This window comes from Tenrec ecaudatus, chromosome 7, assembly GCF_050624435.1.
Source record: "Tenrec ecaudatus isolate mTenEca1 chromosome 7, mTenEca1.hap1, whole genome shotgun sequence".
Lineage (NCBI taxonomy): Eukaryota > Metazoa > Chordata > Mammalia > Afrosoricida > Tenrecidae > Tenrec > Tenrec ecaudatus.
In genome coordinates this window covers 67177020-67465377 of record NC_134536.1, presented here as the reverse complement: position 1 = coordinate 67465377, position 288358 = coordinate 67177020, and the positions used below count along the sequence as shown (strand labels likewise).

Sequence of the window (288358 nt, the reverse complement as noted above, 5' to 3'; positions counted from 1 at the left end):
TCCTCAGTGCCCTCCAACCTGAAAGGCTCACCTTCCAGCACGCGACGGTGTTGCTCTGCTAGTCCCAAGGGTTTCAGAGACAGAGTCCCTCAGATGCAGACAGTCTAGGCCCTCTTCCTACTCAGTTCTTGGTCTAGAAGTGTCACTGAAAGTTCTGAGACTGAAGATGGCAGCGACATCGCTCAGGCATCACAGCAACAGGTAAGCCACCACCTACCTGTCCGAAAACCCATCAGGTGAACTGACGACAGGGACGAGCTGGGGGCGGGGGCGGCTCAGTGGTAGACTGCTCACCTTTCTGCAGCACCTGGTGGAGAAAAACGAGGCTATCTACTCCCAGAAAAGTTTGCAGTCTTGAAAATGTCATGACAGGGGACTCGCGGCTCCGAGTCAGAAGAGACTCAAACAAAGGCTGTGGGTTTGGGTAGGAAGGCTTTAGAGCCAAGAGGATTTCAGGCATTGGACAATGACGATCCAGGACCCAAACTTTCAGTATGGATTTCAACCCCGTGTAAAGGAAACACAAATCTTCACAACTAGAGCAGCAGCATCATGATAAATGGAGGAAAGTCTAGTCTATTCTCTGAGTGCTCCCAGATAAATCCTATTAAAATATAGGCTTGATCACATCACCCTTCTGCTTAAGGACCCCCTCAATGACTCCTGGTCACCCTCGATATAAAAGTCAAAGTCATTACCACAACATTCAAGGACTCACCCAGCCTGCTATCAATTACCTTTCTCTTCCTGGCGCTCATTCTGCTGCAGCCATTCTAGCTTCCCCGCTGCTTCCTGCGTAGGCTAGTCAAGCTCTCGCCTCATTCCTTGATGGCATGATTCAAATCAGAACACCGCTTCACTCCCACCTTTCCTCACTCATCTCTTCCTATGACATCTTTCTAACCATGGATGTACTGGTCGATTGTCTTTCTCTTTCCTCTCCACTCCACCCCCAGAAGCTCCGCCTGCATTGTTGCCCAGTGTATCTCCAGTACCCAGTGACCCCCTGGAAGCCCAGCAGGCAGTCAGAAAAGTGTTAGTTAAATGTGTGACAATGCCAGGGAACTTCAAAAAGTTGGTACAACTCCATGATCCTTTCATTCCAGTTTTTCCCGTACAAACGTTTTGAAGCTCCCTTATCCTGCCTTACTACCAAATATGTTGTGTAGCACACAATCTTCAAAGGGCCAGCTTCCTAGAGAGGGCGTGCCTGTTTACCTATGACCAAGAGCCTGGCTCTTTCTAAGTTCATCTTCGCTGTAAGCAGGAGGGATTTGCTCTAGGACACTTTGCTGTGTTTGGGGGGTGAAGTGAGAATTTGCAAGGAGCCCTTTAGTGGCCATCCAGGCTGCCTGCTAAACCACTGACTCTTGCCCGTCCAGGCAGGCACGTGCAACTGAAATACTGTGCAGCATGTTTCCTATTTGTTCACGAGGTCTTTTTGTTTTTTAATGTCCTTACGGGGCACAAGTGGTGGAGTACTCAGCTGCTAACGATATTGACAGTTAGGAAATATGCTGTCACGGACCAGGGCAGATGAAAGGAGGCTGGTGATTGGCGGCCCAAGGACCACTGCCGTTGGAAACCCAACGGAGTGCAGCTCTACCTGAAGCGCATGGAGTCTTCCTGGGCTGGAACGGACCTCGTGGCCACGTGCTGTGATTTCTTTTTTTTCCCCTCATGATTATACAGCTTTGTTTTCTAGGAACTGTTCTTTTAAGCAGGTCACTGATTCGAAATTAAGTTGATTAATTGTTTATAGCAAGAAGCAGTCTTGTAGGTTGTCATAACATCATCGCTGGGATTGATTCTAGTTTTCAGTGATATTAAATTACTTCACAGAAGTTAGTGTACACTGGTACATATGAGGGCTAGAGGCACAGGGAATCCAGGGTAGATGATACCTTCAGGACCAAGGGTATGAGGGGCAATGCTGGGAGAGTGTAGGGTGAGTGGGTTGGAAAGGGGGAACTGATTACAAGGATCCACATATGACCTCCTCCCTGGGAGATGGACAGCAGAGAAAGGGGGGAAGGGAGACTCCAGATAGGGCAAGATATGACAAAATAACTATGTATAAATTACCAAGGGCACATGAGGGAGGGGGGAGCGGGGAGGGAGGGGAAAAAAAAGAGTACCTGATGCAAAGGGCTTAAGTGGAGAGCAAATGCTTTGAGGATGATTGGGGCAGGGAATGTATGGATGTGCTTTATACAATTGATGTATGTATATGTATGGATTGTGATAAGAGTTGTATGAGTCCCTAATAAAATGTAAAAAAAGAAAAGGAAAAAAAAAGAAAAGAAAATGATTAGGGCAAAGAATGTACAGATGTGCTTTATACAGTTGATGTATGTATATGTATGGATTGTGATAAGAGTTGTATGAGCCCCTAATAAAACGTTAAAAAAAAAAGAAGTTAGTGTACAGTGGTATTAAGTAACTTAACAGAAATAATTGCTGTCCATCATGACAATATTTCCTGCTTTAGTTAGAGGTTTCAGCCAAATGTGAATTCCAGAAATGTCAGTGTGGACAGGAGCTCCCCACGCTCCTGCTGGGACCCCTGTGGCTGCTTCCTGAGGAACAATGCCCACTTCAATGGATTGTAAGACAATGGATTCGAATAAACCGGAGAAAACACTTGAGGATAGGAAATGTCATTCACCTAGGTCTGATGCAGAGCAGGACAAACTACCCATAATTCTGTAACCCCTCCCTCCACCAGTTATAACAATAAGAAATACAAGACAGTGACCACGAGCTGGCGAAGGGATCAGGTATCAAGCATCAAAGAACAAAAAATCATATAATTGAAAATGTGGGTGAGTGCAGAGTGGAGACTCAAAGCCCATTGGTAGCCAGCCGGACACCCCTTACTGAAGGGTTGTGGGGAGATGAACCAGGCAGGGTGCAGGGTAGCAACGATGAAACTCACATCCTTCCTCTAGCTCTTAAATGCTTCCTCCCCCTCTCCCCAACTATCATGATCCCAATTCTACCTTACAAATCTGGCTAGACCAGAGGATGTACATTGGTACAGATAGCAACTGGAAACATAGGGAATCCAGGACAGATGACTCCTTCAAGACCAGTGGTGAGAGTGGTGAAGCCTGGAGGGTGGAGGGAATGTGGGGTAGAAAGGGGGAACTGATTACAAGAATCTACGTATAGCCTCCTCCCTGGGGGATGGACAGCAGAGAAGAGGGCGGGCGGGGGGAGACATTGGACAGTGTTACATATGACAAAATAATAATTTATGAATGATGAAGGGTTCATGAGGTGGGGGAAGTGGGGAGGGAGGAGGAAATGAGCAGCCGATATTAAGGGCTTAAGTAGAAGGCAAATGTTTTGAGAATAATGATGGCAACAATATACATATGTGCTTGGCACAATGTATGCATGTATGTATGGATTGTGATAAGAATTGTATGAGCCCCCAATAAAATGATTTTTTAAAAGAAATACAAGACATTTTTGTAAAATTTATTCACAATGAGGCAGTTGAGATGAAAAAAACAGCTGGCAATGGTGTCTTGCCTTTGAGTTTGATCTACAAAAATATTCATGAGCACAATTTTCTATATTTTGCTGTTTCATTTGGGGAATGATAAGGAGTCTCTTGTGCAATTATGAAACTTCAGGTTTCTGCATCATTTATCATAATACTGTCTGGAATTCCGAAGATGTTCAGTCAGGGGTGATCTTGGTATTTCCGGACTTGCCAGTTGATAGAAGTTGGGGAGCCGGATGTCGTAGTGATAACTTTTTCCTATGTATACTCTGTCATTCAAAGCGTAGAGTTTATCTGCAATGTCACTACCAATTAACACTGAAAACAGGCGGGAGATGTAACGATGCTGGGCAAAGAGCAAATATAATTTTTTTCTCCTCCAGGACACGTAGCGGCAATCCGTTTCCGCCGTTAGGGTCACCTGAAAAGTGTAAGACCGCACAGAGACAGCAATTAGGCAGCAAGAAAAATCCTGCCGCTTTCCTCCCCCTCCCTCAACCTTTTAAATGAATCTCATGTTCTTGTTCTTTTTCCTTTAGGTTAAAAACCCCTCCCAGATCCATAGTCTTTAGTAATGATATCTTGAGAGATATAGCACTAGAGACACATTCTGTAATATGAATAATCACAGGGCCGTCTCCATCCTCCATTTTCCTGCTCTCCAAAGTTAGGCATCTGCTCTGCACAGGAGAGCTACTTGATATGGAAACATAAAGTAAAATTGGCTAATGTCAGAGAAGAATTTCTGGGTCATACCTGGAGACTGTGTAAATTTAACCATAACCCAATTTCTATAATGCAAATTAGAAAAGTAGAATGTACACACATCCTTTGTGTATGTATTTGCATACATACATATGTTATACATATTCATAGGAACATAGGAACAGTATACAAGGGTAGCTGGAACCTACTGACATGATATCTTTCAAAATGACCGTGTGTGGCAGCTCTGAAATGAGAACAAGCTTGGTATTTTCTTGCTAGCAAACCAGCTAACCCCATCAGCATTTAAAATTTTGAAAACCCCACTAACTTTACAATAAATGCCAATATTTTGTTCTAGTTGTATTTCTAAACTGTCGCATTGGCTGTGTTTTGCTTACATACAGTTAACTCTCGAATATATTTTAATTTTCAAACATGTCTCACAGAAGAAGCCTCTAGAATATCACTGCCTGTTTCCTGTCATCTGTAACACTGTCCTTCCCCTTCATTGCCAGACTTTGTGTGACATTAGCCAACAGGAGTCAAACAGAATTGGGGAGCCAGGCTGCAAAGTACACCCCCCAATTCAGTATAACTTATTTCACATCACCTGCTGTTTGATTTGTTTGTAGACAATTGCTATTTATTTGTGTGGGAGCCTTCACTGTGTGCCCAGGGACTTCCTCACCTGAAAAATACCTTCCTCGGTGGGCCGCAGAGAATCCCACTCCGGAGAATCCAAGAACTGAAAGGGGAAAATGTAATGCAGAAATTCGCCATCAACTGTCACTCTGATCCTAGAAAAACACAAAGAACACCCTTCGTGAGAGAAGGAAAATGACAGCACGTAATTGGGGTGTGGTGGCATTTCAGATCTCTGATGACCTTTTTGCCTTTTCAGATTTTTTCTTGCCTGTTAGACTTTCGAAGGGAAACAAATGAACTCATACATTACAATGGGTGACATACCATTCTGCAAAGTTCATGTATCCACGTTCCTCACACAGGATTCTGGAGGTGCTGAGTGAAATATCAAGCTGTGGTCTATGATATGTGTAGAAGTATTTTTGTGTGTATGAGTATGTATACTTACATGTACTTCAACAAAAAAGTTTCAAAGCACTTCATCAGATTGTAAATGATAAAAGAGAGTGTATACGAATATTATACATGCCTGTACATCCCTCTGTAAACCAAATGTTTAATCTTTCATTTAGGCATGAGAGATCTGCATTATTTTTTCCTTCCTCCAAAGTTCTGTTTTCAGAGTTTATATATTATATATATTCTTAAAGTCCTCTCCCCCTCCTAGCAATGAATGATTGTTAGACTAAACAGAAAAAAAATTATCAAATTAAAATTTTCTCTATTACTTAAAAGAATGCTATATTAAAAATGCCAACTGGAAGGTGGCATCATCTTCTTCTTGGCCTTCAGTGATTAGTCTGGAACTAAACAGAGTAAACAAATTCATACTTTAATTTTAAGATCCACATCATTTGATTTCTAGGAAGAGACAGGCTCTAGATTGTTTCCTGCTTCAAGTAAACAATCCGTGTACTCGAAATGACTCATATATCAAAGTCTTTCTCAAGCCTCGAGGTGCTAAATGCCACCCATGGCTATGCTACTCTGAGATGGGGAAACCAGAAAAAATAAATGTAGAGAAGTCAAACTTAAGTACCAAGAGTACAAACCTTCCTGAAACAAGCAGAGAGAGCTTGTCAATGGGTGTTTTCCCCTGCATGGCGTAACAGTGCTCTTTTTCCAATGTTACCACCTCAGAGCTCAGAGCAATGGTTCTGAAGACAGGCAAAGTGATCCCCAGAGGCTGGAAGAGGGAGCTGTACAGCACCTGGAATTCTCGGGCGAAAGTTATGCTGCGGAATTGATAGGCAATATGCACAAATTGCATGAAGCAGATGACAAACAGTACAAAGTTCCAGGAGAATATGTCGGCTGCACAAACTTCTACCCAAGCCCACACAGCAGAGCAGAGAAAACCCAACCCCAGCAAACTGAAGATATAAAGGAGCCCGAAGAATCCACTTCCGCCCATGAAACCTACTACAAAGAAAATACTGGCGAGGTGATAAATGGCCACTTCGGCATCTTGCTTCCAGGTGGTACAGACTGGGTGTTCATCGACGAGGTTCTTCCACAAACTTGAGTTTTTTTCCATGGCTGGCTCACTTTTCAGCTTACTTTAGGAGATATTTATGCAAGTAATTGCGGTTGTCTGCTTCTTCATCATCAGAGTTTTACTCTGTCTTCACAAAGCACAGCAAGCCTGGGCACTGGCGTTGCGATGAAGTCTTTGGTGTGCACAGGCAGAGAACAACTAAGAACCCTGTGCCAATTTCTTTACATTCATTTGGATTCCGGACTTAGATCTAGTCAGTAAATATTTTGCTGCTTCCTATAAAAGAGAGAAAAACAAAGCAACTAATTACATAAAGAGAATAGAGGCACATTGAATGAATCAATGTGATTTAAGCAAATTGACACACTATTTCCTATAAAGGTGGAGTGTTAATTAAATTTCTTTGATATAAAAGCACATTTTAGAGCTAAGCTTAATGATAATAATGAGTTATTTACAGTAGTGTTGATAATTAGATGACTTAGTTGTCTACATATTTTCCAAGGACGCTTTGGCGATTCTCAGATAGTCCCCATAACAGTAGTTTAGGGTCCCCCAGCATCATTTGAGATGAAAAAACAGACTCTACTGCAATTCGATTATGACTCAGAGTGCTCCATATAATTCAGAAGAGAACCGCTCCTTGGGGTCTCCAAGGCTAAACCTTTGCACTGTTCATTGAAATTCTTGGTTCAGCTCTTTCACTCCAGTGTTTCTTCCATTTGTTTTGGGCACTCTTTTCTCAAGAGGACATTTCAGAGTCTCTTCTGACACCCACGTTAGCCCTCTCTGTCCTGTCTTTCAAATGGCCTGTGGTTTCTTCTTCTGTGATGCTCTTCAGATTACCCCACAGCTCAGCAAGCCCTCTGCCATCAGTGCGCAATGCAGCAAATCTGTTCTTGATACTCTGGTGGGAAATACTCAAGGTCATATTTTGGCTCTTGTGGATGTCTTTTCATTTTGTCCAGCTTCAACTTGAACTTACATGTTTGCTATTGATTGCTCAACAGTAAGCCACTGGCTTTATTTTGGCTAAGGATATTGAGCTTCCCTATCGTCTCTTTCTACAGATGTAGTCAATTCGTGTGTGTTGTATCTTGCAAGGACCACATGTAAAGTCACCATTTCTGTTGTGGGAAAAAGGGTATTTGCAGTAAAGAAGTCATTGATCTTGCAACATTCTACCATGTCATTTCATTCCCATCACCAGACCAGATTTCCCAACTACCAACTGTCCCTCTTTGTTCACTATTCCATTCCAATTGTCAATAATTATCAATACATCTTGATTGCATGCTTGATCGATTTCAGACTGAAAAAGGTGGAGAATCTTCAGTTTCTTCGTCATCAGCTGCAGTGGTTGGTGGGTAAATGTGAACAATATTTGCATAACTGGTCTTCCTTGTTAGTGTATAGGTATTATCCTATTGCAAACAATACTGTACTTCAATATAGATCTTGAAATGTTTTTCTTCACAACGAATATGATGCCATTTGCTCTTGAACTTGTCCTTCCTGGCAAAGTGAACCACATGATGATCTGACTCAAAATGGCCAGTCCCAGTCCATTTCAGGGAACAGATGCCTCAGAGATCGGTCTTTGTGCATTCCATTTAATTTTTGATGACCTCCAACTTTTCTACTTTCATACCTTGTATAGTCCATGATAAAAATAGTATGCTTGCACCGCGTCTCCTAATTTTGAGTTGCGCAAACAAAAATCCCCACAACGGGACTAATAGCATCATGATAAATGGAAGAACATTGAAGTTGCTGAAGATTTCATTTTTCTTGAATCCACAATTGCCCGTCATGGATGCAGCAGTCAGGGAATCAAAGGATGTATTATTGCGTTGGGAAAACCTTTTTGCATAAGATATCCTTCAAATGTTAAAGAACAGTGAGGCCACTTTGAGGACTCCGGTGCCTCTGGATCGAGCTGTGATGTTTTCAGTCCCCTCATATGCAGGTGAAAGCTGGACATGAATGGGAAAGCCACAGAAGCAACGATGCATTTGAATCCTCGTGTGGATGAAGAGTATTGAAAGCAACCATGGACTGCCAGGAGGACACGTAGATTTGTCTCAGCGGAAGTAGAATCAGAGTACTCCTTAAAAACTGAGGATGGTAACGCTTTGTTTCATGCATTTCAGGTATCCTTTCAGGAGAGACCAGTCCCTGGATACAAGGGCATGTTGCTTGATTAAAGTGGAGGGGCAAGGAAAAAGAGGAGATTCGCAGGAGATGGAGTGACAGAGTGGTTGCAACAATGAATTCAAACATAACAACAATTGGGAGGACGGTGCAGGGCAGGGTGTTGTTTTATTGTACATGGGGTTGATATGAGTCAGAACTGCCTTACTGGCACCTAACAACAACCACCACCCATCTTTGCTGGTGCAGATGGCCTCATCTCTCTTCCTTTGAGTGGTTGGTGTGTTTTATTTCAGAGTACAAAAGAGATCCCAAGCTCAAATATACATTAAGTCTCAAACAACCCAAAGACAGACACATCAGTGGGATGATGACGCCATTAGCACGAGGTCACAATGGCATAGGAGGATCCAGTCAGGACACCAGTTAAAGAAGCCATGGAGCAAAGGAAACTGCCACAAACTCATGATGGGTGGCAGATCCATACATCACAGTTAAAGGTGGGAATACAGACGTGAGCACAGGACCATGATTGGGACACGTACATTGTTAGATAGATAGAAGGGCTTATAACATTGGTCCAGGGCTCTCAGTGAAGGCATGACTGATAGGGAAAGACTCAAGACTATTTGGACCCTAGTACTGTCCATCAAGGGCATCCCAGGTAAGCCTCTAAGAGACTGGCCTTCCTTGGATCGGTTGGACATAATCTACATTCCAATGCACTCTGCCTGAGAGTAAGATTATGTTCTTGTTGTTCTCGTTAGGTGCTATGGAGTCGGTTCGTCTCATATGACCTTAGGCACAACATAAGGGACAGTGCAGGGCCCTGCGCCCTCCTCCCAGTCACTCCTATGCGTGAGCCCCCATTGTTGCAGCCACCATGTCAATCCATCTCCACGAGGGCCGTTCTCTTGTTCAGTGCTCCTCCGCTTGGCCAAGGCTGATGGTCTTCTCCAGGGGCTCGTCTCCCCTGACAACACGTTCACAGTCTGTGGGATGAAGTCTTGCCATCCTTGTGAAGGAACACTCTGGCCTTACTTCTTCAATCCAATCGGGTTGTCCTCTTAGCAGTCCACGGTACTTTCAAGAGTTTCCCTCAGCACCACCGATCAAATGCATCGATTCTTCTTCAATCTTCCTTATTTAAGGTCTAGATTTCACATGTTATAATGCAGTTAAATATTATCGACATCCTTGCTTAATGATTAGAAGGAATTCATTGGAAGCTCAATCTGCACGGAGGCTGCCAATGGATTCTGCGATTTCATTGTCATATCTCTAGCCTCCTGCAAACAGGGGGCGCAGAATTTAAACTCCAATACAGTGAACCACTGAACTTGCATTGAACAGCCTACTGGTACCACCAAGGCTCCGTATCAGTGGAGATAGTGACTAAAAATAAAGCAGCTTCCTAGAGGCTGTTGTCAAATGGACAGAGCCTGAACTCTGAGGGTGGGGCCCAAGTGAATGCCTTGGAACAAGCTTCCATGTGCCTGTATCAATCCATGCCCCACTCTTTGACAGATATTGTCTAACAATATTTATTCATTCTTAATAGATGGATTTGGGGTTCAGAGAGGCTACGCAATTTATTTCAGGGCACACAGTCCTCGGTGGCAGACCAGAATTTCAGCACTGGTGCCTGTGTGCTGCATCCAGTCACGTGGCTGCTCACAGAGATTGTTAAATGGTGCGCTCTTGCTGCTGCTCACTGTGGAGGGTGGGCTCTGACGGCCCAGACCTGACCGGTCCTCGTGACTGCCGCTGTGTCTGCGTCTGTTCTTGTGGCGAATGCTCGTCCATCTCATCGAGAGGTCCCCGTTTTCACTGACCCTCTACTGGACCAAACATGATGCCTTTTTAGGCACTTTAACGAGCCCGAATAAATCAATAAACATAGAAGCCATCTCTAGAGGAAGCGTATTTTAAGAATACACACTACGTGGAGAAAAGGTCTAATGAATTAGATTGAAGGGGTTTGGGTTTTGTTATTTTTACGTAAAATCAGTACCACTTTGGTGTATTAAAGGTTATTCTAGGCTAAAGTTTTGCATCTTTAAAATGAAATAAATAATATTAATATCCCTGCTACTTACACCTTAACTTACCAGATGGTCAGAAATGTTACTGACTCTGCACATATATTCCCTACCCTTTCAACCATATGGTAAACACACTGAGGTGTGAGTCTGAGTCAGGAGGGAATGAACCAGGATAACAGAGAAGTAGTATCTATCATTTACCACTGAGCTTCTTAAAAATAGTTTCAAGGTGATGTGCTCTTGAGGGTGATATTTTTTAACTATAATATCATTCATAAGCTTTAAATTTATGCATTATCTTAGTGATTTTATTTTTGAAATCTATCACACCTGCTCATAAAAGATTGGATTCCACAGATCTTGTCCCATGAGGTGGGGTGGGGTGAGGGTAGGATACACATAAAGAAGTGTAAAATGGTGACAGTATTTTCCCCAGCAGAACTAGAATTGGAAATAAAGGAGGCTCTGCTGTTGTTGAAGATCTGGTTTTTCATCTCAGAGAGTGATATCCTTTCCACCAAATAAGAATGATCATAGCATTGCTAGTGAGCTCATTAAAAATGACCAAAAAGCATAGACAGACCCACACGTGCGCGCACACACAACCTTTGACTTCCACTTTACATTCACATTGTTATTTTTACTTGTTTTCAAATACATTTCAAACATTCTGCAGATTATTAATTACTCTTTCCCCAGATCATTCTCTGAGATGGAGAGATTTAATCAAGCACATTCAATTTCAATTTCCCCCATGTAAACAAAGTCTTTTTTTAAAAAAAAGAAGCAACTGTGTAATTACAACCCAGAATGTGGGTGAAGGGAGACAATGAACAGTGTAAGACAAGAAATAATAATAACAATACATAATCAATCAAGGTTTCACAAGGGTGGGAGGGTGGGGGAAGGAGGGGGAAAAAGAGGAGCTTATACCAAGGGCTCAATTAGAAAGTGTTTTGGAAACAATGATGGCAACATATGCACAAATATGATTGATGCAATCAATGTATGGAATGTTATAAGAGCTATAAGAGCCCCCAATAAATGATTAAAAATAATAAAAAATTACAACACAGAAAATTAAAAAGATATCCAATGAGAAGGGAGAGCTGGGACCTTTCAGAATGTCGCTGTCCGACTCCCTGCTGTCTCACTTCCCAACCTGGGGTGTTTTAAAGCAATCAGCTCTCAGGTTACCAAGCCGGACCTCTGAAGCCAATATTTAGAAGCCTTTTTACAACAGCTCTGAACTTTGGTGTGACCTTCCTTAAAAATTTATAATCCTCAAGAAAATGTTAAAGTGCTATTGTAGGAAAAGGCCATGGGAAACATTTGCAGCCATTCAGAAGGCATCTTACAGGATCGTAACCCCTTACAATCTTGGAGTAATTCTTTGGGGTTCTGCAGCCTGGAAGGCCCAGTCTGATGATAATTTAACTCCCATGCGTCTGGCCCACGTCCCAGCCTGCTTCTTTTCAATTAGCTGCCACCATACCAGCTTCCTACCTCTGATACCGTTATGATGCACCGCAGAACACCAACTGGCTCAGATTAAATTACTGCACCCCAAGCCTCTCTCCAGTTGGAGTGTTTTTATTCAGTCACCAAAACAGATGTAGGTGATTAGAAGAGGAGGGACTGACAGGGGCAGGTGACAGATGAGCGGGAGGGTTCCGCTGAGTGAGGCCAGCCACACTGTGTGAACGGGGAGCATGAGTCATCAAGGGACTGCCTGCCTTCAGTGCCTGTGGGCCCCAAGTCCTGTTTGAGGGGAAATCAATGCCACGGGCCACAATGGCTCCTTCCGTAACCAGTAGAGGTGAGCTTCCCCGCAGAAGCAGTAGCGCTGAGAGAGACAAATGATGGGATCAAAAGCAGCTGCAGAGAAATAGGACGGTAGGGACACTCCCCTCCTTTTCCCCCTTCAGTGGCAAGATTCTGAGTACAGCGGAATGAGGAAAAGTGAAAGAAGATACAAGGGCGTTCAATGGAATGTGATCCTAACTTAGTAGCTAACTGAATAAGTCACTCAAAAAGGGCATCTACAGAACACTTCCTTGTATGATCTCATTGCTTCTCACTCGTTACCACCAGAGCGGCAGAATCTACATCCTTATTCCCAGCTTATAAAGGTGGAAAGCAGGGCACCGAATGGCAAAGTCATTTTGCTTCAGGTCAAGGAAGCAGTAGGGCACACTGTGAGAATCCAGGTCCTCCCATGCCCAAGATTCAGTGTGTTCCCTCCCCCCCAATACCCCACTGCCCCGCAGCGATCAATGATGGCTTTCGAGGCTGTGGTGTGTTAGCTCTGAATGTGGTGGGAGACTGAAGCAGGATATTCTGCCGGGACAAAATTGCCAAGAAAGTAAAACACCAAACTATGGGTGTTAAGACCCGATATGCCCATGCACTTGAACTGCTCAGTTCATCATGCCTGGGATGGTGTGTGGGACATCGAAAGTCATTCATGAGATAATGTGCCTTATTATTATTCAACGATGACTGGCTTCCTTTCTAAGACCCTGAAAACTTTAAGGACAGCAAGAGCCAAGATGAGTGTCTTTCTATTTCTGGGCCCGAGCACTCAATGAACGCTGACTGAAGACTCTGGTATGGAAGTGCAGGCCTGCTGCCTTTGATACTGCCAACTTCCACCCAATTGAGCGGATATTTCAACCATCTCCTGTAACCTAATGACATGGAAATGGGACTGAGTCAATGTCCAAAAAAGGTCCATGAAAAGACACTGAGGAATGAGGCCATCTTTTCTTAAACGTGTCTGGCACAATTGCAGATTTATATTGTTGGGTACCATTGAATTGGTTCTGACTTGTAGTAAACCGATGTTTACCACAAAACAAAACATAAGACACCCCACCCCTGCCCCGCCCCATCCTGCGCTATCTTCACAATCTCTTCGAGCCCATTTTTAGAGTCGCTGTATTAATCCATCTCATTGAGGAGCGTCCTCTTTTTCACTGACCTCCTACATTACCAGGTGTGATGTCCTTCTCCAGGGACTGGTCCCTCCTGATGGCCTGTCCACAGTACCTGGGGCCCAAGTCCTCCATCTTCTCTTCCAAAGAGCTTTCTGGCTGAACTGCTTCTAACACAGAGTTGATATTCTTTCTCAACCCCAGAATTTAAAGGTGTCAATTCTTCTTTGGTCTTCCTTCCTCATGACCCAGATTTTTGCATGCAGATGAGGCTATTCAAAATGCCATGGACAGGGTGAAGTTGATCTTAGGCCTCCAAGTGCCATATTGTTTGGTTTGTCTGTTTGTTTGTTTTTTAGCACTTTAAAGAAGTATTTTGCAGCAGATTTTCCAAATGTGGTTTGATTTCCTGACTACTGCTTCTATAGGCATTGATTTTTGGATCCAAGTAAAATGAAATCCTGGATAGCTTCAATCTTTTCTCCGTTTATCATGAAATTGTTTAGTGGCCCATTTGTGAGGGTTTTTGTTTTGTTTGGATTGAGGAGTTATCCATATAGTGAAGCTACAGTCTTTGATCTTCATCAGTAAGTGCTTCAAGTCCTCTTCAAACACCTCGCTGGAGGTGGGACACACAGTCTCTCTGTGAGACATTCCTGTTGACAAGACACATGGAGTCACGCTGATGGAGCCAGAGCCCTGGAGCTGGAGGAGCCACGTGGGGCCATATGCAGACCCACATTGAGATGAGTTGCTTCCACTGCCACTGGAGCCACAAGATTTTCCACCCACTGGCATGTGATCTTCCTGCATTCAGCATCATTGCATGTGTTACCTGAGCCTGAAGAGGATTCATAGGTTGGTATTGGACATATGGGCTACAACCGGAAGTATGGCCTCGATCTGGACCGGGCTGGGATGTTTTCTCAATATGCAATTGCTCTTCGACGTAAAGCTCTCTCTTACGTGGATGTGAGTGTCCTGGATTTGTTTCTCTTCACAACCCAGGCTAACGCAGGATTCTCGTCTCTATTCAAGCAACTGCCTCTTGGTCTATTGGCAGGTTTTGCATTCAGTTTTCTAGAATTCTCGTTCTTCACAATGTTATCCATAATTGCTATAATCCACAGTTAAGTACCTTTGCTTAGTCAATGAAAAAAGGGGTAAGCATCTTTCTGTTATTCTCTGCTTTCAGCCAAGATCTATTTACTCGTAACAGTGGTATCTTTCATTCCAGGCCCTCTTCTGAATCCAACCTGAATGTTTGGCAGTTCCTTGTTGATGTACTGCTGCAACCAGTTTTGAATTATCTTCAGAAAACATCTAGTTGTGTGTGACATTAATAATATTGCTTGGCAATTTCTGCATTCTGTTCTCACTTACTGCCCTCAAGTCAAAGCTGACTCATAGCGACCCCTGTGGGGTTCTGAGCCTGAAACTGTTGCAGGGGTAGAAAGCCCGTCTTCCTCCCATGGAGCTGTCTGGGCAGACATTGATCTCTTTTAGTCCGCTCACCAGGTAGCTGTCTTTGAAATTTCTTGGCATAAATGCCTAGTACCTCCAGCATCTGTTTGTTGAAACTTCAATTGGAATTCCATTAATTTCCTAGAGCCTTGATATTTTGGCCAATACTTTCCATGCAGTATAGACTTCTTCCTTCAAAGCATATTTCTTGGTCATGTGCTACTTTCTGAAATTGGTCAAAAAATTTTGGGGGTACAGTGACTTTGTATACTTAATCCGTCTTCTTTTGATACTTCTTGTGCCATTAAATAGTTCCCCTATAGAATCCTTCAATTTTATAACTCAAGGATTAACATTTTTCTGTTCTTTCAGGTTGAGACATACCAAACATTTCTCTCCCCTTTGGCTTTGTAGAACCAGGCTTTTGCACATTTCATTGTTATATATATATATATATATATATATATATATATATATATATATATATATATATATATATATATATATATATATATATTCCCTTGAGCTGCACTTTGCAATCATCTGCTGAGCTCTTTCATCACCTTTTCTTTTTTGCTTTAGTAATTCTGTGATTAAGAGCAAGTTTAAGTGTCTCTTCTGGCATCAATTTTGATATTTTCTATCATGTCTTTTTAATATTTCTTCATGTACAAGGGGTTTCAAAAGTTTTCAGAAAATTATTTTATCTTTGAACTATTTTCCCATGAACTTCTGAGCCTCCCTAATATGATGTATACATGTCATCCCAAAACTCATCTTTGCTCCTGAGTGTTCAGTGTGTTAAACCAATGTTTGAGATGGTCTTGAACTTCAGGTCGGGTACACTCACATCTGTTCTTTGGTTCTCGTGGACTTGTTTTAATTTGTGGCAACTTCAATGTGGGCTTACTTGTGAGTAATTTAGGGTTTTGTTCTGTATTGGCCAATGATCTGATGCGTGATATTGAGCACCCCCACTGTCTCTTTCCACAGATAAAATTGATTTAATTCCTCTGTATTCCATCTGGCTAGGTCCACATGTATAGGTACCATTTATTTTATTATAAAGGTATTTGCAATGAGGAAGTCACTGGACTTGAAAATTCTATCATGTGATCGCCAGTGTCTTATCTACCACCAAAGCCATCTTTTCTATCTGTGGATTTTTCTTCTCTGTTTCTGAAACCAAATTAATAACAACATTCTTTTGTTGCCTTACATTTATTTCTTTAATAGTAGTTTAATTACTTATTTGATATGACAATAATAGCAACAATTCTGGTAGATTGTGGTATTGAGTTAATTTGGGTAGTTAGGCACCCCATAAGGTACAATCTAATTATCACACATTAATTGAAAACAGTTCCCAACTTTAGTATGTGTTCCGAATGCTAAATTCTCATTTCCCTAGGCCGACTTCCTTGACGTATTTTCAATGCTTACTCAGCAGCTGCTATGTGTTAGGGAGTCACTGTGCATCTCAATCGACTGGATGACAACTAGTGTGGTGCTTTGGTAGCCGGCCTGGGAAGAACTGGAAGCCAGAGGGACATGCTGCTGCTGGCTTAGAAGAGAGCAATGATCTTTGGGAAGTTGGGAAGAAACTATATTGGGAAGGGGACCACAAGTCAAGAAAAGGAAGTGCAGGAGGCCTCTGGGAGCTGAAAGAAGTCTCTAGTGAACAGTTAGCAAGGTAGTGGAGACCTCAGTCCTGCAACTGCAGGGCGCTGATTCTATCAACTACCTGAAGGAGCTTATACGAGGACTTTTAAGTCAAACGTGAAGTGTACCCTGGCTGCACAAAGGAGTCTGTGTCTGTGGGACTCCTGCTTCTTAGAAGCCACGGGGTGATTAAATTTAAGCCATGGGTTTATGGTAATTAGTTACTCAATAACAGAAAAGTACTGAGCCCTGCTGGCATGGCGGGTCACACGTTGGGCTCTAGCCGCCAGCAGCTCTCAACCTCCAGCAGCACCTCTGGAGAAAGATGAGGCTCTCTACTTCCGCAAGGAGTTCCAATCTCGGCAACGCACAGGGGCAGTGCTACCCTGTCCTATGGTGTTGCTAGGAGTTGGAACCAATTTGGTAGCAATGAGTGAGATACATACGCATATGCAATCATGCCTACTCAAAATACACAAGGCTTTTCATTAATATCTATTTTACAACGAGCGTGGAATATAGGTCTATGGAGCAGAAGACATCTAATACTTGTTAGATTTAAGTCAGGAAAATTAGGTAAGAACAGTTCTCCAATAGTACCCAGAAATAAGATAGTGTGGGGATTACATTTAAATTCAGGGATGGTGGGTTTTAGCATCACTTTCATTGAGTCAGGTGACCCCTGACCCTCAAGTGCCTAGACACGTCCAGACAGCTACCTTCATTTAAAACCCAAAGCTTATTGCTATTAAACCGGTTCTGAATAACCAATGCACTACAGAGGAGAACTGCCCTATAGGGTTCCCAAGACTGTCTTTAGAGAAGCTTACTGCCACATCGTTCTCCTGAGAGCAGCTGGTGGATTTGAACTACCCACCTTTCAGTTAGTCACTGAGTGCTTTTACCACTGTACCAATAAGGAGCCTCCAACTTCATACACTAATACCCCATGCTCTTGAAATACCATGTTTTCTTGATGACTTCTAGTTCAGTCAATTCTTCGCAAAATTGAGCTATGCAGCTAGGTCAAATATTTGACATAGCAGACCCATCTGGAGATTGTCACAAAAACTACAGCCCACAGTAAACAAAAGGAAATAGGTGTGCAGTTCTGTAAATTGTGTGGCGCCACCAAGCGAGACAAGTTGAACCATGGGAAATGAACGTAAGTTCTAGTGCATCATCTCAGTCTTCACATGCTCTACCTTCTGAATTCACTGAGCACTTACTCTGTGCCAGATACTTGCCTAAGGATGTGAAGTATGTCATTTAATTCCTGAAGGTTGTTTTTTTTAAACTGGGTTGGAATTCACATTAATTTTGACTCATAGCAACCCTATAGCACACGGTACGACTGTTCTCGTGGGTTTCCAAGACTGTAACTCTTTATGGCAACAGAAACCGCATCTTAATCACCAGGAGCAGTTGGAGGTTTTGAACCCCTGACCTTCTAGTTAGCAGCCCAAGGCATAACGAAGTATACCACTGGGGCTCCTGAAATTCACATAGCGTACATTTCATCACTGTAAAGCAGAGAGACTGGAGGATCCCTTAAGACTATGGTTCTTAGTCCTCCTTCAGGTCTGAAAATGAGCTCAATTTTCATCTAAACAACAAATACAGAGGACCTCTAAGGGGAATGATAACACAAGTGAGGTGCTCACATCTTGGAAACAATCAAACATGTGGAGGTAAAAGGGGCAGCGTTTACCTAAGGACAACGTTCAGAAGGGTTAGGAAAGGGGGAAGAACGGAACCAGGAACCAAGAAAGGGAATAGGTAATGTTACATTTTGAGACTGTAACCAATGAGATGAAAATGTGCTGAGTGACAAACGGATCTGTTCTGTAAACCTTCACTATAAAAAGTTTAAGAAAACGTATACAGGTTCGTGGTATTTGGTGCATTTACGAAGCTATGCAATCACTCGCCCTCATGAGTCCACCTACATGTTGTGAAGCAGGTAGTCTTGACAGATGAAAACAACCCCTCTGAGAAAGCGGGAGATCAAGGGAGTTGCCAAAGGAGACGGCACTTTCCCTCTGCAGTCTTTCTGTACCGATGGTGCCTTCTCTTTACTCATGAAACGCTGCTCTTGACTTTTCCCGAATGTTTCCACTTGCTCTGTCGTTCTTTGACCTTGCAGCTCTTGAAGCTATTCCAACCAGCGAAATTCATTTTCACAACCTTGCTACTCATGATCTGCAAGATGGACTCCGCCTCTTCCCCACTTAACGATTATCTTGTTATCCAACATTTCTCGGTGACAATAGCAAAAAATCGATGTCTGGCAGTAGCAAATACTGAGGTGCCAGGTGAGAGTAACATCGGCTGTGATGATTAAGGTTGTGTGTCAGCTTAGCTGAGCCATGATTCTCAGTGGTTTGGATCATGTAATGATGTAATCATCTTCTATTTTGTGATCTGGTGTGGTCATCCTTCACATTTCTGCATAATGACGATTTTCACTTAATGACCTTGCCCTTGGAACCCAACCATGTTGGTAAGTGAGGTGTGAGTATATTCCTTTATTCCTGTTGACCAGAAGGTACCACATATCCTCCTGTTTCTTTTAAAACCTTTATTTATTTCAAGCTTCTCTTCAATTTCAAGGCTTTCCATTTTGGATGTATTAGCTGGAATTTTTGAACCAAGAAGCATAGATACATTTGGGATGTTGAATGAGTGTGTTTTCATATTTTAAAAGTTCACAAGTACAACAAACTAGCGAAACACAAACTTGCCAGACACCATACAGTGCCCTGAGGCAGTGGACAGAAGGGTGAGTCGGGTGTGTCTGGGTTTCGTGTATTCCTATGGCTCAGTTCAGCTGGCTTCATGCACTAGTGTTTCACTGTTTAGTATTGAGAAAATTATGCTACGCAGCATGGAATTCATGTTATGCTAATATTATTTCCTAAGATAGCGATCATTTTGGAACAATACTGATTTTGCCAATAGAATGTGATTAACATATTCAATAATTCAATAAACCCTGACCCTCATGGAGCGTACATTTTAGTGAAATTCAAATGCTAACACTTTTTCATACAGTTTCTAAATCAAATAGATTTTTTCCCCCTTTGTTTGGTTAGGAAAGTGATTTACTCTAGGACAGTCCTATAGGAAAGCTGTTTGAAATAGCTAAGGAGACATTATTACACAATGAAGTGCAACGAACTTGAAACTCATTTAAAGTCAGTTGTCACATGTTAACTTTTTAAAAAATGCCACATTTTATCAGAATTTTAAGTTTCAAATATCAGTATGCAACCACTCTTGTTTTTTAGCACCTTCATCAAAGACACCTCACTCCCCAAAACCATTGTATGTGTTACTGGAGTAATAGCATGTGAACTGGTTTCTGAGCAACCAAGAATAGGTGTATCCAGGGATAAGCTACTCTATACTTAGCACGCCATTTTTTTCCTTTTCAACTTTTTAGCAGCAAAACTAGTCATACACTAAAGCATATACTGAAGTTGTGGGACTTGGATCAACCACATTCTTAGGGACTTAAATACAAAGATATGAGTTACACAAGATGTAATGAAATTTACTGTTTTATTAAGCCAAGTAGTTTCATAACAATCAGTAACGAGTCTACGTTCGTGGAAATTATCTTCTAAAAAGATTTTATTAATACACGAACCTTTGTATTTCTTGTCTTGTTGACATTGTTGCACACATGAATGGTTAATATTTGGTTTATCTGCAAACTCTCTGTAGCTTAAGATAACTGCTTTAGCTCCAGGAGGACTTCATGAATCTTAGTGCTTGATAGTCCAGGGTTAATGTTCTCATTGAATTTCTTTAGTTACACTGGCTTCTTGGTATTTCCAGAGAGTATTACTCATTCATATGAAACACACAAGAATATTTGTTGTGTGCTCGGTGCCAGCATCTACCTATTCTGGACCTCAATTTACTCCCCTGAAAGTAAGGCGGTTAAACCACATCACTGGGGAACCAGAGTTCACAAAGACAAGGTTCTAACTCCTTCTGGAGTGAGTAGCAACTGGGTTCTTAACGATTTGTGAACAGCCATCAAAACTGTAGCCATTGGTCTCTTCCCATTAGCAGGAAAAAAGAGTGAAGTAAGCTGAAAGACACATGGACACGATTCTTTCAATGGACAACTGGAACCTGAAAACATCGTTCTCCAGCCCCAGAGACCAGAACTAAATGATGCCAAACGACCGGCAACAACAGCTGGGAGAAGACTCACAGGAGAAGGTCCTGGAGAGAGGGGGAGAAATAAACGAGACCAGGTGAGCTTATCAAGAGCTTACAGCCCTCAGCTGCCCTTCAGGTCTGGAAGCAAATCCACCCTGTGGTAAAACAATCCACCATTTATGATCAAAGGGGTAGCATTTTGCCAGTGTCAAAGTCCAGAGGGCTAGGAAGGGGGTGGGAAGAGGAGCAGAAAGCACAGGGGAAAGTGGGGTAACTCAATGGATGAGTCAAAACACAGTGCAACCGAATTGCCGAATGCAAACCTGATCTCTGACGATTTTCACCCAATTCACAATCGAAAGTTTTGAAAAATAAAATGCTCGCAGCTTCATAATATTTTTCCAAACACTGTAAAATGAATGCTTGCGAGTCCTTGTGAGTGACACCTGTAAAGTCTATGTCAATGAATGTTACGAAGCAGCAGACATTTTGAAATCAGGAGAATTCCCTTTAAGGCACAGTTTGCAAGCGCTGTGTATGAAAAGAAAGTCCTTTGGTGGCAGAAACAGTTTGTGCTTGTCTACTAACCCAAAGGTTGGAGGTTTGACCCCAGGCACCGGGCGCAGCAGAAAAGCCCACCAGTCTGCTTCTGTAAAGATTGAACACCCAAACAAAACTCACTGTCACCCAGCTGATGCCAACTCAGAGTGACCCTACAGGACAGTGTAGACTGGCCCCTATGTTTCCCAGACTGTGACTCTCTATGGGAGTAGAGATCCCCGTCTTTTCCCCACAGAGCCGCTGGTGGTTTCAGGCTACTGTGAGAAGCCCAACGTGCAGTCGCTATGTTACCAGGGCTTCCCTTTTGTAAAGATTACAGCCGAGAAAACCCTAAGGAGCGGTTCTACTCTGCAACACCTGGGTCTGGCAACCGGCAATAGGTTTGATTTGGGGTTTGGTGCGTGGGAAGAGCCAAACCTCAGCTGGTCAAATTTCAGAGGCTGCAACTTTGGGTACCCAGAGCTGCTAAACTCCCTACCACAATCAATTAATCCAGATTTAGATGGTTACATATACATCTTTTTGTCTGGTTAGCATTCCCTTTAGGAAGTATAATATTTTTTTATTAGAAGTTATGTTTCCTCATGAAATCGCTGGGTGGTGCAAATGATTTGTGTGCTCGGCTGCTCACAGAAAGACTGGAGGCTTGAGTGCACAGGGAGCCTCAGAGAAAAGACCTGGCCATCCGCTTCCAATGAAAACAAACTTCGAAACCTGTTGAGCCCATGGCACACAGGGGACCTGAGAGGAGCAACGCCAACTCAACAGCAACCGACTGGTTGGTGGGTGGGTTTTCCGTGGGGTGCAATTAGACACTTCATCTGAAACTTCCTTTCCTAGCTGGCCGAGTTCCGGTCTAGGAGGACCCTCTATTGCTGTTGGGTTTCCTAAGTTTCCAAGGCTTTATTTAAATGTGAACATTTGATATGAAGAAAAGCAACCAAAGCTCAGATCCTGCAACAAACAGAAGTTGCACGTAGCATATTCGAAAGTGTTTTTAAGTAGGTCCTTTCCCCCTGGAGTTTAACCCCCCCCCCACCCCCCCCATATAGCAGAGAAAACAAGGCATTATCTGCATGCATGGTGGCTTCCAAAACAGCTGTGATGTAACATGTATTTGGAACATGAATTTTAACACCACCATCCTGCCATTTTGAATGGGAAAAAGTATACTCATAACCACCACATTTGTGGGGCAGCTGCTCCTGTCAAACCTGCTTGAAGTACCTTTCATTTTATAGCTATGAAAGTAAAGGGGTGGGGGTGGGCGAGAGGTACTTATTTGCCTGTTACATGGGAGAAAACTTCTCCAAGAAATACTTGGCCAAGTTAGAATCTAGCGCCCTTCATTACCAAAGTTTTGTTGTTTAAAGCCGATCTCACTGTCGTGGTGTCATTCTGACTCCTTGAGGCCACTGGCAGCGTCTCCAAGACTGTGTGTCATCCTTTAGGGCACTCCTTGGGGTGGTTGGGTTGTGAGGTTTGAACCACCAACCTTGCAGTTAGCAGCCTGATACCTAGCCTACAATGTCACCCTGGATCCTTATACCACGCTATATCTTAACTTTCAAATGAGTCGCATTCTTTCGTCATTGAAATCATCCTCCTGAATGCAGAAGCATACAGAGAGAGATGAAGAGAAGTTGTGCATGGACAATGGATGCGGGAACAAAGACATATCAAAAAAAGAAATATCTGTGTTCTTGCAATAGAGAATCACAAAATGGAAAATTATTAATAAGAGGAAAATATCCAGAAATGAATAGCGATTGTTTATGGCAATAGAGAAAAATGAAAATCACTCAAGTTCCATGAAGACAGCAGTAAGGAGCTTAGCCACGAAATAGCCTAGTTGAATTACTCAACTTCAAGAACAGAAAGAAACCGTTAGGACTCCAGGCAGAAAACGCAAGTCAATTGCCTGGAGGAATAATTTTCAGTTGGCATTTGACTTCAGAGCCAAATTAAATGCCAGAAGCTAACAGAGTAAGGGCAAAATAATTCTGAGGAAAGGAAATTATACCCAAAATGTTTCATCCAGTTACACAGTAATTCAAGTATTGGAGTAAGAGATGGGAATGCTCAAAGAAAAAATAATGCAGGAAATGAACCTTTCTTGAAAAAAGAAACTACATTGGTGATAAACTATCGAGCCAAAGGATGAAGCAAAATTTAAAAGTCAATATATGAGACCTCATGGTAAAAAGACCAGTGATCAGCAGTGATTCTATTTAATTATAAAACTAAGATGACATATGATCCAAAAGGAGATTTATCAAGTACAGTGCAAATGTTATAATGCTTCTGCCTTTTATCAGCCGTTCTGTCTATTGCATAAATTTGTAGAAGACATATGGAGTGATCTTAGTGTTAAGTATGGTTATTTTTGGGTGGTAGAATCCTAACTATTTTTGCTTTCTTTGTTCTTTGTATATACCTTGTTTCAATTCTTTATGATGATTAGAATAAATTTTAGTACAGATATTTCAAAAAACATGGTAAACATCCATGAACTCAACAACCAGAATGAACAGATGGCAACATTGTTATATTTTCTTATAACAAAAACCAAAATACTCTATATGCAAAAAACTGAAGCTCACTATGGATTGTACTTTAGTTCAATGTTCAGGCACCCACCTCTCTCTATAACTGATGCACATCCTCCTAGCTCATATTTAAATCTCGACTAAAGAGCTTTTAAAAACGTGATTTAAAATGAAATGATGGTCTGCAAATATCTTATATGCTTGCTTTTTTCAGATTCACACTTAATTTTTCCCCAATGAATATCTTTAAATATACATAAAATAGAGGAAATACCATATAATAACCCCTTGTATACTCATTGCCCACAGGCAATAACAATCACGTTCTAACCTATCTTGTTTTTAACATGAAGAGTGAAAATGGTAACCACACTTGTTCAACCTACAGTCTCCTTCAGTCAGTAAACAAACACTCTCCATGGAAAGCCAGGAGAGCTAAAATTAGCTGTGCTCTTCCTGTGGGCCAGCAACTAGGTCTTACAAACACTGGCCTACTTAGGAGCCACAACTGGGCAAACCTAAGTATGATGGTCAACATTACTCGCAGTAGTAACGGACTTAGAACCATCCTGGTGGTACCTAACACCAAGGAACAAGGCTCAGCGGATCAGATCTTTCTTCAGGGTCAATCAGCTGTATGTAGGAACCCACCTTCCTCTTACCCTCGATGACAAACCCCATCATCAGAGTTCAGGATGTTTGAGACACAATCGCGGTCTACGAGGAGAATGCAGGGAGGCCTCCCATTAAGTCGGCATGAGCCTCCCAGGACGCCTTGGGTTGGAGGAGGGCCAGCAGGACCACACAGATATGTCGAGGCACCACCAATTTATTTGTTTACATTTAGAAAACACGTGTTGCAAATTTTACTTTAAGCCAAGTTGAAGAGAACGCCCACCATTCCCATCTAAAAATATGATTCATTAGAAGCAAATTCTTAGCTCTAGTTCATAACCCCAGCTGATTAACAACAATCCAACTCCAAACTCACTTCCATTGAGTGGAGGCTGACTCGTTGGCATCCAGCAAGACACAGTGGAGCTGCCCAGAGGGCTTCTGGCACAGTGAGTCTTCATGGGAGTAGAAGCTTTCATCTTTCTCTGGGGGAGCTGCTGCTGGCTTCCCTTGCTGACTTTACAGGAACCCCTGCACCCCCGGGCTCTGAAATGCAATTTCTTAGCCTTGTATTCTACCAGATGTTTTCCGGAGACGGTCTGAAAGTTTAGTCTTCTGAAGCGTTACCTGCTGCTAGGTACCACCAGGAGGACGCTACCTCCTAGTGACCCTGCGTACAACCTGTGTCATCCTCACAACTGTTGCTATCCTTGAGCCCATTGTTACGGCCGCTATGTCAGTGCTTCTCCTTGGGGTCTTCCTCGTCTTCACTTTTAGCAAGCACAATGCCCTTCGCTGGGCACTAGGCCTCCTGATAACGTGTCAAAGGATATGAAATGAAGTCTCACCACGCTCACTTCCAAGTACAGCATTCTGGCTGTCCTTCTTCCAACACAGACTTATGTACTCTTCTGGCCATCTCTGGTGTATTTAATCTTCTTTGCCAGGACCATGATTCAAATCCATGAATTCTTCTTCAGTCTTATTTAGTGTCCAGCTTTTGCATGTAAATGAAGCAATTAAAAATACCATTGCTTGGGTTACACTCCCCTAAATCCTCTCAGTGACATTTTGCTTTTTATGCTTTAAAGACATCTTTTGCAGCAAATTTGCCCAATGCAACTCATTGAGCTCAAGAGTTCAAACTCACCGACCACTTCTCTTTGGGAGAGAGATGGTCTTTCTGCTCTAGTAAAGGCCTGCAGCCAAAGGGGGAGTTCTGTTCCATCCTGGCTCGCTCTGTATGACTTGGAATTGACTCTATGGCAGTAAGTGGGGCTTCATTGAGCAGTGATAGTGGATCCAATTAAGAAGACATCTCCAACATCATCAATATTTTCTCCATTTGTTATTATGTTGTTTATTGGTCCAGTTGTGAGGACTTTTGATTTCTTTACCGTGAATTGTGATCCATACCAAGGGCTCTAGTCTGATCTTTCCCAGTGGGCGCTTCCAGTAAGAAAGGCTGTGTCAACAGCATATCACATGGTTGTTAATGAGTCTTCCTCCAATCCTGATACCATGTTCTTTATATCGTACAGCGCCTCATATTTGTTCAGCAGACAAATTAAATAAATATGGTGAAAAGATACAATCTGATACACATCTTTCCTGATTTTACACCATGCAGTGCTTTGTTTGTTGGAACAACTGCCTCTTGGTCTATGTACAATTTCTGCATGAGCACAATGCAATGTTCTGGGGTTATCATTTTTTGAAATGTTATCCAACTTTTGCTATGATCGACATAGTGGACTGCTTTTGTACAGTTAATGCGAGAGACAACCCCTTTCAGCTAGCCTTTGCTTCCAGTCCAGGTCCATCTGGTGGCAGCAGTGGCATTTTTTGTCCCATGCTGTCTTCCCTACAGAAGTATTGTTATAACCACACGCAGCACCCAATGCCTCCTAGCTGCTCTTGAGCTTTCCTGGCGGCTGTTGCACGAGAAGCGTTCAGTGTCCCAAGTGTCACTCCTATAGTCAGTCAGTCCATGGTAACACGATTTTTGTTTCCCGTGGCACATTTACTTAAAGCAAACAATGTCACCATATTGAAGAAACATGAGACGCACAACCGCCCAGCTATTTGGAGACGGATCTGATGAAAGAAATGCAAGGTAGCTCAGTTTAAAAATTTTGAACACGTCATGTCCTAGTCTAGGTTTCCATCGATATTTGTGTGTTCATATCACCAAGACACAAATCCAAACTCACAGGGCAGGAAAGAGCCCGAGCTCAGCCAGACCTCTTCATTTTGCAAGGGTGAAAACTGAGGTCCAATTTGCCTTGTACTCCTTGTTCAGGACAGTGCATACAGGGTCTCCTATTGCCCAGATGAACAAGACCAGGTGACGGTACTCTCACCCTGCGGACTTCAAGCAACCGCCCCTGGAATTCAAAACAAGTGGGCAACTAAACAAAAACCCACGCAGCCTTCGCATGCACAGGCAGCAAGCTCAATTGCAATTCGCGGGGTGGCAAATGAAAAACGCCTAACTATAAAATAGTGAAAAGTTAGGACATTTAGTAAATCAAATTAAGCTCAAAAGTGGATTTGTAATTCCACTTTCTTTCCAATCTTTACAGGTAGCATTTCACACTTTATGTAGACATCTCCTAGCCAAAAAAACAAAAACATTTTTGCCATAGCCCTCTTATCCTATTTCTTTTTCAAAACCATTTTATTGGGAGCTAATACAGATGTCGTTTCGTGTAGTTCAGTCATATCACGCGGTATTGTACAATTGCTACCACAATCAGTTTCAAAACATTTTTTTCCCTTCTTGAACTCCTTGCTATTCGAGGGACGCGTTCAGCCTTTTCCTAAGCTCTCTCTCCCTGCCAGTGAGTCGGTGCTGACTCAGAGAGAACCCCTGTGAGTTTCCAAGACTGTAACTGGTTCTGTAGAAAGCCCAGATTTGCTTCCGCGGAGCTGCTGGTGGTTTCGAACTACCGCCCCTGCGGATCCAACGAGTAACCAAGATACGGTGCATCAAACTATAAACTGCAGCTAGCCTTGGTAAAGAGGCAATTCAGTGATTTCCCAAATCCATTCCTTCTTGTTCGTGCTGTGTTCGCTTCCCAGGGAAACAGGTCAGCAGGACCGAGGTTGGTTTAGGTGGGGACCGTGGACAGCCTCCCTTGGTCCCAACCCCTGTGCCAACCAGCCGGTCTCTTTGCTTACAGACCTGCGACTTCCCAGGGGGAAGTCAGGGCCTTGAATCAGCGTTTCTCTTCCAGAGTCTCTGGCCTTTTCCTCTGAGCGACAAGGCGCCCGGGCCAAGAGTGACAAGGGGCTCGGTCGTGACCACACTAGGTTCTCGGAGCCATGGGGGAAGCTCGGGGAAGAAGATGCGCCCCGAGACCTCGGGGGCAGCGCACGGGGTCTCCGGAGGCCAGCGCGGCGAGAGCCCGACCGCCAGCCCCGCGGAGCTGCGACCGCGTCGCGCGGACCCCGGCGATGTCGCCGAGAGCTGAGCGGCGGCGGGGACCGACAGCCGGACCGTGAAACCCGGGGCGTCCCCGGGGGTCTGCCTCTTGGCCGCCCCGGCCCCGGGGGTGGGGGGTGGAGGGCCCGGGCGGAAGCCACGCCAGGAAAGTTGCCGAAGCAGCTGCCCGGGGCGCAGGTGGCGACCGCGGCGGGCAGGCGGCGGCCGGGCGGCCCGGGGCTCCCTCCTTACCTTCGCTGGTCGCTCCGCCGCCGGGCGCACAGGGCGGCCGGGGCCGCGCCGAAGTTGCGCCGCCGAGCGCTCGGGGCCGGCGGACCCCGCGCCCTAGCTCTCCGCGCCCGCCGAGCGCTCGTCGCCTCCGGCCCTGGCCCGGGAGCAGGGGGACCGCGGGCGGCTGGCAGCGGCGCGGGCGGGGGCCGGGCCCGGGCGCGCGCCCCAGGGCGCCCCGGGGCGGGCGGCGGCGCGGGGCTCGGCGGGGCTCGGCGGGGCTCGCCTCCGGCGCCCCAGGTCCCCCGGCGCGCACAGCCCGGCCGCCGGTGGGGCAGGGCTGCTCCAGAGCGGGAAGCCCAAGTTTGCCAAGCCAGCTTTCCCAGGGGTGCCGGCTGGCTCGCGGAATCTCGTAGTACGTGTACTTTCCGGAGAGTTCATGTGTGGCCCCTACTCGGAACACGCTGCAAAGCACGCAGAGTGGGAGAGAAAAATCTGTAAGGGGAGGAGCGAGCCCTTGAGACCACAGGACCGAGGAGTGAATTCGCCCAGCTCAAGTCCAGGCAAACGGGTAGAGGCCATTGTCAAGAAAAGGACTCGCCTTCTGAAAATTTTTCCCCATGATCAAAAGCCTGCGACTTAAAGCAATATCCAGAAATTGGCAACGTGTTGTCTTCTTTTGGTTTGTTATCCACACCACGCGTCGGTTGGGGAGCAGTCAGGGAACCCCACACCCTATTCAGGTCTGGATTTCCCTCTCCTGCCCTGTCTGTGCCCTCAGTTACCAAGAGGGCGAGAGGTTACAGGAACCAACATGTACAGAGTAAGCAATGCCTGTTTGCCAACCAACACATACGGATGTAAAACTGTTGTTGTCAGGTGCTGGGGAGTCCATAGTTGGCTCATACTGGCACCGTGTGAAGGAGTCAAGGGCGCCCTCGCCAAGCTTCGGAAATAGCAGCCAAGTGCTTAACTTTTTTCCCACCACAGCTTCTTATGGGGGAAATGAACTGCATTTATTGGATGCTGGTTGCCAGTGTGGACGAATATGAGTCTTACGTGCACCCTATACAGGACAGGCATGAGAAAGATGAAGTTTTTACTCTGGTAAAGGTTTCTGGTGTTAGAAATTCACAGGGGACAGCTCTACTCTATCCTATGGTGTGCCTATGAGTCAATAGGACCCAATGGCAGTGGGTGGCATAAATGCCAGCGCCAGGTATTCGCTTTCACTCTTCTGACGAAAGGTTTACTAGAAGTTACCTGGAGTTCAATGCGGTGGCAATCCAGTGTGAAGCGAACGTGGCCCCTGATGCGCGTGTGTGCGTGCGCGCACGTGCGCCCTTAAGATGCAGCTAGGGAGCTGAGAGGTCATGCGCTCAGATGAACTCTTGGTTTAGAGTTTACTACTTCTTTTGTTCCACAGTAAAATGTTTCAAGGGTTGCATTCGGGTTATTTTAAATGAAAAAGCTCAGAGGCAAGAAATATGTGCTTGTAGGGCCTGTGACCTGCTTCTAACGAATAGAATGAGGCAAATGTCATCGGATCCCACTCCTGTGATTATGCCATGCGATATGACTATAAGATTGTCTTTCTAGCAGATTTATTTTAGAAATTCTCTCTGCGGGCTTCATGAGGTAAGTGGTCATCTTGGGGAAGTGCATGGCAAGGAACTCTGGGTAGTCTCTAGGAGATAACATATCATTTTCCTGCCCTCTCTTTCTCTGTAACCTTCACACTTTTTATTATTATCAATTTTAAGAATTCAAGTAATACACGTGCATAATCTTGAATCGTAAGTGAATGGTATATGGCTGCTTTTATTCTACTCTAAAAATCAACTATATATCATTCTGCTAATTTCTTCCTATCTTTTCTAGGCAACAAAATAGTTGGAAGTTTTAAAAAATTCTTTCAAACTACTGCATAAAATTATAGTATTATTAATTTTTATAGTCTATCCCTTCATTGTAGAGAACTTGGATTGTTTTCATAATTCTGATATCACAAACAAATGCTGTATGCATCATTTATTGGGCATATATATGTGATACATTGCCTAGATCATCCACTCAGAGCTAGAGTTCCAAGTATAGCTATTTAAAATTTAAAACTTCATTAGTAATTACCAATTTTCCTAGATTCATACTTCATGGTTTAAAATCAGGAGACATAGGCACCAGGGCTTCATTTTTGCATACTCTCCACTGATCCTCTTTATTATCAGACTTTTACATTTTCTGCTAAATTGGTACTTTCTTCTATTCCGTTTTCCCCTCAAACTTTCCCTTTCACGCCTCTTCGCTACCCTCGCCTTTGCCGTCCTCTTTTCTTTCTCCTCGTTTTCTCCTTTCCACCCCTTCCTTTTTTTGTTTCCTTATCCTCTTTTAAAATTTGGAACCTCGTTTGTAAAACAGGAAATGTCAGAAAATGCACATCTAAATACTATTCGTCGGCACTGCTCACTGTCGACTCAATTGTTACTCACAGCGACTCTATAGCACAGAGTAGAACTGCTCCCGTGGGTTTCCAGGCCCGTCCAGCATTAAGGGAGTAGAAAGCCCATATGGCTCCCATGAAGTAGCTGGCCGTTTTGAAGTGCTGACTTTGCACTTAGCGGCCCAACCTGTAACATAGCACACCACTAGGGCTCCTCAGTATTTTCAGTAGCTCAGTGCATTCCATGTCACTGTCTCACTGTCAGGTTGAATTGTCCAGTGACACGCTTTGTATCTATTCTAAGAAATCGTTTTATATTGAGAAGTAAGTATGTGTGACGAAGGTATACAGGCCAGTGCACTCCAAGTCCATAAGTCCAAAGCTAGTCCCTAAGTCCTTCTTCAGGCTCACTAGTCACAGGCCAGGGATGCAGAATGGTGCACGGGAAGCCAGAAGACCACAGGATGCCGGTGCAGAGTCACATGGACCCTAAGGTGGTGGAAACATGGCAGGAGGCTGCTAGGCCAAAGTCACTGGCAGAGTTCCAGTAAGCAGCAAGGCCAAGGGGAAGAGGGGGAAAGAAGGAGGTTCCTATTTCACCACACCCCTGTTTCAGAAGGCCACACCCCCAAGGAGGCATCATCAGGCTGTGACTGATTGACAGGTTGGATTCCACCCGGACACTTGCACACATCTTCAGGTAGACATAGAAACGTGTACCTACCACACTCACTCACCTTTCTCTCTTCTCTTTTCGTTTATTGGTAAACTGAGGTAAGATTCACACACAACGAAAGGACCCATTTTAAAGTGCATGATTCAGTGACGTTTAATGGCTTCATCACCTCCACCTGACTCCAAAACACCTGCCGCAGAAGGGAACGCGTGATCCACTGCGCAATCACACCACAGGCCTCCTCTCCCCCAGGCCCTAACTGCCCCGGATGTGATTGGTTTCTATGGATTGACCTATTCTAAATAAATATTAGAATACCTATTCTAAATATCCGGCATAGTGGATATAAGTTAGGCTGCTAACCATAAGGTCAGCAGTTCAAAATCACCAGCTGCTCTGCGAGAGTAACATGAGACTTTCTACTCCCATAAAGATTGACAGTCTCACGGGGGCAACTCTGCTTGGTCCTCCAGGGTTAATATGAATTGAAATCCACTTGGTGGCAGTGAGTTTGCTTGTTTTCCTACAAACATATGTTTGTGGGTATTTGTTTGAATCTCCATTTTTGATTTATTGGGTATATAAGCAGGTGTTTGGGTCACGTGGTAATTCTATGTTTAACCTTTTGAGGAATTTAGAAACAGTGGCTGCACTGTTTTACCTTCCCACTAGTATGTGAGTTCTGATTTTTCTACATCCTTGCCAATACTTGCTATTTTTGGCTTTAATTAATTAACTAACTTATTAATTATAGCTCTCCTGCAAGTGGAAATTTTTTAGATGGGTAAAAGTCCAGAATGCCTTAGGATAACAAGACTTGGTCTAGAGTTGCTTCAACAGAACTAGAATCCATTTGAGATGCAGTCCATCAGAGCAAGCTCTCTTGGGTGACTCTTCATCAGCACCCAGGAAGAACCTCAGTCATTTCCAGCGCTGTCTGAAGCAAGTGCAGGTAGACATCTAGGCACTTCTTTATTTGCTTCTTTTGGATCCCCCCCCCCCACACTTTATACTGCCAACACTTTGTGAGTCCTCTGCATTTGAATATACTCATAAAGTCAGTTCGTTAAGACACTTACGAGTTCCTGGTGTACAGATGACAGTTGCATCTAATGAAAGATGCCTGCACCTCCATTCACCCAGAGTTTCTTGGTCTGGATACTTAATGGAAGAGCTATCTCTTCGGAGTAGACTGGGGGAGCTGTGAAGTGTGTGAGTTATATTTAAGTTGGGTTAGAATTCTGATGATTTTGAATATTCGTCTTCCTGAGATGTTTTCTCACAGGTGAACCATCAACTTCTGAAGGTTTAAATAAGTCCCAGGAAATGTTAAAAGTTTGATTCTTCCCTGAAATAAAAGGGGATTGGACTGACGGATTATAACAGGGCCTGCTCTCCATTTAACATAGAGATGTTAAAAAACTACTGGTCAGGACAACAGTTAGACTTGGGACTATTTGTATTCTCTCTCTCTCTCTCTCTCTCTCTCTCTCTCTCTCTCTCTCTCTCTCTCTCTCTCTCTCTCAAATTCTCTACTTTTAATGTATATACAAGATAGGCAGGATAAGCAATCCCAAGGAGACAGCAACCAATGGAGGGGGCTGGGAGAAAAGGAGGCAGGGAAGGGAGTGGTGAGCCAATAATGACAGGGACAGGGAACTAGCAGGGATCTAAGATTGATGGTGAGCAAGGTGTAGCATTCCTGGTCATGTTTGATCCATTGAAATGTATTTGAGAGGAATAACTGACAGGTGAATGATGGGCAAACATGACAGTGGGGCAGGAGGAAAGAAAAAGAAGAAAGAACAAGAAAGTAAAAATTATATATAGTATAAATATAGATATGTATCTATGCAAATATATAAAGATAGGTATATTTGTATATGTAAATATACAAGGGAGTAGCCCGCCTGGCAGAGCTATGGTAGCACATATTTTTCCCACTAAGAAAGAATCCAGCAACTCGCTCTGAGTTAGTGCACTCAGTACCATAGCCTGGAAGGTTCTCTCTGGTCACAGTGAATATTTTTTCATTAATGCAGTTTCACTCAAACCTTGGGGTTTTTGTTTTTGGATATTTTTTTGTGATGGTTGATTAAAGAGAACAGTGTGTGGCTGTGAAATTTTGTTTCCTACTCAGGAAAAATGCTGAAGAAACTGTTGTGATGTTGAACACAGCTTATAAGGAAAGCACTATGGGAAAAACTCAAGTGTAAGAGTGATTTTCTCATTTCAAAAAATGTGAAAAAACAACTGATGACAAATCTCATTCTGGACATCAGTCAACTTCCCAAATGGATGAAATGCCCACTCGTAGTGCATTTGAACCTTTTCTACCAGGTCAGACTGCCAATCAAGCTTTCTAGTTAGAGGCTCTGAAAATATTGTGTAACAGTGTCACACGCAAACACACACACATAGAGCCTGATTTGTAGCAGACGGGATCTGGCTTTGCCACCATAACAATGCACCTGCTCAGACAGTCAACTCAGTGTGCCACCTTTTGGCAAAAAAAATAAATAAATAAAAAGCATGCCTCTCTTGCCCCACGCATCTTGCTCACCAAACCTCCATGCAACTTCTTTTTGTTTCTGTGAATGAAAAAGGATATGAAAGGACAGCAATTTGATGATGTAGAAGAGATGAAGGGAAAAATGAGGGAGGTGCTGTCAGCCATCCACACAGTTGAGTTTGAAAATGTTTCCAAGAATAGAATCGTGGACTTGACAAATGTATTAAGTGTACTGGAGAGCACTTTAAAGGTGATAAGGTTGTTTTGTAAAAAAAAAAATTAAATACATAGCTTTGGCGGGGAAATCCTGTTTTTTGGGTACCCCTTCTCTCTATATAAATGTAACAAGGAAACTCATGGACTTTGGCCTCTACTTAAATCTTACCTCAATACAAGAATGAGCTTTTCTAATAATGTAGCAATGTATGATGCTCACCTTCCCAACATGATTGCTGAAGAAAAAAATGGGTGCATAAGCAAATGTGGTGAAGAAAGCTGATGGTGCCTGGCTATTAATAGATAGAACATCTGGGGACTTAAAGTTAAACAAGTAGCCATGCAGCAGGGAAGCAACAAAGCCAACATGAAAGAAGCACACCAGCATCTGTGATCATGAGCTGTCGATGGGTATAGGCATCAGAAGTTCAAAAACAAGCAATCAAATTGACATGAAGGAGTGTAGACAAAACCACCTTTAAGAGAATTTGGCAGCCCCTCACAGAAGGGCCACATGGAAGGGATGTGCTGCAGTAAAGCACTGATTTTCATCAAGTCTGGTAGAGCAACCAATTTAAATGTGAAGAGTAAAGATTCACAATACGTCAGTTTCCCATCATGCATCGTCCTCTTGGTGGTGACGTGACCACTGTGCAGGGAGCCCGTGGCTAGGTTCCCAGCATGCAGCAGCAGCGGCCATCCATGAATACTGTGTGGTGAGGGTGGACCAGTATCTTTCGATTCATAGCTCTGCATGGTGTGCTTCTGCCTTCAGCAATTCACTTGGTGTCATGAATATGCCTTCCCTGGTTTTCCAGTAGTTGTTCTGGCTGGGCTGGGCCATGCCATGCACCTCTTTTTGCCCACTGATGGGCGACCATATTGTTCTCCTGTAACAGACAGCAGTACCTCGCCGGAAGAGTGTCTGAGCCGCACTTCACCATCTCTGATCCAGTAGGCTCCATTACAGAGCACTGTCCAGTCATCCAGATAAACGCCTTCACCTTCTCCGCCAGAGCACTTACTTCCTGGTTCCCAGAAGGCGGGGAGGTGAAGTGGTGACTGCTAAGATTTCTGCCAGTGTTGACATGTGTCAGTCGAATAGGCTCTTTCACACACTGTGGCGGTCTTCCCCCGGATCCTCCCGTACCTGTTGCTGTCATCCACAGAGGTTACACCTGTCGCGGACTGCTGCCCACTACCTGATCCATAGCGCAAGTCATGGGAGAGCAGCCGGACGTTGTGGCGCGTATTGAGCAGCTTCACCACAGACTGCATGAAACCACTGCCAGATCGGACGCCCCCACAGCGCCCCACAAGCCCCCGAACAGCAGTAGCTGTACAAGAGCCATCCCGGGTGAATCCCAGAGCCCTAGCTAAGAAGAGCCCTTTCCCCCCTCTGCCAAAATTGGATATTAACATCAAAAAAGAGTTTTGTTCCTTTTCCTGAGATATGCTCTTCTTCAAAAAATGTTTGCTTTGAATATAATGAATTTTTTGAAATAATAATACTACCTATTGTTTTTACATAAATTTTGTTCTCAACAAAATATAACCAAACCAATTGATATAAAAATGAAAGAGCTGAAAAGTACTATTATGAAGATAATTAAACAGAAGTAAACATTGATCTCTATGGACAGCATCTGAGTGTGAAATATTCCATTTCCATGTTACCAAATTGAAAAATTAATTGAAAAGTAACAATGGATAAATTATAATCGTTAGTGTATGAATAATTTACAAATGAAGGATAAGCAATAATGACATTTTTCTTTAAGTATCCCCTTCTCGTGGCCATTGAGCCAATGGTGCCCCACAGCAACCCTCTAAGAGAGGGTCGAACTGCCCCTGTGAGTTTCCAAGACGAACTCTTCGTGTGAGAGAAAGCCCAGTCTTTCTCCAAAGGACTTACTAGTGGTTTTGAACTACTGACCTAGTGGCTTGCAACCCAATGTGTAACCACTATACCACCAGGGCTCTGAATATTCACTTAGATGGTGTAATTAAAATATATGAGTGTAAATTTTATATAAAAATTTATATAAAAACATAGCTACTCAAATAGACTATCTTTGTTTCTACATACTCAAATTACTTCCATAGAATCAATTCTGACTCATTGTGACCCTGTAGGTCCTATAGTTAGGACAACGCTATGAAAACTTCTTAGCCATCACCAAACACCTTGAAGGAATGAGTCACTGAGCCAGGGGGCTCAGGATTCTGGTCTCAAGGAATGCCAAGGTCAATTGGCACAGCATCGTCTCCAAAGATCATGTTCCACATCCCACATCCCACTTTGGGGAGTAGTCACTGTGGTCCTAAGAGCTCGAGAGCAGCCATCTAAGGTGCAGCTGTTGGGCTCTCACAGCCAGGGCCAAATAAGAGGGAAGGCAATCAAATATACGAGGAAACAATTGGTCCGGATGGATGACATGAGCTCCAGGCTCCACAGCCTTGGGACCACAAGAACTGTCCTGTTACAATTGCTGACAGCTCTGAAAGGAATCACAATCGAGAGTCCTTGATAGAATGAGAGAATAATGTGGATTAAAATGGAAAATAATAATAATAAAGACAGGCTTATTGGTCTTAGAGAGGCAAAGGAATCGTGAAACTATGTCCCCTAGACACTTCTCAAGTCTGAAACTGAATTCACCCCAGTGGCTCAACTTTTAGACAAATGATAGTTCTATAAGATGGACAACAACTTGAAGGAGATACACACTTCTTAGAACAACCAGACATATGAGATCAAAAGAGAAGCATTTACCCAGGGATAAAGCACAGAGAGCAACAAGGGATGGAGAAGAAAGAAGGAAGGAAGGAAGAGACCAATGGAAAGGGAAGGAGTTCTGCAGCTTTGCAGAGTTTGGGTTACTGTCAGGGGGCAGAACATGTGAGTTGTTGAATGGAAAATCGGTTTGCTCTATAAACTTTCACCCAAATCACCAGGAAGAGAGAGAAACAAAGCATAAAGAGAATCGCCCCATGTCTCCTGAAAAAAACGTATCACCATGTTAGACAGAATTTGAACTCAAGTCTTAATATCTGCACCATAAGCAAATTATATCACTCAGAAAATTGGATAGAGAGCAACCAACAGCCTAACGGTTAATTTTCCACTTTTTAGAGGATTTTAGAAAACGATGAAGGCCAAAGTTGGAGGCCCCGTCAACATTTAGTCCTCTCTTTCAGGGCCCAAACTAACAACTCCACTGCAGTCAAAGTTTGAGCAGCTCTGAGGGTTAAGTCCAGAACCAAATGATCGTGGTGACCTTGGCACTCATGGAACCTGGGAAGAGCCTTGATTTTCTCCTTTTCATTCACATAAAAGGGTAAAAACTAGAGGCACCCATTTCTCTTTGTGTTCCTCAAATCACTGGATCTGATGTAAAGGCATTCATTCCACAAATATTTAATAAGCACCATTATATGCCAGACACTATTCTGGGGACAAATGTTGTCTCCCAAACCCCACATATTGCTGTATGGTCCATCATGGTAGCATGCAATGGCTTGAGATTGGCAGCTCATTCTAAAAAATACTAAAAATTCTATAAAAAATACTCAGGAAAGAATGAAGAATGGAGATGAGTCTTCAACTGAATTCTGCCCTGTGTCTCATGCTATTAAATCTAAGTGCTATTAAATCTAAATTTCTAAGTGACTTGGTGAGGTAGTTCGTTTTTTGTGCCAACCTGGCTGATAAACACATGTGGGGTTAATTGAAGAGCGGAGGGATAAATGGCTCAGTGAGCCTCGCCTTTCAAGTTCTCGGGTCTCTTGTTCTCTGATGGTCGGACCAGGGTGCAGTTACCTTAGCCAGTTGCCTGCTTCAGCTGGCAAAGCTCACTTCCTGCAAGACATCCCCAAGGAGAAGCCATATGGACCTACCCCAATGCAGCCCTGGGTCCTGGAGCAGCCATGTGGAAACCCCTGCCAACGCTGAGATGCTCACATGGTCACTGATTCAGCTTTCCTCCTGCAGTCAGCATCACAGTATGTGTTTTGTGAGATGGAGGAGGACTTTGTGGATTGGTGTCGGACATATGGGTTAATGTTGGACTTGTGGGCTTGGGCAGCACTGGGTTGGGATGTTTTCTTGATGCGCACTTACCCTTTATATAAAACGCTCTCTTATACATATGAGTTTCTATGGACTAACACATTTGGTAGTTGCTTTAATGAATGGGCATCTTGTCTAATCTTTATGGGTAACAATGGATACACTCTGAAGTGAGAAAAAATATTATGGCAAAGGGCCTCGCAGTTGTAAATTTTCTTGTTACTGTTTTGTGGTAAGATTTAATTTAGAAAGCACATGATAAAATTCAGGCACCTAAAAAGGAATTTAACTCATTTTTGTTCAGTCAATTCTGAGTCATAGTGACCCTTAGGGCAGGGTGGATCTGCTCCATGGGGTTTTGAATCTTTACCAAAGCAGACCACCGCAGCTTTCCACCTTGGAGTACCTGCTGGTCAACACTGCCAATTTCCCTGTTGGCAGCTGAGCACTTCAATGACCACATTACCAAGACGCCTTAGATTGCGAAGTTTACCATTGGCCTGGTGGCTAAGTGTGGTGGGCCTTTGTTGAACTTTATCAATAGCAATGCCCAGAAGGGCCTTACTGCACTGGAGACTTGGCAATCATTTGCTGCTTCTCTTTATCCACCCACCTCCGTCCAGTGGATTCTGACTTACAGTGACTTAGAGGACCGAGTAGAGCTGCTCCCCGGGGAGGAGACAGTCTCATAGTTCTCCTGCAAAGCAGGTTTGAGATGCTGACTTTGTGGTTAGCAGCTTAGTCCTTAACACGCTGATGTCCCTTAGGTTTGAATGCAGTGAAAAAGAGGAGGACCTTGGACAAGCTGGATCGGTGTCGAGGCTGCATTCACGGGTGCAGCCAGCCATAGAACAACTGTGCAGATGGCACAGGACCGGGCAGCGTTTCGTTCTGTTGTGCTATGAATCGCAACTGACTCAGCACCTAAAAAGAATCATGTACCTTTGAGGATGCAATAAAGACGCTTTAGATGATATGGATATTAGATCCCATTCAATTTTCCCCCAAAAGAAAGAGAAAAGGAGGTATTTGATTCCTTGCAAATGCCATACTGTATTGAACCTGGCAGAGGCATCAAGGAGCCCCGCTTCAGGATGAGACGATGCAAAGGAAGCCCTTAGTCCAGCGTCTGGCACCTGAGATAGTCCATCCTTGATGCTCTTATTATTACCGCCGTGTGATAGAATACTACATACATCATTTTGCAAGGAAAAATCACGTATAATAATAAATAGATGAACTTTCTTGATATTAAGAGTGATCTTTTTGATTTCTCACTTTGCAGTTATTTTGCTAATGCTGCAGTGGGTTATGTTTTAGGCTGCTAACTGCAAGGTCAGCAGTTCAAAATCACCAGCTGTCCCTCAGGAGCAATAAGAGGCTTTCTACTCCTTCAGAAATGACAGTTTTGGAAACCCACAGGGACCGCTCTGCTCTGCCCTATATGGTCACTCTAAGTCTGACTTGACGGATGGCAGTGAGTTTGTTTGTTTTTTGCTCTTGTATTCTGTTATATGTATTCAATTTTGCAAAAGCGACTACAGGAAAGTAACTCTTTAGAAAGAACAAGGGTGGAGAGAAACCATGGACCAGGTTGTGTGAGTAATTGGTCTCCTTCGCAGGAGCCATTTCCAAACAGAGGGCAGGTAGGCAGGTAGACAGGTAACTCGAAGAATAGTGAAAGTACTAGGGATGGCCAGAGAACAGCAAGCACATTCATCGTGGAAGAGGTATAGGCACAGCTGCCTTAGAAACAAGCGTGTTGGGACTTGCTCGCAAGTACTTTGGGTATATTATCCAGGGACATGAGGCCCCTGGAAAAGGACTCGTGCTTGGTAAAGCAGAGGGTCTGCGAAAAAGAGAAAGCCCCTCAGCGAGATGGATTGCAACAGTGGTCACAACAGTGGGGTCCAACATCAAAACGATTGAGGATCGTTCAGGACCAGACAGTGCTCCATCATTCTGTAGTACATAGGGGTGACTCAACTGCATCCAACAACACTGATGACATGTCAACTGTGCCAGGCACCGACTTTGCACCACTTCATCCTGAAGAGGAGATGCTCACTACGTCTCCCAGGTCCAATAGAATATGGTGCTTGCAAGGAATCAAATGTTTTCTTTTCTCAGGAGCACTGGACACCCTTAACCCTACTCAAGATAAAGATTCAAGATCAAGAGTGATTAGGTGTCCTCCACAGGCGTCCTCTAGGCCAGAACAGACGCGCTGGTTTGGCATGTGAGTCATGGCAGCTCTGCTCTCTGTAATTGTGATGCTTCTATTCATGTCTTTGGAACCTTGCACAGGGAAAGCAATATGGAAAGCCGGTGCATTCTGCACCCCATTGACCAAAGTTTGGGCTCAGCAGCCACTTTTCTTGTGAACTGTCTCACTGGGCTTCATTTCCTCACCATTAAATGGGAGGAAGACAGTTATGTCTGGCCATCCTTTGGACCATTATCCCAGCAAAACCTCTCTCCCTTTCCCTTGTACAGTAGTGTGGTCAGCCCGGATTCCTGGAATTATACGATGAAAGGGAGTCTCAGGAGGCCGTCCATCTCGTCCCATCAGTAAGAAGGGCAGCAAGCAAGCCCTGGACATTGCCAGGCAAAACTCCGACTAACTCTTTTTTTTTTAAATATCATTTTATTAGGGCTCATACAACTCTTACCACAATCCATACATACATCAATTGTGGAAATCACATTTGTACATTCATTGCCCTCATCATTCTCAAAACATTTGCTCTCCACTTAAGCCTCTGGCATCAGCTCCTCATTTTTCCCCTCCCTTCCCGCTCCCCCTCCCTCGTGAAGCCTTAATAATTTATAAATTATTATTTTGTCATATCTTGCTCTGTCCGACGTCTCCCTTCACCCACTTTTCTGTTGTCCATTCCCCAGGAAGGAGGTTATATGTAGATCCTTGTAATCGGGTCGTCCTTTGCACCCCACCCTCCCTCCACCCTCCCAGTATCACCACTCTCACCCCTGGTCCTGAAGGGATCATCCACCCTGGATTCCCGGTCCAGCAGCACTGTTTCTTTTTCTCTCAGGATCTTAAACAGAATCTCTCTTGTGATGACTTCCAAAACAGTTCCTAGCATTCTCTGGCTTTATTCCAATTGCTTTGTATTCAGTTGAAGTCAAGGAGTTCTAAACACAGTCTTCCTCAGCCTTTGAACACAGCATAGGGCCCGTGTATACTTGAGTGGCATGCGACAGTAACTCTGGGCAGAGGCAACGTGGTGGCAAGAGAATACGGGCTTGCTGGGGAGAAGTAAATGAGATCACATAGAGTATTTTTTCATGCAAGACGTTCTTAAATCCAGCCATCTAGTCCATCTGGTGATGGAAGAGATGCGTGCAGTTCCAAAGCTGGGGGTCAAGAAGATGGAGAGGGTTATTAAACACCAAACCCTCTTGTATTCTAAAGTGCCTTTAAAAGAACTGCAGGGGTAACTTTGATTTTCCTCAACTGCATGCCTTAACCGTTGACGTTTAGAACGTAGCTCGCAATGAGATGCAGCTTGCTTGAATGAAGTTGACCTGACAGTCTTACACCTCTCCGCACTGTGCCGTAGTTTCTAGACCCCATCCTTTTCAGCTTCGTGCTTTTATAGAATCATTTTCCCAACGATATTTCTTCCAGTCTTCAAGGAAGGATAGATCAATTTAGAAGTATATCCTCCAATTCCCAGAAATCCCTATGGATTGGGTCAGGGATTTATATGAATATTGTTATTATTACATATAAGTGGGATTTGACGTAGTTAAACATCTCCAGATTTTTTTGAGAAAGCAAAAAAGGTGTTGTAAATGTGCTCAATTCCCTCAGTTCTAATAGCAAGCAAATGAAAACACAAATAAAGCCTTGAGGTGTTTCATGATATATGTCCAGCAAGATAGATAACAGGTAACAACTATTTATGATAGGTCAGGCACTAAGCAGCATACACTTCATCGTCCTACAAGTTGACAGTTCTGTATTGTTTTCATCCTGTCACACTATGGTGACTTACATGTGGTACCATGCTGGACACTTTGCCACCAGTATTTCAAATACCAATAGAGTCGCTCAATGTGGATCTATTTCAGTCCCCTTCAGTCTAAGAACAAGATCTGGCAATCTGCTTCCAGAAATGAGTCAATGAAGTCCCTATGGATCACAACAGAATAGTGTCCAATATAGAGCTGAGAGCTGAGTCTCTTAGGTTGAAAGACACTACAGAATGGCTCCAAGAACAGACTTAAACATGCCAATGCCCACCCAGATGGAGCAGGGCCAGACACTGCATTGTTCTTCCTTTGCCTACTCTGTCTCCTCTCCCTGCTTACTTCCTGCCCCTTCTCTCTCCGTGCTCACCCACCTTCCAACCTCCAACATTGGTCTTGTGGCAGTCTATACAGCCTGACTCTTTAATGTGAAACCCACTTTGTCTTTTTCTTTATTATAATGGTGTCATAGAATGGTTATCTTTATGAGACTGACTCACTTTGCTGAGCATTACGTTCTCTAATTTTGCTCATGTCTTAAGATGTTTGATAGACTCATCATTGTTTTTAAAGGTGCATAATATTCCATGTATGACTATGCCTGAGGTCGTTAATCCATTTCTCTGTAGCCAGGGTTTTGGATTACCTCCATCTTTTTGCTATTATAGAAGTCGCTGCAATAAACACGGGTTTGCATGGATCTGTTTGTGTTTTGTTTATGCTTATTCATGTAGGGTGGATGCCAATAGAGATTTCGGATCATAAAGTGTTTGTATTTGCGCTTGTTTAAGGAAGTGCAATACTAATTTCCATAGTGGTTGTACAGTTCTACAATCCCACCAGCAGATTGTTACAAGAGCGTTACAATCTCTCCTCATCTCTCCAGCATTTATTATTTTCTGTCTTTAAAACAACTTTTTTGCTAAGTGTGGTGATGTGAAGTGGTATCTTGTTTTAATTTGTATTTCTCGTGTGTCTAATGAGCTCTAACATTTCTTCATATGACTATTGGCTGCTTAGATTATCTATTTATGAGTTGTGCCTATTTTTTGATTGGGTTATTTGTATTTTTATGAACATGTAGGATTTTCCTATAAAATTCTGAAATCAGGTCTTAATCTGATGCATCATTGCTAACTATATTTCCCACTCTGTGGGTTCTTTTTTTTAACCCTTTTGATGAAATCTTTTGATGTGCATAAATATCATATTTTAGTCGGTTCCAGTTCTTTATTTTGTCTTCTATTGTATGGATAAATTTCATTATGTTCGGTAGTATCATTATGCCTTCTATTAGTGCCCTTGTGTTCGTCCCTCTTTTTCATTCTAGGGTTTATATTTAGGCCTTGAATCCATCGCCAGTTCTTTTTTGTACATGGTGTGAGGCATGGGTCTTATTTCATTCTTTTGCTGGTGGAGATGAAATTTTTCTAGCACCATTTATTGAAAAGGCTATCTGCCTCCTACTTACTGGGGGCAGTACAATAAGGTGTCTGTAGGCGCTTGCTTGTATTTCTATGTTCTCAATTCTAATATATTGAACTTCATGTCTATTGTACCAGTGCCAAGCTATTTTGATTACTGTGGCTATATAATAGACTCAAAAATCTGGGAATTAAAGGCCTCCTATTTTTTGTAAATAATTTTATTGTGTGCTCATTCAACTCTTATTACAACCCGTCCATCCATCCATTGTGGTCATTTGACTTCTTCTTTTTTTTTTAATCATTTTATTGGAGGCTCATACAATTCTTATCACAATCCATTCATACATACATTGTGTCAAGCACATTTGTAAATTTGTTACCATCATCATTCTCAAAACCGTTGTCTTCTACTTGAGCCCTTAATTTGGCTGCTCATTTCCCCCCTCCCTCATAAACCCTTCATAATTCATAAATTATTATTATTTTGTCATATGTTACACTGTCCGATATCTCCCCCTGCCCTCTTCTCTGCTGTCTATCCTCCACAGAGGAGGCTATGAGTAGATTCTTGTAATCGGTTCCCCGTTTCTACCCCACATTTCCTCCACTCTCCAGGCATCATCACTCTCACCACTGGTCCTGAAGGGTCATCTGTCCTGGATTCCCTGTGTTTCCAATTGCTATCTGTACCAATGTATATCCTCTGGTCTAGCCAGATTTGTAAGGTAGAATTGGGATCATGATAGTGGGGGTAGCATTTAAGAGCTAGAGGAAAGTTGCATGTTTCATCATTGCTACCCCTGCACCCTGACTGACTCATCTCCTCCCCACAACCCTTTAGTAAGGGGGTGTCTAGTTGTCTACCAATGGGCTTTGAGTCTTGGCCTCCTATTTTGTTTAATTGGGCTTTTAAAAATATTGTTTTGTTTATCCTGACTTATTTTCCTTTCCATATAAATTTGATGATTAGTTTTCCCATCTCTTCAAAGAACTGTGCTGGCATTTGGATATGAATTGCATTGAATTTATGTTTTTGGTAATATTGTCATTTTCACTTCATTTAGTCTTCCTCTCCAGGAGCATGCCACATTCTTCCATTTGTGTAAGTCTCTTTGAATGCAAGGCTATTATGAATCAGATCTTACTGGATAGCCACAAACAACAACAATTATTTTCAGCCGCTTTTTGTAATAAGGAATTTCAGCTATAAAAAGGTTAAATACTTTCCCCAAGCTTTCACAGCATGCTTGGCAGAGCAGGATTGAAAATCAGCCAGTCATATTCCAAAAGGTCATTTTTGCCTACACTCTTTCTTCTCTGTAGTGTAGCTGGTTGGAAACTCCTAGCACAGTCTTGTCTTCGTCATTAATTGAAGAGGCTTTATAGCTCAGTAATCAAATGCCTGTACTTTGCCACCTAAATATTCAGATTTAAATCTTGTCTCTACCATTTCTTGGAGGAAGAGAGTACAATTTAATTGCCCTCTCAAGTTTCTCCACTTAAAATTCTAGCTGGTAAAGAAACTGAGGTCTAAAGGGACTAAGATATTTAAAATAGAAATTATGTTCTGTACCCAAACACTGAGTTGTGTTGTCATCGTCTGAGTCAGCTTGCCATAACCAAACCATAATGAATTCAGAAAGCTTCCTGTTATGTCAGCTGCCTCAGATGTACTAAGTACATTCTTTCTGAAAAATCTATTAAGTATACATGAGTAAGACAGTGTGAATTATGCAGAAAATTAGTTTATTGACACTGTGAGCTAATAGTTTAAATTCTTAGTCTTTAATCTTTGCTACCACCTAAATATAATTGGTATACCCATTTGACACTTAAGCAGCTGGTAGGAATAACTCCTATCTATCGAGTACTTATTTTGTTCTAGGGGCTTTCCTTAAAATTGTCCGTTCACTTTCTCGATAAGATTGGTAGATATCTTTCTTTACCTGTCTTTGTGGATGAGGAAATTCACACATAGAGCAATCTCCAGCTCCAAGCTCAGTACCCAGGAAAGCCCAAAGGGATGGACCAAGTGTTAAAGTTTTGAATCATCCCTATGACTACACGTGCATATTAAACCACAAGGGGCTTCACACCATACATTTAAAGCTTTAACTTGTCACACCGTAATTTTAAAAGCCAGTATCTATGTGATAACCACATTTAATACAACATTTGCTTAATCATGAAGGACACTGGATCATCTGCATTCACAAATTAATTTCTAGTCTCGCAAATTCCATACCCTGGTCTTCACTCAAAAAATAAAACATCTTAAAAAAGAAAGACCAGGAAGAATATTTACAGCTTGCTCACAAATTATTGTCCAGAAAGTAAGGGAAAACAACCGAGACAGTTCTTCAGATGCGGACCACAGATTAGCCCCAGTGAACTCAGCCTCTAGTGGTGAGTTAGTTCACAGGAGCAAGGGCAAAACATTCTTGGTTGTGTTAATCACATTTGGATGAATGATGAAGCTTTATAGAAATCATCCCCAGATTGTTGTTTTGTTTCGGGCACGTTAATACAACCGATTCATCAGCAGAATGAGCAAGCCCTCCTTGCAACAGAGCCAGCTTCCTTCGATGAAACAGAACCGCCGCAAGCTGTTCTACAGATTCCCGGAAAGGATGATATTAGCCTGTGCTGCTTTTGCTTTTCAATGCAGTTGGCCACCACCGAGGAAGTGATTGTAATAGATATTTAACACAACAGGACTTGATGACAGGCCATCGGTTCCTGGTTCTTGATGGTTTATATTTCAAGCGTGCTCTACAAAGGACAGAAACAATACATGAGTACATACACACACACACACACACACACACACACACACACATGCTCACACTCATATTCCCACATAATCTCAGATCATATGAGTCTCATAATTTGTGACCTTCTGTTCACTAACCAAACTAAGTTGAAAGAAAATACAAATGAACCTACCTTCGATGGAAATGGGAAGCAAAGCAACTGATGTTAGTTTGAGTGGCTCCCACTTCCTCTCCATCTCGGAGGTGTGTTGGGTCGTCATGTGTGTAGACAGGCAGAAGAAGGTCCCTGCTAGCCTGGTCTGACAGAGAATATGAAGAGAGAGAAGACACCTTTGAAAAGGGGGAGGTAAGATAGTTTGTACTCTAGCCTGCTATTTCAAGAGACACCAATTCCCTATTGGTTAAAGAAAGACAAAGCTTGTTAACCATAGGCCTATGATACCTTCCCTATAGAATATCTCCATCAGCTAGGTAAATTTCATAGAGCATATAAGTACTTGATTCTCTTGGTGATTTCGGATTACTGACTTTCAAAGTAAATGGGTTTGGGGGGTCAAATGGTGGGCCTTTTCTGGAATCTATAGTATTTGGGGACTAGAAGGACACATTAGAGGTGATTAAATTAGTGCTCTCGCTTTGTGTTGGGGGTGGGAAATAACTTGACCAGAATCATATTGGACAGTATGACATGGAGGTCTATGTATATTCATATGTGAAATTGTCCTTCTGCTGGCCCTGGGTGCTGAATTCTTGAATTTATTGTACATCGTGTAGAAAACAGTTATCTACCAGACAAGGATATATTGTCATCGATCATGTAGGAAAAATATCTGTTATCGACCACACGAGTCAGTACAGTTCCTCAGAACAACTTACAAACAGGACATGCAGACTGCCTTGCAATCGGGACTTCTTCAAAGAGGTACATCAGGGTTGTTTATTGAACTCCACTGGGATCCATTCCAAAACTCCCTTTTTGTTTGCTTCTTGACCCGCACAAAGAAACCCACTTACAATGACAAACTGGCATGTTAAATACCAATCTCAAATGTAACTGAAATGATTCCATGCCCCTGCAAAGCATAATAATCCATTATTGTGGGTTTCCCCCCCTGGTTGCAGAAAGGCAAAAGAAAGAGAACAATCTCTCAAATTCCTTTTAACTTGTCAAGAGCAAAGGGATAAGGGAGATTGATATTTGACATATTTCCATTTAGTGTTTGGCCTGCTTCAGAAGAAACCATAAATTGGGGAAGCCTCCTGAGAGTCATGGCAGCCCCCTCGCATGCCTTCAGTCTGGATGTACCTCCCTCCCAGGAGCTCACATGCCAGACCCCTCTTGAAACCATGGAAGTGACACAGTGCATGCCAAAGCACCCTCTGAGCAACACACCCCGATAGAAACAGCCACGCTATAACTAGCCGGCAGCAAGCCAGGGCTTTTCATGTGCCTCTCTGACTCCAGCCTCTTCACGCCGACCTCATAGGCCCAGTAGCCAAGTAAAGAGACAACAACGGAGCACTCCATTTGTCTGGAGAGGTGGATTGACTGAGAGGGATCAGCTTTCGAAACATGAGCCCAGTCTGTTTTCTACCTGCAGCAAAGAATCAAGGAAAACTAGACATCCACTTTAAAGAATTTTATTTTCATCTCCTTTAAGCTTCACCATAAGCCCGCAAAGGCATCAGGAGCAGGAATAATGCATTGTTTCACTCTTCTATGCATTGAGATGATAGCATCTGCTCGGTAGTTTGCAAGGACCATGAATATAAAGTCAAATACCACGAGGTTCCTATTCTGTAGAAAGTGACAAGCAATTTAGTGAGAGTACATGGTAGGGTGCTTGAGACAAGAAATTGCTGTTGGTGCTGGTATATCCTTTAGCAAGGAGTTAAACTTGCACAAATGGATTTAAAGGTTCAGTTGTATATGGCCAGAAGATGGGGATTCTGGAATTTTTATATCATTAAATTTTTCTTTTTTGCTTCATGTTGCATTAGCAAATAGCATAGACCTTTCTCCCCCCCCCACCTTTATATCACCTTCATTTTAGAAACTATTTGAAGTATCTTCCAAACAAAACCTATTTCCATTAGAATGTAGCCATTAGAAGTATCTAAATTATGTAAGATGTTTTATCAACTTTATATGGGCAGTGTTGAACTCAAATTTTCATTTTTATATTAACGATTAAATAAATCAATATAATGTTTATAAAAGAACTGTTTGTGCTGGTACCCATCCCTAGACAACTTAATTAAAAATAAAGCAAACATACTGAGTTTGGTGCAGAGGCTATGTCTGACCCCCGCTTCACAAGGGAAACGGAGAACCCAACCCCGCAGAAACCAAAGGCAGACTAACAGCAGACAGACGTCAGGTATGCCCTGGCCTTCTCTTCTTGCATCCTGTCCTGATGTCAACTGTTCTTCCCGGGATATTCTACTTTTCTGCTGGGCTCGATAATCATTTCAGTGGGCACACAGAATTCGCAGGAAAAGCTCACAATTATAGAATCTGTCAGGAAAGCTAACGGGTTATCACAAATCAGGATCAGTAAACAGTGAGGATACAGCCCTTGGTCCACAAAGCTCCTCTCCTCAGCCAGCAGCCAAGTCTCTCCCTGGTCCTCAGCTTTGCCTCTGGTCTCCAGAGGCCGGGAAGTTCGCCCACTGCTCTGCCTCAGAGTCTTAATAGTCTGAGCCCTGTGCTCTGCTGCTCTGTCTTGGAGTTTCCTTGCCTCAACCACTGGTCTTGGTTTGGCATGGTCTCTACAAGCAGAGAAGGATCTCGAATGGGTTCTACCAGTAGTTCTTCTTCTCTGACTGTCTTGAGAATTCTCTCTCTTCCTGCTTCTGAAATTCTCTTTTATATGGAAGTGTGTTTTTTTCCCTTTCTTTCTATGGACCAGACCCACTAGGAAATAAAGAGAGGGGGCCAAGGTTTACACCCTCTAGTAAAGAGGAGACTCAGAATATATCCCACCTTAATCCCATCATTAGCCTAATAGAGAAGTCCCTAAAATGGGATTATAACACCAGGCAGAGACTGGAGTTCACAAAAGGGATTATGGCTAGAAGGGCCATATAAAATGACAGCATCTCATACACACAAAAATGGAGAGAATGATATCCTAGAAAGCTTGATTTTTAAAGAAAAAAATGTGTCAGAAATAGAGAGCATGTTATAATGAATTCTTATATCTATCACCAACTGGCACAGATGGGACTGCTGGTTAAGTATTGGATTTGTAACCACAAGGCTAGAGGTTCAACCCACCCACCCCCAATGACTCCATAGTAGATGCTATTTATTCTCATAAAGATTCCCAGTCTTGGAAATTATCTAGAGTTACTATGAGTCAAAATTGACTTGCTGGCAGACTGTAAATCTTTATAAGGAGCCCTGGTGTCATTGTGGCTATGGTTTGAGTTACTAATCACAAAGTCAGCAATTCAAAACAATCAGCCACTCGGAGGAGAAGGGTGAGGCTTTCTACACCCAGACACTCCCTGGGACACATAGCAGCTGACAAGACACATGGACCCACCCTGATGCAGAGACCCCTGTCACCGCTGAGATGTTTCCAAGGCCACTGGGTCCAAAGACTTTCTACCCACTGGCCTGTGATCTACATTCGGCGTCATTGCATGGGTTTTGTGAGTCTGAAGAGGACTCTATAGATTGGTATTGGACATATGGGCTAATATAGTACTTATGGACTTGATCTGGACTGGGCTGGGATGTTTTCTCCATGTTCAATTGCTCTTGTATATAAATCTCTGTCTTACACACACACACACACACACACACACACACACACACACACACACCCCAGTTCTACCCTGTGTTGTATAGAGTCCCTGTGAGTTGGAATTGACTTGACAATGATGAGTGGGATTTGGGGCATAGTTCCAGCAATCATCAAAACATGGACAGCCTTGTTTCCTGTCCGATACCAGAATCATATCTAAAATTAATAATTCCTTAGCATCGTTTAATATCAATTTGTGTTCAAATGTCCAGTTCAACACCTTTAAGACAAAAACAAATATTGTTCTGGTTATTTTTTGCTATGTAGCAAATTACCCCTAAAGCACAGAGGCACCAAGTAATACGTCCTTACTCTTGCTCATCGCGTTAGGTTTGGCTGAGCCTTGCTAAGCAGTTCTTGCTTGGGGTGCTGCATGTGGTGTGGTCAGAGATTGACAGGGAGTGACCTGGGCTAGGCATCATTGGACTCGCTCTCAGAGCTGATGGAGTTAGTGTTCGCTCATGTCGCAGCTCCTACACGGGACCTCTCCATATGGCATGTGCTTCTCACAGCATGAAGGCTGTGCTTCCAGAGGGAGCATTCCAAGACGGAATGCTCGGAACGGCAGGAAGCAGAAGCTGCCAGAAAAGTTACAGGCAGTACCCAGAACTGGCACAGCCTCGCTTCTGCATATTCATGGCTGAGATTCAAGAGGGTAGAGAAATAGATTTCACCTCTGAATGGGGGAAGAGTGGAGTCACATTGTAGAAGAGCACATACAATGGAAGATGCTTATTTTACTCATTTGTGTTGAAAATACGATACATTACAGAAGTCCAGACTCTAGACTAGAGCAATTAAATCTGTATTCCTGGGGGTAGGATCTAGGCATCTTTTTCTTTAAAGGTACCTATTGATCCTAATGTTTGTTCATGGTTGAGAACTGGTAGTCAATACATAGAGTCAGAAACCAAACCTGCTGCTGTAGACGCAGCGCTGATCCACGGAGAATGCATGTGTTTCAGAGCAGAAGGGTGCTTTGGAGGACTTCCAAGGTCATGACCTTTCAGAAGTAGAACACCAGGCTTTTCTCTCAAGATACCTCTCAGTGGATTTGAGCTGTCAACATTTTGGTTGGAATTCAGTAAATTGATATAACAGTTTAAGAAAAAAAATAATGCCATTATTTTTTCATTCTCTAGAGTAAACCTTTATCATCTCATTCCTTCAGAAGTAGATTCGTATTTCTGATATCACATTGATAATTCCTTGCTTTTCTTTCTATTTTTTAAAATACTTTTATTGGGGGCTCTTACTTTTCTTATCACAATCCATACATTCTTCCAATGTGTCAAGCACATTTGCACATATGCCGCATAATCTTTTTCAAAGCATTCTCTTCCCACTTGAACCCCTGATAGCAGCTCCCCATTTCTTCCCCTCCCTTCCCCCGCCTGCCCTCCCTCACGAACCCTTGATAAGTTATAGATTTTCCCATATCTTACATCGTCCTCCGTTGCCACTCATCCACTTTTCCATTATTCATCATTCTAAGTTGATCCTGTGCATGGTGCACTTTTTAATCCAGCATATAAATCTAGCAGTAGAATTGCTAGCCTATATTCTGACCAGCAACATAAGAAGGATTTTAACCATTGATTCAATTTCTTTAGTATGTTCAAATGTTTATTTCCTTTGGTGTCAGTTTTAGTATGTTATGATTTGTCTCTTTACCTAAGTCTTCTTATCTATTATCATAAATCTATTCATAATAGCCTTACTCTGTGTATTGTTTCCAGTATCTGAACTTATGTTTCCTTTTTCATGGTTTTTTATTTTTGTTTAAAAAAATCATTTTATTGGGGGCTCGTACAACTCTTATCACAGTCCATACATCCATCCATTGTGTCAAGCACATTTGTACATTTATTGCCTTCATCATTCTCAAAACATTTGCTTTGTACTTGAGCCCTTGGTATCAGCTCCTCATTTTCCCTCCTCCTTCCCCCCTACCCCATACCCCATGAACACTTGATAATTTATAAATTATTATTATTTTGTCATGTTGTACACTGTCCGACATCTCCCTTAACCCACTTCTCTGTTGTCCGTCCCCCAGGGAGGAGGTTATATGTAGATCCTTGTAATCGGTTCCCCCTTTCTCCCTCACCTTCCCTCCACCCTCCCAGTATCGCCACTCTCACCACTGGTCCTGAAGGGATCATGTGTGTTTATTTGTACCTCTTCTCTCTGTCGTTTTTAGCAATCTTAGTAGAGTTTATCAATGTTGCTAACCATCTCAAAGGACAATTTTGGGGGTTTACTATTTTAAGTTTGCTTTCTGACTTTTAGTGTATGCTTTTATCTTTATTCTTCTTCTGTACCCCCCTTGATTAATATCACTTTCTTGTTTTTCTAATTAAAAATTAATTTCTTATTAAAAACTGAATTATAGCATTTGCTCTTTCAGTAGATGCACCAAGATCATGCTTTTCCCTTTAATAACTGCTTTAGCTGTGTGCTAGACATTTTGATATGTAGACTTTTCAGCATTAGTCAGTTCTAAATGTTTTCTAACTTCCATTATTTTAAAAACTTCTTTTAGGAATTAGTAAGTGCTTGACTTTATTTTTAGACATATGGGATATTTGTAATTATTTATTTATTGTTGGTTTTGAATTTATTTACATTATAATAGACAATGTGATCTATGATATCATTCCTTTGAAATTTGTTGAAATAAGCTTTAAGGGAGAGAATGTGGTTACTTTTAGAATTTAATGTTCTATATGTAATTAAAAAATCAAAGTAAATAAACAATTAACTCCTGGTATCTGCAATTATCAATCACAGCATATTTTAAATATATCCACTAAATAAAAGTCAATTGTATTGTTAAATTTCCTATAATTTTACTTGTATGTTACCTGTCTGGTCCATTAACTACACAGAAATGGGTTCTAGATTGCCCAACATATTGTGGATTTGACTGTGTAATTCCATCACAATGTAGTCTCTTTGTTCTACATTACAGATACTGTTTATCAGCAATATCTTCTGGCAGACTAATTTTTTTCCTACTGAGTTTTGTATTGCAGTTATTGTACTTACAATTTCTAGAACTTCTACTTGCTCTTTTAGAAAGTTTGCTTGAATGTGTTTTTATTCTTGATTTGTATTGTTTAATCTCCTCTTTCATTATTAATCTCCTTTTTGAATGTTATTTATTTCATTACATTCTCCTTGTCAACTGATTTTAATATCTTGAAATTTTAAAACATTTTATTCACTCACACTCTTGGGGGCATATTTCTTAAAAGGTTTTGAGATTTTAAAACAAGATTGTATGTTTCTTGAAAGTTGACCTCTGAGAGATAGTTAAAACCTTAGATGAAAATGCATTCTCTCTGAAGGGTTCTATGTTTGTTTCTCCCAAATGCCGAAAAACAATAGTCCAGGGCCACCTTTAAACCAAAGGCACTTTTGAGGGTCAAGTTATTTTGAATTCAACCTGACAACCCCAGGAAGGCTAGAATGTGGTAACAGATTCTCGTGTGTGTGTGTGTGTGTGTGTGTGTGTGTGTGTGTGTGTGACCATTTCCACTCCCTGGCAATTGCCTTTGCAAAGCCCTAGAAAATATGGCTTGTTTCCAGTTTGTTCTCCCATTGAAGGCATCTGCTTTGGGACCTACTTTTATCACTGAGGGACTTTGATTTTAATCTCTGTTCAGACCTTTGGTTTTATTTTTCCTCCTCCTTCCCCAGAAGGTTACACATGTCAGAGCTCTAATTCATTGAATTCAGCAAATACCCCAGAATGAAAGCAACATACATGTGCTCTTCTTCCTGGATTCTCCCTTGTAGTTTTTATCTGTGTGTTCCTTCTAGTGCTTGACTGCGAATCAGAGAATGGCTGGTTCAGACCGACTGTGATCTGCTCTGCAAAGATTTGTAGGCTCGGGAACCCGATGAGACAGGTCTACCCTACGCCACAAGCTCAGTGTAACTGGGCATCCACTGAAGGCCACGTGTTGCTTTCTTCTTCTTCTTCTTCTTCTTCTTCTTCTTCTTCTTCTTCTTCTTCTTCTTCTTCTTCTTCTTCTTCTTCTTCTTCTTCTTCTTCCTCTTCTTCCTCTTCTTCCTCTTCTTCCCCCTCCTCCGCCTCCCCCTCCTCCTCCTTGCATGTTCTTCTAACTATCGTATTTAAGAATACTTCAAAAGGTGAAATAACATACAGCATTTTTCACTAGCTGGGAACCTAGGCAGCCATCCTTCCGTTAAGAGGTGTCTAGCCACAACTTATTTGATTACAGTTGAGGGTCTAAAGCATGCAGCAGGTAACAGCTCCAAAGAGTGGAAGGCCTTGCTGTCCCTTAAGGCAAGCTCCAGAAACACAGGGAACAAATGAGTATACATCATGTAGAATGAGTGCTCCCAATTATTAACCAAACAATAGAGGAATCCACACTCAAAAGAAGAAGATGACATACCTTAAAATTCCATTCAAAGCCCTCTGATATGCTGCCAAAAAATCTGAAAGCATCCAAATTGCCCCTGTTCACGCAATAAAAAGATAATAGATGTATTCATCGCAGCAGCTTTCCTATTTGTAAAAACAAACAAACAAACCCCACCAAAAATAAGTAAGTACACCGAAAAACAAATATACTCATTTCTTCACTTGGCTGCTAGTTACACAGGTGTGTTCCTTCATTGAAACTGTGGAACATTAATTGAATTGTGCACTTTCATGTCCCTGTAAAATTTTGTTACAAAAAAAATCAAACACAAATACAAAAAGCCACAAAATCTATTTAAGTAAAGAAATGAGATACACACTTGATGGTGCTCTTGGTTTTTAGAAATAACACAACAACAAAAATTTAGATTTGTGCTAACCAGAGGTTTTAATGTAATCAAACTCTGTTTAATGACTTTCACAAAGTTCAGGGCCTTTATCCAGAGAAGGGAGGTTAAGAAAAATAGAAGCATTTCTTCTACTACTGGGGGAAACTGAGTTATTTAGTGCTATATAGTATAATTTGAGTTACCAAGCACACTGATAACCTTCTTAATAGGACTTTGGAAGTCTGGGCCATGTGTTAATCTTATTTTTTAATGTCTTAATTATGCTCTAAACAAGTTTTGTCGTCTGTAGAAAGACAATTTGCCACCGGGTGATTGATCTTTTATTTTGATTATTAATAATGTGGCCAGAATGTGGACCAATAGCAAGTTAAGTTCTAGTTTGTTGTCATTTAACTTCTGCTCGTGACTCCTCCCGAGTGCAATCCTCCTGCGGAGAATCCTGAATTATTCTTCTCTGTCCATCTCCAGAAGCCATGGAGGTGCTGTCAGGTAAGCGTTGAACTGCTAATCACAAGGTTGGTAGTTCAAACCCAGCAGCCACTCTCTGGGAGAAAGAGGAGGCTCTCTACTCCCATAAAGATCATACACTTGGAAACTTCATTTAGAGTCTTAGGAGTCAGAATCAACTCAATGTCCGTTGGTTTGGGGTTTCTATTTGTGTGTTTTTTGTCCTATCTGCTAGAAAAATCTAGGTAACTTTGAACCTTCACCTTTACTCTCTCTGTAAATGGTCTTTGTTATCAGCAAAGCACCAGCAGCGCAGTCAGCGGTGCCTTGCTTCTTTGCATGTAGAGCTAGGATTCCTCTTTTGCTAGAGGAAAATTCCAAGTTCTTTAAAGTATTCCAACTCTCCTTGCTTGCCAGGACTTAGTGGTACTTTCTTGGATTCTTTATGAGGAGAATTTTGGTGCTTTGTTTTAATTTATGCCCTCACTTTGAACATAGATTATCCATTTTTCTGTTGTTTGGCAGGACTCCTGCGTTTTCCATTTTAACCTCATTTTCTGCACTGTGGGTTTCCAGTCTGCGATGGAGATAAATCATGCTGTCCCAACCTATTTGTAGTGTATTAATCATCCAGCTCTTTTCAATGGGCTTTTCATATGGTTGCCGTGTTACATCTGTTCACTTCCTCTCTCGTGAAGATGCTCAGCCTGCTCCTGTATTCTATTTCTTTTAAAGTCTGATATAAAAGGGTGCCTTTCCCCTTTATGACCTTTCTGTTAGCTGAAGACTTATCAAAACTCTTTGGATTAGGGAGGATCTATTATTTCTATTTACACAATTTCTTTGGGCTCCATGGTATTATATCTCCTCACCCCCACCTCCTGGCAGCACCCCCTAAGGACAGCAGCATCTGCAGTGACCTCCTGAACAGATTCTCCAAAGCCTTCCTGCTCTGAGAAAGGCAGATCTCAAATTTCTTCAGGGCCGAGATTATCTAGTTCCATTTATCAGCTAATCCATTGGTAAACGTAGTAATTCTTTTGCTCTGGCAGAACCTCTACAGAGGGATTTATTGGGAAAGTAAATAAAAACACTGACTATGACTTTTATATTCTGAAGACAGGGTATTGGGGAACATTTATTCTGTATATCTTTATAGGAGGCTCAGTCATTCCTGATGGCAACCTAAATTATAATGTTTACCTTAAAATTAGAGTTAGAATAGAAATCCTTATTGAAGCTGGTACTGGCCATTCTGCCTCTGCCAGTTACATTACTTTAATCATATCACAGTAACAGAGACATCATTTGGACAATCTAATATTCCTTTGCATTTGGGAATATGCTACTGACAGGGACCTTGATCAGAATTTCTGAGAAGATGGACAAGTGACGGCTGAGCTTTTTCCCGAGACAAGCATTTAAAGACTATCATTGGTATATTGCAAAACTATGGTCTCTGCTGTCATTGAAGTAGACATTGAAATTATGTCACTTGCAAGTACTCCCAAACGGTGTCTCAGCGACTCAGAGGGCAGTGGTACCTCTGGCAGCTTAATTTCCCCTTGTTCCATCTCCGGTTCTCCAGCTTTCTTCTTAAATGCAAGTACTGTGCAGGGTCCCATATTGGATGATTGCATCCGTGCCACATCTGTCACCTCCACCCCCATCTCCACCTCCCACCATCCTCATCCTTGGCTTCTTCTTCTTTTCTCCTTTCAAATTCACCTGCTGGTTAGCCTTGGAAGACTTTACACTTAGATCTCCATACCTGGGAACAGGTGTTTTTCTGAACACGCTGGCATGCTTTAACTTAGATCTTCATGAATCATGTGCTTGGTTGTGTTTCTCTGTGCTTAGCCGCTTGGAAGCTCGGGATAGAGCTGGTGGCCCATCTGTGGCTGTCATTCAGAGTCTGCCTTTTGTGTATTAGCCTCATCTTTGTCTTAATTCCCTCTGCCTCAACTTTTCTCCTGTTTACTTCTTATCATGTTATAATTTGTGAATCTATCTCAGCTTTGTTTGGGAACTGGTCAGACCATGAACACCTCATAATGTAAAATAATGTAAATGTATTCACTTCCTAGGATTGCTATAACAAAGTATCACAAACTGGAGGCTTATGAAAAGAGAAAAGGCTTGTCTCACAGTTCGGAAGACCAGGAGCCTGTAATCAGATTGTCAGCCATGTTGATTCCTTCTGAGCGCTCCAAGTGCTCAGCGTCTACCCGACTGTTCTCTCCTGGCCTCCGGGATGGCTGGCCGTTTGGGTCACTCTTTGGTTTGCAGAACCATCAGTCCACAGCCCTGCTTCCATCCTCACATGGCCCAATATCCCCTGCATCTTCGTATTTCTTCTCCTTTATTAATGCAACACTGAGATTGGGATAGGGTCACCATTTTCCAGATAACCTCAGGTTAGATTAACTGCTAATATCTTCAAAGAACTTATTTTCAAACAAGGTCACAATCACAGGTACAGGGTGCTGGATTAATAATTAATAATGGTATTAATAATATTAATAATTAAATATTAATAATTCCAACATATCTTTTAGGAGATACAATTCAGTCTATAATAATGTGTGTATCCCATCTCTACCTTATGAAGAATATATCTACCTAAATGGCCCATGCGGGCCCATGCCTTAAATTAAACATGGTGGAAATTTATCTTCCTCCATGAACTAATCTATCCAGGCTTCCACACTAGGATTAAGCTTTCTCTCAAACGAATAGAAATCTTAACTTAATATATGACTCCTCTGTCGCCATCCCTACAGACTCAGATCTAATTAATCATGAAATCCCCCAAACTTATTATGAAATCTCCTCCGTCTCATTGCAGTGACTCTCTCGATTCCGGCTCTTGTCACCTCTTCTCTGGACTAACGCAATCATCACTCACTACTCTGTTTTATTGTTACCTGCTTCCAGAAAGACCTTCTAAAACTACAAGTCTGATATTGTTTCTGCCCTACTAAACACCCTTTGGGTGGCTCCCCATTGTCCTTAGGACAAATCCTGAACTCCTTTGAATGATGAGCCACGCTCTTTGTGATGTGAGGAGGGAAGGCCTCTTCTCTCCATCAGGCGAGCTTTTCCTCCTTGCTGCTGGTCTACTCTCTTGGGTCATCATTTGTGCGGTTGGACTCCCGTTGGAAATAGATTCTGAGTGGGAGATTGGAGAGCATGACTTTTATTTGGAGAGTTCAAGCTTTGGAAGACCATAGAAGGAAGCAGAAAGACCCTGAGGTGGCCTGTGCTTGTGTAAAAGACACCAGATCCTTTCAGTCAGGGGTTTCCCTTCTCTTCCAGAAGGCCACTTCCTAGCAGATCATCCCTGATTGAGAGGTAAGCTCAATCAAGGCCTCATTTGGACCTGCTGTCCTTTGTTTCCCTACTTTCCAAGCTTGCAGTTGTTCTGTCTGCCCAGTCAGGCCTGCATCCTTAACTGCAAATGATGCTGAAAGAGTGAGTGTCTGGCAATTTCAGTTTGGATGGTGTGCTTTACATCTGACCCAAACTCCTGAGCTGGGCTTCCCCAAACAAAGATACTAACGTGGACTCAGAGATCAAAATCATGGAAAAGTTCAGAGGGGGAAACTCTGCTTTTTTAGGTAGTTGTACAGTAATCATTACTAATGACAGAAGTTAGATGCGTACAGCACTTTCTATTTTTCCCAGGGCGTTATCTTGGATTCATTCAAAGGTTTCTGCTCCATCATGATGGTTGCTTGTTTTATTGTGTACGCACACATGCTCCACGCACTCCCTCAGACCTTGGCACCACTGAAAATAGGTTGGTTGCTATATTTAATTCCTCAGTATAAAAATAAGTGAATATCCCCCAAAGGTGCTCCTTTTATTATTTCAATCCGCTTTGGTGTGGGATAGCAGGGCCAAAATAAACGTGGCTGGAAATAGTTTCGCAATGAAATCAAGCTAGACGGCACGACTTCTCCTCTGTGCCTTTGATTAATTGTGTGCTTGTGTCTTCTTTTATAGAAGATAAACCCAGAAGCAACACTGTATCAAGATGGAAAAACAATAGGCCCTTTTTAATGGTTTTTCGTCCTGGTGTGACATTTCATCCTCCTTTTCGGGTGTAACTTGATGGATCATCCCATTGTCTTTTCCTGACACCCACGACTAAATGTTCTGAGCCTCCTAGAGGAGCCGAGGATAGCGTGACAGGGCTCGGTGAGAGCCTCGTAATCAAAATTGTCTCAAGGATTCAAAAGTTGCCAGTACAATAAGGCTGGGCCTTATTTTGTTTGCTTTTAGTGAAATTAATGAATCTTTGGAAGGAAAGAAGGAGGTAGGCTGGCTTTGAACTTCACATGAATCCCAGGATAGCCAATTTGCCCACACATTCTCAGAAACCTTAAATAAAGTCCCCCTGAGTTAGAATCGACGGCAGTGGCTTTGCTTGTGGTTTCGGTTGGCACAGTGGGAAGTGTTGGGTTAGGGCTGGTGACTTGAACCGCCAGGGGTTCCTCGGGAGAAAGTGAAGGCAGCCGCTGTAGTAGAAATCTACAGGCTCGGACGCCGTAAGGAGCAGTTCTATTCTGTTCAATACGGTCATGCTGAGTCGGAGTCCACTAGAGGGCGGTGGGTTTTGTTGGGAATTGGGGCATGCAGGTGAATGCACTCGCACACAGGATTACTTGTGGCCTCAAGATGCCTTCCCCACTGCCATTGATTACCGTGAAGTTTTTATAGATGGGGAAAGGGTTATGGGAAAACAGACTACAGACTCAGACTTATGCACCAGAAGCAAAACCAATAACCAAACAAAACCCCAATACCTTCCCTTTATAAAGGCCACTGGGGGGATTTGCCATAGTATGGTAGCTTCTGTGTTGCTATGTCCCTGGTATTTCAAGCAGTAGCAGGCTCATGTAAAGCAGACAGGCTTCAGCAGAGCTTCTGGGCAGACTCTAAGGGACTCAGCTGTCCACCTTGGAGAGATTAGCCACTGAAAACCCAGTGGACAGTGTTGAGATATTGTCAGAGACTAAAGGTGCCACGAGTAGAAGCAGCGTATTGTCAGAGATCGTGCCAGAAGACGAGCTCCTCAGGTCAGATGACAATCAGATGGCGGAGGACAGCTGGCTGCCTCTTTGAAGCAGCGTGACTACAGTGAGCCAGATGAAGTAAAGCTTTCAGGACCTGCATGTGCTGATGGGCCCCACTCAACATGAGAAGAAACAACTGCAAACACCAATTAATAATTGGAAGTGGGAATGTACCAAGCATGACTCTAGGAACTCTAGAAGTTTTCAAAAATGAATTGGAATGCCTAAAGATCAATCTCCTATGCTTTAATGAGCTGAAATGGACTGACATTCGCCATTTTGAGCCAGGAAATCAAATGGTTTACTCTGCTGGGGATGGCACATTCAAGAGGAATGGCATTTCATTCACTGTCAAAAAGGACATTTCATATCGCAAATGCAGTTACAATTTAGCACCCTATCATTTGATCTCCCTTATGATTCATTTAAATTTGTTTTAGTTTGTAATATTTTCTGCTTTCTTTTCCCTTGAGATTTTATATGTTCTTTTGTTATTGCTGTTAGTTTTTTTAAGAAATGTTTTTCTATTTATGAAATCTAGGATAGATAAATCTATAGACACAGTAACTGGATGAATGGTTCCTTGGGGATATGGCAGGGAGGTTGGGGGAAATGAGGAGCTAATAACAATGAGTACAAGAATGAAGAAAATCATTGTACAACTCTTCTTGATGTGATTGAACTATTGAACTGTTTGATATGTGAATTATGTCAATAAAACTATTGAAAGACATTTCATAGGGAATTTAATTAACGTCACTAAATTGTACGTATAAAATTAACAAAATGGAAATATTTTGCTGTGTTTATTTCAACATACACAGACCGGAGACCATTTAAAATAGAGACTGATCCCCAAACTTGAAAGTTGACATTGTTCGTCAATGAAAGTTGTGTGTGACCTCTAGGTGTATAGTCCTTATCCTGGGGCATACAATATTAAGCAATTCATTGATAGGATTTTTAGAGTACATAAGTTCTCCTGGTCATGGGTGAGTTGATTCTCTTGTTAACTGAAATCCAGAGCAATATAGTCACTTATCTTGTCACGCTCTAGTACTGAAGCAAGAACTAGACTCAGTGACTCTCAAGTAAAATTAAATTTGACATATGGATTCTGAGATCAACAAAAGGAGGCCCACATTCAGACTGTGCAATACTCACATACACACCATGCAATTCTTAGAAATTTCTATTTTTGGAAAAAAATAATTTAACTCGACCTGTTCACAAGTAGCAGACTGAGTTCTACTCAAAGAACAAGTTTAAAGACAAAAGGACTATGTAGTCAATAACAAAGGTATACACACTTGTATACTTGCTTCCTTCTATGCAATAAGAACTGCCCTATTAACAACATTGATTCCGTGTGCATTGTCTATTATATTATTCATGTAAGATCCTTTCTTATCCCCCTATTCCTTTATACCTTAGACCAGAAGTTGGCAGGCCTTCCTGGAAAGGGTCAGATAGTAAATATTTTAAGTTTTGCGGGCCATTAGCCTCCATCACAATTCCTCAATTCTAAAGAATATGTGTGGTTGTATTCCAATAAAGTCATAGGTTAGATTTGGCTCTAACCTCTGCTAGATAAAATGGGCATAGGACAGAATTTGTTTTCAAGGTAGGTTGGAAAATAATGGATACCGATTGTAATTTGACTTAGTAATTTTAATTGATTTTGGGTTTTTCTTCTCAAATTCTCTCCATCTTTGTCTCTATCTCACCATCAAGTGCTCTTTCTCTCTTCTGCTGGGCATAGTATCTGAACAAAATACTTACAGAAATAATTTGAAGCTACAATGGTGTGTCCTTCTAGAACAGTGGGTCGAACGACCTGTTCACAGGGGTCACCTAAAATCAGTGTAAAGCATATTTCTGGTGGTCTTAGGAACCAAGACACTGCTCATCTATCAGGCTCCAGGTGGGTCCGGCCACATGCAGTTATGCCCACATATGAGTACCCAGTGTGAAGACTGTCACCCATGCCATACACCACGCTTCAATACAAAATTTCATTTATTTGTCATTACAAATAAATATTTCACAATATAATTACATATTGCCTTTGTGATTAATCACTATTCTTTAATTATGTTCAATTTGTAACGATGAAAATATATCCTGCACATCAGATATTTACATGGCAATTCATAACAGTAGGAAAATGACAGTTATGAAGTAACAACGAGAATAGTTTTGTGGTTGGGGTCACCACACCATGAGGAACTATATTAAAGGGTCGCGGCATGAGGGAGGTGGAGAACCACTGCCCAAGAAAGCACTGACTTCTGCCATTGCTTGAGAATGATGACATTCCTAAGGCGGGGCTGAGGGTTCTTGAGCCACCTAGAAAGCCTACTGGACTGCAGTCTGTGTCCCGGCTTCTTTGATGTGGCCCTTGGGCTCCCAGTCCAGGATCTGGGTTGATAGGGAGCTTCAGCAGGTTCTAACACTTAACAGGTGTTAGAATCTAAATTTGAACACCACCCCTGAACACCACCCCTCTTCTGAACAGCACCCCTGTGGTAGTTACATAATCTGGTGTCAATTTGGGACTTGAGAGGATTAAGAGTGAAGGGTGAAGGGCTGGAGTCTAGTCTGTCAATCAGATCATAGCCAATGAGGCCTCTGTGTGGACATGGCCTTCTCCTGAGAGTTCTGGGAATTCCTGGATTTCCTCCTTGGAGGTGGGAGAGACTCTCTCTTACTATTCATTTCCTGTGAGACATCCCTGAGGAGAAGCCACATGGACCTACCCTGATGCAGCCCTGGGAACTGGAGGAGCCACATGGAGATCCCTGCCAGCACTGAGATGCTTCTACCGCCACTGACTTTGCGCTGGCCTGTGATCATCCTGCATTCAGTGTCATTGCATGTGTTTTGTTAGTCTGAAGAGGACTTTGTAGATTGGTATAAGACACATGGGCTAATATCAGACTTATGGACTTGATCTGAGCCAAGTTTTTTTTCTCAATATTCAAATGTTAGTGTATATCAACCTCTTTCTTATACACATATGTGTCTTGGGATTTGTTTCTCTAGTCTACCAGACTAACACAACCCCTCACCCATACTGTTGTCATAAAGGAATCTTTTTTTTTCTTTTTTTGTTTTATTAGGGGCTCATACAACTCTAATCACAATCCGTGCATACATCAATTGTATAAAGCACATTTGTACATTCATTGCCCTCATCATTCTCAAAACATTTGCTCCCCACCTAAACCCCTGGCATCAGCTCCTCATTTTTCCCCTCCCTCCCCACTCCCCCCTCCCTCATGGACTCTTGATCATTTATAAATTATTATTTTGTCATATCTTGCCCTTTCCGACATCTCCCTTCACCCACTTTTCTGTTGTCCGTCCCCCAGGGAGGAGGTCACATGTAGATCCTTATAATCATTTCCCCTTTTCCAACCCACCCTCCCTCCACCCTCCCAGTACCGCCACTCTCACCACTGGTCCTGAGGGGTTCATCTGGCCTAGATTCTCTGTGTTTACAGTTCCTATCTGTACTAGTGTACATCCTCTGCTCTAGCCCTATTTGTAAGGTAGAATTGGGATGATGATATTGGGGAGTGGGGGGAAGGAAGCATTTAGGAACTAGAGGAAAGTTGTATGCTTCATTGTTGCTACATCTCACCCTAACTGGCTCGTCTCCTCCTAGAGACCCTTCTGTAAGGGGATGTCCAATTGCCTACAAATGGGCTTTGGGTCTCTACTCCGCACTCCTCCCCTCATTAATAATGATATGATTTTTGTTGTTCTGATGATCCCTGATACCTGATCCCTTCGACACCTCGTGATTGCACAGGCTGGTGTGCTTCTTCCATGTGGGCTTTGTTGCTTCTGAGCTAGAGGGCCGCTTGTTTACCTTCAAGCCCTCAAGACCCCAGACACTATATTTTTTGATAGCCAGGCTCCATCAGCTTTCTATACCACATTTGCTTATGCACCCGCTCTGTCATGAGTGATTGTGTCAGGAAGGTGAGCGTCATCGAATACCAATTTAATAGAAGAAAGTATTCTTGCATTGAGGAAGTACTTGAGGGGAGGCCTAATGTCCTTTTGCTACCTTAATACTAAACCTATAAATATATGCACATAAATCTATTTCCTCATCCTCCTATATAAATATATTTACATACGTACATGCCTTTATTTACACCTCTATAAATACCCTTTGCCTCCTACTCTTTCCTCTATTTCCTTTGGGTTTCCTCTTGTCCCACTATCATGCTCAGTCTTCATTCGGGTTTCAGTAATTCCTCTCGGTTACATTACTCTTGATCACACTCTACCAGGCCTCCTACACCCTCCTCACCACCGATTTGAATCACTTGTTTTTCCCTTGTCCCTGGATTTGTTAGCACCACTACCTTTCCTCCCACTTCCCCCTCTCAGAACTGTCGGTCCCGTTGTTTTCTCCTCCAGATTGTTCATCCAGTCTATCTTATTTAGACACACTTGCGGAGATAATAACATGTGCAAAAACAAGACAGAGCAAAACCAAGCAACAACAACAAACCAATGACAAAAAAAACACACACACACAACAAAACACAACATGAAAGAAAAGCTTGTAGTTAGTTCAAGGTCTGTTTGTTGGCCTTTTGGAGTGTTTTCCAGTCCAGTCTGTTGGGGCATCACGCCCTGGCCCCAAAGTCCACCTTTGGCATTTCCTGGGGACCTTGCTGCTCCATTCCCTTGCTGTTCTGCTGCACCCCCTTAGTGTTTTGCCTCGGTGTGGCAGGATCATATAGCGCGCAATTCCCACACTGTGTCTCCAGTGTTGTACCCTGTAGGGCTATGGGTCAGTGAGGGACAGAGTGTCTCATAGTGGGGCTGGCCATGTGGTTCTCTCTGTAGACTGGCTGCTCTAATCAGGAACATCATCCTCAAGGGTGTGCTCCACTCTCTCCTCCTTCCCCTTCATCTGCTCCCATGTGATCCGATCAGTTATGTCCCTCTCCCGGGGCTGCAGATTCAATGCCGTCCTTTGAAATAAATTGTTCTGAGGGGAGGGGCAGGTGTCCATGTAGTAGTTGGGATTGGTGTTGGCCCCTCAGAACTCCCCAACGATTCCCTACTCTACGCCAGCATGTTGCATTCCCATCTCAGAGCACTGGGTTGAAGTCTGGTCCCTCTTTCCCTGTGGAGATATAAACAATACCCTCCCCTCGGATGGGTTAGTGCCCTGTTCCCCCACTCCTCATTTCTTTTTTTATTATTTTTTTCCTTTCCCCACCTCCTTTTTAGTTGGATACCATATGTATCCCTGGATTTGGGGAACCTGGATTTGATCTGGCCCCTGCTATACTACCTGGTCTTCACCCCAGGAATGTTTGTATACAGTAGCTTTTTCCCTATACCCCTTTTGTATTTTTTTGTGAACACATACCTAAGCGGACTCATGTTGTACTTGTCCTTTTGTGCTTGGCTTACTTTGCTTAGCATGATTTCCTCTAGTTCTTCTGATGCCGCTATGTGCTTCATACATTCATCACTCCTTTTTAGTGATGCGTAGTACTCCATTGTATGTATGTACCACAGTTTTTAATCCAATTGTCAGTTGATGGAAATTTGGGTTGTTTCCAGCTCCTTGCAATTGTGAACTGTGCCTCACTGGAACATAGATGTCTGGCCTTGGTTTGTTTATTGCCTCTTCTGGGTATGTGCCCAGTAGGGGGATTGCTGGTTCATATGGTAGCTCAATTTCCATCTGTTTTAGATATCGCAAGATCGATTTCCATAGTGGCTGTACATACCTACAAGTCCAACAGCAGTGAATGAGAGTTCCTGTCTCCCCACAGCCCCTCAAACACTTGCTGCTTTCTGATTTTTTGAATTGGGCTTCCTTTGAGGGTGTTAGGTGGTACCTCATTGTTGTTTTAATTTTCATTTCTCTATGGCTAAAGATTGGGAACATTTTCTCATATGTCTGCTGGCCATTCGGATTTCTGCCCCTGTGAAACTTCTGTTCAGGTCCTTTGCCCAGCTCCTCAGTGGGCAATCAGTGTTTTTTCTTTTGGGAAGCTAGCAGAGTAGTGTGGATTTGAGTGATAAGGCCTGTCATAAAGGGATCTTTTGGCAGCTTCTTCCAGACTGGTGAACACACCTGGGGCAGAAGCGCACTCTATCCCATGGAGGTAGCATGCTCCACTGACCTCCTCCACATTTTGTCCTTGTCTTATAATGGTTTTAAAAATATTTTAAGATTGTATCCCAGTTCTTCAGTTGTCATCAGTGTTGGAGAGTTGCCTCACCTGCCATTTCCAGCTGGAAGTGACCTTTTCTGATTTCCATGCTACCTCTTTGCTGGCTCGATCCACCCCATCAAGTGGTCCTTCATATATATATATATATATATATATATATATATATATATATATATATATATATATATACACATATAGATGTATATCTAATTTTACTGGGGGCTCTTACAGCTCTTATGACAATCCATCCATCCACTGTGTCAATCACATTTGTCCATATGTTGCCATCATCATTTTTAAAACATGTTCTTTCTACTTGAGCCCTTGGTATCAGCTCATTTTCCCCCTCCCACACACCCTTCTCATGAACCCTTGATAATTTATTCATTTTCCCCATGTCTTACACTGACCAATGTCTCCCTTCACCCACTTTTTTGTTGTCCTTCCCCTGAGAGGGGGCTATATGTAGATCATTGTGATCAGTTCCCCCTTTCTCATCCCACCTTCCCCCTACCCTCCTGGTATCACTACTCTCATTATTGGTCCTGAGGGGTTTATCTGTACTGGATTCTCTCTGTTTCCAGCTCTTATCTGTACCAGTATACATAGTCTAACTGGATTTGTAAGGTAGAATTGGGGTTACGATAGTGGGGGCAGGAAGCTTTAAAGAACTAGAGGAAAATTATGTTTTCTCGGTGCTATACTGAACTCTGACTGGCTCATCTCTTCCTTGTGACTTTTCTGGAAGGGGATGTTCAATTGTCTACAGATGGGCTTTGGGTCTACACTCTGCACTCTCTCTCATTCACAGCGATATGATTTTTGTTGTGGGTCTTTGATGCCTGCTACCTGATTCCATCGACACCTCATGATCACACAGGCTGGTGTGTTCTTTCATGTGGGCTTTGTTGCTTCTCAGCTAGATAGCCGCTTGTTTATCTACAAGACTTTAAGACTCCAGATGCAGTATCTTTTGATAGCCGGGCACCATCAGTTTTTTTCATCACAGCAAATGATCCTTTTCAAAAGGGCTCAGAGGAAGTCAAAGCCTTATCTTGGCACTGAAACTCAGAGCTAATGACCTGTCTCGTCAACTGCCAGCTGTCCTGCCACATTCGTTTTTCTCTACATTTTCCCTGAGCTTGCTAGGTGATTCTCAAGAATACGTGGACCTCACCGCAGGCTGGCTTGCTGACAGAGATGTGTGAGTGTTTGTTTTCTGGTAACAGGCTATCTTTATATACCTAGGGCATCCACATCCAGACTTAATGGAACCATCATTGCTAAGATCATCATGGTGATTTTATAGAGCAGGGTAGAGCTGCCTCGGTGGGTTTCTGAGACTGTGACTCTTCACGGGAGTAGACTGCCTCATTTTTCTCTCTCTGAGTGGCTGGTGGTTTTGAACTGCAGACCCTGCTGTTAGCAGCCCAACTTGCAAGCACTACGCCATCACTGGGACATAAACTACCTTTGACTTTTGCTCTTCCCTCTGCCTGGCCTGCCCTTCCTCTGACTTCATGCATCTTTGCTTCATTTCCTCAGGGGTCCTTAGAGAAGGCTTTCTTCACCACCTATCTCAGGCGGCTCCTAGTGGCATGAAGCACATCGCCGCATGGGAAGAACTGGATGAAATTATGCTACGTGAAGTAAGCCAAGCACAAAAGGACAAGTACTACATGAGTCCGCTGAGGTAAGCTTTAAAAAAAATATCCAAAAGAGGCATAGGGAAGAAGATGCTGTATACATATGTTCCTGGGGTGAGGTCCAGGTAATATCGCAGGGGCCAGAATAAACTCAGGGATACATATGGGATACATATGGTAGCCCATTAAAAGGGAGGATGGAAAAAAGGTCTGGGTAGCCGGGGGAACAGGGCTCTAACCCACACAGGGGGAGGGTGTTGGTTGTGTCTCCACAGGGAGAGACAAGACTTCAACCCGGAGCTCCAAGACAAGAATGCAACACACTGACATGAAGCCAGGAACCGATAGAGAGGCCTGAGGAGCCGGCCCCATTACCAACTAAGTGGACAGCACCTCCCTGCCCCCAAGAAGAATTCACTTCAGAGGACAGCACCAACACTACAGCTCAAGAAGAGGGGAAAGGGACTGGTCTGATCAGAGCACACAGAAGGCTATGAGTGGGCATGGGGGGAAAAAAAGAAAAGAGTGATGCACATCCTGGATCCCCAAGCCCTGAGGACAATGTTCCTGCTCAGAACAGCAATGCACAGAGATGACCACAGGGCAGGCCCCACCATGGGACACAGCATTCTTCATTGACCCATAGCACCATTGGGGACAACATTATAGACACACAGTGGGAATTGTGTCCGCCATTAGCTCACCACGCGAAGCCAACCTCTAGGGGCATGCAGCAGAGCAGCGGTGGAAGCAGAGCAATGAAGTCCCCAGGGATAGAGGCGGTGCCAGGGCAGGACACTCCATCAGACTTGACTGGAAAGCACCTGTGAAGGAAAACAAACAGACCCTGAACTATTCATACCTTTGTGTGTGTCTGTGTTGTTGTTGTTGTAGCTATTGTTTTACTTTCTGTTGTTGCTTCATGGCACTCAATCTTGTGATAGTACATAGCATGTCTACCTGGAAGGGATAGGCAGAATAAACAAGCCAGAAGAGAGAACAACGGGATGACAGTTCCAGGGGGATATGGGGGTAGAGGTGGTGGGGGAAAGGAAGAGGGTGTTAACAAGCCCAGGGGCAAGGGAATGACAAGTGGTCCAAAATCAGTGTCAAGGAGGGTGTGGGAGGGCTGGCAGGGCTGGATCAAGAGCAGTGTAACCGAGAGGAATTCCTAAAACCCAAATGAAGGCAGAACATGATAGTGGGACAAGAGGAAAGTAAAAGGAAACAAAGGAAAGAACTAGGAGGCAAAGGGTAGTCATAGAGATTTAAATACAGACATATAAAGATGTAAATATATTTATATACGATGAGGGGGGGGATAGATTTAGGTACATATATTTATAGGGTTAGTATTAAGGAAACAGATGGACAGTGGGCCCCTGCTGAAGTACTCCCTCAACACAAGAACACTTTGTTCTAACAATTCGTCAGTCTGAGATGCTCACCTGCCTGATACGATCACTGATGACAATGGGTGCACAGGCAAATGTGGTGAAGAAAGCTGATGGTGCCCGGCTACCAAAAGATATAGCACCTGAAGTCTTAAAGATGAAGATAAACAAGCAGCCAGCTAGCTGTGAGACAACAAAACCCACATGGAAGAAGCACACTGGCCTGTCCCAACTAGATCGCTGAGGACAAAGTGGGTGCATAAGCAAAAGTTGTGAACAAAGCTGATGGTGCCTGGCTATCAAATGATATAGCATCAGGAGGTCTTAAAGGCTTGAAGACAATCAGGCAGCCATCTAGCTAAGAAACAACAAATCTCACATGGAAAATGCACACCAGCCTGGGAGATGACAAGGCATCGAAGGGATCAGGTATCAGGCATCAGAGACAAAAAAAAAAAAATCATAGCATTGTGAATGAGGGAGAGTACAGAGTGGGGACCCAGGGCCCATCTGGGGGAAATTGGACATCCCCTTGCAGAAGGGCTGTGGGAAGGTGATGAACCAGTCAGAGTGCAGTGTAGCAACGATGAAACATACAATTTTCCCTAGTTCTTGAATGCTTCCTCCTCCCCACTATCATGATCCCAATTCTACCTTACATAACCAGCTGGACTGGAAGATGTACACTGGCACAGATAGAAACTGGAAATACAGGGAATCCAGGACAGATGAACCCCTCAGGAACAGTGGTGAGAGTGGCGATATCAGGAGGGTGGAGGGAGGGTGAAGGAGAAAGGGGAAACAGATGACAAGGTCTACGTGTAACCTCCTCCCTGGAGGATGGACAGCGGAGAACTGGGTGAGGAAGACATCGGATGGTGTAAGATAAGATATGATAAAATAATATTTATAAATTATCAAGGGTTCAGGGGGTGGGGAGAGTAGAGAGGGAGGGGAAAAATGAGGAGCTGATACCAAGGGCTCAAGTAGAAAGCAGGTGTTTTGAGAATGATGATGACAACATGGCTACATATGTACGAATATGCTGGACACAAATGATGTATGTACAGTTTGTAAAAAGAGTTGTATGAGTCCCTAATAAAATTATTATTTTTAAAATCTGATATCACATGTCTAGCTTGTGGACTTCACGACTGCCCGGCCACGGTCATACAGTGAGGTTGGTCTGCAGGCTTGTCTTACATGACACGCACCGCTTTCAAAGGACTTGCTCACTGACACCTCCCTTCTCCCACAAGACTCACTCTAGGAAGGGCAATCATTCATTCAACCTTCAGTGAGAGAGCCTGTGTTGCAGAGGCCTATGCAGGTTTTGTCAGGAGCCCTACTGGCGCTGTTCTTGGACTGCTGCCGCCAGGTTGGTGGTTCAAAACCAGCTGCTCCAACGAGAAAGATGAGGTTATCTGCTCCTATAAAGATGTACAGTCTCACAAACCCTGTATCAGGTTACCTAGGTCATGGTGGGTTTGGGGTTTGAGTGGGTATTGGCTTCATCTAGAATTACAGCCTTTATTTTCATTCAAAATTAATACAGGAGTGATAACAATGGGGGAAAAGTGCTGATTTTGTTTCGCTTTAAGTTGCAACCTCAACTTGCTACTTGATACTTACTCGCATATTTGTAACCCAGGTAGGTAGCTCCTTGCCTCTCAGATCAGGTAACTTCCCAGCCAGAGCCCTTAGGTAATGTCCCTTGTATCCCATCATTTCCGCTGATTCCCAGAGCCTTCCAGAGTCTGTCCTCGCGCTAGTTCATTCTCTCACTCTCCCTGCCTCTCTTTGCTCCTGAGGACTCGCCATTCTTCATCTCTGACATAATCCTCGAGTCCACCAGTGCTGCTTTAGTCCTGTATACATTGTTTTTATTAAATTAAACAAAACCCAGTTCCCACCTAAGACATTTAACGGGACCCCTGGTTGGTGTAGTGATTACACACTGGGCTGCCACCCGAAAGGTCAGCAGTTCGAAAGCACTAGCCGCGCCGCAGGAGAAAGATGGTGGTCTCTACTCCCATAAACAGTTACCGCCTGGAGACCCGCAGAGGCAGGTCTACTCTGTCCTGTAGGGTCGCCGAGAGGCGGCATCCACTCGGTGGCAGTGAGAATGCATTCAATAAGAAGCCTAGGGTTATAGCGGGTTATGTGTTTGGTTATTAAACCACAAGTTCAGAGGGTCAAGTGCACCAGCCACTCCTGGGAGAAAGACAAAGGCCACCTGCTTCCTAAAAATTTCCAGCCTCGGAGGCACTAAAGCAAAACCAATCCAAACTCACTGACCTCGAGTCCATGCCGACTCATAGTGAGCCTGGGGTGCAGGGTAGACGCCCCATGAGTTTCAGAGAAGGTAACTCTTCACGGGAGTCAAAAGCCTCCTCTTTACCACGGATCAGCTGGTGGGTTCAAACCGCTGACCTTTGGGTTAGCAGCTCCACGTGTAACCACTATGCCACCAGGGCCAGGGGAAGTTCCAGTCGGTCCTGGACAGTTGCTATACGTTGGAATTGACTTGATGGCAGTGAGTTTTCAAGTAGTTGATCCATTTGGTGATATTACTAAGATCTGGAAGAGCTCACATAAAGTGATGCTGTCTTTGACAGGTTTTCTTGTTGCCCTTCCAGTCCTCCTGCCACCATCATCCACCTCGACTCCAACAAGTATCCCCAGAGCCCCGTCCAAACACTGGGGCAGGCCTCAGCCAAGCAGGCCTGTCAAGGGATTTCTTGACAACCATCCCAAAGGGAATTCTAAATATACTTTCTGCATTTCATTAAAGTCACAGAGATGAATGGGGATCATTAAATTGCTTGGTGCTGTTTTCGGTAAAATATAGCTCTAGTGATTCAGTAACACAAACTGCTTTTCACTTCTGTGTTCAGGAGATAAGAAGACTTCATTCTAGCGCATGCATGTTGGTAGTAGTTTCTCCGCTGAAAAATTGTTTCTGAGTCTCATTTAAGCACCATGTGCACTACACAAACTCGTTGGTAATATAAAATACCAAGTGGAAAATAATCTGCCGAGGTGCGCCGCTCTAACTAGCTATCATGGTTTCCTGCCGTGATTCATTTCTTGTCTACAGTCTTCACTTTCATTTTTGTGTCTATTACAGAGAACTTAATGAACGACTTGACAATTATAAACCCGCACAGACCCATTTCAAAATCCAAATCCAAACTCACCACCGCTGAATCAATTCTGACTCCTAGCTACCCTGCAAGGGCAGAGTAGGACTGTCCCTTTGGGGTTCTGAGACTTTAAATCTTTTCAAAAGCAAACAGCCTCATTTTCCCTCCCACAGAGTGCTTGGTAAGTTCGATCCGCTTTGGAGTGATTTTTTACTTCTTCTGGTTTTCTATGACTGATTTCTACTTTGGTTTTATGCAATTACATTTAAAGATCATTTTAAAATAGAATTATTCAATGTTTTAACATTTTCAATAATTATAACAAACTCCAGTGTTCCGAGGAGCACCACAGAATCATATCAACTTGCAAAGAGCAGGAAGTAAGAGGCAGAAGGTGATAGTAAGACGGTTTGTCTTATTTCAACCAGACATGATGCAGGCTGGTGTCTGCAGGGCAGGCTGTCCGATAAGGGAAATACAAAATGACTTTTCCAAAAAGAAAAAACTTTTAAACCGTGTACCTGCCATAGTGACAGTGATATAATGAATACTGGCCCTTATCACCAAGCTATGGCCATTCTGGACCCACTACTTTAAGCTCTCACATGGAATTTCCTTAGATCAGTAAGCTGAACAAATGAAAGTAGCTGAACACATGTGCACACATATTGTAGGATTGATTCCTACACAATGATGGAAAGCTCATGTAGAAAATTAAGCTAAAATGACAGAAATCATCTCAGTGGTTGCCTGGGGGCCAGGGGAGGGAGAAGAACTTGATGGATGTCTTTGTGGGTGATGCACGTGTGCTGTATGTTGATTGTGGTGGCGATTTTGAGTGTGTATCTGTTGGTCAAACCGGATCAAATGGTGCGGTTAAAACTGACCCATGATATGATAGCTAGGTGCTCCCAAACTTTTTTTTTAACCTACTCTTCTTTTCAAAACAACTCCAAGACTCATCGAAACCAATGATCATCTCACTACCTGTTAAAAATGTGTTCTTATTTAATGTGCCCACACTCCCCATTAACAACAATAATACCAGCCACCTTTTCCTTAATTGCTGCCCAAGTAATTTACTAAAGATCTTCGAAGGTGTCTCTCAAACCTGCTCATCTACACCTCAAGATATTGACCTGAATGCCTTGGGACTCATCTTTCTTTTTTGTTGTTGTTGTTTTGAATCATTTTATTGGAGACTCATACAGCTCTTATCACAATCCATTCATCCATGCATCATGTCAAGCACATTTGTTCATATGATGCCCCATCATCTTCAAAACATTCTCCTTCTACTTGAGTCCTTGGTATCAGCTCATCAACCACCCCACCCCGCCTCCCTCCCTCATAAACCCTTGATAATTTATAATTATTTTTCATGCCTTACACCGACTGCTGTCTCCCTTCACCCACTTTTCTGTTATCTGTTCCCCTGGGAGGGGGTTATATGTTGATCATTGTGATTGGTTCCCCCTTTCTCCCCCTACATTTCTCTTACCCTCCTGGTATCGCTACTTTCATTAATTAATGGTCCTGAGGGGTTATCTGTCCTGGATTCCCTGTAGTGACTGCTCTTATCTGTACCTGTGCAAATGCTCTGATCCAGCCGGATTCATAGGGTAGCAGTGGGGTCATGATAGTGGTGGGGGTGGAATAGGAAGCATTAAATAACTAGAAGAAAGTTGTATGTTTCATCGGTGCTATACTGCACCCTGGCTGGCTTGTCTCTTCCTTGTGGCCCTTCTGTGAGGGGATGTCTAGTTGCCTATAGATGGGTTTGGGATCTCCACTCTGCACTCTCCCTCATTCATGGCGATATGAATTTTTTGTTCTGGGTCTTTAATACCTGATAACTGATCCCACTGACACCTCATGATCACACAGGTGATGTGCTTCCATGTGGGCTTTGTTGCTTCTCAGCTAGATGGTCACTTGTTTATCTTCAAGCCTTTAAGACCCCAGACGCTATATGTTTAGATAGCTAGGCACCCTCTACTTTCTTCACCTCATTTGCTTATGCACCCATTTTGTCTTCAGTGATCATGATAGGGAAGGTGAGCACCACAGAATGCTGGGTTAATAGAACAAAGTGTTCTTGTGTTGATGGAGTACTTGGGTGGAGGCCCAATGTCCAACTGCTGCCTTAATACTTAACAGATAAATATATGTGAATAGATCTATTTCTCTATTATTACATATAAATATATTTACATATGTACATGCCTGTATTTAGACCTCTGTATTTAGGGACTCGCCTTTCTTATTGCGTTGATTCATATCTGAAATTATAGCACGATATAACAGGTTTCTTAATTTTAATGTGAACATCTATTTAAATGTACACTGAAGGAGTAGGGCAGATTGGTGAAAGCTGATTTTTATTTTCATCTTTTTGGTTAATTACTTTTGCAAATACTTTTGTTGAACAAAAGTTATTTTTCTTATTACAGCTAGAAATTGGGTTTACATGAATAATTGGTCTAACATTGGGAAATTGATCAAGCCAAAATGAAATTATTTGTATGGTGAACTTTGTAGTAAAAATAAAGAATAAAATGGACTTGACATTTCTGAGAAGTCTTGGGCATCCCCATCCGGGCCGGCTGTTCTGTGCAGCTTGCTAACAAGCCAGTTACTTTTACAGCAAGTCTGGGGGAGTCATTGTTTGTTTTAACTCGCTGATCTGGTGCTTCTAGGCTAGCCATTCTGCAACTCTGCTAGCTGATTGATTTGTAGACTTTGGGTATTTACTGATAACCTTTACTGACCTAGTAAGATTCTCAGCTCCTCATTATGGCCAAAGTCCAAACAAAATGTTTCTGCACAAATTTATGATTCTGTGAACACTGAATTGATGCGAGGTGGTTCGGTAATGACAGACCATATCCTCCGAAGCACGGATTTTTCTTGTAAAGCTCAGAGTGAACGATGCATCTGGGTGTGCTGTCTACTCTCCATCAGGACACATCTGTCAGCCTGCTTCAGCTTATGCATCGTTGTACTCCAAGGGAATGAAGGCATCCCTTGAGTTCTGAGCATGCCTGCATCAATACAAAAGGCCACTGAACCCTGCCCAGATCTGCGTGGGTGCAGATTGGGAGCGTTTCCAGCTCTCGTACAAAACTTGATTTGTTTTTTTCACAAGAGAGAATTGTTTCGCCCAACAAGATATGATTTATTCAATCTTTTATCATTGGACTCTTACCACCAAGTTTAAAGAGTTATGTCTTAGGAATGTGAAGGTGCCAGTGGAAAAAATAATGTTATGAAGTCCAGAGAAGCAGCTTTTTTATTGGCATCTATAAAAGCCAAACCCATATTTCCTGTAAGAGAAAGCAAACGATGGAATTCCCTACAGAAACTCCATTGGTTATTTCATAAACTGCACTGAGGATTCATCCACTCTGTACAAAGGCTAAATAGGTGTGGGTTATCAGTGGTTTTGTTTAGGACAAGTGGGAAGTAAACGGATTAGAAAATGTTTTTAATCTAAAGCAAACCAGTTCTACTTCTGCTGCCAAGACGCTCTACTTCCTCCTCTTTAAGGGAAGACCTCAGTTTGACCCTATTTTAGAATTTGAGTAGGCATAGGTGACTCCTCTTACCATATGGATAAGGAAATAACCTGCTACATTACTTTCCCCAAAGATTCACTTTAACCTTCAATCCCACCCCACCCTGTCTCAAACACATCTATTTTAGGGCAAACCACAGCCTGAGAAGACTGATTTAGGGAGAAGAATCCGTGATCTCTTTCGGTGGACTCATTTGTTTATCAGCAGTGGTCTGAAAACCAAGTGACTTTCCAAAGGGGACCGACTGACTCATGATGCAGAAGCTACCCCAGCCCACGCTTGGCTTTAGGGTTGTCTTCCCTCGGGAGACTGGTAGTATTTCCTTGCCACCTAGCCTTCATAAGAAATCTCTCGTGCTACTTACACATATTTCCATAATCTGGAACCATGAAAAGTGACAACCAAGGTCTTAGCCATTTTCTTCCCAGAATACTTCTCCTTTCCCTATGAAAATAGCCACCTCTTTCTAGATACTTCAAGCGCCAGAGAATAAAATCAGGGCAGGTGGCTGCTACATGAAGGGGCCTGCAGGCTCACAAAGCCTTTCCTAAGCGGACGGCCTGTTAAACTTGCCCCTTAGTGTTTGCACTCTCTATCAGACAGTGTGTGGAGCAGGGAACTTAAGGTCTAAATTAAAACTACGTGCTGCATATTTTGTTTGAAAAACGATGTGCTTTAGTACATCATTAGTCCCATTTAACATGAAAACTCTTAAATTGCCTTAGTCTCTCGAATAGCAAACAAACTGACATCCTAGTAAGGGTACCCTTGTTTATTTTGTGGGAGACTTCTGATTGGAAGATAATTAAGGAAAACTTGGTGAATGGACGTTTATTTTCAATTACCACTTCGCTGGGTTGGCCTAGACCTGAGCTGGCCATTTGCATATATGTCTTTGAAAAATACAAGGCTTCTTTTCGGTCTTCACACATTGGAAAAATGACGGTTTGCATGGGCTTTCCAAAGAAGGCCGAAGGACATATACAGTGATAGATGAATGTTGGGAACGTGCAGGCTGCTTTCAGAATGAACTGCTAGGTTTGACGGAACTGTGTCAGGTCTATGGTGTCAGGCTAGAGGAGGGGATGCATGTCCCTCAGGGGTCAAGGCCCCCACTGAGAGGCATCCTTTATCACAGGAGTTTTCCTGAGGCTTTCCTTCCCACCACAGAATTCAAAACATTCAGATAGTCTCATCTCTAATTACCACGGAAACCAACCACCGTGAAGGAGGAACCTCTCTTAGGGATTCTGAGGTTGCAATCTTTATCGGAAGCAGAGTCTCATCATGATCAGCAGAAAGGAGTGCGTTTGCCCAGTAGTTCATCTTGCTTAGAGCCACAATCGGTTAGCATGGACGCACAGCCAAGAGACTCTGCAGCAGGTAAATGCGCTGCACAAGACCTCTGTAAAGTGCTGAAAAGCAAGGACGCTGCTTTGAGGACTGAGGTGCACCTGACCCAAGCCATGGTATTTTCAAGCATCTCAACATTGTTACAAGAGCTGTAAGAGCCCCCAATAAAATGATTTATTTAAAAAATGAAGAAAGTTGAACACTGAATGAGGAAGACCACAGAGGAATCAGTGCATTTGATTTGTGGTGCTGGAGAAGAATGTTGAAGGGATCGTGGACTGCTCAAAGGACAAGTTGATCTGTGTTAGAAGCAGGAAAGCCAGAGTTTTCCTTAGAGTCGAGGATGGCGAAACTTCTTCTCCTGTATTTGGGCATGTTATCAGGAGAGATGAGGCCCTGGAGAACAACGCCCGTGGCCAGATGGACGGACACTGTGGCTGCAATAGCGGCCTCCAGCATAAGAACGACTGGGAGGACGGTGCACGCCCAGGTGGGGTCTCATTTTGCTGTAAAAAGTATTGTCTGCATTTTCAAAGCAGAGCCACTGCCATGTTTTGGTTCTCACCTTCAGGAAAGGCAGGTGGAGTCAGCAAACTTAATGTCTTAAATCTCAGACTGGAAGGCGGCACGTATAATTTGGCTCTAATTCCTTGGGTGAACATTTAATTGCATGACCTCTAGTCCTGCTGGGCAGCCACGCATATAGCTGCCATCCTATTGCTTTTGAAAGCGGGGGGTGGATGCTGGCCGACAGCGGGCAACACCCCCTGACATTGCTTCCCCCAACTTCCCTCATACAACTAGCTCCCAGAGGCCAGTGAGCGTGCCACCAGGCAGGTGGGGCGTTCAGGAGGCTTTCCAGACCTGGATTCCACGACATGCTTTCCCTCAGCACCCACTTCACAAATTCCACTCCTGGAATGCCTGCAGTACAGTGTTGGCCTCTTAGTGCGAGGACACTAGAGGACAATTTCTCCTTCCACCTTCATGACTTTGGAAGTGAACGTGCTGACCAGGTGACACCGCTCTAAGATCTACTTGCTTGAGGCTTCTTGTTTTGGTGTGAATGAGAGAACACTTTAGACCACTGGTTCCCAACCTTTCTAATGCCGCGACCCTTCGATACAGTGCCTCATGTGCTGGTGACCCCCATCCATCTGAAATATGTGTTTTCCGATGGTCTTAGGCAACTCGACCTCATGAAAGGGTCGTTTGACCCTCAAAGGGGTCGTGACCCGCAGGATGAGAATACTGCTTTAGACACTAGCACACTAATCCAGCAAGAGCAATGCTGCTAAGCCAGATGAACCTTGCTCCGGGTGTTCCTGTCGATGGGTGAGAAAGCATGATAAGTGCGTCCAGACGGTTGGAAAGATGCACGGGCAGTTTGGGACTGGATCATTATTACAGTCCAGTTGAAGTCCCAGTTGATATGCAGACAAACAGCAGCATTTGATGGTCACATAGCTTAAGGATATTCAATGGAGAATTTATTGTTCATGAGTGATGATATTTGCCCTTCTATGTTATTTACCTAATTGGAAAGGAAAGTGTCTAGTTTATTCACTAAGGGAAAGTCTCATTTCCTGATGCTCTCTTCTTCAATACTCGGGCACATGAAATAGAATTAACTAAAAATGAAAGGAAGTAATCTGCTTTAGCTGAAAGGCTGGAAGGGCAGGGAAAAATCAAGCTAGCATCTGTGGCTGCTTCAATAAGGGAGATGGAGGAAAGAGTCTAAGCTGTTTTCGGGGGTGGTGGAATTAAATATGAATATTATCTCTTCAAAATATAGGCTTTAAGAACAACGAGCCCTTAAGTTGAATTTCATCTCCAGGATGACTTTTGCACTGTTTTTCGTGGAAATGAACATCTTAATGTCTGTGGGAAGGAAGTGGTGAGCAAACAATGCCATAGACAGGGAACAACTAGGGAATCAAAATCAACAACCAGGAGGACATAGAGATCCCGGGGGTGTTGCAGCGACAGCAATCTAGCTGAGATGAATGACTACGAGACAAAAGAAGTGTAAGTGTGATATGTGGCTAAAAGAACGTAAAAAGAAACAGGACAGATCTAGGAAGCAAAGTTATGGATAGAGGTATAAACATAGGTGTGTGCACAGGTAAATACATTAATTTTTAAAAAGAGGTATTCATCTATGTGCATATGTTTATATGGCAATACTCTGAGGCAGTGGCTGGACTTTGCTCAAGCCCTGCCTCAATGCAAGAACACTTTGTTCTAACAACCAGGCATTCTGTGATGCGCATCCTCCCAGCATGATAGCTGAAGACAAAAGAAGCAAGTGTGGTGAAGAAAGCAGACAGTGCCTGGCTATCAAAAGATATAGTATCTGGGGGTCTTAAGGGCTTGAAGTTAAACAAATGGCCATTTAGCAGAGAAGCAACAAGCCCACATGGAAGAAGCACACCAGCCTGTGCAATCAAGAGGTGTTGAGAGGATCAGGTAACAGGTATCAAAAGACCTCCCCCCCAAAAAAAACAAAAAACATATTGTTGTGAATGAGGAGACCCAAAACCCATCTGTAGACAATGGGACATCCCCACAGAAAGGTCACAAGGAAGGGATGAGTCAGCCAGGGCACAGTGTAGCACTGATGAAACACAATATTCCTTTGGTTCCTTGAGGCTTCCTCACCCCCTAACTATCATGACCCCACCCCTGTCTTTCCCTGTGGGCTAGACCAGAGCATGTACACTGGTACAGATAAGATGTGGAGCTCATGAAACACAGAATCCAGGAATAGGAATGGGAGTGGGGATACCCGGAGAGTAGGGGTAAGGTGGGGAGAGAGAGGGAAGCAGAGGGAATTGATCACATTGATTGACACATAACCACCCAGGGGGGATGAACAACAGAAACTGTGGGGGAAGGGAGACAACGATTGGTATAAGATCACAAGGAGGGCGTAGGTAGGGAAAAAAGAAGAGCTGATACCAAGGGCTCAATAGAAAGTAAATGTTTAGAAAAGAATGGTGGTAACATATGTACAAATATGCCTGATACAATTGATGTGTGGATTGTTATAAGAGCTGTAAGAGTCCCCAATAAAATGATCCTTTAATTTAAAAAAAGAAAAGAAAGGGAAAAAATTTAATGTTGAAAAAAATCTTAAAACCCAACCCTGAAATATAATTTTTGAAATCAAAGAGGTTTAACATGACCTTCGATTAGCCGACTAGTTGGTTGCAATTATCATGGCTCAGTTATCTCATTTGTGAGTTTTAGAGAAACAATATTTGTATTTAAAAGGAAAGCTTAGAACTACATCATTTTTTTTTATTTTAACAATTCATTGGGACTGACACAATTCTCCTCACAGTTCACACATATACACACATCAACTGTACAAAGCACATCTGCACAGTCTCTGCCCCAATCATTCTCTTCTCCTTTCTTCTTTTACATTTCACTAGGGACCCATACAACTCCTACCACCATCCACACACATACATACATCAACTGTATAAAGCACATCCATACACTCCCTGCCCCAATCATTCTCAAGGCACCCGCTCTCCACTCAAGCCCCTTGCATCAGGTCCTCTTTCCCCCCCCCTCCCTCGCCATTCCCCCCTCCCTCATATGCCCTTGGTAATTTATACATCGTTATTTTGTCATATCTTGCCCCATCCGGAGTCTCCCCTCCCCCCCTCTCCGCCGTCCCTCTCCCAGGGAAGAGGCCACATGTGGATCCCTGCAATCAGTTCCCCCCTTCCCACCCACCCACCCTCCACTCTCCCAGCATCGTCCCCCACACCCCTGGTCCTGAAGGCATCATCCACCCTGGATTCCCTGTACCTCCAACCCTCATATGCACCAGTGTACAGCCTCTGTCCTATCCAGCCCTGCAAGGTAGAATTTGGATCATGGTAGTTGGGGGGAGGAAGCATCAAGGATCTGGGGGAAAGCTGTGTTCCTCATCGATACCACCTCACACCCTAACCAACCCATCTCCTCCCCCAAACCCCTCCATGAGGGGATCTCCATTGGCCGACACTTGGGCCCTGGGTCTCCACTCTAGAACTGCATCATTTTATATAGATGCTCCAGACTGTAAAAGCAGCCTACGGCAAGAGAAAATAAAAATTCTCCTTGGACTTTGAATCAAAAGACAGATATTTGAATCCCAGACACTTTGTTTCCTGATCTTCATGGTAATGATGAAAATAAAGATGATGAAGATGATGACAACGTGCTTACGTCTCATATGCGCTGTTCAGATGCTTTCCCTCTGGTGGAAGGAAACTCATTCGTTCCTCATAAGACCTCTTCGAGGCTGGTCATGTTCATATCTCCATTTATAGTTCAGGAGAAAAGGAGACACAAGATGCTAAGTACCGTTTGCATCTAGTGGCCAGGCAACTAGTGGAGCAGACACCAATCCCTCAACACTTGCTTCTTTCTGAGCACATTACCGTCAGACACTTTCCAGCCTCCCTTGCAGCAAGGAGTGGCTATTGGATAAAACACCAGCTAGCAGAATGGGAGAAATGTATGCCATTTTTTAAAGGCCAAGGCTTAAAAAAAAAACTCAGATGTAGAACAGGGAAACAAAAAAGCATGACCATCTCTAGCAGGGAAGCAACAAAGGCCACAGGGATGAAGCACACCACACAAGGTGTGGACAGGATCAGGTATCAGGCATCAGAAGACCCAGAACAAACACCCATATTGATGCAAACAAGGGGTGTTGGACTGGAGACCCAAAGCCCATCTGTAGACAATTGGACATCCCCTCACAGAAGGGTCCCTAGGAAGGGACGAGCCAGACAGGGTGCAGTATTGCACCGACGAAACACACAACGTTCCTCTAGTTTATTAATGCTTCCTCCCCTCACCCACCCCCCACTATCATGACCCAGTTATACTTTACAAATCTGGCTAAACCAGAGCATGTGCACTGATCAAGATAAGAGCTCTCGGCACACAGCATCCAGGACCGATAAGGCCCTCAGGAGCACTAATGGGAGCAGTGATACCATGAGGGTAAGGGGGAGGCGTGGAGTGTGGGGAGAAGAGAGAAAAAGGGGAAACTGATTGCAATGATCAATGTATAAAACCCACCCTGTCCCCCTTCAGGAGGACCAACGACAGAAACGTGGGTGGAGGAAGACAGAAGATGGTATAAGATATGAAAATCACAATAATTTATAATTTATCAAGGGTTCACGAGAGTGGGATGTTGGAAGAGGCAGGGGGAAAAGAGGACCTGATACCAAGGGCTCAAGTAGAAAGAAAATGTTTTGAAAATGATGATGGCAACACATGTATCAATATTCTTCATACAATTGATCTATGGATTGTTATAAGAGCTGTAAAAGCCCCAATAAAATGATTCATTAAAAAAAAAAAACATGGCTAAACAGCTGGAAACTCTAACACCTTCTTCAAACAAACAAAATGGGGAAGACACAAAAATCTGTGTTCTAAACCTCCCCAAGTGAACAGAAACCTGAACCAGGTGCAGCCTGGTAATTCAGAGGAAAAGTCAGCCCAAGAATCCCTCCCACTAAGCCATGGCATCTTGGCTGTCCTCATAGAACAGCTGCAGAAACACCTTCCCCACACAGATGGAGCTAGACCTCCTGAGAGAAGAAGGGAAAGGAAAGCAGATTCATCGCTCCTCAGACACACCCTAGCCCTGCTCCCCGAGGGCCGCTGCTCTTCTCTCCCCACAGAATGGAAGGCTGGGCAGGCCCACACTCGGGAGTGAACTCAGGTGGAAACATTCATTCGCTCCCCACAGTCCTCCAACTGCAAAAAATGTAGTCCTCACACGGATTCCTGTGTGCGGATAGGAATGAATTAAAGCAGCTGGAGGCTCACGCTCAGTGCCTGTCTGGGCCGGAACCGGTCCTCTCTCCAGCATCTGTGGAGGACTGACGAGCTCACCGTGGGGTGGGACAGGACTGGGTGAACCTGCATCAATGAAAATGAACATGGGAGAGTCTGAGCCTCAATTCTCTGTGGCCTGGGGATTATTTTAAGCGAACCTGGGCCTGACTCTAACATTCAGAGTTAGCAATCACAGCTCCAGTGGGCAGGAAAAGCATTTGGGATGTTGTCTTCTGTCCCCCACCATGACATCTGTTTGAGTGGTCGGCTTACACTTCCTGGAAAACACAAAGGCTGACCCCAAGACTAATACCTTTACAAGAGAGAATTGAACTGTTTCCGGCCACCAATTCCTACTGGGAATAGGCAATTCCTACATGACCTAGACAGCCTTGATGCTTCAAGAGCTACAGCAAGTGCACAGGGAGCGAGAGTCATTCCAGAGACAAATAAAAAACAATAGCATGCCTCAGAAATAACAGCTAATCTCTGTGCACATGAGAAAAGAAGAAAATAGAGCCCAGCTGAATGGAATACACACAGAATCAGATCCACAGGATATCTTAGATAAAGATAAATCTTTGGACCTTCCTTTGAGGGTGTTTAAAAGAATGATCTACAGATTCCTTGAATAAACAGAAAAAACATGAGAGAGAGAAGGAGACACAAGAACAATATGACAAAATAAAAGAAAGGAAAAATTCAACAACTCCAACTGGACATTCAGAAGGCAAACAATAATATTAGTTCTGGATAACACTTTGAACATATAAAATATTATAAGTGAAACAATGGAAATATGAATCAGTTACCTCAAGGACAAATCTCCTGAGGCCAAAATACAAGAAGATCCATTTATTTAAAAAAAAACCAAAGCTGAAGAAAACCTAATAATTCTATGGGACAGTATCACTAGGAGAAGCTTATGTTTGATAAATATTCTAGAAGAGAAAGGAGAAAAAATAACCATGGATAAAATAGTCCAACGAAATTCACTGAGAATGACACCCACGTGGCCCAAAATCATATGAATATATACCCATGAGCATTAGTTCTAAAAGAAATACAATTAAAACAATGAGTTATTACCACACATCAACACTGAAGGCAAAGTTTTTTTTAAAAAAAATACAGCAATTAGCAAACACTAGAGACTATGTGGAAAGATTGGGATGCGCATGTATTGCTGGTAGGTTTGCTGAATTGTACAGCCATTATGAAAAGCAGTACGGCACTTCCTTAACAAATGTGACCAGAAGTGCCATGCGACACTGCACTCTCTCAACTTGATCTATGTCCCAAAGAAACAAAGTGCAGATAGAAACAGGCATGTGCACAGCCATGTTCATCGTCGCTCTTTCTATAATAGAAAAAAAAAGATGGAAACAACCAAACAGCCCCTTTGTGGAGGAGTGGGTAAGTAGATAAATAAACTCTGGTACATGCACACAATGGAATGTTATACATCTCTAAAAATGATCATTAAACACCTCAGGACATGAATGAACTTTGAAGACACCAAGCTCAGCAAACTTAGTCAATCTCATGAAGATAAATACTTCATGACACAATTATATTAAAAAAACAAAAATAAAACCCCTAGGAAAATTAGTTTTCACATCAGAAAAAAGCAAACTTTGAAGTCCATGGTGAGGCTAGGGGGCAGAGGGGGAGAACAGGGAGGAGTGGGAGGAGGAAAAGGAGCAAAGAAGAAAGGTCCTCATCCAGGAGAGGTTTCCTGGGGTGTCGTTAGTGCCTTGGGTGTTGGCCCATGCAACTGTTTTATAGGGTTTCCTTTGGGTCTGTTATACTCCACAAATAAAAAGGGAGTGGGGGGTGGGGAGAAAGAAGGGGGAAAGAGAGAATGATCAAGGTCGTCAAATCCCTGCAGTTTCTCTCCCCCCCCACCCCCGTCAGATCTAAACCCTGTTCTGAATGGTTACAAAAAGAGGGGAAAAAATCAAATGGAAACTGACATCTATGCTTTTTTAGGACAAGGGCAAGTTCCAAACAAAACCAAAAAATGCAGATGCGCCCATGCATATACCCCTCTGCCAGTTTCAGATGGTGGAGCTACAAGATGGAAGAAAGCCTTTAGATCCCTGACTCCCTACCACACGCCACATTCTCCTTGCACTATCACCTAGACGGAACACAAACTTCTCATTTGTTGGAACGAACCTCTCTATCTTTGATGGTCTACTTAGAGCAACGGTGTAAAACCAAATCAAAGCACAACAAAGCCTTGTTGCCATCAAATTGATTCCGACTCCTGGTGACTCCATTGTTACAGAGTAGAATAGGCTTTTCTTGGCCGCAAACTTTACAGAACAGATTGCCAAACGTTGGAGGCTGTATGCATACATACTGGACAAGGGTGCTGCATGCATACACACATGCGGCACTATGCTCGGTGGGCTCACACACCACCAGGTTTTCATTAGTAGCTGGGCACAAACTACTTGGAGTTCTGACCACAGGACAAAGGCCCTGTGGAGAAGTTGGCTGTGTATATCCCACAGAAGGGAGGGAAAACCTGGGCTAGAATTTGCATCATCTGAAGGTGGATAATTGTAGAATGTACATCACCATGGAGACTGTAGAATCCCACTTGATATAACTGAAACCTCCAGAGAGAGAATGGGAATCTTGGTCCTACTTAAGGCAAAAAGATCTGATCCCAAGTAGAATACTAGCCAAACCACGGTGGAACCTATCCTCTGACTCTGCCCCAGGGTGTCTCAGGAACTGCACAGAATTCTCTGTTCATCTGAACTTCAGATTCTAAAGGGAAGTTGTAGTAATCACTTTTTATAATGAAGAAATGGATTAAGTGATTGAACTAAGGTAGACAATGCAGCCACATCGCCTAGATTCAAACTCAGATGTGACATTCCCTATGGTATTAATTAGACTAGGTCTGCCCCATAACAGAGTCCGGTCTAACTCTAAGACCCTCTAATTCTAGTTGCCCGGCCCCCTTTCTTATGTGTCTACTGCTGAGATCCTAGAGTGGGGTAAGCAAACGATTGTACCTTCCCTGCCAACTTCAAACCCTATTTCAAGGTAGGTATAAAAATATTGGTTGCAAATACATCGATTAAAATTAGATATTATTATTATTAAAATGTCTAAATCTTCTCATATGAAAGAGGGGATTTTATTTTGTTCAAATAGATGTTGAACAAATGCCTAGATTTTAAATAATATTTTTAAATGTTTATTTTGAAGGTAAAGATTAATCTCTGCATATTGTAAGAGAGCTTTAGGGGGGAAAGAAACAGAATGGTATGGGAGCACAGCAGTAATTACCAAAGATCACCATTGAGAAGTGTTGATAGCTGCAAATAACACATTCATGAGCCATCCTTAATGGTCCGAGGCTGCTGGCTCCTTTGTGGTTTCTTTTATGCTGAGTTATAGCTCAGAAGCAAGCTGTTAATGACCAAAGGCAAATGGGAAGCCTTCTCCACGGGACCTGTAACTGCGCTTGCTCATCTTTGAGGATCCCAGAGCACCACAAGCCACCCACGAGCTTGAAAGTGTTTCTAGAGTAGCGTTTTAGTTCACAATGAGACGATTCTTTGCCAGATCCACTCCTCCTGCTTGCTTTTAAGGCATCGAGTTTCAGCTTCCAGGAAAGCAAAGTAAGAATAAATGAAATAGTAGCACTGAGCGAGGACAGTTTTACTTGGTTCTGCCAGTGCCCTATGCATTCTCTCTCTCTCTCTCTCTCTCTCTCTCTCTCTCTCTCTCTCTCTCTCTCTCTCACTAGTTGTCTGTTTATCGTCTATCTGTGCAAACAGGTATTGCTACTAGGGTCTCAGTTTATATAGAGATCTCTTTGTATTCCAAATAACATATGTTTAAACGTGTTTCTGAGATTAGTGGACGGCTGCAGCGAAGCTCTCTCGGTGATAAGCCTTTCTTAGTCCCATTAGAATGTCTTCCACCACCGCCACACCACCACCACCTTCCCCCAGAAAACGTCTGAAGAGAAGAGTGGCTTCTGAGGAGATATTCTGGACCAGTTAAGTTCAAGGAGAAGGATAAGCTCAGAAATTTGTGGCAATTTTCTGTTTGCTGGAATTCCCAGGAGTAATCTCAAAGGACACACGATAATCATGGAGCTTATTATGAGGAAGTTTTAAGAACATTTAAAACTGGCTTGGTGAGAAAAAGGCCAGGAAAGTTGAGCCAAGATTTTTTTCCCATTGTGATCGGCTCATTCTTTGAGGGTAGCAAGGGGCTGTTCTATGAGAATGTTGTTGACAAAATCTTCCCCCAGCCACCCTACAACCCTGATCTTGTCCATTGAGATTCCTTTTTGCTCCCCAGACTCAAAGGATACTTAAAAGAAGCGCACTCTGAGTCCCCAGAGGAGGCCTGAACCGCTGCTCTGGTGTGGAGCGAATAAAAGAGAGCAGATTGCTCTGGTGAGGGGCTGGCAGGCACGGAAACATTACCTTCAGAAGTGTATAGACCTGGAGAGACAACCTGTTGAGTGAGAAACAGTAGCTTCACATTTTCATACTTTTGTTTCATAAAGGTTTTTATGATTTTTCAGTGGTATTTTTTACTTACCCTTATGTATCACATACAATAATACTTTCTATTTATCATAAATCTAAATATGTGATTTTCAAAATTCCAATACTTTTATATTAATAGAAAATTACAAATATGCTACAGAGAGTTCCTGTGTATCCTTTACTGGCTTCCTCTAATGTAGCATCTTACATAACCATGGCATGTTTGTCAAAACCAAAAATTAAAACCAGAATGCTATTAATACAAGAGCCCTGGTGCAAGTGTGGGTTATGTGTTGAGTTATTAATTGGAAAGTCAGCAGCTTGGACTGACCTGTCGCTCTGAAGGAGGGAAAGGAGGTTCTTGCTCCTGTAGCTATTTAACATCTTGGAAATCTAGAGAGGTAGTTATGCTCTGTCATATAGGGTCAATGCGTTAGACAGGGTCGACTAGAGGAATAAACCTAGAGACACTCATATACGTATAAGAAAGAGCTTTATATCAAAGAGTATTTGTATATTAAGAAAACACCCCAGCCCACTCCAAATCAAGTCCATAAGTCTGATACGAGTCCATACACTCTCTTCAGGCTCATGCAGCACATGCAATGACACAAAATGCAGGAAGATCACAGGCCAGTTGGTGCAACATCTTGAGGATCCAGCAGTGGTGGAAACATCTCCAGGGCTCTCTCAGGTGTCAATATGGCTTCATGTGGCTTGTCAACAAGAGGTGAAGAGGAGAGATTGTGTGTTCTGCCTCCAGGGAGAAAGAGAAGTTTCCAGAATCCTCATGAGAAGGCCATGCCCACAAGGGGGATCATCAGGCTATAATCTGATTGACAGGCTAGACTCCCCCCCCCCCCCCACATGCTTATTTATCAAGTTGACATGAAATTGTGTGACTACCACAGACACTATGTGTTAGTCTGGGTAGTACAAAAACAAATTCATAGACATACTCATATGTGTATAAGAAAGAGCTTTATATACAAGAGCAAGTGCACATTAAGAAAACATCCCAGGCCAGTCCAGATCAAGTCCATAAGTCCGATATTAACCCATATGTCCAATACCAATCTATAAAGTCCTCTTCAGACTCATGAAACATGTGCAATGACACCAAATACAGGAAGATAATAGGCCAGTGGGTGGATAGTCTTGTGGATCCAGAGATGGTGGAAGCATGTGAGCACTGGCGTGGGTTTCCATGTGGCTCCTCCAGGTCCAGGGCTCTTGCTTCCATCTGGATAGATCCATATGCTTTGTCAGTAGAGTCTCTCACGGTGTGAGCAGGGAGAGAGAGTGTCTCCCACCTCTAAGGAGAAAATACAGGAGATCCCTGAATTTTCAGGAAAAGGCCATTGACAGACAAGACTATGACTACACTCTTAATCTTCAAATTGACACCAGATTATGTAACTATCATACACTATGAGTTGGAATCAACATGATGGCAGTGGGAATACTTTTTCTTTCCAGGATTCCATTCAGGATATCACAGTGCATGAAATTTTCATGTCCCTTTAATCTCTTTTGATCTGTGACATTTTTAAGTCTTTCCTTATCTTTCATATGATTAACAGCTTTGAAGAATTCTGATCAGGTATTTTGTGAACAATCTCTCAATTTGGGGTTTGTCTTAAGCTTTCTCCTGACTGGGCTGTGGTTAGGGGCTCGGGTTTTGTCCATTAGCACCTCATTTGGGTCCATTCCTGCGTCCCTTTGACATGATCCAATCGATCTTTTTTGTTTGTTTGTTTGTTTTTGAACACTTCCTTACTTTCTGACACTGCAAGAAGCTTTAGGCTTACCTTGTATTTTCCTTGCCCTAATGCTACTATCTGCCATTTGTTAAAGAATTTCTGGCTCCTTTTATTGGGAAAGAATATCTTGTATTTAATATTTCTCTGGAAACTCTAGCAGTGCTCTCTAGCCACCCCCCCCAAAAAAAACACAGTATAAAGGGGACCCACTGTCTGTTAGTCGCAGAGAAATAACATCAAAGAAAAGTTGCTAACTGGTCTTATGAAATGGGTGACTTTGGTCAAATTGTTCCTAAAATATGTTGTTTACTATCTTTACGATACTCTTGTTATATCTTATTTTTCATACAGATCCAAAGAATAATGAGTCAATGTCTACCCACCTGCTCACTCTGCATTCTTAGCACACACACTTTACTTATGGTGGCAACAAAAACCATGGGATAATATGCCCTGGGACAAGCCTGAGAAGGCAGGAGTAGCGATAGAAGAAGAGAGAGTGAAAACAGTGAAGGCACAAAGGAAGTGGGAAGAATGCTGTTACAATGTGGGTTATCAAGTGAAATGTGTATGAATTGTCGAATGGAAAACCATTTTCTTCTGTAAGTCTCAACGCGAATCACAATTAAAAAGTTGAATAAATAAACACAAAATCATGGGGCACCAGCCTGAGAAAATGACAATGAAAGACTATTTTTATGAAAAGAGTGCTAGATTAGCCTTCCTAATAATTGAGCTCTAATTCCCTTCTGCCTTAAACTGCTTGATCTTGGGCAAGTCACTTTCCATCTCTGGACTTTTGGTTTTCTAAATTTTTCTTTATTTTCATCCACAAATAAGAGTATTACTCACAGCATGTGTGGCTTGAGTCCATTTCAATTCATAGTGGCCCCAGGTAACAGGGTGGACCTGCACCATAGGTTTTTCGTGGATGTAATCTTTAGAGTACTAGATCACCACGTCTTCCAGGTGAGGCCAGGGGTGGGTTTGAACTGCCAATCTTTGGGTGAGAAAATGAATGCTTAAACACTGTGCTACCGGAGCACCACTCTGTTCTCCTTCTTAGCAGCTGTCCTAAAATTTTTAAATTCACATTTTTTCCTAAAAATTAATCAGTATTTCTCACTTTAGAGTCAATGTTCTTCATAGACAACCCAAAGGTCACTTCTCATATCTTGCTTGCTACAGAGTCAGCCTCCTGTTCAAACTCACTGCCATTGAGCTGATTCTGATTCATAGTGACCCTGTAGGACAGAGTACAACTGTCCCCTTTGGGTTTCCAAGATTGTAAATCTTTGCAGAAGTAGAGTCTCATCATCTTCTGCCAAACTGTTGGGTTCTGCCAAACTGTTGAAGTTAGAAGACCAACACATAACAAACTATACCACCTACTTGGTTGAAAATGCCAGGTAGTCCTTTTGACAACCTACATTTCATCAAAGCATAAGCATGTCACAGAACCCTCCACCACCACCCAACCCCGGCTTATCTTACTTGTTTTAGTATTATTTCAAAGACAACCAAACACCAAGCCCAATGCCATAATTTGAATCTGACTGTTCTCACTCACAATGACACTCAGGGTTTCTGAGACTGAAAACCTTTATAATACTAAATAGCTTTGTCTTTCCCCTGAGGAGAAACTGGTAGATTTGAACCACCTACCTTCTTGCTAGCAGCCAATGCCTAACCCACAATGCCATGAGGGGTTTCAAATATCTTCAGCTCAACACAAAATGCAACTTGATATATCAAACTGTGTCCACCACTCATCTATCAGTTTGTCGTACTGTGGCAGCTATATTCGTATGTTGCTAAGATGCTGGGAACTATGACACCAGACTTTCAAGTAGCAAGAGAGTCACCCATGGTGGATAGATGTCCACATCACTTCCATAGACAATGCAGAGTAGGGAGAAAGAAGAAGTCGTCCACTTCTGAGGGATTGACCACTGAAAACCTTATATAGAGCTGCAGGATATTGTCAGCTTTAGTGCTTGAAGATGAGCCATTCAGGTTCAAAGACACTCAAAATATGAGAGGGGAAGAGCTGTCTCTTCAAAATAGAGTCTACTTTAATGGCATGGAAGAATCAAACTTTGGGTAATCTTCATTTGCTGCTGAGGCATGCCTCGCAATGAGAGCAAATAGCTGCAACATCCATTAAAAATTAAAAATTGGAATCTGGGATCATGAAGTATAAATCTAGGAAAATTGGAAGCCATCAAAAGTGGAATGAAATGAAGTGAAATTAAATGCAAAGAAAGAACAATATTCTAGGTATTAGGGAGCTGAAAGTTTGAATCAGACAATTATATGGTTTACTATTCTAGGGATGACAAAATCATGAGGAATAGTGTCACAGTCATCATCCAGAAGAATGATGGTAATTTCAAGATTTATCTTGAAGTACCATGTTGTCTGTGATAGGATAATGTCTATACTTCTATAAGGAAACCTGTCAATAGGACTATTATTCAAATTTATATATGAAACACTAATTGTGATAAAGGAATGAAGTGATGAACTTTTACCTACTTCTTCAGTCTGATATTGATCAAACATGCAATCAAGATGGATTGATCACTGCTGGTGCCCAAAATACAAAAGTTAGAAACAAGAGGGAGGACTGGTGGTCAGAAAATATGGCTTTGGTGATAGAAACAATGCAAGAGGTTGCATGATAGAATTTTGCAAGAGCAATGACTTCCTCACTACAAATACTTTTTTTTCCAACAACATAGACTATACACATGAACCTTATCAAGTGGAATACACAAGCATCAAATTGATTACATCTGTGGAAAGAGATAACAGAGAAGCTCAATAGCAGCATCCAAAACAAGATCAGGGACTGCCTGTGAAACAAACCATCAATAGTTCATAGGTAAGTTCAGGTCGAAATTGAAGCAAATTTAAAAAAAATCCATGAGTGCCAAAATATGAACTCAAGTATATGCCACCTGAATTTAGAGCCCATTTTAAGAAAATATTTGATGCACTGAACACTAAGGAACACGGATCAGAGAAGTTGTAAGATGACATCAAAAAACATCATACATGAAGAAAAACAAAAGTTCATTTTAAAATAGGAAAGAACAAAGCAGATGTCACAAGTCTCTGAAACCTGCCTTTGAACGTAATGAAGCTAACTCAAATGAAAGAAATGAAGTTTTAACGCTGAATTGAAAATTCCAAGGAGGAGCTTGAGGAGACAAATAAAGTGTAATAATGAAATATGGAAAGACCTGAAGTTAGAAAACTAAAAGAAAGACTGTGGGCAGCATTTCTGAAGCTGAAAGAACGGAAGAAGGAAAAAACAAGCCTCCAACAGTGATATTGAAGGATTCAGGAGACATTAACAAAAATGGAAGGAATACACAGTCGCTATTATCAAAAAGAATTGGTTGATGTTTAAGCATTTTAAGAAGTAGTGTATGATCAATAACGAATGATACTGAAGAAAGAAGTCTAAATTGTACTGGAAACATTGATGGACAATGAGAATTCAGAAATCAACTGGGTGCCAGTTGAATTTTTTTGGGGGGGGGATTGTTTGTTTTTTTAAAGCCCATCACTGCAAGCACTCACTAGTTTATGGCAAGAAATTTTTAATCCAATTTTGGAATGCATCAGGCTCAGACACTGTTGTTATTAGATGTCATCTACCTGTCCAGTCATAGCAACCCTAGTGCCCCTACGTACAGCAGAACAAAACCTGTCTGGTCCTGCACCATCCTCACCATTGTTCGGATTGAGTTCCTCGTTGCAGCAGAGTATTAATCCATCTTTTTTAGGGTCTCCCTCTTTCTTTCTGCTGACAGTCTACCAGGCATGAAGCCCTTTCCCAGCACTGGTCTCTCCTGATAATATTTAACAGGTTTGGATAAGCATCTTAAATTCAACATTGTATAAAGCTGTAATCTTTATTTTCCTCTTAAAATGACTCCCCTTCTGGTAGTTACATCATCTGGTGTCAATTTGAGACTGCTAAGAGTGAAGGGGGACTTCCAGCAAAATGGCAACTGAGTAACACATGCCAGAGGGATTCTGCAGAAATCAGTGCAGGAGAGTCACTAGGAGGGAAATTCAACATAACTGGATTGCAGGAGTAGCATGGTAATGATAAATAGGCACCGATCTACTAAGTTTTGAGGAGCTGAGTGCTTTTGGCTTACCACTGTGGAGACTGGCTAGGATTTAACCTTAGCCCTACCACTGTCTCAGCGAGAGTCAGGATCTTTCGGAGCCAACCCAAGGTCTTTATCTCAGCACAGCCACAGCTTGCTGCCGCATTGGGACAGGGTTTAAACCCCTCCAGTCCCTTGGTCAGGGATTGGGACTCAACTATATTGTTACCTTCTCTTCTCTCCCTGCTCACCCTCTCAGCGGGCTCAGTTTTTGGTTTGTTTTATTTTCTTCTTTCTCTCTTCCTTTTTCTTTCACATGCCGCTGCCAACCTTCAGGCCACTCACATTAGCCTAAGGCATTTACACCTTCCCTCCACCCAGCTGGAGGAACTCCACCCTCTGCAGCATAACAAAAGACTGGGGATAGACCACACACTTTCCTCCAAAGGATATCCTGCCCACCTACCTTAGGGGGAAATTCCAACTGTCTACCCACTCCTCACCACCTGCAGTGCTTAACACAAAGCTGGGGAAATCTTGCCCACCTTCTTCCAGGGGAAGTCCTGCCTGAGTAGCTGGGGTAGTTCCTACCCATCCCTCTCTGGTCCCACGTGACTGAGGGAACTTTCCCCTGTCTCTGCAGTGCCTCACACAGCTGAAGGCAATTAAGCAAATGCTCTCCAGCACTCCATGCTGCTGCAGGAAAATCTGCCCAACCTCCGTAGTGATCTGGCTTACCAGAGCATTTCCACCCACCATCCATGGTGATCTAGCTGACCAGAGCATTTCCACCCACCATCCGTGGAGCTCTACACCAAAGAGGGCACACCCATTTGCCTTCTATGGCACTCCTGTTGCAGCAGGCACCCCTGCACACCCTCTGCAGTGCCCCAAGCTGCTGTGGGTCACACCATCATGGCTTCTTGTGAGATCACCCAGTGCTGCATCATCATCGTGGATCCACAACCACCCAACCTAAGAGGACCACCCAACTTGCCCTCCAAATAACAGAATACTGGTTGAATGGGGGAAAAGTGAAGCCACAGGAGGATAAAGTGGCAGGCAAATAGCATAATGCAATTAGCTGCAGGTAGTTCAAAGAAGCATTCCTACGAGTCTCCCAGAGAGAGCCCTGTGCTCTTCTGACTCTCTGGAAAATGGTGCCAGGTTCCTCTAAAGCAACACAACGCAAACAGCAATCAGCCCCAACAACCTCAACGAAAAAACAGGAGAAACAAAAGGCAATGTTGGAAGATGTCCTGAACCTAACGATGTGCATAGAAGAAGCAGACATTGATCTGCCACAGAACTAAATCTTCAGAATGCTGCTTGGAATAAAATAGGGTATGAGGGAACAATACAGAAAAAGGATGAAATTATAGAGGAGATACAGATCACACACCAAAGGGAAATATAAGAACTTAGGGACGAGATAACAAAAACCAGTAGCAGACTTATGGACTTCACCAACTGACTGGCAGCGGCAGAGGACCACACCAGTGACAACCAAGCAGACTTTAACAAACGTGAAGAAAAGTCTAAAAATATTATCAGTGAAGCTGAAGAAAACTTAAGAGCTATGTTTGATTCTATGAAGAAGAACAAGATCAGAATAATTGGATCACCAGAAGAAGACACAACAAAGAAGTCAACTACAAAAATAGTGAGAGAATTCTTGGAGGAAAAGTTCCCCAGCTTAATGAATGAAAACCAGGCAACCATTTAGTAGGCTGAAAGAACACCAGCTAGACTGAATCTCAAGAAGAAGTCCCCAAGGCATATAATAGTCGAACTATCCAACTTTGAGGAAAAGGAGGAAATCATGAGAGTAGCTAAGGAAAAACAAGCAGTCACATATAAAGGTTCCTAAATAATAATATGCTCAGACCTATCAGTTGATACTATGGAGAAGGGGAGATATTGGAGTAACATACTCCAAAAAAATTGAAGAACACTCTATCCAGCCAAAATCTCTATGAAGCTAGATGGCAATATAAGAGTCTTCCCAGACAAAGAAAAACTCAAAGAATACATTAAAAGAAACCCAACCCTACAAAAGACCCTTGCAGACCCAATATGGGCAGAAGAATAGCACTCAACGAGCACAAATAACAGACTGCCATATAGAACAACGCCACCTAGAGGCCGACAAAGAGAAAACAGCCCCCGAGATAGCGTTGGCTTAAGGGTAGAAAGAAGTCAAGTATGAACCACACATTCACACACACACATGCACAGCACACTGATAAGAAAGGGAAGTAGGAAAACACACAACACAAAAGGTATAAGATGACATCACAGAGTCCACAGATAGATGTAAAATCTTTGAATATCAATGGACTGAACTCAGGCATTAAAATTAAAGGCTGAGACTGAGTTATGGCTTAGAAAACACAACCCATCAATCTTTTGCCTACAGGAAACACATCTCAAGATTACAGACAAAAATAGGCTGATGATATAGTTAAAGTTTATTGTGCCAACCTGGCCAATAAAGATAAACATATGTGGGGTTAATTGAAGGGCAGAGGGATAAATGGTTCAGTGAGCCTCGCTTTTCTAGTTCTTGGGCCTCTTGTTTTCTGATGGTCGGACCAGGGTGCAGCTGCCTTAGCCAGTTCCCTGCTTCAGCTGGTAAGGCTCACTTCCTGCAAGACATCCCCGAGGAGAAGCTGCATGGACCTACCCTGATACAGATCTGGGTGCTGGAGCAGCCATGTGGAGACCCCTGCCAGTGCTGAGATGCTTACACATTCACTGATTTGGCTTTCTTCCTGTAGTCAGCATCACTGCGTGTGTTTTGTGAGATGGAGGAGGACTTTGTGAATTGGTGTCAGACATATGGGCTAATGTTGGACTTGTGAGCTTAGGCAGCCCTGGGTTGGAATGTTTTCTTGATGTGTACTTACCCTTTTTTATAAAACTCTCTCTTATACATACTGGTTTCTGTGAATTTGTTTCTCTAATGTACCCAGACTAACACAGCTGAGAATCAAAGGCTGGAGAAAAACATACCAAGCAAAGAGCAATTAAAAAAAACAACCAGTGGTGGCAATCCTAATCTCAGATAAAATTGACCTCAAAGTGCAAGCCATAAAGAGAGATGAGGAGGGTACTATATAATGCTCAAGGGAACTGTAGACAAAGAACCAGTAAGCATTTTAAACATATATTCCCCAAACAAGAGACTCGCTGAATACATCAAACACTCCAAAGGTGAAAAAAGAAATCACAGGCTCAACAATGAACATAGGTGACTTCAATACACCACTCTGAGAAAGATAGATAACAGGGAAGAAACTCAACAAGGAGGTTACAAATCTAAACACTACAATTACACAATTTGACCTGATAGATATTTACTGAGTTCTCCATCCAAATACAAATAATTTCACATTCTTTTCATGCCCACATGGCACATTTTTGAAGATAGATCACATGCTGAATCAAAAGTTGAATCTGCATAGATTAAGTACATTGATATCATACAGACCTCTCTCTCTTACCTCTGTGCTATAAGGCTGGAATTCAACAAAAGGAAAATGAAGAAAACAAGGGCAAACAATTGGAGAATGAATAATTCTCTACTGTAAAAGGAGTGTGTATTGGTCAAGATCAGATATGAAATTTCTAGAAACCAATGAGAATGAGAACACGATGCATCAAAACTTATGGGACACAGCAAAGGCAGTTATTAGAGGAAGTTTCATAGCAATAAATGCGTGAGATACTTTATTGTGACAGCCTGGCCGATAAACACAAGTGGGATTAATTGAAGGGCGAAGAGATAAGTGGCTCGGTGAGCCTCGCCTTTCTTGTCTCTCACTCTTTATTCATCGGACCAGTGTGCAGCTGCCTTGCTTGTTCTGTGCCTCAATTTAAAGGGCACCCTACCTGTGGGACGCCTAGTTTGTGGACTGTATTGCTGTAAGTTGAGGTCCCTTTAAGACCACAGCTCTCCGGAGCTGAGGACTGACAGTTGGTGACCTGACTGATGGTTGGTGACCTGCCTTGCTGTTTGCTGCCTGTGCTGGGATAGCTTAGCGCTCTCTCTCTCTCTCTCTCTCTCTCCCTCCCTCCAGAGGACTACCTGATGGCCCTCAAGACTTGAAGGACTGCTAGTGTCTCACAACTCTCTCATGGGAGTGAGTCGCACTGAGCCATTTGTACTGCTTTATAATTTAACTGTTCATTTATATATATTTATCAGCAACCTGGTTTTGTCTCTGTAGAGACCCCTGTCTAATACAATGCACACATGAAAAAGGAACAGAAAGTTATGATTGATAGGCCGGCATAAAATTTACAGCAACTAGAGCTGAGTCAATAGGACAATCCTACTAATAGCAAAGGAAAAGAAATAATAAAAATCAGGGCTGAGACTCAGCATAGGGAAAATAAGAAAACTATGGAAAAATTAATGTTGCTAAAAGCTGGTTCTTTGAAAGGATAAATGGAATCGACAGACTGCTGGCAAACCTAACCAAAGAAAAGAAGGAACACATTTCAATAGCAAAAATGAGGGATGAAACGGGACATTACAATAGACTCCAATGAAATCAAAAGGATAATTACACAGCACTATGAAGGACTGAACTCCAATGAATTCAATAACTTGGAAGCCTGGACAAATTCTTGGGAAAAAAATCTCTCCCTAGACTGTCCCCGATGGACATAAAGAATTTCAACAGACTTACAGCAATAGAAGAAATAGACAAGGTTATCAAGGGATTACCAACAAAACCCCTGGTCAAGATGGAGATTTCTACCAAGCATTCAGGAAGTACTGACACCAATCTTACACATACTCTTCCAGGACATAGAAAATGATGGCAAAATCCCAAAATCTTTCTATGAAGCTACTATAACTCTATTACTGAAACTGGACAAGGATCCCACAAGAATTGAGAATTACAGACCAATATCCCTAATGGACATCGGTGAAATATATTTAACAAAATACTGGCCAATAGAATAAAAGAGTATATAAAACAAATAATTCACCATGACCAAGTGGGATTCATACCAGGAATGCAGGGATGGTTCAACATACGAAAGGCCATTAGTATTATTAGCCACATTGACATGAAAAACTATAAGATCCACATGATAATATCGATAGATGCAGAGAAAGTATCCAACAACATCCAACAGCAATTCCTGTTTAAGACACTCAAGGACATAGGAATGGAAGGAAAGTTCCTCAATATAATACAAGCTATATATGAAAAAACAGCAGCTAACATGGTAATCAGTGGAGTAAAGACGAAAACAATCCCACTGAAAAAGGGGACCAGACAAGGATGCACTTTGTCCCCACTCTTATTTAACATCATACCGGAGGTCTTAGCTAACAGCATAAGGCAAAGAAAAGACATCAAAGATATTCGCCTGGAGAAGGAAGAGGTGAAACTGTCATTATTTGCAGATATGATTTTGTATATAGAAAATCCCAAAAGCTCCACAAGGGGAGTATTGGAAGCAACAGAGAAATATGGCAGAGTGGCAGGGTACAAGATAACAAACAGAAGTCTATTGGACTGCTGTACACATCCGACAAATACACAGGCGAGGAGGATCCAAAAGGTGGTACCCTTCGCAATAGCCAAGCACAAATGGAAATATCTAGGGATATACCTGACTGAAAAAACAAATAAAAGATTTATATGAGGAAAACTACAGAACACTATTACAAGAAACCAAGAGCAACCTCAACAAATGGAAGAATATCCCATGCTCGTGCATTGGAAGACTCAATATAGTTAAGATGTCAGTTACAGCCAAGGCACTATATAAGTTTAATGCCATCCCGATACAATTACCATCATCTTTCTTCAAAGAATTGGAAAAAATCATTACCAACTTCATATGGAGAGGGAAGAAGCCCAGAATTAGCAGAGAACTCCTGAAGTAGGAAAGCGTGGGAGGGCTTATTTTACCTGACTTTAGCACACATTATACATTCACAGTGGTCAAAACTGCATGGTATTGGTACAATGACAGATACTCAGACCAAGGGAAAAGAACAGAAAACCCAGAAGTAAAGGCATCAGCATACAGACAACTGATCTTTGTGATAAGGGCCCCAAAAATATCAAATGGGAAGCAGATACCCTCTTGTACAAGTGGTGCTGGAAAAAATGAATATCTACCTGCAGAAAAATAAAGCAAGAACCATATCTCACTCCATGCACAAGAATAAACTCAAGGTGGATCACAGACTATTAGGGCCCCAAACTATTAGGGCCATCAATGAGGGAATTGGGATCAACTTGAGAACTTTGGCACAGGCAATACACAGGCTATCAGAAACAGGGAAGGAGACAAACACAGAGGAGGCACAAATTGACAAATGGGATATACTGAAGATAAAACACTTGTGTACATTGAAAGAATTCACCAAGAGAGTAATAAGAGAGTCCACAGACTGGGAAAACATCTTTAACAATGACACATCAGACAAAGACCTTATCACTAAAATCTACCATACTCTGCTAGCTTCCAAAAAGGAAAAATAAAAAACAGTTGTCCACTGAGGAGGTGGGCAAAGGACGTCAACAGAAGTTTCACAAGGACAGAAATCTGAATGGCCACTAAACATGAGAAAATGTTCGCGATCTTTAGCCATAAGAGAAATGCAAATTAAAACAACAATGAGGTACCACCTGACACCCTCAAAGGTAGGCCAATTCAAAAAAAATCAGAAAGCAACAAGTGTTGGAGGGCTGTGGTGAGATAGGAGCTCTCATCCACTGCGGGTGGACCTGTAGGTATGTATAGCCACTATGGAAATCAACTTGGCGATATATAAAACATGGAAATTGAGCTACCATATGACCCAGTAATCCCCCTACTGAACATATACCTAGAAGAGGCAAGAAACAAACCATCTGTGCTCCAATGTTCATTGTGGCACAGTTCACAATTGCAAGGAGTTGGAAACAACCTAAATTTCCACCAACAGATGAATGGATTAAAAAACTGTGGTACACACATACAATGGAGTCCTACGCATCCCTAAAAAGCAGTGATGAACAAATGAAGCACATCGCCTCATGGGAAGAAGTGGAGGAAATTATACTAAGCAAAGTAAGCCTAATACAAAAGGACACTACAACATAAGTCGGCTGAGATAAGCTTAAACATGCAAAATGGGCATAGGGAAAAGCTACTGTACTGTACACACATCCCTGGGGTGAATTCCAGGCATTATGGCAGGGGCCAGATCAAATCCAGGGCTACATATGGTAGCCAACTAAAAAGGGGGGTGGAAAATGTTTGGAAAATTATGATGGCAACAAATGTACAAATGTGCTTAACACAATGGATGGATTGTGATAACAGTTGTATGAACCCCCAATAAAATTATTATTTTTTAAATAGAGTGAAAGGGTGGAGTTTAGCTTGTCAATTAGGTGGCAGCTTGATGACCTCATTTGGCGGCACTACAGAGATAAATAGCTCACTGGAGGCCAGACCCACACTCTACTGCTGACAAAACACATGGAGCTACGCTGATGGAGCTAGACCCCTGGAGCTGGAGGAGTCATGTGGAGACCCCTGCCAGGGCTGAGATGCTTCCACTGCCACCAGACCCATAAGACTTTCTACCCAGTGGCCTGTGATCTTCCTGCATTCAGCATCATTGCATGTGTTGTGTGAGTTGAAGAGGAATTTATAGACTAGTATGGGACATATGGACTAATATCATACTTATGAACTTGATCTCGACAGGGATGGGTATTTTCTCAATATACAATTGCTCTTTTATAAAAGCCTCTTTTTACATATACATTTGAGTGTTTATGGATTTGTTTCTCTAGTCAACCGGACTAACATACCCCTCATTCCTTTTCCCATCTCAGCAAACATTATTTTCATGTCCTTGCTAACAATGTAGGAGGCATCCTAGATTCATTTTCTTTCATTTGTATTCTATCGCCAATCAATCAGCAAATGCTCATGGCTCTAGCTCTACTGCTATCTACTGCCCAAATCATTATTGCCTCTCATCTGTATTGCTGCAGAAATTCTAAATCAATTAGAGATTGATGCTGGCTAAGAGGACCTTGATGGAGCACAGTAATTCCGTGATGGATTGCGAACCAAGAACGACAGGTAGTTCCGACTCACCCATGGCTCTGTGGGAGGAATTTGTGTCGGTCTGACTTCTCAAAGATTACTGCCTTGGAGACTCTATGGAGCAGTTCTGCTCTGTTCTGTCCGGTTGCTATGAATCACATAGGTGGCAATTGGCTTTCTAAAGTCCTTACTCACAAAGGTACTTGTTCTTTATCAAGGATCATCCCATGTAATATCACAAGTAAATCATTGAATCAACTGGATTCTCTCCCCCAATAAATTCACAACAAGGATTTTGATAGCTTCCTCTTCCTGCCCCCCATTATTCTTCCCCACCTTTTTGAGCAGTGGCAAGAAATGCTAGTGTGAACTCTTCTTCCTGCAAGGCTAGTACAAATCCTTCACATCGCTTCCTAGCAAAGACGAGTGACTTCTAGCTTTTCTTTCTGCTTCTACGTCCAGTGCTACAGAGTGCTACTGCCAACTGTCCGAGTTCAGCCTTGAGCTCTCCCACCTTGAAGAAAACCGAGGAGCTCTGAAATTGTAGGGAGCAGCAGGCAGCCATCACCTGACCCCGAGATGGCCCCTCACAGAGCTGAATATTGTGGTGCTTATTAAATATTCAGCATTCTACCCCCAGTTTCAAACAACGCAGTTGATCTTTTGAGACCATAGTGGGTCTGCATTACAAGCGAAGAATTCCTTTCCTGCTTCATTAAACATTTAGGGGACTCCTTGGCTTGGGGCAGCTGCCTGTCGCGGTGACTTCAAATAGAGCGCAACACTGGAGAGAAAGACTGGCATCGTATTCTTATTGATGGCCTTTGGCAAAGGTGACAGGAGTGAGATGGAGGCATCAGGAAGATAACTAACGACGGTAAGTGCCAGATAATTGGCATATCCTTCTCAAGGAACAAGAGCTAGAGCTCTCACAAGTGGAAGATGCTTGACGCACCCTTATTGCCATTTCTTTCCGTTTGGAAGTGCTGTAGTCGTGAAGGCACAGGAGCGTCACTAAACCACCTATAAACATGCACTAACATTCAAAGCAAAGACAGCTTCAAGGGCTAGCATGTAAGCTCTTCGTTTGTCTTCAACTGGGAGTTATTTGCCCTTCCTCAACTTTGACTATTATTATTTAAGCATTATTAGTATTATTTGTCACAGTGCTTGTTTGAAGGACCCACCTGTGCCTGGTTGTTAATTGCTCCTTTTGTCGCATTTATTCAAACTTCCTTAAGGGCTGGGTGCAAGGAAAATTAAGAGCTCTTGCTTCCTTTGAACTAGATAAATGATCACATCTAGCAATAATACTGGGAGGGTGGAGAGAGGGTGGGGTAGAAAAGGGGAACCGATTGCAAGGATCTACATATAACCTCCTCCCTGGGGTTGGACAACAGGGGAGTGGGTGAGGAGAGACGTCGGACAAGTAAGATATGACAAAATAATAATTTATAAATTATCAAGGGTTCATGAGGGAGAGGGGAGCAGGGAGGGAGGAGGAAAAATGAGGAGCTGATGCCAGGGGCTTACCTGGAGAGTAAATGTTTTGAGAATGATGAGGGCAACGAATGTACAAATGTGCTTTACACAGTTGATGTATGTATGGATTGTGTTAAGAGTTGTATGAGCCTCCAATAAAATGACAAAAAAACAAATCCAAAAATTCACTGCTATGGAGTTGATCGCAATGCATAGTCATCATTCTATACAGGCTTTCTGAGGCGCTACGACTTTATGGGAGCCAATCATTTTATCTTTCTGCCATGAAGCTGCTGGTGGCTTTGAACCATTGATCTTGTGGTAAGTAATCCAAAACTTAACCAACAGCCCCCACATCTTTGAAATGCTTTAAAGTGTTCTCACAACTTAAAAAAAAAAGAAAAAATTTGCATTTATTCTTCTATCACTAAAACTAATGCAATTTGGAAAGATATTGAATATGAATTTTTAAAAATATAGGCCCCAAATTATATTTTCCCCTTCATTTTAGTTTCTTTCCATCCAGTAAGACTTTATACAACTTTTGTTTCACTTTGTAGACTCCTCCTCCTGAGCCCATCGAATCACCTCCAAAGAGTCTTTTGCTTGTTCAATAACGGCACTGGCTGTTTGCTCCAAATGCTCTATGGCTTTGAAGGTGGCCTCTCTAACAAAATCGTCCCGTGCGATAGTTTCACCTGGACTTACTGCTTCTGCTTTCCTATGACCCTGATCTGTTATTAGGAAATGAAATGTTTAAGGTGCATCTGATATCAGAATTGCCTGAACTAAGCTCCTCTCTTGGTAGGTACAGAAACCGAGTTTGAGAGAGGTGACCTGCATGGCAGGAAGATTATTTCAAGGATTACTTCAAGTCCTTCTCAACGTTCTCCCTCCGTCTTCTAGCCACGAGGTCATCTTTTCTCTTGCGCCCAGGCCCTTGATCTGTAGAACTCTGCCCTTGGCTCCGGTGACCCTGCCAAGCTTTGCCTTCCCGGGCCGTCACCGCAGCTATCTGCCTCATCACTCCTTCACTCTGGCAGGACGGCCTGGACCCTGGATGCCAGGTCTTGACATTTTCTTCCTTTAAAGAGTTGTATTCAATGGAGAAGCAATCACGTATAAGTAATGTTCTGCCTTCTCGGATGGCAGAGCCAAGAAAGCTTTTCTGAATTTTGTCCTCATCCCAGCGTGTTCCATGGACCCATGTTCCTGGCAGTCATGTGTAGCGATGGCACGAGACAGCTGAGGCCAGGGCACTGAGTCCTTCACGTTTTACCTGCTTCTTTCTGTCCATCTTCAGATTGGGCAACAATATGCTATCATTTCTACTTTATTTTGCATCTCAGATTTCCTCTTTCATATTCTCTCCATTTGATCCGAAAGGACTTTAAAAAGTTAATAGGAAAAATAACACTATCTTTAATTCCATCTTTCCATGAGCTTTGTGAAGCCCCCCTCATAGGTGGCAAGAATTTCCCTTGGCCATATTCCAGACACACATTGTCAATTAAATCCCAGTTCCTCACTTTCTTTTATGGTTTTTGGATTTTGATTGTTGCCTCTTGCTTCAGATTCTCTGGGCTCTTGGCTGTGAATGGTGAGCCACACTAATCTGTCCAGGTGCACGCAGGCATAGCGGAGTCCGACTGCTGCCACGTGTCAGCACTAGGCTGCTAACCGACAGGCCAGTGGCTGGAATCCACCAGGCACTTCATGGGAGAAAGAGGCGGCAGTCTGATTCCATAAAGATGACAGGCTTGGGGCCCTCGGGGGAAGTCCTACTGTCTTCTAGGGTCACTGTGGGAGTAGCTTTGACAAGAGTGGACTTAGAGGAACACAAAATATCCAAATCAGAGTCTCTTCTCCAGAACAGGACTAGCTAGACTTCACACACTGGCCCTGGAATGTACCTTTTCCAGGTCTTGGGCTTAGCAACAGTTTTCTAAGCAGACTACTCGTGTCTGCCAAATTATAGTACAATGGAGTAAAGTGCAGAATTCTATGGTCACATTCCAGGTCTAGAGTTGTGTCCAGATGGGGCTTTGCCAGCTCCTGGCACATGATGTGAAATCAGAGGTCTTCTTGGAGTGGATCTAATTTCACGTCCAAGCTCCTAGTCATATTTTTATACTCAAAACCTGGGTTGCTTTATGTTGTATCTTGCTTTAGTTATTGACTCTGCTTTAGTTATTGACTCGCTTAGCTCCTGTTCTCAAGAATTCATCTAAAGCTTATCAAATACCCAATTGTTTCTGACTCCAACAACGTTTAAGAATGTCTGTGGTTTCCAGTTGTTAATTTTCTCCCTATTTTGATTTAACAACGAGCCTTTACCAGCTCTCCTTGGTTCGTGGCGCTGTTCTTCATCCAGGCCCAGCGACACCCTCTCTCCAGCCTCTCTCTGCCTTCCATCTGGACGGACATACTGGATGTGGTTTCACGTTTCGTGACAGGAGAGTAAACTTACCCACCACCCCTGCTTACTAAGTTCCCACAGCACATGTCTGTTCTCAGTCAGCAACTCAAAATACCACATCAAACCGGGCCAAGTTTCAATGGTTGTTAATGTATTTCTATTGCGCCCAGCGTCTAACCAGCTCTTGTCATGGAGAAGTACACGTAGTGTTCGTTCTTAGTAGGCACGCCGACCTCTTGATTAGACGGCAGTGCACTTGGATGGCGACAGTCAGGTTTGAGGTGGTTTAGTAGTAGCTGATGCTGTTAGGTGTCACTGAGTCCTTTCTGACCCATAATGATCTCTGTACAACAGAACTGCGGGGTCTATCCCGAGCACATATTGCCGTCACGGTGTTAGTACTTGGCCTTGAGGGCCCTCCTCTTTGCCATTGGCCCTCTACTTGACCAAGCACGCTAGCCTTCTCCAGGGACTGGTCTCTCCTGACAGCAGGTCCAAAGTATGTGAGACCATGTCTTGCCAACCTCGCCTCTAAGGAGCATTCTGGCTGTACGTCTTCTAAGCCAGGTTTGTTTGTTCTTTGGGCAGTCCACGGTACTTCCAATCTTCTTCACCAGCACTGTAATTCAAATGCCTCAGTTCTTCTTCTATCTTCCTGATTCAACATCTGACTTTCACACATACATGAAACCATTGAAAATGCCATGCCTCCATCAGGCAAAACTTGGTCCTCAAAGTTACCTCCCTGCTTTTCAGCACTTCAGCATGTGTAGGGTCGGCAGAGAGCTCAGTTCCACGGGGGCCACTTTAGCTGCCACCTCCCTTCCCAACACATGGCCTCAGGGTCACTACCTTAGATTTCTTAGCACTTAGCAATACCAGAGGGAGTGCTTTTCAAAAGCAGAAATGTATTTCCTCTCTCTATAGGAGGCCAGCTGTCTCAATTCAGGTGCTGCCTCTATGGGAGGGCTCTCTGTCCACCTTGTTAAGGAAGGGAAATCCAGGCCCGAGCTTCTCTGGTTTCTTGGGGTTCCTTGGACAGCTCCACATGACAGCTAGCTCCCCTCCCCCTTCCCACCCAAGCTCGTCTCTGCTTCTCTGCTCTTTTTATACTTCAACTGTAAACAGGTTTAAGACACACCTGACACTGATGTGGTCTCGTTAACATAACAAAGAACCCCTATTTTCACATGGGTTTAGATTTCCAGATATCCGGATAAGGATTCCAACAAAGGTTGTTTTGGGGAGAACACAGTGTCATCCATAACAGTGACCTATCAGATATCACACATGAAACAGGGCCCTTGGAAACCACTGTGAGGGCTTTTGTCCTATTTTGTACCCCAGTCACGGTTTGTAGCTAATTATGTAGTGGCTCATCTCCTGTCTCTTGATTCCTTACGAGTTTGAAAGGAGGCTTGGGTTGCCCTCGCTTCTCATCTCAACATTGCCTACAGCATTGCGCTTCCAAAGGAGCCGGATCAACTGGTTGTTGGCGTAAGGAAGTTTGCAACATATCTTCTAGAATTATGAACTGTTGGTGTAACTGTTGGAAGTTTGCACCAGATCTTCTAGAATTGGGAACAAGAATGCGCAGAATCTTTTAAAGGTGGGGGAAGAACTGATGGTAGCAAATGAGCGTGTGTTTTAATGAGAGATTTGAAAATCTGTCCTGAAGTTCTTACAATGAGGAATGCATTGTCTTTGGTAACTGTGTTAAAAGGGAAGGAGACTCAAGGATTTGATGCAGTGGTCTTAGAACCTACTTCTCTGTTAGAACATCATACTTCTATGTTATAACCTACTTCTATGTTAGAACCTACTTCGATGTTATAACCTACTTCTCTGTTGGAACACCATACTTCCATGTTAGAATCTACAGCTGTGTTAGAATCTACCTCTATGTTAGAACTTACTTCTATGTTAGAACCTACTTTTATGTTAGAACACCATACTTCTATGTTAGAACATCATACTTCTATGTTAGAACATCATACTTCTATGTTAGAACATCATACTTCTATGTTAGAACATCATACTTCTATGTTAGAACATCATACTTCTATGTTAGAACATCATACTTCTATGTTAGAACATCATACTTCTATGTTAGAACATCATACTTCTATGTTAGAACATCATACTTCTATGTTAGAACCTGCTTCTGTGTTTGAACCTGCTTCTATGATGCAGCAAGGTAAAAAGCACCACAGCAGCTGGTCTCACCCCTCACCTATCCTGTGCCTAGCACCACTTTCACCAAGTCCCTGGTTGACGCAATTCCTTTGAGGGGAACTGGTCAACCTGATTTAATCCGCAAAGAGGAACAGTTGAGATGGAGAGAGACGCTGTTTCCGGGCAAATGTCGCATTCTGGAGAGGTGTGTGGCCTTTGAAGTACACGAGAGTCTAGATTCACATTCTCTAACAAGACTGTCTGCTTGAGTGGGGATTAGGATTGCCATTGGAGGAGGGAAAGAGGAAGATTCAGTCTTTAATGTCAGAGTCCAACTTCTGGATCTGCAGAAAAGCATTTGTTTTGGAAGCCAAGGTTTGCAGAGAGAGAATTTCTTTTCACCTAACACAGTGGTTCTCAACCTTCCTAATGCCAAGATTCTTTAATACAGTTCCTCATGTTGTGGTGATTCCCCCTCCCCCCCCACCACCATAAAATTATTTTCGTTGCTTCTTCATAACTGTCATTTTGCTACCGTTATGAATCAAGTGACCCCTGTGAAAGGGTCGTTCAACCCTCAAAGGGGTCTTGACTCACAGGTTGAGAACCGCTGACCTAACAAGAGCCCATCCTGGTGAGCTGGATCATAATGAAGGACAAGGATAGTGAGAGGTCAGTGTAGAACATAGCGTAGATGGAGCAGGTACAGGAGGTGGGGGAATAGAGCGAGGGCAGGCAGTAAGACACACATAGTCTGACCCCATCCCCTTTGGACTGATGTCCAGAGAGAGGAGCCATGGGAAACAGGTGAGGACAAAGCCAAAGTGAAGGGAATCTCACAGAGGATGTCAATGTCCATTGGTTGGCACACCTGCCATGTGGCAACCCGGAAAGAGAAGCTTGCTTGACAGATGGTAATGAGGCACCTCCAGACCACCCCCCCTCCCATCTGCATGAGGAAGGCAGTCCCCCAAACCAGTACCCCCAAGGAAGTGCATGTGAGTCTGGCTCACGGTGATCCGGTATGTGTCAGAGTAGAACTGGACTCCGCAGCACTTTCAATGGCTAATTTAGGGACGTCGTCACCAGGTCTTTCTCCTCAGGCTCCTCTAGGTAGACCCAAACCTCCAACCTCTCGGTTAGCAGTTCAACCTGATAACCTGCCTACCGGCCAGGTATTCCCTCCCACAGGAGCCCCAGAGGTCCGTAAATGCTCCACTGAAGAGATTCTGAGATGCTGGGAGAAAGAGGGCTATCAGGGACCTGAGATCAGGATGAACAAACTGTGGAGCAAGGGGAAATGGCCAATTTGATGGAGCCCGGCGATGGCTGACAAGTGTTACCCTCAAAGGGCAGATGGACTGGCCTCGTAACGCACAGACCAGACTGTAGTCTAAAACAGAGCTCTAAAAGGAAGGAGTGGGGGTTGGGGGCAAGGGGGGAGGGGCAGCAAAATGAGAAGAGCTATCTTTAGTTCTTAGGGAACTATCTTAGGGAAATCATTAGTTCATTAAATCCATCTTATAAGAGCACGTTGAGGTCTGTAGTATTATTTTTGCTTTGCAGCTGAAGAAGCCGAGGCTCCTGCAGTGTAGATTACTTATCCAGGTTCACTCAGGGGCGAGTGGGCTCAGGACCATATTTAGCTCTCCGTTAGCAGTTTATCTAGGTGTTTGTTAACACTATCTCGACACCTTTGAAGCATTTTAATTTTTAGTCTCTATTTTTAGATGTCTTGTTTAATTCCACGAGATGCCCCGAATTCTTCCAAAATACAGTCCAAACAAATAAGAATGCAATGCGGTTGGGCGCTTTGTAATTATCCAGCATGTTAGGAAACCGCTCTGGTTGCCCAAACGAAATGCTCCGCACAGTAGGAGTTAGGCAACCCAGGTAGCCCTGGGCTGCTTCTCCCACAATCTTACAGCTCCTTCATGTGGAGCTTACCAAACTTGTAGAATCCAGGTAACAATAATTAAATATATTTAATAGCAAAATATTAACATTTTAAATTAATTGTATGTTGGTTTACTTAAAATGTTTTCTTTGATTTTGTACAGTCTGGATCTGAGATAAACAACTGATTCCAACATCTATATTTTCCTCGATATCTAAAAGAGAAGGGTATTCACCTATAAGAGATTGCATTCTTTAATCATGGTTTTGTCTGTGTTAGAATGAACTCAACAGCCGTGAGTTTAATATTTTCTTGATATTTTAAAAATAAAAAGTTTGACACTAGAAATTATGAAGGAAGAGGAGGTGAAGGAATTACCTGTAGGCCTGAGAAAGGGTCAGATGCTGAGGTGATTCTCATTCAAGGCCGAGGAATCGAGGGGAAACCAATACACCTTGATTCCTCCGTCCACCATCTACAACCTTTCTGCCAGAATTTCCCGCATATGTTTAATTGCAAAATCCAAAAGACCTATAGAAGTGGAAGGACAGACATGCTTACTCTAAAAGGATTCTGATTAAATGCCATCCTCCTTTATTTTTTGAAGAAAAAAATTGTAGTTCCCATTTTACATTTAACTTGAACATTAAATTTCATATATTTGTTATCTTTTAAAAATAAGCGTGTTAGTCCAGGTTAACTAGAGAAACAAATCCAGAGACACTCATATGTGTATAAGAAAGAGTTTTATATAAAGAGTAGTTGTATATTAAGAAAACATCCCAGCCCAGTCCAGATCAAGTCCATAAGTCTGTGTCAGACTAATCCATAAATTGCTCTTTAGTCTCATGCAACTTATACAATGATGCTGAATGCAGGAAGATCACCGGCAAGTGAGTAGAAGATCTCATAGAGCCAGTGGCAGTGGACGCATCTCATTGCTGGGTCTCCACGTGGCCTCTGCAGCTCCAAGGCTCTGTCTCCATCAATGTAGCTTCATGTGTCTTGTCAACAGGAAGACGAAGCAGAGTGTGTATCCCACTTCCAAGATAGGAGTTCCCAGAATCCCCAGGAGAAGGCCATGCCCACACAGAGGCCTCATCAGCTATGACCTGATTGACAGGCGAGACACCACCTTTTGCAAGTTGACAGGAGATTATGTAACTGCCACAATAAGGCTAATGGTTACTATGTCTGGACTTATACTGAGACTTAACTAGCTGCCTCAATTTGCAAGCTGCACTACCTGTGGGACACCTAACCCGTGGACTGTGTTACTGTAATGTGAGGTTCCTTCAAGACCTGCTTCGCCACGCTACTGAGTATACATCTCTTGAGCTGGGGACTGTCTGACCTTGTCATCTGGCTGACTGTTGGTGGCCAGCCTTGCTGTTTGCTGCCTGTGGCCGGATAGCCTGAAGTGGCCCTCAAGGCTTGAAGGACTGCCAGTGTATTAACTGTCTCACAGAAATGAGTTGCACTGAGCCATTTTACAGCATTATAGTAACCTATTTATTTTTATGTTATCTATTGATATAAATATATATAAAATTATTAGTGTCCTGGTCTGTTTCTCTAGAGAACCCTGTCTAACATACACCCCATTTGTTAATGACTGCAGGGGCTATCCTGAAAGAACTTAACCCCATCTACCAGAGAGACCTGACCCTTCCCCTTCACACTTCCTTTTTGCTCCCCAAAGTTAAAGAACATTTGAAGGGGATATAAGTCCCTTCCAGATGCCCAATTTCAGGCTTGGCACGATGGAAATCTAAGAGCACAGACTTCGCTGGGGAAGGATCGTCGAGATGGGAGCATCTCCTGCAGACGTGGACAGACCAAGATAGAGGAGTGGCCGAGGGACAACTGCTGCACATTTGGATATTTTTGTGTAACAATCAACATTTCTAAGGTTTTGTAGCAATACTTTTTGTCTACTTTCCTGTCCAGGTAGGTGTAGCTTTGTGCCCACAATGCGTCCTGTGAAATAGGATGTTCAGTGATTTGGATCTTGTATGAACACTACTCTTGTTAGTCTCTTTGATGTTTGCTTGTTTTCTGTATGTGAAATCTGGGAAGCGTACATCTATAGAGGCAGGAAGCAGATTGATGGTTTCTTGGGGCTACAACAGGGGAGGTTGGGGAAATGGGGAGCTAATAATGATGAGCCCAGGGTTGAAGAAATTATTCTAAAATTGATTCTTTTAAAAAATTCTTCTTGATGTGATTGAACTCTTGAATTATATGATATGTGAATTGTATGCAAATAAAGTGTTATGAAACAAACATTATGGGCGTGTCCTTGTGTTGCTGCTACCGCTTAGGCTGGGGCAGCTTGAACGGATGAAGGAACAGCTGGCAGTGGATGTGGCTGAGAGGGGCTGAAGGGGGTGGAGGGAGAAGCAGCCAGCTAGGAGGTAACAGAATGTGCCCCCACCTGCCCGCTGCCTCTCCCAGATAAAGCCTGAGAGGCCATGCCCAGGGCCAGGCCATCTCCCTTGTCTGCCTATATCCTGGCTTGCAGCCCAGTGCTCCCGAGTCTGAATTTGGGGTTTTTAAGACCCCCTAGGGGTACCAAGTGAACCAAAGGAGAGCTCTTCCCTTTACAACAACAAACAGCACAAAAGCCTTATGGGATCTTGTGTGTATATGTGGCCAGGTTATAGAATGAAATATCAAGCTGACACATACCTGTATTTCTCACACGGTTTTTTCCTAAAAGAGAACCTAAGACCAAGTGCTTTGGCGTTCATCTTAGTTTGAATCCTTGTTCAAAAAGCCCGCAAGCGCTTTCTTTCCATATTGACTAAAGCCTTCAATATTTTGGAGCCAGAAGACAATAAACTATTTTTAGAAAAACTGCCAATACATGTAAATCCTTCACTAATCATTCATTAATATCCAGGTGTTTAGTTTAATTTCTACATTAATTTGGCATGAATATCTCCCAGAAGTGGCCGCCAGCGCAAGTTACACATGCGATTTTTTTCTCACGCCCAGCAGAGCAAACAACGACTTTCTCCATCATTGGCCCTGTGGGACGGGAGCCCCCCCGCACATTGACCCCTCCTGACCTCCGGGTGCTACAGACCCACTGTGTCTGCAGAGGCCTCGGGGCTTCTGAGCAGAGTGAAGCGGTGCAAGTGCGCCCAAGGCTCTATTTTGAGTCCGTGGTATCAGCAGGCCTGGCATCTGAACTACAGGAGTAAATAAACACACAAGAGGGGCACAGGGAACAGTTTGGCCCCATGATGTGAGCTCTCCACTTAAGGACCGCTGCTCAAAATAGTCCTTGTCCTCTTTACCCAAGCCTGATACATGCGCGTCTATCTCTGGGGCTCCCTGTCACCTGCCTGCCTGCCTGACACTGCAATTCTCCAGGCGTCTATTCCGGGTGGTTCCCATGCAGATGCATCTGCTCCGTTTTCTCTGCATTTCATTGCCATGGCTTTGCTATTTCCACGAGGCAGAGTTCACATACCATGGCATTCACTCTTCTCTAATGATTAATTCAATATAGTGGGGGGGGGGCTAGTAGGGGAGGTTATTAGGGGCCATTGGGTTAGTTCTGAACCACAGCTTCCGATGCATGACAAAACCACCCTGTCTGGTCCTGTGCCATCCTCACAATTGTTTCCTTGTGTGAGCCCTTTGTTGCAGCTGCTGAGTGGCTCCAACCCCTGAGGGCCTTCCTGTTTCAGCCCGTCCTTCCACTTTACCTAACATGGTGTCCGTCTCCAGGGACTGGGCTCTCCTGGCAACATGTCCAAAGTACATAAGGTGGAGTCTTGCCCTCCTTCCTTCTAAGGAGCACTCTGGGACCACAATTCCAATGCACTGATTCTTCTTGGACCTTCTTTATGCAGTATCCAACCTTCACCTGCCTATGAGGCCATTGAAAACACATGGCTTGTGACAGGCACGCCTTAGTCCTTAAAGTACTATCTGTGCATTTCAGTGCTCTAAAGAGGTCTGGTGCAGCAGATTGATGTAGTGCAACTAGCCTTTCGATCTCGACTGCTGCTTTCATGAGCACCGATTGTGGATCCAAGCAAGACAAATCCTAGACAACTTCAGCCTGTTCTCCGTTTATCAGGAGGTTGACTAGCGGTCCCGCTGCAAGAACTTTGGTCTTTTTTACATTGAGTCATAGTCCATACTGAAGGCTGCAGTCCTTCATCTTCCTCAGCAAGTGTTCAAGTCCTCCGCACTTTCAACAAGCAAGGTTATGTCATCTGCATATTGCATGTTGTAATAAACGTCTCCAATCCCGAAGCCACGTTCTTATTAATATGTTAGCTTTTCTGACAATTTTCTCAGCATACAGGTTGAACAAGAATGGTGAGAGGATACAACTTGGCCACACACAAATTCGTTGATTTTAAACCATGCAGTCTGCCCTTGTTCTGTTCGCACAATTCATTTGCAAGTGCTCACGAGCACAGTGAAGTGTTTTGGAATTCCCATTCTTCTCAAGGCTGTCCATAGTCTGTTATGTCCACACAGTTGAATGCCTTGGCATAGTCAATAAAACACCACTAAACATCTCCCTGGTATTCTCTGCTTTCAGCACAATCCACCTGACATCAGAAATGATATTCTTTGTGTCAGGTCCTCTTCTGGACCCAGCTTGGATTTCTGGCAGGGGTGTGTCAATGGACTGCTGCGACTTTGTTTGCCTCATTGTCCCTTCTTCTGATGTGCCCTGGGGAATTGCCTAGACTGGCAAACCCAATAGATGGAAACAGACATTCATGAGAAAGAGGCAGTCTTCCTTAGATAAAATCACCTTTGCAAACTAGCAGCAGCAGTTAGGGGTAAACCTTGTGGTTTGACTGGTATTGACATGTCATCTCAGCAAACTCAAGGTCATCAACAACTTCAGAATGTGGCTTGATTTGGAAATTGACTCTTGGCAGATAGACTAAACTAAGACTCTCGAGATGAGATCACCTTGGCTTTAGGGGATGCTCTGCACCTGGATTCAGTGGCTGGTGTCCCTCCAGAGGAGAGGGACAGAGGACGCCGGGGGTGTGGTGATGAAGATGTAGGCAGAGCTTGCAGTGGTGCAGCGACAAGCCAGGGAATGCTGAGGATTGCTTACAACCCCCAAAGTGAGGAGGGACATTTAAAGGAAGGCTGCTCCCTTAGGACCTTCGGAAAGAACTTGCCTCTGCTGACACCCTGGTTTCAGATGGCTGGTTTCCAGAACCGCAGAGAGAGAGCCCTTCACCTCTGTTGTTTACAGACACCTGCCTTGTAGGAGGACTTTGTTACATCAGCCCTAGGAAACATCCCACTTAACCTTCAGTGGGAGTAATGTCTAAATGTGACAAATGACCCAGTTTTACATATTCCAGGTGTGTGCATATTAAGCATGATAAATGTGACTCACCACCACTCATGAAAGCAAGAAACAGATGATTGATGGCACGTTCAATAAAGCCCTGTGTAAAGCCAGTCAGGCTGCCTGTACTGTCTGCAGTTTTTTCCAAATCACCAACAAGGCTTTTCTTTGGGGAGGAGGGGAAAGGGGACAAGGAAGAGAGGAAGGTTACATCTAAAAGAAAAAACTCCCTGAGATAGGGAAGGGGGCCAACCTCAATTTTCACATCCAATGTTTAGGGCTTAAAAATTGACCTTAGGTTCGTGGGATCACATGTCCCCCTACAACTGAATTATGAACATAGGTTTGGGAATCGGAACTCAAAATTGGAGGTCGGTTGTATGCTAGGCATATTACCTTACTTATTTCTCATCCTTGCCGGCTAAAACTGGCAGAATTGAGAGTTGGGCCCAAGCCTGAGTGGCCTCTCTACCTGAAAGTCAGAGCCTACACGCCGGACTTACAACTTCTGCTCTTCTGTGGACCTCAGTGGGACGCGAGGCGAGGCTGTGCGGGTACGACTCAGCCTTCTGTCCAGCAAAGGCAGTTCGTTGGCTTTTTCTCCCTCCATGCTGATCAGCAGTGACACGGCCAGGCAGATGGCGATGTCAGTCTCAGAATGCACTGCTAGCCAGGGCCAGGCTGTCTCTTGAGAGGGGTTACAGTGAATCACATGTCCAGTAACAGCACAGTAAGTACAATGCTTATTTTAAACTAACTGTTGTAGAAAGCATGATTCCAGGAGGTAAAAATCAAATATTTGAATTAAGCATGGCTTGACGTGCTAGGCTGGGTAGAAAGAGGTGTGTCTAATTTCAGGTCACAAACTTGTGAAGTCAAGGAAGAACATATATATATATATATATATATATATATATATATATTAGAACCTACCTGGAAAAGCCCGCGTTATTGGGTCCGTGGAATGTTCTATTAAATCTAGAAAACAATTTTCTACAGGTGAAGGCACTTTGTAGGAAGTCCACTGCCATCCAGGCAATTCTGACTCACTTTAAGGTTTGGGAAATCGTAAAGCTTTGTGGGAACAGCCAGGCACATCTTTTCCCCCCAGGGAGTGGCTAATGGTCTTAAATTGCCAATGTTGTGGTGAACAGCCTAATGCCTAGTCTACAGTGCCACCAGGGCTCCGCGCTCACTGCCATTGAGTTGATGCTGACTCACAGTGACCCTATAGCACAGGGTGGGACTGCCCCTGTGAGTGTCCGAGAGTGACTCCTTGTGGGGACAGAAAGCCCATCTCTCTCTTGTGGAGCTGCTGGTGACCTTGCAGACCACAGCCCCATGCGTGACCAGTACACCACCAGGGGCTCCTCTGTGGTTGTTCAGTGACATTGAATCGGCTCGGACCCGCAGTGACCCTACACACAACAGAAACAGGGCACACTCCTGTGCCGCCCTCACAGTTGCTCCTATGCCGGAGCTCACTGATGCAGCCATGGTGTCCCTCCGTCTTGTCAAGGATCTGTCTCTATTTTGCCGCCCTTACGCTTTACCAAACATGATGTGTGTTTCCAGGGGCTGGTCTCGCTGGACGTATCCAAAGTGTGTAAGAGGAAGGCTTTCCATCCCTACCTCTAAGGAGCACTCTGTCCTTACTTCTTACAAGGCAGTTGTATTTATCCTGTTAGCAGTCCAGCACCGCAATTCAAATGTATTGACCCAATGCCCTCAAACACAGCCAAGACTGGAAGGATGAACTGGGCGATTTTTGGTTCTGTCGTACTGTGGTTGTGATGAGTCAGAACCAAATTGACAACACCCTACTTACAACAACATATCCTTCTTAAAGGTTCACGAAGGACCCCTGGTGGTGCACACAGTTAAGTGCTTGTCTGCTAACTGACTGAACGGTGGTTCGAATCCACCCAGTCTCCACAGAAGACAGACCTGCATCTGCTTCCATAAAGATGACAACCCCGGGAACTGACTGAACGGTGGTTCGAATCCACCAGTCTCCACAGAAGACAGACCTGCATCTGCTTCCATAAAGATGACAACCCCGGGAACACGCTAGAACAGTTCTACTCTTCCCTGGGATCGCTGTGAGTTGTAATCAATTGAAAGAGTACCCAACAACAAAGATTCCTGACCACATTGACATTACTAAAGCTCTGAAAGGTCCTGTAACTTAAAATTGAGAGGACGGGGGCATATTTCTTTCCTTCCCCCCATTCCCCAGCCCTTTGGAGAAATCTGCTGCAAAAATCTCTTTCGAGTGTTGAAAATCAAGGATGCTACTTTCACGACTAAGGCACTCTTCCCAAAGCCATGGTACTTTTGTCTCACGTCCACGTGAAAGTTGGACAGTGAATAAGGGCGACTGAAGAATTGATGCATTTGAATTGTGGTGCAGGACAAGAATTGAAAGGACCATGGGCAGCTGAAAGGATAGAAAGGTCTCTATTGGAAGAAGCACAGCTGGACTGCTCTTTGTTGGCAAGGATGAAGAGACTTCATCTTGCTGACGTGTTCTCAGGAGAGACGTCATGCTTGGTAAAGGAGAGGGCAGTGAAAATGAAGAAGGCCTTAGACAAGATGGATTGACACACTGGCTGCAACCACTGTCTCAGGAATAGGAACAATTGGGAAGATGGCCCAGGACCGATCAGTGGTTTGTTCTGTTGTGCACGGGTTGTCCCTTTGCTGGAGCCATGGTTGTATACTGTTAGCAGTCCAATGTGCAATCAAGTAAAGGTCAGCTGTTTAAAGCCACCAGCAGCTTCTTGGAAGAAAGATGAGGCTTTCTACTCCTGTAAAGAATCACAGCATTGGAACCCCATGCTGTAATTTCTACTAGGGCAGTTCTACTAGGTCTGACAGGGTCACGGAATCATCTAGTTGATGGCAGTCTGTTTGGAATTCTTAACCCTTTGCTGAATCCATTGACTTCCAAACTCATTAATGCACAAAACTTTTAAAGGAACCCCGGTACTAGTAGTTATGCTTTGGACTGCTCGCCACAAGGTTTCAACCCACCAGCCACTCTGTGGGCAGAAGGGAGGTTTTCTGCTCCCGTGGTTAGTCTCAGAAACCCACAGGGGTAGTTCGACCCTCTCCTGCAGGGTTGCTATGAGTTGGAATCGACTTCATGGCAGTGAGTTTCGGTTTTATTTCTATTTCAGAAAGCAGTTTGTGAAGGAAAAACAGGTTGGGAAATGCAGACGTGTTTGATTGATTGTCAGATAAGCTTGGATAGATATAGTTCACTGATGTGGTCTCTTAGTTTCTTAGTCAAGGGATTCTAGTTTTCAGGAAGATGAGTGAATAACCTGACACTTCTAGGCCAGCTCCACTGCTTTTGGAAAGCAGGCATCCAAATGGGCCTTTAGCAGACTCAGCTGGCCAAGCTGCTCCCTTCTAGCCAGCTAGCCTGCTTGAGAAGCTATGAGTTGTATTCAATTAATATGGCCCTTCCAGCCACAATCCCTTATGTGATATCATTCGGATGTCATATACCTGTGGCTTTAGTTCCATTTTGGAGTGAATTGTCTGTTCCCAATCAGGAACAGGATGAGATTAAGATCTGACTTGAGCAGAGGCTGTGAATCGGGTCACACCTTTTGTTCCGTGGTTATCTTGGTGGTTACTTGTCATGGATGTAAGGAGTGACATGCTACAGCTGAGAGAAGAACGCTGATTCTGAAGGGGCCTATCAAGATTAGGAGGAGGGCAATGTCTACAGGAACTCCTGCCAGAGGCCCCACGTCACACGTGCAGAAACAGTCCAGAGGTGGAGAAGAGATTGTTGTATCTGTTCTATATGTTAACTGATTACACCACTGCATCAACCTAACTCCTACCAAACGATCTTTCCCTGCCTGGGTCTGGTGAGGAGGAGGAAGAGGCCAATAGGATTCAACTGTGAGTCATTGTAAACAAGGTCTGCCTGCAATGCCATTCTATGACATACAAAATGAGCCCTCTGGGAAGCAGGGGTGGTGGCAGCAAGAGGCAGGAACTGAGCGTGTCTTGTGGACCCAGTTTACCTTTGACTGACCTTTGGCTTTTGAACTGAACAGCACCTATAGCACCACACGAGACATTTCCTCAACTTTCATGCATTCTTGTGGGGCAGAAATGTGGGGGAATCTGTTCAAGGGAGGAGTGGGAGAGCAATGGAGCAGAGAAGCATGTTGGAGAGTTGGACATTCGGGGCTTCTTCAATCTCCAACTCCTTGGGACGAGTTGGGTATGAATTCTCACAAAGGAAATGAGGGCCACATTCATCATCTGTCAACAGAGGGGTGGAGTGGAGGAGCCCGTCTCCTCCCCAGGGCCAACATTCTGTGACTGGCACGGCCTGGGCGGTACCTCGTGGCCATGTGACAGGATGCTTCATTTCTGGGAGGAGAACGCTTCTTGAGTTGGCCCTCAACACAAAGGAACCCAAAGCACAGCCTTTCGTTCTTAAATAGCATTTATTATTGTTGCCAAGGAGTCTTTCTGTATGAGAACGGGCCTCACATTAACTTAAAGATATGTAGGTTATGATATAGAAAGAAGCAAGCTCCACTGACAGGTTAAATATGAAGGTATCCAACTATGGCTCTGACTTCAGCCAGCTAGGACCCACAATATGTTGGCTGCCACTCTGCTATTGAATCAAACATGCCTTCAACAAACCCATCCCCCCCCTTTTCTTTTTTAAAAACCTGTGCCTGGACAGGGGTGGAAAAGGAACTCCAAGGGCTTGCTAAAAAGGAGAAACCTAAAAAAAGATAAAATCCCCACACAAGTTCTGTCGCACTGCAGCCTGTGCGGGCAGAAGTGTCCGTGTGGGTGGCCAGCGCGGTCAGGGTGTCTCGGTTGTGACGGTGGCAGAGCCCTTGAGCTGTCCGTGGCAGGCAGGTGAGCTGAGCACGCCCTTTATTGGATCCACTCGATGCCCAGGCACCGCGCTACGAACGCAAACATATCTGAGACCTCTTCTATCACTTTGGCTGTGGGCTTCCCGGCCCCATGGCCCGCCTTGGTGTCCACGTGGATGAGCAGGGGGTTGATCTGCTTCCGGCTGTGGCCCACTATGTACTGCAGAGTGGCAATGAACTTCAGGGAGTGAAGCGGGACCACGCGGTCATCGTGGTCAGCCGTGAGGAGGAGCATGGATGGGTACTGGACATCGTCTGCCTCTGGCAACTTGACGTTGTGCAAAGGAGAATACCTGAAAGGCAAAGGAACCTTCATGAGGCTGGACGTCAAAGGTCAGTGTGTCCACTGGGGCAAAGCCTAGCAGCCTAACTTCACCGGAACGAGCACTGCAGGAACGTGCATGTAAGCAGCTACGGCTGTGACTGACGTTCAGGCCAGGCGGGCAAGGGAGCACACAGTCTCAGAAGGGCATGACACAACTATATGCATACTTACTGCCTTCAGTTGAGCATTTCAATCATCTCTAGACGAAATTTCTCACCTGCTACCAGCGGACTAGAGGCCCTGGTGGCGTAGCGGTTAACCATGGGTCGGCAGTTTGAAATCACCAGCCACTCCATTACGCCACCAGGATTTCTAGTGACTAGACGCCGTAGGAGTGGTACCAGTCTCAGAAACTCGCACGGGCAGTTCTACCCTGTCCTACAGGGTCATTGTGAGTCGAATCAACTAGATGGCACCGAGTTTGGGTTTTGGTTTATCCAGCAGACTAGTGATTGACTTTTAAAAACACTGATTGTATATCCCTTGATGTATGTTAAGTGCAACCCTTTTTGCTGTTGAAGACTTGAGATCTGTAAGGCAAATCAGTGTTTTGTCTCTGAACAGCAATACAATCTTTCTTCCAGGCTCAATTCTACCACGTGAGGGAGACCTCGTGTCCTCTCTGGGCCTCAGGTCCTGGCCCGGAACCCAGGAAGACCTGGCCCTGGCCTTCACCGCTTGACAGTGACGAGAACAAGTTAACTGAGGAGGCGTCTTCTGAGGCGGAAGGTCAGCATGTTCCCAGAGTCAGTCAGTAAGTTTTTGGAATAAAAGTAGGTCTGAAGTAAACAATGCTGACAGAAATCGAGAGAGATAGCTGGGCGTCTGTCTCTACACTTAACTCAAGGGGAGTAAGTTAATTTGCAATGTGAACCTCAAATGTTCAGTTTTTACCAATATGTCAGTCAGGCTACCCTGCATTTAAAAGTAACAATACACATTTTCCCTAGAGAAGAGAAATGAGCCGTTAAAAAGTATCCAGCTCAAAAAATTCAATCGTCTTAACTGAGCTTGTATGTGGAGAACTGGCCATAAAGGGCAAATTCAACTGGAAAATAAAACTCCTTGATTTGAGAGATTAACGGGTTTTTTTAAAATAAAAATTTTATACTTTACTGAGAGAGGGGCAAAGATGCAGGCTTCTTGTACAGTAAACATCGCTGATTAAATCAAAACAACAGTAATAAAATACTTTCATGTGGGAGGTAAAGCCGGTGAAGAGCCAACAAGAGTTTAGCTCAAGTCCTGAAAATCTCAGGAGCCCTGGCGGCAGGGGGGTGGCGAACTGCGCTGCTAATTGCAAGGTCCCAGGACTCTAACCGCTGGCCGTTTTCCCACTGACCCTTCCCCTGGTTGAAGCACTTGAAGAGGCAAGATCTTTCAGTGATGGGACTTGTAGTTCCAAATATATATGGTTATCCCGAGAAGGTAAATTGTACTTGGCTTACGTTTCTCTTTTTATTTTCTGATTTGTTGATTTAGGAATGGAAACACCAGTTAGAACTCTCCCCGTGTTCCCACGAGAACTACAGGATCTCTTCAAGATGTAGTAAGACCAGGCTGCTGTAACTTTAAGAATGGGACTTTGATTTTTCAAATTGTGTAACAGCGAGGTAACATTTCTCTTCCCCTGTCTCTAGAGAGATAAAGGGATTAGCATAGGCACTGTTCCGGGGGCGGGGGGTCTGAGCAACGGCATGGCTGCTCTATTAGAGACGCTGCCGTGAAGACGATTCAGACTCTGCGCCCCTGGAGTTTCGATTCTTCGCAGCACATTTGGTATCAGTTCCCGCCTGCCACCTCAACAGATCACCACGGATTTACCACCCAGCGGCCTGTGAATCAATGGTCCGGGTTGGCTTGGCTACTTCTCTGCTCCGGATCTGACCGGACAGAAATCAAGGTGCCGATTAGGGAGACTTCAAAGAATCTGCTTCCAGGCTCATTTAGGTTGTTGGTGGAATTCAGTCCATGCTGTCAGCTGAGGTTTTCCTCAGCTTTTAGAAGCCCCGTCCTTTTCCTCTTCCAAGTCGGCAATGGGGGCGTGGCGGGGGTGGGGGGTGTCGGTCAAGTCCTCTGCCTCCAAGAGCTCATGTGAGTGAGTAGACAGAGCCACCTGGGCAATCCCGGATAATCTCCTTGTCCTCAGGGCACACCATTAGTCACCTGAATTCCATCTGCAAAGCCCTCTCAGAACAATGCTTAGATTAGTGTTGGTTTCAAAAGTAGGGGAAAGGGAATCTTGGCAGGACATCGTTAGAATTAGCTCAGCACACTTATAGCTCAGAGTACAACATGGCAGACAGAGAGGTTTCCTCCTCACCTCTGCCTGTCCCGTGTGATCATGTCAAAGGACTTAGAACACCTAGGTGCCAATAGGAATTAAACCTTACTTGATCAGCCACTCAAAGTGCTGCTTGATGTCTGAGCACCCGTAATCGGTGGTCCAGGCGTGGCCAATGGTGTACTTGTGGAACTTTAGCATGTCCATCACGCCCACTTGGGCAATCACACAACCAAAGAGGTCAGGACGCTGATTTGCACACGCAGCTGAAAAACGAAGGCAGCAAAGGGAGATGAGTCAGCCCGTCATCAAACATCAACATCAAACATGGACAGCAAACTAAACAGAGCTAAACGTCTTCCGAACCGAGGTTGTCCTTTTCCTTAGGACTTGGGAAGAAACCGTCAAAAATCACCCCCCAAAGTCCCCCAAGCTTTTGTCCCTTTCCACCATCTCTGAGGGTCGGGACGTTCTCAGCAGTAACAGTTAGTACTCTCTCTGAGGTAACAATAATAGAGAGTTAGTACTCTCTCTGAGGTAACAATATTAGAGAGTTAGTACTCTCTCTGAGGTAACAATAATAGAGAGTTAGTACTCTCTCTGAGGTAACAATAATAGAGAGTTAGTACTCTCTCTGAGGTAACAATAATAGAGAGTTAGCACTCTCTCTGAGGTAACAATAATAGAGAGTTAGTACTCTCTCTAAGGTAAAACGTGCTGACTTTGGGGACTGAAGTGCTCCTTCCGGCCCCGAGTCCTGCCATTTTCAATCGCCTCATTGGCATGGGAAGTTGGAAGGACGGCCAAGAGAACACACTAATCTGTGTCGCCAGATGCATCTTAGAGGTGAGAACGGCGAGACTTGGTCTCTAGTACTTTGGACGTGTAGTCGGGAGAGCCCAGTCCCGTAAACGACATCATGCATGGTGAATCAGAAAGCTGGTAAGACGAAGACCCGGTGGACTGACACAGCGGCTGCCCTAACGGACAGCGCTTTGCTCTGTGGACACACAGGAACTGACTCAGTGGCACGTGGCAACAACACTAACCACAGAGTGGGTCTTCGTGGCAGAGTGCTATCTGAAAAGCAGTAAGGGCTTTCTGGCAAAACAACAACAACAACAACAACAACAACATGTGTGTCCTGCACGCCCATCTCAACCTCTGTCCATTGGTGATGAAGGAGGTTAAGGGACTTGTTCAAGATCTTAGAATTTCAAGACAGAAGAGGGTTTAGGGCCTAGAATCTAGTAGAGAGTTCTTATTAATATAGGTAGACCACCATGTCTTATTCTAAAAGCCTTTCCTTGACACAGGAAGAGGCTTCAGGAAGTCATGAGGCCGCGCTAGATGAGCCCTCTTCTTTGGCTCATTCATCAAGCACTGGAGTATCAGCCTGGATTAAGACCTGGGGGCATATTAGGGAGTAAACAGAATCTAGTGGAAGAGCTGTGAGTACGTGGTTACAATGGGTGTGACCATGCCCCCTGCTGACAATGTGCGGGGAGTGAACAAAGAAGGACAGGTGTGCCCGGCCCAAAGGCAGCTGCCGGGGAGGCGCTGAGAGAAAGAAACACCGCAGCTGCCATCTAGGAGTTGGTCAAAGGACTGAACTCTTCCTGCCTCTCGCCCAAAACAGTTTCCAGCCCCAGTTCTGCCTCAGTGGTTATTCACAATACTGAACCCCGAGCCCTACCCTTGGGGTCCTGGAACTCAGTAAGACTTGTTGAATGAATGAGCCAAATTATTATTTACCATTTATGATTTTTTTAACAATACCTTTTACAAATTTAAGCAAATTATATTGAACTTTTGCATTTGATCTCCTTTAGAAAGTGTATTTCCATAGCTCCAATTAGCAGGGCTAGCTAACAAATGTACAGCAGAGCCTGCACACGTGTGCAAAAGACCTCAGTGACACTGAACGTCAGAGCAGCAAGCAATGGCAATGCTTCCATGTCCCCATAATTGCTCACTGTAAGACTGCGACCGCCAGAATACAATACAATAATTTTATAAAAGTGAAATTTTATTAACTAGCAAAAAATTATGAAAAGCTACTTAGAGGCAGTGCCATGCAGCGGTGTAAAGATCAGTCAACTCAAAGTACTAGGCTTACAAGCCAGCACTACCAATCCCCACTGTGTGACACGAGGCAGGTCATGTAACCTCTCTGTCCCGTTTCCTCCATTGTAAAAGGAGATAACAACAGAGCCCACCTCAGAACAGTGTAGAAATGAAATCAGTCCCTGCCAGGGCTCAGCCCTCAATGTGTGAAAAATTCCAGAACATGTGAATGGGGGGTGGGGATGGGGGGGGTTGGAGTGGAGACCCAAAGCCCATCTGTAGACAACGGGACATCCCCTCACAGAAGGGTCACAGGGAAGGGACGAGTCAGCCAGAGTGCAGTATTGCACCGACGAAACACACAACATTCCTCTAGTTCATTAATGCTTCCCCCTGACCCCCACTATCATGACCCCAGTTCTATATTACAAATCCAGCTAGACAAGAGCATGTACACAGGTACAGATAGGCGCTCTAGACACACAGAATCCAGGACAGAGAAATCCCTCAGGAACAATAATAGGAGTAGCGATACCATGAGGAAAGGGGTGAGGTGCGGGGAGAAAGGGGGAACCGACTGCAGAGATTGACCTATAACCCCCTTCCCCCAACACCCCCCCTCTCCAAACACCCCCCCCCCCACCCAGGGTGACAGACAATGGAAACATGGGTGAAGGGAGACAGCGGATGGCGTAAGACACGAAAATAAAATTTATAAATTATCAAGGGTTCATGAGAGTGGGATGGTGGGGGAGAGGGAAAAAAACGAGCTGATACCAAGGGCTCAAGTAGAAAGAAAATGTTTTGAACCTGATGTTGGCAACATATGTACACATGTGCTTGACACATAGATGGATGGATTGTGATAAGAGCTGTATGAGCCCCCAATGATATGATTAAAAATAAATCAGCGTAGCTGTGTGACCACCATTAAGTCATGATGACACCCAATGCCTTGGGAGGGTGGGTCAGCCCTCTCAGAGCAGACTCCTGAGAACTGGGTGGGTCTTGTGTGTGGGCAGAGGGGGCCTGCCCGCTGGGAGGAGACTCAGAGTCGAGTCCCCAGCCCGAGGGGAAAACCACACAGAGCAGGAGGAAGGGCCAACATGCGGCACAGCTGTTCAGGGAATCATGGATTCAACGATTCATTTACATGTCATTTATCAGAGCTAGACATAAATGGGCTTTGTTTTCTTTGCACCATGGCTCCCACCTATGACTCAAAAGTAAATTGAGGGTGACATCATGTAGGCTTAACTAATAAGTACAATGAAAAACATCCAGTCCTCACCCACTAACAGGCCTCCATTGGAACCTCCATTAATTGTCAGCCTCTTGGGAGACGTGTAACTTTCCTTTATAAGATACTCAGCAGCACACTGGAAGTCGTCAAAGCAGTTTTGTTTGTTGGCCAAGATTCCACCTACAAGGTACCAAAACACAAGACAGTCAATTAAAGGGTAAGTCAAAACATACCTGGAGAACCTAAAGGGAGTTCGGGTGATGCTCGGACTGCCGCTCAACTGCTAACTAACCGAAACAACTTAAAAACGAACGTCGCATTTTAAAGACACCTCCTCCACTGAAATGCTGTTATTCATAAAACAAACAGACAAACTCACTTCCATTGAGTCAATTCTGACTCAGCTGCCCCTAAAGAACAGGGTAGCACTGCCCTGTGGGTTTCTACGACTGTAACTCCTTATGGGAGGAGGAAGCCTCGTCTTTCTCCCACAGACCAGCTGGTGGTTTTGAACTGCTAAACTTGTAGTTAGCAGTCTAACATGTAACCACCACACCACCAGGGCTTCAAATATAACAAACGTTATTATGTCTGGTGGCAATCCACCATTAATATTACAACTTCTACTACATACACTAGATTTGTATTTTTTTACCACTCCCTAGAACTCAAAAGGCAAAATGCCCCAAAGGGAACAGAATGTAATCACAAACCACCTCTACTGTGGAGAAGCCGAACTTAGCACTCCCTTTGTTTTGTAGAAGTTTGAAATGAGAAAGTGATGAAAACAAAGTTCTCCAATAATACCTTTGTTTACAACTCTAAAGGATGAGCAGAAATAGGGGTGCGGCTGTGCTTCACAAGGCAGGGCAGGCTCCACGTCTCCAGGGAAAGGTGTCAGGCCTTTCCCCAGAGGACAGGGCTCCCCCATCTGTTAAAAGTCACTTTGACGCACCAAAAACTTAGGGGCTGTCACAGTTACATGGTCTTGGAATACCACAGTCAAAGGCAAGCCCTCCCAAGCATGCATGTCTGAAATAGCTGCCAGCAGAATGAACACAAATCAGATTGGTCTAATTTGATATTAACCACTTCTGCAGAAACTCAATAAAATGATGAAGCAGGGCAACTGAAAGAATTTTTTTCATAGCAAAACAAATGTTAGTGAGATTTTAATAAGAAATCAGGGTTGTATTAGAATAGTTCAGATTACTTATTTTCCAGGAATAATATAATTTTGGGGCTATGACTAGAATTTTTATAGAGCATTAAATTTTAAACTCAATTAACAGTATGGAATTTAGATTTATCAATGTTCAATATTCCCTGCTATAAATAGAAAGGTCCCTTTCTAGCCCATTCACTGCTAATTTTTTAGAACATTTCCGAATAAGTCTAAACAGAAAGCTTATTTTTAGTCTGACTCAAGCTTCAGCCCCCTAACCTCCTAAGACTTTTGAGTAGTAAGTTGGTTCTAATTAACACAGAAATTAGAAAAATAACCACCTAAGATGATGGAGGGCACCCTCCCCTGTCAGAGCATAGTGGCTTCTGGAATGAGGATCAGAGGGTTTATGGAGAAAAATCCAGGTTCTTTCGGGAAAGGGTCGGGATCAGGGATCTGTGCACATGGGCTTATGTTTGTGTACATGCTACACAGTTTCCATTGGAAAGCAGGGCCCAGACTCAGAGTATGAATTTGGAAAATAAATTAAACGTATGATTTAGAGGAACTTTCTCCTTTTTTTATGTCAGTTGTCTTTTAATGCCACAGTTTCACATTACAATTTCACTGTAATTAGACTCAACTGTTGGCCCAAATTCAGGCAATTCTGTGCCATTTCAACTACAATGACTGCCGCCGTCTTTGGGGCCAGACACTTGGCAGCAGTTGACCCAACAATGGCAGGCAGACCAGGTACCGCTGAGGCCTGTTAATCAGGAACACGCATTCTTAGACGCTCAAGTAGTTTGCTGTCTGATGCCAGCCCTGGGAATCAGACTGGGTCAAGTCTGGGCTTTTCCTATATCTTGACCATAACAGATTGAGGAAAGACCCTTCAGAGCCCTCCCTTCCTCGTGGCTGACACGGAAAGCCAGGGTGCTGGGGTTCAGTTTGGGAAGAGAACAATGGACGCAGAGGTCTGCAGGTGGTCTCTAATGGTCTTACTAGAGAAGGGACTCAAGCGCTGCCGTCCACCGTCCCAGTGGGGCATTCCCTAAAGGGTGGCTGATGGCGAGAAAGAGGAGAAGCATGCAGGAAGGGCAGTGCCACCCCCTCCCCCCTCCCATGTTCCCCTCCAGACACAAGACCAACACAAGGGCAGGTGGTGCGCTTCAGACCACGGGTCACTCTGGAGAATCACCAGGTAGACAAAGACCAAGTTAGAAGTAGAGACGATTATTTTAAATAAACCTGTGATAATCTAGGGCATGAAGGTTAGTGCTGAAGCATGCTTCTCAATCACCAGAACTCACAGTGCCAGAGGCCAGAGAAAGGAGATGGACTAACCAAAGTCAGAAACGAAAAATGACTTCTAAAACTGCCCTTGAGAGTCAGGCGGCATTGCTCGGAGGATGCCATCTCTCAGGCATGCCGGGCAGATCGGAGGAAAGCAGCAAAGGGTGCCTGTCCGGGGACAGAAGAGCCCTCTTCAGGATTGACTGCTTTCTCCTGAGAAAAATGGCCTGTTACGCTGCGCTGTAAAAGCAGTACAACCTGAGACCAAACCGAACCATGCCGTGCCGCCTCCAAGACTCACTTCCGATGGTGACAGATCAAAAGTGATCCCATGCATTGTTCAACACAGATAAAATAATTCTGATTGTGTGTAGTAAATACTTCTGAAAATGTGTACTTTATGATACTACACATACAATAATAGAAAATAAAATGTGTAAAGACAGATTTGTTAAAGGGGGTGTGGTGCCAGCAACATGCTTACAAATAACCTGAGCTGTCCTTATTTCTGTCTACCCCAAATAGCTCTTTTTTCTCAACCTCCTCCGCTCATTCAAGCAAGAAGACTCAGCATAACTTTGGACCGGATGTGTGTCTGGGGAGAAAATAATCTCACCTTTATGCCACGTTTCTCCGTATTCGCCACCTCCTCTGATGTTGGCCACTGCGAGAATGCCACCCATGTGCCTCACAAAAATAAGCCTGGATACACTGAGAAATGGTAAGACAGTTAGCCTTTCCTGTGTCGTCTCATAAAGATCATGTACTCTCAGTTCACGTCCCAAAAAGACTCCCCCAAACACTTCACCTGCAGTATCATCTTTCACCCACGAGTATATACATACAGATCATCCTGCTGGTAGGAAACTTGCCTTTATTGAGAATGTTCAGAGAAAATTCCATTTTGTTCTAGGATCAGATATTAAAATCAAGTTTGCAAGCAACCAACTGCTATTTCTAGTGGCAGCTGTGGCTGTGTGCCCTTGAATCGACTTGCCCCGGAGGAGCCCGCTGGGGCAGGGACACTGGCTGCAGCAGGGTTTCCGAGGCTGGGATTTGATGGGCGCAGCCAGCCAGGTCTCCTCCCTATCAGGTAACAGACCAGTGTTAGGGCTGCTTCTGAGTCCTTGTATAAACCAGAGCACGTGTCCCCGTAGGTGCCTGTTCACCCAGAACATAAATTATCTGGGGGACAGCCACAGAAAGAGTGACCGTAGAACATGTTTAGATGGATGAAGGAATAAGAGTATTACTTCTAGCCCGCCACCATCAAGTCAATTCTGACTCTCAGCGAGCCTACAGGGCAGAGTAGCAGGGCTCCTTCGAGCTTCCGACACAACCAACCTGTCCCGGAGCAGACAGCTCATCCTTCTGCTGAGGAGGGCCGGCGAGATCCAACGGTTGACCTGAGCCAGCACTTAACCCCATTCTGCCATGAGCGCACCGAATCTATATTGATGGCTGAATATGAAACACCCTGTTTTGTGAATGTGTGCTGGTAAACCAAAATCATTCCTCGAAAGCCATTCCCTTTGGAGAAAAGACTGAGGACAGAGGGATGGTGGCAAATGAGAGGCATCGACAACAGCGCTGTCTAACCTAAAGACCTCAAGTGCGTGCAGCCTTCTGTACTCAGGCAGCTGTAGCTTCAGCCTTTAGCTTGCAACCAGCGGTTCCACTGATGACATTTTGAGATTCGCTTATGATCCTGCAATTTCTCACCCAAAATGCAGGCAGTGGAAAGATAAGTCTATCCCTCCACGAACACAGTAAGTAAGCAATCAGGACACGAGGAAAACCTGTCCACAGTGGAAAAAGCCCTGGTTCCTGTCCACTGTGTAGATGGGAAGTTCCGCAGGGGAGTAGGGTAGGGGTGAGGGAAGGCGCGCCATGCTTACCTGTAGTTGGGTGTAATGGAGATGTTGAAGCCGCCATAGCCATATAAGAAAGCAGGGTGGGAACCATCCAATTTTATGCCTTTTTTGTGCACAATGTACATTGGAATCTTGGTACCGTCCTTGCTAGGGTAAAAAACCTAGAACGGGAGAAAGAAGAAGTGACGTCAGGAAGGGTGTTGTAGGCTTATGACGGGGAAGGCCGAGGGGCAGAGCGAGTAACAGTGACCACAACAATGAAGAAAACGTTCTACAACTGACTGGGGTGACGACGGCACGATTCTTTTCAATGTATTCAAAACACCGAATTGTACGGTGAGTGACTTATCTGTCAAGAAAACTGTTGAAAGAGAGGCCTATTTAGATTTAACAGTACTGATCAAACTCTGACATGCTTTTAAGCAGAAAAAAAAAAATCAGACAGGTAGGAAATTCTGCCTTCAAGGTGCAGGGCAGCATATCCCAGGCTTGTCGGGCAGCTTTGGGACAGCAAGGCGTCGTTTGGTTTCTATGCAGGAAGTGTCGAGCGGTGTAAAAAGCAGTGGTCTGAGACGAGAGGCAGGCCTTAAGAGTCTCATTCCAGGGCCCGCTTGTTGGATGACTTTGGCTAAATCAGTTGTTCCCCTTTAGCCTTGTTCCTTCATCCCAAATGGGGACACTGTGATCACCTCTCTGGCCGGTCACAAGGAGGAAGTAACAGAGGAGAGCAGGCATTTAATTCTCTGCTCCCACCCAGGCTTCCCAACACCAGGAAAAGGCAAATTTGGTTATCAGGCATTTATTTCCCCCACCTCAAGAAAACAGATTTCATATTCTATTTCCTCTCTATGTCCTGCGATGTTCAATACATCTTTGCTTTTCTATGTTTAACTATTAAACAGATGTTAATAACAAAACATGTTTGCATTAGATTGGAAAACAGATCAGGAACATTAAATCATTATTTCCGTGATGTTAAATAAGAGACATTTGCTCCAGGACTGATGTATGGTTAGGCTCATCAAACCTTCTAGAACTGGAGCCGCCCCAGCCAAGTGCAGCCACCATTTCCATCTTCCTGACGTCTTTGGTGAGAGAGGGCTGGAGGAGGACAAGGACGACAATGGGAACGGCATTTAAGAGATAAGCCCCAGCATACGTGCTGAGTCACCAGAAGCCGGTAGCAGCTTCTGTAGACTGAAAGGCTGTAAATAACCTTCCTTCTGGGCAAAGATGTGTCTACATCCCAGCAGACAACTGAATGGGCCCGGCTCAGAGAGAGCTAGCTGACCTCACATGTCGGGGGCGGGGGGGGGGCCTTTAACCCTCAATGTGAAGTGGCGCTGTGCTACACACAAAGCTTTTCACGGTGGCAAACCCCCTCAGGACCAACCATGAGAGGCGATGCCAGGAGGGTAAGGGGAAGGTGGGGGGAAAGGGGAAACTGATCACAGTGATCTACATAGAACCCCCTCCCTGGGGGATGTACAACAGAAAAGTGGGTGAAACCCAATATTGGTCAGTGTGAGACATGAAACAAGAATAATAATTTATAAATTATCAAGGGTGAGGAATGGAGGGTAGGGGTGGAGGGGAAAATGAGATGATACCCAGGGCTAAGTAGAAAGAAAATGTTTTAACAATGATGGTGACAACAAATGTGCTTGACACAATATATGTATGTACGCATTCAGAGCTGTATGAGCCACAAGAAAAGGATAAAAAATAGTCCTTGGAAATAAGGTGTGTGTGTGTGTGTGTGTGTGTGTGTGTGTTGCAGGAAGCGAAGATGGGGCGCACGTAGACAAAGAGAAGGATATTATTTCAGGACCACGGCAAATGCCTTTTACAAGGGCTCGGCCAGCTCTTGGCACCAGGCACGAAACTAGTATTTAACAGACTGTTTCTGACACCGGAGAAAAGACTGAGGTAGGTACATGCTGCAGTTTAGAAATTGGGAAGAATGTACTGCCGATTCAAAATCATCAGAGGGGACGCCGTTTTATTTAAAGCTATCTAGTGCCAGTCAGCAGCCACTAAGAGGGCGTAACTGTGTGGGTGGACACAGCAGGTGTAGAGTAAGAAGCAGCAGTTTCCAGTGACTGCTTGGGGCTGTGAGCTCAAGTGCAGACCTTCTTCCACTTGAAGCACTGTACCTGTTGAGGCCGCAGTGCCTAAGGAACCAGCAAACTCTCCCTTACGACTCTTCCTTAACGGAATCATCTGTGCACAATACAGTGTCCTCCCCAACTGTCCCCGACCTTCCCACGGATTTGCAAATCCTTCCCTGGCCCCAATCCTCCCAAGCCTTGCTCAAACCTTCTGGGTGGACACCTTCCTGGGGTCCCCTGCTCTTCACCCAGACTGCTAGCCAGGGGCCCGTCAGTCCTCATTAAGTGGCTGTCAGACCCTCCATCTGTTCCCAAAGTGTCCCGTCATCTGCCGCTTCTGGAAATCTGGCTTGCTCTCTCTCTGATGCCATTTTTCCTGCTCCCACCCTTCTCGCCCGGCGCCAAGACAGAGGCATGACTGCCTTTAGGAATGCAACAAGAACACACAGTCTCCTCTGTCTACTGTTACAAAATCAGAGCGACGTTTTAAGCTGGTATGGTCCTGCTAATAAATTAACCATATTTTGAACACTGTCCAAAGAGTGAAATGTACCATGAAAAGGACTTTGTAGTGGGCAAGAAAACACCTCACGAGAAGGCAAAGGTATACACCACATGTATGTGCGTGTGTAGATGTATACACTCAGTCGCTCATCCAACCACTGCCATCAAGTGGATTTGACTCAGAGCCCCTGGACGACAGAGCAGAAGTACCCCAGTGGGTTTCCCAGAGCGCACAGCACCTCCTTCTCCCATGGAGTGGCTAGTAGTTTGGAACTGCTGACCGTGTGGCTAGCAGCCCGACACCTCTAGGCAACCAGAACTCCTACACACAGAAACACACACGTAACCTCTGCGTGTACATGACACTGACACCCACCGCATGCACACCCACGGGGGTATATGTGGCAGTGTCCGCTGCTATTTCCATTTCCTGAACGGTCAGTGACACTAAACCTAAACCTGACTGTTAAGCTACGGGCAAACGGAATCCTCAGTTCTTTGATGACTCGGGCAGGGGTCCATGTAGGCATTTTAGAAAGAGCTTATTATGAATCAAACTCGAACCAAACCCTTTGTCGCCGAGTCCATGCCAACTCGCAGCCCGTCGGCCTGAGCAGAACCTGTCCACAGGTTTGCACAGGCTCTGTTGACAGACGCCGACAGCCACAGCTTTCTCCCACTGGGTTCCGAAAACGCACTCTGGCTTGGCAGCTAAGTGCTTCACCACGGAACCACCAGGGCTCCTACTTAATCCAAGCGGGCCGGGGTGTCGCCACGCACCGCTTACTTCTCTGACTTGGTGAATCCAGCTTCCGTGTGCAGTTGCTTCTGTTGAACCGCCACTCTCCCCAGTGCCCGAGATTTGCCAACAAGGAGCAAGTGCGCCTTTGCTTTCTGAATCCGGTCACAAAATGTCCACCTGAGAGTCTGCACCAATGGTCCTGAACTTCACTGATGGGTCCTTGAAGCATCTTGTGACAAACACACTAAACAAACCGAACAAGGTTTCCCAGGCTTCATCCTTAGAGACTCTGATTCCACTGGCCTGAGGTGAAGTCCCCGGTCTGCAGACCAGACTCAGCACGTCTTCTAAATCAATGGGGGCAGTCGGATCCGGGTTCAAAGCACGCGTCTTGCTATGTGCTTTGATCACCCGCCCTCCCCATCACATCACATCAACTAGAGCCAGACGCTCACCATCGTCTTTGGAAGCTCCAAGGAACTCTGCCCTACTCCTTACCCCAGTCATCCTGAGAGACGTGACAAAACGCCGATCTACCGCCTTGATAACAATGGCTGTTTGATATGTCTTTGTATGGTTTTGCACAGAGTTATTTAACCATGTCCTGCATGGTAAGTATTCGGACTATTTTAAGCCACCAATAATGATGGCATAAATCCCTCATGAGGTAAAGCTCACGGTACAATTGCTGTGTGTGCACTTAGACGTGAGGGGTCCAGATCAGAGTGTGCGTGCACTGAGTGATTCCGCGCTGTTGCTGGGAGGTGCCTCTGCGCTGGCTGGGACTCCTAGCAACCCGGTGGACGAGAAGGAACCACTGCCCGGACGGCCGCTTCTCCACAAGCACCGCTCCTGTGGTGTCCCCCGGGGCAGCCCCTGTGCTGCTCCGTCTTGCTGAGAGGTCCCCTCCTTGTGCAGACCTCTGCTTTCCCGAGCGTGCTGTTGACGCAGGAACTGCGCTCTGCTGAATGCACGTCCAACGCATGCGAGCCCAACGCCCGCCACCCTTGCTTCTAAGAACATTGTGGCTCGATACACTTCCAAGACAGATTTTCAGTTTATTCAAGGCTCATGTCCATACCATAAATTAAATCCATTGATTCACCTCCAGCCTCCTTTGCTTACTGCTCAGCTTTCACAAACACGGGGCACCTGGAAGCACCAGCGCGGCTGGGCCGGTAGTACCTTAGTCCTCATGGTGACAGCTTTGCTCTTTAACTCTCCAACGAGCTCTTCTGCAGCAGATTGGCCCAAGGCTATAGGTCCTTTGAATTCTTGATGTGGCATTTTTATTCTACACTTTATATGGTCAGCATTTCACTACAATGCTCAAGTTCGAGGTGGAAAGCAAACAGATTTACTCTGTCCACCCCCATACTTGTGACCAAATGAGATCAAGAGCTGACGATTTACCTACCACCTTCCTTTCTGAGTGTCTACATAGGAACAGCCCTGCATTGGAATGGAGAAAGCTTTTACGGGAGATTTCATGGACAAGAAGACAAAGCACCCACACAGGATCTAACACGCTCCCACTTGAGAGTAGAAAATAAAACCCGTTTGTCGCCCAGGACTAAAGGCTTAGCACAGGATGCTGAAGGGCTGTGGGACAGAGATCCAGCTCAACAAGGAGCCTGCGACACAGAGGTCAGCAACAGTATCTGCCATACAGCCCGCTTTTTCATGTTAACGGCGCACAACAACTTCAAACAAACAACAATTCAAAAACACCCACAACAACAAAACCAGGCCAGACGGACACTCTTAGGGAGCTCATAATAATCCATGAGAGCTCACAAAAGGGACTGTGTTAGCTTTCTTGTTAGATGGCGTGGAGTCAGCGTCAGTTCTGACTCATAGCGACCCTACAGACAATAGAGCAAACCGTGCCCAATCCTGCAGTCCTGCCTCATCCTCAAAACTGTTGCTATATCTGAGTCCAGCGTGGCTCACCGGGGCCTTCTTCTTGTCCACCGACTATCCTGCGCTTGAACAAGCATGGCTGCTTTCCCCAGAAACCTGTCTCTCTTGATAGCAGGTCCAAAGTGAAGTCTCTTGATCTGCGATTCCATGGAACATTCCCGCTGGATTCAAGACACATTTGCTTGTTTTGGCGACCGTCCGGGTTCTTCACCGGCCACAATGCAGATGCGTCATGTCTTCTGCTGTCTTCCTCAATCATCACTGTCAGCTTTCACAAGGCTGTGAGGTGAGTGGACACATGCCATGGCTGGGGTCAGGCCCATCTCAGTCCCTACAGTGACAGTGTTGCTCTTTGATACTGTAAAGAGGTCTTGTATCCCACAGCGGCTCAGTACAATCTCTCATTTGATTTCTTAACTGCTGCTTCCGTGAGCGTTGGTTGTGGATTCATGGAAAAGGATATCCTTGTGTATTAAACAAGACTGATTTTGGTGTGTATCACTATGAACCGTTTGTTATGGGCACAAGAAATAGAACAAACACCAGGCTGCTCATCACACCATTTAAATGCACTCTTCATTTCAAAGTTGCTCTCCATTTCCAGGGTCTCCAGAGCAGCATCACAATATTACCCAATTCTCCCAGAGGCGACTCTGGTGGTAATCCCGTGAAGTTACTTCATCACCTGAAGCCCAAACCATTAAGTTCAAAAACCCGTAAGGATCCCAGCATCTATGAAGCCCACGATGCTTCCAAACAGATGCCGGCGAATGGATGTTGAAGAGAATCCAGCAGTTGTAAAACCCCTGACGAAAAGAGGCAGAAGATTCACAGTCATATCAGGGACCTAAACCAGAATTTCAGAAATGACCCTGAATCAACTAGAAGGAGCCCTAGTGGAACAGCGGGTTAAGCACTGGCCTGCGAACTGCAAGGTCAGGGGACCATCCTCTCCCAGCCACTCCATCGAGTCACCGTGAGTCAGGACTGACTGAGGGCAGGGGGGCTGACACCAGCTGTGACATCACTAACTCGACTGCTATCCTTGAGTCGGCCCCTGGCGCATGGAGAACCCCTGCAGAGTGAGACACGCGCTTCTCTCAGAAAATACTCATCACTGGGCCTGCCCCATGCCTGTGGTCAGCTGGAGGTGGGCCACTGTGGTCCAGAAGGTTCGCTCTAACGGCCTAACTTCTTAGAAGTCAATCACGAGGTTCCTCTTTCTAGTCTGTCTTACTCTGGAAGCTCAGCTGAAGCCTGCTGACCACAGTGACAAGGAACCAGCTTCACGAAGAGACATGTGGTGAGTGGGCTCAAGGCACATTGGCTGGGAATTAAACCCAGGTCTCCTGCATAGAAGGCAAGAATTCTACTGACTCACCATGACCCCCCTTACCAAGGATAAGGAGATTTAACTCTGGAAGCAGGTTTTGGCATAAGCTAGGGGTCGGTGGAAGATAGGTCTAGCTATCTTAACCTGTGAATCTAGTTTCAAATAAATGAAATAAAAACCTATTTTCCACTAAACAGAAAAATAACAAAACAAAAGAAAACCAACACCATCACCCTCACCCCTCCACCCTCCACCAAAAAGCAACCAACAGAAACAAGAACAAAACACTGGACTACAGTTCAATCAATTCTGACTCACAGCGTGGCCCTGCCCGTAAGGTTTCTCAGGCTCCAAGTCCTCGCAGAAGCCCACGGCTGTCCCATGTTTTCCCCAGGCCACCTGCCTTTTGCTTGGTCGCTGAGCACCTTAACCTGGCCCCCTGGACCTGCTCCTAAAGGCACGAGCAAGGGGACAGTAGCACCTGTCAAACAAATACCACTGGCTATGAAAAGATCAGCTCTCCCTCGAAAGGGCCTTTTTGTCTTGAGATGAATACAGTGTGGCGTGAAATCAATCCCGTGAAGATATGCGCGATAATTTAAGCTCCTAAACACATGCACACCCCACCCCCACCCTCACCCCGGTGCTTCGGTGCTAGCTGGGGCAAATGCAGGACGCTCCTGATCCCCAGTGCTGGAGGGACGATGAAGGGAACTGCAGAGGGCAGGCCCTACAGGGACAAGAATGTCTGGCGATGGCACCGCTGCCTAATTTTAGAGCCTGACAGGTTGAGAGGAGAATGCTCAGAGGAGGTGCTGCACGTCCCTTTCATCAGAGCTGACAGAGGCCACTCGGTGGCCTGTGTTAAGTGTGACCAATACATCTGACAAGGAGCAGAGCACTCGGAGATTCGTCAGCATGAGGAGGGGCCTAGACATTGCATCACCCCACGATCAGGGCCAAAGACGCCCTTCAGGCTCCATGACCTTGTGAAAGGAGCATCGGGGGAACATTCTGGGACCTCGAGGGAGAGAGGGCACATTTGTGTGTAGTGATGGAGTTAAAAATACTAGCCCAGCATTAGAAGGTTATAATCCTGTCTGTTTTCTGGGCACTTAACTTTGAAGGAGGGGGAGGAGTCTAAGAGTCACCTTTGGGCGGAAAATATAAAAGGAACTTTCTATTCCAGACTGTTTAGTTCGCTTTTCAAAGGATGGCTGGACGTTTTAAAACATCAGATCCACAAACTCCTGTGGGGCTCCTCAAGAGCAGCAAAGGCAATCTATTAAAAACCTCTTCTTTATTGGGGTGGAGGTGGGGTGGGGTGGGGGTGGGGGTGGGGAGGAGGTGGGGTGGGGTAGGGAGGGGGTGGGGAGGGGCATTTCTTGAGCCACGACACTGTGCTAACTGCTATGAAAGTCTGGACAAGCAAACTCCGGGGCTCGCCAAGGCCCGGCCACCCTTCCCGTGGAGTAATAGCCTCTTCCTGGCTTCAAACTGAGAAGCAAGCCGGGACACACAAACGCATTATCAGCTAATGCTTCCACATATTTAAAAACAAATAATAAATTAACTGCCAGTTTATTCCTTTATTTAAAGAGAAAGCAGAAAATATTGTTCTCAAAATTGTTCAATTGTTTTCAAAATTGAAACAACTTTAAAATGGGTCAAAAGGGATATCAAATAATAGGGCATTATTACATTTTAACCTAACTACATTTGCCAGGAGAAGCCCTGGTGGTGTACTGGTTACTCACGGGGCTGCAATGCACAAGGTCAGCAGTTCACAACTACCAGCTCCTCAGAGGGAGAGGGATGGGGCTTTCTGCTCCTGTAAAGACTTACAGTCTCCGAAACTCACAGGGCAGCTCCACTCTGCTCTAGAGCGCCCCTATAGGTCGGCATCACATCCACAGTATTGCTATTGGACACTCACAGGCCCCTTCCCCGACTGCTAGTCTGGCCCCGGTCACCTCTGCACCCAGCACAGTACCTGGGAGAAAGTGGGCACTTAGAAATGGTATCTTGGATATGCAAAAATGAATTCTCAAATTGGGGCTTGGGTTTTCATCAAATAAATTCAGGGAAAAACCTCACTTAAAATGGCATTTCATTAAAAAAAAATCACACCCGGAGCAAACAACTGTGTTTAGCATCAAAATATTTGCAAGCTGAAAAGTAATAAAATGAAATGAATGCTAGTTGAGGTACTTAACAGCCTCTGAAGGAGTTTTAGGGTCACATATTTCCAACCTATTTATTACTACTGCCAAATATTTAATAGCTGGCATTTTCCTTATGTGTAGGCATCATGTATTAATTCAGCAGTACATGGCATATGAGCATGGTATGGCTCTTCAACTGTTTAGTTATGGTAATTTACTGCATGAGATTACACCTGTGTAATAAGACCCCCTGGCTAGGATATGTAAAGTGCACTGCAAATGCTCATTAACACAATCCTGCAGCAGACCCTTGTTTATGTTATTGTACTAGAAAAGTAGGGTTAGCGGACAGTGTGCTACAAAGACAAATAGTGGCTAGAACGTTCATTAACAGATGAGCACTGTGCAGCTTTAACGTTTGATTGTGGCTTAAAAGGACGAACTGAGATAGGGAGACAGGGAGAGAGACAGAGAGCTATCGGTGGGGACAAAGGCAGAGCGTTAGTGCCATGAAGTAGTCCAGCATGGCGAGGGGTTGCGAAACAGACCCGCACAAGGCTGTACCAGCCAAAGCCCTAGAACCGGAATGTGACCACAGGAATACCTGGGCTGTTTTTCACTTGTTCCTCACCTTCAAGGAGAAAGTGAGAGTCACAATTTTTACTGTGGATAAATCCATGGAAGATGAATTTGGAAGCAACGTTTTCTGGTACAAGGGCATTTCGGGAGTGCTGGTTGGGCATGTGTTATTCTGTGACTGCACCCTGACTCGCTGCAATTGGGGATTGCTCGGACAACACAAATGCACACCACCAAAAGGAATCCTGCAGGTGAGGAAGCGGCAAGAAGGAAACCCAAGTAGCTTAGGGAACAATCGTTAAGAAGCCCAGACATACCACAGTTCATTTCCCCACCCCCTACGGGAAAACGTGGGGCCAGGAGTGGACTCACGCTGGCTAGAGCCTGCTGCAAAGAGCTGGTCAATTAGAAGGTACCCAGCTAGAGGCTTGCAGGGCACATCACAAATAGCTAGTAGGAAATGACTCACCAGGGGATGGAGGGAAAGGGGGGGGGGTGGAGAAGGCAAATCACCAAGTGCAGAAATCCTGCCATGAGGTAGGAGGAAAAATCCTTTGGGATTTCTATTCTCTGTGAAGCGTTGCTTGATATTGGTGCAGTGGAGTAGCACTGACAAAACCTTATCAGTGCAACCCTACGTACATACATGGTTTTGTTTTCTGATGACTATGAAATGCTTTCTACAACCTTGTTTTTATTTTGGTTATGGTGACAACAGAAAGATCTTGTCTCTGTTAAAAATGTTTTTAATATACTTCTAGTCATAAATATATAAATATATATATATATGAAAATGTGGGTGGACGGGCTATACACACACACATCCTGGCCACCCACATTTTCATGACCAGGAGGTATTAAGATGACAAAAAAGAAGAGGCAAAGGAAACAAAAGCTGAAGATGAATCGTGGAGTCCTGTCCCTGGGGCATCTAGAAATGAACCCCAGACTGTGGTGACGCTAGATGGCATTCAGAAGGGTGGAAGAGGAGTAACGGATACTTATGAAGCATTGGGAGTACACACAAGATGATCTAGCAATTAACACACAGGTCTTGGGTTGTGAGGAGACCCTCCCAGTGAATGGGGGCTAGCTTGCCCACCTCCACTGTGAAAGAGCACCGTGCAACTTTGGCGCTTGGCATAAGTTACATGGCTTCCTCAGCTCTCAGTGTGACTTCCTTTTGTCCTAGGCCTTTGCTTCTGCTTTTAGACCCATGCTCACACTCCCGACCAAGACAACTTGTTCTCGGACTCAGAGCAAATGGATCAAGGTAAGTACACATGTGAACTGTTAGATGGTCTTAAGAAGATGTTTTGTTGGCACCCTGAGCCAGACAAGTGCTCCGCGGAGGCCCACACCTCAGTGTCCAACAGCCCTGGAGCTCGTGGATGCCCACAACCAGTGTCTACCGTCACAGCAAGCTTGCAGGCACTGCCTGTCAATCCACAGTAAGGATTGACCCATCAACCTGGTCAGAAGACCTTTTCCTTACATCAATCTTGCATTGTCCAGGAGTGGCCCATTTGCTCTTCCTTGAGTAGGATCCCTCGAGAAAAATATTCTTTTTGCACAGTGAGCAACACTTCTAACCAAAAATCCAAATTAGGAAAAATTCATTCCTCCCAATGCCAACATCTCTTTGGGTACCAAATTCACCCCTTCAGAATATATCCCGAGACTTCCTTTGGGATATCTCAGTATGGGACTGGTCCAGCTGATGTAAAACAAACTTCATGTTAACCACATTTCTCCAACTCTCTAAGGCACAGTGAAGCACGTCAGTAACCCCAGCCTACGGCCCAAAGAGAAATACCTGCCTCAGCAAGGCCGCCGCACATCGCGGGTCCTGTACTTCAACCGGCATTGTCACCATCCTAGCTCTTGGCCTAGTCTTACCAAAGCGGTTCACCTGTTTTGTGTCTTCCAAAATGGAAGTAATCAAATTATAAACTCTATTAAGCCAAGATTATTATCCTCAAGGACCCGTATCTGGACCCTACCTCAACCTCACCCTCCCTTTATGGGCCCCTGGGTGGACAACCTCTTCAAAAGCAGGGAGGAGCCAGACCCCAATTCGCTTGTCACTCATGTTTCAGCAGCAAATCGCTAACACAGCCAACAGTCATTCCCCAAGGATTTCAGTCCATACTTCTTGAGTAGGGAATGCCAAGCAGGAAGCTTATGGAAGAAAAAAAAAAAGAGTAGTCTCCCAAAGGCCCACCAAAGAGCAAGGAATAGCTAGTGATTCTCATAAATAGCAGGGTTTTTCCGAAGAGATCAGGCACACACTGGAAGGCTATGGGAAGAGACGTGTGCAGTGAGGACCAGCTACATCGCAGGCACGCTTATGCACACCCACCGAAGGCGAGGGCATTGGCAGAAAGGACCAGCTGCGTTGTTCCACACACACACCTGAGCATCCAATAGGACTCTGCCGATACACACAACTCCGCCCTCCGAGCGGATATGGGCGGAGGCCAGCCTGGGAGGGCGGCTAAGCAAGAGAGGGCGTGGCCTCAGCTTCTGCCACCTTTCACTCCGTGGAAATTAAGTGGATCTTCCAGAAGCCGCTAAATGTCTACACACCAATGCACCACTCTGCCCTTCCCAGCGCTGTGCCAGGCCCTGCAAAACTGAGGACGGAGGACGTGGATGTCAGCTCCCTTTAGAAACCGGATTTGGCCCTTTCATTTTGGTACAGTTGACACCATTCCTCTTGGGAGCGGAGCACGGGCCCGCGAGGCTCCTGCTGGGACTGATGGGCAGCACCTGCCCACGTCGGTAGGTCATAAAAAGGGAGGTAACCGACCCGCAAATCTTTGAATGAGTTTAAACTCTTATTTTTTGAAACTCCTTAAAAAAAAAAAAACACCCACCCATGTAGGCTGGCTGTTCAATCTATGGCCACCTGACTTTTCTGAAGTCTGTTTTCCTGTTAGTAAATCTGCACTCACTTTGAAAAGCTTGAACCAACCTCTACTCCCCTCAAATGCTTCATCACTCTGCTGCAGGGCTTAGATTTTAAAAAGGCTTCCAGGCATTTCTAACACTCGAGTGCGGTGATCGCCCCTGTTCTGATGGAAGAAAAGTCCTGACACAAGGGACTGACCTTGTGTGTAACCTGGGGCTGTCTGGACCTTGGATTTTTAATATGATGGGCTTTCTAGGGGTTGGTCCCTACCCATGGGTTGTATGCAAGTCAGATGCTGTAACCTGGGGACGGTGGGTATTTCGGAAAGGAAATTTTCCATGTTTTTGGGTTTCTGGCACTGACGAATAGAGGAGTGCAGAGCCCGTCAGCTCCCAGGGCTGCTCCCACACATTCATCAAGTATTTAAATGCATGGCTCTGTGTCCTGTCTCTGGGATACAGCTGTGGACAAAACTGCATCCAAGAGGAGATGGATGGAGACATAAACAAGTGAAAACATAGCATGGGGGGGGGTGGTAAGTACAAGAAAGAAAATTATGCAGCTGGGCGAGGGCTGCTATGCTGGACAGGGAAGGAGTGGCTCACTGGATGTGGTAGAGTAAGTGAAGGTGTAGGTTAAGAGTGGGGGTGAGCATTCCAGGGGGGAGGGCAGGGGGGAGTCAGCAGGAACCCAATGAAGTGATAAGGGAAAGACTGGCTCAAGATGGAAGTCCTGGGAGAGGCCAGGGGCTAGATTGTGGGGGTCTTATGGGCATGACTCAAGACGGATCACACTAGCAGACAAGCAGCATCTTAAGGGATATGCTATTTATTAAGAAGCCTCATGATCCTATCAAACAACAGCAGCCATCGCCTTTTTATTGTTGATTTCTGAACTGCCTGCCCTGCCGGCTATGCTGACCCCAGCCCAGGACAACTTAAGCCATTCGCCGAACTGACACCACTGGAAATGCTTAATATTGTGCACTAGAGTGTTTACCATAATTCATTGATGTCATCCCCAAGAAAAGATATTAGCCACATTATACTTATGCTTTTCTCTGGACACAAGAGCACCATGCTACGGTCATTCCAGCAAACAGCAGTCAGTTTCGTCAAACACAGTACAAATCAGACCCCGACACTAGCCCTGTTCTAGCTCCGGGCAAACCCAGTGGCTCCAGAGGTGTGGCGATTCCTTGAGCTCTCTAGGGAAAGCTCTCCTTAGAGGACTGTAGACTAAGGAAGGGCTTGGAGCAAATGGATGGAAAAAAATGAAAGAGAAAGGAGACAGAGCCAGCGGCTGGCCACCGTGACAGATTAACCCCCCACTGTCTCTAGTGGCCACTGACTTCTCCTCCATGCCTCCAGCCCCTGCTTCAACCCTGCCGCCCGCCCCAGACATCAGGCATTTGAAGAACGAGGAAAACTAATGTGAGTTTCCTGGCTCCAAAAGGGTCCAGGAGAGGAGTGACGGAGGCAGGAAACTTGTGGGCAGAATGGAAGCAGACACGTGCGAAGACGCCCTACAGCCCAGTCTGCCAGCTCCAGCCACGTGGACTCAGCAGAACCTCATTGGTTGTTCATTTTTTATTAATAAAGTAGGAAAACAAACACTACTTAATTAAAAATATATATGCTCAAAATACCAACTCTCCCAAAATTTTGAGTGTGCAAGAAAAATACAATGAGGTCCTTGGAGAAAAGGAAACTGACTATTCAGTAGGGTTTGCTAGAATTGTTTGTACTTTTAAAGAAAATGCTTGGAGGAAGAAAAGATGACAAGCACTAAGCCCCCTCTCACCAATCACCTTTCAGCCAACCAGAGACAGACAGTGAACATTCAGACCTGTGAGGAATGTGCCCCTCAGAACAATCGCCCTAAGAGACCCAAGGAACAGGACTAACCTGAAAAGGAGGCTCAGAAGGCAGGCGGGTGGGAGAGAAGGGGGTGGGGGACAGAGGAGGAAGTAGCAAGAGTGCCGCTGCACTGCGTGAAGGGTGACAAATCCTGAAGTAAAACCCATACATCAATTAGGGACTGAAAACTAACCTGCTCTGGAAATTGCCACTGAGGCCACAACCTTAATACAATGGATGACTTTGTTTTTCTTTATCATTTTATTGGGGGCTCATACAATTCCTATCATAATCCACACATACATCCATATACATTTGTACATTCGTTGCCATTATCATTCTCAAAACATTTGCCTTCTGTTTGAGCCCTTGGTATCAACTCATTTTTCCCCTTCCTCTCCGCATCCCCCTTCCTCGTGAACCCTTGATGATTCATAATTATTATTTTGTCATGTCTTATACTGTCTGATGTCTCCCATCACCCACTTTGCTGTTGTCTGCCCCCCAGGGAGGGGGTTATATAGAGATCCTTGTAATCGGTTCCTCCTTTCTACCCCACATTCCCTCCACCCTACCGGTATCGCCACTCTCACCACTGGTCCTGAAGGGATCATCTGTCCTGGATTTACTGTGTTTCCAGTTCCTATCTGTACCAGTGCACATCCTCTGTTCTAGCCAGATTTGTAAGATAGAACTGGGATCATGATAGTGTGGTGGGGGTGGGGGGTAGGAAGCATTTAAGAAGTAGAGGAAAGTTGTATATTTCATTGTTGCTACACTGCACCCTGACTGGTTTGTAGCCTCCCCAAGACCCTTCTATAAGGGGATGTCCAGTTATCTACAGATGGGTTTTGGGTTCCCAATCTACATTGCCCCTCATTCTCAATGATGTGATTTTTTTTTTTTTGTTCTTTGATGCCTGACACCTGATTCCTTCGACATCTCGTGATCACAGACTGCTGTACTTCTTCCATGTGGGCTTTGTTACTTCTGAGCTAGATGGCCGCTTGTTTACCTTTAAGACCCCAGCCGCTATCTCTTTTGATAGCCAGTCACCATCAGCTTTCTTCACCGCATTTGCTTATGCATCCGCTTTGTCTTCAGCGATCATGTTGGGAAGGTGAGCATCATGGAATGCCAGATTAATAGAACACAGTGTTCTTGCACTGAGGAAGTACTTGAGTGGAGGCCCAATGTCCATCTGCGAACTTACTACTAAACCTATAAATATATGCACATAGATCTACTTCCCCATCATCATATACAAATATATTTACATATGGACATGCCTGTAATTAGACCTCTATCAATGCCCTTTGCCTCTGAGTTGTTTCCTCTATTTGGGATGAATTTCGTCCCACCATTGATGATGCAGCCCTTTCTCGGGAAAGTGTGTTTGTCCGCAGATTTAGTTCTGGCCACCCTACTCCCTCCCCTTCTAGGTGTACACAGGACTGGCTGGTTGCACCCCCACCCACAGCACAGCTTGTCAGGACAGTATGGCACCAGGTGGAGGACCAACAAAGAACCAGAGGCCTGGGTTTCAGTAACCTTGGCACTTAATCATTGTGTGGCTTGGTCAAGGTATAACTTCCCTACACCTCAGGTTCCTCAACTAGAAAACAGAAGTCCTAAGAGTGTGGACCTCACAGGGCGATTTTTCTAAGAAATGAGGCAGCCCACATAGAATACTGGCATGGACTAACATACTCCAATCACACACTCAGCTATCTTTTAGAAGACCCGTTGACTATCCTCTTTTGCATTTCACCTAAGATACCCATAGCAGGGACAAGAAAGGATGCTTCCACAGAAGTGTGAGGACCTGGTTAAATCATGAAAACTGTGTAGGACTTTGAGAGAGAGAGTAAGGGAAAATCAGTAGTCCTAGGGTGGAGACGGAGGAAGGCAAGCAGAAGTGAGTCTGAGCATGGTGGTCCTGGGCTTGCTTGGGAAGTGAACCTGGACAGAGGTAGGGTGGAGAGTCTGCCCGAGACACTCGGTCAGGAAATGCGTTTCCCACATGGGAAGGGCATGAATTCAGGGGAGCTGAAGGGTAGAATGTTATGGATTGAATTGTGTCCCAATAGCTGCTAACCACTTAGTTAGCAGTTCAAACCCACCAGCTGCTCGCTCCACAGGAAGGAGATGAGGCTGTCTGCTCCAGTAAAGATTTAAAGTCTTAGAAACCCAAAGGGACCATTCTGGCCTGCCCTATCGGGTCACCATGAGTAGGAAGTGACTGAATGGCAGGAAGAAAATACGTTGGTATCCTAACCCTTGGGAGAAAGCTGGGGGCTTTCTACTCTGTTCTATAGGGTAGCTATGCATCGGAAGACACCCACTGGAAGGCAGTGAGCCAGGTCCCCCACTCCCCCCCAAAAAACTCCTAGCGTCCTGGTGGTTTAGTGGATAGGAGTTGGGCTGTGGTCTGAGTGGCCCACAGTTCGAACCCACCAGCAGCTCTGCCGGCCACAACGGCTTTCTGAACAGTTAGCACCTCAGAAAGCCAGGTCAGCTTCGTCTCAATGGCACTGGGTTTGTTTTGAGTTTGCACTCTTATCTGTGGATGGAATCCCATTTGGAAACGCTTTTTTCTTTGTTATGCTAATGAGATGGCAGCATGCAGAGTGTTCTGAAACTTTGCAGCCTTGAACAGATTCGGTTTATCAACAAGGAAACCAGAAAGGGAAAATTCAGGAGGGGGCTTCAGAAAGTGGGTGAGAAAATAGAACTAAAAGATACTGGAATTTTCCCACAGACTTTGCACAGCTCGCTCATAGATGGCATTTGTTAGGAGACTGAGGCACTCTGTCAACCTCCGGGTAGTGTTGGGTCGAGGGAGGCACAAGGAGTGGGGTGGAGGAGCTCAGACTTGGCACCAGGACCCGAAAGGTCTATGTCCCTCTGGAGCCCCCTCCCCAGGCTCGCCCTGACCTGATCGTAACACTGCAAGATTTCCACCCACCTCTCAACCCGGGGAATGAGCCTACTTCTCCGAAACCCAGGGTAGGGGACCCTGCATCCAAAGCAAAAGATTATACTTGGAGACATGGAAACTTCTTCCTCTGGCCTTCACAAGCCGATGACACTCATAGCAATAATGTTTTTTCCTCCTGGGAGCTAATGGCATATTTCCAGTGCTAGGTCTATCTTTGTTCACCCAGCATCTACTGACCGTCCAGGTCACGCCAGGCAAAGCAGGGAGGAGGGGAGGGGAGGGCAGGAAAGGAAACCACAGCAGGTGGAGAGCCCACATGTCTCTTCGGTCCCGTTGCCTGAAGAGACAGAGTAGAGAAAGTAGCTAAAGAACAATTGCTTCGTTGGCGATCTACAAAACATGTTCCTCTGGGGCTTAGGAGGAACAGTACCCTCCTCAAGGCAGAGGGAATCTAAGTAACTATCAGCTTCCCGTTTCTAGATGCCCTCCTACTCCTATTTGTGTTTGTCTCACTTTACTTATAAGGAAGGCGGAAGTGCAGAGAGTCTGGAATGGACGGACCTTTCCGAGAAAAAGCAGGAGGTAAGGTCGCCTGCGTTGGGTCTAAGAGTTCTGTTCAGGTTCACTGAACAAGCAGGGGTCCCGAGCTAGCGGTTCCAAAGCAAATCTGTGACTATTCTCTTGATTTCTCGTTGGAGTCTGCCTGGTACTATTATCAGACGAAATGACAACCCCTGAATATGATGTTGGTAGATGGTTTCTGGCTTCCTTTAGAAACTTAGCACAGACAAGATGGCAAGAATATAAACACATTACATTTTATTTCATATTTTAAAATGATATTTTAAGTTACCCAATAGTAGGTAACATTTAACATTTAAATAAAGTTCCTCAGATTAAAACACACACACACACACACACACACACACACACACGAGACAAAGAACTCTCTTTTTACATGCAACAAGGAGACAACACTCTACTAGATTACTAAAAAATATTTATCTGTGGATGAATTTATAGGTCTTTTGTTTTCTCCCCCTTTACACAGGGATGGTTTTTTGTTTAATACACAAGGGTTTACGTGTGATAGAAGCACATTTCTAATTGTAAGAAAGCTTGGGACCATTCAGTCTAATCTGCTTATTCAAGAGATGAAGAAACGGAGCTAGAAAGTTACGAACTTCTGGTAACAGGTCCCTCGGTGGCAGAAATGCTAGGGGTCCAAACTCACACAGAGATGCCATCGCCTGAACAGCCTGCTGAGCTGTGTGAGAGGACAGCCCAAACCACACTGGGAGCAGGTCCACTCTACACACACACACACACACACACACACACACACACACACGGGGTCACCAAGAATCGCAGCTGACCTGCTGCCAGCCAGCACCAGCAGCAGCACAGATCTGGAGTTCTGGGCTTGGTCTCTGCCAACGATGGGCAGCAGGAACTGGCTTAAGTTACATATTTCTCCTTTAAGTCTTCTCTGGTGTAAAGTGGCAGGTCTCAGCTAGATGAACCCTGGTGCGTATGTAACGGGATGGCATCATACAACTTGGCCCTGCGCCTAAAACCAAGCTCACCCCCCCCCCCCAAACAAACCCCAAACAAAAACACATTGGCTGGAGAAAACACCGAGGTGACAGCTGCAAAGTCAGAGATTTGTCGGTCAGGGTGCCTTACGCCCGCCCTTCCATCGCAGACGGTTTGCTTCTGGCAGATCAACTGTGTCCACACGCGGCGCAGGGTGGTTGGGATTGGTCATCCTACGTCAAAGGGAGACGCCAACCCAGAATCAAGCGCCTAGAGACCCTTTGGAGACTGTCTTAGTGCACACAGACCACCTCATATGCATGCATCATAGTTTTGTTATGTTCAAAACTAGGAACTATGTCGAATAAAAAAATATTACATTTCTGAGATGAGCTCCTTTAAAAATTATCCTCTAATTTTTTTTAATAGAATGCAAGATAGCATTCTTTCCACCAAGATGGTATTGTAGCAAGAAACTGGCCGCCGGTTCTTTGTGATGGATAACCTAAAATCTACCACCTCAATATCCTGGCAAAAGTCAACAGCCTACAACTTTCAAGAAACTAAAATATCATGGATCTTAATTTTTTTAATTGAATCTGTTTAGTGATTTGTTACATAGAACATCAGCCAGAGTACTGCCGTGATGACAGTGAGTTTTAATATGTATAGATATCTGAAATACTGATATTTCTGTGCATACTACAAGTGGACAAATCTTTGATGAGTAGCAGATGTCACATGGGTACAGGGCTTGTGTGTAGTATGTTCTGTCAGTTATGAATGCTGACACAACATAATTAATGAGCAAAACACCTAGACAGCTTTCTAGAGATGAACTTAAGCTCTAACAGTTAAATCAACATGTCTTTCTCATTAACATCTCAGCAAAGCAAGCTGCAAACATTCCAGGGGGGCTCAGCTCCTAGGGCATCTGGTGGTTTTTACTGAACGGCTAACGACATATTCTCAGGTTGCTACCAAATGATATTCTTAAATCAAAACACAGATGAGAATACATTTACACCTCAAGGAGGCTGGAGGAAATAGAGACTTGGGCCATATAACGCGTATGTCTCACCAAGCAGCGTAGAGACAGTGTTCAGAGATGTCTAGGCTGTGAAGATACAACAGCCTTCACGCGTTGGTATTTCCGTTTAAGAGAGGTTTCTATGAACTGGTAGCAACACTTTCTACTTACCCTCACGTGCCTAGGGGGCTCCAGGGTTTTGTGGGAGACCCCATTATCTTTTCATTCCATTCTTCCACTGCCTTTGTGAAGCCCACCAAATGTAATGTGCTGCAACCGGAATCAATCATAATTGCATGTGAGTCTACTAACCCCTCAAAAAGTTCTTTTTGGGAACATCTCATCATTCACTCTTTATTAAAATGTTTTAAGATTTCTGTCAGAACCAAGAAGCTAGCTAAGTCAATACTACTGTATTCGGCACCGAAGTTAATGAGCCTTACACACTAATTAATGTTCTCAGAACATGTTCTCTAAATGGCAAAGCCAATACGCTAGCAAACAAGATTAGTTATCACTGAAGTAAAAAAAAAAAAAACCCACTACTTCCATCCCAGGGGATCTCGACAGATCCAAAGAATTATGTAACGTGTCTATTAAGCTATACCACAAATCTCCTTAGGGATGTTCTTCATATTGCAGATGCCTTACTATAGGTAGTCCTTAGAAGAATAAATTCACCCCAAGTTTAAGAGGAGAGGAATAAAGATAATAAACTTATGCTACGTATTCCTAACCCCACCGACTCCCTAACTGGGGATTTAACTTTACTTTCCCTCCCCCGTTACCTATAGGTACTTGGGGTCCCTGTCCAATTTACCGTTATAAAATGCAGAAACAGTTAATGGAACCGATGCTTTGTACATTGAGTTCACGGTTCTTTTTCACAGGTATATAAATTGTTTCCTTATTTTTAAGAAGTGAAAAACCAATCTCCCAGCTGGCTGGAAAAAAAAAAAGAGGTTCCAAGAACCCAAAAGGCCATGTTTTTGCTACACGATGAGAATCTCTTGTTATGTCTCAAACAGCATCAGTGCAAATACCCTTTCCTCCACAAAGCCAAAGGCGTAGGACACTTAGATTATGGTGCCGATCTTCTTGTAATTTACTGTGAAATTATGAAACTACATTGAAACAAAAGGGCAGAGACAATCTCTGAACAAAGGATGGTGGGAAATTCCTGCCACTCCAGGGTAGACTTCCACACCAGCCCGACCATTCTGGATACCATAATATAACTAGCCTACGTCTTGTCCTTTCCCTTAGCCAGTGTGACACAGTTCCTTGGATGTCTATGATTTCCCAGGTCTGTACATCTCAACTTCCCAGGATGACTGCAGTTTCCCGGGAACAGTGACTGTTTCTGAGATTTCTGTGTATCCTAAAAGTCCCTCACATTGCACACAGTGTCTGTCTCATACATATGGACTAAATCGACCCTTTGTCCCATTAGTTTTCTCTTTGTTTTAAATGAAGCGCATTGCTGATTACAAATGTGCACAGATTTTCTTGATAAATCGCTTACCAATAAATCTGTTTCATAAATGTAACTTTGAATCTTTAGTAGTTGGGCTTCTTTTTCAAATACACAGTGACAGAGATTCCAAAGAGTTATTATTGGGCTGTGCCTTTTCCCAAAAAATGCAAGGAAATGTAAAGATTACTCTATTTCAGATGTAATCAATGTAGTTACATTTTCACTTTTACATACATTTTAGATTGGGACAAAAATTAACAACTCTTTCAGACATTGATTTTTCAAAATGATTTTTCCAACACAGAAACATTTTGTACCTGGATCTATGGTTGGGAATGGATAAAGACTACAAATGGCAACTTTGTTCTCTGTCAGAAAAAAACACACCCATTTTCCACCTTCTTATTCAAGATGCTCAGGGTCTTGCTAATGGAAGACCACACGAAAAAGAAATCTCTGCCTGCACCCACTATCGTGCCCTCCATTCTACCTTCCAAATCAGATAAGAGCCCGCAACACAGGGAAGCCAGGAGAGATAAACCCCTCAGGGCCAGGAGGAATAGGGGAGGGTGGGGGTGGTAAGGGGGAACCGTGATCAAACTAGAACCCCCTCCCAGGGGCACAAATAATGGAAGTGGGTGAGGGGCAATGGAGGGCGATGTAAGCTATGCATAACTTATCAAGGGTTTGTGAGGGAGGGCGGGCGGGGGAGGGAGGGGGAAGTAAGTAATGGGGAGCTGATATCAGGGGCTCAAGTGTGGAGAGAATGCTTTGAAAATGATGATGGCAGCATATGTGCAAATGCGCTTGACACACTGGATGAATGTATGGATTGTGATAAGAGATGTAAGAGCCCCCAGTAAAAATATTGAAAGAAAGAAAAAGAGACCCCTGTAGCTTGTATATGTCTTGTTCTTCAACCTTTCTCTTCCTCGCTCCTTGGCTTGGCTCGCTACAACATCCCCAGGACTAGTTAGTGGTGACTCTTACCCCACATGTCCTCTAACTCAGAGGGTCACACGGAGCCCAAGGAGGGACAAAGAGACCGGGGTCTTCTTTTTATCTCACACGTGAAGTAAATGAAAACACCAAGGCTAAGTGGCATCAAACATGACATTACCTGGAGGGAACCAAACCCAAACCAGACCACCTTTTCTTCAGGATGCTGGGGTTTCTGTCCCACACCATCAGGACGCTTTCCGTCCACGTACAAATCTCCCTCCAGGGCCTACCTACTGGTTTTACAGCACTCGGTCTGTGTTGCCCACACCACCGAGAGCCCGATCAAAATGTGAGAACATCTGGCACGATTGATGTCAAAGCTCTGCTGCAGCCACCTGAAGCCCAGCCAGGGCCAGACAGGTTAAGGGGTACAAACTCCTGGCACTGTGTCCTCCCAGGGCAATGCAAAGGGCATCCGTGCTAACAAAGCGGGCATTCTAATGGAATCACTCCGTCCCAGCCTGTACAGTGCGCAGCCAAGAGATGCACGTTTCCTCTATTGGCAACAGGCTTACGGGCGCCTCTCCGTTTTCTGGAGCACGGAAACGAGGGCAGTGCATTAACGTTTGCAAACCAGTGTGGTCTGTCTGGTTACTGCCCCTTCAATATGGACCAAGAGCCTTTCCCCCCGCTACTGCAGCAGCACACATGCAAGGCTGTTAAGTATTCACGTAACTCGAAGTCACGCCAGGTTTCCTTGGGAGACGGAAAGCTGAGGGCAGAAGCGAGTGTTTTCCTATGACGTGCACAACTTGGCAGTGTCCACGTGGGTTTCTGCTAAGATCAGTCCGGAAACTTCAGGTGGCTTTGAACCCAGATGATAGACTTCCATTCCACACAAGGGCTTGTCCAGCTGTGAATTTTAGTTTATCCATTTATAAATGAGAACAATTACTGATTAGGGGGAAACTCATTCTGCTCACTGCCAGCACGTGACTGGTACCTCCTGGGAGCTGTGTAGTTTGGTTTTGCATAATCTGTAAGGACTAGTAGCCCTGTCCTAAGAGGCTGCCCCACAAGATAGGGACTGGAACCGCCCTCACCTATCTCCCTGGAAGGAGCTGCCCTCCCTGCCCCTGGCAGCGGCTGTTACATGATGAGCGCCCGCTCTGCGCCCGCCGGCAGGTAACTGCGCACGCTGTAGGAGGTGGGAGAGCGGAGAACGCCGTGTTTTTCACAGCAGCGGGTGGGGCTGCAGAGTAAGGATGAGGAGGCGCAGGAAGGTGGCCTGTTGCAGTCAGCTCTGCTGGACTCCACACTATCCAAGGCTGCCTCTGGGTGCAGGAGGGTGCTGGGTACTGCCATGTGTCCTTGGCATAAGGGGGGGGAAAGAGGCAATCCCCTCCCAAGCCTGGGGTGCCCCGGCAAGCACTTGAAACAGGCTCGGAGAATGCCAAATGGTACTAGCCAACCGGGACCAATTTCCAACACACACACAGCAGGAAAAAGGCAAAGAACAATGACATGAAACTGAACTGCTGCAGAAAGCCTAGCCCAGGGGGGTGCATTGATGGCCCATGTCAGCACCGGCCAGGGCCTGCAGGCCCTTCCTTACACGGAGGATGTGCTTCCAGGAAGCGAGAATGAAGCTAACCACACACAAGCTTCAGAGGCAAGGGACTGCTTTCTAATCATGTAGACCACATCTCTAATATCCTCGGTGTGCCAGCCCCTTCACATCCATCCGCTCATGGAATCCGCGCAATTAACATTGTCGCCCTTTACAGCTAAAAGCGTGGTGGCAGAAAGGCTGGACGATTGTCCCGTGTCACTCAGCACGTACGTGGCAGGTGCCAGGCCTGCCTGACAGGGCTTCTTGGCAACCCCTGCCAGGGATGCTGATTTTAAATACTAGTGAAAGGCCAGGGGTCAGCAAGCTTTCTTAAAGGGCCAGATATTACATGCTTTAGGCTTTTCGAGCCCCGCGGTCTCTGCTGTAACCACGCTGCTGAAACATCCGCAGCCCGAAGACAACACCCAAGGCCACGGGTGCCACGAGGTCAGTTTACTGTCCTGACGCTGAAAGAAGGTGGGCCAACTGCAGCCCTGCGACAAGTCCAGCGCCTCCCTGCCCAGCCACTTCGAGGTACCAGCTGATTCTAGGCAGGTGCAGAGGCATTCACCAGTCACAATGCTTCAATGTCACGAAGCCATTCTCAGGAAGGTCAGGTGCTTTGTCCTCACTTCCTTTATAAATAATGCTGACTCCTAAAGGCGACCTTTCACGGCAAAGAAGAGGAGCCTTGGTGGCGCAGTGAGTTACACACTGGACTGCTAACCTCAAGATCAGCAGTTCGAAACCATCAGTTGCTCCTCAGGAGAAAGAAGAGCCTTTCTACTCCCGTACAGTTACAGTCACGGGACCCACAGGTGTATTTCTCCCTGGTCCTGTGGGGTCACTGTGCGTCAGAAGTGACTTGAGGACAGTGAGTCTGGGGAGTGGCAGAGACACAGAGACATTTCGCTTCATTTGTTAGTCAGTTCATGAGAGACTCAGAACACCCTGGGGAAGATTCAAAATCAGAGGTTCTGAACCTGAAAAACGGGCAGTCAGAACTGGCAGCGATAAATGAGTTAATCAGTTAATTCACTCACTCAAAGACTGTTTGCCAGGCAGAAGAAATACATATGAACTTCGGAGTGAGGAGACACCATGGCACCCCAGTAAATGGTTTCTGTGGGGCACACTGCTGTAACTTATGACACTCACAGACCCGAGCTAGAACTTGACCTCCGTTCAAGCAGGCAGACCGACAGAAAAAGTGCTGCTTTGATAGCTTCACAAGAAGAGCCCCAAGACCAGAGCTCTGGCTGCCACCCACGGAGCAGAGCCTACAAGCTCGGGGAGGGCAGGGACCACACCTGGCTCGGCTTGTCTGGAGTGCCTGGCACAATGCCCGGAACACAGCAAGAGCTCTGTGAAGGCGCTGCCAGCGGGCTGTGGTGGATTCCTGCGTGACTCCTGACCCGCCCAGGCTCAAGTCCGATTTCCTACCCGCTCACAGGAAAGGGATCTCCTTCTCCATACCTGGATTGTCTGGTAGTCGGAAGCATCAATTCCCTTCACAGTCACCTCTCGGAACATTCTTGGCTCCAGTTCCTCTTTGGTAAGATCACAGTGAAAAATAATACCTACGAGAAGAGAAAAAGTGGAATTATCAGTTCGGTCTGATAAGCGAAGGCGCAAGCTCCACAGAGCACGAGCAGGTGCCATGACAGGCGGGGGAGGAGCGCTGCTCGGGGCCCGAGGGGGTCACGTCCGAGGGGGTCACCGGGGCTGTGACGGAGACCCTGCGTAGAGAGTGCTTCCAACCGAGCGTGGCGAGGAGCGCTGTGTCCACACCTCGCCGTCAGTGTCCCCGCTGACATTTCTCAAGCTGCGTGTGCACTCTGGGGGAAGGGTCCCAAAGCTAACTGCCGAACCGATCAGCTCTTCCCCGTTGCAGGTTGCTCAGGAGTGCCCGGCAACGTCCACGGTGAACCCCATCCAGGCCATTTTACCTGTGAACTTATTAAAACAGAAAACGCAGGGACTTGCTATGGTGAAGCGATACTGCTTAAAATGGGGTGTTTTTTCATAGTCTTTGTAATTCCTACCCACGGAATGAGCTTAAGGAGTTTAAGGCGTAGAAGATTCTAGCTTGGAGATTGGTCTCTTTCGCCATTCTGCTGGGCTTAAGAGTAAGCCACTTCAGCACCAGGGCCAGGAATCCCACAAGCACCAAGAAGACAGTGTGAGAGGCCGGCCTGAGGGTGGAAGCAGGAGAGGCACGAAGCCACAGCACAGACTAAGACAGAGGAGGAGCACGTGCCGAGACTCTGAGACGCAGCAGAGAAGCTGTGCATGGCCAGGAGGCAGAGCACGGGCTTCCTGGCTTACGGAGCGAGGCAGTCCGCGGACTACCTCTGTGGGACGGAGGCTGAGGACCAGACACGGCCGGCAGCGTGGCTGAGAAGAGGGGCTGCAGACAAAGGAATACCATCCTCAACATCCTGTGCCTGTCGGCGACCCTCGCTGGGGTCTGGAGGACAGAGCAGAAGGGCCCCGGTGGGGTTCTGAGACCGAATCTTTACAGGAGCAGAAAGTCTCATCTTTTTCCCACGAAGTGGCTCGTGGTTTCCAACTGATGTGCTTGCAGCTAGCAGTCCCACACAGAACCCAGCACGCTACCAGGGCACCCTGGGGTCATTGTGAATGAGGATGGACTCAGTGTGAGCACTGCCTGTGAGGGCTGTGTGGCCATGACAACACATGCTCGAATCCAGCAGAGCATGCCACGAGAGGAGAGCTGGTGTCGGAACAGGGCACAGAAGGATGGAGGCATGTCACCCTCCTGCGGCAGGCAGCCTTGGACTGTTATGAAGTTGGATTCTCCTCCCTACTGAAGCTGGAGGAGGTCAGGTGTCACCCCAGACCATTTCCTCACTTGCCCAAGGTCAAAACAGTGATCCCCGAACTCCTGCTACATGACACCTACCCACCTGTCACACGTGTATGGACATCTACCAGGCACCAAAGGCACTCACTTCAGAACTGCCTTTAAAATGTTGCTTATCTCAGTAACTGCACCGTACAGAATGATTAGTATGCACCAAGAATTCCAGCTTATCTAACCACTAATTAAAATTCCATTTTCTGAATTTCATGCTACTACCCTCTAACATTTGAGATTTAACTGAAAGAAACAATAAGCAAGATGAATAATTAACGTTTGAAAGCAAGGGCACTGCTGTGGTTTAGGAAAATGAATTAGTCACCCACAGAGTCGCCCATACCAAAATGGTCCCTCTCCCATTCTCCCTCCACGAGACTTTAAAGATATGCTGGGAAGTATATGAAAAATCAACTGAACGACCTCCAGACCTGCTAGAAAGCCAGAAGTCTAAAGTGCTCCCACATGATATGCCCCTACCAACTGATCATGTCTTAAAATACCAGTTCTTTCAACTCCTCTGTGTGTGTAGTTTACCAACAGCTGAGAATCAATGCCCTGCCCAACAGTGGACAAGAACACCACCCTTAAGATTCCTTAGAAGCACAGCCACGAATCTCTCCAAGTGTTATGTTCATTCTCATGCTCGGACAATGTATTTAAAGACAATTACACCAGGGTGTGGTACAGCACTGATGAAACACCATGATCCTCTAGTTCTTTAATATTGCCTCTCCTCACAATTATGGTTCTTGTTTTACCTCATTGATCTTGTTACCTATGAGTACGTTACTCTGTATAATTAAGATAGTTTGATGCATGAAAGCCAAGATAGATAACACTTCAGAAACAGTAATGGGAGTAATGAATCCCTTAGGGTACAGGAATAAGGTGGTATAGGGAGCAGATAGCAACGATGACTATATATTCCAGTCCAGGGGAACAAAAACAGGATTACTGGGGAATGGATATATAGGAATAATAATAACAATAAGGACTCCTGAGGGGAGGACAGGAAGGAGAGGGAGGGGGAAAGAGGAGCTGATATCAAGGAGTTCAAGAAGAGAGCACATGTTTTGAAACTGATGCTTGATCATAATTTTGAAATTATGCTTGATCTGATTGAATTATGAATTGTTATAAATATGTAAGAGCTCTTAGTGATTAAAAAAAACCATTAGCCTGAAAAAAATAACAATAAATAAAGACAACTCTACGGAGCCTTGGTTGCTCAACTGCTAACAGCAGGCCGGTGCTTTGGACCTTCTTGCGGCACCATAGGGGAAAACACCTGGTGATCTGCTCCCACGAAGATTACAACTCAGAAACTCAATGGGGCATCTTCCTTTGTCATATAAGGGGGCTATGAATTAGAATCCGTTCAATGGCAATAATGGGGTGCACAGTGAACACTGATGGGGAAGCCGGTACATGACTTTCTTGGTTTACGAGGGTGTACCCCCCAAAAAAACAGATTTGTTTTTCAAAGCTATATATTTAAATTTTTTTAACACAATGACCTTATCACCTTCAAAGTGCTCCCCATGACACCTAATACATGTGTTAGGTCTGCGATTCCTTCTTGGAAACATTTTCAAACTCATCTGCTTGGAGGGCGGACCCCTCCTCCCTCGGTTTTGTCTTCACCTCCTCTACGTCATCAAATCGCTGTCCTTTCATGTCCCTCTGCGTTTGCGGAAACAAGAACGTCACAAGGAGCGAGGCCAGCTTAGTAATGTGCGTGGGACTAGAGAGGCCTGCTGCTTTTTGCCAAAAACTGGAGCATGAGATGGCGGCGTGAGCAGGCGCACTGTCATGGTGGCAAAACCAGTCTCCCATCTGCCACAAATCAGGCCTTTTCTGTCACCCTGTTTGTTACACAATCTTTTCAGACCCTCTAAATGGACAGCTAGATTGACAGTCTGACCTGGTGGAACGCACTCCAAGTCAACATTGTCACCTGTTCAGGAAGTTGACAGACGTCCAAAATGAGGTTAGTCGTCAGCCAACATTTCACCCTTTTTGAAACGAGAAATCCACTGGGACACTGAAATCCACTATGAAACCAAACTTCACAGCTGAACCCTGTTCTCTTATATCAATCATCGCAAAAAATGAGGTTGGAGTAAAACTGCTTTTCAAAAAAATTCACTCTGTTCACAGAGAACCTTCCCAGGTGACGCACTTGGTGCACTAACTCAGAGTAAACGTTGCTCGATGCTTGCCTAGCAGAACAATGTGTACCACAAAAGCTCTGCTCCCCACAGCGTGCTATTCTGTTTTGGGGACAGATACCACCTCGTAAGTTATACGTGAATATAATTTCATAAAAATGCTTCCAAAATACACTGTGTGAATTTTTGTTCTAATTTATCAGATTCACTGAGTACTGTACTTGTATTCATGAAAGGAGTGTTGAGAGTCAAAGGCTCTTTAGATATATTAAATTATGAAGAATTTGCTGATCAGTATTCCATTTGCCCACATAAGACCAAATCCGAATCCTACACAGAGAGAGAACAAATTAAGCACGTGTCATTTGAACACCTGGCTCGCCTCTATTTGGAGTTATAGCAAATGACACAGGACTTGGGAGCCCTAATCCCCAAATCGGACAGTTGGTAGCTCAGTGACCTTACACAAGTCACTTTATCTAGAAGAGGTGAGAAGTCAACTCTTCTAATTCATACCATAATAGCAGAATGCGATGCGCTGTGAGGTTGGTTGCTTCCAGTGGTAAGGGGGTCAGGTGTCTGCCCTCTCTCATCTCATCAGAACAGGTCCACAGAGAAGGCTCTGGTCAACCTGCAAATGCTAGTGCTCAATACATTACCAAATGCTCTATTTACTGATTCACCTGAGGCAGTCTGGATTCACACACTGCGCATCTGCATTGCTCTGCACATCCTTGCAACCTAACGACCTTGTGCCCTGCCTGAGAAGGCTCTAGGAGTTAAGTCCAAAGCATTTGAGGTTTGCGAAAATATCTTAGAATCCTGAACCAGAGAGGACTGGTTAGGTGACATCTAGGAAACAAATTCTGAACTTAAGGGTGCAAGAGACAACTGGATTACGTAAGTCCCTTAAGACCAGAAGAAGCTATGCCTTGGCTGGGTGATTCTAGCAATACAGCAGAGGCAGGGAACCCAGATGGAACATTCCTGTGTTGTAATCTGAAATAAGTGTAAGTAAGGAAGTGGAAGAAATATGAGTTAGGAGGAATGGGAAACCGCGCGCGCGCGCACACACACACACACACACACACATGCACATGCACACACACACAACGAGAAGAACCTGAGACGTCTGGTATATAAGGAGGAAACAAAAGAACTGTAAAAAATGACCCATGAAAATTGCCTGGCCTGAGCAGTCTGGGACAGGTTTTGTTATCTGCCTCAGGCTTGCTTCTCAGAGCCGTGCACTCGGGACTGCTCAGATGGATTTTTACAATGTGCACATCTGTCTGGAGCTAACCTTAGCCAGCCCTCCAAAGTCCCACTAGTACAGAATTAAGCGGCTCACCCACTAAGTGGTTTGACACACAGGGAATAAGTTTTTCACGCTCCAAATTGCCCTGGCTGCCTGCTTCCTCCCTAGAGTGGCTGCAGGTGCAAAAATCCTAGGGGCTTGGGATCAAGAAAGGTCTTCAATGTGCGCCTTCGGGGGAAACAAAGTCAGTGGGCACACACTCATCAGGCATACTCCTATGTGAGCAGCAGGCAGACTGAGCTCAGTATCTCTGTTGTTCACTGCAATAGCGGAGCGTCAACCTTCACGAGAAAGCTCGAGAGCTGATGTGCATGCGTACAAAGGTGTATTCTCTCTGACAATTCTTGATTTTGAGATGTCCAGTTTGATGATCTGACAGTGTCTTCACATAGAGACCTAAAGGCCTTGGTACGGACCTCCTATTCTCTGGACTTACACCTCTAGTTGCTTTACAGGGAAGATGAGAGCAAGCGACAAAGGAGACTTAAAAATCATTACATTAACAAATTCACAGCTTGCCCAGAAGCTGCCTTGGCGATTCAGAGTGGGAACACACTGCTCTTCCAACTTCACAAGCACCATCAAGAACAACATTTCATTGCTGGCACTGAACTCATCACGTTACACTAGGACGATGCGGTCTTTCTTCCCGAGGTAATGATGAGCTTGTTCCTGAACTATATGGCTGCCTAGGGCCACTGAGGGAGGTTTAGAGGCCTTTGGGGACTTGGGATTTTATTAAGAGCAGGTGAGTCAGCCTCACTCTGTTCTTATTGTCCTTTATTCAACAAGATCCAGAGTTACTTAGGGTGCAAAGGGAGTGAAGTATTTAAATCCATCCTTTTGGGTCTAATTCGCCACACAGCGAGCTCCAGTTCTGTGTGCCAGTTTCCTCCAGGGCCAAATCAGACAGCAGATGCGTATGCATACTGGAACCACCAAACTGATGTAAATGTTCATCTGCTCTTAAAAACGCCATTTTCTAAACCAGGAGAGAGACTACTGTCTCCATTTAACTACGTGTTAGCTAAAGCATTTCCAGAATAAAATCCCTAGGACTAGCACAAATGTGACGGGACAAAGTGATGGACAGCAGAGGGCTGCGGATGACCGTCACGAGGAAACGCATGCTTCCTGGTGCCCGTCCATCGATGATGCTGTGCTCCAGGCCCCAGGGAGAGGGGACGGGGAGCAGGGTGGCCTGACTTGGAGTTCCTGAAATTTCAGTTTGGGATTCCTGGTCCTGGGTGTGTTTTCACATGGGCTCTTTATTCCACCGGGGAAAAGCAAGTTTGCTCCCGTTTCCAGATATGTCGTCACAGCCATTCCAATAGAGCATTTTCCGGTTGCGTTAATAACCCTGACAGTAACCTGTCACAATTCTCAATGCAGTACCTGCTCGAGGCATCACTACTCCTGGGCCAACGCCCTGGGGCAGGACAGACCCACTTCAGCCCCTGCCTGGCTCTCTCCTGACTGACCAAACGACTGGGCCCAAACTGAGGGGGCACAAAGGGGTTACAGATAGACAAACGCATAGGAAAAGTGCAGCAATGTCCCCACCTGGATTGCTTTTAGGACAAGGTCTGCCTGGTGAAGTGCAAAATGCCCATTAGGTTAAAGCCTGGGGATCAGACAGAGTATGGGGTTGCCTTCGATGACAACAAAGCAGTGCTGTCAGAGGGAGAAGTAAAGAAAACCAGGAAATAAAGCAAATTAATCTCACTTTTAAAAAAGTACAAAGAAAGCTATAATCATTAGGGGGAATGTTTAAATTTAAACGCCATAAAACTTAAAAACCACAGTTCACAAGCTTTTTTTCCCCTCTCTTCCTACTAGAATCAAACTAATAAGCACATTTCCCCCCTCAGTGACTTGATAAGACTTTTAAAGTAACATTTTAATTCAGTTTAAGAGATTTCGTCTCAGTTGGCTCCAGAAACTACTTGTTTCAAGTGTCCTTGTAGTTAGAGATGTTATTTTATGCCTGCAATTACCTGTTTTGTGTGTGTCCTTGAAGCTACACCACCTCAAAAGACAACAACGGAATCAAACCTTACACCTGTTCTTACTCATTTTTGTTCTCATTAGCCTGGAACTCCAGTTCTTTCTGTCCCCCAGAACAGAGACTTGGCACTTCCCTAAGTCTAACGAGAGCCGAGTGCTTATCAGGTTTTGACCTTCCTCTACATCCTGAGCGGCTGTGCTCTGGTTTTACTCCCATGAAGTCGTTTCTGCGCTGACGCACCATCTGTGGTTTTCGGCAAACTGGTACGAGAGTCCATCTAAGAAAAGAAAGACAAGCACCGCTCCATTCGAACGGCACGCCAACGGCGAGCAGTCTCACCTGGAGATAAGAAGGAAGTAAACTGGTAGAAGATTTCCGTGTCCTTCTTCTGCCCACTGTACCCCACGATGCTGCCCACGTCGAGGGGGAAGGTCTTGAGCAGAGCGCCGGTGGCCAGGTCGTGAAGCTGCAGGATGTTCTTCACGTCGTGCAGGTAGCACAGGACCAGGAAGCTGGACCTGACACAAGCTGCCCATTCTGGAAAGACAGGAAGCGGCGGTCAAGTCCACTGTGGTTTTGAAAGTTAGCAAACACAACGAAACCTATGTTTGCTGCATTAAACAATCATCCTTGAGCCTCACTCATGCAGGATGCTAGGCAGAAACGAGGCTAGCAAAGTGATTTTATAATTGGCTTTAATCTTCCTCTAGTTCGCAGCAAATTCCCTTAATATTCTCTATCTCTAGCCAGTGGCATTTGAGGATCCATATGCCATGTACAATACAAGTAACACTGCCTAGTTATTCTGTGTCCAGGAGCATAGGACAGGAGATGGTAGGGACATAAAAAAAATCATAGCCCCGATCTACCAGGCTGTTTATATGAAATGCATTAAGCACCTGGTGACGTGCCAGATATCCCCCAAGGTTCTGAAGAAACAACGACGCTATAATCACATACAAACATAGTATTGCCATGTACACTCACAATGGTAAGGGTTAATGGAGGGCCCACAAGAAGTGGGGCCCCTCCAGCAAGTGCTCGGTTGTATCCTACAGGGGGCGGGTCTGGGGAAGGTGATTGTTGGGAGTGGTACCGCTTTCTGGTCCATCAGATGGGAAGACAGGTGACAGGGCATCAAAGTCAGAGATAAGAAGAGGGAGAAGTAAATGACCAACCGACCGACTGACTGAACACCCGGCAAAGAGAACAAATAAAAGACGAATTTTCAAGAAGGAGGAGAAACAACGTTCAGTTGAGGGGTGCATGGTGACACTGGCAGTGGTCTGATGGCATATTCCGTGAAAAGGGGTTTTGTTCTGACTCAAATCATTATTAAGGAGCTAAGATTCCCTGCCATTGAGTCAGTTCTGACTCTGAGCAACCCTGAAGGACAGAGTACATCTTCCCTGCGGGCTTGTAAGACTGTGACTCGCTGTGGGAGTAGAAAGCCTCTCCCTTCCCCGACAGAGTGGCAGGTGGCTCCACACTGCTAGCCTGGAGGTTCACTGCCCACTGCGGAACTCACTACGTTACCAGGACTCCTTGGGGAACTAACGAGGTTGACTTGTGAAGCGGGTGTGTATCTGACCGCTGAAAGAGGCCAGTATGAACACCCCGCAATAAGTGAGGTTGAACCCCAAACTAAGCTGGGCATAGTCTGGATGGCAAAGAGAGGAAATGGAAGATATTTCCCCTACAGAATCACCAAGACGGTGAGTGCAGAAAGAATAATTTCTGCCACAAACGAGTCCTCCTTAGCTCTCAGGATCTCACTGGTAAATCTGCGCTGGGAGTGGGGAGGGGAGTGAGGGGGAAGGGATGAGATCATTTGCTCTCCGGTGGAGATGTGCCCGCGGTGAGACCCGTCAGGCAGAGGCAGAAGCAGTAGCAAATGGAAGTAAGAACAGAGCTGCAGGCAGCAGCTCAACCTTGTCAGGAAGACAAGACAGACCTGTCCTGATTTTCAGTTAGGGGAGTTGCAGGCATGTGTGGAGGTTCGTAACCGGAAGCTATAATGTCCACTGTCCACAAGCCCTCAGCCCAACTCGGAGGCTCCCTGGGGGCTTGGGCTGCCTTGAGTCGCACACACCCCACAGCAAACTTCTCCTGAAGCCGCGCACCAAGTGTCCAAGACATGGTGTCAGCAGAAGCGCACTCCAGCTCAGCAGCCCCGTCACCTGACTGGAGGTTTCAAGGTGAGGACGGATGGGGCTGAGGTGAAGTGGCTTCTTTCTGTAAAAGGATACTCAATCTGTGTTAACTGTGGGGACGCAGCATTAGGAAACAGACGAAGTCAATCAGAAAAGGACAAGGTGATTTGTAGGCTGTCATTAACACAAGCTCTGAATTTATAGCTTGTTCTTTGTGACTCATTGCTCGTTTTTATTCTCGGCAGGGCCTTCAGGATAATGATATATAGCAAATTCATCCATGCTCCTCTTTGAAATTTAAAGTGAGCTCCACCTTCCTCTTGCCGTGACCCTTTCAGCCAGTGCCTCGTGTTGTGGCGACCCCCCCATGTTGCTACTTCATCACTGTCATTTGCTACTGTTATGAATCAGGCGACCCTTGTGAAAGGGTCGTTCAATCCCCAAAGGGGTCGTGACCCACAGGTTGAGAACTATTGCTTTAAATCGATTCATTCTGCTGACTATTGGAGGTTTCCCCTCTTCACTGTGAAGAACTGATAACCTTTCAGAAGGAAGGTTATAAAAATACATCTCACCCCTCAAAAAACATCTCCAAGCATCTATTTACATTTCATTAGATCTACTAGTGAGCTCGGATGTCACCATAAGGCATTGTTATGCCTCTTGCTTGAAAAAAAAAAACCCCCAAAACCAGAAAACTCACACTGCCTAGGGAAATAGTTTTAATGTCCTGGATAGCTCTCTATAAAAGAATGACTGCTGCAATCTAACTGAAGCCTGTAAAACACCCAAGACACCTTCCCTTACCCAGACTCCATCCACCAAAGTCTCATTTGGTCAACGACTGTGAAGCCGAGCTCTGAGGCTGGTGTTAAGGAAGCACTCAGGAATTGCTGGTTTTTACCACCTTAGTTAGAAGTGAGAAACTTCTTCTGGCTGACTCTGAATATGTCATCAATCGCTAGACAAGGCCATCAGCGTCCGGGGTCAGTAATAACAAGGAGCACCACCGCAGAGGCGCATTAACAAACAAAAAAGTGGCTGCAACAACGGGCTCCGGCACGGTGCTTGGGGGGCTGGTGCAGACCAAGCAACCCGGCACGGTGCTTGGGAGGCTGGTGCAGACCAAGCAACCCGGCACGGTGCTTGGGAGGCTGGTGCAGACCAAGCAACCTGACATTGTTATACAAAAGCTCGCTAGGAATCTGATTCAACAGAAAAAGACTAACCAAATCTCACCACCTCTCGGAGGAGGCAACCCTGCCTCAGTCTGGTAGCCAGGATGCTGCTAAAGTGACCACAAATCAGACTCCTGGCTTGACAGGGTTCAAAGACAGGGCCAAAAGCCCAGTCCAGGATTGACAGATCCTTTATCGAGATATAAACAAGGGTCAGAAAGTGCATGGGACGTTTTCAGGAGACAAGTGAAACGATTTCCTTAGAAAGAGCCCTGGCCATGCTGTGCGGCCCTGCTCTCATCACAGAGAAGGGGAGATGGCAATACCTTCCAACTTCAGCCCAAGGGAAAGCAATGGCATCTGATCCAAGCCTGCGGGGTTCAGAGGCCGTGACTTGGAACATCTAGAAGCCAGGAGAAGAGTTCACTGCTTTCAAGGCAGAACCAGGGAGGTGCTGCTGGCATATGACTGCAGATGCAGGCTTTGCCGGAGAGAACAGCCATGGGACCTTCTTGGGTCCAGTCCAACAAGACTGCCGGGACGGGGCAGAGGGTTCAGTGTAGAAGAGGGTGGAGGGGGTGCCCAGATGCCTGGGGGCTGAGGAGAGTCTCCAGCAAACGCTTGGGTGTCAAAGGAACTGCACAAACAAAGGGTCCTGCAGGAAGCCCACCTTGGGAGCATTACCTGCAATTATTTGTCAACCTTCTACCCGAAAGCAGTTTCTGGTTTCTACCTACCTACCTACCTACCTACCTACAAACACACACACACACACACACACACACACACACACACACACACGGAGAGAGATCTCTTCACTTTTCCAAGACCTAAACTTAGATATGCCCGACTCCAAAACCTGGATTTCAACTAAGCCTCCCATATGGTTTCACTGGAAAACACCTTGTAAAGACTGTTTTATCTGAGTCAAGACCCAAAGGGGCTCCTCTCCTTTGCAGCATGGTCCTAGAGTCTAACCCAATCAACAGAGTCACCTTCAATGAGTCAAGTCCTCAATGGGCTGAAGGTCTGACTCTCCTTTGTGTAAAAGAACCTGTAGCAAAATTAATGAGCCTTATTCTAATCAACCTCAGCTTTAGGGAAGGAATGATGTGTAAGCAGCATGCCTTCTTTTGGAAGGGGAATGGAGACCAGAGAGAAAAATGAACAGAGGGAACGTAGAGGCTCTGTGGAACGTGATTGCCAGGGCAGCGAAGCATCTCGGGAAGTTAATGTGGCTCTGTGCACACAGCAGCGTTCGCTACGGGTCCCAGTTAACTCACGACAGCCTAGCCTCTTTTCCCATAAGTGGACGGCCAACCTCCCAGCGAGATCTACAGCAGGTATAACGTGGACAGCTAACAGTTATTCAAAAGCTTCAAGCGAAGGAAGGGGTCTGAATTTACAGGGTGTGAAAAACTGAACGTTTGTCATTACTGGCAGACAAAAGCCATACAAAGATGACTAATATATATGTTTATAACAGCAGTACCTTTGAAATTCTGAATTCAGACCTTCACAATGTTTATGAAGAGCCTGTATTTCTACACGATACCATACTAAATTACAAAGATGCCGTACGGCAAATGCTTCTTTGCACTGTCTGGACACGGTGTCCCCGGTGACTAGAGGGTCAAGGTCCCTAACCTCGGGACTGGTAGGCTGTACCAGCTTCTTACCTAAACCGAAGGTGCCCCTACCAAGAACCCGTGACCTTACCCAGGACATCTTTCTCGTGCTCGGGAACAAGCACCTTCCACTGGGATTCGTCGGGATCCGTGAAGTCTATGTTGATCAGGCGGTAGTTGGGAGAATGGCGGTTTGTCTTGAACGTAAACACCGTCCCTTCGTTGGTCACGTAGTCATATTCTCCTTCGAAGTTGTCTATCAGCTTCACCCACTTCAGAATTCCTGGTAAAAGATCAGACATTCCTGTCATCTCCCCAGTGTGTGAAGATGGTGTTGGTCTGGGGGCAGGGAGGAGGTGCAAACTTGTCTAGCTATAGAAGACAAAGTTGAGACAATACGTGGAAGATCTGAAGGCAAGTTTTGGGTGAATTTGAAGATAGAAACTTTAAAAAATGCTATGGAGTGCCTGAGAACCCTGGCCATGGGGGGCACGAAGGCCCTCTTCCTCAGGCGCATTGTCATTTGTATCTGGCCAGTTGAGCAGTGTGTGTCAATTCTGAGTTCTTACCTCTGTTTCCCCCTTGGTCTACACAACTATTTCCCAAAGCGGGTGAGAGTTACTGCCCCCGGGGGCAGGCACTGAACCAATGGCAGGGTGCTGGTGCAGGGGTGGTGGTGTGGTGTGTGTGTGTGTGTGTGTGTTTGTGCGCACGCAAAAACAAATACCTATATTTACCCAGGATTTGGGACTATAGTACAGATGATTTTAATTGACTGGGGGGTGCTGAGTAATAATTTTTCTGAAAAGGTAGCAGAAGGCTGACTAAGTTTGGGAACTGAAGGTGCAGCAGTGGTTCTTGCGGGGCTGACTGTACCCCAAGGGCACTTGGCAATGGCTGGAGACCTTGAAGTTCTCCTGTGAGGGAGAGGAGCGGTGCCGGTGGACAGTGACTAGCAGAACGGCCCAGCCAACCTGTCCACTGTGCTCAGAGAGGAAACCGCCTCTACAGCGCTCCTGAATGCCACGGTGTAACTGCCACCACACGTTCTCACATCCTAACCTGGGCCACAGTAATGCCCTTCTCAGAAACCTTCAGTGACAGGTGCACTTTGAGTAAACTTCGGATCCTTATCACGGGCTCCACTTGGAAGCCCTTGTCCACTTCGCCGCCTTGCACCCACTCTCATCTCCCCCTATCCTTAAGGAGCGCTGTCCTTTGTTGGATGCAAGACAGCACGCCTCAGGCTGTGTCCTCCGCCTGGTCCAGTGCTCAATAGCTAGCCACGTCTCACTGGTACTCAGTTCAATTCTTCACAGGCCTCTCTCAAGACACAATTATGTACTTAATAGTTTATTCAGCGTTTGTCTTTTTGTAATTCATTATCTCATACGCAGTGCCTAAGTAGACGGCATATATTTCAACTGTGCAACATAACATTGGTGCTGACTGAAGGGGAAGGTACTGTCCTGTTTCATAGAACAGCGTTCTCGAGTGATGATGGCAACAAGTGTACAAACGTGGTTGACACAATGGATGCATGTATGGATTGTGATAAGAATTGTGCGAGCCCCCAATAAAATGATTAACAAAAAGAACAGCGGTTCTCAACCTGTGGGTTGAGACCCCTTTGGGGGTTGAACGACCCTTTCACAGGTCGCCCGATTCATAACAGAAGCAACATGACAGTTATGAAGTAGCAACGAAAATAATGTTATGGTTGGGCGCACCGCTACATGAAGAACCGTATTCAAGGGCCGCGGTGTGAGGAAGGTGGAGAACCACTGTGTTAGAAGTACTGCAGACTCGCCACTACCCTTCAAGTCTGGACCGGACTCATCTGCACGTGAGGATGGCCAACTGCTTCTGATCAAACAGAAGGGGAGGCAAGGAAGAGGTAAGGAAACAAGAACCACACACAGGAAGTGGACAGGGATGTACACTGAGGAGATCGCAATTGAAGAGCTGAAACAAAATGTATTTGGACTGTTGACTAGAACCCTGATGCTCTGCTCTGTAAACCTGGACCCAATTCACAAAACGTACAGAAGAATTACTCTGGAGGTGGCTATCACCTAAAACGAAACAACAACAACAACAAAACACAACTCACTAGCCCCATTTTTAAATGTTCAGTAAACTCCAAACTAATGAAAGGCAACACTAGGCCTTAGCTATTCTCCAAACATCTCCTACTTTCAATTTCACAGTGAGATTGCTACATTAATTTAGATAGTTCATTTATATTCCTTGAATCTTTCAAAGCCATTTTACATTCATTATCTCATATAACCTCATGGGATATCATCGTATAATTTGTTGTTGAATTAAATTTATCAGGGAAAAGATAATCTCATGGTAAACATAGTGAAATTTGTGGTCAGATATATTTCATTAAACATCAACCTCACTCCTATTGAGCTGTGTGACCCTGAGCATTCAGATAAATAAGATAAGCAGCTGAAAATAGTCCATAGCTATCCGATAGGTCCCTGTCCTCCTGAAGCTAGAAGACAGCGAAAAGCAAAAAACAAAAAACCTCATTTACAACCGAAGTATAAGTCACAAAATGCTTTGGAATCCATGTAAATAAAGTTCTAAAAACATAGTGCAATGCTGTCTGTGATAGGATTCTATCTATCCACCTCCATGGAAATCCAATCAACACAACTACACTAGTGATGAAGGAGTTGAAGAATTCTACCAACAACTTCAGTTGGACATTGGACAAACATGCAATCAGATGCACTCTTAGGGGCTGGGGAGTGGAGCGCAAAAGTTGGAAGCAAAGAGGAAGGAGCAGTCGTTGGAAAATATGGCCTTGGTGACAGAAATGAAGCCGGGCATCGCATGACCGAATTTTGCAAGATCAATGACTTCTTCAAAGCAAATATCTTTTTGTCAGCAACACAAATGATGATTATACACATGTTAGAATTCTAGGAAATGTCCTTGTATCTATAATTCTATTTATTAGTTTCCCTTCACCTGTGTTTAATCTCCTCTTTAAGATAAAAACTACAATTTAAATGTTAGGGGTTATAGGTTTGATTTTTACAAGTTCTACTCAGCCCTTTTCAAAATCTGCTCCATGATGTTTCGTGCTAATTTGTTTCTTTCATGTGTTCTCAAGTATTCCATTTACTTCTTTTTCTCTCCCCAATTGACTGCACCACACTCAATAAGGCGCCCTGGTGGTCAAACAGCTAACTACACCACGGTTAACCAAAGGCTGGCAATCTGCAGCTCCGCAGCAGCTTCAGGAGAAGGGTCTGATGATGTGCTTCAGGCTCAGATGACAGCTTGGAAGACCCTCGGGGGCAGTTCAACGCTGTCCTGGGAGGTCACTAGGCACTGAAACACTGGCTCGATGTACCCAACAACATTCATCACATGAAGCCTTCATTTGAAAAAGTGTACAAGGCATTTAGTTCACATCAAGGATCTGACCATTCCACTTGTCGGTGTTCTTGCTAACTCCGTTTCTGAGGCTGGGGAATTTCTTTGTCTGCTCTATGGTTTTTGAACATGAACTGCAGATGTCCCTCGACACCTAGGAGGGGAGTTTTGAGGCCTGGGTGGAAGCTGCACAGAGAGGATTTTTCTTCGCTTTTGTTTGCCTTGTGAGATGTAACCAGCCTAATAGCAATTTACATGAAATCCTTAGCAAGAGATTTTTGAACCTTACAGGTACAATCAATTCTACCTGCACCCATGTGAAACTCAGCTTTTCCCAAGTTTTATTTCCAACTAGTGCCAGGCTACAGACAAGGGGGCTTCCTCTTCCTGTGCACATCCCACTCCTACCCCCTTGGCCATTACCTTACAGGGAGGGGCTTAGTCATTAAACTCTCCTCCTGGGAAGTCTATAGCTACACCCCCACCCCGCCCCCAAACTTCCAAAATGCAGCAGCAGTGTCCAAGGTCAAGCTCAGATCTAGGATTTGTGCTTTCATTCTGTCTTTAGCTGCCAGTTTCCCTCGTTTATGCCAACTTGATTTATGTACACCGATGCTTTATACCCTTTCATAGCGTTTCAGTTGTTTCATTTGAAAGGCTAATCCGAGCATATAATCTGCAAACACTCTCAGGAACAAGCAATGTTCATAAATGGTCAAACACTAACTTACAACGGTGCTAGTTTCAGTGACAAGCTGCTAGCCCCCCAAAATTAGTCAGCAGGCGACCCACTCAAAGCTAAGTGCATCTCAGTTTTACATAATGCAAGCATTTCAAAGAAAAACATCATTCCTTAAAGAACAATACATACTTTTTAAAACTAGCTGGCAGTTTGTAGATGATCAGCAATGAGAACCAAAGGGGGAAAATGGAAAGAACCAGAGAATGAGAAAATGGAACCTTTCGGGCCGATGGTACCTGTAGACACAAAATATCGGTCCAGTAAAATGTCACAATCTTTAAATGCTCCCTCGACAATAAAACATATCCTGATGTGAAACCTTTATTTCCCAAAGGAACTACTTATGGTTTCAGCCTGAAAAGGTCCTGCAGGTGGCCAGTGGCATTTATTAATCTCTCAAAGACAAAACGCCGTTTTTTTTAGCACAGCTGCACAATCAGGTGACCATGAAGATGAGGTACATTTGTTGAAATCATGAAGCACAGTGACCACTCAGGAGCCCTGGAGGTACTGGGTTAGGTGTTGTGCTGCGAGCCACAGGTTGGCAGTTCAAATCTACCAGCTCCTCCTATGTAAAGATGTACAGTCGTGGAAATGGCTGTTATGCACCAGAATCGACTCCGTGGCAGTAGGTTTGGTTTACCAGACACTGAAACAACAGCTTACAGTTGGTCTTTACCTGTCACCACGCTCCGAAGCATCAACTATCACCATCAGCACGCACCGGGAGCTATTTGTTCATTCATGACAAAAATGTGGCTGGACTGTGAAAATCCAGAATAAAAATCTGAAAAATTGTTAAAACTACAAACCTGCTTGAATGGAGGGTCGTGACCTTCCTTTGTTCTTCTGAAACCCTTGCTCCCCACGCTTTGGTCAAGGAATGATTCCAGAGAAAAGGTATTTCAGGCGAACAGTGGGACTCGGTCCTTTTGGAATTCACAGGTAAGAACATTGTTGATTTAAGTGGAAAACAGGAAAATTACATTCTTAAAAGAAGATGGCTCCACCATTTCATGTTTACCTACTTTTCTCAGGTCCTTTTGTCTGTAAGCAGCGGGAAGCTCTAAAGCCAATCAAAGTCAGTTCCTGAATTCTCCCACATGAAAGCTACAGTGGCTTTTTATAAACCTGCCTCATGGAGGGGTATGATTTGTTGGCTGAGCAAAGATTCGTTTCAGTCACTGTATGCATCTATGCATTACTTGCATTGAAAGTCAGTAGCCATCTTCAGAGTAACCATTTTCAAAGAAGCATGTTTTGGATGTTGTCTGGCAATAAAAAATAAAGAGCTTTTGTACTTTGCACAACACTGAAGGCTCTACAGGTAAGGAAAGCATGCAAACAAATGCAGGCTCTGGTGCTGAAAGGGCTGGGTGGCTGGCAGCTGAAAGGGCTGGGTGGCTGGCAGCTGAAAGGGCTGGGTGGCTGGCAGTTGGATTCTTGGGCCGGAAGCACCCCTCCATCTCACTCTGTCGTGCCACAAAGGTCACAACATTGGCTTAGAAGTTTCCCTGACCAGAGGCTGACAGTTTCAGACCTGAGTCTTTAAATGGCATTAGAAAAGTCAAGGGACCTTAAGCCTCAGTCTTCTGGGGATAAGAATCATTTGATGACTGAATAAAATTTCCACCTTTGTAGCTCAGGCCTGGCTCATGAAAATGCGAAATACACGACATCTGCTTCTATTCCACGTACACCCAGAGTTCTTCCAATGACAGATAAACTGAGCGTGACTTCTTTGAAAGTATGACTGGCTAATAGGGGACGGATGTGAAGTTCTAAATCCCATCTCTCTTGGCATACAACCCCTTTCCAGAACAAGTTCCTACAATGGTAATATTAAAACTAATAATAAGTAGTGATTGTGTACTTGTACTTCATATTTTACTTCAAAATTCCCTTTCTCCTTCTCCGTACTTAACTGTCTTCAGATGTTGCCGATCCTTTGTTTCTGCATTCCAACCCCGCCAACAACTCCCTCTTTCCCACGGGCCCCCCCGCCCCTCTCGGCCTGGCTTTGCACACACTGATGACCATGCTCAGTTTGGGGCAATAGTTTGCTTCAAGCCTCTTGAGCGTCCATCTGCCTCTTGTCATTTCACCCCAGAGGAGGCCCAGCCCGACAGACATGACAACGGAAAGTCAGTACTGTCTCAGCACGAGAGACAGGGCTCATCCCCATCCACCTTCCATCGGCCGGGGCGGCTGAGGAACAATTTACGTGTCCGACAAATACTAAGCTTCCTTTCATGTATGTGCCATCAAGTAGTGTCGAATAATTTCTTAGGCAGGAGAAAACCAATTTTCTTCAATGACATGAAAGCATTTAAATGAAGACATGGTGAGAGTCGGAAACCTCGTCAATCTAAAATGGTCTAACTTTTAGCAGAAAAGGAAAAAGCAGAGAAACAGGCTGGTGAATCTGGGTGATTCTGAGCGTAAGCTGATAGTAGCTTACAGAAATCAATAGATCATCCGGGCCAACTGGCACAATATACTTCAGAAAGATAATGCTCGGCATCCTAGTTTGGTAAGTAGAGGCTGGGGTCTTGAAAGTTTTTGAGCAGCCCTCGAAGGCACTGCGGGTCTCTTCTTATCTGGAGTCAAGGCTAGTAAAGAAAACTCAAGAAGCGATTAGTCCCCAGGAGTGAGTGCCCACACAAACCACAGCCTCCCTGGCTAGGCTGGGGCCACCGCTGGATGATGTCCAGCAAGCAACTGCCAACTCTCTAACCAGGGACACACAGGAGGTCTTGGATGGAGTGGGAGAAAAACAGAACAAAGCTCTTCATAAAAAGATTCATAAAGACTCATTGACTGGAGTGATAGAGACTTGAGGGACCCCTGAGTCTATCACCTGAAGATACCCTTTTCAAATAGAGTTGTACCCACTCCTGTAGGTCACCTCTTAGTCAGATAAGAGATTGGCTCTCAGGGAAACGAGGCATCCTGGAGGGGAAGTGTGCTGACACCTAGCAGGGACAGTAACCAATGCCATGGCACAGGTTAGTTATAAACTGCTGAAAAGGGAGCTTCAGTGGCTTTGTAAACTTGCACCTATCACACAATAACAGTTGAGAGAGGCCGGCCACGTGTCACCATCACCCTCCTATCCCCCAGGGCCCTTCTCAAATGCTGTGCAGACGCATTTGTAGGATGGCTACACTGAAGGGTCTCCACCTGTCGGTTTGTGGTACCGCGGTGACCTGCATCCTTCTCTGGTGATGGGAGCTATTCCACCAGGATTCCAGACACCAGCAGGGTCACACGTGGTAGACAGGCCAGTGGAACTTTCAGATTCGGAAGAGAGGTTGACAATCTGCTTCTAAAACTGGTTGTTGGTAAGTGCCGCCGGGTCTATTCTGACTCATGGCAAAGGAAACACTTCCCGGCGCGGCGCCATCTCCCAATTGCTATGTTGATCCAGCTCAAGGAGGGCCGGCCTCCTTTCTGGTGGTTCTCTGCTTGACCAGACACGATGTCCTTCTTCAGGAACTAGCCTCTCCTGAGAACGTGTCCAAAGCATACGCAATGAAGCCTCGCCATGTTTGCTTTTGTGAGACGTGCTTGTACATCTCAGCCGAGGTAAATCTTACAGATCACAACGGAACACTGGCTGACGTGCTTGCTCTGGATGCGACATCAGGAGGGATCAATCCATCGTGTTGGGTGAAGCAGACGGCCGACAAGGGCACGGGAGACCCTCGGTGACACAGACGGACATACAGCTGCACGGATGGATTCACACACGCCGACAATCTAGAGGGCGGGATGGTACAGCACCCAGCGACAGGGGCTGTGCCTGCTGTCTGGGACGTCAGTCACCATGAGTTGGAGTCAATTCTGAAGATATTCATACTAATAACAAGGATTTTACCTTGCTGAGAGTTCTTTTCACTCAAGGAAGAGTTGCTTACATTTAAAAAGCTCAGCTACAACTTAAAATCTAATCAGAATCCTGCCAGTTTCTCTTTTGCTGCTGATTATTCTGTAAAGAATGGAATAATGAATGTATCTGATTCTGCCAGGGAGAGAAACAAGGAAAAATGTGAGCAAGCAAAAGAACCAAGGGTGAGCCGACACTGCCCGGGTCCCTGGTCGTCAGGCGGTGAGCACCCTCAGGGCAGGGCAACCTGCTGTTTTCACCTTCTCAGCTCACAGTGCCTGGCACTGACGGGAGGCTGGGGTCGGGTGGGAGGATGAGGCACCCTTACCCGCTGCCTTCATAACTGATACAAATCATACGCAATTTTACACTGTAGGCTGACTTTTAGATATGAGAGGCCTTCAACAAGTTCATGGAACAATGTAATTGTAAGATCATGGCTTTAATTTTCAAAGAAGTTAGAAATAGGATTTAATTTTCAAAGAAGTTAGAGGGCAATCCTTATTTTTCCAATAAAATATGTAGAATTATGTTACTAAAATGAGTCCACATAAAAACATATATAATGAAGACCTTCATTATACTTTCCAAGAAAAAGTCCCCCTGAAATCTTCAAGTAAAAAATATTAAGTTCCCACAGTTGAGAAAAGTCATTTCTGAAGGCAAATACTTAACTGTACTGTGGGAAATATGTGAAAACAGATTGCGAATTTAGTGTAATTACATGAAGCATGTATGTGTGTATGTGTATTTTTCCAAAATAGGATATTTATAGCAAACTCAAGAATATATTCCATATACATAAAAAGGGGGATTTACAAAAATTCATGGAAAAGTTCCATCATCTTTTAATTCCATTTTCTACCAAGTTTCTGAAGCCCTCTCTTATGTTTATGTGTGTGTGCTGACTTAGAAAAGTATACCGATTTCAAGAAAGACAAGTGTTAACTAAAATATTCAGATACAAAATTATAGTTTGGAAAGGTTCAGGGTGGCTAATTTCAACTAATCTGTAGACATGAACCACATTAAGACTCAGTCAGGACCCAGCTGCTTTTTCACAGCAGAACTAATAACATGTCATGCTAAGCTGGCTTTCCTCACAGTACTCTGGTGCCTCTTCACTTTGGAGTTTTAAAGAAAGAACGGGTGGGGGTGGGGGGGAACCCAGCAATCACTTGCTCATACAGCATTTAGGGCTGAAGAAACACGGTATATAACTACTAATCATTCTCAGTGTTTAATGAAGGGCAAAGTTTTAATTTAAAAAGTTAGGAGGCAAGAGGAGGGTAACAATTCAAAGTGCTTTTAAGCCGATGAAGAGTTTAAGATGGAGGATGGCTATGGGGGGTGGGGTGGGGGGGGGGTGGGACCGCCAGGGCACAGCAGCCCCTGGAGAGACAAACAGCCATCCGAGACAGCTCGCTGAGCGGGCAAGGCCTAGCTCGGGGCCCAGGCAGAGAAGGCACACTAGGCCCCTGCCTGCATGCAGCTTACAAATCCTCACACCAAGTGCTTTGGGGTATTGAAAGAGAAAGAAATGGAACTTAAAATGGGTGGGGGTGGGGGAGAAGCAGGACACAGTTTAGAGAGAAGGACCCCAGGCCCACGCCTGCCGCCCTCGGCATGAGAGGAACTCCAGGCCATGCCTGTTTCAGCCGGAGCAGCACTTAGCGCTGCAGGGTTTTCTCGGCAACCATCTCCAAACTCTGTCCAGTGTCCCTCTCTTCTGTGGCATCAGTGGACTGGATCTGAGCCACTGAACCTCTGGCTGGTAACTAAAAGTGCCAAGCAACTATGACACGCAGGGACTTACAAAGGAAAGTGTGGGCCCAAAGCCTGAAGAAGTGAGGGAGTTTTGAGGCAGAAATCCGTCTTCCTCTGAAGCAAGACGACAGCAGCATACTGCTGTCCTCCGGTAACCAGTGGAGCGCAGGATGCATTTTGGTGAGAGTCTCGTCGGCTACTTTGAACAGTGACAAATCAGTCAAACTGGGAAGGCACAGATGGCATGCCTAATGCCATTTCCATGGGGGGGGGGGGAGGAGACGCGTGGGAACTGCCTGGTGAGCAGAGACCAACCGCTGGCTTCAAGGTCATCACTGTGGAAAGGAGGATGCCGTCCACACTGTGTAGCTAGTGTTCATTTTATTCTTAAATAAAACTCCGCCAATCTACGGGGCAGAGACGTGCTCTGGACATGTTATCAGCAGAGACCAGCCATGGAGAAGGACCATGCTTGGGAAAGTAGAGGGGCAGCAAAAAAGGCGAGCGCCCCCCACAAGAAGGGTTGACGCAGTAGGTGATGCCTGTCCGTGGACAGAGGGTCACTAGAGTGAGAGGCGACTCGACGGGCCCCTGGCCAGGGTCAGCTGAGCAATCACGCGCATCATGAAACGAGGAGGGGGATGGTCGGCAAGGCAGACATACACATTCAAAATTCAGTGACCACTGAAGCCGGCTTCATGGAGACCCGACTCTCGCGATTCCAAGAGCTTCCCCAGCCTTCACTTCTTTTGTTCTCCCGAGGTGCTGCTTTTTCCTACAGTATCTTACCATCGGCCACTGGTTTGTGCCTTGTCGAATCAAACTGTGCAGGTTTGCTTGGGAGGCAGAGATCACAGAAATGTTAAGCAAGAGGCCACTTGGATGAATTACTTAGTTCTCAAGATAGCCGCTTTAGTGGTCCCTTGAAAGTACAGGGTTCGTTTCTATGAAAATGCTGAGAGCTCTTCTTGCCTTCATGAATATATATATATATATATATATATATATATATATATATATATATATATATATGATAGCAGAAAGACTCTAGGTCATCAACAGTGAAATTTCTAGTAATATAAAATTAAGAGGCTTCAAAACATGGAGTTTAATTTTCTAGTTACTAGTCAGTGGTATACGGTTATGAATTGGAGAGTTAACCACAAGCAGCAGTTTGAAACCACCAGCTGCTCCGCGGGAGAAAGAAGAGGCTTCCTGTTTCCATAAAGAGTTAGAGTTGAAACCCACAGGGGCAGTTCTACTTGGACCTAGTGCAGTGGTTCTCAACCTTCCTAATGCTGCGACCCTTTAACACAGGTCCTCATGTTGTGGTGACCCCTAACCATAAAATTATTTTGTTGCTACTTCATAACTATCATTTTGTTACTGTTATGAATTGGATGACCCCTGTGAAAGGATTGTTCTACCCACAAAAGGGGTCGCAACCCACAGGTTGAGAACCACTGACCTAGAGAGTCATTAAGAGTCTGAATCGACTCCATGGCACTGAGAGATATTCAGGTCTCGCTCATCTAACATTTACGTGAACCAGCTGATTTACGATTGAAGTTACATGCTCATGGTTCTTCCAGCTTAGTTTAAAAATGGTAACAATAAAGGAGGAGAGAGCAAGAAAAAGACCCTTGAGGAAGTTTCCTTGAGTTTTATTGGGACTGTAAATTCTACTCTCATTCAAAGCATCAAGACTTATTAGTAAAGCGGACATAACCATTGCAGCTCAGGCTATGAGTAGTTGAATGAGTTTTTCTTCTCTTGATTTGGGGGAAGTTAAGCAAAATTCAAACCCTTTCTTCTCTTTAGATCTTTCTTCTATTCTGCCCCCCCTCCACCCCGGCCCCCATCTCCCTTACTCCCTCCTCTCTCTTTTTGTCCCTATCAGAAAGCAAATCCAGCCTTCTTAACTGCGTCTGCACTTGACATTACAGTAAAAGTTGCTGGCTTCCGTCTGATATCGGTGTGCATGATAACGTGCAGATGTTACACCTAAGAATATCAGGATATGACCCTTGCTCAGCGAAATTTAAACTAACAAATACAGCTCTCAATCAGATTCAGATGTGTCTATTGATATATGCCTGTAATATAGATTAGATACCAATAACTAGATAAATGATCTACAGAATTCAATGTATTCTTTGAAAATCTTTGTCAACAATCGTAAATACATTTACTTTACATAGGCCAGACATGGTGTAATTCAGTAATTACACCGTGTGCCAGTTCTGAATCAGTGTGCCAGCTGAGCTCTCAAAGTTTCTGGAATGCCCATTTTCAATGGTGAATGGTGCCAGCTTCGGTGCTGGAGAACGGTGATGGAACTATTTAAAACAGAAGATGCTTCCGATCGATTTGACACAGCTGCAGGAAGAGAACAAGGTCGACATGAATCATCTCCAGAATTTGTAACTGGCTGGTTCGAGGCTTCCCTCCATGACACACAACACGTCAGGAAGCTGACTCAGCTGTCACTGCGTGCGTGCTCAGTACTGAGGCACCACTGTGCACATGCTGTTGATCTGGTGAAATCTCACTGCCCCAAGACCCCCAGTCCGATGTCAGTTTGCATCATGTCATCAAGATAGAGGGAAAAGCTTTACAGACCAAAAGGCAAGCTCCACTGTAATACTCAGAATGTTTCTACACTTGTGCAAAAAACCAACCTCAATCTACAGAGTCAGTAGTTCACTTTGTTCCTTTTTGCTTCACTTTGTGGACTAAAGCCAACCCACTAAAGCCAAGCCATAAGTTGATTCCGACCTCTGACTATACTACAGGGTAGAGGAGAACCGCTCCCGCGGGATTCTGAGATTGTTCATCTTTATGGGAGAGCAGCTAGCCCCATCTGTCTCCCATCGAGCTGCCAACCTTAAAGCTAGTAGCTCAATGTTTAACCCACTGAGCCACTGGGATCCTCACTTAAGGAATAGTATGGGGGCTGGGGGGGGGGGCCCAGAAAAATAAGATGATGTTGTAGAGTGGAAGAAGGTCATTGGGGAACCAAACAGAATAGTGGTCCTCAACCTTCTTAATGCCGTGACCCTTTAATACAGTTCCTCATGTTGTGGTGACCTCCAACCATAAAATTATTTTCGTTGCTACTTCATCACTGTAATTTTGCTGCTGTTATGAATCGGGAGACCCCTGTGAAAGGCTCGTTCGATCTCCACAGGGGTCACAGCCCACAGTTGAGAAGTGCAGAAATAGAAGATGAAAATAAGTGCTTGGGGATGGAGCGCCTGTGTCAGAAAGAACCTACCAGTGATGCCATTTGACTCCTGCTGGAGGTCACAGTACCAGAGCCGGTTTACTGGGTCACAGCCCTCCCTGATAGACAGTAAGACATAGCGGCCATCGTCGGATAACTGTGGAGAAAGTAAGAGCAGGGAAGGCCAGGTCAGAGTTTCTTCTTTGCGAAAAGTCAGTTTTAATATTAAGTGAAAATTAGAAGCTAGCCTCAAATGCTGTTTCTTTAAAAAAAAAACAAAGCACGATCTGATGTGTTATCATAAAGAAGATGAACATCAATCTTAATTTCTTTAATTAGTTTAAACTCAGAGTTTGTTCTAATGCAGTACAGTGAAATCAAAGTAGACAACACCATGAGACATAACTGAACATCTAATGCTTTCCATGTGATTTTTTACAAATTTGACTCTATCCGTTAACTGTAAACACGTGCAGTCTGTTGCTGTGACGATCTCTGACTTAGAGGTCTCTTCATTGGCTACATATTGTCCACGTGCACCTGAGGAGTAAGACTTCGTAAAACAGACCTGGATGCAGGTACGCTCGCTGCGGTATGCAGGTACATTCACACCAATCACTTGACCGAGTCTTTACGGAATGGGCCTCACATGCACATCCTGGGTCATCTCCACCACACGCGGCTGACCAGGCGGGGGCAGTGCTGTGCACTATCACACAGCAGAAGCTCAGATACCAAAACGAATCCTTAATGATAAAAAGCTCATGCAACCGCGTTTATGTTTAATGTCAGGGTTTGCTGTTTTGTCAAAATCTATATAAATGGCATCAAACTCTTTATCTACACACACATACATCTGCTTTTGTAACCAATTTTTTCACTCATTCACGTTTTAAAAAGAAATGTATGTCGATATATGTAAATGTACTTCATTTGTTTAACAATATAATATTCCAGTTGAGCAATATAACATAATTAATTAACCCATGTTTCCTACCGATAAGCATTTAGATTGTCTTCATTTTCCCCCCTATTTTAAACATCCTAGCAAACATTCTTACTACATGAACCACAGGAAACTTTCAATGACAGCTATCACAAGTATATCTAATAAATTGACCTCAGTGTGTCTGGTTGGACTGAATAGTTGGATCTATTTTTATTTAACTAAGGCAGGAATTCCCACGAATGTTGCTGCCGGGATGGGAGCAATTGTTCCCCCACTATAATTCTGTTTGGTTCCTCCACTATAATACTCTTCAAGTAGTCCTGGCAGTGGAGTGGTGACACGTTGGGCTGGTAACCTCAAGTCCAATAGTTCAAATCCATTAGCTGCTCCTCAGGAGAAAGAGGAGGCGTTCTCCTCTCAAACAGTGATGGTTTTGGAAACCCACAAGGACAGTAATATCGATTTGGTACCAGTGAGTTTGGTGTTAGTCTTATAATTCTTCTCATCAGAATCTAGGGATGTCCTACATGCGGTCGGGAAAAAAATTGCTTAAGTCACCATTTCTCCATAAATACATAATAGAGCTACCTCCATTAAGTTAATCAATCACAGCACATATTTAAGCGCAGTCTCACAAGGCAAGTTGAAAGATGAATTTTGGAAGTCACTGGGGAGTAAAGACAAATAGGGTGCTGTGAAGGGGAGACAGAGACTGTTAGAGTCACAACAGAGTGGCACTTCTAAAAGCAAGACAAGAGGAAAATAGGAAAGCAGGAGAGGTCGTTGTTGGGTGGGATCAGGTGGGTCTGAATCACAGTGACCCTATCACTGCACGGTCCTGTGCCATCAGTGTTTCGGCCCATCAGTGCAGCCACTGGCTCGATCCACTTGTCTAAGGTCTTCCCCTTTTTCAGCGCCTCAATACTTTCTCAAGCATGAGTTCCTTCTCCAGGGCCTGGTCTCTCCTGCCATGTCCAAAGTCCGTGAGATGAAGTCTCACCATCCTCGCCTCTACGGGGCATTCTGGCTCTACTTCTTCCAGGACAGAGCTGTTTGCTCTGTTGGCCGTTCACAGCACTTTACATCTGCTTCACCAGCACCACAAGCCGAATGCATCCATTCTTTTTGGTTTTACTTATTCAATGTCCAACTTTCACGTGTTGAGGAAATTGAAAATACCAGGGCTTGGGTCAGGCTCACCTTCATCCTCAAAATAACATCCTAGGTTTACCACACTTAGAGAGGCCTTGTGCAGCACATTTACCCAATACAGGGCGTTATTTGAACTCCTGACTGCTGTGTCCATGAGCACTGACCGTGGACCCAAGCAAGGCAAAATCCTTGCCACTTCAATCTCTCCTCCATGGATCGCGCTGCTAACTGCTGGTCGAGTGTGAGGGTTTGGGTCTTCTTCACACTGAGTTGTGATCCACCTGAAGGCTGCAATCCTGGATCCTAGGCAGCCAGTGCTTCAGCTCTGACTCACTCTCAGCAAGAAAGGGGGTGTCGTCTGCATGTCGCAGGCTGTTGATAATCCTTCCGCCAATGCTGATCCCCATTCTTCAGATCACCCAGTTTCTCTAAGGATTTGCTCAGAAGACAGATTGAATAAGTATAGTGAGAAGTTACAACTCTGATGCACACCTTTAATGGTTTTAAACCATGCCGTATTCCCTTGTTCTGTTTGCACGACTGCCTCTCGATCCATATGCAAGTTCTGAATGAGCACCATGTCATTTTCTCGATTCCCATCCCCACCACTTGTCCTTCTGTGTGCCGCACTATGGAGGCTTGTGTGTGGCAGTGTCACTGGTTATTTCAAATGCCAGCAAGGTGACCCAATGTGAACAGGCTTCAGTGGAGCTTCAGACTAAGAACAGACGACCGAGAAGGAAGAGGCTGTCCACCTTTGAGGAGACAGCCACTGAAACCTTAGCGACAGAGCCAACAGGGCCCACGGAGCCTCCACAAAAGAGAATAAATTCCAGTAAACTCTACAGTTTCTATAAACACACTGCAATGACGTAAAACAGTAAACGATACTGGGTGAAACACTAACATTTGCTGAATGAAATCCTTCATTTGCATTCTTAATAATACTGTCAGGATGAAAGCTAACCTATTTTAAGAAATGAAAGTATTTTCTTTTAGATACAGATTACTTTGACAGTAATTCTATGAAGCCATTGATTAAATTAAATTTAGAGGATTGATTAAATATAAATCAGAGGAAAGAAGAGTGATGAGAACTGAAGACACATGACTCACAATTCGCACACCCTCCCCCAGGGGGACGAACAACAACAACGTGGACGAAGGAAGACAGCGGGTGGTGTAAGATATGAAAATAATAATAATTTATAATTTATCAGGAGTCTAGGAGGGTGGGAGGGTCGGGGAGGAAGGGGAAAAAGAGGAGCTGAAACCAAGGGCGCAAACAATGATGAAAATGAAGGTAACATGTACAAACGTGCTTGATGCAACTGATGTATGGATTGTTATAAAAGCTGTAAGATCCCCCAATAAAATGATTTGTTTATAAGAAAAACTTTATTTTAATTAAACATAACTCCAGTCTCTTAAATATGCCAGACTGCCATTTTGAAGCGCTGTAAACAGCAGAGCGTGAAACTCCTCAGAGTGTCACACACCGGGACGCACTGCCGTCAGAAGTGCCCACCCCAGCGGTCGGGCCCCACGCTTTCCTCTTTCGCTCAAGAAGCCCCGTTAACTCGCTAATAGAGATTACAGCCCCGAGGCCGAGTGGGAAAGGAGTATTGCCAAGAAGCCATTCGAAGTACGACACAGTATGCTTACTTGTGTCACAAAGTTTTACACAGAATCTACTCGTTCTGGTAAATTCACATGCGTCGGATCAACAAGCAAGCAACCCTTGCCAGCTGGCCCATTCAGGAGCATAACCTCTGCAGGCCCGGGCCGGCAAATGCAGAGCCGCGCGCCAGGCGCCGCGGGAGGGCAGAGCGCCTGGGTTCTCGCCCCACTACAGCTCGCACAAAACACGTGGCAGCAGTTCTACACGTGCTCCGTTCAGACTGGAGTCTCACACAAGAAGCCCGTTTTCTACATCTGGTTGGTCCGGTTGGCTATGCTCCGTGTGACACCACACCGTGACCAGGACAGCGGGGCTTTTCAGCTGACCGCAACGGACCTCTTTCTTTAGCCGCGTGTTAAGAAAATTAACAGGAGAGCTTTATGACAACTTTTTACTCTACGGTCCCCGAGTGGCACTGTCCGGTGAGCGCTGGACTGCAACCCAGAAGGGCTGAGGCTGCAGTCCCCTGCCGTTCTCAAGGCGCGGCTGTCTGCGCCTGTAAACCCTTTATCACCCTCTAGAACGTTGACCTGAGGCAAAACCGACCTCATGGCACTGGGTGGGTTAATCACTGGCAATAATTTACAGTCACACCTTTCAGAATAACTAGGCGCAGTATAACTGAATCTATTGAACTTGAATATATTGACTTTTCCTGAGCATGTTATCATTTTCAAAGAGAATTCATAATCTGTTTTATGTGAGGGCTACTGGAAACATCTCCAAACTCACTGCCACCAAGTCAATTCTGACTCCTGGTGGCACTGTAAGACAGGGGAGAGCCACCCCTGTGAGTTTCCAAGACTGTAACTCTGTACGGGAGTAGAAAGTCTCAGCTTTCTCCCTCAGAGCAGATCGTGGCTTCGAACTACTGACCTCGCAGTTAGCAGCCCACTAACACCCGCAGGGATCCACTGTGGGAGACAGTACATATAGAAGAGGGTAGAAAAACTGTTTTCAAAATGTTTATCTACATTTACTTCTTTTTATCATTTTATTAGGGGCTCATACAACTCATCATAATCCATATATAATTCAATTGTATAAAGTACATTTGTACATTCATTGCCCTCATCATTCTCAAAACATTTGCTCTCCACTTAAGCCCCTGGCATCAGCTCATTTTCCCCCTCCCTCCTCACTCGCCCCTCCCTCATGAACCTTGATCATTTATAAATTATTATTTTGTCATATCTTGCCCTTTCCGACATCTCCCTTCACCCACTTTTCTGTTGTCCGTCCCCCAGGGAGGAGCTCATATGGAGATTCTTGTAATCATTTCCCCTTTTCAAACCCACCCTCCCTCCACCCTCCCAGTACCGCCACTCTCACCACTGGTCCTGAGGGGATCATCCGCCCTGGATTCCCTGTGTTTCCCATTCCTATCTGTACCAGTGTACATCCTCTGTTCTAGCCAGACTTGTAAGGTAGAATTGGGATCATGATAGTGGGGAGGGGGTAAAAAGGGGGAGGAAGCATTTAGGAACTAGAGGAAAGTTGTACATTTCATCGTTGCTACACTGCACCTGACTGGCTCGTCTCCTCCAAGAGACCCTTCCATAAGGGGATGTCCAATTGTCTACAGATGGGCTTTGGGTCTCCACTCCACACTCCCCTCATGTTGTGGATCACAACACCACCCTTGTAATAGGATATATATTTTCCAAAAGTTAATTTTGGAAACTTTCATACTAATGGAAACTTTCAAACTAATCACCTACAGCGATGGCTTTTCACTCCTGTGACCCATGTACAATTCTGCAATGAAAAGGGGTGTTTCAGCAACAGAAGTCCAAGTGTAGCCATAAGCACACATAATCATATGCATGAACATATCTAATAGGGAGCCACTGAATCAAGTTACCCACCACTCCCAAAATAGTATAGTACTAGAGTAACTGGGCAGTGAGTGGGCAGAGAAATCATCCTAATACTATTATGATGGTATATCAAAAATTCTAAGGCAATAAATCCATGCAGAAGGAAACTGCACAGTTGTGCTGTGGTGCATTACTTGCTCTGGCGCCTCCTACCAGCCTCTATAACTTCATCCAAACGAACGGTGGGACCACAAATCATTGGTCTACTTCTTTACATTGATGCGTCTGCAGAGGAGAAGGTGGGAGATGGCCAGAGAAGCAAACTATGACTCCATTATGAGCAACTGTTAACAGGGTTACTTCGGATTGTAAAAACTTGGAACTCTACCATGAGGATGGGCCAGTGTTACCATCCTGCTGGGTATAAAATGAGCCCTCTCTGAATCAAGATAGGGGATCATCTCACTATGATCACGAAAAAAGACCCAGCATGTCCTTTGGGGCCCCAAGGCTCCTGGACTCTGAGCCTCTTCAGCAGAAGGAGCTGTGCATACTAGAGACTCAAATACACACATAAATGTAAGCACTAATTACTAAAGATCACAAGTGAACATTTTTATCAGGACACGTGACAGACTGTTAAGGTTTAGGATCATCTACATAAGAAAACTCTAGGGGGATAGTGAGTTACAAGTTGGGCTGCTAAGTACAAGGTCGGCGGTTTGAAGCCATCAGCTGCTCCGAAGGAGAAAGACGAGGCTTTCTACTCTCATAAAGACTCGCGGTCTTGGAAACTCACTGGGCAGTTCCACTCTGCCCTACGGGCTTGCTATGAATCTGAACTGACTTGATGGTAGGGCGTTTTCAGTTAAATAAGGAGGAACCAAAGAAGAATGGATACCGTTGAATGAGGGTGTTGACGAAGGTATTGAATATATCACGGACTGCCAGAGAATAAGCACATTTGTCCCAGAATGCTCCTCAGAAACAAGGATGACAAGACTTCATCTCACACACTAGGGACCGGTTACCAGGCGGGATCAGTCCCTGGAGAAAGGCAGCGTGCTTGGTAGAGTAGAGGGGCAGCAGGGGGGTGGGGGTGGGGGGGAGGAAGCTGGTGCAGAACTAGCCCAGAGGCTGTAACCGTGGGCCACACGCATCGCCTGGGAGGCCGGAGCAGGAGTGTTCCACGCTGGTGTACAAAGCACTGGTAGGAGTTGGAACAGATTTGAGCTAACACCAACAGCAAGGACTACCCCTGTAGCAATGCGCAAGAATATGAAGAATCAAGTATGATAGCATTAGGGTCTCCATTCAGCTTTCAGCTAAATAATCACAAAGTGGTTCGGTATTTTCTCTTGAGTCGTTTCTACAGGGACTTGACTTATTTTTACGATCTTCATTCTAGAGCACCCTCTGCTGGGCAAAGTGCCTCAAAATGCTTGATTTCCCCCCCTCCTTCAAATGTTTTGCAATGCACTTTATTATTTTTTAAAATCATTTTATTGGGGGCTCATACAACTCTTATCACAATTCATCTATCCATTCATTGTGTCAAGCACATTTGTACATTTGTTGCCCTCATCATTCTCAAAACATTTGCTTTCTACTTGAGCTCTTGGTATCATGACCTCATTTTTTCCCCTCCTTCCCGCTGCTCCCTCCCTCATGCACCCTTGATAATTTATAAATTATTATTATTTTGTCTTCTCTTACACTATCCAACGTCTCCATTCACCCACGTTTCTGCTGTCCTTTCCCCAGGGAGGAGGTTATATGTAGCCCCTTGTAATCGGTTCCCTCTTTCACCCCCACCTTCCCCCCGCCCTCCTGGTATCTCCACTCTCACCACTGGTCCTGAAGGGTTCATCTATCCTGGATTCCCTATGTTTCCAGTTCCTATCTGTAGCAGTGTACATCCTCTGGTCCAGCCGGATTTGTAAGGTGGAAGTCGGATCATGACAGTGGGGGGAGGAAGCATTGCAATTCACTTTACTGTAGTTTCTTTTTCTTCCCTTTCTTTCTTTCTTTTCATCAGAACCACGAAACATAGCGATTTCTCTTCGCTCACAATCCTGCTCCATCTCACTGACACTGAGTTGGCTCTGACTGGTCATGAGCCTGCCCACACAGGGTTTCCAAGGCTACAAGTCTGCACAGCAGGGACAAGTTCGTCTCTCCTTACAGGGTCTGAACCGCCAACCGCCCCACATCTAACCCAGAGCATCATCTGTAAAGCTGTACGATCTAGATGAAACAATCTCTGATAATGCAGCCTGCACCCACGCAGAACGCCAGCGGTTCTGTGTTCAGCACAGGCGCAGGAGCGAGCTCACGGTGGGGTGAGCCTACTGTGCAGTACCGGCGAATGGGCAGAGGGCAGGGGGGACAGGCAGTGGTGAGCATAGGTCCTTACCCCAAAGGGCTAGGGCTCGTGGTGTTGGGACACACAGGAATCTCAAGGAATACACACGGGAGCAGACGTTTAGGTGAGGTCTAAAACGTCAGTCAGACCTCATAACTGAACATTAGAGAACCAGAGGGCAAAGGTTCCCAGCAGTGCAGGGTGGCGGCGGCAGTCTCCCAACATCCTGCAAAGCAGAACTCACAAGTGGATGCCTGGCAAGTCTGTGAACGGCCCAGGGAGAATGACAAAGCAGCTGGGCGGGTAAAAACGCTTTCCTTTCCTTCCTTCTAGGGCTCACGAACTACCAAGGGGAGGCCCTGGAAGGGTCCCCGAGCCCCTCTGCTGCGTTCCTGTGTGCCCGCCCAGTTTCAGCTGGGGAGAGGCAAGAGCGTGTGAATCAGACACTGCTATTTTGCTGTGATAGAACAGAAGTGAGCATTCGAAGACCACCAAGTGCCCAGAAAAGCCAGGTGCTCTGCCAGGGAGCACGGAGTCGTCCTGGGGAAGGGTGGTGTGCTGTGCAAACACAGCCCAAGTCAATACAGCTAACGCTGCTCTCTTTCTTTTCAAAAAAGTTTGTACAGCTGATTTCTTATCACAGCTTACTGGGCTCCGCTCGCCTGATAAACGGAGGCAAGAGAGGCCTGCCCGTGCACAAAGGCAGGGGAAGGATCTGTCAAGAGAGGAGATGAGGCAGCAAGCCAGAGAAGCACACACGCACAGCCAGCCACCCAACCACGTGCTCTAACACATCCAGAGCCCTACTCTCCACAGTCCCCTCTCCTCATGTCCGCCAACTGTGACCTCACCCAGGAAGTCGGCCTCAGGGGTATAAGAGGTGCTGGGCCTAATCCTCCAGCCATGGAGGAAAGGAGGGGCAGAGATGAAGTGTCTTGCTCACAGCTACGCAGATGAAGCCAGAAGAAAGAGTCTCCCAAGTCCTGCCTCAGGGCACCCCATCACCGAACACATTGGTGACACCAGGACTCAGGGATCTGAAGAACTAGTGATGAAAGCCCAGGCTGCTGAGTCCATTCTGACTCAGCGTCCCTTTGGGAACAGGCGGGTCTGCGAGGCCAACCCAGACCCACAGTCCACCAGGGCGCCTTTTCCATCATCTGGACAAACCCCAAACCAGACTCTGCCCTCCAACCCAGAACGGCCCTGCGGGCTTCTCTCTGCTGGAGCAGCAAGTCTCGTTGTTCTGCCGAGGAGCCGCTGGTGGTTTTGAACTGCTGCTCTGGTGTAACCCACTCCGCCACCAGGGACCCTCGGGGCCCTCCACACTAGTTCACCTCCCCGCAGTGAAGTTGATTCTGCCCACAGGATTGCCCGGCTGTCATCCTCAGGGAAGCAGTCTGCCTCATCCGCACGATGCAGAGCTGGGGGCTGAACTGCTGAGCTCTCAGCAGCCGCGTACTTAACCAGCAGGGTTCGTTTTCACCTGAGATACTGGGTGTGAAATGACCAGACAAGACGTGGAGCACGCAGTTGGGGGCTGTGGAGAGACACTGGCTTTCTCTGCGGTGGCTGGAGGAACACTCGTAGGCGGATGCTCCTTTATTTTCCAGGGAGAGCCCTGAATATGATCTGTACATGGTCACAGGTGCTTAGGGTGCAGTCCTATGCTTCCCAAAGTAGGCAAACCGCCCAAGGGGGGCACTGGACTGACCCAGAGGGGCTGCAAAAGCAGATCCCTATACTTCACCCGGGATTATAGAAGTTCTTAACTGCCAGGGGGTGCTAAGTGATTCTTTTTTTCTGTGAAAAGGGGCAGTAGCCCCCAAAGTTTGAGAACCTATGATCTAGGCAGGTCCTCAGTAGACCAGCTGTTTGGACTCTCCTGGCTTAACGGGGCACTCCCTTGAAGGACAAAAAACTCCCACTTCAAGATCTTGTCTTCTGATCTGAAGTTGACTACAAGACCTGGAACTGAACCCCCAAATCAAGGTGAGCCTAGAGCTTCTGAAGGCTTCATACCTGAAGAGCCATAGAAGTCAGGCTACGTGACAAAATGTGCTCTTCTGTGTAGCAAGATGGTCCTCTTTGGAGGACGGCGAAAAGACCATCCACAGCCAGGCGAGGGAGGAAGGCCTGCTCACCTACTCAGCTGATCTGCCCACCAACCGGCTGGGACAAGAGCCCCAAGACACTGGGCTGCAGCTTCAGGCCAGTCTATGCCCAGGCGCCTTCACCGGTCACTGGTTCCCGTAGAAACTTGCTCTGTGCGATGCCCTCATTGCGAGTCTGACACCACATCCCTGTAACTCTGTGCCCTGTTTGCTTTCCTTCATTTCAACCTGTGTGTAGGATGGGTGCTGAGTCTCTGTTTAAAGTCATCCTGGCTGTTTCGGCATGACCTCGTCCCTTGTGCCCAGGGAGACAAGGTAGCATGGTGGCTGAGAACATGTAGGTCACGAGGCCTAACTGAACCAGCGGTTTCCTGGGCATGTTCCTTGCCCTCCCATTGAATGCCATTCCTGCAATGGAATGCTCACCTTATTCAGTTTGCAGTGAAGATTTTATGAGGCAAGGTAGAAAGTATGTACATAGAAGAGGTCACTTAAACTATGTACAGCTACTTAACTTTTCAGTGGTCTACCTGGTAGAACTGAATAAGTTAAATGTTGCGCTTGTCTGTATTGCATTTTTTAAAAAGTTAGTAGCATCAACCAAATGCTAGTACACAGATCTAAACAATTAGCCGTGCCTGCATAGTCCACTGCAAACAGTCCTTGTTTTCTATAGGTACATATGTCGATTACATACTCCGATCGTGGCATTTACTTTCAGTATGCATGTTACCCTAGCAACCACATTTTACCTCATTGAAACACGTCTCTGGCAACAAAACGATAAGCTTTGAAGCATAAGCACTCCTCTAAAATAACACACTAAATTGTTTTTTCCCAGAAGACTCCAACAGGTATTAAACTTGATTATGCAAAAATGTACTACTGTTGGCTTTTAAGATCAACACGGCCCTTTACCGTCAAAAGAACGGTAGCTAGAAAGTGAACTTGGCCGTGTAGGTTCAAAGCAGCATGACTTCCGCTGTTTGATTAGGTGTCATCGAGTTGATCTCAATTCATAATGACCCCAAGTCACCAAGCAGACTGTCCCATGGGGTTTTCTAGGCTGGGTGGGCTCCAGCCAACATTTCAGTTAGACTCTGAGCTCTTAATCACTGCGCCATCTCCTTGTCCACCGCACCTAGGGCTACAGGAACTATTTGTAAGGTGGAAAGATGGTCTAAAGGAACTGAACAATATGGATGAACAGAGCATGTGTGTGTGTGTGTGTGTTTGTGTGTGTTTGTGTTGTTGTTTAAAAAAAGAACATACACACAGTTGGTCCACATTCGCACTAAGGCACACAAAGAATGTCTTGGAATGAGACTCAGTGCTTACCTGTGAGGCCAGACTCTGAGCTCGGCAATGGCCGTACAAGTCCCATCAGACGCATCTACTACTTTTAGCATGAGAGAATTTACCTGGTGGACGTTGCTGTTTAAAAAGGATTACCACCTTCATTAGTGAAGCGTCGATTAGAATACTGTTACTTTAATCACTTCAACACTTCTACTGTTCATAAAGGCTACCAGGCACCAAAACTTCATAAACACGGTCTTTGTGGGGAAAATGTCACAGGTATACAGTACCTCCGCTCCACCCATCCACTTAGGCTCGTCAGGAAACTCAGCACACAGAATATCCTCCGACTGATCGGTCCCCAGGACGTGGTAGCAGAGCTTCTGGTGGAGATTGGTGGATGTCTCCGTGCCTGAAGGAGTTACAAATGCACACTGAGAGAGAGTTGACTATTTTAAAGGAAAATGGAATCTACTTGAAAGAACAAGAGAGGCCAGAAACTCTAAAAAAAAACACCTGAAGTCTCAGTTGAGTATCATCTCTGAATTAAGCCTTATCTCCTGATTTGGGGAACTATCAGACTAACCTTTTTTTAATCTTTCACTACAAAATATACCAAACTTTCAGGAAAACTGAGTGAGGGGGAGCTACAATCATATTTTAAAAGTTTACAGCATTTGGTGATTTTCATTGAGTTTTCCAAGAATGTGGACAAGAAGAATATGGTCGAATACGCGTTCAGCTTTGTTCTTAAAACCCTCCATCACACAAGCTGACAGGTGCCTGGGGTCCTTGTGACGAGAGGACAGCAAAATTACAGCTGGGGAAAGGCAGTGGCTTTCTTAAGCCAGCCACAGTCACTGGTCATCACCATGACTGGTGTCTGCTGGTTGGCATCAATCAATTCCAACTCATGGGGATACTCTGGGCCAGAGTAGAAGGGCCCACAGGGCTTCCCGGCTGCCATCCTGCAGGAGCAGGTCTCCAAGGGCTTTTCTCCACGGGCACAAGGCTGAGTGAAAATCGCTGGCTTTTCCGCTGTCAGCAGAAAGCTTAACCGCTGTGCCACCTGGGCTCAGTCGTCATTACTATCGCTGCTGTGGAAAACTGAGGATCAATCACAACTTTGTACTTTTCTCAAGTTAGCGAATTAACATGATTCTCCAACAAGAACTGCCAGCTCTATACTTTATCTCTGGGAAGATGGATATAGCAGCATTTCCTAACTCAGGCTCCTTTTCCACAGGCAGCCATTGAAGTGCACACAGCACAGACGCTGCTCCTTAGTTAACGCCCAGAGTGCCCATGCGTCCCTCCTCATCCTCTCATTAGTGCCGCTGTGGTGCATGGACAACAAAGCAGAAAAAGCTCATCGTGGCCAAAAGAGATCGAGAGCATTTTAATGTCTTAGTTCCAGTTGACCCCAGAGAAAAAAGGAAGACAATCCAGCGAAAAAGACACAGCAAGGCATGATGTGGGGGCAGAACACACAGCAGAGAGCCCTGGGGGACCCCTGCACCTCATCAGCCCAGGCCCTCCAGCAATCCCGAGACCTTCCACCCACCTGCCGTTCTCAGACCCGGGCAGCAAACCCGCCTGTGAAGATAGGCCGGGGTGCGTGGGCATGCTACACATCACCTGGAAACATGGCGGGGGGCGGGGGGAGCGGACAGGGAAGATGTTGGTGATGTGACAGTTTGAACAATGTCTTGGAGGAGGGGGCGGGTAGGTAGATTGGAAGGAGGGAGGGAGGGAGGGAGGGAGGGGAGGCAGGCAGGCAGACCGGGCTAGACAAAAGACTCTGAGCAACTGAAGAGACTAAGGGTGTGTGTGCCTAGGGACATGAGCGCCGGGAAAACACCAACCAGTGGTGACTTGTAACTTCTGATCCGAGGAAGACACAAAAACACTACAGTAACTCTTCAAGCATCATCAAATAGACTCCTTTATTGGAAAAAGCTGCCCTCCCCTTGGAGAGCATCATCCATCTCCAGAGGCCTAATTACAGTAATTTTGTAACTTTTCACAGGGCTCTCTACCTCCCTCTGCACCTTTTGAATCGGGGTTGGCCCAGGAACTTGGGAATGTGGCCAGTGAGGTGCCAGCAGTGAGCTTAGTCCTCAGAGAGGCTTTAGGGCTTCCTCTCGGAGTTCTGTCAAGCTGCAACATGAGCGAGCCCGGGCCAGCCTGCTGGAGGATGAGAGAGCATGTCACTCATTGCTCCAGCCACAGGCCCCAGACAGGCGAGAGGACCAAGCCCAAATCAGTCAACTGACCCACAACTGACCACTGATGCCCAGCAGAACGCTCCTCAGCCTAGCCGGGGGACCTGGAGACACATAAGCAAACCCAGATGGCCGTTATTCTAAGCGCCACCTTTGGGAGGCTGTAATGCTAGCGGGTCTGACACCCTCTGCAGCAACCCCATGCCGGACCAAACTGCTGTAGTAGCGCGCAGCTCCTCTTTCTGGTCGCATGCAGTCCTAGCTCCTTTTGTGCAAGAAGCGCTTCCTCGGAAGCCGGTACTCACCATCACTTTTCCCATCCTGTTGGGGGTATGAGTTGTAGAACAGTCCCTTCCCATCATGCGTCCAGGCCATGCAGCTGAACTTCACCCGTTCCAGCACATCGGGAAGCTCTTTGGCACCATCCACGTTCATGAACTTGATTGTCACCCAGTCGGATCCACTGGCACTCAGACCATAGGCAAAACGTTCGCCATCCTCACTGAATGCATAACCTACAGGACAAAGGAGACGTTGTCGCATGGCGAACCTCGGGGCAGAATTCCTCATCTTGCCCACTGCCCAGCCGGACAAAGGTCTCTGTCACACAGGGAGGCAGAGTGTGGCCACAGCAGCAGCAGGGGCCACCCTGGGAGAGAGAAGCCCTGGGCCAGGCCAGCTCTTCCGGGAGGAGCCTTAACACCTCAGGTAAGTCCCAAATCTCTCTCATCTCAAGTTCTTTATCTGTAGGTATCCCTGGGTAAGATATAAGCTGCCAATGTGCTCAGTGGCTAACCAGAAGGTTGCTGTTTTGAGTCCACGTAAAAGTATTTCAGAAGAAAGGCCTGGACATTTCTTTGGAAAGAGGAGCCATTTGAAAACCCCCACAGAACATCTGATGAACGTGGGGCCTGCATTTGTCAGAATTCATTCACTGGCAAGAGGCTAAAGCTTTTAAAAGGAAATGATCCAATCATATGGCTACTTGGAACTTTCTACGAGTGTTCTTTCATTTTGAATTTTCTATGAATCAATTCAGAGTCCGGTTGGAAGTAGAGCTCACCTGGACTTTTCAACATATTTTATTTATACTAAAAAGAGAACAAGAGGGAAAAGGAGTAAAAAGACTGCTTTCAGAGTAATGACTGAATTATGACACATCCCAAGTAATAGAACTAAATCGTAGCCATTAAGTAATTTTTGGAATGGATGCCAACCCCTTTGAAATCCCTCGTCAAGATCTCGTTTCCTTAGTGTTACTGCCACTCAGAGATGAATGCCCACTCTGTCTGACTGGCACAGGTCTGCGAAGCCGCCAGGTTGGCAGAGAAGGTCATGGTGGGCACTTTCCCAAGGTGAGGGTGAAGGATGCAGAAAAGCCTCACTGCCTGCTGGCTACTCCCTGATACTGTAAAGCATGCTTCCCAAAGCTCTCAGCGAAAAATTCCTCAGCCCCTTCCCCCCTTCACCCCCACCCCCCAACACTTTTGTACTGGAGGCCAGAAGCCAGGACAAGCACCTGCTTGGGGACTGTGCCGGCGCCCCTCAGGGAGCGGCACTGCCCACTTTGGGGGACGCTGCTTTACGGTCCTATGGTAGCCAGAGTGTGTTAATTGCCATGGGATGCTCCTCAGCAAAGATGCCCGGGCTTTATTTTGACACGCTTACAGAGCTACTTGTACACTACCTGCCCTCAGACACTGACCTCAGATTTCCTCCCGGATGGCCGCGAAACCCGACTGGGGTTGAAAAGACCCTATAAGAAATTCAGCTATCTTCAGGGTGTCCTTTATTTTACTGGACTTCCTATCAGTGACCAATGAGTTCAAAATGTCACAGAACTCACTTAAGAATTCCTTCAAGTGCCCATAAATGTATCCAAGCTCCTATGTAATATCAACACAGAAAAATCTGGAAGGTGACCAGACAACTGCTTGGATTATTTACATAAAATTTGAGCATTTTCAGGGAAATGTTAAAGAAAATATTTGGGGTTGAAACATGATTTTGAAAATCATGTACTATCAGTAGAATCCGAATGCTTGCCCAGGCTGTAACTGCTTGGTGATATCATTCACCAGCAAGTAAAGGACTACTAGAGGCCGGCTTCTGTGTCTAAGTCACCGTTCCGTCCAGCGGGGTCTTGCACACAGCATGCACCTAGAAGCTACTGGAATGAATGATGGGAGAAGAGGTCAGGCCATCTTATAGTGGATCACAAAATGGACTTTCGTTAATTCTAAAGGCATGCTTTCAAGAGGGCCTGTTACTGCCCAGACCAGCATGTTAACTTTGTTTAAAGCTCCATGCTTACGTGCAAGAGCACTCTTGTCAAGGGACCAGGCTGGCCTCGTACTCTCAGTACTGAGTGGTAAGTAAGAACCATCATTTGCCGCCTGCACAGCCTGTTGTAGGTAGAAAATGGGACCACTGAATCCTGGCTAGACTGACCCTCGGCAGCCCCGGGTGTTGCAGAGCAATAGGGAGGGATTTAAGGGCGAGCTCTTTCAGAAGCAGATTGCCAGGCCTTTCTTCCAAGGTACCACTGGTATGTCCAAACTGCCAATCTTTTGGTAAGTTGTACCACCCGGGTTCTCTTAGAAATCAAACAGGGACTATTTCCCAACTAATCAATTACAGAGGACGTCAGTGTGCTAAGTCCTCATCTCTGGAGAACCCACGCCAGGCCTGCATTCTCTCAGAAGATGGCACAGGGACAGTGCCAAGCCAACTTCACTAAAAATATCCCAGGTGTTCTGGAAAAATATTCTGGGAAGTTCGTGAGGTGCCCTGACTTCAGTCGAGCAGGGCCCTTCTAGTCTAACCCGTGTGACTCCCACACTGTGATCGGGCAGGGTTATGCTGCTACGGGGCATGTGGCCCAGCAGGGGGAGAGACAGCTAGCTGCTAACGCAAATACAAAGCATGGACCCTTCACAAGGGGATTGGTCCACTGTGCCATCCCGCTAGTGTGCAGGGAGAACACCGAGAGAGGCAGAGGGGCTCTAGCACCGGATGGCCGTGCCGAGGCAGCAAGGCAAGAGCAAGCATGCAGGAGACAGGCAAGCTGCTCGGGATGCTGAGGCCAGGTTTGCTGACACCCGTGGCGCTCAGAGCACCAGCACTAGTTGGAGAAGGCGGCGAGCTGGGCCCAGCAGCAGAGGGCAAGAGGTCGTTGTCCTGGTCAAAAATCTCTCCTGAGTTGCTCCTGATCCCAAGGTGTACTCTGTCACTTCCCCAATAAATCGCTGAAGGGTCGGGGCTGTGAGCCTGGTTCCTGAGCTCGGCAAGAGGCTCTAGCGAATTACGGAACCCAGGGTCCAGGTGAGAGTGTGGAGGGCAGAGGAGTGGCTGAGGCTAGAGGTGAGGGAGTGGTACCGCAGTTTGCAAAAAGCTGTATGGATACTGTAGTACCATTAATTTCTGCCTCCGAAGAACCAGCTATATCTTTAGGTAGAGCCTTGTAAGAGAAATTATTCATTTAATATGCAATTACTAAGCCATCCCACCCATTACCATCAAGTTTATTTCAACCCACCTGCCCTTTAGGGCAGAGTAGAACTGCCCTATTGGGTTCCCAAAATTTTCATTTTTACCGAAGCAGAATGGCTGGTGAGGTTGAACTGCCAACCTTTTGGGGTCAAGTGCTTTAACTGTTGTGCCACCAGGGGACCTGTATTAAAGCACAGAGCCAGGGCGTAACGGAGTACTATCGCCTACAATGGGAGCTGCTTATAGCACCAGGCTGGGGGAGGGACGCTCCTCTGGGGACTATGGAAGCGCTCATCTCCAACCACACTTTCTAGGAGACCCACCGCATCTGCAGGCCAGACACGTTCACGGTAACTACAGGGGCCATTCCTGAGTTTCATGTTTAATTTTAAAATACTGGCAGTTAACTAGACTTTAAAACATCTCATTACTAAAAATATTGGAGTGTAAAAAGAAGAAAGAAAAAGAAAAGATCATGAAGAGCCTTTGGAAATTCCTGGTGCAGCTCAAATCTATAGACAACGAATGAATACATAAAGAAGTGAAGGGTCTTGGGCTCCTTGCCGGGGCTGTGACCGCCCTCGGAGTTACCGCTTCAGACATGGGAATCTTGGTCTCTTATGTCCTCTGACTCCTCCCCGCTGATTTTCTGATACGATCATCTCACACTCTCTTGCTGCTAGGTAGGTTTTCTTGTGTCTTTTAAAATAACACACTCCTGCAATTATTGGTGTAATCTCTGGAGACAGAGGTTGCTGAATCCACTACAGCTGATACTAGTGTCTGACCACAGAAGGTGCTCGTTATCTGTTAACATAAGTCAATTAAAAAAAATCATAAAACAGCTCATTGCTGCTTCTTCTTTTTTTTTTTTTTTAGAGTGGGGGAAGGAAGCAGAGCTCAGAAATATCCTTCTCCTCTGTTTAAATTCCCTGCTGCAGCACCATGTGTCCAGCTTCCATTCCTGAGGCAAGAGGCTGGGTTTGGTTTTGGTTCCCATCATAGCTAGAGTCCAGGGACACTTCAAGGTACCCCAAGCCCTAGAAGCTACCTGGGGTGCAGGGGGAATTAATCGCTAGTTCTGCTTCACGCCATCAGAATGGGAAAGAAGAGTGTGATGGTTCACGGATGCTAACATCACTGTGCAGAAATTAGCTTTCCAGGCCCTGCGCGTGCATCTGTTCTACAATATGGCCCACACCTGGCCGCCGTTTCAGGGGTGAAGTGGCGCATCCATTTCGGGGCAGCGGGGGAGGACCGCGAGGCTCGCTGGGGGCCGAGCTGTGTCACACTCACCGCGGAGCGCCACCGTGCCGTCGTCAGAGAGGAGGTTGGGGTCCAGGAAGACTCTGGCCTCGCTCTCCAAGGCCTCCTGCACGTACAGCACGCGCTGGTTCTGCAAACCCGTGTTGTAGAAATAGAAATACCTGGGGAAAGAGGTGGCCTTGATTAAACCGTGGAAGATTTTATCTGTGGAGGAACACCAGACATACACAAGTCTCAAGAAAACCAAGAAAACCAAAGCCCCACAAGGCTACTCTTGCGATCGGGACATGCCAAGGGCCCGGGGACTAGGGTGGGAGGCCCTGCCATCTGCCTAAGTTTACTGCTGGATTTGCATACTGTATACAAGCATCTCTGCTAATGACACACATTAAGGAGTCCTGGCGATTTAGTGGGTTAAGCATTAGGCTGCTAACCACAGGTTCGAAACCACGAGCCGCTCTGCAGGAGAAAGATGAGGCTGTCTGCTCCCACAGTTCCAGCTCCCTTATCAGAAACCCACAGGGGCAGCTCTGCCATGGTTGGAATCAACCGGCTGGCACTGAGTGTTTTGTCTAATGCTCCAATAAAAGCAGGAGGAAGGCAGACACTTAGGCCACACTTGGCTAATCCCAGTGCTCAGGAATCCCTGACATTCTGGGTCAATGTGTGATAGGGACTCCCATGAGAATTTTAATTTTAAAGGACTAAGATGAAAAAATATGTTAAAGGGCGAGGAAGCCAAGATAATTCATTGAAGCTATCTCCTGGCTGTTCTCATGCTTGGATGGAAGAAAGGCTATAATAAGTCCTTCCACATAATGCAGGCCTAAGATCCCTCATCCCCAGGCAAACCTCCTCCACCGCTGTCTACAAGCACCCCAGCTCATCACCACCGAACCACCGAAGCAACTCTTCTTCCCACGGCATCCCCCTTGCCTTAGAGCCCTGGACTTTGTATTTGAGAATCAAAGAAAGCGTTCAACCACAAAGGTGCAGGGAACGGAGACAGTCTCACACACCGCTTCCCTTTCTTGAAGTGGCAGCTGTACTTGGGGTAGTCATACAGCTCCGTCATCCTCTCCTTGTACAAGCCGCGGATGGGGCACTGCTCAAGAAATGGCACGGTGATCTTGTTCTGCGCCTCCACAAAAGCCTGTCGAGAACATTCAAATGGGCAAAGCAAGTCAAACATGGCATCTGCAGGTGAAATGCTAGCTATCGATAACGATCAGAAAGCCTTTTTTTCCCAATAATCACTAATGATTCCTCTGCTAGTCTAGCTCAGTGGTTCTCAACCTTCCTAATGCCACAACCCTTTCATACAGTTCCTCATGTTGTGGAAACTCCCGCAACCATGAAATTATTTTCATTGCTACTTCATAACTGTAATTTTGCTACTGTTATGAATCAGGCAGCCCCTGTGAACAGGTCTTTTACTAGCCTAAAGGGGTCGCGACCCACAGGTTGAGAACTGCTGGTCTATCTCATTTATCTTATATATAATATATATCTGTGTTATCCATCAACCTTGTCTCTAACAGTACTTTATATCTTGTGTCTATCAACCTTCTACCGAATAGAATGACTCGCTGCCCAGTACCATGTCAGCCTCACAGCCGTGGGTATGTGGGTGGGCACCCAAGCTGCAGCCACCGTGTGGATCCATCCCATGAAGGGTCTGCCCTCTGGTGTTGGCTGACTCTCCACACTGCCAACCACAATGACCTTTTCTGGTCACTGGTCTTTCCTGATGGCACGTCCTAAGCCCGGAAGCCAGGCTCCCCCAGCCTTGCTTCTAAGGAGTATTCTGGTTGTTGTTTCATCTAAGATGGATTTGTTTATTCTTCTAGTCTCTATGGTTTATTCAATATTCGTCACCAACTTTATCAATTCTTTGGCCACTCTTTATCACTGTTCAGCCTTTGCATGCATGTGAGGCATGGGATCAGGTTGACGGTAGTCATCGAAGTAACTTATGTTCTTGGTGAGTGGGTTGGAAAGGGGGAACTGATTACAAGGATCCACATGTGACCTCTTCCCTGGGAGAGGGACAGCAGAGAAGGGGGGAAGGGAGACTCCGGATAGGGCAAGATATGACAAAATAACGATGTATAAATTACCAAGGGCACATGAGGGAGGGGGGAAAGGGGAGGGAGGGGAAAAAAAAAAGAGGACCTGATGCAAGGGGCTTAAGTGGAGAGCAAATGCCTTGAGAATGATTGGGGCAGGGAATGTATGGATGTGCTTTATACAATTGATGTATGTATATGTATGGATGGTGATAAGAGTTGTATGAGTCCCTAATAAAATGTAAAAAAAGAAAAGAGGAGAAAAAAATGATTAGGGCAAAGACTGTACAGATGTGCTTTATACAATTGATGTATGTATATGTATGAACTGTGATAAGAATTGTATGAGCCCCTAATAAATTGTTAAAATTAAAAAAAAATTTAAAAAATAAATAATTAAAAAAAAAAAAAAGGTTAAGGGAGTCTTTTGCAGCAGATCCGGCCCCTGTGTCATTTGATTTCTTGACGACTGTTTCCGGGACATTGACTGTTGATTCAACTCATGCTTTTCTGGCACTCCCTGTGTAGTCTGCAGATATGCAGTCATGCAGCACTCACAATCGCCCTATGCAGATGGTTCTTGTCTAGCCCAGCTTTGCAGGTGGGACGCAGGGTCTAGTGCAGTCTAAAAGTCGCCCGTCACACAGTGCGCAGTAGCAGGGCCAGCACTGGGACTCATGTTCTCAGCAAGCGTGCTGAGCCACCCCACAGACCTTGCCATGTCAATGAGCTGCTTGGACACACTATCTAGGTTTCAGGCCTCCCAGCCAGCAGCAATCAGTATCAAACGATGGCAGAGGTAAAGAGGTTGAGGCACCTGGGCACCGTGTCGGTCTGGACTTAGCATTCTAGGATCAACTTCAGTTCACACATTTGGCTAAAATGTGAAAACTGAAGAATATTTGTAAAATGACACTGGGAAAGGAGGCATTGAACAGAATTGTCGACAACCATATTTTACAAGGAAGGACAAGAGGTGGCCTGCAGAAAATCCCGAGGTGCCGGCAGCAAAGGCTGGGAAAGGAAGCGGTCTCACTAAAGACCAGTTGCGTCCCAGAGCGCCTTCCTGCCAGCAGAGCAGGGAGACAGTGCTCAATGCGATCACATTTTGCCCACCTAGTAATTCACAGGTGGTGATTATTAAGACAGGAAACATGAATTAGTACAAGCTCTATCTTCAACCTGAGGTTTAATCAGAAGTCTGCTTATCTCATACATCATATCCCACATATGTATATCCATCTTCAGGACATGGTAGAGCAGACAAAAGAGGTCTTATGATCAGAGTCCACTTTGAGATGCACTATCAAGGTCTGAGACCCCAAACATACGTCGATGGAGGCAATTCCAACAGTAAACCCCGAGGGCAGGGTGGAAAGTGCCCGCAGTGAGATTCTGAGCCTGCAGCTCTTCAGTAGCACCAAACCTGGTCTTTCTCCCACGGAGCGGCTGATGGCTCAGAGCCACCTAACCACTGCACCACCGAGCTCAAATGGGTCTGTAAGTGGGCAAGCTGTCGGAGGCTTGGGGCTCCCCTGCACACAAACCCCACATCGGCTCTTGCAGGAGAACAAAGCTGCTGGAAACCACGTTCGTGAGGCATTTGAAACAAGCGCGGAAGAGTGTGAGCAGGAGTAGTGATGAGCAGCAGTCTTTGCAAGAGGAGTTTTGCACGTTTCTTTGCAATTCAGGAAAAAGGATACTATTCATAGGTCATATTTCTTATTTCCTTTGAAGAGAAAATAAAATTTTTTGAGTCTCGAAGAAACAGAATTCCAAATCTCTAATGCAAGGGATTGAAAGCGTGGACCTGGTCTGTTCACCATGGTCCTTGAGGTGAAAACTGTGTTTACATTTTTTTTAAAGGGTTGAGTGGAGAAGGGGAGGAGTGTGGAAAATCCAACAAAGCCAGGGCTGGCTGGTATAGACTAAAATATTTACTCTATGACTCTCTCCCCCGAGTGTCGGCTGACCCCACTCCACCTCATAGGAAGAATGTCAACAAGCAAAATGACTTTTGTTTTGTAGGTGCAAGCGCGCTGCCTATGTCAGAGGCACCGAGAGCATTTGGAGATCTCAAAGTGCACCCGAGAGCAGCCTCTCCTTTCACAGTGAGAGCACACCTGGAATCAGGTGTGGGGGAGGCGTCTGACCTACTCTGACTTCACAGTGGGTGGGGCTGGGCGGGGGGAGGGGAGGGGTTGTTATCAGAAAATCATACTCGAAACCAGCCCAAGGCCCATTTCTCAGAGACAGGGAGGAGACAGACCCTCTTTCCTCCTTTCTTACAAATTTGACAGCAATGGTCACTTCCAGGACACTGGACTTCTCTGCTGGGCAATCCTTTACAGTGGCCTCAGAGGCCATGCTCACCATTATGGGAGTTTATTAAGGCCGATAATAGGTTATAATGCAGAATCAGAAATGTCCTGGATACTGCTCCTTAGTCAGGACAGCCTTTTCTCTGCCATGCCCACAGGCAGTTCTCTGGCCTTTAGTCCCTTGGTCTGGCCTCTGCCCTGCTTGGGCAGTGTTACAAAGCTCTTTTAAGCACTGCTGGTAAATGTTCAAAGGGCACTCCGCTCTGCCATAAGGCTCAGCATGAAGACACTCAACTTTAGCTCTTTGGGTGAGCAAATCCAGCGCCTCCAATTAAGTGTCTAGAGGCACCCAGCTCTGTAAGCAAACCTCGTGTCCGAAGGCACTAGCTTTACTCATTCCACGGGCCAGGAAGCGCTCCGCTCTGTCACTGCCCTGGTGTCACAGTTCTCTATCTGGATCGAGAAGGTTCGATGCCTAGGAGTCTGTAACCACCACTACCATCAGTCCCCGTGCCTGGCTCACTTTATACCTAACAGGACGGCAAAAACGGCCCATCCTCAAGTCAGAGTTCCAAGTGATTGTGATCACAATTAGCCTTGGTAACCTTCCCTTACAAGGGAATCACAGGGTCCTTTCAGCAGCTTCCGTACCGTCTCTTACCAGACCCATCAAGGAAGGAGGAAGTACAGTCCCCCAGCATGGACCCCCCAGTCCTTCAGTGGGAGTTACAGAGACTGGTTAGAAGAGCCAACTCCCTCAAAATCCATGTCACCACAATGCCATTTATGGAAACCAAGGCATGGGCTGTTAAAATGACTTGGTCAACACCCCTGAAGCTGGAATTACTTTTTTCCAGTCATTACAACACTGATTATGGGCCAACCCCAGAGCTGACACAGGTGTGTAAAGGAATTTGCTCTGCTTGGGCAAGGGAGGAGAGGCAACCTGGGCCTCCCATGATTTTCTCCAGGTTGGGTTGGGAACCATAGGCAAGGCAGGCAGCCAGGACATCAACAAGGATTTCACAAGAGCCTCATTCATGGACATAAGACGCTCAGCTCATCTTGGCATGGTGGCTAGAGGGGTGACAGGACCAAGACCAACCCCATGTCTACAAGGAGCTAAGTAATGAATTAAAGGGGGCACAAATGGCAAGATAAGTAAACAGGTCAGAGGATTCCGAGTGGTTAGTCCTACGGCTACAGGCGAGGAAATCAGATGAACAGAGTAATGACTGCAGACATGTACAGACATCACGAGTGTTTAAAACCTTTACAGACACTTGGCATAGCTGTGATATTTACACTAATCTATCTGCTGAGGTCATTCACCAGAGATCTCAGAAATGCTGGACACATATTTTAAGCGGGGGAGGGGGGAAGGGGTGGCAAGAAGTCCTTCTGCAGAGGCTTTGAAGTGAGGTCTGAGGGTTGAGAGAGAGCCAGTCAGTCAGTGCACGATGTGGGGGAAGAGTGGGTCAGGCAGAAGACCTAGCAAATACAAAGGCCCTGGCATGGGTTGGCCGGCGGTGCACAGCTCTGAAGGCGAGTCCGGTTAGCATTGCGGGGAAGGAGTGGGACCCCCAGCTGACGCTGCAGAATGAGGCAGGAGCTGGAGTGGGCAGGACTGGAGAGGTAGATAAGAACTTGTTTCTTGAGTGGCTAAGCCAATCATTCCATAATGTGTCTACCTTGGAAACAAAACGCTCCTCCTCCTCCTCCTCCTCCTCCTCCTGCTTTGGAAGACAACTTAGTAGAAGCCAGGAAGCCATCTCGGAGGGCAAGAGCGTGGTCCGGGAGAGACACAGGAATGGGAGTGTGGCAGTAAGGACACCGGGGAATGGATGGGCACTTCCCTTGCATGACCGACGAATCCAGGCAGAGTGTGGATTGCAACATTTAAAACATATGGGAAAGCACAGTCTCCGTTCATTCAGATTTGGGGCCCTTCAGAAATGGCGGGCCCGATGGCTTTGGGAGGCTATGGCAGCAGCATGGGACTAAAGAATGATGGAGCCCCGTGGAGGGAGAGCACTGTGAACACAAGAGGAACCGCGGCTTCTGCATGAAGCACAGCAAGCCCCTCGTGGGGGAGAGGAGAGAGTGTGCACCAGGGGGGTACACACTAGTTTGCATCTGGATGGCTTGTTCCTAATCGGACCTCATCAGAACATTCTAGCTACATGGGGCAGTGGCTAGCCTCTGCCCTTCCACTGGGAGATTCTCTTAGGGGCTCAGTCTAAAGACTCTATCCCTCAGTTCTTTGGGTTTATGTTTGCATTAGGGTGTGCTGAAGCCTCACCCCGGCTTTGGGAGGCCCAGATGGCACCAAGGGCCTTACACTGCACAGCACACGGTTCAGTTCACAAGGCACTGTGGCTTTGCTGCTTGTAGCTCTCTCGTGTACAAGCAGAGCTCCTAAAAAGGATCCAGCTCATGCTCCACAGACACACTGACGTCTCTCGTACAAAAAACTCACAGAGCCATGGGGCCAGGCAAAGTAATGCTACTAAGTCATTTTAGGACTGCTACGTCCAATTTTGTCATCTGCCAGTCCACAATGTTAGCCAATGATTTAAAGGCTGCACCCTTCCGGGTCAACTACGCGACCCCAGGCCAAATAGGACTCTAGGTCCCGAAACTCCCCAATGCTTTCCTCATGCACATCTGAACAACTTGGACAAATCCTGTCCGTGGAGATCGGTGGCAACCCTGCTACCGAGAAGCTTTATTAAACCTAAGTGCCACGGACTGCCCACACGATTCCTGTTATTCTACCCGGGGCCTTCGTGGTCGAAAAATCAGAAACGTGGGAGATAAGGAGAAAGAGATAAGAAAAGGAAAGCACACAAGAAAACACTGCAGGGTTTCCTTGGCAAAGGAAGAAGGGTGCGGAGAACCCCTCCAGGGAGGCACAGCGGCTCGGTCACAGGCAGCACTCTGAAAGCCCCCTCGTGGCCGGTGGGGCCGACCCTCTAACAGCGATCGCTGGGTTTATGTCTGTGGATGAATCCGAATAAGCTTTCAGAACACAGCGTAGCTGTTCAAAACTAAGAAATCCTTTTCATATCCTGTTCTGCTTCAACGATTCCGTGATTAAAACCAAAAAGGAGAGCGGATGGCAATGCCATCAGGTACAAGATCCGTCGTCAAAGCCACCAGGAGAGAACGATGAGGCTTTCTGCTCACAGGGGCAGTCCTGTGCTGTGCCATGGGGTCACTCTGGGAGTCAGAATTTGACTCCAGGACCCCGGGTGTGGTTTTTTAGATGACAAAAAGGAAGACCAACTCACAGATGCACTTGAACTGTGGTGCTGGAGAAGAACACTGATGAGATCGTGGATTGCCCACGGAACAAACACATCAGCCTTAGAAGAAATACACGGAGAATGCTCAGTGAGAAGCAAAGATGGAGAGACTTTGGTTTCCTTCCTTTGATCATGTCGTCAGGAAATCACAATGCCAGACAAGGGCATCGCGGTGGGAAAAGCGGAGGGTCAGTGGAAACAGGAGATGGGGACATCATGCCCACCAGGACGGGCTTAGACAGGCCAAGGGTCATGAAGCTGGCCCGGGCCCGGGCAGGAGTTCATTCTATCATACGCAGCTGCCAGCATGAGCGAAGCAAAGGGGACAGCCACCTGGCAAAGCAAAGCTTGCTCAGTTTGGGAGCAGGGGACGCCTGCACCACTGCTTGCTCCGTAAACAAGCTTTAGGAGTCGTTCTCACGTGCACTGCATTTTAATCTACAAAATATGTCTCCAAAGTCCTTTTATGTAAAAGTTCCTTTACACGAACGAATAAAACTGATGCAGGTTGTTAATAATCAAATAGATAATTATACAAAACCCTGAGGTGTGCGCTGCAGAGATCAAAAGGATGACTTAAGGCTAGAGCTGTGGCATGGGAGGAGGAACGGAGGGGAAGAAGCTCCAGGCTAGGGTGGGACTAGGTACTTCAGCGTGGCAGCTGGAGGCCAGTTACTGCTCACCAAGGATCAGGGAGCGGAAGCCCTCACTGCACGTTTTCTCAAATCTGATCACCACCAGCACGCCTGTGGGGCTGCAGCTTGACTCCCTGTGTGAGTCTGGGTACTGTAGAGAAACAAATCCACAGAAACTCATGTATGAGAGAGTTTTATGTAAAGGGTAAGTGCGCATCAAGAAAACATCCCAACCCAGTGTTGCCCAAGCCCACAGTCCAACCTTAACCCATATGTCCAACACCAATCCACAAAGTCCTCTTCCATCTCACAAACAATGCAATGATGCAGATGCAATGATGCCTATTGCAGGAGGAATTACGAGTCAGTGAATGTGTAAGCATCTCAGCGCTGGCAGGGGTCCCCACATGGCTGCTTCGGCACCCAGAGCTGCATCGGGGTAGGTCCATGTGGCTTCTCCTTGGGGTTGTCTTGCAGGAAGTGAGCCTTGCCATCTAAAGCAGGGAACTGGCTAAGGCAGCTGCACGCTGGTCTAACCATCAGAAAGCAAGAGACCTGAGAACTAGAAAGGCAAGGTTCACTGAGCCATTTATCCCTCTGCCCTTCAATTAACCCCACATGTGTTTATTTCTATCAGCCAGGTTGGCACAGTAAGCTAACTACCTCACTCCCCGTGGGCTCAGTTCTTTGGTGCACACTCTTACTGAGGATGAACCTGGTGAGAGAGGGTTGATTTGCATCTCAAATCCAAACTTAACTAGAAACTGACGCATGCAGAGGAGTAAACTCACACACCTCCTCCCTGAATAATTTCATCAATGAGGGAATCCACCCGAGGGTATTTAAACAGTAAGAAAAATAGACCAGTGCCCTTAATAATGCATAGGAAGGGGCTAAAAGAAGTGCTGGTCATTGACAACTGGCGCTGTGGGTTAGGCACTGGGCTGGTAACTGCAAGGTTGGTGGTTCTCACCCTCCAATGGAGGGAGATGAGGCTGTCTGCTTCTGTCAAGACTTAGAGTCCCCCAAACCCTATATTGCAGCGGTTCTCAACCTGTGGGTCACGACCCCTTCAGAGGTCAAACGATGCTTTCACAGGGGTTGCCCAATTCATAACAGATGCAAAATTACAGTTATGAAATAGAAATAAAAATATGGTTGGGGGAGTCACCACCATACGAGACACTGTGTTAAGGGTCACGGCATTAGGAAGGTTGAGAACCTCTGGCATAGAGGCTGCCGTGTGTTGGCGTCAACTCTGTGCAGTAGGTCGGGCTTTGGTTTTGGAATGGGAAGTCCCGCTGCTGAGAGTAGGGCCAGTGTGGCAGCAGCTGACCAGTCAGAGGACCAAGGCTTAAGCTGCTTGACCAGGGCTTGTTCAGAGGTAGGCAGGCACCTGGAGCAGGAAGCGGAAGGCCCATCGCTGGTCTGAGGGCTGGTAGCATGACTCTCTGTTCAAGTTCTGCCCACATAATTCAGAGCTGCACAGAGGACAGGCCATGTTGTCTACGCCTGGGCACACCTCACACTGAATGGCAGCAATCACACTGTGATAGGTCAGGTGCTCTGTAGCTGAAGAAAATGGTTGGTTCTGGAAAGTGACAGTTGTGCTCTCAGAGAGTTTGAGGTTGCTCTCTCTTCTGAGGAGATTTTGTCACTTCCTGGGAGGCTTCTAGGAACCAGCAGTTTGCATCTCAGGTGGCTGCAGGTCTTGTGACTGACAGCTGCATCCCTCCTACCTCCTTTACAGAAGTAAACCCCGGGCTGGTCAAAGCAGTGTCTCCATTCTTGTCCACCAGCAGTCGTCAATAACATGGTTATGAGCCCAAGCACAGAAATCAGAATCCTTTCATGAGAGGACTTCATAAAGTTGGTGGAAAATTCTAGGATCTTTTATTGCCATTTCTGCATGAACTTTTTGAAGCCCTGTCATATACCAGGGCAGAGACAAGCCACAAAGGTAGAGGCTATCAAACTGGAGATTTGGAGCTGAAAATTCTCTGTGCGATCTAAACTGGCCAGCTCCATCTTTCCGTACCACGTGGGAGAGGTTCCTGGTAACAGAACCACCAGAAAAGCTGGAAACCTAAGAGAATAGGAGAAATGAGTGACAACATTCTTAGGGACGAGTGCACAACATTCGGATCCTTCTGTGCCTCAGAGGCCCAGACCCCCTTAGGGATTTCCATGATGTGACCAAAAGTACACAACGTTTGAGTTGAGAGAACCAGAATGTTTTTTTCTTGAGATGAATGAATAATTGAACTATTGAACTGTATAATATGTGGAATAGGTGCCAATAAAAATGATAACAAACAAATAAAAGAACCCATCTGGTAAAATCAAACCAAACCCCCTGGAAGCGAGCGATTCAGACTCACTTTGACACTGGGTGGTTCAAACGGAATCCACTCTGAGGTATCTCAGAAGCAAGGGTCAGGCCTGGTGCAGGGGCCACCATAAATCAGACTGGCTCAACATCACCTGGGACCAGAGGATCTGAGCGGGTTTCAGCACCACCGTCAAGAACAGTCACCGACCACAGCTCTCCTAAGAGGTCTTTTGCTGAGCGTGGTTAAACATGATCAGCCTGCAAAACTAGGGGCTGACTGACACAGAGGCTTGCCCGTGAGCTAGTTAGGGAAGCTAGAAAAGGTACCTACACTAAAAGTCTTTAAAAAAATTTTTTTTCCTGTTGAATGAGAAAAAATAAAATGAAACGAGACACTCAAATTAGAAAGGTTTAAAATAACAGAGGGAAGTAAGAAATTAACAAACTAGAAAATTACAAGGGGGTTAAATTGTAAAGGAAGGAGTGAAGAAAAAGTTTGATCAGAGCTTTATTGAAACGAATCAGTGGTGGTGGTGTGTGAATGGATTCTGACACAGTGACCCAATGGACAGGGCGGAATTGATCCATAGTGTGTCTAAGGCTTCGTCTTTATGAGAAGAGACCAGCAGATCAACCCCCAATCCCAGACAAACTTAGAAATAATAAGAAAATACACAGAGAAAGGGTAAAAGCACTCATGATAACAGAATGCTATGCAAAGCTACACACTAGCAAAATGAAATCTCAGTGAAAGAGATGATTTTCTAGAAAATACAAATGACTAAAATCGATCCAAATGAGAAAGATTTGAACAACCCATCAGCAGCTCCACAGGAGAAAAGACTGAGCCATGTGCTCCCATACAAAAATGCCCTGATGATTGAGTGCTCGGTTGCTAACCCCAAGGTTAGAGGTTTGAATCCACACAGCTCCTCAGTGGGAGGCGATGCTTTCATAACGATTACAACCAAGGGAATGCCTGTGGGCCGGTTCTACTCAGACACGTGGAGCCATCATGAGTTGAAAATCAACATGGCGGCACCCAACAACACAACACTCATGTCTAAGGGGGGGTTGGGACGGTACAATGGTTCAGCACCCGGCTACTAATTAAACAGCAAGGTTTGAATCCCCCAGGAGGTGCCACACAAGAAAGGCCTGCCAATCTATTTCTAAGTGCCTGAAAACCCTACGGAGTGAAATTCTATCTGAAACACACCAGCTCTACGATTGGTTTCTTTTTCTTTTTCTAAAAACGCATTGTCTCCACTTTGTCCAAGGCAGTTTCCCATACATTTTAGACTTGATTTACTTATGGAGTTCCGGTGTCCCAACAGATAGCCTTTAGCTGCTAGCAGAAAGGCCGGCTGTCTGTCCTGAACAGATTTCAGCTCAGCCGACCCGACGGGGGCTGCTCAAATGGGGTTGCTATGAGCTGGTTTACACTCCAGGGTGCTTCGTAACAACAAAGAATTACTTGGAGTTACTGGGAAACAGATTTCTGACAAAATCAGATGCTTCATGAGTGGAACCTGGGAATGCATGTTTAACAAGTGCCCCCACTGGGTGCTTCTAAGGATTGCGAACTATCTTTTTGGACACTGCAGAATAGGGTGGAGAATGAATTTAGAAAACGAAATGTGAACAAAACAAAATCACAGAAAAAAAGGGGGTCAGAAGAACAGAGTTCTCTTAGTTTCTTTAGCTGTCAATTCTGTACTGTTTCTCCAAGGGTACCCAACCAGTGTTTATCACAGAAAATCCTCAGATGATGGAAACCAGAGCAGAGTGCTGTCCACGAGGAAAATGTCGACGTTCGCTTCACTCACTTTGTCAGTGATTCAGAGTCAGCTTTTCCAAATGGTGATGCCTCCCGTCAGTGGGCTTAGAGACCCACCTTCTACCCAAGACGGGACTCAGGTGCCTTTCGGGTCCTGATCTCTAGCAGCTCAAAGCAGCCTCGCCTTCCCTAAGCTCTGGTCCTCTCCGGCAAGAATGAAAATTCCATGCAGCAGGGGCCACGACTCTCTTGTTTAGGACTAGAGGGCCTAGGTTCCCAAATGTACTTCGCCTACCACCCGCTTTCCAGGGGAAAAAAAAGTACTCAGTGCCCTCCTGAGGATGAAAATGTTTTGTTCTGTTGCCCATCATCCAGCTTAAAATGTAGGCATCTGACTTGTGGCCCTTCTAGTCATTCCAGCACCCCAGGAGGGGGTGGTGCCCACTTGGGGAAACACTTTGACAAAGCATCCTCCCACTTAGCCTGATGCTTGGCATAGGGTCAACCGGGGCAGGAGTGGGAAGAGGAGGGGCGGGGAACAGAGCCCCTCCAAAGAGCAGTATAAATACCGAACAGCCAGTTTCCATTGTCCTTCCCTGGTGCTCTTCCTTCTCAGTGGGATTTAACAGTCCACTTAGTGGAATGACTGGCACCCAGTGCTGGGTGGGAAAATGAAATTCCTGCCACAGAGACCCATCTGATTCCTGCCTGACCCCAGCCTCGCCTCTAGTCCATCCCATGAGCTGCCCTCATAGCCTTGTCAAAAGTCCCTGTTTTCCTAAGCTGGCTAGAACCAGCTGCTACTGCCTGCACCAAAAAACACAGTCATTATAGAAAACCAGGGGAGGGCAGGGAGAGAGAAAATGGGAAGCAGTGCTTAAAAAGAAAGGCAGCCATGTTCTCAGCTCCCTTATAGACTGACTATTATTCCATCTGGGATGGAATGTTCTCAGCTCCCTTATAGATTGACTACTATTCCATCTGGGGAACAGAAGGAAGCTGTTCGCAAAAGGCACGTTTCAATTATGGATTTATGAAATGTTTACAAACCATAAAGCTAAGCATTACTATAGATGTGGCAAGGCAGTTAAGACCTTGGAAGATTGGAGGTTGAGGCACTGTGAGGGAATGTTTACTTAAAGCCATTCCCAATTCCCTTCCAGCAGGGATAACTGAGGATAGGGGAAGGCTATTTCAGGGCCAACTTTGTCAGGGAGATTCACAAGGTCCCAATTAGAAGGGACGCTACCAAATAGCTTTAAGGTAAAATTTGGCCTAGTTTAATGGTACTTTAGGCCAATGACACAACACTTAGAAATTGCAATTTCATTGCAACTCACCTGTTTCACTGAAACTCACTTGTTCAGAACTAAAACACCAAACTCACTGCTATCAAGTGGATGTCGACTCATAGCGATCCTGTAGGACAGGATAGAACTGCCCCTGTGGGTTTCTGAGATTTTTTTTTTTCTTTTCTGAAAGCCCAGCATTCAACAGGAAAATTCTGGTTAGTTCTATGAAGAGTAAAACAATAAAGGATGACTAATAATTAGTGACCTAGATCTAGCTGGAATATCTGTATCCCAACCCATGTTAGCAGCAATGTTCAAAGGGCACCACCTTGTACAGAGAGGGAGCTAATGTCCTCTTTTTTTACCTAGTGCGGCTCTCAGTGCATGGGGGGTGGGGTGCAGAGGTAGAGTTATTAGATATATGCAGATATGTTTCTCATTGAGAGAAACCTCAGGGGGGCGCAGTTCTGTGAAAATGGCTTGACCATTAAATACAATTAAGGGGAGCACTACAGGTCAGGTATTGGGCTGCTAGCTCCAGGGCCAGTGGTTCAAATGAACCAGCTGCTCAGCGGGAGAAAGGTGGGCTGCTCCCGTGGAAATGTACAGTCTCAGCCTTTCAACACTCAGAGATTGCACTCCAAGGGAGAAGAGAGCCAACCCCTGACACTCAAAGGGGCAGATCTTCCCCAAGGCAGAGCTCAAGGGGCTAGAAAAGGAGGCAGAGAAACAGGAAACACCAGGAGGAGGTGAGACAGGCAAAGGGAGCTTAGGGGACTATAATGGGTGAGTTGAATAAAATGGTATTTGAATTGTTACATGTCAAAATCAGATCTGCTCTGTAAAGCTGCAGCTACTTCACAATTTAAAAAACCATAACGAAACTACAGTCCGGCACCCTACATAGAGGGCTGCTATGAATCAGAATTGACTCAGCGACATTGGCTTTGGTTTTTCATTATCCATGAAAAGCTCCAAGTTCTTTCTTTCTGGGCATCCTCATTGTGTAATACTGTTGTCAACTCCTGAAGCCACAGTTAAGACAGGCTGAGAGGGGGAGATCTCTTAAAACAGTGGTTCTCAACCTGTGGGTCGTGACCCCTTTGGGGGTTGAACGATCCTTTCACAGGGGTCACACAATTCATAACAGTAGCAAAATTACCGTTATGAAGCAGCAATGAAAATAATGTTGTGGTTGGGGGTACCACAACATGAGCTGTGTGAAAGGCTTGCGGCAGTAAGGTTAAGAACCACTGTCGTAAGAGGTTACAAGCACACTGCTTGCATCCAGACTTTGTTCATGGAAAATCAAGTCCAGACGTGAAGGGAATGTAGCAAGGTCAAGCAGGTGTGTGTGTGTGTGTGTGTGTGTGTGTATGTGAGACACACTGTGGACTGAGAGCCCCACAATGGGCAGAGGACAGAAAAAACAAGAACGTGGTGTTCTCACGGGGCTCTAGGTGAGAACAGAGCACGCTGCTGACTTGACAATGCACACAAAGCGTGCTCACTTATTCAAAGTATAATCAAGACCTTTGCCATATATTAGAAATGAACTTTCCCATGCATTTCCCATTATCATCTTGGTGCCAGAAGAAGTGACTATGGCTTTACTCACTGTAGAGATGAAGAAGTGAAAGTTTGGGTGAGGTGGCTTGCTATACAGTCTTACTGTAAGAGAACACAAGACTACAATTTGTGTCTTTGGACTTTTAGGGAGAGAGATGGATGGCTGACTGGCTCTTGCCCCGTGCCTCCTCTGGATGAGGGAGGAAGGGTAGTCATGGAAGAAGGCACTGGGCAGCCGAGCAGGCTGAAATACTCAGCACGGAAGTGGGGGTGGGGGGCGGACAACTCAACACACCAGCACGTGCCGCTGCAGTGACCTGTCCTCCGACAGGAGGCCAATTCCAGTTTTGAAATGGACATGTCCAGCAGCTGCGAGAAGACCTTGGAAGTAATAAAGTAACACATGAGTGAGGTGAGGCTTCAAAGCCTTCCAAAGGGTATTTCTTCCAGGACAGACCCTGGAAGAGCACCCATTAAGTGGGGAGTTGTCTGGCTTTCCTTCAGTCTGGGGAGACCTTCTCTTAAGCCAGCCCTCAATATAAAACCTGAGCCCAAGGATCAGGAGGCCCATGGAAGAGGCTTCTCCCAGCAGCTGGGGATGATCCTGCCAAGTGGCTGCCGGGGCCAAGTGTCCTCAGGGCAAGTCAATGGCACCCCCGGGGAACCGATGCGGGTAGAGCAGAGCTGTGCTCCACAGGGCCTTTGATGACTGGTTTTCAGAGAGTAGACTGCCAAGGCTTTCTTCTGGGTAGATTCAAACTTCAAGGTTTGGGTTAGCAGCCAAACTTCTTAACTACTGCACCACCGGTGGTGCTTACAGTGTATATAAAAGCTCCAGACTCACTGTCACGAGTCAGTGCTGACTCACAGCGACCCTATGACAGAGTAGAATTTCCCCTGAAGGTTTGAGACTATAACTGTTTACGGGAATAGACAGCCCCATCTTTATCCCTCGGACCACCTGATGGTTTCGAACTGCTGACCTTGCTGTTTGTAGCCCAACTGGTAACCACTACACCAGCAGGGCTCTTACAGCAGAGAGGGTGATGGAAACCAGGGCCATAGCTGAAAAAAGTGGACATGACTGTACAGGTCAAAGGAAGATTGAGGTGTTGGGTCAACAGCTGATTAAACATAATTTATTTCTGTGGCTTTCTAGCATACTACAGAGGCCTCTGACTTCATAACCACAAAGAGAGCCCAACTCTGCATTCCAACCTCAAAGGCCATTGTAAAGCCATGATGGCTTTCTCTTCAAGGATAAATCTTACGACAGTGAAATGCATAGACACCCGGTCTGACAAGTGCACACACTTATAGGACCTACGCCCTCTCAGTACACCGGGCACTGTACACTGGCTCCCTAGACCATGGACCCAGACCCCTTCCTGATTCAGCTTGTGCCTTTATGTGGCCACTGATCTGATTTCTCCCCCATATATCAGCCGTGCCCATTCTAGAGCTTTATACAAATATAATCATACAGTATAGACTTTTTCATCAGTCTTCTTGTATTTGGCTGCTATGTTATGAGTCTTCAACCATTCATAAATGCATGCCATAAGGGGTTAGCATTTTAAAAGCTGTTTCTTTCTCATTTGGGTTTTTTATACTGTAATGCTTTAGAATGCTGTCTAATTTGAAGAACCCTAGGATTGAAAGCTGTTATTTGTAAGGTTTTCAGGTTAATCCCTCAGAAGTGGCCAGTCTATTCTTTCCTCTTCTTCTTCTTCTTCTCCTTCTCCTTCTTCTTCAGCCAATGCTTTCTTCATAGCCTTTTCTGAGTCTACAAGCTCCACTGAATCCTGTCCGTCATGGCTGACTGCTAGTTTTGGAAAAGCTGGTGACCTGGCTTCCAGCGTCAGAGCAACAGGTAAAGGACCACAGTACAGCAAACTGACAAACTTGAGGCACTCGCTGCTGAAGATCACAGACTGCACTCCTTGGTGTGGATTACAACTTAGTGTAAAGAAAACCCGAATCCGCACAACTTCACCCACGCGCAGCACCGTGATAAACAGAAAGACTGCAGCTGTCAAGGATTGAATTTTGCTGGATCCACAATCAATGCTCAAGAAACCAAGTGGTGTGCTGCGCGCACGGGGCAGCCCTGCGGCATAAGATCTCCTCACGTGCTGCAGAGCAAGGCTGGGACCTTAAAGACTGAGTTCTCCTGACCCAAGCCTTGGTATTTTCAACTGCCTCACATGCCTGGGTGAGTGGAACAATAAATAAGCCAGACTATAGAAGAGCAGCTGCTTTGGAAGACGGTGTTGGGAAAGACTATTGAAAGGATCATGGATTTCCAGAAAAGCCAACAAATCCATCCTGGAGGAAGTGCAGTGAGAAGATTTCTTAGAAGTGAGGTTGGGAACACCTCGCCTCGCCACCTCTGGGATGCCTGGGAAACGGACATGCCCGGTTGAGCAGGGGTCGGGAAAGGGGAAGACCTTCAACAAGATGGACTGACACAGCGGCTGCCACAATGCGCCCCTACGTCAGAGGTGTGGTCGGATGGAGCCGGCCCGGCGGTGCTTCGCTCCATTGTAGACAGAGTCGCTCGAGTGGGAAGTGACTGACTCAGTGGCACCACCGATAGCAGGGTGGAAGGCACACTGGTGTGGTCCGCTCCCATGCAGAGATGAACAGATCCCATGGAGGAGCTGGCGGCTCTGCTCCTGACTCTGCAGTTAGCAGCCCGTGCCCGCCCCGGGGCTCGCCAAGCAACAGCCAGCTCACTCCCTCCTCTCCCCCGCCACTCTCAGGGATATTCCCAGCTCTTCTCAAGGAGAGACCTACGTAGCTGCAGTGCCCATGTCCAGCTTCTGGCCACTCCACTCTTTGTCACAAGGGGAAAACCCAACAGCGTTTTGAATTTATACTGATACAAATATACTGAAAGCAGCAGCTAGTCAGTCTCCATCCCGTCAGGAAGAAAACTCATCAGCAAAGCACTGTATACAATGCAGGTCAAACATGAGGGTGGGACAGGGGGAAGGTAAAGGAAACAGAGGAAAGAGCTATGTGGCAAAAGACATTTAGAGAGGCATAAACATAAACATGTACATATGCAAATCTATTTACATATAACGATAGGGACATAGATCTATGTACACATATTTATAGGTTAAGTATTAAGGTAGCAGATGGATATTGGGTCTCTACTCTAGTCCTCCCTCAACACAAGAACACTTGGTTCTAATAACCTGGCATTCTGTGATGTTTACCTTTCTGAAGACAAAATGGGTGCATAAGCTAATGTGGTGAAGACAGCTGATGGTGCCTGCCTATTATAAGAAATAGCATCTCAGGTCTTAAAGGCTTGAAGGTAAAGAAGCGGTCATCTAGCAGGGAAGCAACAAATCCCACATGGAAGAAGCACACTAACTTGGGTGATCACAGGTGTCACCAGGATCAGGTATCAGAAGACCCAAAACAACCATTTTGATGCAGAATGAAGCTCATTTGTGCACAATTGGACATCCCTTCACAGAAGGGTCACAGGAAGGAATGAGCCAGCCAGGGTGCAGCATAGCACAAATGTAGCACACAACATTCCTCTACTTCTTTAAAGCTACCCACCCCCCCACTAGCATGACCCCATATCTGGCCAGACCAGAGCATGTATCCTGGAACAGATAAGAGGTCTCTACATATAGAATCCAGGACAGATAAACCCCTCAGGACCAATAATAAGAGTAGTGATACCATGAGGGTAGGAGGGAGGAGGGGGGAAGAGGGGAAAGGGAGAAACCCTTTTGTGATTGATATACAACCCCCCCACCCCCAGAGATGGCCATCCCCCACCCCCAAAGGGACAAACAACAGAAACGTGGGTGAAGGGAGACAGCGGATGAGTGGATGGCCTAAAATAAGAAAATTAAAATAGTTTATACTTTATCAATGGTTCCTGAGAGTGGGAGGGTGTGGAAGGGCAGGGCGAAAAGAAGCTGACACCAAGGGCTCAAGTAGAGAGAAAATGTTTTGGAAATGATCACGGCAATATATGTACAAATGTGCTTGATACAATCGATGCATGGATTGTTATAAGAGCTGTAAAGGCCTCCATTAAAATGATGCATTAAAGTCAAAAACAAAACAGAGGCAAAGTGCTGTATAGGAAACCAACCTCAAAGTTTTAAAGTGTGACTATCAACTGCACCTACCTCACAGGTTATCACGTGACGTGAAGATGCACCACATGCAAGGCACTCGGTGCAGTGTGCCATTACATGTCTGGTATTTTGAGAAGAGGCGGAAGGACAGGACTGGCACTCTAGCCAGACCACACGTGAAGCACACACAGCTGGGAAGACAATGAGCACGCCAGCTGAACTGGAGCAGGAGGTGACAGGGCTGACAGTCATGGAGGCTGGTGGGCTCAGATCAAGGACGTCCTTAAACTGGCTGGCTACGAAGCTCTGGGCCCTGGGAAAAAGAAAGGTCCGGTCTGGCCACCTTGAAGACAACCTCACTCTGCAGAGCTGACTTCTGAACAGGGGGATGGATGAGACCTCGATGAAGAAAGAAGAAATCACAAGAAGGGCTGGGCTCCGTCAAAGCAGCAGGGCAGCGCATTTACCACAATGGGAGAAACAAAGGGCTCAAAGGAAACATGAAAACACCCCAGCTGTTAGAGGGGAGCACTTCAGGAGGAGCCAGCCAAGAAATGAAATCCATGCTGACCTGCTGATGTCCAAGACAACACTAGATGGGAGATGCACTGGTGACCAACAAAAGGGGGTGGGGGGTTAGCTACAGCAAGGGACAGGCAGAGTGGTGCACAGACGGGCAAGGAAGAAAGTGAGATGGCCAAAGAGCAGTACGGGCTGGCCACTGCCGGAGGGGACAGGAGACAGGTGGGGGCCGTGGAAAGAGCTGGGGCAGAGGACGGGACCTTCTGAGTCCACTCACTAGTTTGCGACAACACTGGCACAGGCACGGGCGGGGAAGTCAGAAGTTAAGGGTGGACAAACTGCACAGGTTAGAGTCAACGGGCAGGGGTCCTGGGGGTGGAGCCTCATTAGTGGTGGCCTCGGCATCAAAGGCCCGACGCTGAACAGTGCTGCACGCTTCCTACTCTCCTCTGCAAAAGAGAAGCTGTAACCACTGGTTGACGGGACCACAGGCCAACTGCCTGTTGGGACCTACCCTTGTTACTGTCTGGTCTTCACAGTTGTTTTAAGAAACTACAAACCTTCCTCTCTGGCACAGCTGGCTGGACACATCCAGGGTGGCCCTCATGTCCCATTTTTCCCAGGGAGGCTTCATGATGGTTCAGGAGGTTACCACACTTCCACCAGGAGTGTCTCCTTTACCTTTTAGTTTACTTCGGTTGCTTGTTTGTGTAGCGACATCCAATCTCTCCCACCATTTCTCTAAAAGACATTTCTTTAAGTTGCAATCATTTGGAGCACTGTGATCTGGTATCCTTTTCTGTAAATTTCGACTGCGACTCTTGCTCGTGTTAGTAAGCAGCCTTGATAAGGCATCCTTGTAGTAGATGCATCCTACTCAACTCGCTGCCTTCTAAGCAGTCTCATCACGACAACTGGAAACCGAGATGATTTCCAAGTGATCGGCTGATAAGCAGTGTCTCAGTGAGGCTCTTCCCAGAGCTCCACCTTTCTGACAGTGACGCTATCACTCTCCCATGAGGCTTGGGGTCTCTTCCTCATAAACATCAAGCACTTGCTTTTTGTTCTTGTGATCAAATGGGGCTCCTTTTACAGAAATGCTACCGATCTCATATTTCCTTTGTACTGGACACCTTCATTGAACTAATAAACTGTAGTAAGTGTCCAGTTGTTTTCCTGCAGCTCTAGATGTATAGTCATATAATCAATAATTCTGCTTCTTCCTCTACCCTGTATAATTACTGCATTGGTCAATGCTTTGCAAGTCATAATAGCATCAGCAATCGAGAACATTCTACTCTAGCACATAAATGGTTGGTTTGAAGCCTCTTTGCCATCTCATGAAGGGGTCATTTATTTGTACTTGGGTGCTTGGCTTTTCTTCAGGTTCTTTTAAGACATCAATTAGGATAAGTACCTAGTTTTATTTCTCCTGGAAAGAGTCCCTGAGTGGTGCACACTATTGGATGACTAGCTGGAAGGTCAGTGGTTTGAATTCACCCAGAAGCACCTTGGAACCCAGGCTTGGTGACCTGCTTCTGAGAAGTAGAGCTTTGAAAGCCCTGTGGGAGCACTTCCACTCTGCCCTCCTGGGTTGCAGAGTTAGGGATGACTTGACGGCAGCCAATGATAACAGCAGCAATAACAATTTTGCTATGAATATGTTAATGTGAACCATTCTGGACTTTTTTTCTCTCTCTCCCCATTCAGGAGTTCTTGGGATGATTTCTATTATTTTTATCAACTAACTCTAACCATAAGGTCGGTGGTTCAAATTCACCAGCCAGTTCAAGGAAGAAGGATGAGGCTGACTGGTCCTGCAATGACTCTCAGCCTAGGGACCCCTGGTCGTGGGTTTGGTTTTGGTTTATAGTCACAAGGAAGGTGGGCTCTATCATCCTTTGTCCTAGAGAGTGACCACTGCAGAGGCACACGTGGCTCTGGAGCTCCTCAAATGTGGCCAGGTGAACTGAGAGGGGCTATAAGTGGAAAGTTCACACTGGAGTTCTAAAACTTAAAGTAAACCTTCAAATAAAAAATGTACTAGTGACATTTTATATTGATTACAAGCGCTGATGGTAACATTTTAAGTTTATTGGGTAAAATAAACTATTTTATTATAATTAATTTCACCCGTTTCTTACAAATTTTTCTTTTAATGTAGAAACTTTAAAATTACATACATGGCTCACAATTACATACCTCCTGGCAGTGCTGGTAGGTATATATAATGTGAACATTTCCAACTCACTGTCGGCTTTTCCTCAGCCTCCCTGTTAGGTATCCACATCAGAGTTGGGTTTGTTTCAGACAGTCTAGCGACTCGGGCTGTGTGTGACCGCCCACGCGCTGAGACATTTGCTCTAGAATAGTGCACTCACCCAGGTTCCACGCCCTCCCGGCCCCTCACTCGAGCATTTCCTAAGTGATAAGTCTTCACTGAGATTTCCCTTCAGAAGGAGAAAGCTGTTGCCTGGTAATGGCAGGGCTGGGGAGTTGAAATTAAATACTAGATTCCATCAGCGACTCAGGGAGAGCATTACAGATCTTGGCTTAAAAAAGGCTACAAACGTTCACTTCCTGGCTGGTTTTTATTAACAATGTAACAAGTAGATTTCTTTTTTGTTCTTGGAGCTTCTGTGAAGATTCTCCTCCTCAAGCCCAACTGGGGCTTGACACCTCAGTGTGCACGCCATGACGGGACGAGAGAGGGCTCACACCGCCATGACGGGACGAGAGAGGGCTCACACCGCCATGATGGGACGACAGAAGGCTCACACTGCCTTGCTGCTTATCGGGAAAATACACTCGTTTCTTTTTACTGAGATCCCAATTGTTTATGTGTCTGCATGTCTATTTATATATAAATCCCAGATGATACACTAGCCCACGTCACTAAGCCAGTTCCACATGAGAAAACAGTGTACCGAAAATCTGAGAAGACGACACCTGAGGTCTATTGTCCGAGCAGGTCAGGGTGGGCATGAGGCAGGGGAGGTCAGCCCAGAGCCCATGCACGGGGCTGTGAAATGCCACACGGTCTGTTCCTGGGCACACTAACAGTGAGTGTCCCTGAAGTCACTCCTGACTCACGGGGACTCCTTGCTCTCTCAGGCTTACAGTGGCTGGTTTTACAGCCAAGGATCACCAGGCCTTTTTGCTGAGGTGCCCTTGGGTGGACTGAAACTGTCCACCTTTGGTTAAAAGCCAACTGTGTGACCTGTTTGCACCCAGGCACTTCCAACATAGGTACAGGTATGACGGCATCCCTATAGCTTGGGTTCCCATGGCAATTATACCCAGAGTCTCCTTTCCTTTCTCGTTTTAATGTGACGGTGATAACCACCTAGCCATACCGGCAACTCCTCGCTGGCTAGCTGAGAGGGCATGGCCAAGCTACTCAATTGTTCAGAGCCTCTATTTCTTCCCCTAAAATCAAAAGGGAAACCAAATGATTGGTTCCAGATTTGGGACTCAGTTAGGGTAGGAGTTAAATTATGGGTGTAAGAATCTGACCCAGAGTAAGCATCCAATAATCAAGCGCCCTGCAAAGAACAGCGTCCACGCCAAGGTCATCAGCTTCTCTTGAGTGCTGACTGTGAGAGTACTAATTAGCAAAGACGCATCCACTAAATGAAGGCTTAGCATCCACTAATGAAGGCTTGTCATCTATGGAACCAGCCATTGTCCATAAAGGAACAACCGAATGTCTACTCATTAATACATTCAATAATAAAACAAATCCAGGTCACTGAGGCATGATCAGAGGATCACAGTAAAGACAGGGGGAATACACGCTGGACTCAAGACCTCGGACAGCGACATCATCATCCAGACGGAGATGCACGGGGATGCCACTTCCACTCCATGTTTGCAGCTGCCCATGACTCTCCATGACCAGGCTCAATTCCCTCGCTCTCAGCCCAGCGCAGAGTTGGAAGGCCAAGGTCACTGCTGGCATGAAGGCAAGACGGCAGCCCACACCTGCTTCCGCTCCTCCCAACCTTCCGGAGGAGCTGGCGTCTCTGCCCACGCCTGGAGGGAGGGAGGTCCACGCTTGGCTGGGTCTCCCTGAGGAATGGTTTTCTAGCCACCACGGAACCAGTGCTTCCCAACACGAAAAGCCAATAATGCTCATTCTCAGCCAGGAGGCCTTTGTCTTTCTACAAGGAAACTGCGGAGGCAAGGTCAAGTAGTGAAGAGTAAAGTAACAACGACCTTGAGGAAAATCTCACAATGGCAGTGGGCTGACTTCAGGGACAAAACAGCAGGCAGAGGCTGCAAAACCCTGTGCAGAGGGCAGGGGGGGGGGGGGGGACAAACTGCTGGCAAGAAGAGGTGAGCGTGGCAGAAAGGAAAGCAGGCAAGACAGTGCGGAGGAGGAAAAGGATTAACAGGGGCAAGAGCAGCCTCCTCAGCCTCCGATTGCCCCCCAACCCTGCCCGGGATAGACCAGGAGCCCTGACTGAACTCTTCAGTCCCCGGCTCCCTGGCAAGCTCTTTCCCAGGACTTGAAGTGGTGGTGGTGGTGGGCGGTGCATGCAGAGTCTTGGACTCCACATCAGGCGAGGAGGCTTTCTTGGCACCCTAAGTGGGAAATCTGAATTCAGTTCTCCAAGACACATCGGTGTGTGTGCTAGCAAGGGGCCGCAGGCTCTCGGAGGAGCTAAGACGTCAACTTTCAGACACCAGTGTGTGGACAACTACTCAGAACGCATCTAACACGGTAATTCTTTTCCACAGGAAACACAGTGGGGCGTCCCAGAGACGCTCGAGCAAACCTGGGGAATAGTAAGCATGCTAGATGATCTACATACGCTCCTGAGTTCTCGATCATATGCAAGAACAGCAAGACAGATAAAAGTGGGCCACCTTGAAATGGAGCTGAGCAACAGTGCTTCCACACCCAGGAAAGTGGATTAACCACTATAGATATATGACAAACCCCAGTACTCCACAGACAGGAATGGAATCCAGATTCAATGAAATGAGACTTCGCCTGGATTCTCAAATACATCCTGGAGGTCTCCTCATGAACAGCAACATCTTGTGTTTTTAGAAAGAGCAGAAAACCCACAGCCCGGTTCTGTGTATCCATAAGGTTCTTACAGCCATCGCTGAGTTTTTACTTCATGGCTGCTGTTTTAAAATCAATAAGTAATCTATAGCCAACATTCAGCTTTCCGGTCCTAATATTTGTTTAGTATACAAGGGTTTTGAAATTTTTTTTAAAAAGTCACACACACCTTATTTTTCTCTGGGTTTTAATTTTCATTTTTCTTTGATTACCAAATTGTTTTCATTTCAAATATTTTTGTTTCATATAGCTGCAGCCCCCACCCCCAGCGTTATTGTAAACAACAAACTTAATTCAACTCAGATCCTTGGCCTTACCTATGACAATGTTTTCACTTTTTCTTCTGAATCATTTGGCAAAAACTATCTCAATAAGTATCTTCCTTATCTCATATGTCTGAGAGAGTTGCCATGGGCTGGAATCAAGTCCCTGGCAGTGGGTTAGCTTTTCTCCGGGGTTTATACTCACTATCTCATGCAGATAATACAGGAAGACCCGGGGGGGAAGGTGTAGCTACTGAAGCAGTTAGCGTTCACCAACTGTCTGGCACTGCTGCTGCAATGCTGGCGGCCATGCCACTGGTAGTCCACTACCAGCAGGGTCACCGTCACCCGTGCCAGACAAGCCTCCTCCGAGCTTCCCAACAAGAAAGCCTAGAAAGGAAAGTCTTGGGGATCTACTTCAGAAGAAAAATAGAAAGAAAAAAAGTCAGTGAAAATCTTAAGTGTCTTATGTGGATGAACAATATGGAGGAGAAAACAACAGGACCGATGGTTCCGGGGACCTGGGAGAAGGGGAGGTGGGAGGAAAGGAAGTGGTGTTAACAGACCCAGGGACAAGGGAAAAACAAGTGATCCAAATTGGTGATGAGGACGGTGTAGGAGGCCTGATAGAGCGTGATGAAGGGTAAAGTAACCAAAAGGAATTACTATAACCCAAATGAAGGCTGAGCATGATAGTGGGACAAGAGGAAACTAAAGGAAATAGAGGAAAGAGCTAGGAGGCAAAGGGCATTTATAGAGGTCTAATTACGGGCATGCACATATGTAAATATATTTATATGAGGATATGGAACTAGATCTATGTGCATAGATTTATTTACTACTTTCCTCTAGTTACTAAATGCTTTCCTCCCCCTTCCCCAACTATCATGATCCCAATTCTACCTTACAAATCTGGCTAGACCACAGAATGTACACTGGCACAGATGAGATCTGGAAACAAGGTATCCAAGACAGATAAACCCCTCAGGACCAATAATGAGAATATATCAGGAGGGGAAGGGGAGGGGGGGGTAGAGAAAGGAGGAACTATTCACAATGATCTACCTATCCCCCCTCCCTGGGGGACGGAAAAGTGGGTGAGGGAGACATCAGTGTAAGACAAGAAAAAATAAAAATAATTTATAAATTATCAAGAGTTCATGGGGGAGGGAGGGGGGAAATGAGCTAATTTATCAAGGGCTCAAGTAGAAAGCAAATGTTTTGAGAATGATGAGGGCAACAAATATACAAATGTGCTTGACACATTGGATGTATGTATGGATTGTGATAAGAGTTGTATGAGCCCCCAGTAAAATAATTTTTCAAAAGACAGAGAGAAGGATGCCTTGGTTTCGCATACTTTGACCACTTAAACCGAGAGGGCAGTCCCTGGAAAGTGGCATTGTGCTTCAGACAGTAGACGCCCAGCAGAGCGGAGGCCAACCCTTCGGGAGGTGAACTGAGCAATGGCTGCAACAGAGGCTCAAACATGACCTGGACCTGTGCAGGCCTGAGCAGTGTGCGTCTGCACACACAGCATCACTGTGGGTCCAGGCCCACTCACTGGCCTCTCATACCAACAACAACTCTAGCTGACTGTAATTATAAACCAAATTACCTTTGTCTGTTCACTGTCCGGATCTTCCAGCCAAGCGTAAGGGTCACAGATTTTAGTCCCATGATAATCCTGTACCTGCAAAAGGCAAAACGAGATATTCAATAATTAGTGTCTAAACCAAATTAAAATCCTTATGTTCCGAGTGTGCTGGGGAACTAGGAAAAGGGCAGATCAAAAAAACATCCCACGTGGCTCACTGGCAATGCATCTGCCTGAATCTCCACAGGAGCCAAAGTTGGCTGGCTCTCAAAGGTGTCAAGCCACCCTTCATGAAGAATGTTTTAGCCGCAGAGGGAAGAAACGCGAGGTCAGAACAGGAAGCTGCTCTGTATGTGCACCGGGAAACAAAGGCTTGCCGCTGGGCAACAGAAATGGGAGCCTGTGTTGTCAAGCTCAGGATTCTGCCATATGCAGGGGGGATGCCAGGACACTGCTGTGAGAGAACCACACACACGCACATACACACGCATGTGCCAAGCTTCTTCACCACTAGAATATCTCCCTACATCACAGGGCCAGTTTTGCTTTTACATTTAAACTGCCAAAAAGTAATTTATAAATGTGTATTGATGAATCCAATTGGTACTGGCTGAAAAACCCGCTACAAACTCAGTGACAGCATTTGTTCCTGCATTTAGGATTATTAAGAGACGCTTTCTGTTCCTTTTGGAAAGGAATCCGCACACAGGCAGCGCCCATGCGGACTCCTCTGATGCGTGAAGAAACCTAACGGTTTAGATGCACACATCCAACTGAGGGGGACGCCGTCCGGAGCTCCTGGTCCAAGCTGATCCTGAGAAGCACATGGGAACTTCTGAGATGCCCCCATTCCTGGGCCCTGGGCCCTGACCTCGGAGACTGGGGTTGGCTGAATTTGAAGGAGTGGCTAGAACCAACTTTTCACTAGTCTCCACCATTATGCTTAAATAAATCACCCCAAAATAAAATTCATCACAAAGCCTCTCCGTCTCATCGAAATCGTACAGAAACATTAAAGCACGGACCACGTTCTTGCCGATCAAGCCTCTCTGAACAACCTCCACCTTCAGTTACGGCTTCTTGTGCGTGGTTGTCGGGAGGACGCCTGTGCCTAAGCTTCCTTTTCGTCAGCCTCCTTCTTGCTTTGCTGGATGACAGGGGTGGGCAGACACGGCTCACGGCTACGTGGCTCTGCGGTAAAACTGAAACAATGTGCAGGGCGTTATTCAGATAATGGTGACTTCATTTCTTTGAAAAGATATCGGTATGGCTCGAATCATTTTTGAATTGTTGCGAAGGGCAGGATCAACAGTTGGCCAGGCCCTGTGCAGGGTACCAGATGCTAGGACTCCTCCCTGGGAAAGACGGCCCTCTCCTGCAGAGGGGAAGGCTGGCCATGGCCTCTGTCTCCCGCGCTGCTCTGAGATCCCAGGTGGCTGCTAACCAGGGCAGAAGGATTGCTTCATGGCGCCGCCTATCATCTGAGACCAGGTGGGATGATAACAGGCAAAAGGCACAGCTGGGGAACTGGCTGGTTCAGAGGGAACGCCCTTGAATTGTTCTCCTTCGACAACTGACTAACCAGAAGGGATTTGTAAGCAGATGCACAGGTCAGCACACAAGCTAAATTTACAAGGGAGGGCAGACAACTATATGCAATATCCATATGATAATGGCTATTTTACACATGTATTTGTAACTGCTGGGCAGGTATACTCCTGTATAATAGAACACAATTATAGCAACTACTTAGAGACTTGGGCGGAACCACTAGACTTGCTGGCTAAGGACAGTAGTCCGGAAGGGGCGGCATCTACTTCAAAGGGGAAGCACAGTTCATGAAGACAGTGCGCTACATCATGATCTAGCGAGTGGTGTCGGGTCTTAAAAGCTTGAGAGCAGCCATCTCCAAAGCAACTGTTAGTCTCTTTCACTTGGAACACGGGAGAATGAAGGAAAAGGCCCATATGAACCCCAACCTTCTTCTTCTAACCTGAGACCAGGAGAACTAGAGAGTGCCTGGCCACCAGTATCAACGACTGTGACCATGACAACAAAAGAAGGTCTCCGATAGGAGGAGGGGGAATGTAGAACACAATTAAAATTAAAACAAAACAGCAGACTTACTGGACTAAAAGAGACTAGAGGAACTCCCAAGGCCACTGCCCTAATACAACCTTCTAACTTGAAATTGAAGACACTTCCGAGGCCACCTTTCAGCCCAATCCTAGACAGGACTGTCAAACAAGCCATGACACCCGTGAGGAATGCGCTACTTAGCTCAGTCAACAATATGAGCCCCAAAGGACCCTATGTGCCCAACCCAGAAAAGAGAAGGCCAAGAGGACAGGGAACCACATGAAAGGTACCTGGGAGCCCAGGGAGGAAATGGGGAAGGTGCTGACATGCGGCAAGGGTTACAGTCAATTCACAGAACAAACTCTGTGTGAGCTATTGATTAGAAAACTAATTTGCTACATAAACAATCACAAAAAGCAACAATACCAAAACCAAATACACTGCTATTGAGTCGATGCCTAGTCACAGGGACCCTGTAAGACAGGGTAGAACGAACCCTGTGAGCTTCCCAGACTGCAGCGCTTTATAGGAGTAGAGAGCTAGCTTTCTCTTGGAGCAGCTGGTGGGTTTCAAACTGCTGACCTTGTGGTTAGCAGCAACATGTAACCCATTACCCCACCAGGGCTCCTCAAAGCAAAAATGAAATAAAAATCTGAGAAGAATGGAAGAAAACCATTGAAATCACATGACCCATCAATTCCAATTCTAGGCCTACACCATGGGTTTCAAAGTTTGTGGGAAAATCCCATTCCCTTTCCATTCCATGTGTCCCCAAACATTTTGAAGCCCTGTCCTCCGCCTCCGCCCCACACAAATGAAAGCAGGAATGGTAACAGAAACCTATGACCCATGTCCTTATAACACTTTTCCCAATAGCCAGAAAGGTAGCAACATCTTTAATTCCATTTTCCCAGGAACTGTTTGGATCTCCCTGATATAAGGCAAATCTTATAAGGAGGTACCAGAGACTGAAGGTGGGTGGGGGTGGCGGTGGGGGGGGGGGACTCAATGCTTAGGGAGCTGTAAGTTTCTGCTAATGGAATACTTTTTGGAATAGAAAGTAATAAAAATTATGCAGCATGGATGTGAGTAGTATCTCATTTAGACATTTTTTTCCCAAAAGAAAAGAAAAAGACAAAAGAAATGAAGTCAGGCTAAAGTTTCTCTTGATGAGTTTTTATAAATGACCAACTTTCTTCCCTTACCTTAAAGCTAAATTTTAGCCAACTGTTACAACTGGAAATTTTTAAATATTTTCTGCTCATTCACAAGTCTTTCATATTTTCACACTTTCAAGCAGTTATAAAACATGCTTAAAATAACAGCCTTCTTTTTCCCAGCAAACGAAATCAGAAACGGCTTAAGGTGTGAAGGACCTTTCAGCCTAGCATTTGCAGGACTGATGACAGGCACAGGGCCAAAGCCGGATTCAAGACTAGAACCACTGCCAACAACTCCCCCCAGATACTCCTTTGGTGGTAACAGGTCCGATACTATTAAAATGCTCCTGGGTTGGGGGTTGTAGAAAGAAGCATATCTAGAAACTGAACTTTCCCAAAGGAGGAAGAAAAAGAAATGGAAATCATGATAACAAATCCATTACGTCATGGTGTTGCCAAATGCTACATCCAAAACAATGAACATTTACTGAATACTGACAGTTTGCTCAATGCTCTCAAACACCCTTATAAGAAGACATATTGGATGGATGGATGGATTGTGATAAGGCTTAAGAGTCGCTAATAAAATGATTAAAAAGAAGAAGACATCAAACCCAAACCAGTCAGTTACCGTCCCGTTGATCCCGACTGACGGTGACCCCCATGGGAGTCAGAGTAGAATGAGGCTTCCCAGCCTTTTCCATGACACCATCCCCAGGGCTTCCTTCCCAGTCACCTTTCCTGAGTTAAAACTTCCAACCTTGAGGTTAACAGCTTGCACCACCAGACTACTAACCTAGTAAATGGATTGTTGACAGCCCCATATTTGACTGGGAAATGTAACTCAAATTAACAAAGGTACAGGCTAAGAGATCACTGTGAGCTCAACACTGTGCTACATTGTGTCAGAGATTTTGTCTACATTGTCTCATCTGATTTCCACTGAGATTGATACTAACTTATTTTCCCTGATGAGGAAACTGCCCAAAGCAATTGACCAAAGACAGACTCTTGAGTGGCAGGATATGTAACCTAACACAAAGCCAATTACAAAGCCTGTGGATTTGACCTGGATCTAGATCACTCAAATAAAAGCGGGGCCAGGTGTAAAATGGCAAGTGCACAGCTGGTAGCTGATTCATTCTGAACACTGGCTGCCATGCTGCCTCCTGGATGGCACTGACCCTTGAGAAAACAGCCCTGTCTTCCCAGAATCATCACTGCCATGAGAAAATAAAAAGCAGACCGAGTGAGTTATTGACTGAATATTTTAAACCAGGACAAGAAATTGATTCTTCTTAAGGCAATCCCAAGAGCTCTCTTCCCGTTATCCTCGCACGCCCCCCGCAAATATAAAACACAGCCTACAAATAAGGTGGTCTCATGGCCACACCCTCTGAATTCAAGCCATGCAGTACCTAACTCTGCTATTTGATTTAGTTTGCAACTGTTTCTCATCTTGTCGAGGTATATATTTTAAACAGAGTTCGAGGAAGGCTCTGCCCCTCACACTGCTCAATATTTTACTTGTACTGTCCATGGCTCCCCCCACGGCCATCAGGAATAAATGCAGGCTCTACAGACGCTACCCATCACAAGCCTGGTCCCATTTGCTTTTCCAAGTCCCCAATCAACTTTATTCACCCGGCCTCAACACAATGGTTGCAATAGCCTTCCTGCATTTTACAAGCAAGCTGAAGTTCCACACAGTCCAGGCTTGCCCAACTATATGTCTTTTACTCCCAAGGCCAACAATGTTCCCACTGGGCAACTTTCAAGCTCAGTTCACACAGTACTTCCTCCTCTGGGTGGAACCGGATCCTTTCTTTCTTATCTCGGCCTACACACTCTTGCATCAGTGAACCTCCTATCACACCAATGCGATCTCCGTGGTGAGACTCATAGCAACCCTACAGGATAGAGTAGAACTGCCCTGTTGGGTTTCCCCTGAATTTCCTGATAGCAGGGATGGTCAAAGGACTTATACAGGAAGTAGTATGGCTTCCAATGTTCAGACCAGTGGGGTGGAAATCCACCGAGAGTTTCATGTTTCAGTCCCACGGTTCATCAGGAAGACTGTAGGCATGTAGCATGCTAAAGCATGTAGCTGAACTATGGTTAAGTGGGAGAGGCCGAGAGCTATTGCGCATGCTTGTGAAAACACAAACCCACTCTCAGAAATCAAAGGCTATATAGTCCAAGCAAATGCATAAGCCATGGCTTAAGCTTAATCATGGAGCCCTGGTAGTATAGTGGTTACCACTTCGGGCTACAATCTCCATGGTCGGCAGTTCAAAACCACTAGCTGTTCCTCAGGAGAAAGACTGAGCTTTCTACTCCCGTAAGTCTCGGAAACCCAAAAGGGGTTGCTATGAGTCAGCATTGAGTTGATGACAGGGAGAGTTGAGCTTTGTAACCAGGACCCTATGCAGGAAATAGCTACCCAGGTTGGCTATCATTGCTGAGATGAACACACTCAGTGTGTCACCTACAGAAAAGGAGCCAGGCTGGAGCAAGGCTGCATTCCCTTGACTGTGCTCCAAAACACCGAATTCACTCCTATTGAATCGATTCCGACTCATCGCACAACCCTATTAGAGTAGAACTGCCCCTTTGGGTTTCCAAGACATTAACCCTTTACAGAACTAGACAGATCCCAAGGAGCAGTGGGTGGATTCGAATTGCTGACCTTTCAGTTCAACACATAGCCCATTAAGGCACCAGTTAGGTTTGTCATGAATCCTTTGTCTGAAAGCACTGGAGGAGAGTAAAGTCCACTGCATGGCCCAGAGCTATTGTGTTGCAGATGGTGACCTCAGCACTGGCCCCTAAGTTGATGGTTTGAACTTACCCAGAGACACCTCAGGAGATAGGCCATACGGTCATCTGAAAAGTGACCACCTTGAAAAGCCTACGGGACACTTTTCCTGTACACGCTCAGTCACCGAGACTCAGGACCACCAACACCATTGGATGTCCACAGAAAATCTCAACTTCACACTCGAAGGAACTGGTCAACATAAGCCAACAAACTATAGGATCTTGTCTGTGTCTGAAAAGGGTCTACCTAGGATGGGGGGGAGGGAGGAAATGAGGCAAGCAACAATAGTCCCTTCTCTGCCTAAGACAAAGCAAAAACTAAAAGTGCACTTCCCCAACTGCATGATGGGTAGTTCTTCAGACTTGTTATCTCCCCTGAAAACTCAGTTCCCAGAGGCCCCAGCCGGGAGAGTTATGTGTCTTATTACCTATGGCTGGCTCACTGTGGAGCTACTGCCATGTGAATGAATGAGTGATTCTCTTCTTGCTGCACAAGGTGAGGCCTACCCTGATGTTCCAAATGAGGAGAGAGAAAAAAACAACAACAAAAACCCCAAAAGACCTATAACAGTTAGTCTGCCAAGAGTCACCCACCTGGGGAAGGGCAAACTAGAACCACACTCAGGTCTGCCTTACTTTGTCCTCTTGTCCATTCCAGCATGATGTATTTATTTCCCCCCTACAAACCCCCCTGAGCTACAGGAATGGGGCCTCTTGGGATGTTGGGGTCAATTTCATAAGCAAGCAGCCAAAGGGACTGAGAAAACAGTTAGCAGATAGCCACTGGTCAAGAAACCATGACTGTATCCGTGCCACCAGGCATTTAAAACACTCTATTCATTAGTCTGAGCACTCTCTACCTTAAAGTGGGGTGTGCTTTAAAGCACAAGCTGTCTGACACAGACTGAGTCCCACACGCACTCACAGACACACACACACTTAAAATATTAGTGATCATATATATACTCTGATTCAATTTAAATCTGGGATTTGGGGCAATTAAGTAACAGAATCGAACCTGTAACATTCGGATTCCATCCAGTTCTTAAGACACTACCTTAATTTTCAGACCTAAAAGATGCTGACATGGCATGGGTATCAACAGGCCTGAGTTCATCCACAGCTCAGGCCAACGACGGCCAAGTCGTCTCTACTAGGTACAACTCAGTCTTTGGGAAAACGCCAAAAAGCCCCTCTCGTTGAAGGCTCCAACGCCGTTATATTGAAAACCTGGGACCCGCACTACAGGCAGAAGTCCCTGCCTCCGGCCCGCATCCGGGCCAACACAACACCCCGCACCTGAGGACTAGGCAGAGCAGGCGCTCTACGGGCGTTTCAAATCGAATGAATGAACGTCAACGCCAAGGTCTCTAAAATGCGAAGTTTTAAAAGTTTGCATGTGTTTCCAGGGTTCCATCACCTACACAGCCACACGGCAGTCCACTCTCTCCGACCCCCACCAGTCGAGAGCCGCCACCAGTCAAAGAACACCGGGAGCTTCTGTCTCCCTGGAACTTCCTGAGGACACCCTTTCCCACCCGGCGTCTGCCCTTGACCTCATTGATTTCTAGGAAGCCGCCAAAGGACACTTGATCCCAGGCCGCAGCCAGCAGGCGATCGTCCCCGGGCCCCCGCGGCTGGGCTCCGGAGGACCCGCGCCCCCGGCCCGTTTCTCGCAAACAAAGGCCGCGGGGGAGGGGAGGGGAGGGCGGCCGGGGGCGCGAGCTGCGGACCGAACCCGGCGGGTGGCGGCGGGTGGCGGCGACCAGGCGCGGCCGGGCGAGCGGAGCCGGCGGCCCGCGGGCGGGGCTACTCACGGCGGTCTCGTCGCGGTACACGTCGGGGTACTGGCCGGACAGCATGGCCGGGGCCGGGCGGCGGCGGGCGCGGGGCGCGGGGCGCGGGCTCGGGGGCAGAGGCGAGCGGAGCGGGCTAGCCGCGGGGCGAGGCGGGGACGCGGACGGGGCCGGGCGGGCACGGCGGACAGGCGGGCGGACAGGCGGCTCGGGGCCCGGGGCGCGCACGACTGGACCGGCGGCGCGGCGGCGAGGACGTGCGCGAAGCAGGAAGCAGCTGGCGGCGCGGCCCGGAGCCCCTCCCCGGCGGGCGGGCCCAGCGGCGGCGGCGGCAAGAGGGAGCGGGCGGCGGCGTGCGCGCGCCGGGCCAGGCACACAGCTCCCTCTGCAGGAGGGCCGCGCCCGCCGCACCCAGGGCCCCGCGGGGCCACCGCGCACGCCGGCCCGGGCCACCGCGCGGGCACGCAGGGCGCCCAGGGTCACGCCGGCCGGGCCTCCACGCACGCCGATGTGGGCCCACGCCGGCCCGGACCGCCGCGCGGGCCCACGCAGGACACCGGGCCACGCTGGCCAGGCCACCACACACGCCGGTGTGGGCCCACCGCGCGGGCACACGCAGGGCGCCAGGGTCACGCCGGCCGGACCCCCACGCACACTTAGGTCACGCCGGCCGGCAGAGGCTCCCTCCCCCGTCCCCAACCCCCTCCGCAGCGGCGCCCGCGGAGGCAGCCTGGGTCAAGGACAGAGTAGTCTGGGGTTTGTTCAGGGGTTCACCGGGTTTTCTTCCTAGGCTAGCTGGTTCAAGGTTAGGCCCCAGGGGTGAAGAAATACCTAACCCCTGCCAACCACTAGGCCTATTGGGGAAGGACTAGCGGGTAGGCTATGGAGGAGGGAAACACATCTGCCTTCACCCCTGCAGGCCTGGAAGGTGGCGTTTTAAAGGTGCGTTGACCTTAGGTAGGAGCTCTGGTGGCACAAGGTTAGGTGTTAGGTCACCAGTTGGAAGCCACCAGCCGCCCCGAGGAAGGAAGACGGCGCTTTCTACTCCGACTCCCGTAAATGGTTACAGCCTCAGAAAGGGCCAGGGCCGTTTCACCCTCGTGTCTAGGGTCTCTGTGAGTAGGCCTTGATTGGGCGGCAGGTAGTTTGGGGTTTGGGTCGGACAGTGGGCGGGACGTCCTTGTTGGAGCTGAGAGAACCAAGGTGGGAACACTGGAAAACTAGCCCTACAGTCCGTGCAGAAGAACCAACCTGACTGCCATAGCGCCCCCTCGGACTCGTGGTGACACTATGGGGCAGAGTAGAGAGTCCTTTGGGGTAGCCGAGCCTGTAGCTCTTTATGGGAGGAGAAAACCTCATACTGCTCCTGAGGTGTCAAAGTGCTGGGCCCCACGTCCTCACTCGGCCATGAGTGTCTTCACTACAGCCCACTACCTCCAGTCCCTGTGGCTTGTTGAGCACCGACTATGGGCCCAAAAAGCCCTCCTGGTACAATGGGTTAAGCATTGGCCCACCAACCACTAGGTCCATAGTTCAAACCCACCAGCTGCTCCTCAGGAAAAAGACAGGCTTCCTGTTTCATGAAAATTTAGTACCAGAAACTATAGGAATTGGAATCCACTGGATGGCAGTGGGGTTGTGTTTGGGGTGTGTTATTGTCCATGGGGCAAACAGGCTGCTTCACCTCAAACCCATGGAAGTTTCATAGTAACGTTGTTTTCATCCTAGTGTCAGCAGCAGGAGCCCTGGTGGCGAAGTGGGCAATGACTAGATGAGTGATTTGAACTCGCCAAACACTCTGCAGGGCAAGATGAGGCTATTGAACTCCCATAAATGGTTTAAAGTTTTAGGAGCCCCCAGGGGCAGTTCTCCCCTGTCCAGTAGGGTCACAGTGAGTTGGAATTGCCCCATGACCGTGGAGAGTGGCAGAGGAGCTATGTGCTCTGAACGGGCTTTTCTGGACCATCAGAAGCAGGCTTTATAGCCCCATCAGCTGAGCTGTCGTGCACGCTCTGTTTTACATATCTGGATTCTTGAGATTCCTGGGCAATGACATGGATGAGGCCACAGGTTCCTCGTGTCCTAATTCATAGGGGATATGACAATTCTGTAGATGCCTTGTGGTGCTGTATTTAAGCGCCTGGCTGCTAAACAAAATGCCTGCACTTTGAGCCCCCTACCCTCTTGAGGGGTAAAGATGTGGCAGGCTGCTTCAGTAAGGACGACAGCCTTGGACACTCAGAAGGTCATTATCAATCAGAATCCACTCTATGGCAGTGGGGGTTTTTATTTTGTTCTGTTTATAATAACTATGGTGAACTTTTATCTTCTATTTCCTTTGTATCATGGTCCCAATTCCATGCCTCACATCTAATTTAGTTTCATGTTCATAGTATATCTATTCCTGTATCACCCTCTGTGTTAGGCTGGGTTGCCTAAGAAACAAACCCAGTGACATTTATAGATGGACAAGAAAGAACTTCATATAATGAAGTAATTTCATATATCAAGGACATCTTCCAGCATAGTCCAACTCGAGTCGGTGGGTACCCTGCTGGTCGGGGTCCTTTCTCTTCAGACTCATGTGGCTGCAGGTTGATGATGCAAGAAGGTGAAATGGGGAGCAGGCCAGTGGTGCTGAGAGCTGTCAGGGTCAGGTTACCCACCTGGGGCTGCCCTTGGAGGCAGGCAGAGAGAGCCCCAGTGAGGAAGAAGGCCAAGGGCTAGAGGAGAGAAGGTCTCAGTGTCTCTCTTGTTAAAAATCTACGCCCCCAAGCACGCATCCCCAGCTATGACCTGACTGCTAGGTGGGTTTCCATAGCTACACCTTCACACTGGTGCACAGTGACGTAAACCCTAACTCCACACTCTTCTAGGGCAGCTTGTGATGCCAAACTCCCACAAGCAAACACAGAGGCGTACATCCTGCAGTTTAAGATGCCTTGTCCTGGACTTACCACCCGGCTATCACCAGACACAGAAACTTCCATGCAGAAAATGCCCTTTTTTCTGCTACTTGGGAGGGAAGGAGGTTCTTGTGGGTCAACACAGGAGCTTGCAGAGGTTCTGCCAAGAATCGTAGTGTTTGAATGCTATGAGGCACTAGAAAACATGTTTGTAAACTTTATGAGATAAGAACTAGTATCCCCATTTATGTTTGAAAAACACTTGGTCTTAGAAAGATCCTTGCCTGAGGCAGCACAAACACTAAATCGAGCCAGTAAGCAAACCCAGATCTCTTATCCCGCACCATTGGCATTTTCTTCCTCCTAAATAAGTAGGTATACCAGAATACCCATTGGTTGGTTGACCATCCTTAAAAATCTTTATTTTGGGTGGGATTGTGAGTTGATGTTGGTTACTCATGAAGGTTTGGCTCTTCAAAACTCCCAGTGACTCCAAGGGCAAAGGGATTGTCTTGCTATAAAGAGTTACAGTCTTGGGAACCCTGTAGACCAGCAGTTCTCAACCTGTGGGTTGCGACCCCTTTGGGGGTCGAATGACCCTTTCACAGGGGTCGCCCGATTCATCACAGTAGCAAAATGACAGTGATGAAATAGCAACAAAAATATGTTATGGTAGGGGGGGCGGGTGTCACCACAACACGAGGAACTGTATGAGAGGGCCGCGGCATTAGGAAGGCTGAGATGCACTGCTGAATAGCAGGGGTGTCACACTCAATTAAAACATGGGCCACTTGGTGCAACAGGCAAGATTCACGTGGGCCACATCACACTTAAAAATTGTGTTAAATTTATTTTTTAAAACGTTTTATTAGGGGCTCATACAACTCTTATCACAATCCATACATATACATACATCCATTGTGTCAAGCACATTTGTTGCCCTCATCATTCTCAAAACATGTGCTCTCCACTTAAGCCCTTGGTATCAGCTCTTCATTTTCCCCCTCCCTCCCTGCTCCCCCTCCCTCATGAACCCTTGTTAATTTACAAATTATTATTATTTTGACATGTCTTACACTGCCAGAAGTCTCCTTCTCGTCACCCACTTTTCTGTTGCACATCCCCCAGGGAGGAGGTTATATGGAGATCCTGGTGATCAGTTCCCCCTTTCTACACCAACTTCCCTCCACCCTCCCAGTATCGCCACTCTCAGCACTGGTCCTGAAGGGATCATCTGACCTGGATTCCCTGTGTTTCCAGTTCCTATCTGTACCAGTGACCATCCTCTGGTCTAGCCAGACTTTCAAGGCAGAATTGGGATCATGATAGTTGGGGAGAGGGGAGGAAGCATTTAGGAACTAGAGGAAAGTTATATTTTTCATCGTGGCTAAGTCACACCATGAGTGGCTTGTTTCCTCCCCGAGACCCTTCTGTAAGGGGATATTCATTGGCTTACAAATGGGCTTTGGGTCTCCAATGCGCACTTCCCCCCTCATTCACTATGGTAAGATTTTTTTGTGATACCTGATCCCTTCAACACCTCGTGATCACACAGGCTGGTGTGCTTCTTCCATGTGGGCTTTGTTCCTTCCGAGCTAGATGGCTGCTTGTTTACCTTCAAGCCTTAAAGATCCCAGACATTATATCTTTTGATAGCCGGGCACCATCAGCTTTCTTCACCACATTTGCTTATTCACCCACTTTGCCTTCAGCGGTTGTGTTGGGAAGGTGAGCATCACAGAATGCCAATTTAATAGAAGAAAGTATTCTTCCATTGAGGGAGTACTTGAGTGGAGGCCCAATGTCCTCTGCTCCCTTAATACTAAACCTGTAAATATGTGCACATAGATCTATTTCTCCATCCTCATATATAAATATATGTGCATATGTACATGTCTTTATCTAGACCTCTATAAATGCCCTTTGCCTCCCAGCTCTTTCCTCTATTTCCCTTGACTTTCCTCCTGTCCCACTATCATGCTCAGTCCCCACCAGGGTTTCAGCAAGTCCTCTTGGTTACATTACCCTTGATCATGCCCTACCATGGGGGATGGTGGGGGAGGTAGTGGTGTTAACAAACCCAAGGACAAGGGAAAAACAAGTGATCCAAGTCAGTGGTGAGGAGGGTGTAGGAGGCCTGGTAAGGCATGATCAAGGCTACATCCTTTCCTTGCTAAGTTGGATACTTGCTACCTTGGATACTTTCTTTTTGCAGGTACTTGATATACATTGTCTCCAACTAATCCTTATTAACAAAGTCCATTTTACAGGAGTACAAGCAAGTATTGTTTTTGCTTTTAGAAAGCATTCTTCCTTTATATACAACTTTTCATTTCTTAAAAAAAAACAGCTTTATTGGCACTTCTTCCACATAGCATACAATTCAATAGTTCAATTGTATCAGGAAGATTTGATTAGCACAATCGATTTTAGAACGTTTGAAGGAGTTTGCTCAGGTCAATACAGTGAGTAAATGAGAGGGCCAGCTCAGCAGTTGATGGCAATGCCTGTGCTCCACTTAATTCAAGTACGTTGAAGTGTGGCCTCCAGAGTGCTCTTTGACCTCTGTCACTGTCAGAGGTGACTGCTTCTGAGGGAACAGTCTAAGTTAGAACAACCCATTCCCAGAACATTAGGTCCTTGAGGGTGAGGCGTTTCGGGGACAGACAGGGAAGGACCGTTGGCCTAAGAGTGACCTTTAGCCTCTCTCCCATTACCTGAGCTCAAGTTTTGTCCCCCACTTAACCAGTAACCAGGTCAACTGCTCCCAAGACAGGCTATGACCATTTATTGCTCCTCAAGGTGTTCCAGCCCATAACAAATTGCTTATCAATGCATGCGTTCCATTCCCATACAGCTGAGAATGAAGTAAATCCATTGGATGCTTAGCCAAAGGCTAAGTGGGAGTCAAAATCCATCCCACTCTCCAATAGCTGCATTGTGCACACAGCGTAGACTCCATCCACCTAGGAGAAATGGTGTCCTTTGACTGTCTCACCGCCCAGGGGCTCCATCTGCTCCCTCAGTCAAGACAGATGCCTTGGGTGTCGCCTGGGTAATCCGCCTTTTCATTGGACCCTGGCGTCCAGATAGCTAGCTAACCAACTGATTCCTTTGTTGAGGGAAATCATTTCGGATTGCTTCCCCCGACCCAAAATTTATATTTCCTTTTTATATTTCCCAATGTGACTTTTTAAATAAGAAAAAAACAAACAAACAGAACTCTTAGGTATCCCTAGACATCTAATCCCTGCAAGGCATCATCACGAGATGAAATATGAACTAGCAAATGGAAGGGGGAGGAGGGGAACATCTTCTTCTGGACTCCGCCATGAATCCCTGACTTTGAATAAATCCATGGCACCGCCAGTATTTTTTAATCCAAATAAATTAATAAGATCAGATGATTTTAAAAAACAAAGACACAAACTCAGTGCCAGTGAGTCAATTCTGACTCATAGTGAGTGATTGTGTGCAACAGGGCAGAACTGCCCCTGTGGGTTTCCAAGACTGTAGCTGTTCACAGAAGTAGAAAGCCACATCTCTCTTCCGCTAGGCAGCGGGTAGATTCGAGCTGCTGACTTTGTGGCTAGCAGGCCAGCCCGCTATGCCGACAGAGCTCCTCGGGTCATTTCAGAGGACAATTCTGTGATTCGAAGTGAGAGATACAGATCAGGAAGTCCGTTGCTGTGCAGCCAACTCTGAATCCTGGGGATCCCAGGTGTGTTCCAATGACTGTCTTTCCAGAAGTAGATGGACCGACCGACACCTGTCTTGTGAGGCGACCCTGGGTGAACTAGAATGTCCAATTTCTCTGTTAGCTGCTGAGTACGTTACTGGGTTGCGCCTCCCAAGAACTCCTGAGATCTAGGAAAGGGGCTTCTAAATGAACTCTGGAATTAAGAATGAAATTGCCCTGGGAAAGTGCTGTCTAGACCTGTAGGCCTGAAGGAGGTGAATGTGGGAGGTTCTAAGCGATGGAAAGAATTTTCTTCTCAGTTGTCTCCTGTTCCAAACAATCCACAAGTGTAAATTTGGCTCTGAAGGTCATTGCCAGGCTTGCTGTCAGATCCATGTTAAACTCATAGTTCTGACCTGTCGAGAGCCGTAGCTATTTTATTCAAATACAGAAGAACCTTAGTACTCGACCGCATCAGTACTTCACATAACTGGATTCTGACATGAAATGTCGAGAATTTTTACATCGGAGCTGGAACCAAATATCAGAATCTGACAAGGCACATGATTTTTGTAAACGAAAGCAGTTTGCATTTTGGTCACTTGGCGTTAGTTGGCATTAGTATGAGTTGTTTAAACCTTTGGCGGCTGTGTTCCAAGTGTTCTGCTATAATTTTCTTAGTTTTGTGGCTCTTTGTACTGTTTTTAGATAAATACCATGGGTCCTACATCCAGGGATGCATACGGTAGCCAACTAAAAAGGAGAGGGATGGGGGCAGAAAAAAAAAAAAGAAATGGGTAGCGGGGCACAGGGCACTAACCCACCCATGGGGAGGGTATTGTTTATATCTTCACAGGGAAAGAGGGACCAGACTTCAATCCAGACTTCCTGGACCCGCTGAGACTAGATGCATCCCTGAGATTGTCACTCACCTGGAGATACTCTGTAAATCTTGAGCCAAATCTCTGAAGTCACCTTTGCATGACACCTAATAGATGACACAAATGAAAGGATATTAGCCATGAATACCGCCCCCCCCCAAAAAAAATCCACTGCCATCAATGGATTCTGACTCATAGAGCAACTTTGTAGGGTTTTTATGGCCTATGAATCTTGACTTCTCCTAGGGAGGAGGGCAAATACTTTCTCCATTTACCGTGGTGTCAGTTATTGCTCCAGTTTCTACCACCATAAACAGTTGGAGTCTTGGAAGCTCACAGGGGCAGTTCTGCCCTGTTCTTATCCGGTGGCTGTGCATCTCCATCGATTCGATGGCAGCGAGTTTGTGTATTTTTGAGGATGTTTAGGTGTGCTCCACACTGAAGGCGCCCATTTTCCCACCAAAGGCTAAGCCAGTAAGTGCTTGAAGCCCTCTTAGCACTGTCATTTTTTCCCCCAGAAGGAGGTTTCAGAAGTAGCTTAACAGATCTTTCGGCCAAGGCCCTTCTGGGTGGACTCAAACTTCCTTTATTCGCTGAGTTAGGCTGGATTTTCTAGAGAAACAAAACCTGTGACACGGATCTTATATGAGAAAGACATTTCTATCAAGAAAGCAGCATCGCTACAGAATGGGCCGGCCCAGTGTCCGCCTCGAATGTGTGGGTCAGATGCTGAGCTGGAGGCTCTTCCCAACTCAGACAGCTGCTGGGCTGATGAACTAGGAAACGGGAGGATAAAGCAGGAGTCAAAAAGACCACAGGCCAGTGGCAGTGGAGTTGAGTAGATCAAGGCTTCACAGCAAGCCATCGATAGCTCCCAGGGTCAGCAGGCCACTTGGTGGGCCAGGAGATCAAGTCCCAAGAAGTCAGACACAGGGTCCAGGCCAACAGGAAGAAGAAGAAAGGGCAAGTTCTCCACAGGATTTGTTTATAACTATGAAATACGCCACAGCCCCAAGGAGCTATCATCATGCTGTGACCTGATTAAGATTTTGGACTCCACTCTAATCCTCACAGAGTTGTTTACATGATGTTAGATCACATTAGGGCAGAGGCCTCACTGGCACATTACTGAGAACTCTGGTCCAGTGAAGGTTGACACAAAACCTAACTATAACATCAGCCAAACCCATTAACTCCATGTACCACCTGGGGACAAGCAGCCTACTAAGCAGGCACCAACTATGAGTGCCCACTCTTTCCTTTTAGGGGCCCGGGGCTGGTCAGCCTGATTGGTGAAATGACATAAGGCAGAGGGAAGAAAGAGCCCTTCTCAGTGGCAACAGGTCACGCTCATCATCGAAGGGAGAGGCCCAAGATCTTGCTGAGAGTTTTAAGCCTCCCAAACCTGCTAGGTCCAAAGACAGACATCAAGGTAAAAATATGAGATCCGCGGTTTGGGACCAAGGAACTCAGAGCTGGTGAGACATGATCAGCAAAACAGAAAAGGACACACAAAGGGGTAAGAGTTGTTTAGAGAAGCCTTGAGCCACTGAGGACTGCACATGGTTCTGAAACATCCACAATCCGCTCTTACTTAAAGAGCAGCAAGAGAGGGGAACATGCGTGATTTCAAAGGGCTCCAAAGCACCAGGGTAAAACACTAGTTAGTATGAAAGGACATAGAAAAGAAAATATCCACTTTCATAAAAGAGACCTATTCTAGAGCACACCGTGGACTCTCCCTGAGAGCCTCCGTGAGAAAACAGCCTGGGATCAGGCCATATCTGATCTCTTCTGACTTCCCTCCTGCCATAAGGCTGGGGTCAGACATACTTCTCTCCTCCATCCTTTGCCCCTTCGGATGCCAGCTGTTCCTTTCATGACATTCCACGTAGTGTTGGGCTGGATAATTCTCTGCAGTGTCCACACATAACTCCCGGACAATATTCACAATTCAGGGCCTTTTTAAAGGAAGTGGATCATTATCACAAGCCAGTAAGTAGTAAGGATCTAGCTATGGGTTCACAGCAGCACCTCTCTCAGCAGCCAGGTTTCTCTCCGGTCCTCAGCCTCTCAGCCAGGTAGCCCCTTGGCTTCTGCTCTGTGGGCCAGGAAGCCCCCTGTCCCTCAGCCTCACAGTCCCGTTGTCTCTGCACTGCTCCTCTGTTCTGTCACATGGTCTCTTTGTCTTAGTCTCTTATCTCGGCCTGACTGCATTTCTCCTATGATCCCCAGGCCACACCCTTGGTGGCCCTTTCTCCAGCCTCTACGACTTTAGAGAGCGACATTGAGTATGCTCCATTTCTAATGGTCCTGGAATTTCTTCCTGTGTTCAACATGGCTCTTATACCCAGAAGAATGGCTGTGATGGAGGAATCGTTTTTTGTCTTTTAGCAGATCATCTCCACAAGGCATTAAAAGGTGTTCACATCCTTTACTAAATCAGGACTCAATCCCACCTTAAACTTGCCCCTTAGTATAACATGGTCCAAACATAATATATATGTATAATATAGTATAGTATACTTCTGAAATGGGAATATAGCTGCAGGCACAGAGTCCAGAATCATAACACATCACATAAGGAATTATGGATGGAAGGGCTATATTCATTGAAGACATCTCACTTGAGATGCCTTTCTGCTCATATTTTTTTAAATTCCTTTATCAAGAGAAACTTCATGGCTTATTACTGATGACTTCAAGGTTGAGAATTCCCCTCTTCACACTTGCTGTCCCCTAAGCTCAAGGGATAGCAATCCTGGCAGCTGTAGGGCCCCTGTCACAGGCCAGAATGGGCACTGGGCTCAGAGATGCTCCTGGTAACTGTAGCTCCCTTCTCCCGGGGACAAAGGAAGTGGACACATATATAGGGGCCGGGGGAAGTGGAAACCCAGTGCTTTGAGTCTGGTAGTCAAGGAAGGAAACATACTTGCTCTACCTCGGGACCCAAACCACCAAACTCTCTGCCAACAGCGTAGAACTGCCTGCCTCGGATTTCTAAGGGTGGACATTTTTACAGAACAGCCTGCTCCCTCCTCCGTGGAATAGACCTGCCCAGCGCTTTAATCATCATGCCACCAGGCTCCTCCACGTTGGGACAGGGCAGGCTGTTCTCTCATCCAAGTGGCCGGCACCTTTCAGGTCAGGATCTCTCCTATCCATGGTCAAGTCCACGTCGAGAAAACTTAGTAGGACCTCAACAGGGTCAGAAGGACACAGAGCACCAGGGACGGGCTCCTGAGACAGTGTCGGAGCACACACTTTTTTTATGGATTTTCCTTCATTTTCCTCTGTCGCTGGCACCAGCACCAGGGGCCAGCTTCTCTGTGTTCCATATTGAACCGAACCCAACCTGAAAAAAAACAAAACAACCAAACCAACAACAACAAAACCTCAATCCCATCCCCATCGCTTGCCACTCACCACAAGCCTGTCAGGAGAGCGAAGGACTGCCCCCTGGGACGCGGAAGCGGGCCATCCCCCTGGAAGCGGACTGCGGGGTGGGGTGGGGTGGGGTGGGGGGTGTTTTCCTGGGAGTAATGGTGGGATGAAACCTCCGAGCATTTGGTTTGCTGCCAAGAGCTTTATCCACGGCACCACCAAGCCTCCTTATTTGGAAGTGACCTGGAAACTAATTCCTAATTGCCACACTTATTTCTAAAAACGACTCACCATGAAGTGAGCACTCACTCCTGGTGGTCTCTACCTGCTTGCAACCTCACCTGAAACGCGCGTGTCCTTAACTTCCTCCCACCTCCATCTACTGACACCTGGCTTTCACGCCTCTCACCGCAGCCCAGGGTGTTGAAGCTGCTCCGCCCTCTGCCGGCTGTCCTCTGGCCGCGCAGTCGGTTTCTATCAGGCGGAGCCGCTCTTCCTAGACCAGCTACTGAATCAACTTTGGGGTTCCTTTCCTCGTGGCGAAGCACCTACAGAGCATTTGGGGGCTTCGATGCTGTGGAATAGTCTCTGCAAATGTCCTATGAGGCTTCTGGAGAGGAAGCTGCTTGCCCTGAGGCTGCCCAGCTTCTCCTGGTTTATTCCTCTAGTGCCCTTCTCTTTTGTGGCAAAGGGCTGGGGCTGGCTCTCGCTGAGTCCTGGGTCCTCCCTTGCTTCTCAAGCCTGTTACCGTGGAGGGAGACATCCGTGCCTGCGGCACAGGAGCCCTCTGGAGTAGTGGCTGTGCTATGAGCGGTTAGCCACAGGGCCAGCAGTTTGAAACCACCAGCTGCTCCAACAGAGAAAGACGACGCATTCTACTCCCACGAAGAGTCACAGTCTCGCATCAAAGAGAACAGAGTTTCAGGGGGAGGGGTGTGCCAAAGGGGTGGGGGTGATACAAGGAGTCCAAGAAGGAAAAGTTTGTTTGGAGACTGATTATGGAAGCAATCGTACAATTCTGCTTGACATGATTGAAGTATGGATGGATATGACATATGTATTACTACCCAAGTAACAACAAATTAAGAAACAAAGAAGAAGAAAAAACATAGATCCAGAAATAGGTTTTGGGTTCGCACTAAATCCTGGATCCATTTTAAGAACAATCAGTTCCTACATCTTGGCCCCACTTGATACTCGCCCTCAAGAAGGAAACACAGAAGAGATGGGTGCTATAGCAAAATGTGGCAAAGATTTTAGATGGTGCCCAGCTATCAGATAAAATAGTGCCTGGGGTCTTAATTGTCTCCAAACAAGCAGCCATCTAAGTGAGAGGTTAACTAAGTCCACTTGGAAGAAGCACACCATCATCAGTTACCGAAAGATTGTAATCCATATAATCTGAAGCCGAAGGAAGGATTAGTATTAAAGCCTAAATTGTGAGAATACAATGTGTAGAAGGCAATGGAGGGCGGTGGGAGGGCAAGATTCATTTGTGGAACTACATAGGAAATAAGCTTTTGGAGAACTCCCCCTATCTAACATTGAGGGATGGGAGGGAAGTGGTCCCTAAACAGAGTGCTGTGGGTAGATAAGTATAGATCAGAGGCCTAAATCTAATGTAAACAGTTAAACTTTGTCAGTAAACCCTCCTATGATGCGGGCTGGACCTGATCTGGTTTCCAAAATTTTCTGTATTTTCGGTTTGCATTGTTTTATTTGTTCATATCAGGGTGTTATCTCAGAGGTGTTGTATGTCATTGGAAGTCACCCTCTGGAAGCGGTGCTTTTCCACTTTTGGTATATGAAGCCCAGGATTGATGAATTCATAGGAACTTTGAATAGAATACGGGTTTCAGGGGGAATGAGGTTGCGGGGTGGTGCAGGGGTGTGTGTAAAAAAAAGGGAGACGATGTCAAGGAGTCCACGTAGAAAAAGAATGTCTGGAAATGGAATGTGGTAGCAATTGCACAATTCTACTTGATGTGACTGCACTGTGGAATAATGTGATATATGTATTATGTCTCAACTAATTAAAAAACCAATTAATTATAAGATGGGTGTGGGGAGGAAGAGTTACAGTCTTGGAAACCCCCAGGGGCAGTTGGAAGTGACTTGGTGACACTGTTTTGGTTTTTGGTTTTCAGAGGTACTATTTAAGGGGGCTTTAAAATGTTCCTGGAAAACTTCATTACCTTTTACACCCCTGGCGGTCTAATTATGTCAGTAATATTGTACCCAAAGCGGTACATTGTTTTGCATAGAATTTGTTGTTTTATATTGTAGGCCTGTAATTCTTAAGAAATTACTCATTTTAATCTCTCTAGTAGGCATTCCAGATATGATAAACTTTAATACGCAAAATCATAAATTATAATATAATAAATATAAAAATAATATAATTTTTTCAATAATGTAATCAAAGTAAAAACACTGCAAGTTTTCAAAAAGGGTGCAACATCAAGGGTGCCTTCAGTAAAAATCTTGGGTGTGAAACATTTTGAAACATGGACTGCACAAAGCCCGACGTCACAATCAGGACAAGGGAACCTGGTTTCCTTTCGTACCCTCTTTCCATCGCCATCACGCTTTGAGCAACAAACCACACCCATCCTTGTCGGTGCTGACTTTTTTGGGGTTGGCGGGGTATAGTCCATGAAGTGACGACCAGTCAGGCGTCTGGGTTGACAACGTCAACAGCGCGACGTCCAGGTCTATTCACAGCCACTGACGGTGTTTGGTGGTTCACAAAGATCCATTCAGCAACTTTTCAAATGAAATTAGAATGAACCAAAGGCTTGTCACTCTTTGCTCTGTGCAAAATGTAGGCGTTCTACAAGCATTGCTCGAGAAGATACCCGAAGATCTTCTTGTATTTCTTTTGCTGTTTCTGCATTTCTAGGTAGAATGTAAGTGCTTGGTCGGATCTGTAGACACCTCTCATCGTTTTATTGTAATCTGTCACTACTTGTAGCTTCATGACTTCTTTTTTTTTTTTTTTTTTTGAGTTTTATTTTATTTTTTATTTTTTTTAATTTTAACAATTTATTGGGGCTCATACAGTTCTTTTCACAGTTCATATATATACATACATCAATTGTATAAAGCACATCTGTACAGTCTTTGCCCTAATCATTTTTTTCTCTTTTCTTCTTTTACATTTTATTAGGGACTCATACAACTCTTACCACAATCCATACATATACATACATCAATTGTGTAAAGCACATCCATACATTCCCTGCCCCAATCATTCTCAAGGCATTTGCTCTCCACTTAAGCCCCTTGCATCAGGTCCTCTTTTTTTTCCCCTCCTCCCTCCCCCTTCCCCCCTTCCTCATATGCCCTTGGTAATTTATACATCGTTGTTTTGTCATATCTTGCCCTATCCGGAGTCTCCCTTCCCCCCTTCTCTGCTGTCCCTCTCCCAGGGAAGAGGTCACATGTGGATCCTTGTAATCAGTTCCCCCTTTCCAACCCACTCACCCTCCACTCTCCCAGCATCGTCCCTCACACCCTTGGTCCTGAAGGTATCATCCACCCTGGATTCCCTGTACCTCCAACCCTCATATGCACCAGTGTACAGCCTCTGTCCTATCCAGCCCTGCAAGGTAGAATTCGGATCATGGTAGTTGGGGGGAGGAAGCATCCAGGATCCGGGGGAAAGCTGTGTTCTTCATCGATACTACCTCACACCCTAATTAACCCATCTCCTCTCCTAAACCCCTCTATGAGGGGATCTCCATTGGTCGACACTTGGGCCTTGGGTCTCCACTCTGCACTTCCCCCTTCATTTAATATGATATATATATACATATATATACATACATATATACATATACACATACATACACACACTTATATCTTTTTTTTTTTTGCATGATGCCTTATACCTGGTCCCTTGGGCACCTCGTGATCGCACTGGCCGGTGTGCTTCTTCCATGTGGGCTTATTTGCTTCAGAGCTAGATGGCCGCTTGTTCACCTTCAAGCCTTTAAAACCCCAGACACTATCTCTTTTGATAGCCGGGCACCATCAGCTTTCTTCACCACATTTGCTTATGCACCCATTTGTCTTCAGCGATCCTATCATGGAGGTGTGCAGTCAATGATATGATTTTTTGTTCTTTGATGCCTGGTAACTGATCCCTTTGGGACCACTCGCTCACTCAGGCTGGTGTGTTCTTCCATGTGGACTTTGTTGCTTCTGAGCTAGATGGCCGCTTGTTTATCTTCAAGCCTTTAAGACCCCAGTCACTATCTCTTTTGATAGCCGGGCACCATCAGCTTTCTTCACCACATTTACTTGTTCACACACTTTGGCTCCAGCCGTTGTGTCGGGAGAGTGAGCATCGTAGAGTTCCAATTTAATAAAAGAAGGTATTCATGCATTGAGGGAGTGTTTGAGTAGAGGCCCAAGGTCCTTCCGCCACCTTAATACTTGACCTATAAATATAGACACATAGATCTATTTCCCCATCCTCCTATATATATTTGCATGTACATGTCTTTGTCTAGACCTCCATGAATGCCCTTTGACTCCTAGCTCTTTCCTCCATCTCCCTTGACTTTCCTCCTGCCCTACTACCATGCTTCATCGCCACCTGGGCTAGAGTATACCTCTTCTCTGAGCAACCTTACCCTTGATCATTTCCCAGCAGGCCTGCCACTCCCACTTCTCTACCATTTGGGGTCCCATGTTTTTCCCTTGTCCCTGGGTTTGTTAACACCACTTCCTTACCCCCCCTACCCCCCCACCCCAAGTCCCCCCAAAACTGTCGGTCCCGTTGTTTTTCCTCCAGATAGTTCATCCAGCCTGTCCTATTCAGACAGACCTGTGGAGTCACTAACATGCACGAAAACTAGACAGAGGAAAACAAAGCAACAGTATACAACCAGACAACAAAACAACAAAAACCAACCACTGACAAAGAACAGAATAAAACAGTTCACAAGAGAAAAGCTTGTAGTTAGTTCAGGGATCGTTTGCTGGCCCTTAGGAGCGTTTTCCAGTCCAGTCTGTTGGGGCACCACGCCCTGGCCCCGAAGTCCACTTTCAGCATTCCCTGGGGACCTTGCCACTCCATTCCCTTGCTGTTCCGCTGTACTCCCCCAGTGATTTGCCTCGGTGTGGTGGGATCAGGTCAGGTGCAATTCCCACACTGTGTCTCCGGTGCTGTCCCCAGTATCGCCCTTAGTCACTGAGGGGCATCATGTCTCATAGTGGGGCCAGCCATGTTGTTCTCTCTGTGGACTGGCTGCTCTACTCAGGAACATCATCATCACGGCCTGGTGGGCCAGGCTGTGCTCCACTCTCTCCTCCTGCCCCTTCATCTGCTCCCGTGTGCTCTGATCAAATATGTCCATCTCCCAGAGCTGCAGAGTCAATGTCGTCCTTTGGAAAAAATTCTTTTCGGGGGAGGGGCAGGAATCCACTTAATTTATGGTGCTGGGGCCAGCCTCCCAGACCTCTCCACCGGTTCCCACCGGGATATTGTGTTCACACCTTGCGACACTGGGTTGAAGTCTGGTCCCACTTTCCCTGTGGAGATATAAACAATACCCTCCCCTTGGGTGGATTAATGCCCTATGACCCCACTACCCTTTTCTTCCTTGTATTTATCCTTTTGTTTTCCTTTCCCCACCTCCTCCACCATTGTCTACCATGTACATCCCTGGTTTTGGTCTGGTCTCTTTCATACTACCCCGTCTTCACCCCTAAAATGTTTGTATATAGTAGCTTTTTTCCCTGTGCCACTTTTGCTTTTTTTAAAAAAAAAAATTTTTAATTCTTACCTCAGCGGACTCATGTTGTACTTGTCCTTTTGTGCCTGACTTACCTCGCTTAGCATGATTTCCTCCAGTTCTTCCCATGCCGCTATGTGCCTCATACGTTCATCACTGCTCTTTAGTGATGCGTAGTATTCCATTGTATGTATATACCACAGTTTTTTAATCCAATCGTCAGTTGATGGAAATTTGGGTTGCTTCCAACTCCTTGCAATTGTGAACTGTGCCGCAATGAACATTGGAGCACAGATGTCTGGTCTTGGTTTGTTTCTTGCCTCTTCTGGGTATATGCCCAGTAGGAGGATTGCTGGGTCATATGGTAACTCTATTTCCATCTGTTTTAGGTATCGCCAGATTGATTTCCATAGTGGCTGTACGTACTTACAGTCCCACCAGCAGTGGATGAGAGTTCCTGTCTCCCCACAGCCCCTCCAACACTTGTTGCTTTCTGATTTTTTGAATTGGGCTACCTTTGAGGGTGTCAGGTGGTACCTCATTGTTGTTTTAATTTGCATTTCTCTTATGGCTAAAGATCGGGAACATTTTCTCATATGTTTGTTGGCCATTCGGATTTCTGCCCCTGTGAAACTTCTGTTTAAGTCCTTTGCCCACCTTTCAAGTGGGCTATTGGTTTTTTTCTTTTTGGAAGCTAGCAGAGTACTGTAGATTTTAGTAATAAGGCCTTTGTCTGATGTGTCATTGCTAAAGATGTTTTCCCAGTCTGTGGACTTTCTTATTACTCTCTTGGTGAATTCTTTAGATGTACACAAGTGTTTTATCTTCAGTATATCCCATTTGTCGATTTGTGCCTCCTCTGTGTTTGTGTCCTTCCCTATTTCTGATAGCCTGTGTATTCCCTGCGCCAAAGTTCTCAAGTTGGTCCCAATTCCCTCATTGATGGCCCTAATAGTTTGGGGTTTAACTTCAAGGTCTGTGATCCACCTTGAGTTTATTCTTGTGCATGGAGTGAGATAAGGGTCTTGCTTCATTTTTCTGCATGTTGATATCCATTTTTTCCAGCACCACTTGTTAAAGAGGGCATCTGCTTCCCATTTGATCTTTTTGGGGCCCTTGTCAAAGATCAGCTGTGTGTATACTGATGCTTTTATTTCTGGGTTTTCAGTTCTTTTCCATTGGTCTGAGTATCTGTCATTGTACCAATACCATGCAGTTTTGAGAACTGTGGCTGTATAGTATGTGCCAAAGTCAGGTAAAGCAAGCCCTCCCACGGTGTCCTTCATGACTTCTTTCCCACTTTTTGTGCGCACCATAACAGCCGAGATATCATAAACTGTACTCATTAAGCACACATCTTTCTTGTCGCACCATCGCAGTGCCATCATCTTGCCTTTCTTTTTCTTTTTTTTTTTTAAGTTAATGGTCTTTTATTGGAAAAAAAAAAGAGAGACTAGCACTTACAACTTGGAATGGACGTCAATGGTAATTTCTGAACAGCAGTGTCGGTGGCTGTGCTGAGGGCCACGGCCACGGCCACAGCCGACTGCCGGCTCCAAGTCACGGTTCGGAGGGGTTTTGTTTGAATTTTTGTTTTAAAACAGAGAGTCCAAAGATGCCCCTTGGTAAAGGTTTCTTTTTAAAAACTGGTGGGGACAGTGCCCGCCAGGCCCCAGAGCACAAATAAGGTACTAGGCCAGTGCAGGCAGGCAGGCAGGGGTGTCACCGCCACCATGTGTTGGAGCCCAGGGGTGTCTCAGAGGACCCTCCAAAGCAGTGGGGCCACATTTCAACAGGCTACCCCCACCCACCCTTAACCCCCTCCCTCTGCACGTCATCCTGAGGTACACCCATTTAAATTGTGTTTGTTTTCGGTAAACCAGCTACGACAATTTAGGCTAAACAAATTGAACTCGAACCCATTTGAACAGGTTTTAGATTTTTTTTCTTTTTTTTGTTATATATATATATTTTTTTCAGTTTTCATACAAATGCCTGACTGTGCTCAATTGTCAAGCCGCATGCATGGGAAACTGGCCAGCCCAGACAGTGTGCGCGCCGTTAGCAAACGGTTCCTGAAGGAGCCCACTGAGAGCTTCCTTACCAGTAAGGTTCGTCCAAGTATTGATATTGTAAAACTGATGTGTAGCTTGATCTTTAGGGGACAGGACCACCAACCAATACATGCAGATTTGTGTGTGTATGTGTGTGCGCACGCGCGCATGGACAGAAGGTACTTTTGACATTCAGTTTTGCTATACAGAAACAATGAATAAATGAACTTTTTTTTTTGCAAGAGGTAAGTAAAAGATTCAATTTGATTCTTCTAGTGGGGGGGGAGGAAGGAGGTGAAAGAAGGTCTTCATTTTGCAGTCATCATCTGTACGAATTCTTCATAGTTGACTTGTCCGTCGCCGTCGATGTCTGCTTCTCTGATCATTTCATCTACTTCTTCATCTGTTAGTTTTTCTCCTAAGTTTGTCATGACATGGCGTAGCTCGGCCGCACTGATGTAGCCATTGCCATCCTTGTCAAAGACTCGGAAGGCCTCGCGGATTTCTTCTTCGCTGTCTGTGTCTTTCATTTTCCTAGCCATCATGGTCAAAAACTCTGGGAAATCAATGGTGCCATTGCCATCCGCGTCCACCTCGTTGATCATATCCTGTAATTCAGCTTCCGTTGGGTTCTGCCCCAGAGACCTCATGACCGTTCCAAGTTCCTTTGTTGTGATGGTGCCGTCGCCATCTTTATCGAAGAGGGAGAATGCCTCCTTGAACTCAGCAATCTGTTCTTCGGTCAGCTGATCAGCCATGGTGCCAGCGGCGAGAGGAAACGCAGAGAGAGCGAGGGGGGCTGCACCGTCGCAGGGGCTGTGATGGCGGGGGGCCTCTGCTGCTTAGAGCGCCCGGTGCGGTGTGCGCGGTGCCGTCGCCTCCTGCGCCGCTGCCCACTGCTTGTAACGGCGACGCGTCCGCGAGACTCCCAGCACCACCCATCTTGCCTTTCTACCAGGCAACCATTTTTCCAGTTTTTAGCTTCTTCTTGCCAAACATTGCTGATATGTCATGCTGGTTAGCCCTGACAATTCCATAGGCATCAGATTTGTTTTTTATAAGATACTCATAAAGTTCAGGAGATACATAAAGGTTGTCAGTTGTAAAGCAATAGTCCTGATTTAGCAATGGCTCAATGAGTGTTAGAACAGAAGATGCTGCCATTCCATAGTGGCTGTACTTTGGATTGAGTTTTGTGCCTTTTCCGGTGTATATGACCGAATTCCAAATGTAACCATTTGACAATTCACAGAGCATATAGGATTTTATGCCAAATCGCCCTCTCTTTGATACAATGTATTGTATCCAGCTGAGCCGCCCCTTACAAGCCATTAGACTTTCATCTCTGCTGATGCCTCTTTCTGGCACATAGGTCTGCTGGAAGTTCTTTACAATCATTTGAGATACTTCCCAAATTTTCTTTAGTTTGGGCGCCGGATGAGTAGTTTCATCAAATTCATCATTGTTTGTGAAGTGAAAAAATTTCATAATCAGGGAAAATCTGTATTCTGCAGTTTTGAATTTCCCGCCCTCGTGAGGCTACACTTCCCGCAGAGAACAGAACTGAATGGAATGGAACAAGGAAGTCAGATCACTCTGCAATCACAGTGGAGGATACGGCTGGACAGGGAGCAGTTAAGAGACTTCTCTGCAGTGTAATCCCGTGGGTGGCTCGGGGTTACCGCTTCTGACAGTGAACAGTTATCCCGAGCCACACTCGGGATTACACTCAGGCTTGGTCTCAGCACAGCCACAGTTTTCCCCTACCTGCCTCAGGGAAGGGACAGGACCCTTGTAGCTCCACTGGCAGGGATGGGGGTTCAGCTACATTGTCGCTTCTGTTTCCATCTCTGCTCTCTTTTCCCACACAGTCTTGGAGGGCTGTGCAGGGGCTTTTTCACGGCACAGCCACAGCTTGCCATGCACGTCGTCTGAGCAGGGACTAAACCCAAACCCTCACAGCTCCACGGGCAGGGATCAGGGTTCAGCTACGTTGTGGCGTCTGTTAACATCTCTGCTCTCTGTCTCCCCACTTCTCTAAGGGCTGCTCAGCGGCTTTCTTGCAACTTTTCTTGCAGCTCAGCTGCGGCCTGCCGCTGGGACTTTGGGCAAGGAATAAACCCTTGAAGCTCCACAGGCAGGGAGTGGGACTCAGCTACATAGTTGCTTTTGCTTCCCTCGCTCCCCTATATCCCTGCACAGTCTAAACGTCTTACTTTTTAATTTTTCTCCTTATTTCTGCCCTGTTCTCTCACACTCTATTGCTGACCTATAGAACACTCCCTTTGCCCTATGGCATTTACGCCTGAGCCACACCCAGCTAGGTGAGCTCCATCCTGCATAGATAGCCCAAGACTAGGGAAAGGCCTGCTTTCCCTCCAGGGGACACTCCGCCCAACTTCTCACCAGGGAATTCCTGCCTGTGTACCTGGGGGCATAAGGCAGCTCAGCCAACACTTATCAACATTTCAAGCAATTGCAGGAACTTTAGCCCAACCTCTGCAACACTGAGGCAGGCAACCAAGCAGCCATCCTGGGAACTCCCCTGATAGGGAAGCCACAGGAGGATAAAGTGGTAGGTTAATCCCATAGTAAAATCAGCTGAAGGCAGTTCGAAGAAGCATTCCTATAAGTCTCCCAGAGAGAGCCTGGAAAATGGCACCTGGTCCCTCACGACCTCAACGAAAAAAACAGGAGAAACAAAAGGCAAAGGCAGAAGATGTCCTGAACATAATAACATACATAGAAGAAGCAGACATTGAGATGCCACAAAGAAATTCTCAGAATGCTGCTTGGAGTCATACAGGATATGAGGGAAACAATACAGAAAAAGGATGAAATGATAGAGGCAATAAAAGCCATACACCAAAGGGAAATACAGGAGCTTAGTGAGGAGATAACAAAAAACAATAGCAGAAACACGGTCTTTGAGAATCGATTGGAGGAATCAGAGAACCGCATCAGTGACTTGGGGGACAGCCAAGCAGACTTTAATAAACGTGAACAAAAATCTAATAAGAGCATCAGAGAAGCTGAAGAAAACCTAAGAGCTATGTCTGATGCTATGAAGTGGAACAACATTAGAATTATTGGCCTACCAGAGGAAGACACAACAAAGAAGTCATCTGCAACAATAGCGAGAGAAGTCTTGGAGGAAAACTTCCCCAGCCAAATGAATGAAAACCAGGCAACCATCCAGGAGGCTGAAAGAACATCAGCATGACAGGACCCCAAGAAGAAATCACCAAGGCACATAATAGTTAAACTATCCAACTTTGCTGAAAAGGAGAAAATCATGAGAGCAGCTAGGGGAAAACAAGCAATCACATATAAAAGTTCCCAGATAAGAATATGCTCAGACCTATCAGCAGAAACTATGAGAAAAAAGGAGAAAGTGGAGTAACATATTCCAAAAATTGAAGGAAAACAATGCAAATCCAAGAATACTCTACCCAGCCAAATTATCTATCAAGATCGATGTAGAAGTAAAAGTCTTCCCAGACAAGGAAAAACTCAAAAAATACGTTACAACAAACCCAGCCTTACAAAAGACCCTCGCTGACTCAGTATGGGCAGAAGAACAACACTCACCAAGCATAAATAAGAGAATGTCACATAGAACAACCTCACCCAGAGGGCAACAAAGAGAAAACAGACCCCAAGATAGCAATGGCTTAAGGATGGAAAGAAGTCAAGAATGATACACACACTAATGAGAAAGGAAAATAGGAAAACTCCCAACACAAAAGGTATAAAATGACATCACAGAGTCCGCAGATGGAGATAATAACCCTGAATATCAATGGCCTGAACTCAGGCATTAAAAGACTGAGACTAGCAGACTGGCTTAGAAAACATAACCCATCAATCTGCTGCCTACAGGAGACACATCTCAAGGCTACAGGCAAAATTAGACTGAGAATCAAAGGATGGAGAAGGACCTACCAAGCAAACAGCAATACAAAAAAAGCAGGGGTTGCAATCCTACTCTCGGATAAAATTGACCTTAAAGTGCAAATCATAAAAAGAGATAAAGAGGGACACTATATAATGCTCAAGGGAATCGTAGACAATGAACCACTAAGAATTGTAAACATATATTCCCCCGAATGAGAGACCAGCTCAATACATCAACCAGGCACTACAAAAGATTAAGAAAGAAATCACAGACTCGACAATTATAGTGGGTGGCTTCAACACACCACTCACTGAGAAAGATAGATCACAGGGTAAAAAACTCAACAAGGAGACTAGAGAGCTAAACTCCACAATTAGACAATTTGACCTGATAGATACTTACAGAGCTTTTCATCCAAATATAAAAAATTTCACATTCTTTTCAAGTCCCCATGGCACATATTCGAAGACATACCACATGCTGGGGCATAAGACAAATCTACATAAATTTAAGCACATTGAAATAATACAGACTTCTCCCTCTAACCACTGTGCCATAAGACTGGAAATCAACAAAAGGAAGACAAAGAAAATAAGAGCAAATAATTGGAGAATGAATAACTCTCTACTGCAAAAGGAGCGCATACTGGTGCAGATCAGAAATGAAATCAGGAAATTTCTAGAAACCAACGAAAATGAGCACACGACGTACCAAAACTTATGGGACACAGCAAAGGCAGTCATCAGAGGAAGGTTCATAGCAATACAAGCACACCTGAGAAAGGAAGAGAGACTCATGATTGATACGATGGCACAAAATTTACAAAAACTAGAGCAGAGTCAGCAAGACAACCCTACTAATAGCAAAAGAAAAGAAATTATAAAAATTATAAAATCAGGGCTGAGATCCAGGAGAGGGAAAATAAGAAAACTATGGGAAAAATTAATATCGCTAAAAGTTGGTTCTTTGAAAGGATAGACCATTGGCAAACCTAACCAAAGAAAGAAGGGAACAAATCTCAATAGCAAGAATAGGGATGAAAGAGGGGTCATTACAACAGACCCTAATGAAATCAAAAGGATAGTTACACAGTACTATGAAGAATTGTACTCCAAAGAATACAACAATTTGGAAGACATGGACAAATTCCTGGAAAAACAATCCCTCCCTAGACTATTCTTGGTGAACATCAAGAATCTCAACAGACCCATAGCAATAGAAGAAATAGACAATGTTATCAAGGGATTACCAACAAAAAAATCCCCTGGACCAGATGGCTGCACTGGAGAATTCTACCAAGCATTCAGGGAAGAACAAACACCAATCCTACACAAACTTTTCCAGAACATAGAAAAAGATGGCAAACTCCCAAACTCCTTCTATGAAGCTAGTATAACTCTGATACCCAAACCGGGCAAGGATCCCACAAGAATCGAGAACTACAGACCAATATCCCTAATGAACATTGATGCAAAAATCCTTAACAAAATACTAGCCAACAGAATACAAAAGTATATAAAACAAATAATTCACCATGACCAAGTGGGATTCATATCAGGGATGCAGGGATGGTTCAACATACAAAACACCATTAGTATTATTCGTCACATTGACATGAAAAAGTATAAGAATCACATGATAATATCAAGACGCAGAAAAGGCATTCGACAGCATCCAACACCAATTCCTGTTTAAGACACTTTCAAAGATAGGAATGGAAGGAAAGTTCCTCAAGACAATACAAGCTATATATGAAAAACCAACAGCCAACATGGTAGTCAATGGAGAAAAAAACTAACACAATCCCACTGAAAAAGGGGACCAGACAAGGATGCCCCTTGTCCCCCCTTCTATTTAATATTGTGCTGGAGGTTTTAGCTAACAGCATAAAGCAAAGAAGAGACATCAAAGGTATTTGTCTGGGGAAGGAAGAGGTGAAATTATAGTTATTTGCAGGTGATATGATTTTATATATGGAAAATCCCAAAACTTCCACAAGGGGAGTATTGGAAGCAATAGAGGAGTTTGGCAGAGTGGTAGAATACAAGATCAACAAACAGAAGTCCATTGGACTGTTATACACATCAGATAAGACCACAGAAGAAGAGATCAAAAAGGTGATAGCCTTCACAATAGCCAAATACAAATTGAAATATATAGGGATATACCTGACTGAAAAAACAAAAGATCTATACAGGGAAAACTATAGAACACTATTACAAGAAACCAAGAGCAAGCACAACAAATGGAAGAATATCCCATGCTCCTGGATTGGAAGACTCAATATAGTTAAGATATCAGTTCTGCCAAAAGCACTATATAAGTTTAATGCCATCCTGATACAAGTACCATCATCTTTCTTCAAAGAAATGGAAAAACTGATTACCAACTTCATATGGAGAGGGAAGAAACCCAGAATAAGCAGAGAACTCCTCAAGAGGAAGGACACCATGGGAGGGCTTGCTTTACCTGACTTTGGCACATACTATGCAGCCACAGTTCTCAAAACTGCACGGTATTGGTACAATGACAGATACTCAGAGCAATAGAAAAGAACTGGAAACCCAGAAATAAAGGCATCAGCATACAGATAGCTGATCTTTGATAAGGGCCCCAAGAATATCAAATGGGAAGCAGATGCCCTCTTTAACAAGTGGTGCTGGAAAAAATAGATATCAACATGCAGAAAAATGAAGCAAGACCCTTATCTCACTCCATGCACAAGAATAAACTCAAGGTTGATCATAGACCTTGAAGCTAAACCCCAAATTATTAGGGCCATCAATGAGGGAATTGGGACCAACTTGAGAACTTTGGCACAGGGAATACACAGGCTATCAGAAATAGGGAAGGACACACACACACAGAGGAGGCACAAATTGACAAATGGGATATACTGAAGATAAAACACTTGTGTACATTGAAAGAATTCACCAAGGGAATAATAAGAGAGTCCACAGACTGGGAAAACATCTTTAGCAATGACACATCAGACAAAGGCCTCATCACAAAAATCTACAATACTCTGCTAGCTTCCAAAAAGAAAAAAAAAACTAATAGCCCACTTGAGAGGTGGGCAAAGGGCTTGAACAGAAGTTTTACAGGGGCAGAAATCCAAATGGCCAACAAACACATGAGAAAATGTTCCCAATCTTTAGCCATAAGAGAAATGCAAATTAAAACAACAATGAGGTAACACCTGACACTCTCAATGGTAGCCCAGTTCAAAAAATCAGAAAGCAACAAGTGTTGGAGGGGCTGTGGGGAGACAGGAACTCTCATCCACTGCTGGTGGGCCTGTAAGTATGTATAGCCACTATGGAAATCAATCTGGCGATACCTAAAACAGATGGAAATAGAGTTACCATATGACCCAGCAATTCCCCCTACTGGGCATATACCCAGAAGAGGCAAGAAACAAACCAAGGCCAGACATCTGGGCTCCAATGTCCATTGCGGCACAGTTCACAATTACAAGGAGCTGGAATCAACCCAAATTTCCATCAACTGACGATTGGATTAAAAAACTGTGGTAATTACATACAATGGAGTACTACGCATCACTAAAATGCAGTGATGAACGTATGAGGCACATAGCGGCATGGGAAGAACTGGAGGAAATCATGCTAAGTGAAGTAAGTCAGGCACAAGAGGACAAGTACAACATGAGCCCGCTGAGGTAAGTATTAAAAAAATGCAAAAGGGGCATAGGGAAAAAGCTACTGTATACAAACATTTTTTGGGGTGAAGACTGTGTAGTATGGCAGAGAACAGATCAAAACTGGGGATGCACATGGTAGACAATGGGGGAGGAGGTGGGGAAAGGAAAATAAAAAGATGAATATAAGGAAGAAATGGGGAGTGGGGGCATGGGGCAGTAACCCACCCAAGGGGAGGGTATTGTTTATATCTCCATAGGGAAAGAGGGACCAGACTTCAACCCAGTGCCTCAAGGTGTGAATGCAACATCCTGGCGTGGAGTAGGGAACCAGTGGAGAGGTCTGGGAGGCTGGCCCCAGCACCAAAAATTAAGTGGATTCCTGCCCCTCCCCCGAGAAGAATTTGTTTCAAAGGACAACATTGATTTTTCAGCTCCGGGAGAGGGACATATCTGATCAGAGCACATGGGAACAGATGAAGGGGAAGGAGGAGATTGTGGAGCACAGCCTGGCCCACCAGGCCATGAGGGCAATGTTCCTGATTAGAGCAGCCAGTCCACAGAGAGAACAACATGGCTGGTCCCACTCTGAGACATGATGCCCCTCAGTGACCAATGGTGCTACAGGGGGCAGCACCGGAGACACAGTGTGGGAATTGCGCCCGGCATGATCCCACCACACCGAGGCAAAGCACTGGGGGAGTGCAGCGGAACCGCAAGGGAATGGAGTGGCAAGGTCCCCAGGGAATGCTGAAAGTGGACTTTGGGGTCAGGGCGTGGAGCCCCAACAGACGACTGGAAAATACTCCTAAAGGCCAACAAACAATCCTTGAACTAACTACAAGTTTTTCTTTCTTGATGTGTTTTGTTTTGTTCTTTGTCAGTGGTTTGTTGTCATTGTTTTGTTGTCTGGTTGTATATTGTTGTTTGTTTTCCTCTGTCTTGTTTTTGTGCATGTTATTTTCTCCACAGGTATGTCTAAATAAGAAAGGCTGGATGAACTATCTGGAGGAAAAAAACGGGACCGACAGTCTGTTAAACCAGTCTGTGTGATCACGAGGTGCCAAAGGGATCAGGTATAAGGTATCAGCATAAAAAAAAAATCTTACCATAGTGAATGAAGGGGGAAGTGCAGAGTGGAGACCCAAAGCCCATTTGTCAACCACTGGAGATCCCCTCACAGAGGGGTTTAGGGGAGGAGATGAGTCTGTCAGGGTGCGACGTAGCACCGATGAAGAATACAGCTTTCCCCCAGATCCTAAATGCTTCCTCACCACCCCCCACCAACCAACTACCATGATCTGAATTCTACCTTGCAAGTCTGGATAGAGCAGAGGTTGTACATTGGTGCATATAGGAGCTGGAGGCACAGGGAATCCAGGGTGGATGATACCTTCAGGACCAGGGGTGTGAGGGGCGATACTGGGAGAGTAGAGGGTGAGTGGGTTGGAAAGGGGGAACTGATTACAAGGATCTACATGTGACCTCCTCCCTGGGGGACAGACAACAGAAAAGGGGGTGAAGGGAGACGCCAGATAGGGCAAGATATGACAAAATAATAATCTATAAATTATCAAGGGTTCATGAGGGAGGGGGGAGCAAGGAGGGAGGGGAATAAAAGAGGACCTGATGCAAAGGTCTTAAGTGGAGAGCAAATGCTTTGAAAATGATTAGGGCAAAGAATGTACAGATGTGCTTTATACAATTGATGTATGTATATGTATGGATTGTGATAAGAGTTGTATGAGCCCCTAATAAAATGTTTTTTAAAAAAAGAAAAGAAAAGAAAACCTAAGAACAGCAGTAGAACATTGTCAGACAGAGTGACAGGAGGTGAGTGCTCAGGTTGGAAGGATACTCCAGGAACCCTTCATAGTGCAGATATACAGATTCATAAACATAAAGATGCTCCCAATCTTTGAAACCAGCTATCCTAGCACAGATTTTCACAACTCTAAAAGAGATCCTGATGAGATTTTTTCCCCTACCTATCCTATAAGAGTTGACAACCCACAGCAGCCTTCTGCCCTTCAGACGAACACTTTAGCCTCAGTTTTTAGCTTGACCTGATGTTGCTCCATTTACCCAAAGTCTTTCTTTTGCATCAGTGTAAAGTATCAAGAATATCCATCTGTCCTCATATACGCTTGATGTCATTTATATGGATCTTTCTGGATTTTTTTTACCCAAACTATCATGAAAAGTGGTGTGGTGAGCTAAGCATTGCCAACCCCTCCTCAGGACAAAGATGAGATGAGACTATTTGCTTCCTAAAGGTTTACAGATGTGGAAGCCCAGGGAGCAGTTCTACTCTGTCCTCTAGGGTCTCTGTGAGTTGCAGTTGATGCCATAGCTTGAGTGTTGGGTTATCATACATAGGCAAAGCAGATGCTGGGTTCTGCTATACAGCTCTGCTGTACAGGGGTTACTAAGCGTCGAGCTCACTGGACAGCACCAAACACCATGCATATGAAAGGACAGTAGTGGAAAGGGTAAAATGAAAATATTGTGTTAAGAGGTCTGTCTAAATAAGATAGGCTGGATGAATAATATGGAGGAGAAAACAATGGGACTTACTGTTCTGGGGGAACATGGGAAAGGGGGTGGTGGGGGAAAAGAAAGTGGTATTAACAAACTCAGGGACAAAGGAACAACAAGTGATCCAAATTGGTGGTGAGGAGGGTGTAGGAGGTGTGGTAGAGTGTGATTAAGGGTAATATAACCGAGAGGAATTACTGAGAAGGCTGAGCATGATAGTGGGACAAGAGGAAAGTAAAAGGAAATAGAGGAAAGAACTAGGTGGAAAAGGGCATTTATAGAGGTCTAAATAAAGGCATGTACTCCCTCAATGCAAGAGCACTTTGTTCTATTAAACTGGCATTTCATGATGCTCACCTTTCTGACACAATCACTGAAGACAAAGTGGGTACATAAGCAAATGTGGTGAAAAGAGCTGATGGAGCCTGGCTATCAAAAGATATAGAATCTGGTGTCTTAAAGACTTGAAGGTAACCAAGTGGCCATCTAGCTCAGAAGCAAAAAAAGCTCACATGGAAGAAGCATACCAGCCTGTGCGACCACGAGGTGTCAAAGGGATCAGGTGTCAGGCATCAAAGAACAAAAAATCAAATCATTGTAAATGAGGGGGAGTGCAGATTGGGGACCCAAAGTCCAACTGTAGGCAACTGGAAATTCCCTTCCAGAAGGGTCACGGGGAGAGGACAAGCCAGTCAGGGTGCAGGATAGCAATGATGAAAGGTACAACTTTGCTCTAGTTCTTAAATGCTTCCTCCCCACCACTATCATGATCCCAATTCTACCTTACAAATTTGGTTAGACCAGAGGATGTACACTGGTACAGATAGGAACTGGAAATACAGGAAATCCAAGACAGATGATCCCTTCAGGACCATTGGTGAGAGTGGCAATACCAGGAGTGTGGGGTAGAAAGGGGGAACTGATTACAAGAATCTACATATACTCGCCCCCCTGAGGGATGGACAACAGAAAAGTGGGTGAAGGGAGACTACTGACAGCGTAACATATGACAAAATAATAATAATTTATAAATTATTAAGGGTTCATGAGGGAGGAGGGTATGAGGAGGGAGGAGAAAATGAGGAGCTGATACCAAGGGCTCAAGCAGAAAGCAAATTTTTTGAAAATGACGATGGCAACAAATGTACACAATGGATATATGTATGTATTGTGATAAGAGTTATACGAGCCCCCCAAAAATGATTTTTAAGACATAATGAAATTAAATTTTAAAAAGTAATTAGTGTGTTAAGAATGAAAGTTTCACCGGGTTTCCCCCTAGAAACCAAATAAAGTTTCTCTCAACAGACTCATTTTAACAGGGATGACCATGTAACAGCCATTGTCAAGGGCATGAAGTAAATCAAGGAGTATCAAAAATATGAGATCCATTCTTCCCAACATGATCATCTGACAATTATATTAGGATTTTGATGGTCACCCCAGAAATAAATCTTTCACTTAACTAATATTTATTGAGTGCCTATTGCATTCCATATACTATGCTAGGAATCGGAGATTGAGTTCTAAATAAGACTGACCAAGCTGATGTTCCCATGGACAGACTGACATCTAGTTATCACCCAGGACAGAAAGAGCTCCCAGGCAGGGGTTTATGAGAGCTCACAGGTCTTGAGCTCAGTCTTGGAGAGAGAGAATCTAAGCTGAAGTATGAAGAATGTGTGTTCAGGGTTCAGTGTAGCAATAATGAAACCCACAACCTTCCTCTTGTTCTTTTTTTAAAATAAATCATTTTATTGGGGCTCATACAATTCTTATCACAACCCATACATACATCAATTGTGTAAAGTACCTTTATACACTCGTTGCTCCCATCACTCTCAAAATCCGCCTTCCACTTGGGTTCCTGGAATCAGCTCATTTTCCTTTTTCTCCTTCCCCTCCCTCCCCGCTCCCAACCTCCCTCATGAATCCTTAATATTTTAGAAATTATTATTTTATCTTATCTTACACTGCCCAGCGTCTCCCTTCACCCACTTTCCTGTTGTCCCGCACCCCCCAAGAGAGGATGTTATATGTAGATCCCCAAGATCGGTTCCCCCTTTCTACACCCCCTTCCCTCCCTGTCAGGGGAAGCCAGCCCCTAACACTTCATTACAGGTCCGGTAGGCACAATTGTACAGCGATCATAAGTAAAGATCATAGTAAAGTTACAGAGAGCATGAGAGATAGAAGTGAAATATTGAAATACATGGAGTCAGACACGATTCATAGTAGCATGCTCACCCTCAGCCCCACTCGATGGTCCACGTGGAGGGAGAGAGAGAGAGATTTAATGCTAGCCCAGGCCTTTTATCTTCTCTGGGGACATGCAAGCCCCCTAATTACAGGTGAGGACATACGTCACCGGAAGAGGCTGTGGTATAAGTAATACAGTAATGAGAGGGGGTGGTCTAGGGACATATACACAATAGGAAGAGGAGGGATTGGGGGTATACATGTGACAAGATGGGCAGATCCTAGATTTGAGATGGCAGTTTAACCTTGGATGTCACAGATCTGGTTTGGCCTGTTCCCTGGCTCAACTGATAGAGACCATTATCAGTGGGGTGAGAACTCTACCTACAGGAACCAACTAATGGTCGCAGGCCCCCACCCCTGTGGTGTGGGGAGATAGCAGTCTGGCAGGGACTGCCTTCAGGGAAGATGCCTGTGAGCATCTGACCTCCCCCCACACCTCCCAGGCCACTGTGACCATTGGTCCAGAGGGGTTCATCTGTCCTAGATTTCCTGTGTTTCCAGATCCCAACTGTACTGCTGTGCATCCTCTGGCTTAACCAGGTTTGCAAGGTAGAATTGGGATCATGATAATTGGGGCGGGGGGCAGCATTTAAGAACTAGAGGAAGGTTTTGAGTTTCATTATTGCTACACTGAACCCTGAGTGACTCATCTCCTCCCCACTACCCCTCTGCAAGGGATGTCCAGTTATCTACAGATGGGCATTGGGTCCCCATCACGCACTCCCCTCATTCACAATGATATGATTCCGCCCCCGCCCCCCCGCCTTTGTTGCTTGAAATCTAGTCCCGTCGACCCTTCATGATCACACATGTTGGTGTGCTGCTTCCATGTGGGCTTTGTTGCTTCTGGGCTAGATGGCCGCTTGTTTACTTTCAAACCTTTAAGTCCCCAGACACTATATCTCTCAATAGCCGGGCACCATCAGCCTTCTTCATCACACTTATGCACACATTCATCTTCAGCGTTTATGTGAGGAAGGTGATCACACAATGATGGTTTTTGTTCTTTGGTGTGTGCTACCTGGTCCCTTCAACACCTCATGTTCACTTAGGCTTGTGTGCTTCTTCTCTGTGGGCTTTGTTGCTTCTGAGCTAGATGGGTGCTTGTTTGCCTTCAAGCCTTTAAGACCCCAGACACTATATCTTTTTGATGGCCGGCACCACCATTTTTTCACCACGTTTGCTTATGGACATGTCTGTCTGCAGTGATCATGTCGGGAAGGTGGGTATCATGATCCCACTATCATGATCCCAATTCTACCTTGCAAACCTGGTTAGACCAGAGGATGCACAGCGGTACAGGTGGGAACTGGAAACACAGGGAGTCCAGGGCAGATGAACTCCTCAGGACCAGCGGTAAGAGTGGCGATACTGGGAGGGAAGAAGAATAGAAAGGGGGAACTGATCACAAGGTTCTACATATAACCTCCTCCCTGGGGGATGGGCAACAGAAAAATGGGTGGAGGAAGACGCCAGGCAGTGTAAGATAAGATGAAATAATAATTTATAAATTATCAAGGGTTCATGAGGAAGGGGGGAGCGGGGAGGAAGGGGGAGAAAAAAGGAAAATGAGGAGCTGATTCCAGGAACCCAAGCAGAAAGCAAGCTTTGAGAATGATGAGGGCAATGAATGTATAAGTGTGCTTTACATAATTGATGTATGTGTAGATTGTGATAAGAGTTGTATGAGCCCCAATAAAATGATAAAAAAAAAGATGTGTGAAACTATCTGGGTACAGATCAGGAGAGAGAATGAACGTATGATAGGACGAACAGGTGATGGGTATTCATGGGAGCATCTCATGAAAATGCCGAGGCTGAGGACGGAAGATCTATTTGAGGAACTGGAACAAGACAAATACGGTTAGCCCTTGCAAGTGGCCGTGGGGCTTGAGAAGGGATGAAAATGGAGAGGAGAGCTGCTCACCTCGTGCAGGTCTCTTCCACTCCATGTAGGTTGGGCGTTAAGAGAATTGTGTGCTGGCTTGATAGTCAAACTGCATTCATAGTAGGAGAATCCGATCATGCCCAGGAGATGTGAACAGTTATGCCAGTCAGGGATTTCTGGGTGATGCCAACGATGAAGCATTTGACCACTCACTGAAAGGTCGGTAGTTCAAATCCATACTGGCGTGCCTGAGAAAATGGGCCTGCCAATTTGCTTCTAAAAACTCACTCCCTGCCATTGAGTTGATGCCACCTCAGAGTGACCCTCTAGCACAGGGTAGACCTGCCCTGTGGGTCTCTGAGATGGTGACTGGTTCCGGGGGTGGAAAGCCCGGTCTTTCTCCCTTGGGGCAGCTGGTGGTTTCTTTCACACCGCTGAGCTTGCAGGTGGCAGTTTGCAATGGGTGACTAGGCCTTGAGGACCCTATGGAGACCTCTGTCTGCACACGTGGCATTGCCCTGAGCCCGCATCCCTTTGACAGCAACTGACAGCAGCAACAGAGAACAACAGGGAGTTGCTCGCTCTTTCATTTATCTTTCCAAGTGGCTTCAGCTGAGAGCAGCTGGGGGAGGGGAGCGAGGGAAGGTGGACTCTTCCCCCAGGAGACACGGCCTGACTGCCACTGTGCCTGTGCCGTCTTTCACTCCTGACAGAAGAGCACAGCCAGGCAGCCAGGAGCGGAGAGGGGGAATGGGAATCGCCGCTTTTATGGGCCAGGCCTGGAACTAGCACCCACTGCTTCCTCTCTCATTCCATTAGTCAGGACTCGATCACAGGGCTGTCCCAAAGTGCCAGAGAAGCCAGAAAAATGGAATGCAGGTATGTGCCGGGGCCGAGGAGGAAATGACTTCCACAGAAAGAGGGGAGCTATGAGCTATGAATTCCAATCCTCCCCCACGCTCCCCCTCACAGGTTTTTTATCTGATGGTCTCAGTCCTCGCTCTCTTTCATTTATGTATTTCCTCTCGGGCACGTTTATAACTTTCCTTGGATTCCTGATCGCTGGCCTGGCGGCCAGCGCCTTGAGCAGTCTTCGCGGACTTCCAGCACGCCATGCGTTTGGCTGGGCCAGCTCAGTCGGTTTTCAGAGAGCTCAGCCCGACTGGCCAGTTGGGGGTAACCGGAAATGCCAGTTGGTGATTCAGGAGAGGGCCAGCTGTGTCAGCAGGACAGCAGCTCTAAAGCCACACACACACAATGAGTGCCGGGATCCAGAGGGACACAGCCACGTTGACTTCCTTGACCTACTTCCTCAGGACTGAACTTTCAGAGAGAGCAGCCACACCCAGACTGGCCAATGGACGCTTCAAAAGAGGGATGTTAGCAGGCTCTGAACTGACTGCCAACAAAAACACCTCCTTTGTGCCCCTGCTTTCTTCAGACTGCTCCAAGGGCCGAGGAGTCCGCCCGTCTGGGTTGGAGAGCACCCAGGTGAGGCGCTCCCCTTGCGGTTTCTCTCTGGGCATTCCAGAACCAGGTGTATGCGTTCTTGTACTGGGAGCAGGAGCTACCACTTTCCCACCCACTGATTGCCCCTGTTTGCTGTTGGCAAACCCAGGGCTCCCTGTCAAAGGCCTCATTGTTTGCCTGCTTCTTTCTTTTACTCGTGTCACCCGGGCAAAGTATCCTTTCACTCAGCAAAGTCTTCTGGGTCAGTTTTCATAACCACACGGTGAAGGTGTGGACGAAAGTGGTAAAGTACGGATTTGGAAATACCTCTCCTCCGGAGTGACAAGCTGGCCTTCGTCAGAGAAGCGGAGGGACGAGGACATTGTGGAAGGAGAATCGGTTTGCATAGGTGTGGACGCCTTGGACCTGTCTCCCTCTTTGGTCCACACACAAACGTTTAAACATCACACATCTGTGCTTGTGATCCTGCAGGCCTCTGCAAGCGTGAAAGCAAACTAGGGCAGAAGATGGAAGTTTGTGTGTTAGACGTTTACAATTTTCTCTCCTCATTGAAAAGGCAGGGCTTCCCAGGAACTCAGGTAGAATTGCTTTCCTGTAAGGCCAATTTAAATCAAAGCACATAGAAGGAGATTAGTATTTTGAGGCAGTCTTAAAAAATCTCACTTGGAAAAATCACATCTGGTCCTTAGCTATCTTTAGAATTAAATCAGCCTGTGACCATAGAGATCCCTTCTTTCATAATGCACGTGTCATAGTCTATTAGTCGACCAGAAGGCTTGCACAGTGGCTGCAACCATGGGGTCCAACCACAGAGCAAGTGGGAGGAGAGTGCGGGCCCGGGTGTCATTCTGCTGTCCAGGGACAGGCCTGCTGGGAGTCAGCACGACTCCAGGACACCTAATGACCACTCATGGGCACTCCCCTGGGCACAGACTAATGGAAATCCGACCGTGTTTCTCTAGTGAGGTTGCCATCAGGAATGGGCAGAACTCCGGGCCCTTCTCAACGTCTTCCATCCCAGGGAATTCCAGGGGTTGAGAGGGATAACATGAGGGCTAGCAAATACAGACCAGCAAGGTGCTGCTGGGTCCTTTCTGATCCTTGTTTCTGGCCCTGATTCTTCATGACCTGGCTAGGTCTGTGTTGAAGGAATTTATTCCTCTCCCAAAGGGGGGCACTCAGGTGATGCCTCTGAGGGGCTGGCGGCTCTCACATAGGAAGCCAGTATGTCCATGACCACACGCACATGGGTCGAGCTTATTTTAATATTTGTTACAGGGTCTACTATACATTTTAACTTTGTCTTTCAGACACAAGTGTGAGAACTCAATCCCTCTGTGACAGACGTTAAATCCAGTGGTTCTCAATCTTCCTAATGCCGTCACCCTTTCATACAGTTCCTCATGCTGTGCTGACCCCCAACCATAGCATTGTTTCCGTTGCTACTTCATCACTGTCATGTTGCTACTGTTATGGAATGGACGACCCCTGTGAAAGGGTTGCTTGACCCCCAAAGGGGTCTGGACCCACAGGTTGAGAACCACTGCTCTAGCCTCTACTCAGAATCTCTGGTACCTTGTGTCCAATTTGTGCTCCACCACGCTCTTTAGTCGAGGTGTTGCCCAGAAGTGTCTTCAGTCACTCCTGCAGACAACTGCCCGGCCCAATCTTACCCACCTTCCAAATATGTTAGTCATATATAAAATATATGCTTGCTATCATATTGAAGGAAAGGTATATACTTGTGGATAACATGGTTTGTAAAATTATTAGTTCATATAATAGACTTGAGCACTGGAAGGGCACCTGGCATTTCAGATGCCCTTTAGAGAGCATCTGGGACAGCTAAAGAAATGTCCAGCCCTTCCAGGGACCACGGGGAAGGAAACTTGCTCTTCTGGACTCTTCGCTCAGGCATAAAATGAAAGACTCCTATAGGTGGATTCCTAAGTACTCCTTCCATGATGGAAGTGGGTGATTTGTGGAGGTTAATTAAGCCCTTTCTGGAAGGTGGCCCATTACTTACAATTATTGTCAACAGGTGGCAGCAAACTCTCAGTCATCAGGGGGCAAGCAAAAGAAAGCCCTCCGAATGTCAGCGAGAAGGAGGGAGGACCAGCTCAATGAGTTCATTCCTTTTTGATCGTAGCAAGAAAAGGGACGCTCTGGGGTGGGAAGAAAATGGGTTCTGCACATAGCTTGTACAATTAATGGAAAAGGCTTGTTTTTTAACAATTTGTTTGATCACAAATGAGTTTGTTAATTTTCTTCCAGCCACCTCACCGTGGGTTGCTAAAATTTTAGAATATTAACAACCATATACAATGATAATCCATGTGTGCTTTTACATCTTTGTTTTTAACTTAATAGTGGAATGGTTGACTAATAATATCAAGAATTTTTCTTTAAATACTAAAAGTTTGGCATTTGTATATTATATTGGGGGAAATGTTGATCTATATTACAACATCACAATAATTAGATTTAATCAGTTTGAATGTCATTAAAACATTCCAGCGAACTGTTAAACATGTTTTTAAAAAGCCACTTCATTCATTTACTTAAAAAACACTTATTTTAACAGTTTGAAATGAATGAGCTCTTAATTAGAACTTCAACAGGCTTTGCTGTCCATAATTTTGTTCCAATGAGCTAGAACATGAATTTAAAAATGCATGTGGATAATGTATTCAAATCTTGAAACAAATGCATTTATGCCACTTGATTCCATTTTATGTAACAGTGTTAAGAAAACAAAGGTATAAAACTGGGTAAAATGCTATAGAGAGAGCTCTTGTCTTGGAGATAGGAGGTATATTGTAGACTGGATCTCTTAAAGAAAGGAATTTTCTATTTTAATAAAGTGAACATTCAGACAGTGGAACACTCTAAGGAAGTAGAAGAAATGGTATGAAAAAAGTTATTTTGAGTTTTGCCTCAATTACAGACTTGTACATCTAACTGCGTTGTTGACCTCTTTGCTTAGCATCCAGCAGAAACGAAAGTCTTAATATAGACAAGAAGACAACTTGAGGTGCAATTTTAAGGTAATCAAGGCTCTTGATTGACAGACTTAAACACATTATTTATTAACAATATATGAATATTGATAAAATTTGTTGTGCTTAAAAAACACATTAGTTTTAAATCAACTACTATCACAAAGAACACCAAGATTACAGAGCAACCCATGGACTGAGTTCCTGTGAGTTGACTAGGAATACATGATTCATATAAAAGCTTAAAACCCCTTTAAAATTTTTATAGAAGTACATCTTCCTTGGATGAGTCACAAATTCCTATTTTACAGCCAAAGAGATTAGATGGTGAAATGACTGGCACAAAGTGAATATTCTCTGAACATGTCTCTTTTCTTCATCTGCTTTTGTTTTGTATCTAACCTAACTCGGAGCCTGACCCTTGTACCACCTTTCTCTTATTTTTTCCTGGGAGAATCGAACCCAGGGTCTACAGTGGCACAGCCCGATCAGGTACTCACAACCCGTGTGCCTATTTAAATTGAAGTAAAATATAATTAAAATTTAGTTCCTTGGTAATACTCCAGGTACTCAGTAGCCACATTTGATTTGTGCTTATGAGATCGAAAATCACAAATATGAATCTTTCCATGTCGGGCAGAGCGTGTCTCTAATGTCCATCTCTAAGGCTCTTGACATGTTGTCGGGAAAGACCGGTCCCTGGAAGAAGACGTCACACTTGGTAAAGCAGAGAGTCGATGAGCATGAGGGAGATGCTCAAGGAGATGTATTGACACAGTGGTTGCAACAGGGCTCAAACATAAGCATCGTGAGGATGGCCCAGGACGAGGTAGTGTCGCACTCTGTTGTGTACAGCATCCCTGAGAGTTGGCGTCAACGTGATGGCAGTAACAGCAACAGAGCTCCTTCTGGGTCCGAGTGGCATCTCTCTGGTAGTAATGCCGACACTCTCACAAAGCGCAAAGTAGAAAATCCACATCGGAAGGAAATCGCACACTTATTTTCAAACTGCTCTGATGATGTCTCGTTATATCATCAAGTTGATAATGTCAATTACTGTGGGGATGGCTGGAGCGCATCACCAGAAATGAAATATGATAGCTCTCTGGAAAGCTAGTCTCTTGATAAAGTCCTTGTCTAACTTCCTTGGTCACATCCTTCCTAAGGCAGCTTTCTATTATTGATGTATATTTCGCCTTCTACCTAGAAACTCAAAAATACGCTACTATTGAGTTGATCTGACTCATAGCGACCCTATAGGACAGGGTAGAACTGCCTGGTACGTTTCTGAGATAGTAACTGTATATGGGAGTAGAAAGCCCTGTCTTTCTCCTGAGGAGCAACTGGTGGTTTTGAGCTGCTGACCTTGCCCAACTCATAACCACTCCACTCCGCAGGCTCCTGTTCTACCTAGAAAGGGCTCATCATTTTCTTTGGGCCCTGGTCAGTTTCATCTATGTATTGCTGGACAGCTGTGTCACTGGAGAGAAAAGTGGGTAAGGAGCTCCATAGATTTCCCTTTGACCCACCCCATCTTGGACAGCCTTGGTTACGCACAGGACTTGATGTAATGGCCTCTGTGTGCTATCTGGTCTTTAGCCTATGACTAAATCTTGATATGGGACTTTCCCCCCTCCCCCCTTCCTATTTTAGAATTGTTTGGGTGAGTCAGTTAGTTTAAAGGAATTACTTGTTTTTCTTCAGGGCTTGTGGAAGCATGTTCAACTGAAGTGGGTTTTCCCATACAAAGTATATGCTACATAATTTTGTGTTGGCATGGTCTTCTAAAACAGTGTTTAAGAACACTGTTGTAACCTTTTAATAGGTGAAAATGTTTTCAGAGGAAAGCTCTCAGGAAGATAAATAAATCCTTGTTAGATGGTAAATCGCTTTACTATTTCAGATGTGTTTGATGATGAGCATATCCAGATAGAATTTTTCAACCTGGTATTTGGCATGATGCTTTTTCTCTAATTCCCCAGGACACCCAAAAATGGTGGGTTTTGTTTATGTTTTTGAGTGTCTTGAAATGCCAGATTAAGTAATAGAAAAAACTCAGTGCACAATTCTAAATTACTAGACGGAAAGTCAAGCAGCCTGGCTTCTCTCTAGCATGGGTGCACGGACTCTAGCTATCACTGAGGTGGCTTAGGAGCTAGGAAGCTGCCCCTAGCACTGCGATGGCCAGGCTCACATTTTTGCAAAAGTTGGAGCGATTTAGGAAATTTGCAAGGTCTACAGAAGTTCAAAGAAGTATCAGAGCATACTTCATTACACATAAGTTTAAACAAGTACTGTTTGTCAAAACAATTACTGTCTAACAGAGTTATCTACATACTGAAAAAAGTAGATAAGCAAAGACTTTAGCTATAACACACACACACACACACACACACACACACACACCACCACCACCACCACCACCACCCCCTACGCTTCTTTGCACTTTAACATCAACTCTTACTCATCTCAGCCACGATGTCAGTCCTGAGCAAGACAGTTGCATTGCCCATGTGGATAGAACACGCACATGATCCAAGATGGCCAGACTAAGGCGTTTGGGTTTATCCACAGAGGTTCTCACGTACTCTCCATGGCGGGAGGGGAGAGGAGAATGCTGCCTTCCTGAGGCCAGTCTGAGCATCCCTCTGAGGTCAGAGACGTGGCGGATGTGGGTGAAAGGGATGGTCAGCAATTTCTTTTCTGGGACGTTCCAGCATCTAAATGGAAAACTTGCTCCGACTTTGAGCCAGGAGGAGCCCGAGTACACCCATTCTGACACTCCAGGGCGGCAGAGCAGCTGAACACCGAAGACTCAAGAATGATTGGAGTAAATAAACGTCGTGCCTTATTTACAGCTAAAAAAAAAGGATTGGAAAAAAAATTTAAAGTACTTATTCAGCTATGCCAATATCTACATTCATCCTAAAAGCCACATAGGGAAATATTGTATAATAATCCCATATTTCTGTCTATGAGGCTGCTAACCGATGAAATCCAGGAGCAGATAGCAAGTAGACCTAACATATTTGTGTCCACATGGCACTTTGCTGTAGGCAGTTTTCATAATTTGGGGATTGAAATCAGAGGGCTTGGAGTTTGGCCCTTCTAGCTCTGCATAGCGACTCTAACCCACTCATTTGTAAAGTAAACTGTTTGGATTACATTATTTCTAGGTTCTCTTCCAGTGTTCAGATATAGCTCATTTTTGTTTTATTACCTCAAGAGTATATAAAAAAGGAATATTTTTTCGATTAACACTGATCCACAAAGACTGATGTTTATTTTCCAATAAGCCCTTCCATGCTCGAAGAACGCTTGAATCCCCACACACTGGGACAGCAAGTTATAAAGCCCTTGTGCCAACTTTCTTCAGCAAGCATTTTATTTGAGGAGAGTTTTGATTCACCAAGAAGTTGCAAAGGTAGGACAGAGTTTCTGTACGTGTCCCTAAGACCCAGTTTCTCTTTTCTCTTACTTGTCCACGACACGTTTGCCATAAAAAGCAAATATCGATAAATGATGATCAACTACAGTCCAAACTTGACTCAGATGCCCGTGGTGTGTGCGTTCATGTTACTTTTCCGTTCTAGGGTCCCCGCAAGGACCTTGTTTCCTCATGATGACTGCTCAGGCTTCATTAAGTACCTGGCTGTGTTTGTTTGTTTGTTTTTGATGACCTTGACAGTTTTGAGGTCAACTGTTCAAGTAATTTGTAGAATGTTCTTCTCCTGGAATTTCTCTGATTTGTGTGTGTGTGATTAGAAATGGGGTGTTGGTTTTTAGGAGAAAGATCACAGATGGAAAAAAGCCCTTTACACCATATCCAGGGTCCATTCTTTCTCATGTTTGACGCTGCCCTGCGTCCGCTGGCTGAGGTAGAGTTTGTCAGGACTCTACTGTAAACTTGTTTCCTCCATTTCCATACTGGACTCTTTGGAAAGAAATGACAATGTGTAGTCCACACTGCAAAGTGAGAGAGATTTGACTCATTTTTAATCCACCACAAATCAAATGTTCAAATCCAATTTCTTCAATGATCACTTACAGCTCTGAGACGTAAGGTCAGTTTGGTCGCACATATAGCTTTTTATGTTCTTACCGAAAGCTGTTGAAGAAAACAAACAAACAAACAAACAACAAACAAACAAACCCAAAAGGCGATGTTCTCTTTTAAAACGTGTTCTTTCTCTTCCCCGGTGGGGAGTTGTAAGGTATACTTATTCTTAAGTCGTCCAAAACAACATCATTTCCGCCTTCCGTCCCAGGAAAAATCCCCTGTCATTTTAAAGGAGGAGATCCTGCTTCTCAATTTGCTTTCGCAAAGGGCCGGGGAAGTCTGGCTCGGCAGCATGTCTTCAGCGTCTCAAAGGTGACATTGGTTTTAAACTGACACCCAACCAGTCCTCTTCGTCAGCAGCCGTGAAACTCCCTTTTGTCCCCCATCCCTTCCGGAACAACAATTCCTGAAGTGTCATTGGTCACGCTAAGACATCCCATGTGTCATCCTCGTACTCGATTTTCCTTTTTGATTCTAAAAGTAATGCATCTGTTTTTGGGATAAATAATTAAACGATCCAGAAACATATAGAATAAAAAAGGAGAACTTTTTTCCTGGCTCCACATATGGTAGCATTTACCGTGTTACTAAATGCTAACTTCCTTTTGGCTTTTTATCAGTGACGGTCATGTTTATTTATTTATTTATTGAAAGCACCCCCGGACAACATGTATACTATGTCCGTTTTACATATGAATTTATGTAGACATTAAAGAGGGGAATGAGTTGTTTAAAATTTTCCTTGGTCAATTTATTGGTTACTAATTAAGCAAATATTTATTCAACACAAATTATTGCTATTCACTAGTTATTGAAGACATGTGGGGGTATAAATGATGCCAAAGCAAAATATCTGTCACTGAAAGGCCATGATAAATTGAGAGGCTGACTTGCATAAATAATAAGGGTAAATAAATGTCCTCACCTAAGTACATTTCTCACAGACAGAACCTTGTAAAACGAATTTTTTGCTTTGCAAATGAGATGACACCTACATGTAGTAGACTTATTCATTTATTAAATTAGAACTACATTAAAACTCGAACTAATTTTAAAAGTGATTGAAAAATATTTCTGCAATTCTTATTTTTAAACATTTTTTATTTAAGATGATTGGAGAAAAGGTTTTATCCACTGATAGAAACTACCAGCTGCTCCCTGGGAGAAAGATGAGCCTTCATGTTCCCGTAAAAATTGGCAGCCTTGGAAACCAAAGAGGCAATTCTACTCCATCCTGTAAGGTCCCCATGAGTTGGAATTGAATTTATGGCCATTGAATTTATGAATTATGAAAAAATTATTCCCTGAAGGGTGGACACTTATTCTAATAGCTTAATCTTTTCCATTGTATCAACAACATGCATACAGCACCTTTGATAACAGAAATTCTATGGAATGATGTCTAGTGCCCAGACTAAATGTAATTCTTAGCATTCCCTTCTCTCACAATGGCATAAGAGAGTGCACCTTCTGAGAAGCAACAAAGCCCACATGGAGGAAGCATACCAGCCTGTGTTACCACACGGTGGCAATGGGATCAGGTATCAGGCATCAAAAAACAAAAAATCATATCATTGTGAATGAGGAGGCGGGGTTGCCGAGTGAAGACCCAAAGTCCATCTGTAGGCAACTGGACATCCCCTTACAGAAGGGTCTCGGGGAGGAGAAGAGTCTGCCAGGGTACAGTGTAGCAATGATGAAACACAATTTTCCTCTAGTTCTTTAATGCTTTCTTCCCCCACTATCATGACCCCAATTCTACCTTATAAATCCGACTAGACCAGAGCATATACACTGTTACATATAACAGCTGGAAACACAGGGAGTTCAGGAGAGATAAACCCCTCAGGACCAATGAGATAGTTAGTGCCTTCTAACTATTGTGCCAACCTGGTCAATAAACACATGTGGGGTTAAATGTACGGTGGAGGGATAAATGGCTCAGTGAGCCTCACCTTTCTTGTTCTCAGGTCTCTTGCTTTCTGATGGTCAGACCAGGGTGCCTTAGCCAGTTCCCTGCTTTAGATGGCAAGGCCCACTTCCTGCAAGACATCCCTGAGGAGAAGCCACATGGACCCACCCCGATGCAGCCCTGGGTGTTGGAACAGCCGTGTGGAGACCCCTACCAGTGCTGAGATGCTTACAGGCTCACTGACTCAGCTTTCCACTTGCTGTCAGCATCATTGCATCTGTTTTGTGAGATGGAGGAGGACTTTGTGGACTGGTGTTGGACATATGGGTTTATGGGTCAATGTTGGACTTGTGGGCTTGGACAGCACTGGGTTGGGATGTTTTCTTGATGCGCACTTAACCTTTATATAAAGCTGTCTCTTATACATGAGTTTCTGTGGATTTGTTTCTCTAAAGTACCCAGACTAACACAACAAGAGTAGCAATATCAGGAGGGGACCGGGAAGGTGGGGGGAGAAAGGAGGAACTGGTCACAAGGATCTACATATAACCCCCTCCCTGGGGGGTGGGCAACAGAAAAGTGAGTGAAGGGAGACATTGAACAGTGTAAGATATGACAAAATGATAATAATTTATAAATTATCAAGGATTCATGAGGGAGGGGGCATGGGAAAAATGAGGGGGAAATGAGGAGCTGATACCAAGGGCTCGCTCAAGAAGAAAGAATATATTTTGAGAAGGATGATGGCAACAGATGTACAAATGTGCTTGACATAAGGAATGTATGTATGTATTGTGATAAGAGTTGTGCGAGCCCCCAATAAAATGATTTTTTTTAAAAGAAAGTGCACCTTGGTTTATTTAAATGAATTCATTTCACTCAAAGTTATTTGTGATTAAATAAGCTTTGAAATGCCATATCAAGAAATTTTAGATGACAGAAAATTAAATCTCATGGAATTTAATATTATCTACTTAAAAGTTTTTAATATACACAAAAGTTATTTCATGATTTTGTCTTTTGTACAGAATGTGTTGTTCTGCTTTTTTAGACAAATTTATCATCACATAATAGACATCATATAATTCAATAGAAGAAGACTTGTACAATCTTTACCACAATCAATTTTGGACATGTATCTTCATTCTTGTACTCATGGTTTTAACTCCCAATTTTCCCCAAGCTCCCCTGCCTAACCTCACAAAACCATGAATCCAGTTACTGAATCTATGGATTTAGCCATCCTAGATTTCATCTACAGAAATACATACAAAAAGTGTCCACGTTCAACCATCACCCTTAGTATTTTTGTGGCAGCCCAACATCCTGTAGCATGACAGATCATTATTACGTTAACCCTTATTATTGGAAATTTAGATTCTTTCCAGTTTTTGTAGAGTGGGTATAATAATTCTGCTCTAAGCATATCTCTTTCCAAGTACAACAAATGGTTCCCATTAATGCTTTTTTCTTTTCTTGAATCGTTCATTTCTATAAGATTTATTCCTAGGAATAGGGTCATTGTCCGGCATTTGACATGCATTGTGGAGTTACCCTCCAAAAAGAATGCTCCCAGTTTTAAAAGCCTAGAATAATAAAGAGATGGGCCCTTACTTCTGCGTCCCTGCCAGTAAGATAGCCTCAAAGTTCCGTTGGTGCTGGCAGCAAAACTCAGATTCATTTAGAATTTCCTGGTAAATCTTGCAGTTATCTGTAAATCTCAGTGCACTGATGTAAGACCCACCATTCATCCATTGGCCATGCCTTTCACGCCATGGCTGTATTGACGAGGACGGATGAACCCACTGTGGGCTTCCCTCTGAAAGAGCTCCCCTGGACCAGCCCATTGATCTTCCTTCTTCCTTGATTCTTCGCGCCATCCTCCCCCACCCCCAACCTTTCCCCCCTTCTCTCCTTCTAACCTGGATTCTGAACTTTTGAAACTTGAACTGCACCAGCACTGATGAAAATAAAATGATGGGCATCAAAGTCAGATGAGGCTAAAAGGGTCTCTACTTTTCTGAGAACAAGCAGCAATGCTTAGGGTTTCTTCGGAGGATTGAAGAAGAGCCACCTTCTAACTCTGGAGACCGTCCTTGAGGAGAAGAGCGGTTCCACATGACCCCCCTCTTCCTCGGGGAGCACCTGTGTGGACATGGTTGCCAATCCTGAAGAGAATCTATGTGCTGCTCTGGGAGAAACAGTCCCAGGATATGTTGCAAGCAAAACAATTTGCTTAATGAAATACAAACAATGTCAACTGGAGAGTTTCCAGTACTTTCCATTGCTACCAAAATAGCATAGCTTTCTCAAGAGAGATCCAAAGAGAGTCTCACCAAGTCCCTCAAATCCGAACTTTGACAATGGTATTGAATAAAGAACAAAGACGGGATTATCAATAGTAATGAGACTTCAACAGGAGGGTGACTTCTACCTTTCAATGGGTCTTGAACCCATCAAATGACACCATTGTCTCTTTAGAGGGACCTAGTCAGGCAACCAATCCCCAGGAATCTTTGTTGTCTTCCTTGACCAACATTTAAAACAAACAAGCCCCTTTCTCTTCTCAAAGACAGTACAAGCAATATTAATGGTTATCTACCTGTGATAAGCACAGCAGTCTCATTTTACCTGACTTGAAAGGGTCATCTGTACGGTCCAGCCCAATTAACTTGTCTTACTCTCACACACAAAAAAAGAAGGTTACTGAAAGGCCACATCTTGCCTTATATCTTGGCTCCTCTGGTACAATGACCTGATCAAAGGCCATCAAAGCTTCAGGCCAATAAAGGCAGAGCCTGCCTTTGCAGGCCACTGGCATCATGCCACACATGGGAGCCTGGAGGTCCCTCCTGAAAGGGTCAGATGTCAGGAGGAGGCTTCGACATGCAGAGAGTCTTTCAGAGGATGAGAAACTCAACCTCAAACAGCTTCCCAATTTTATATCGGGGTTATAACCCATCTGGTATGTTTTAAGTGCTTGTTGTTGTTGTCCGTTGTCATTGAGACCGTTCCCATGCACGGCCACTCCACGTGTGCAGGGAAGACCTGCTCCAGAGGCTTTCTGAGGCTCGAAGGTTGCAGAAGCGAAACACCAGGACTGTCTCCTGGGGGAGTTCTTGTTTGAACCTCCCACCTTTGGGCCAGCAGTCAAGTGCTTAACTGTCTATGGCAGAGACTCTATGCCATCCCGGCACTCTTTGTCAATGTACATGGTTTAAAAAAAATGAAATAAAAATGAATATGTTGAATATTAAGTCATGTAATACAACTGAGCTTTTCATAAATAAGTACAGAACGTAGAATCAAAGGTCAATTTAAAGTCTAGGGTTGCTATGAGTTAGAATCAATTCCAGGTCAGTGGATGATTTTACGTGTGATGCACTTAATGCAACAGAAGTTTAGATTTGACTGATGAACACCTTTTAGTCATCTCTGAGTAGATGTGAGCTTTGGTGGGGTGGGGGTGGACCATCCAGAGTGCACATGTGAAGCCCTATGTGATTGGGAAGTTGGAGTCCATTTCAAGCAGGTCAAAAGCTCCAGTTACTTTTCGGATCCCCAGAGCAGCTGCGAGTGCTGCAGAGGCACCGAAACTCAGATATCTGTTGGTGTTTGTAGTTCTGCTTCCTAGGTTTTTAATGCTGGGAGAAAATAAACACAGGGATTGTTTATTTACTCCCAGGATTCTAGGAAAACTTGACTCTAAGTCTCCCAAGATGCGCTGCAATGTAAGCCTGCCAATGTGGCTCTTGCTTCCTGTCATGTTTTATTTTGCTGTTTATAACTTGGAATTTTTAAAGCAAAATTAAATGGGACTGGGATTATTTGATCTGAAAAAGAAGGAATTTGGCAGGATTTCCAGATGTGCCATATGGAGAGGACTCGTTGGTTATTCTGTGTTTCAAAGAGGAGGACTCACACAGGCCCACAATCACGCACACATGTATGTACTCACACACGCATCCACACGCACACATCCACACAGTGTTTGAGTCTAGATTAACATTACCAATATTTTGCCCAAATATTTACCAAGTCCCCCAGGGACCTGGCAAACCTAACAGAGATGAAGTGTGATAAACCCCATTGCTGTGCGGTAGATTCCAATTCACAGCAAGCAGATAGGACAGAGGAGAGCCATCCACGCAGTCTGCAAGGCTGTGGGGTTTATAGGAGCAGACTGCTGTATCTTTCTCCCACAGACTGACTGGGAGGCTTTGAACCACCAACTTTCACTTCGCAGCCAAGCACTTAACCACTGTGTCAAAACCCTTCCCCCCTCCCCACTCCCCCAACCAAAAGCAAAGCAAACTCATTGCCATGGGGTCAATTCTGATTCATAGTCACCCTACAGGACAGGGTTGCCTCATCTTTCTCCCGGAGAGTGGTTGGTGGTTTCGAACTGTGGACCTTGTGGTTAGTAGTCCAATATATTACCCACAATGCCACAAGGCTCCTTAGTGTGTCACAGGGCTCCTGGATTGTGATAAGAGTATTCAAACACTCAAACATCCTCTGAATACAGCTTAAAATGACATCTTCAAAATGTAAATAATAAGTGGATTTAAACCAAGTTGTCAAACTAAACTCTACTGCACTGCCATCAAGTGAATTACAACTCATAGTGACCCTCTATGTGGTTTGTGAGGCTGTAGCTCTTTACAGGAGCAGACACTCTTCTCTCTCACTAGTAGAGCAGCTGGTGGATTTGAACTGCCTACCTTGTGGTTAGCAGTCCAACGCTTACCTGTCAGCACCATAATAGGCTAGACCAGGATATATTATAGACAAAGCATTGCTTAACTTCAGATTCAGTTGGCAAGACAATTTGTGGAGTTGTACCCTTTGGTATAGTGAAGTTAGGACTTGGGTCACTAACCACAGGGCCAGTGGTTCAAACCCGTGAGCCACTCTATCTGACACAGAGGAGGCTGTCTGCTCCTGTAAAGATTTCAAGTCTTGAAAACCTAAATGGGACAATTCAACTCTATGAGTGCTCTAGTAGCTAAGGTTTATTGTTTAAATGAATGATTTCATTTAATCTTCCCATTTTACAGATGAAAAAAAGTGAACCCCAAAGATTAGGGAAATGGTCCAGGGCCACAGAGCTATTAAGCGTTAATAATCGGAATTCAAACCCAGGCCTCCGAGAGTCCCACAGTCCAAATTCTTCACCATGAAACTTGACACTTGTCTAAAGGTGCCCTCTATGAGGAGAAGACATAACAATCATCTCACATAGCATCTTCTTGTAGTGAGCTGCATTGAGCTGACCCTTGACTTAGGGAGACACCCCACACAACGAAAAACTGCCCTTGCCTCCGCCCTCCTCCTCATCAGTTGTGGATTGGATCATGGTGACCCAGAGGGTTGGTTTTCAGGAATAACTCATCAGTGCTTGCTTCACGGTGTATCTTAGTCTAGGAAACGCCTTCGAAGCCTGTTTAGCATCGTACAAGTCTCCACTGATAGGTGGGTGCACCTCAGGGCATTGGTTCAGAACGGACTCAAGATCACTTAGGTGGGTCCCTAAGTGGGGGTCCCTAACTGGTTCACTGCCCTAATGACTGTTTTAAATATAAAAAACCCAATATTCCAAAAGGTAGTTTATTATTTCATACAATTAATGCTTAAATCAGAACAATAAAAGAGGTGTACAAAACTAGATTGTTACGAGTTTTAAAATACTAATGAACCAATATTAAACAATGCCTGACCAAAAATAAATAAATAAAATGGTTATTTAAGATATTTTCATATTGCTCCTTGACTGGCGGCCTCGCTCGCCATAGCCTTTGTTTTCAGCCGAGCATCACTGGCTGTGTGCGTTCTCCGTCAGCATCTTTTCACTGGTCGGTTGGCACTATTTCTATTAGTGTTATTTGTTTGTTTTCTGAATTAACAAATGCACGGGAATACAAATGTAGTATTTCATTAAAAGTACACCCGGTTTTGTGAAATAAATCAATAATACAAGCATAGTTCCATCTAATTTTTTATACCTTTGGACAGAGTGACCATTACGCAGGCACTCGGAATACGCTGTTGTGCAGATCAATGTTCACAAAGACGAAGGAATGTACACTTGCTATTTCCATATGGGGTTGCAACCTCGCCACTGCCTTAGAGAGAATCCTGATTACAAGTGTTATTTTAACAACCGGTTTATTGAACTCACAAAAAAATTGGTGCAAACTAGCTGAATCCTGCCACTGTCCACTTCTACCAAGAAAGTGTCCAGCATTCTTCTCCATCTACCCCAGCCCTACTTAACGCTCCACCTACCCGAACCCTTTTTAACCTTCCACCTACCCCAACCCTTCCTAACCCTCCATCTACCCCAACCCTACCTAACCCTCCATCTACCCCAACCCTACTTAATCCTCCACCTACCCCAACCCTACTTAACCCTCCACCTACCCCAACTCTACTTAATCCTCCACCTACCCCAACCCTATCCAACTCCTTTCTATTTCCTTCCCAAGACTGTTCTCTCAGCACTGTAAGCTGGTCTATGAGGTACAAAGTAGTCATCTCACCATGTCTTTTGCACTAAGTACAGGACTTTGCGTGGAGGAAGCAGTTGTTGGGTAGTAGAACTACGTCTGATTTTTGTCTCAGAGAGGGAGGCTTAAATCATTGCCTTCCCGCTTCCTGGCAGTGTGGCTCAAGATACAGTGTCTTCATCTATAAAATATAGTAATCTTCACCCCTCAGGTTGTTTATGAGGATAAAATGAGGTATTGTTGATAAAAACACTTTGCAGATTTAAAGCCTTGTTCAAATGCAAGGAGCAGCAGGATGGAGTCAGATAAGTTTCATATTGTATTTCTTAAACTAGTCCTGAACTTGTTGGGTGAGTCAATTTCATAGATGAGCACACTATCATGAGTGCATTATAATGCCATGGAGGGAGACCAGGATTGTTTACCCTAATAAAGAGAAGAATGAAATGAGTTTTCAAAGCAAACTCTAAGTGTTTGTCTATTCAATAGACAACTGTGAGCAAACTCCACCAAGTCCCTAGCCTCCTATAGAGCAGAACAGGGATTTGTTGCAGACATAAGGAAATGTTTCGTGAATATAAAGGCTGCGAGACCTACCATCAAGGGAAATGGTGCAGACAAATGGCAGCCACAAATAAGTTACTTTGTGCCGCCAAATTGACCAAGGAGGAAAAGAAACATGTTTATATTAGAAAATGTGGATGTTCTGAAGCAATTAAACATCTTCTCTCATTAAATTGACATATTTTTGGTCTTGGTGGCATTATAAAATCAGACTATTGAAAATGAGTTTAAAATAAGACTAAGATGGAATCTTTTCTTGGGAAGAAGAGAGACAAAAAAGAAGGCACGATTTAAAAAGGCTATTCAAATTGTACAATACTGTTTTATGTGATTGATGGAATGTTATATGTAAGAGCTCCCAATAAAATTTTTTTTAATTGCAAAAAAAAAAGGCTATTCAAGACCATAGACTGGCAGACTACTACAAACACTTGCGAGAAGATCATAAAATCCCTGTGAAATTGTCGGGATGAAATGAAAAATCACCCAGTTTCCTTTCTCTTTCTTGCCTTCCCCCAACCTTCCCACAGTCGTCCTCTCTATGCGAGCACCAACCTTCTTTTCAGATACAATTGGAGACCACGGCATCCTATTTGGCACAACATAGAGCGTGTATCGAGAAGGCATAGTTGCCCTAAATACCCTTATGAATTTTACACAAAACAGTGAGGAACATTCCTGTTTCCACGGAGCTACACTCTGACACCCTGTGTCTTTCCAAAGGATGAGACCCTCCTGGTGATGACTGAGTACTGACAGCCCTGTAACCTGAGTCGGTTAAAGGTCACTGACCATGCTCCAATAAGCTTATCAGGGCCATCTCTTGAAATAATAGTGACTTCCAGGTCTCCTTCATCTTCTTCACTCTTTGCCTTCCTCCCTGGGCCCCACCAGAGCCCACCCTTCCCTTTCTGGTATGTATCCTTCAGCAAGCTTCTCTCTTTTCTGGGGCTTTCCCTGCTGCCTGCACAAAGCCCTCAATGTCCTTTAGAGAATACCTGCATGTCACCTTGAGTCAAAGGCCATTTGTGCCCGGGGGAAGAAAAAAAGATGAAATCCCATCATTTAAATGTCTTTCTTTTTAAAAAGCACAAGGGCAGTTTTTTTTTCAATTGTTTAATCAGGGGCTCATACAACTCTTATCACAATCCAGACATACATCAAATGTGTAAAGCACACCTGTACATTCATTGCCCTCATCATTCTCAAAACATTTGCTCCCCAGTTAAGCCCCTGGTATCAGCTCCTCGCTTTTCCCCTCCTTCCCACAAGGGTAGTTTTAAAATAAAACTTCATTACTACAAGTGGACCCCCAAGACGTCTAGACTGAGTAATGCAGCTTCCTGCTTCTCAGAGAACCTGGAAGTGAGAATGCTTCCACCCATGTGTGCGATCTTCCCTCTGCTTTTCCTGGTCGTTGACTCCTGACCCAGTTTTCCTGAAACACAGAAGGGGATTGTTCCAGAAACGCATCTGCGGGATCTGCCAAGATGATTGCCAAAATAGACTTGTGCCGCCACTGTTCCCATCTTCGGCCACTTCGGCCACTTACTACCTGGAGTATTTGTCTCCCAAGCTCCAAGATCAGCCATAAGATGGAAAGATAAGTTTAGCAATCTTTCATGGTAGCAGATGGAATTGGTTGATTGCCTCAGATGAGCGTATTTGTAAAGAGAATTGGCAACATCTCTAAGTAAAAAAGTACGGAGGTGTTTTTCATGGCTGGGTATACCTAATGCTCTTGGCTATAGTTTAATCCACTCAAATTTTCAGTGTCGACGGGGTTAAAGCCCAGTGCCTGGCATTGCAGAGATTTGGGGTTAGTAAGACCCAACCCCACCTCCAGTGGTCGGAAAATGATCTCCTGGGAGAATGGTGAAGCTGGGTCCCTGACTGTCACTGGCCTGAATCATCTGACCCAAGGCTCCATCTCTGACAGCACCGGCTGACTTTCCTCCTGCTTTCTTATGCTCAGACCACACGTGCCTTTTTTCTAGTCCCTCTTCTTTCTGTTCCTTATACTTGCCAAGTACTTGATGGCTCAGACTCTTTGTCTTTGCCCTTCTCTCCACCCCGCCCCCGCTGCCAGCACTCCCTTCTACAGATACATACCCACAGCTTCCCTCCCTTATTTCAGGCAGGTCTCTGCCCAGATTTCCCCTATCCAGGGAGCCTTCCCTGATGATCTTATTTATGATGGCATTCCCTGTTCCTCACTTCCTCTCATGGTTGATTGGTGGTGTCGCGGGTTATAAATTGGGTTGCTAACTGAAAGGTCAGCAGTTCAAAATCACTAGAATCTCAGAAAAGACTGAAAACCCACTAGGAAGTTCTACTCTGCCTTCTAGGGTCACTGCGAGCCGGAATCGACTAGGTGGCCATGAGTTTTTTGGTGGACACATGAAATGCTTTGTTTTATTCATTATTGTGTCTCAATAGTAGGTGCCATATCAGTAATGCTCAATAACCACTGTTTATAAATCAATGGGTAGATGGTTGGGTGGATATTTGGCCTAAGCAAGCATGGGGCAAAGAGAGAACAGGACGGATTTGCACAGAGTTACAGTACAATCAGTCACTGCTAGAAGCCTTATCTTCTGTTCTTTAATGAGGTTTTTGGATCCCACTCTCCGACCCCCGGAGCCCCACCTCAGTCATTCAGTACCACTAGCCATATCTAAGCAAGTTGCTGTTTTTTCCCCCCTGTGGATTGAAAATCCAGCACTTGGTGGTTGTTGCTGCTAGAATGTATTTCTCACCAGGCAAAGGTTTCTTTTCTCAGAGGATTCGAATGTCAGCCAGGCCAAGCATCCGGCATGCTCATGCTGGCAGAGACAGGATCAGACACCCACTGAGTCCGAGTAACTGGGAGCTAGCACTCAACTGTGCCAACAGTTTTATGATCTTCTCTGTGAGATTTTCTTTTTAAAGATATTGTTCAAGTCTGATGAAAGTTAAAACAACAACAACAAAAATCCTGTTACCTCCTCACTTGCTGAGATTCCAGACCGAGAGGCATCAGGAAATTAGCATGTAAATTAAACATCTATAACCCTGCACTGAACTGGACTTTCATTTCTTCTCCTAGACCTGCTAAAAGGCTCCTCTTTATTACACAATAGAAGAGGGGGCAACTAGCAGTTGCTTAAAGCAGGAACTTATAAGCCTTCCCCTAGAACTTGAGAGTTGCAACAAGCTACTTGTTATCTCTCAAACAATTAGATATACTATTTAGGGCAGTGGTTAAGCTACTGTAACAAAGAAACTCTAAATACATCAACTTAAATGAGATAACCATTGCCTCTTTCTCATGGGACTGCTCAAAAGTGCTCCCGGAGGGCTGGCAAGGCGTGGGATCCCTCAAGAACCATTACCCTGTGAGGTCATAGTCAGCAGGCTGGTGGGTTGGTTTTGTGTATAAAGGTGCCCATATCTCACGCCAAGGCAGGTGGTTCATGGTACTTATTGCCATCTTCAAGTTAGAAGACAAGAAAAGAGGAATCATAGGTAAAGTGGTTCCATTTTCAAAGAAAAGATCCAGAAGCTACAGGTCTTGTGTTCTTGTTGTTGTTGCTGTTTTTAAACTTATATCCCATTGATGAGAACTTAGTCGCATGGTCATACCTTCAAAGCAGTCTGGGAAATGCCGCCTCTAGCTAGGTAGCCATGTGCCCAAGCAAAAAACAAATGAACTCACTGCCACGGAGTTAACTCGGACTCACCGTGACCCTTGAGGGCAGAGTACAATCGCTCCCTTGGGTTTCCAAGACCATAAATCTTGCCAGGAAAAGGTAGCCCCATTTCCCTCCTGCACCGTGGCTGGTGGCTTCCAGTTACTGACCTTGCTGCATACAGCACAACACAGCCCACTACACTCCCAGCGTGTGCACAGTTGATGACCACACACCAAGTAGAAGTGTACTACCTGGGGGTTTCAACAGCTGATTTTTCAAAGATTACCAGGCTTTTCATTTGAGGGACACCTGAGTGAACTGAACCTTTGAGCTTCAGGTTAGCACCCCCAGGGACTCCCAGCTAAACACCGAGGGCAATATGATACTAGCAGGAAGAAGTGAGTGGGCAGCCTATTGCCACGCTAGGTTTCCAGTGAGCTGACTGTAAACCCTATGGGTGATGTTCTGGGTGTTTGCCTGTGTTTTTGAAGGG

At 45.3% G+C, this 288358-nt stretch overlaps 3 protein-coding genes and 1 pseudogene across 3 annotated transcripts; all 4 read right to left on the bottom strand.

Annotated features, from left to right (window-relative positions):
- Window positions 1-3653: 3653 nt before the first annotated feature.
- POPDC3 (popeye domain cAMP effector 3) lies at window positions 3654-6404 on the bottom strand. The gene is made up of 3 exons (XM_075554005.1): window positions 5920-6404; window positions 4911-5019; window positions 3654-3935 (listed from the first exon to the last, which is right to left on the bottom strand). Exons 1-3 carry the CDS (start codon window positions 6402-6404, stop codon window positions 3654-3656), a joined length of 876 nt encoding a protein of 291 aa, XP_075410120.1.
- Window positions 6405-34768: 28364 nt separating this feature from the next.
- LOC142452794 (stromal cell-derived factor 2 pseudogene) lies at window positions 34769-35378 on the bottom strand (annotated as a pseudogene).
- Window positions 35379-119933: 84555 nt separating this feature from the next.
- PREP (prolyl endopeptidase) lies at window positions 119934-234037 on the bottom strand. Its single transcript, XM_075554720.1, has 15 exons — window positions 233807-234037; window positions 225952-226026; window positions 200070-200203; window positions 199081-199211; window positions 194598-194807; window positions 192358-192479; window positions 180739-180844; window positions 167756-167947; window positions 163045-163242; window positions 155801-155904; window positions 130681-130817; window positions 129399-129493; window positions 126370-126501; window positions 123121-123277; window positions 119934-120695 (listed from the first exon to the last, which is right to left on the bottom strand). Exons 1-15 carry the CDS (start codon window positions 233849-233851, stop codon window positions 120401-120403), a joined length of 2133 nt encoding a protein of 710 aa, XP_075410835.1. The 5' UTR covers window positions 233852-234037; the 3' UTR covers window positions 119934-120400.
- A 17756-nt stretch (window positions 234038-251793) lies between these two features.
- Window positions 251794-253252, bottom strand: LOC142453423 (calmodulin-1). Its single transcript, XM_075554719.1, has one exon. It carries the CDS (start codon window positions 253189-253191, stop codon window positions 252742-252744), a length of 450 nt encoding a protein of 149 aa, XP_075410834.1. The 5' UTR covers window positions 253192-253252; the 3' UTR covers window positions 251794-252741.
- Between the last annotated feature and the right edge of the window lie 35106 nt (window positions 253253-288358).

What these genes read in the sequence shown, in the direction of transcription:
- POPDC3 (XM_075554005.1), bottom strand. Translation starts at nt 6,404, where the DNA reads ATGGAAAAAAACTCAAGTTTGTGGAAGAACCTCGTCGATGAACACCCA. An exon ending in TCTCTGCTTGTTTCAGGAAG is followed by an intron (nt 5,020 to 5,919) that starts GTTTGTACTCTT and finishes GTGTTTTTCTAG; the next exon opens with GATCAGAGTGACAGTTGATG. An exon ending in CCGAGGAAGGTATTTTTCAG is followed by an intron (nt 3,936 to 4,910) that starts GTGAGGAAGTCC and finishes TACACTTTTCAG; the next exon opens with GTGACCCTAACGGCGGAAAC.
- PREP (XM_075554720.1), bottom strand. Translation starts at nt 233,851, where the DNA reads ATGCTGTCCGGCCAGTACCCCGACGTGTACCGCGACGAGACCGCC. An exon ending in TGTACCGCGACGAGACCGCC is followed by an intron (nt 226,027 to 233,806) that starts GTGAGTAGCCCC and finishes TGCCTTTTGCAG; the next exon opens with GTACAGGATTATCATGGGAC. An exon ending in ACAGGATGGGAAAAGTGATG is followed by an intron (nt 192,480 to 194,597) that starts GTGAGTACCGGC and finishes TAACTCCTTCAG; the next exon opens with GCACGGAGACATCCACCAAT.
- LOC142453423 (XM_075554719.1), bottom strand. Translation starts at nt 253,191, where the DNA reads ATGGCTGATCAGCTGACCGAAGAACAGATTGCTGAGTTCAAGGAGGCA.